Consider the following 224,324-nt stretch of genomic DNA (forward strand, 5'->3'; position numbering starts at 1 on the left):
TTGCATCAAATTAAATGCCACTCTTCTTATCCGTTTCGAACAATCAAGAGGGCCTTTACGAGCTGATGTAGTGAAAATTTTATTTAACCCTCGTCCCTTGAAACCTTCACTACGCTCGAGGTTCAACTTTACGAACCACTCGCTACGCTTGTGGTTCAATTTTAGAATGTTTCGCTTGTTTGGGTATCAATATTAGCATGATTAATCAACAAATTTTCCCCTTGTAAAACAAATAAATAAGGTAGGTGAGGTGCAGGCATATGAGGCCCGGCGGGTAACAAGGCCCAGCATTCAAAAATAGCAGTTGCTCCCTATTATTCTGAATTTGTACTTGTTGCTAAGAAGATCCACTGTCAGTGCAGGTAAAAAGGTCCCGTCCCGGGCCTTATTGAACGTATGAGATGAAATAATAGATTAAAATATTTTTAGATAATTTTGAATATTTTTAATCTCTCATTAATAAGGCCGATTTGAAGAAACTTCTATGAAATTATGACTTATAAATAACACCTTCACTGCGTGGGCTGTCCAAATCGCTGCAGACTTTTCTTGGTCTAACTCTAATAATTTTTCACTTGCTTTATTGACCTAAAGACGTTTTAAAGAATCAAAAAGTCTAATAACATTTAGACACTTATACTTTTTAAAGGCAGTAACTACTTACTTATATAGGTAACTTTTTTTATTAATACATAGGTAGTTATTTACGATAGAAGTGCGAAAAATTGAAATTTTGCAACGAATGACGAATTTTAAAACACGGCCAAAGGGAGTATTTTAATGTGCTTATTATAGCACCGGTGTCGTAATGTAGCACCAGGGCCCTATTTCACCAACGTGACATTGTTGCTGACGTCACAGGCATCCATGGGCTACGGTTATAGCTTACCATCGGACGGGCCTTATTCCTGTTTGTCACTATCATTGTATTATTAAAAAAAAAACTTTATTATATCGGCAAAAAACAGGTATCTTTCTTGTTTATGATGATAATGATGACAATTGACACAAGATTTCAAAGAACTTTCGGTAATTCATGACAGTAAATGAGTTCTGTGTCGGAATTTCGTGACAACTGCCGTATTTCTTGTGACAATTGTCCAAGTCCCAGCCCCCCCTTTGCTACAGTCCAACCCGAAAGGCACCTTAGGTCGGCGCTTACGTCATTATTACCGGCGCCCCATTAACTAATGAAATGAAAAATATTTATTTCGAGCAACTATGGACTCATACAGATTTGTTAGTAGACTTACGTTCCTAATGTTAGTACCTAATTAACTATTACAATATATATACACTGCTGGAAACATGCATTTCGCAGCAGTGTCTCATATACGGGCAGTCAAGTCTGTCCGCTATCACACACAGGATAGGGTTGGGGCTGGCCCGCACCCGGCGCACCAGGGATGTGCATCGTGCAAACTAATGCGGTGCTACGCGACGTAAGCGCCGACCGCCATATTCAACGTGGTTTGTCACATAGTACCCTGTAAACGTATGATTCCAGGGATAAAAAATATGTTATAACGTTATCCAGCGTATAATGGAATTCATAAAAGTTTTTCTTAATAATTACTACAAGTAAATTTGTTCATATTTGCATATTATTAAAAAGGTAAATGAAAAGTAATTGAGTAATTTAATTACTAATTAATGTAATCACAATTGCAAATTACACAGAAAAATTAATTACATGTAATTAAATTTTATGTAATTAAATTACAAACATTTTAATTACATGTAATTAAATTACACGAGTAATTAATTACATGTAATTAAATTACACGAGTAATTAATTACATGTAATTAAATTACACGAGTAATTAATTACGCCCAACACTGGTTGGTGGCAAACAACCACACCGCTCGTCTGATGGTAAGCGGTTACCGTAGCCTATAAAGGCCTGTGACGTCAGTAACAGTGATGTCGACAAATGTCGCACCTGTCACGTTGGTGAAATAGGGCCCAGATGTACAGTAAAAATCATGTTAAAAGATAATACTAACTGTTACGAAGAAATATTTATACTGTAAAAAATTATCCCACCAAAAACATTTTCATGTAAAATGTTGCTAAGACGACACCATAAGCCTAAGACTCGCACTGTTAAAAAGTTATCAGATCTCTTGTCGAGCCAAGCTTCAAACTCTACAAGCCCCTTCACTAACTCTACACCTTAGTCAAAATATGTGGCTTGGCTGTTTTGCTACCGCCACATGGGCATAAGGTGAAAAACTTATTATAATCATTATTTTTAGGGTTCCGTACCTCAAAAGGAATAAAACTGAACCCTTATAGGATCACTCGTGTGTCTGGCTGTCCGTCTGTCACAGCCTATTTGCTCCGAAACTACTGGACTAATAAGTTGAAACTTGTCTATAACCCAAAGACATACATGTAAAGTAAATATGTAATATAAATTTAAACAAAGGGGTCACTTTTGAGATGAATGATAAATAGAAGAAAAAAAACTATATCTTTGTTATATATCAAATGAAAGGGCTCATTTTAGAATTAGAATCTCAAATATATTTTTTTCATAATTTTAAAATAAATAGTTTAGAAGTTATTTAAGAAAACAGGCAAAAAATTAACATTACCCTTATCTCCGAAACTACTGGGTCTTTTTATTATGAAAAAAATACACATATTAGCTCTTTACCTATAGATGACAGGAAAACCTATTAGAAATGTGGAGCTAAGCGTGAGCAGGCCTATGGAACTCTCTGCGCGAGCTCGGATTAATACCTACGAATCTGCTCCCGTTCACGGTAGAAAAGCAAGCCAGTTGGTTGCCACACGCGCTCACGTACGCACGTCACCGCGCGCCGCACTGTCAATTTTTACGATAGTTACACGGACGGCGGGATTCGGGAAATGAATTAGAAATGCACTAGATAAGAAATAGTAAATATATGTGACGTTCCACGGCAAAAGGTACCATTGCCCCGACTGAATATTGGAGTGGCGATAATAATAAGTGTAAGCGCCAGCCGCCATAAGGTACCTTTTGCCGTGGAACGTCACATATCTTTACTATTTCATATCTAGTGAAGTCTAACGGCGCGATATCTTAAAGTTCGAATCGCGCGGGTAGTAGGTACCTACCTACTATTGAATTTCTTTAATTAAACATGTAATGTTTAATATGTGTGACAAATGTATAGATTTAGATATCTATCTATTTGAAATAGGTAGTAAATTTTTAATTTATTTTGGTAAATGTTTATTTTAACGACAGTAAGTTTACACCGGAAAGTGCCTACTCATTTTTGCTCTGGTTAACTTATAATTAATTACCTTTATTCATGGGGTTTCTATTATTTTTCTTTACTATGTAACATTAATCTCTATCTGGTTTTAAATTACACGAAGTTTTAAAACTAATTCTTGCTGGGATTATTGCGCGGTTTATAAAACGGCGTAAACACTGCGGTTACTGCAGGGACATATGACCTTTTAAAATGACTATTTCGCAAACACTAAAGCATAATCGGAATATTAGGTATAATTTAAGATTAAGCTTTCCTTTTATTTCACTCCTCTGTTTAAGTGGGTATTTATTTATCATTTCTAAGCGTCAGCAACCCTAGCGTTGTGCCGGTGCGCGCGGTGCGGGGAGCGGCGCGTTGAAGGTCACTCCATTGTATTTTTGTGTAGGTATCAAAACGGTAGGTACTTGCGTTTTGTTTGAGAGATAAGTATCAGTTCGTAAGAACTATTGTATAATCTGTGGCGTGAGTCGGACTTAAGTAGGTACTTAGTTTTTGATCCGATCCCTACGGGTTTTTAAAAGACATTTTACTCACTTTTCACTAAAAAAACATATTGTTAAAAATTGTGTAATGTACGGAACCCTTGGAACGCGAGTCCGACTTGCACTTGGGCGGTTTTTTTATTATACATACAATAGTTCTTGTAGAAACGAAACGGCCGAGCTACATACTTTGACTAAGGTGTAGAGCTAGTGAAGTTAGGGCTTGTAGAGTTAGAAGCTTGGCAAGAGATCTGATAACTTTTTGACAGTGCGAGCCTTATGGTTTCGTCTGGGCAACATTTTACATCAAAATGTTTTTGGTGGGATTTCACTTCTTTTTGTAAGTTGCTTATGACAATCTTCCATCCCCTAATTTAAAGGGTTGGGGGTGATTTACTATTAAAAATCCTGAAATAAGTATCTGGGGGCATCTGTTACACAATGTACTTCTTACTGATTCCCCATATAAACCCTTCACCCCGTAAGGGTAAACTTTGGGGTTGAAATCTGCCTTCAGCCCGTAAGGGTAAACTTTGAGATTGAAATCTATTCTATATCCTTCCCCATAACAATACCTATCTACATACCAAATTTCAACTAAATCGGTTCAGCGATTATTGATTCCCCATACAAGATTAAACCCCCTCATCATCCCCTTAAGGATTAAAAAATTCAAGTTTTTGAATTTATTTGTTGTTTGTGTACTAAAACTATCTTACATTATACTTCAGGAAGTACCCTAAAGGTATTGATAATCATCAAGTGAGTGAGTCAGTGACGAAATCGAAGTTTTTAGATATGAATAAAATCTAAAGTATAAGAGCTATGCAATTGATATGCTTAATAAGTCCGAGAACTTTGTTTATCTAGTATAATCCAACCCCAAGTTATGAGGGTTCCAAAAAACGACGAAGCGCTTCGAGAAAAGGTAGATAGTGCCCTTGCGCTTTGCTCGTCTTGGCGGGGGCACTGCCGTGCCCCCAGATGTTAAAACATAATAATAATAAAGCTTTATGTTTAGTGACTTTAGTTACCTACTATTTTCGCGTAAACTAGACAATTTTTATATCTTTAGTTAATAAGGCCCAAAAGAATTATTTTTAACTTATTATAAATATCCTCTTGTTGTGAAGTACCAAATATTGTTATTTGTATATGTATAACTCTTAAATTAAAAACAATAAAATCTGTTATTGTCTACTGTCAAAATTATTATTTTTTGCGGGATTAAGTAATACCCTGCTAGTGTTCAATAAGGCCCACAATAGGACTTTTATAAAAGGTATATTTTCCAAGAGTATCGTAATATTTTTATAACTATTATGGTATAATGAAGAAACTTCAATAAATAAGATACCTATTTGAGTGAGTTTTTCATACTTAATATCCTGTTTATTAAAAAAAAAAACATTTTAATTTAAGGTGGGCCGTATATAGGCATATACGGCCGACACGGAATATACAATGTGAGGTCACTTACCTTATTGTATATTCAATATGTATACGTGTAATATTGAGCAGTTGGTTTATAATATACATAATATGTGACGTCCCACGGTCAAAGGTACCTTATGGCGGGTATGGAGTTATGCATATCCCAGTAATCTACAATAAATAAGCTATCGATAACACAAAAGATCAACCTTCTAGGTTGCGTAGTTACAGAGATATGATTTTTTGAAAATAATGTTGTGAAATTAGCAACTTTACGATAGAGAAGTTTTAAGTTTAGCCGCCTAAAAAACTATGTTCCTGAAGTAAGTTACATAGTTGACTACAAATAATAATACCTTATATATGTGAGATTAAAAAAATATTGCGACTTGTTCTGTAATGCAAATAGAAACTTTTGATGTCGACTGATTTATGTGTATACTAGCCAATCTCTTGAAAATAAAGTTTTATTTCATTTTCACGATTGATTGCAATGAGCTCTCAAGATTTAAATTCTATCTATTAGAAAACGACACTGACAGACAGTTTAAGCAAAAAACAATACCGATTTAGAGGTGAAAATGTATTTTCTGACTTTTTCATATAAAATCACAAAATTGAATATTTTTACTTTTAATGTGACACACAATCAATTTTTCTGAGCACATATGAAAGAAATTCTGTCATTCAAATGAAATAAATCCTAAAACCCCAACTAAATACTATATTTAACCCCTTATGCCACTTTAAACTTACATAACAATAACAGTATTTGCTCCATACATTTACGAAAAGGTACCTTATGGAAATAAATCTAATAATACATCACTACAAAATATCAATCATATTACAGTTTATCTTTTATGAATAGAAAATATTAATTTACATTAAACTGCCCCAAATTTAATTAGTTCTTCGTCATAATAATCTTAAAGAAGACCAATAATTTGTATGTAATGAAAAGGTACCTTGTGATTAAGTTACATGATGAGGCATGATGATGATGGAACAGTTAGGATAAACTAATAATATTTTGGGGTTAAGATGGTATAAATCGTCTATTTCTTATCAATAATATATTTCGGTTGCTATTGAAGATAAGCGGCATTGAGGTTCAATGACCTCAGATATTCCATAAGGTAATGCGTCGGGTATTGGCATTTTTCAGCAAACCAATGGCTGATTTACTGCATGCGACCAAACCAAATGAAGATTATTCTAGTTAAGAAAGACTTGACGAGAGTAACTTTGGTATAATAGCAGGCTACTTGGATTTGTGATGTCGGTCTATGTACGGTTATAATATTTGCGAGGCGCCCAAACCAGAACTGAAATTATCAAATTAGTTTTGCAGAATGCTAATACAGTTCTCTACCAAACTTCTTTTCCCGTATTGACTAGTTTTTTTGGGAATTTTCAATCTTTTTTCCATAAGGTACCTTTTCTACTAAACTCTGAGACGACATTACTAGGCTTATAACTAACTTATAACAAAAATAAAAACAGGTAAACAAACGTTACGCATTAAGGTTTCAGATCACACAATAAAAAAAAATTGAGCATTTTTTCACCTCTTTACAAAACATTTCATATCTCCGAAACTAGAAACCCTCATAAGGTACCTTTTCCCGTGGAACGTCACATATGATATTGACGTTGAATAGGACAGGACATGACAATAGGAACCAGAAATAGGTATAGTCGGTCAAACCAATTTGTCAGTAAATAAAAACAAAAAAACTATATTCATCCTTTTCTTTTGGGTGCTAGTACTAGTGTAAGTCAAAGATAGTATGATGATTCTCTCTATGTTTGAAATGAGACAGTCCTTTGACAAACTATGGTAAAAAATAGTTGTGAATATCATGTACATTTTTATTACAATTTCGAAATTCAAATGTTCTTCCTAATCAACTCGGCCACTAAACTAACTGATAACTTGGTATCCGATCCGCTAACTCGGCGAATGAATCGCCAATTCGCCAACTCTCCGAGCCGAGTCAACGCTATCAAACTGCTACTAAGGCCATTCAAAAATAAATCTTAATTCGAGAGCCCGAAGGTTCTTATATGACAAACAATACATTATGACTTAAAACTTTATGGGAAACAAAGGGACCCCTTTAATTTCACGTAATGTCCGCATCTAATTTATATATGTCCACAGTAAACAAACAAATGAATGATAAGAAAAGACAGACAGTGCTGTGAGGTGTGAGGGGCGAGGCGAGGGGCGAGGTATAGGCTATGATAGGGTCTCGGGCGCCGCGCCGGCGACACTGACGGACCAGCGCGGCGTAGGTATGTATGAATTTCGCGCCTTTTTAAATATATTTTACTATTACAATGCAAGCTACACACCGAAATTTCTTATTTTCCATAATATGGCTGCGTATATTATTTTATAGTAATAGACTTATTTTTACAGACTCTAATTCAATATTAGATATTATAGGACAAAAAACGCATATTAATTCTAAAGCATATATCTTATTCTTCTAAATTTTTAGCTTGCCTATTAACTTAAGAATTTAGATATGTTGTTGTGGATTTATTAAACTTTAATTCAATATCGACAAAATAATAAGCTAATTTGTAGTTTGACTAAGAAGCACGTTAAAAAAATTTCTAATAATTTTACATTATAAAGCGTCATACATATTATAAACGATGGAACTTAAACATTGCACTTTAATTCAATATTAAAAAATCATTACTAAAAATATATAAATACCTAATTTATATCTAACGCTCGTTCTAACTTTTCGTCATATTTTACAAATATGCTTAAAAATATGTCCCATGTCAGATAAGTATCACTTTTTCATCTTTAGAATTATCAAAACTTTTAGTGCAAAAATCCGGTCCCACTATTGGTCTATTCTGTGAATAAACAAGAATCTTGGAAATATCAAACACGAAACAAGCTAAACAACTATACTTACGTTTATTCACAGATAAGAACATGAATAAATAATTTTGATGTTGAAATTTCCCAATGACAAAATATGATTTGAGCCAGGGATTCCCAAACTATACGCCGCGGCGCCCTGGTGCGCCGTAGACAGTAAAGAGGGGCGCGGTGAAGCAATCCTCCTCAGCATGTTATCATTCTATTTCAAATAGCTTAGCTAGTTTAGGGCGTCGAGATTAAATTTTAAACTTGCAAGTGCGCCCCAGATTGAAAAAGATTGGGAACCCCTGATTTAAGCTATCCAAAACTCGTTTTGAAGATCTAAGTATAAAAAATAAATGCTTGTTATAAGAAACATGCATAAATCAAGTAAAAACAAAACGTCAAGTAAAAATAATCATAAAACAATACGTTTACGAGTCACATTATAATTGCAATGGAAAATGAAAAATTAATTGGAAAAAAAATATCAGCGTGCAATTTCATATTTTAATTTTTAACAAGCAGAAACATCTACGAACAATGCTATTAAGCTTAGAATAAATTTAAAAGTGGAAAAATTACTGTCTTGGGTGAGACTTGAACTCACGGCCTCTGGATCGATACTCCAGCGCTCGGCTGCTGACAGGGATCGTCCATTTCTTATTCAAAAGAAAATCATTAGAAAAATAGCACGCGTCGCTCCGGACACGTCGGCCCAGCGGCTATTCATAGCAGGGATCGGATACCGCTTTTTTTTTTGTACGGGAACGAAAATGGTATTTTTTCGTTCTTTGTCAATTATTTCATTTCTAATTGGGCAATCTAATAATTCGAAGTTACCTAAATACACAACTGAGTCCTACATTTCGAGTATAAAATAATGCAAAAATATGGTTATTTCGAAGTTTTTGCAAAAAACTGGTTCCGATCCCTGATTCATAGATCTCAAAATCCTGACACGACCCTCTATTTCCATTCTGGAAGTTGGCAAGTACGTCCAGAATCCAAGCAGAATCTGGAATCATTCAATAATAAAAAATGGAAAAGCGGTCGGATATCACGACAGCAGAAATAAACACACCTGGATGTGCCGCGGCACCGTCTTGCAAATTTTGCAAGACGGTGCCGCGGCTAAAGCGGTCTACAGTTTGCACGTTTTGGGTCCGCAGATATAGGTATAATAAAATCCCAGCTGCCATTCTTACTACTCAGTAACACACGCTTGGGCTTTGCTAAAAAGCTAAAATCACTCCTGTTACAGAAGGCCTACTATTCCGTCTTTGAATTTCTATCTGAATGAAATCCAAATAACTTTGATACCTACCTATGTATAATTGTGTATTGTGCTCCATAGTGCAGAATTTATATTTTTTAAATTATAATTCATTAATTTTTAATATCTATATTGACCAAAATTAATTTATATCACCATGTGTACATATTACTACTGTTACTGTTCGACAATTATAATCAATACTGAATAAAGGAATATGAATAAGACTATCACGTGTATGGAATCCTCATACTGTTTGTCTTGCCCCGAGCAAAATAAACTATATCAGTCTTACCCTACCTTAGCTTAGCCGTTTTTTTACGTGAAGTAGGAACAAACATCTAAACTAAACATACAAACTTGCACAATTATAAATTATTACCTAAGTAAGAGCAGTGGGGAAACATGATACACTTTAAACTCTCGCGTTTTGTACACATATTTAATTACATAAACGGGTCTACCGCGATATAATTTCATTGTTTTTACCTTTAATTCCGACGTTTCAGCTGAGTTGTTGAGGCATGCCAACGTCGGAATTAAAGGTAAAAACAATGAAATTATAACGCGGTAGACCCGTTTGTGTAATTAAATATAATAGTGGGGAGACACTCCTGAACTTCGGTTTTGTAGGAAATGTCCTTTCTGTATGGTAGTACCATTAGGTACTTATTCTGTGGTAAGAGTTCAGCTTTACCAGGCATTACTTATGCACTCTGTAACGACGGACCTTCCCCCTCTATTAACAGACAGTGTTTGTGCAAGTAGTAATTATGCGCTTCCATTTTCTAGTGCATTATCCATTACCTGACAAGTCTAGACATGTTCAGGTTTTAAAACATGATACCAATATTAAATATCGTTCCGCTTGCACTCATGATTTGGAGGAAAGGAACTTAGCGATATTAGTCACAATATTAGTAGTGTAATTAGACAGACAAATTTTAATGATTATAAATATCACAATTAAGTACATCTATTGACCGACTGATCTGGCCTAGTGGGTATGGGTAGTGACCGTGCCTGTGAAGCCGTCAGTCCTGGGTTCGAATCGAAACGAAATCGAATTCGAGTCGGTCCTGGGTGTGATGAACACAAATATTTGTTCCTGAGTCATGGGTGTTTTCTATGTATATAAGTATGTATTTATATATATAAGTATGTATACTATGTATATCGTCGCCTAGCAGCCATAGTACAAGCTTTGCTTAGTTTGGGGCTAGGTTGATTTGTGTAAGATGTCAAAAAAAAATCTTAGTTTCTATAGTTTTTATCATTACAAATACAAGTTTAATATTATTTTGATATAGACAAAAGATTTATTATTAATAAAAAAATTAAAATCGTAGTTTTATTATCATTATGTTACGTGGCCTCAAACGCCGACCGCCATTTTTCTCATGAGTGACGTCACTGTAGTAGAAACAAGTGTTCAATTTGCACTTCACATTTGACGTTTCTATGTTACTGCACTGCTATGATGATGTCATAAAGACATCCGAATGGCGGCTGCCTTTTTCGCGCTAACATGTGCCGTTTAAATTTTAAACATTTTTTCTTTGCATAAAGCGATGTTATATTCATGAAATAAAAATACCAGTTGACTATCAAAGCTATACGAATATTTATAAATATATTTGAACCAAAATATGGAATAGCCTATTGCTGTACGTTAATCAATTTGAATCACAACATATTCTCAGTTATAACACACTCTTACCTATTGGAATAATTAATTCATAATTCTGCATGACGCCTCCTCATTCTCTTGTGACAATTATTAACTAACACAGTCAAAGCCTTCTAGTTTGATCTTGTCCGTCGATGAAATAAGGTGTACCACAAGTATAATTATATCAAAGAAGTTGATGTTATAACTTCCTATACAACAACAACAGCAACAACAGGATTTTATATATGTATTATGCAACGCAACGTGAATCGATTAATGAATATTTTCTTGTTCTATAGTCATATCAATTTCTATAAAATTACCTTTAAAAATGTATAAATGTGTTACAATTTTTTGTGCATTTTTTATATGTTCATCTTTTGCTTTATTAATTTCGAAAGAAAATGATATAAAAGTGATAGTTGATGTAATTCAATCTTTCAACAAACCATCTGATGTGATTTCTAATTTATGCTGGACAAATAGTTAGTAATTATACTTTATTTGAAGTATTATATTCGTTAATAAGAGTAATGTGATTTAACTAAATTTGTTATACAGCGTGGCAAAAAAATAACTACACTCCCGTTGCCAGGGAGGTTTTTGGGATTATACAGAGCACCTTTTACAATGAGACCAACTCCGAAATCGTGAAAAACAATTTGGCTGTTTCATACATTTTGGCTGGTCCATTTTCTATGGGAGGGTAAATATTTTTTTGCGATTTCAGGGTTGGTCCCATTGTAAAAGTTGCTCAGAATAATCCCAAAACCTCCCTGGCAAAGGGAATGCAGATATTCTTTAGCCACCGTGTATAAAAATGTTTACTAAAATAGTTATTAATTATTTCAGCTACTAAAAAGAAGTTAACAATTAGTCTAACACAAGCGAACAAACCAAGATCTATAAAATTTGTAAGCGCCTTACATGATAACGATCTTGTTTATCCAGAAAAGATTATATTCTTGATAGACGTCAGTTGCAAAAAAGCTAAAGAATTTTTAAATGAAGTAAGTTATATTTTCAATTGATATTAAATTATCAATTTCATTAACATTTTAGCCTATGGTTAATTTAATGAACTAAGAAGCTAATTCTGATAAAAATATATTCATACCACCAGTAGTATCAGTAGTAGACGAAGTACTTAATTAGGTACGGTAATCTTGTATTTATACCGGGTGTGGCCTGTAACACGAGCAAAGAATTAAAACATAGATTGTTCTCCTCAAACGGTGATTCAACAACTTTTAAAAATTATGAAGTATAAATAGACTCCCTATTTTTCATACAAAATAAATATTATGTTCAATGGACGCCATCGCCACGGCATATCATTGTGATTGACGTTACTTGTCACGCCTTAAACATAACAAAATTCGCAATACATTACGTCTTAGAATAAACTTTAAAGTGTATTAAAAATCAAAACACAAGTTATTTTTAAAAGTCGCTGAACATGTTGATCAGTATGAGGAGTACAGCCTACAGTTTAATTTTTTGCTCATGTTATAGGCCCGGTATATGTTGCTATGTATTTTTCTTGTCATGATGCCACTGTAAATTTTGTATTGACTTGTGAAAGGGCCTTTGTGGCCTATAAATTTTTGAAAGACCTCTAAAACGTACTTAAAAATTAAAAAAAAAAATTTTTTTGACAGGTACTACATTATTATATAAGCGGTTGTCCCGTATAAAAAATAGTTCGACGAAATAAGGACCCTAATAAATGTACTGTCAACAATTAATCTTCTATCTTGTTTTAGGCTGCATCCCGAAAATATTATGGGAGACCTCATAGATGGTTTATAATTAACAGACCCGCTAACGAAGTCAGAGTACCTCTTGAAATAGATAACATGCATATGCTACCAGATTCTGAAGTTTATGTCATCCAGTTAATTAATAATAGTTACAGCATTAATTTAAGTAAGTGATGAAAAAATCCAAACAGATCCATAACCAATCCAGATCTAGATAGATAAATAGATATATAGAATATATATAGAATACTCTTTATTTGCACATCAGTAAAAGCTTAAGAAAAACAATTGATTAAGGATAGATAATTAAGGATACGCCTGCGTAGATTAATTTTACCTAACTTCGTAAATGGCGAATTAAGTTTCGTTGTAACTTTTTTTTTTACATGTTGGAAGAGTGTATTACTGCATGAAAAATCAAATTATATCAATAATTATAACGTTTAAATCATCAATATTTCAAATTGTGTACTAATTATTGTATCTAAGGTTAGTAGCCCTTAACGAACGCTCTGTGAACATATCAAGCTGTTTTTTATGTACTCATTTTTGATAAAATGTGTAATATTTTTAACACATAAGATGTTAACTGTTATCCATAGAACCATAGAAGTAATAACTTTGGTATTTAAATCTGTCTTAGACTCATAACTGATTTGACATCTGTTAACAGTATACAAAATAAAGCCGAACCGTGAATGGATAATCGAAAACTACGGTAACTGGTCAATCGAAAACGGTCTCACCATTTCAAGACACGCCAATGAAGCATTGGTCTTGAGACGGAGGGATCTTGCCAGGGCCAGCATCGTCACTTCCATGGTGATTAGTGACAACAGCTCCTTTGCTGATTTGGAGGTCTTACAGTAAGAACTTTGTTTTAAAATAATTTTCTTGTTTATACTTCGTTTTAGTTTAATTTGTTTTAGGTACTTATTTTTAGTTATCACGGACAACGGCTTCCTTGCTGATTTACAGGGATTACAGTAAGAACTTTGTCTGATTTATATTTCTTAATCTAAAAAAATCCTATCCTATCCTATGTTTTGAAAAGATGTGTCCCGCCGAGTTTCTTGCCGGTCCCATATTGGGATACCCTCCTACAATTTAGGAGGGAATTAAATCTTCTCGGGTCAGAGGTGTAGGGTTAGAGCCGGCATAGCTTTATCGCGTATTTTTATCTTTACTTGAAAATAGTAGCCTTATGAACCAATTTTGCATGGCCTTACAATTTATAGTTTATTATGGTGTCATTATTTTGTAAGTGGGTAGTTTTTGCACAGTGTAGTTTTTCCTCAGTCACCCGTTGACCAAGAACGCTGTAAAGGGTTCGAAACGTCTGGATGTAGTATTGTAACTAGACGCACTAGCTGATCTAGTTAACATATTACGTCATTACCTATGAAATTGGCGTTTTGTTCGGAGAATTTCAACGAAACACGAATTTCCATACAATTAATTTTGCGGATATTTTTTTGATGGCTAATTCAAACCAAACAAAATTTGACACCTTTAAGGTATGTTTTCAATATCTCCATTTCTTGAAAATTGGTACCATTAGAAAAATATAAGTAATTTTAATACTCGAACCGTCAGCACATGAAAAGACCTATTTTCAAGGCTTAATTCTGAACACTTAACAATAAAAAATAACAATTAATTGCTGTCAAGCAGTTTGGCGAAATCATATTGTAGTTTTATTGTAATTGTGTATGTACTTTTGTAAAAAAAAAAAAAACTAGGATCAGACTTATATCTATGAACAAAAACGCCAATTTCATAGGTAAGGACCTAATAAATAATGATTGACACAGCTGATCAATCGATAATATTTTCATAAACTTTAAAACCTCAATTATTATGTACAAATGTTAATTAAAATAAATACATGTAAGTAACTATAATGTATGCATTCAGTAAATTAATTTTAAATAAAAACAAAACATTCTCACGAGAAATTCGAAACAACAAACAAAAAACTTAACAGAGTCAAGTTTCGTAATGGGCCATTAATCAGAAAAAGTGATTCGCTGAAACCAAAGAGAATGGAATGTGTATAGAGAATTACTGTCGGTGAATTTTGTAGTCGCGAAGGTTATGCTGCCATCTGTTGACGCAGTATTGAAACTAAAGATGAAAATGTATAAAACTTATATATATACATATAGACATAAATGATTTTTATTAATTTTGGATCGTCATGTGTTTTGATCCATGTTTTTTTACATTGATGTGAGTTAGAATTGTTTAATATCAAGGGAGTGGCGCCATCTGTTAGAGAGTAACTTTGTCTTGATTTCCGAGGCACGGGGTTTCTTTTGACTTTACTTGTCTTATGGGAAGCACATTTCTTTGCTAAAACTACTCAAGATTGGTACTCGAGTTTAAAGGAAATAAATAACAAAGATCTTATATTGAAGTGCGCCTAACGCGTCAAATGCGTCAAACGCGTTTCGTTAATGTCTTTTATGGTTATAAATACCCCCACGCCAAGCTGGGAACGGATTATTCTATTTTTGTCCGTCGGATTGTCACGATCTCTGGCTCGCCCGTAGACGTTAAAACAAAGGTGTTATTTTGACGATTGGATGTTTGACTTTACGTAGCTACAATGCTGCTTTTTGTCAGACTGTTCAATTGTTAGTTCAGTGTAAATACTTACGTGTGTTTTGGTGTTTTTTGTGTTTTAGAGCCAGATTAGTGTCTGATTGCACGGTCAATCAACCGGAAACGCCTAACCTAGCGGTGATAAACAGGCTTTTCCGGGAATCCAGTAGAGTGTTAGGTCCAGGTCGCGAGAGGGGCCTGGCGTCAACCTTTTTACCTACACAGGTGACGATTATACCTCTTACGTTCTCTTCAAGGTCTGACAGAGGGATGTGAGGATCTCACGTGTGGATCATTAGGAGTAATCTTTACTCACTGAAATCTGTTGGTAGTTGAAGAAGCGTGGTCTTATTATATATATTTATATATTCACATTTTATATTTGGAATAGGGCGCCTTATTCGTCAGTACCCTTGGCTACGGCCTACACTGCGGAGGGAGGCAATCACACAGACACTAGGGTTTGCAATACCTCGGTTTTGTCGGCCGAACGTTTACAGCTTAAATTAGGGTCCCTCTTACACACACTCCTCCCTGTAAAGATAGAGGTTCGCCTCTAGATTTACACATTAGAATAGGACATTGGGGTAGAGTTAGGGTAGAGTCATTATTTGGGAGTTAGGGTTATTTATTATTTCTTTCTTTATTATTATTTATTCTCTCACATATATTTTGGTTACACACAGTGTTAAAATCATTAGAGTGTTAACTGTTTTAAAATACAGAATAAAATTAAAGTCTAGTTTCAGTAGCATATGGATGGGTTACTGAGGCTCGTACATTAGATATGATTTAAAGGTAATACATTATTATATTGGGTGAGATAGGGGAACAAAGTTATTTGAGGACATACTAAATAATTTTGTTATAGGGAGCTAGTGACAGGCGAAGCAGTTCACTAGTGACAATTTGAGCTTTTCTATATCGGGGTAACTAAGGGTATTAAATCATGTTTAATAGACGATTGCTTCAGTATTCCATACATTTATAGTAAGAATATTCAGATGAGTTTCTTGGCGTTTCTTCTTGTCTGAAAATAGGTTCCGAAACGCAGATAAAAGTAAATATTACATAGTGCTTAGGAATACCTATTAAAAACAAAACAAAATAAAATAGGTATTATTTAGTTTAGAGACCCGTCTTCATCCGAGGCGTGACAGTAGATAAAGTATGTTTGTACGTATTAATATTTGCATCATTTACATATAAATATTTTCCTTTAGCTAGCTAGGTTAGCGAATGGATATAAAAGGAAAATATAATTACAAACAACAAGGGCTTATACTACTGTTCATGGTAACTGGTCACGGTAGGGCTCGGTAGGAGATAAAAACTAAAAAATATATAATTTATTATTTATTTTTCATATGATTTTGTTTTTCATACGATAGTGTTATAATATATAAATTACAGTAGCAATATTTACAATTACATAGGGTATTTTAGGGGTAATATTTTGAATCCAAATCTAATCAGTCTGCACATAAAAGACGATGGGTACTAAGGTTCACAATGTATTAATTTCACTAGACGATCACATGGCCAAATTAATCTATTTTTCTTAATTTATAAACAATTCTGGTTGAGTTCTATTAAAGTAGATTAGTTAGTAGAGGGTTAAGGTATAGTATGAATTCAATATACGCGATATAATCCGTTTCAATAGTTTTATTTCGTTTTCTTAACCTATTCATGTTTTTTTGTTTACGTTACTATTTCATTATATCTTTCAAGACGTTTTGAGGATTAATAGTGTTTTTTCAAGTTTTTTATTTTGTTTTCGTTATCTTATTTACAATTTTGTTTCTCCTTTATCTTCTTAGATTTTAACGCTTACATTTGCTTTGTAAAGTTTTGCAAAAAATACAATTATGTATCTGAAAAGGATCATGCCGAATTTGGCCTACGATTCGATAAGTATGCTATATATACGATAAATTTAATCATATTTCTTACAATCTCATACATATATTAGATTCCAACGGACACTTCTTAGTAACGAAAATAAGTTAAAGAGTAATTAAACCAAATCAACACATCCCGCGCCATTCCATAGAATCAATGACATTTAATAAAGGCTACAAATATAATGACCACCAAAAAATACTTTGGTACCCTAAATAAAAAAATCATGCTTACCAAAAAAAAATTACTGAACACCAAAAAAATAAGGCCTAAAAATACAAAAGTACCACCATTTTAATTATGACTGCACTTCAAATTGTATTCAAATACCAAATATATTGAATGATCACCAAAAATCATTAATGATCACCAAATCTTGAAGACCAAATTAATGCGATATTTTCACCTAAATAAACCACGATGATTACCAAAAAATGTATACATATTACCAAATAAAGTAAACTGATGCCAAAATTACTAGCCCCTCCCGCTCAACCCCCCCGTAGCCCGCACCGCATACCTAGTATACCTACCTAACCTAATCTACTTTTCTAGTAGTATTTCGTTATGCTACTAGAAAAGTAAGTTATACTGCTATCAGTTAAGTGGGTTAGGTTAGGTTAGCACTGCGACCCTTACAGAAACGAAATGGTACTAGAAAAGTAGGTTAGGTTTAGTTTCAACTGCTACCCATACAGATACGAAACGCTACTAGAAAAGTGGGTTAGGTTAGGTTTGAACTGCGACCCTTACAGAAAAGAAATGCTACTAGATAAGTGGGTTAGGTTAGGTTTGAACTGCGACCCATACAGAAACGAAAAGCTACTAGAAAAGTGGGTTAGGTTAGGTTTGAACTGCGACCCTTGCAGAAAAGAAATGCTACTAGAAAAGTGGGTTAGGTTAGGTTTGAACTGCGACCCTTACAGAAACAAAATGCTACTAGAAAAGTGGGTTAGGTTAGGTTAGAACTGCGACTGTTACAGAAATAAAATGCTACTAGAAAAAGGTGACGAAGTGGATTAATTAATTTAATAGGATAACGATATATTAAATATTTGCACATTTTTAATTAAAATGTGGTTACATTTTTTGTGATCATTTACTATTTTTGCGTTTACAATGATTATTTTGGAGTCATTTGCTTTAGTAGGATAGCAAAATTTAAAAATTTGGTTATCATTTTACATTAAAATGGAGTTCTAATTTTGGTGGTCATTTACTATTTTTGGGTTTACAATGATTATTTTGGTGTCATTTTCTTTAAATAGGATAGCAAGATGTAAAAATTTGGTTATCATTTCACATTAAAATGGGGTTTGAAATTTGGTAATCATGAACTATTTTTGGGTTAATAATGATTAGTTTGGTGTAGATATGAGCGCCGATAGGCATTTAGCCGGCGGCGGCGCGCCGGTCAAAATCGGTCGGCGGCGGCGGCGAATCGGCGGCGTGGCCTTGAAACTCCTTTGATAATGAAAAAAAATTCAAACTAAAATTTTACCGAAAATACATGTTTCTGCTGTAAGAAAGTTATGAAATAAGTGCATTTTTTCAATTTCAAGCAAAATTTATTGAATAAAATAACGAAAAATGTTTTAAGTATATAATATAAACTGTATTCCAAAGAGCCGAAGTGAGGAAAATCAAGCTCCGTCATTAACCAATATCAACCTAACAAAGCCGATCTATGTCAAAAAGTGAGGCCCAAGTAGACGTGTGCGCCGATTAAAAAATGATCGGCGGCGGCGTTTGCCAAAAAATTGGCGGCGGCGGCGTGTTTTCGGCGTGAAATCGGCGTGACCTTGACTTTTAGGTTTCTTAAGAAAAATCATTAATTTGTTGTTTTCTTGATAATTTGATCTATGCAGGTTGCTGGTCAGTGAACTACGTATAGTTTGAATATGCTGTGAGTAAAATAGGGTTTGAAAAATTATATAGGATAGGTATAATAACTTGATTTCCCTAATGACTGGCTTGCATTAAGAGGTTACCTCGTCCCAATGACCTTCGATCCGATCCGTAAGTCTCCGTTTTCCATGATTTCCATGGCTTATACTATTAAAAATGACGTACTTTAACAAAACAGAACTCCACATATCCTTGAAATTTGCTATACATAGTGGACTGCAATAGTTTCTTTTTAAATGGTTTTCTTGTCGTACAAGCACCAAGCTCACTGAGACGTATCTTCTTTCTTTCTCATTTTCCCATAGCTGAGGAGGGTGTCATTCTGAATCCCTAACAACGTTTGTCCTAAAGTCACTTGCCCTAACTGGTTTGTCCTAATGGGCACATGCCCTAACGATCAACTGTCATAACGATTATTTTCCATAATGTAATGGTTAGCCTAAGACTCATTTGCCCTAAGCATTTGTACCATAACTATCAAGATCCCTAATGTTTTTTACCATATTCTTCGAAATCCCTAACAATGTTTGGCATAAAATAACATGTTATAACTGTTTTGACCTAATGGCTATTACCCTAATGATCAATCGTCATAACAGTTACTTTTCCTATTGATCAATTATCATTACAATTACTTTCCATAATGAATGGTAACGAACTGTTGCCACAAAAGTGGGTTAGGTTAGGTTAGAACCGTGACCCTCGCAAAAACGAACTGCTGCCACAAAAGTGGGTTAGGTTAGGTTAGAACTGCGACCATTGTAAAAACGAAATGTTGCCACAAAAGTGGGTTAGGTTAGGTTAGAACTGTGATCCTCGCAAAAACGAACTGCTGTCACAAAAGTGGGTTAGGTTAGGTTAGAACTGCGACCATTGTAAAAACGAAACGCAATAGGGAAATCAAAATTAGGGCATACGAGTGTTAGGTCAAGCAACGATAGGCTAAGTGAAATTAGGTAACATGATTTTTAGGCCTAACAATAATTAGGCAAAAAAATAATTATGCTACATAACATTAGGATAAATACTCAATATGGAAAGTGTCATTAGGGAAAAAGATATTAGGACAAAAAAAAATCGCCCATTCAATAATAGGGAAACCAAAATTAGGGAATACGCGCGTTAGGACATCTGATCATTATGACAAACAATATTAGGGAATGCAAAGATAGGAGAAAAGATTTTAGGGATTCAGATATAGATCCGCTGAGGATCGCGACCACATGTAATTTGTGTCCATTTCGTGCGGTCATAAGCCGTATGGACTGCACGGTGCAAACTGCCGCAAGCGACCTCTTCATAGCGTTCGACCATCTAACACATGCTCCAACTCAAGCCCGTTTGCCAGTCATTCGGCTTAAATTCATGTGTTCCTCCACATCATGTGATGGATAATATGTCCGAAGAATCTAAAAGTTCACCCATGGCATACCGGGAAGAGCTGAGTGGCGATGTAAAGCTCTCTGAGAATCGGAGGGGTTTGTTCTTCTAGCTGTCCAAGGCAGCAGTCTTCGTTCGTTCGTTAACAGTTAACGGTGAATACTTAGGATTACTCTGTTACTTTAATTGGTGTGTCAAATAGTTTCTGCAACTGGCTATTCAGTTTAATTTAATTAATAATTAATGTATATTTGACAACTGTACCATAAATATTACAAAAAAAACATATTGTAATCCAAAAACCAACTTGGAATAGCTAATTAACAACACTCAAGGTCACGCCGATTTCACGCCGATCATTTATCGGCGGCGGCGGCGTGGTCAAAAAGCCCGGCGGCGGCGGCGCGCCGGCGCGGCGCACACGTCTAGGCCCAAGGCCGAACTGCACCTAACACCGAAGATCTGATTCCATTCCAACGCCTTCCCATGCGAGACCAGAGGCTGAGCTGCAGGTAAGCACACAGCTTAGAATCGAACGCCAAGTGTGAGCTTGGCTGACGGCCGAAAGTCTGGAGCGTCGATTCCGGCGCGCTTCTGTGCGAGGCCACGGCCACGCTGCAAGAGAGCAGAGCTTGGAATTAAACTAGTGGCCCAGTGTAAGCAAGTCCGAAGGTTGATAAAGACCAAGGCCAAAGTGTTAAGGACCTGGAGCTATCCTGCAGGCACATTCGTGCGAAGACAAAGGCCGTGCTGCAGTGGAACTAAGATCGGACAAGAACCAATTTAAAAGTGAGGCCGAAAGTTAGGCTCCAAACAGGGCAGAAAACTTGGGAGGTTCAGATAGCAGCTTACTTCTATGAGAGCAGATCGAGCTGCGAGAGAGCACAGCTTGAAATTTGAACAATGGCCAAGTTTAGATGAGACCCCGATTCCGTTTCCGTTAATGTGTGAAATTAACCCCTTTTTACACCTTTTAAAGACATTCAACCATGCTTGTGATGGTTAAATTCGTGGCTGGCAAAATTAGTCATTTCGTTGCCCTTACACTAGTAGCGCGGAAACTAAACAGAAAAGTTTGAATTTACCATCGATATTTTTGTATTATATGGACCTGAAAGGGAAATACCTTTTGAATGTCTATAAGCTATTCAGAGTGGCGCCGTTAAAGATCTAATAAATAAATAAAATAAAAAAAAAATAAAAAAACCTTTTATTTCCCGTAACAGTACTAATAATTTATAAATTTGTTTCATTAGAGACTAACTAATAAAGAAAAGTATATATATATATATATATGTATTTAAATCTAATAGTTTTTTTTTTGTCCTCTCTCTGTTTAGTTTTTTATTTTTTTATTTATTGGGATCCCTTTGGCAGGGTATAGGTCTCCTCCAATTTCTTCCACTTATCTCTGTTGTGTGCCACTTTAAGCCAGTTGTTTCCTGCTACCGTTTTTATTTCGTCCTCCCAGCGCTGCTGAGGTCGTCCCACGCTTCGTTTTCCATAAGGACCGGTCCATTTGGTACATATGAGGGTCCAGCGCTGGTCAGTGTACCTGGCTACGTGGCCGGCCCATCGCCATTTCAATTTGAGCGCTTGTTGTAGAGCATCGGTCAATTTAGTTTTTTCCCTGATCTTTTGGCTTTTGACTTTGTGGATTCTTCTTAAGTTTAGAATGCTTCTCTCCATCGCCCTTTGGCACGATGTTATTTTATTTTTTATGTTGTTTGTGTAAGTCCAAGTTTGGGAGCCATATGTCAAGCATGGAAGAATACATGTGTCCATGACAGTTTTCTTCATATGGAGATTATAGTTGCCTTTCAATATTTCTTTATTTGCCCAGTATTTGTTCCAGCTGGATTTGATTCGTCTGTTTATTTCATCCGCGTTGTTTGTTTTAGAGAACGATATTTCCTTCCCTAAATATATGTAGTGGTCGACGTATTCTAGTTCGGTGTTGTCTAGCATGATTTTTTTCTTAGTACTGTTTGTCATTATCTTAGTTTTATTTAAATTCATGTGTAGGCCTGCTTTTATACTTGCTGTGTTTAATTGATGTATCATGTTTTCTAAATCGTGATGATTTTCTGCTAGGACTGCGATATCGTCAGCGAATCTTAGGTGGTTAAGACGAGTGTTTCCAATTTTAATGCCCTCAGTTTCCCAGTTAAGCTCGGCGAAAACACTTTGCAGGACAGCTATGAAGATTTTAGGGGATAATGGATCGCCTTGTCTGACGCCTCTGTCTATTTTGATCTCGTCGCCTCTAACTTCCAGTTTTACTCTACTTGTGTTGTTTGAGTAGAGGTTTTTTAGGACTGTAGTGATTGTTGGGCTTACATTGCACTTGTGTAGAGCGTCCCAGATGCAGCTATGGTGGATGCTGTCAAATGCCTTCGTGTAATCGATGAAACAGATGTATAAGCTTCTAAGCTTTAAAGATCTAAACTAGATAAAATATATCTTATCTTATTCTGAAAGTAGTAGTATCTAACAAGGTCACGCCGATGCCACGCCGATAGCGCAGCGTCGGCGGCGACGGCGCGAAAATTTTGTCGGCGGCGGCGGCGCGCCGGCGCGGCGCTCATATCTAGTTTGGTGTCATTTCCTTTAAAAGGATAGTAAAATGTAATAAAATTGGTAATCATTTCACATTAAAACGGTGTTATAATTTTGGTGATCATTCATGATTTTAGGGTGGTAAAATAGATTTTTTTGGTATTAAATTTTATTAAATCTGGTGATCAGTTAAATAGCAGCCTTTAATAAATGGACTTTTGTACGATGTTCCTGTTGATGCTAATAACGCTCACTTAAAAGAAAAACATTCATACCACTAACGACTTACTGTTTTAAGCACTAAGTATCAAAATTGAAAAAAAGAACTGCGATACAGTAAAAACTTTTTATTCCAATGACTTTAATTGTAACATACCCAATGACTTACGTCAAAAGTGAAATAGCGAACGAATATGGAACGAATAGAGTCGCTATGGATTGTGTTTTCATATTAATTACTACATATTTATTACATGGTATTGCATGAAATCTAGAAGAGCACCAATTTACAATTAGCTTTCACCGGCTTTCCCTACTGAAGTCGTTTTTTTCTTGTTTAAAATTGTTTAACTTTTTTAATAAAACCTTATTTGATATCGGTTTGACTAACACGAAAATAGGTTTTAAAGTAACTGAACTAAAACACAAATATTTAAACTATGTAGACTTAAAACTACATTAAAATTAAATATAAACTAAATCTTAAGTAACTTTTTTTTATAAATTATTTATATGATAAACCTACAATACAACATAGAAATCCTAACTTCTTTTAAATAAATTAAGTTTATTATTTGAACTGCCTTTTAGACAAACATTTGTTTTTGAAACATTCTTTTTTGGAATGAGTTATCGAATTTATCATAACAATCCTGTGATTGTTACTGTATTCCTTCTCTCTCTGGAATTGAAGTAAATACGTTTTTAAGTGATTGGTTTTTCATTTGATGCTATAACAATTTTTACTATAACACAACTCTAGCTGTTATAGTCTATTCCGGTTCACATGCTATGTCTTATTAATTTATGGAAGTCGTATTAAATATATTATCATATTAAAAAACATGTATTAACCTAATACCAACTCATTAGATTTTTGTTCCTTGACAGCCTTTAAACGCCCAATATCAGCGATGTTTTCATTATTTACGGCACCTTATTTCCTTGTAATAAGGCATAATAATATTTAACATGGCCAGACACAAGGCAGAATTCCTAACCTCAAAATCGTAGAGATTTCCGCTTTTATAATATTCTGTGAAGTGTCCGTGAATTTCTAATAACTGTCGGTACTTTCATTTCATGTTTGGAGCCTAACAATATACCACCGATGTTTAGCGAGTGTTGGGCCAAACTTCTATGGGAGCGGAACATCATCCTTTACTACTATCTTTCAAAAAAAGAAATAATTTTATATAGATATATGTATTACTTACTGTTGCGGCGTCATTGTTGCTGTCGCTGTATCTGTCAACTTCCTTGATAAAATGATTATGACGTTCATTCCGTCGCTCCTTTTAACTAGAAACTCGTTAGGTACAGCGGCGCCAACATCCGAACGTCAACTTAATTACTCGCTCGTCCCAGGAGAATTTTCTTCGAATTTGTTTAACTAAACTAAAATATAAGTCAGACATTCAAGTGAGGTTAAGATAAGGCAAACAAGACAGTTTGAGGATTTCATACAAGTGATAGTTTTACCCCGGTGATAGTCTTACCCCATCTTACCTCAGTAAGGTTATTCAGAAACAAAATCAAATACACAATTGAAATCGTAAATATACAAGTATTTACAAATTTTTTACTTGTGTTTGAAACAATAGCCACTGTTTCGTTGTAATACCTTCTTCTTCTTCGCGTTAGGGGCTATATAAGGCTCCAAAGCCTATGTATCAGTGCGACCATCCCTGATCTATTGTGATTGCCACCTACTACAACTCTCGATCCAAACCTGCAACTTCAAACAGCTGCAGGATCTTTTTGATCATGAGAGACTGTAACTCCTCCTGGCGTAATATGTGTCCTTTCGTGTAATACTTTTGTATTGTTCTATTAAATGCAGGTATAAGCAAATAGACCCCGTCACAAAAAGCGGCTACCACCAGCTGACTCCACTGTACGAGTTCATGAACGCGAGCAGAGAGTTTATCCTGACGGACCAATGGGGATATCGCAAAAACGGGACTTGGCATGGCATGGTCGGACATTTGGCCGACGGAACAGCAGAGATTGCAGGTTTTAATAATTTATTTTAAACTGATAAAATGTCAAAAGAAAAAGTGACCAAGGCCTCCATTGCCCGAGGCTTAAATCGAACCAGCGTCCTCTGCAATCGCGACAGATGCCTAAAACCGCTCGGCCACCCGGCTCAGAGCAGCATGGGTCGAATTTTTATTCTTAAGAGCACTGGCGCCTTTTTATTTTAATCAGTTACTTTGCGGAGATGCATAGAGATCTTTTTACTACTTATTCTGGCAAATAACGTGTTGGTATTAGTTTCAACTGGTTGTACTTACACGCTTTTGTTAATTTTTAAAGTCTTAAATTATTTTTTTATTCTTTACGTTTACATTCGGATGGCGACCGAGGAAGCGTTACTGTTGCAAATTTGCTACTGCGGCGTTGACACGAGTGATGTCACTACGTCACTGTTCATTTCTAATGTATGTATTTTTAAGTAAAGTTTGCTTTTTAGAAATCATTCAGTTAACTTTTTTCTCTGCACAATTGCATGTATCTCTGTTTGGCCCTATGTTTCACTGGTAGAGAATGCCATTTTGCATTCAGTCTGCTATTCGTTGTTGTTGTGTTGTTGTTGTTTGTTGTGTGTTGTTGTTTTGTGTGTTATTTGTTTATTGTTGTGTATAATTTTTGTGTAATAAATAAATAAAATTCCTTGTAAATAGCGTCTATATCGAATTGCTGATTGATTGGAACGTTCAATCCGTCACTCATTTTATCAAAGTTATTGATAGTGACATCTCCCGTGTCAACGCTGCAACAGTTCCCATTTGAATATAACCTTAATTGGAAATACTCTGATATAATTTTTATAAAAAGTAGTTATTTTCACAGGAGCTGTACTATTTATAACGAAGGAACGTATGCCGCTTGTAGAATACATGTCTCACCCAATGGCAACTTCGGTCAAGTTTTTATTCCGAGAGCCACCACTGTCCTATCAGAATAACTTGTACCTGCTACCATTTCAAGCTTCTGTATGGTATTGTATAGCATCATTTGTGATGGTTCTGATTGTTGCTATGTACATTAGTGCATATTGGGAGGCGAAGAAGGTAGCAGACGAAAAGGTAATTTGTTGATTTTTTTCATTATTACTATATATCTCATTACGGGGGTGACATCGTCACTGTGTGATGAAAGCCCATCCTAAATAAGATTAAAAAAACATACTTTCATTAAATTCATTCTCATACTCTCACTATGGTTTGTTAGACTTTTTTCTACTGCAGCATAATAAAATTCTATCGTAATATTATAGTAATATTGTATGGAGATTCAAAAGGCCTAAATTACACAAATAGGCGTGGTTTCATTTTAATTGACTTTATCAATTTAGATGTCGTGGTCAGATCTTAGAATTGGTCATTGAATGATGTGGCAAGTGTGTGGTAATGTTTTCAAGAAATGGTCAAAATCTGTGATCTGACCACGACATATATACAATATCGCGATACAGCGCGGGAATGCTGCCTGCGTGGGGGGCACCTTGCCGAGTGGCCAAGGGTTGGAGGGTAATTTTTAGTCTTTTTTATTTTTGAGTTAGGTTTATAAGAATTATAAGTTTTATTTTATAAGTAGGTAGTTATAATTATTTTTATTTGAAATATAATTATTTCCAATATTGGATTGTGTGGAAGCCAATTTTGAGAATTATAAAATATTTGTGTATATAATATATGTAATTTTGTAGCACATAGGTGACGATACAGCAGTGCTGGTTCCAACCATAAGCGACGTGACGGTCTTTGTGATGTGCGCTATTTCTCAGCAAGGAAGCACTGTGGAGCTTAAGGGTCTGTATTTGCACCGAAAACTTTTCATCATACAAACAGCAACACTCACAACACTAACTGTACATCAGTGGACCTTATTACAAAAGGCATAACGTCCACCGATGTACAGTTAACAGTGTGAGCGATGGTGCAAAACATAATTATATTACGCTAGCTTGTGCTTGCCTCGGTCCTGAGCCGTATCACGCCATCTTTCGCCGACGCCTAGCCTCTGCCTCCAGTCTAAAAGTCCCGAGGAAAGTGGCGTGCTCTTGTGGAGGCCAATACTCATTTTGGGTTATCCCGCTAGCCAAGTAAGTATGTAAGCTTCAGCTTGCGACTTGCACTTGCGACTTCCACGCAGGCGCGTGGAATGATGATACTTGCTTACTTACTGCTGTGGCGCAACGACCCGAAGTGGATCTTGGCCTCCGACACCAAAGAACGCCATGCTACTCTGTCCAAAGCCATTTCTGTCCAGTCGACGACGCCGAGTTCGCTAAGGCACTTCGTCTCTCCAGCAGCGGTATGTAGGGCGTGGAATGATGATAATTGATAATAAGTTTTTGGCAAAAATTTCATTTTTAGGGTTCCGTACCCAAAAGGTAAAACGGGACCCTATTACTAAGACTTCGCTGTCCGTCCGTCCGTCCGTCTGTCTGTCATCAGGCTGTATCTCACGAACCGTGATAGCTAGACAGTTGAAATTTTCACAGATGATGTATTTCTGTTGCCGCTATAACAACAAATACTAAAAACAGAATAAAATAAAGATTTAAATGGGGCTCCCATACAACAAACGTGATTTTTGACCAAAGTTAAGCAACGTCGGGCGTGGTCAGTACTTGGATGGGTGACCGTTTTTTTCTTGCATTTTTTTCCGTTTTTTTTTTCATTATGGTACGGAACCCTTCGTGCGCGAGTCCGACTCGCACTAGCCCGGTTTTTGGTACAAGCTTTTATCGCTGACTGTACTTTTCTTTCCACAGGCAACTAATACTCATCGAGACAATTCTAAAAACCCCAAACACAATTAGGTTTCGTTGTTTTATCACAGAGTTACTATGGCCACCTCCGGTCTCCATCATCAGATCAGCTCGATGACACCATAATATTGCATTGTCACCCGACTTACGTATGTATGCAAAATTTCAACTCAATCGAAAACCGGGAATTGGATCAAATTTAACTTGCAAGATTTGATTACAGACAGACAGACAGGCAACGTTCAGGGGAAACTAAATAAAAGCTTGTAAAAAGTAAAACTATCCTATGTCCTTCCCCGCGGGCTTCAACCCGCGGCCCGCGGCCCGCGGCGGGCGGGGCTCTTTTCGCGGATTAGCAAAGTAATATTTTGGTTTTTATTTCATACCAAATTTCATCAATCGGTTCAGCGGTTTCAGCGTAAAGAGGTGACAGAGTTATTTTTGCATTTATAATTAGTAGGGATTCATACGAAACTTCTTATTATTATGTAGAGATTAAAATACTCATTTGGCTTGTAACTGTGCAGTATTGATACTAGTACGTCTACCACCAGTTTTTACATTGACATAACGCTCACATCTACGTAATTTACTTTCTGTACATCTCGCTTGCACTAATATGCGAGTACGAACGAGATGCATCTTAGAAAGTAACTTACGTAAACGTGAGAGTATATGTCAATGTCAAAACTGATGGTAGACGTATAGGTTTTGTCTTTTTGGAATTATATTTACGTTTAAACTTTGAATGATCCGTAAAGTCTCTATCGTAGGAACTTTTATGTCAAAAGGAAACTATCCATTCGGTGGCTCACATCCATTTTTAACGTACGTTTACTCTATCTTTTATTTAATATCCTTTTTACTTGTTAAATTATCTGTACCGATTGTACCATGCCATGACACGATACATGCACCTTCTTATTCTTTTTCAAAACCAGATGCGTTTTTTAATGAAATGAAAGCATTTATTTACATACAATATATATACAGTGGTGCTACTAAACGAAATTATTAACTAGCTTAAATCTAAAATTCATCATTTAGTTTTTTACTGCAAGTAGCAATCTATTTTTAAGTATTGTTTGCCGTGTGTTTCCGAACGTGATTATTTATTAATGTTAGCGTATTCGAACGGGTCCCTCCGTTCGTCCCGATTTTGTCTGGTCTGAAGCAGAAGATAAAGAGTTTAATATGTTAAAAAAGAAAGTTAGTGATTTACCTACATTGCAGTATTTTGATCTAAATAAAGAAGTGGTTTTAGAATGTGATGCCAGTGAATATGGCTTGGGTGCTGCAATGTATCAGAACAATCAGGTAATAGCTTTTGCATCTAGATGTTTGACAAAGACAGAAAAGAAATATGCTCAAATAGAGAAAGAAATGTTAGCAGTGGTGTTTGCGTGCATCCGGTTTAATCAATATGTAGCAGGCAATAGTAGAATTATTGTCAAGACAGATCACAGACCATTAATTAATATTGCAAATAAACCACTGATTGAAGCTCCAAAAAGACTACAAATGATGCTACTCACACTACAAAAATATAATGTACAGTTACAATTCATTCAAGGAAAAGAAAATGTTGTAGCAGATGCCCTATCCAGAGCTCCAGTATCAGAGGTATGTGACACTTATGATCTGGAAAATAAAATCAAGGAAAAAAAAGTTTATAAACTGATAAGCAAAATTTCAAGTTTAAAATATTTAAAGATCACAGATAAACTCTTAGAAAAAATCAAAGAAGAGTCCATAAAAGACACACTTTGCCTACAGTTAAGTGAATATATTATTAACGGATTCCCCAGATACATATCAGACATGCCTGCAGAGGTCAAGATTTTTTACAAATTTAAACATGAACTGTCCACATCAGATGGGCTCATCTTCAGAAATAACCAAGTTTTGATTCCAGAAGCGTTAAGAGCAGAGATGATGCAAAGAGTTCATGTCAGTCACAACGGAGTTGCTAGTACCCTTCGTTTAGCAAAGGGAAACATTTTCTGGCCTGGAATGTCGGGTGAAATAAAAAAATATGTTGAGAAATGTACATTTTGTATGGCACATGCTCCGTCACAACAAAAACTGCCTCTAATGTGTCATGACATACCGGCTTACCCTTTCCAATATGTATCCATGGATGTGTTTAGTGTGGGAGATCTAAAGTTTTTGGTCACTATAGATCATTACTCAGATTTTTTCGAATTAGACAAAATTTCTAATTTATCAGCTAACGAAATCATATCCATCTGTAAGAAAAACTTTGCTCGACATGGTGTTCCTCAGAGAGTATGCACAGACAATGCAACTAATTTTGCCAATGAGTCATTTAAGAAGTTTGCAGATAAGTGGAATTTCGAGCATGTAACATCATCACCACATCATGCAGAGTCAAATGGAAAAGCCGAAGCTACTGTGAAAATTGCAAAGAAGCTAGTACTTAACAGCCTAGAAACCAAAGAAGATTTATGGTACAGTTTACTTCATCAGCGTAATGTTCCTATAGAAATGGACAATACCAGTCCCTCTCAGAAATTATTTTCTAGAAGAACACGTTCTGGACTTCCTTGCCTGTTAAGACATTTAAAGCCAAACATAATTCCTGGTATTCCAGTTAAAATAAAAGAAAGAAAAGAGAAGATAAAACGAGAATGTGATAAAAGATGTGCTGAGCTGCCAGAGTTACAGGTAGGACAGAATGTTGTTACTCAACTTCAGCCCGAGATTGATAAGAGATGGAGTTTTGGTATCATCACGAAGAAACTAGATAAAAGATCGTACATAGTACATGTAAATGATAAAGCATACAGAAGAAGTAGAGTTCACATAAAGCCTTACAGTGGGGACATTATAGATGGTGGTCACCCTAGTCAGACACAGGTCCCAGATCACCAACCACTGCACGATAGAGAACCAGAGTTTACTGGCTTTGAATTAGTGGACGAGAACCAGAATACTAACCCTCTAGTGGTTCAGCCACCAATCAGAGAACAACATCCACCGATGGAACCTGAAGAGGCCGTGCGCCGCAGTGGGCGGGCTAAGACACAGCCACGTCATCTAAGAGACTATGTTGTATCTTGTTTTGAGAAAGGGATATGTTTCCGAACGTGATTATTTATTAATGTTAGCGTATTCGAACGGGTCCCTCCGTTCGTCCCGATTTTGTCATTATCTATGTTTTTATTATTGTCTGTTGTGAGCCATTAAGCCTAATAAAACTCATCACTTATAAATATATTTTATTATAAACACCGTGTTTCTTGCGCCGGTAGCTTTTCGGGATTATAATGTAGGATTAGAACTGGTGGTCGTTTTTGAGATACATAAGTGTATTGTAATATGCATGAATTGAAAAATAAAATCTGTCACTTTCAGGTATGCTAGGCCGCTTCATGATCCTAATCATATTCCTAGTATTCCTCTTCCTCTACACGGCGTATTCAGCAAGCATCGTGGTTCTGCTGCAATCTAGTTCCAATCAAATACGTACACTTACTGATTTGCTTCATTCCAAACTGGAGCTTGGGGTTGAAGATACGCCGTATAACAGATACTGGTTTATGGTGAGTTTTGGAGGATTAACGTTTTCAATTTGCGACTGCAGTGCAGACAATTGTTATTCCTATGTCGATGTCCTGGATAATTTATATTTCTTGCAGCAATGTTTACATTATCTAGCACGTCGATTTTTTTTACATTTCTTCGAGCAAAGCAGTCCGGGCAGTTGTAATTTGAATGTAACCTTTATTAGTCATACCCATGTTTATCTAAACATTAAGAAGGAAATTGTAAGTAAAAAAACAGGTAATTCCGAAAGTTAATAATAAGGGTAAAGCATGCCTGGAATAATTTTGATCAGTAGGTCCAATAAAAGGTAGTAAGTAATAAACGAGTATTTATCTGTTATATACCACAAAGTTAACCTAATTACACTTACCCAATTTCTAATTGTAACTTTCTTTCAGAATGAGAAAGAACCCATAAGACGAGCAATTTACGAGAAAAAGATAGCTCCGACTGGATCTAAACCCAAGTTTTTTGGTCTGACGGAAGGAATACTGCAGCTACAAAAGGTGACTTTATAAAAATTTGGTACTAGAATTCTAAGATATTTTTAAATCATCATCATCATATCAGCCGAAAGTCCATTGCTAGACATAGGATTCCCGATCTCCACAACGAACTATTGTGAGGCTGCCCTCGCCCTGCAATATTAACTGGATTGTCGGTTCTTGTTTGGAATCTTATCCTGCTGCGTCCTCAGTATAAATTACTCAAGGTATTTTTTGTGAATGATTTGTCTGTTTCAGAAACCATTTGCCCTCAACTGTAACTTGGGAGTTGCATACAAAGTGATGGAGAGATACTTCTACGAGCATGAAAAATGTGGACTTCAGGAAATTTCATATCTACAAAATGATAATCCATGGCAGGCAGTTAGAAAAGGGTCACCTTATCGGGAGATTTTTAAGATAGGGTAAATACTAATAACAAGCAACCTTCCTATAATTGTGGAGTTGGCGGTACAGTATCGATATTTCTCTGCGACTGTCTGGAAGAAGCCTGCAATAGGTGACACAGGGATAAGCCTTTTGCTCAGCAGGAGATACATGTAAATCTTATTTGTATTTTAAGATCGATAAGTGATTAATTTTATGTTCTTATCAATCGACCTGTCTTCTTTTGTCATTTTTGTTCGGGCGCTATTTGAACTTGCAGACGTAATGCACGCGCAAAATGGGTTCGGCCTGACATGAAATGAAAGTTATAATTTTTATTTTATTTAATAAAACTTGTATCCTTTTTCTTCTTCTATCTATGTGTCTTCTGTTTTCTTTATGTTCTATTTTTTTTCTGTAGGTATACATTTTTAAGCTTTAGATCAACTCTTGCACAATGAAAGTAGACCTCATCATACACACTTTTTACGCTTATTAGTATCTCCCAATAATTATTGTCTCTTACCTATTCCAGCCTCCTGAGAAACGCCGAGTTCGGCCTGAACGACCGCACCAACCGCATCATGTTCTCCAAGAAACCGGTCTGCTCCGTCCGTGGAGGCAGCTTTGTATCTGTATCACTCGTCGACTGCTATCCTATTCTACTGCTTCTTCTATATGGGATGATCCTTGGGGTTGTGTTGCTGCTGGTTGAGATATTCCATCATCGGAAGATTTTGAACACGCGACCTTGTGGGGGCGACAATAGTCAGAGACTACTTGTAGACACCACACCACGGTCTGAGCTTTCTGACAAGTAGTAGTAGTAAACTCTATTGTACGAAAAGACATTAAAAATAACATAAAATTAGTAAGAAGTACAAAGGCGAACTTATCCCTTACAACACACAACTAAAGCAATAAGATGCAAGAAGAAGAGATCCTACACCAAAACATAGCTGGATTGTCAACTAAGGCGGATGCACTCTCGGTACAACTAGAAGAGCTTTCCAGTAACAACAGACCTATTGACGTATTGTGTATCACTGAACACTTCTTATTGGACGGTACAGAAGATTTCGTAACCTTACCTAATTTTAAACTTGCTGCGTGTTTCTCCCGAGACAAAAGGAGAGGCGGAGCCTGTATATTTGTAAGATCAGAACATACTTATAGAGAATTAGATATTGTAAAAAGTTTCTGTATTGAATGTGCCATAGAATGCTGTGCGATAGAGTTACTGTGCCATAGTATTATAATTTTATGTGTATACCGAACACCAAATTCGAATATTAATCTCTTTTTTGACAAAATTGACATGCTCCTTCATAGAATAACTGATAATAAGCACAAAAGAATTGTAATGTGTGGTGATTTTAATATAGACATTTTAAAGAAAAATAATAATTCACTTCATTTTGAATATCTACTTTTAAGTCATAACCTGCACTTAGAAATACGAGAACCTACCAGATTATGTAGTCAAACATGTATAGATAACTTTGGTCATAACATTAAAGGGTGTAAGGGTGAAGTCATGGAGCTCGGACTATCTGACCACACAGCACAGGTATTAAAATGTCCTGTAAAAAAAACCTGTACTATAACTAAATGGAAGCTAAAACAACGTGACTACAGTAAGGAGAATCTGATGCGCTTTGGTAAATGCCTCGAGAGCCTATCTTTTTCTGAGACAATGAACAATACAGACCCTAATTTAGCCTATAACGCTTTTGTTGATGCATTTTTATGTTTTTATAAACTATGTTTTCCTCATAAAACAATTAAGATTAATGTATACCAGAAACCTAAATGGATTACACGCGGTATTAAAATTTGTAGTAGAAAGAAACGGGAAATGTTATGGGAGTATAGACGCAATCCTACAACCGTAAACAGAGCAGCTTTGAAGGCATATAGTAATAGATTAAGAAAAATTATAACACTTACACAGCGTTCTCAAAACAATCATTTTATAGGACAAGCTACAAACAAATGTAAGGCAACATGGCAAGTCATTAATAAAATGAAACAAAATTTTCCAAAAGAGCCGATATCTAAGGTAATAAAGGATGATATGCTTGTTACTGAACCTATGAAAATAGCCAATGCATTTAATGATTATTTTGTCGATCAAATACAGTGTAGTAGCCAAAGCACATATTATCAGAACATAAATATTAATTGTCCCCAATCCGTATATGTTAGACCAACGACTCCACATAGCGTAATGAAAATTATATCTACACTGAAGAATACGAATAGTGTAGGTTACGATGAAATTTGCACCAAAGTAGTTAAACATGTATCACATATTATTGCATATCCATTAAGTCACATATTAAATATAAGTATTTCTCAAGGAATCTATCCTGATAAACTTAAGATAACAATTGTAAAGCCCCTCCACAAAAAGGGCGATAAAAAGAACCTAGCGAACTATAGACCTATTGCCCTTGCCACAGTCTTCTCTAAAATCTTTGAGAAAGTTATTTATGAAGCAATATACGGTTTTCTAGAAAAACATAATCTGTTTGCATCAGAGCAAAAAGGCTTCCGCAAGCAAAAAACCATTAATATGGCCATATTTCATTTATTACATCCCATTGTAGTAAAAATGGATGAAGGAGAGCAAGTATGTGCTATATATATGGACATGACAAAGGCATTCGACTACGTCGATCATTCAATCCTACTCAAGAAGCTCAGTGCCTATGGCATTCGTGGCAATGTATTGAATCTCATGAAATCGTATTTAAGTGGTAGAGAGCAGTACACTGAACTGTCACAGATATGTCTTAAATCACAAAGACAGGTCTGTTACAGGTCTGATAAACGAGATTTAGTGTATGGAGTGCCGCAGGGAAGCGTGCTAGGTCCGCTTTTATTCTTGCTGTATATTAATGACCTTCCTCGACACATTAAGTACCCAATGGTACTCTACGCCGACGACAGCACAGTAGTAATTGATTGCAAAGATGATAGAGACTATGAATATGAAATTAATTACACTTTACATACTATAATTGAATGGCTCAAGAACAATAATTTAACAATAAATCTAAATAAAACAAAAATAATGCATTTTTATCAAAGAAAAGTAATGAGACCCATTGATTGCAATTATGAAGGAACAGTTATAGAATCAGTAAGCAACACAAGTTTTTTAGGAGTCCAGATTGACAATCATTTAAATTGGACAGCTCATACTGAGACCGTTTGTAAAAAATTAAATAAATATGCTTTCGCTTTGTACAAGCTTTCCAAGCAAGTCAGTACAGAGGCTGTGATGATGGCTTATCACAGTTTCGTTGGCTCTACCTTACGCTATGGAATCATTTATTGGGGTAACTCAGTTAACAGGGAAGCCGTCTTTATGGCACAGAAGAAATGCGTGAAAGCGATTCGAGGGCTTCACCTAACAGATAGCTGTGTGCCACATTTTAAAGAACTGAAAATTCTTACTTTGCCGTGCCTCTACATTTTTGAGATTGCGATGTACATCAAAACAAACCCAACACTATTCAGGACGGTCTCTGAGGTATTTGCTAGAGATTCCAGGTATCCTCAGAATCTCTTTCCTGTTTCCGCAAAAACTGCACTAATGCGCAAAAGTGTGTTCTGCTTAGCTAGTAAGATTTATAACAAATTGCCTGTCCCATTCAGAATGTTACCCATAAATCAGTTTAAGCACAAACTACTGACATTTTTAATTGATAATTGTTTTTACACTATTTCTGAATTTTTGCTGTATAATTTTAATGGTTCTGATTTGATATGACTTTAATATTAATAATGACTAGGTATATATATATATAGATATGTAAATTTATTTCGCATGTTAGTATGTAAGGAAATAATTCAAGTTTTTGTACGCCATCAGGCAGGGTATAGTGCTACAAGTATTTATTTACCGCCACTGTAATCAGTTTGACATATACTCACAAATAAAAACACTTTGACTTTGACTTTGACTTTGACTTTGAGAAGAGTTGTAAAGTCATGGAAGTCCATGGAGGCAGCTTTGTATCAGTATTTCTAGTTGACTTAAATACTAAGTATTTTTATTTAAACTTATATATGGGAGTAGGATTGGTGTTGTTGATATTGCATCATTGGATTTTTTTACATACATACGCCTTATGTTAAAAGCAAAAGTCAAAGAATACTTGTAAATACCACACCTTCGCCTGAGAATGAGTCTCGGCTCTTTCTGATAATGAAGTGCTATATAACTCTTATGTCAGAAAGAAGTGCACGTAGTATAAACAAAGATGCTAAATACCCTGACATATTTATGCACTTTGCCTCACTAAACCAGCATCTATCTTCACAATACTGTTGTTTTGCATCTGCGAAGCGCGTTACCGAAAAGCCAACCTTAACAATAGCGAAATAGGATTGAAAATACCTCGGCGCGCCATAATGTTGAAAATCGCGACATCAGTCAAGTAGTAAGCTGGTGATATGTTAACGGGGAAGAATAATTTTTGGGCACAATTCCACACACGCTATGTATTCAATTAGCCCGATTCAGATATGGGTTTGAACAGGTTTTGATACGACCTTGATGTTTCTGTTGGTCAGTAAATTTTTCGGTTGCTCGTTTTACTATAGTTATTAAAGCTTAGAAAGCAAGAAATTTTGTTTTATTTAATGTTCATAAAAAAGGTGAGCCGTCATAGAAAATGACATGTCGGACGGCTCGGCCCGGACACGGCCCGGTCTAGCGTGAGTCATTCTTTATTTGAAAAGGAACGCAAAAGTCCATTAATATTTTGATTTAAATTGACTCCAAAAATGTGAAACATAGCTTAGAGGTTAGAACGACTAAAGCATTTTTCCATTTTAAATTAATCTAAACCCCTAATGGAGTGAAAATTAAGATATGCTATATACAAACAGATAAATACACCAATACAATAATCTCGTCAACATTCGGGCCAATAAATATTAAAATATAATGTTTGAATGGAGATGCAAATGCGTCCATTGTGCGCGCCCGACGAGTGCGAAGCTGTTTGATAAATTATTGTACACGTCGATAAACTTCAACAAAATACCGTCGTAACCGACTTTGAACAAGTTGGAAGATATTTTTCAACACACTCGTAATGTGGAACTCATTGTGAACTTAACCGCCTTTACGCCCACAATTCTAGCACATTCAGGGTCAAGAACCCGACTGTCGGGTACACTGTTCGTAGCGACTACGCGCTACATATGGCGAAACCGTGGCTACGCGCTACGAGCGTAACCCGTAGCACTTAGAGCAAAGAATATGATAGATTTAAAACCCGCGTACTTTTTTTACTGCAAGTATCAAACTTTACGGTAATATTACTTAGGGAATACTGAAAATTCCTGGACTGGCCACTTAGAAAAAATAAGTCGTCTCATATATTAGACTCCAGAAATTTTCAGTATGGCCCACGTATAATTATCAAACTGATGTGGTAATAAGTGGTGGTATGGTTGACTGGTAGAGAATGCCATATATTTTTTGCAATAAAGTTTAAATAAATAAATATATTATGTTGACACTTTGTTAAATTGTATTTTTACAAACATTTAATAGTTATTTGTACAACAAGAGATCAACGTTTGATATTTCTTCGAGTGCTTATTTTGAGTCCCGTGCAAGCGAAAGATTCTATAATAGATTCACGAGCGTAGCGAGTTAATCTAACTTAGAATCTTGAGCGTAGTAAGGGATTCAAAAGCGCACGAGATGTAAATCACTTTGATCTCGTGTAGTACACAAAATTTTTCACCCTAAGCAGTGAGAACATACCTAGAGGGACAGAGATAATAGAACCCAAGTATATCGAACTTGTATTAGACCCCGCATGTTGAAATCATGGTCTAATAAAACATGGTCTTCCATTCCCAGAGTGACACGGGCCTACATCACAATAACATTGCCACTTTATTTCAACATAACATGTTACATGGGTACATTATACCTATGGTTAATAAGTTAAAATATTTCTTTATAATTTTATAATTTTCATTTATATGTATTTTATCTTAAATTTTACAATAACACGTCATTTTTAATTACTCGTTAGCAATATCTTCCGATTCACGAAAGAAATTTCAGACTTTCGGGTAATTCTGTTTATACTACTGGCAACACAGGATAGCGCTGTGCACATTTGACAATTCGGATCTAGATAACTACATGCCCTGACCGTCATCCTTGTCGAACGCGTGTTAATTATTATTTCCTTCTCGCTCAGTGTCAGCAGTCGCAGTGTTTTCCAAACTTTTCACGTCGTAAGCTTGGTAATTAATGTGTAACTGTGAATTAGTTTTTTAAACGTTTGTCTTGTATAGATAAATAAAGTTTAATTTAATACATTAGATTTGTTTTATTTTACTATGTTTCTACATGAATAACTTAAAATTAATGCCGTTAAAATAATTTTCACCGTTGGTTAAAATTCTCCCACATTTCAAAGTTTGAGAACCTGTAAACAGCATGATGACATAGGGGCGTGTCAGTTAGGTCATACGCGAATCTCGGAATGGAGTACCAGGCGGAGTATATTATTATACCATGGTTGAAATGACATTTGACTATAAAGGTCACTTGAATGTCATTTTGTCTCACTCAGTGAGCAAAATGCGAATTTGCTGCTGAGGTGAAAAAAATTTGATTATAATATAAATTTAGTTTTTTTCCTAACAAGTGTGTTGCAAAACGTTGTATCCCCCGTGTGTTTTGGTCATTACACACATCGGCTTTCAAATTGCGCGCCCGCTCGAACATTAGTGCCTGGAGTGTATTGACCAACGTAGCACACTTGTATCATAATATGTGACGTTCCACGATAAAAGGTACCTTACGACGGCTGGCGCTTACGTCGCATAGCACCGCATTAGTAGTATTAGTAGGAGCGGTGAAATAATATCGTAAGCGCCAACCGCCATAAGGTACCTTTATCCGTGGAATGTCACAATTAATTATACTATTATACATGCAAAAAGGATCGTGACCTTACATACAAAACGGTTGACCCTCGCATGATATATGGTGTCAAACATTATGCACTCACACCTCTCATTACAGGGGTAGGCCAAATAGTCGTTAGTATCAAGTAGCTGGATTTGAATAATGCCCTTTAGTTTGCTCTGGAGGGATGGCTTCGTTGCTTTAAGTTAGAAGATTTAGCGGTTTCTATGTAATGTTCAAGGTCAAACAGGACCTTGCAATATGCGCTTATTAAATTTAATATGCGTAGTATAAATAATGAATAGCAAATCTTATAACCTGTCGGCCACTTTCGAAACCAGCTGAGAAACCAGAATATAGAATATTTAATCGAAACCCACGTAACAATGACGATTAAATATTCTATATTCTGGTGGTTGGACGATTTATTTATAAAAAAGTATGAAATCCTTGAAAGTTTAATGTTTAAGTAAGTAACTTACCTTAGCATTACAGGAAATTTGTATGGAGATAGGACGATCTGTGTTTGAGTTAGCTCTTCGCCTGAAGGAGTTGAGGCGCGAAGTTGGTCGAGATTTCGTATAATAGAAATGTATGGCGAAATGAGTATAGGCTTTTAGATCATTTGAAACGTGTCTAAGAATATTTTCACTATCAGGAAGGAATAAAATATAATTATAATTAATAAAATACATTTTTCACATCACCTGATTCACCTGTGATCATTCGTGCATGGGCTTTTTCTTCCCTGCTAGGAGGGATCAAAGTGGATTTTTTCTGTTCAAGGACATTTTGTTGCCTATTGAAAATATGAACACGCTCCGTTATCTTATCATCATCATTCAGGCCTTCTGCATCTTTGCAGCATCTATGATCTAGCGAAGCGACAGCGCCGCTTTTGGCTATACAACCCGATCCTTGAACGGCATAATCGCCTGCATTTGTGACGTGTAAAATGAGAGCCCGCACCGACGCGACCCTCATCTCATCGCGTATGTGTTTTATTGCCCGTTTTCGGGCCAAGTCTTGAAACCAGGACCATCATGGGTTTCGCGACCTCTTAAGAGGCTGTGTTGTGTTGTATTAAGAATCGAAAAATCGAGAAAAGTCAAACGAAACGTTAGCAGAGCTATGGTTGATACGAGTACATACATCAAATTGTGTTAAAATATTTCCCATAATGTCAACTACCAAAGAGGAAACTGGGTCTACGTTTGTATGAAGAAGCTGTATTAATTTACTGTCCTCATAACTCTATCATAATTGATGGTCATAATGCTATAATCCATTAATAAATGACACCCATTCAAGTGGTACAATGTCGGCGACTGTCATCGGATAGCAAATAGCCGAAGCCACAGACCACAAACAAATTAATGTCAGTCGTTTCATGGCGAGTGGTGACGGTTGCGGGGTAGTGAGGCGCCAAGTTCTAGTGTTTGTGAGTATATTATCAGACAGACCATGCTAACTCTACAGGGCATTTGCAGTGATAAACAGGCCTATTCGGATTTCGAGATAATCACAAGATCTTGAGACGATTTAGAGATCAACTAGATCTACATTAGATATCGACTAGATGTGACTTGGATGTCTAAGAAATCGTTCAAGAGGACCTCCAGAATCGCGGAAACGTCAAATTTGGCATATCTATCTTACAAATATCTTTAAATTATCCCTATCGTAACTTGTTGAAGTCTAGTAGAAATCTAATTGATTTTCCGAATCGAGCCGAAAGTGTGGTGATGTCATCACTGATGTCAAATTTGTATGAAAATATGACGTTTATGATGACAGTCCCTCACTTGGTTTAAAGTCTGTACTAAGGTTAAAAATACATTAAATTTATATATTCAATTCAATTAGTATGTTTTCAACTGACACGACTTTATTTTTAAGAAAACACGAGTGAGTGACCATCGTTAATAGAAAACGCCAATGAAAGTCTCCCATCTCCATACATTTATGCGTTGATCGATGTACGATTGTCATCTTGAATAAACTTTGGGCTGCTTAGCTACTTCTACTGACGACTATATTAAAAAACTGAAATAAATGTCATATATTATACTAAGAAAAATTGACCAAGGCTTCAGGCTGGAATCGAACCAGCGTCCTCTGCTATCATCATCATCATCATCATCATTCAGCCTATATACGTCCCACTGCTGGGAAAAGGCCTCCTCTCACTCGCAAGAGGGCTTGGGCTATAGTCCCCACGCTGGCCCAATGCGGATTGGGGACTTCACATACACCTTTGAATTTCTTCGCGGATGTATGCAGGTTTCCTCACGATGTTTTTCTTCACCGAAAAGCAAGTGGTAAATATCAAATGATATTTCGTACATAAGTTCCGAAAAACTCATTGGTACGAGCCAGGATTTGAACCCGCGACCTTCGGATTGAAAGTCGGACGTCATATCTACTCGGCCACCACCGCTTCCCTCTGCTTGCCTCTGCTATCACGGCACAATAATAATAATCGCGGGATAGTTATGAAAACAGTAATAAAAATCACGAGCAATCATTTATTAACAGGACTTGCCCATTTCTCTACCCGCACATAACATAGCTATTTAATTACTCGATAAAACGGCTCGTACATTTCCCCGTCATATTTGTTTATCCGCTGCTAATTTATGTAACGTAATTAATTAGCACTCATTAAAACGTAATTAATTGCAAATTGAGTTCAAGTGCTTCTGAGGTTGATTAAATGGGTAGGGAATACTTATAATAGTAGTTTATTGCAATCAGCATGGAACAAACGAAGGCGAATAAAATACGTAAGTATTTAGAAGCTACCAATTTGACCCTCATGAAGGTGTGACCCTATGTTAACGATAGTTAAAGGTAATTGAATCAGTTTCAATTTGAATTTTTGTCGGTAAATAAAGGTAATTGAATAAATTTCGCGTTAGACCCGTCTATAAATGTGAGTTAATATGTGTTCAAAACGCGGAAGTTTTAAATATTATAGTTAAAGGGTTTCGGAGATATCATCGAAATTTGGCTCCATACATTGATAACTAGAGTCTGGCTACTGAAATATTACACAAATGGTTGGCGGGAAATTAAAAAAATCTTGGGCTGGTCACACTTTGTGTAGTAGGAATTATAGTTTTGATACTAGAAAATATTTTTGATTTTATGTGCACACGTAAGTTAGTTAGTATAAGGAATAAGGATATAAGTTAAATATACGTTGACGTGCACTCAAAGTCAGCTCACATAATTTCTACCACTATGTAAAGTACAGTCAACGATAAACACATATATTATGTTAACACTTTCTCACCATATACCATTGTAACAAGGCGAGAAATGAAATGTAGTGTAAATAAGACCTAGCTCGATAATACCGTTATATTAATCCATCACCAAAAAAATACATTAAGTACTATGCCAAATATGCTAAATGCTAAGTATCAAAATATTTATAGAGCACCAACCTTCTAATTTGTTTACATTTGTTACGGAGTTGTAAACATTGCAGTTTTTCGTTATACAACGCTACACGTCGACTTCGCACATTGTCGTAATTATTTACGAACTTAAATAATAGCTTGCGAACATCACTCAGTATATACATTATTAATATTATTTAAAATAAACCCATTATAAACCGCAAACAATTTGACTGAATGACATAAATTGACTTTTAGCTGACAACTGACTTTTAGCTTTTTTTTTTAAATTATAGACAATACAACAACGAAATATCTGTCAACAATTTTTGGCTAGCCAGACTTTATCTAAACAGTTTTCAGTCAAAACTGTCGTAGCCAGATCTTAAATTTGATCAGATCATGAAAAAGTCAAACCTCACCTAATATCACGTGATAAATTCTTAAATGGGAATTCATGAAAATGTATGATCTGGCCACGACCTTTTTTTAATGATTATATTGATATGAGAGGCAAACGAGCAGACGATTCACCTGATGGTAAGCAATTACCGCTGCCTATGAACACCTGCAATACTAGAGGGGTTGTAAGTGCGTTGCCGGCCTTTTAGATTAGAGATTGGCATGATCACATTTGTACCTTTTGAAATACCTAATCAAGTTATTTGATTTAATAATCAAAACAAAAAGTTAGACGACATTTGAAAGCACAAGTTGAGGTATAAAATGATAACTTACCTGCTAAAACATTTTAGTTCTTCTTTTCTTTCTTCTTTATCTTCCTTCTGTAGATCTGCGCATGAGTCGACTAAAGAATCAGTTCGTTTTGTGAACGCACACGCAGTGACGACAAAGCGTACTGATTCTAATGCCGGCACACGACATCTTATATCTTCTCATTTCTTATTTGTTTTATCTTCTTCTTCCTTCTAAGACGAATTTTACAGATTCTTATATCAGCACACAGCATGTATTTGATGATTCTTTGTTATATCTTCTTCTTTATTTATTTTATAAATATCATACTATTAAAGCTACGTTGGCGCCCAACGTGGGGCCCGAAAGTTGGGCGCCATTGTTTTGTTCATGTTGTGAGTTAAAAAAGTTGGAAATGAATTTGAACTTGAACTGTATTAAGCACGATTTAGGTAAACACATGTTGTTGCAACTAGAAATGAAAAAAAGTACTTAGCATTAAATCCAGTAAATAAACACTGTCAATCATGTCTTAAATCTGAAATGTCAGAACTTCAAAATACACTCCCGAAACAAATCAGCTCAAACTAAGTTTTTGTCTAAGAACACATTTAGCGCTGATTAATGGTGTAGTGAGTCTCGAAGAATTTCTAAATTTATGGGAAGTTGGAGAACGAAAAATCATTTAGAAGTTAAGAACCAATGCCGGAAGTCGGACTCGTAAACAGAACAGACGATAGTCAAGAGAATTTTTCAGTTTATACTCTTCTAATAAGACCAAATTAAATATATCCAAGGTAGTAAGCCTCGTATTCTAACGGGTCAAATTTGTAAGTTAGAACCAGTGGTCGTTTTTTTAATACATATTTATAAGCCAAATGTACTAAAATTTTAGAATAAAGATAGTATAGCCTATAGGGGACTTGCTATTTCCGTAAGGCCTTAGAATTTTTTTAAATAATATTTCATTTTAATCGCTATGCATTTCGCTCTTTAAATATTTGTGCAATCAAGTTGCGCTACAAGGAATCCATATATAATTTTTTTATATATTATCTGTGTCTTTAACTTAGGTTAATTTAATCTAACTACATTGTTGGTCTTAGTTTTACAGAATTTATGTACTTAACTATTTTTACTACTTGAAACTGCATTACGCTATACTGATAAAGTACATGTATGTCTGCATCTGTAAATCCTCAGACGAGTTAATGTATTCCCTCCAACATGTCGGACGCTGAAAAGCATTAAAACAAATGGGAAAACATTTCACACTAGACAGGATAAATCCTAAAAGCCAACGATGTGCCAAATAAAAGCGTTCCCAATATTTAATTCTTTGCCCCGAAATGACAGTAATCCGATTAAATTAAACATGCTTCAAGAAATACATTCAATATGCAAAGGTATTTTTAAAATGTCGAACAAAAGAACGATAAAATTGTAGGCTTTTTGAAACTTGAATACGATTTATTTCAGAATGTTTAAAAATTTACAAATCAACCACTGCGTCGGTTTGCTTTTGGTAAATAAAAAAAAAACACATCAATCATAAAAGCAATTTATGAACCATGGACAAAGATCTTATTTACTTTTTCGCTGTGGACGGTAAAATTACTAAAACGTCCCAGGCATTCTTTTATTACGAAAGTCAAACACTTTTTTACAACATTTTAAGCATCTTAATAAAATTGTCTTGTGGTTATGGTCTGAGGGTAAAATGAAAATATTATGGTGCTGAAAAATTATATGTGCGTTTTGGGTATAAAAAAAAACAATAATTTCAATGAATGATAAATTGGTCTTTATTTAGCTATTAACGAAATAGAAACAGCGTGTCTTATAAAACTGTCCAAGTAAATACAAAGGATACCTAATTGAAACATTTCTACGCTATATTCTTAAGTAATTAGTGCACGTGGAAAGAGTTATCATGTACCAGACTTTATTCTAAAACAAAATAATAATAATTATGTTTATAACAAAATATTTTTACTACCAACCTAATTTATATATTTTTTCCTATATGTTACAAAAACAGTATTTAATTGGTAAATGACAAATATTGTTCGTTTACATAACAAAAAAATGTGGATTCTCTCTAGCAAGTAGACAGTTGTGTAATTTGCCTTAAACAAGTCCAAAGAGGAACTGTGAACATTTAAAAGGGTGTTATAAAATCCTTGATCATAAATGCTTCAATTTTGCCAGAGAAAAAATATCTTTACCAACAGTTTAAATAAAAATTTAGACGATTAAACTTCGTTAATTAAAGTAAAACTGTACCTAATTATAAAAACGAATACTCTTCTCTGTGACTTTTTCATAAAATTTTCTCAGCGAAAATATTTAAGCATTTAAATAAACTTTTTTACCTTATCCTTAATTACTTCCTACTAATATTTTACGATAATTTAGAATATTTCAGCTTTTGATGTCAATAAGTGATAAATTATTATAAAGCGTTCGTTAGAATGTTACTTAATTAATTATATTAATTATGATTCTCACTTTGTTTGAGAATTGTTCTTGTTTAAAGTACGAAGAACAATTATAAAATAGAAAAAATATAAACTTGAAATATATTCGTATTTTTGCGTCTCCGGAGATGCTGTAATTAATAAGATGAAGGCAATTAAAATATTTTAAGTTAAGATAAGTAAAAAAATTCAAATAACAATTTTCAAACAATGTAAGCTTTTTAAACCTTAACTAGCTCTTAGTCAATATTCCTAGCGACAAAAGTTGCCAATTTTTATAAACCCTATTATTTGAGTAATTGTAATAATATTCGTCGTATATTACGAGTAGACATAGTGCAGTTTTTCTTAATACTCGTACAAATCCACACTATTATCCATTAATTCTGCCATTTCTGCCAGCAAATTTTTTATCCTTTTCCGCTATATTTTTCAACAATTACTAAGAATAATTATGTCCACTGCGGTGCATTCATGGAAGGAACTGAAAATGTTCACACAGATAATGAGAAATTCTAGTCACTCTCCCAATACATTTCATATTTAACCTCCTGAGACTAAATGTACATTACAATATACATAATTGTGCAATCTAATTTGAACCTTTCATGAACCAAATAAAGTAGCATTTCTTTTGTTTCATTGCTTTTTAATACAAACGATATTCGTTCCAATTTACATATAGAATAAGGTTCAAACTGAAAATATGAAAACTTTATATGCTGGGTCTTACGAGGTTAAACTTATGTAATTGAAGTCGATTCTAATTCAACAATTTGTCATGGTTTAGAAACTGGTTTTAATACGACACTCACGATCGCCTTGGTGATTGACGCGCATCTCACATTATTCTCACAATTCATCGTAAATCGTAGCGTATTCGTAATCGTAATCGTGAAATGAGATCAATATCTTATTAGGTTATTAAATATGAATCAGGATCATTGTTATGCTGAACACTATAGTCTGTATCTTTAGGTATTTAAATAAAAGTAAACAAACGATTTGTAAATTTTCGGGTAGTTATAACATTTATTGGTTAACCAACCAAATACAAAACCGCCTGGATCTGTCACTGAACGACCTGACTTTACGACCTACATTATGTGATCATATAATGTTTTCATCTACCCTCAACTGGCTTAAGGAGCCATTGGAGGGTAGATTTTGTTTACTTTTATTTAAATATCTAAAGATACAGAGTATAGGCCGTTTACCTTAATAAACATCAACATTGAATGGTGTTGTTGCGTTATCAACAGCCGTTTATCTAGTTAGTAAACAACATGGAGGCTATTAAAATAAATTGGCAACTAATCTTGCAGCAGCTGGGACCTTAACGATTATGGCTGTTACACTAGTTTTGATTCATGGAAGACAGAATACGAACCGAGAGTAGAAAATATCCCAAAACATTTACAGTTGCAATTTTTTTAATAAAATGATTAATTATATGTTTGGTCACTGGAGTAATAAAAGAAATAAAAAACGACAGTGCTTAATTTATACTTTAGAATTAAATAATCATGTTAACAAAATACCCGTAAAAATGTAATCGATTTAAAAGTGTTTTTGCATTATATTTTTCTTTCCCCGCCTGACTTAGGTGGGTCATGTCACTCGATACATTTTGTTATTTTATGAAATAACTAAAAGATGAACAATTAGGTACTTCTTCTTCTTCCTGCTAGACCTGTTCCCATTTACTTAGGGTCGGCAATTAGGTACTCCCCAAAAAAAGATAAAATATATTTTAAAATATCTGGGATATTTTGTACTTAAAATACGAGTATTTTGTCAGATTTGAACTCGGAATTCGCACTGAGTCTAGGCACTGTTAGGATAGTTTATTCCATAAATATTGACAGTAGGCTTAGTACGGATTATTGTTACGTTAATTTATTTACTAGTTTATGTAGATATATTTGGTAAATTTGTTATTTATTAAGAAAAGTTATTGCTTAGTGATAATTCTATTTCTAGGAATAAAGCGCTTCGTACTAAATACTAGCGTACATGAGAGCACAAAGAGTTTCATTTTTATTTTGAATATCACCTGCAATAATATCTTTACGATGACGCTCATCTATGCGATGATGATGATGATAAAGTATTTTTTATGACAAACTCTTGTTAATAGATGTAGGTATCCAATGCTTCTCTCTTTTTGCGCGCTTCGACGTGTAAATATTTTTGCAGGTTTACTTTAGGTTGTAATTAAAAAATATATAACCAATTAAAAATGTAGGTACCTATTATCCAAAAACTTTAATTGAAGGCAACATCCTGAATTAAATGTTTGTATTGTAGGTGTTTAACATTAGTTATAACTGCTGTATATGTTTCATTATCTTTAATGACATCTAAAATATGTATTTTATATGACTTGACTCGATGTCATTTAATTTTATATTATCTATTACCGTAAGTCCTATCCGCACCTACCCAACTTTTATGTTTGCTCAAATTCAATCACGTGCAGGGCCGGATTAAGCATGCCGGGGCCCCTAGGCAGTGCGAGGCTCGGGGCCCCCTACACACAGCATACACACACACAGCACACAGCATATTCAGTACAGGGAAATAAGTTTGCGTTTTTAATTTCAATCTTCAGGCGTCGGCCGAGCCGATCCAAATCGAACGATGTCTTATTCGCTCTTATTGCGTGGACATAAAGCTTTATTCTATTGGTTTTTGCGGATTCCGCGTCGCGTCAAGTGTGGGGAGAGCCCTTTAGGCTTAAGGCCAATTCCAAGTGGAATACCAAAGATGTGAGCTTCAGCGTCACTTTCCTATCTACCTAATGGCAAATTTTAAGCGAAGCTAAAGGCTAAGCTCAACTGGTGCCGCAAAGTTGATGATTTTCTCAATAGTTAATAAGGGCGATATTAATATTAAATGAAGTATCTACTAAAGTAGACTTATTTAACTGTACCTTGACTGAGTTCACAGAAGCTACAAGCCGCCAACTATGTTATTTGTGATATTGTAAATTTTTTTGTGTTGTTAAAAATTGTTAATAATGTTTAGTTTTTTATAAATATGTAATATTTATTACGCGTTGGACTATATAGTCTGTAAGTGATATGTAATAATTTAAATAATAAATAATAATAAAAATTTTGCGAGACTGAACAATGATTGTCCGACCATAAGACCAAACGCCGAACCACATGATTAGAAACAACATAATAATAAAGAATTTCCATATGTTAAAATTACTTAAATTAAGTACTAGAGTTAGACCAAGATAAGCCTGCAACAATTTTGATAGCACTAGCAAAACGTCAAAACTTCTATGAAATTATGAGGTATAAATAACACTTGCACTGCGTATGCTATCAAAATCATTGCAGACTTTTCTTGGTCTAATTCTATTCATTCACCAGTCAAGCTAACATGTAGATACAGGGTCAATTAAAGAACCAAAAATAATCGCGAGCGTAGCGAGCGCGAAATTTTTTGTTAACAATATCGCAAATTATGAAAGCGTGTTAATAGACCGGGTACTGGCGGCTTAGCACGGTCGCGTTTTTATCCCTTGTCACCATTCCTGTCACGTTCTAACAAGTATGTAAGTGCGAAAGAGACGCGCATAGTGATAGTCGATAAAAATGGAACCGTGCTGAGCCCGCTGATCTTCATCTGGGCCTAAAAGTCCGAAGTTCCCCAGTGAGGCGAGCTTCCATGCGAAGTCAAAGCCGTGCTTCATTAGGCTTCAGGATAAATAGATGAGTACAGACACGAACCAATGTCCATTGTATTAAAAAGCGAGACCGCAGGCCGAGCTTTGCGCAGCGAGGCCAAAGGCTAAGCTGAAGTAGAGATGTGGAACACAAACCAATGGTAAATTTAGGTAAAAAGCGAGGCTAAAGGTCGAGCATTCCTATGAAAAACTGGGGACACTTTCGTCTTCTTTCTTTTTCTTTGTTTTAATCAATAGTCTTCGTGATTCTGGGTCGAAATAACCCAAAAGTTGTTGGTTGTTCGAAAAAAAGTGAACCATTTTTCCTGAAAACCCTTATTATTTACAACAGTACCGTAAACTGTAACATATTGATTCAATTTTATTACAGTAGGTATTTCATTAATTTAAAGAATGGATCGAAAAAAAAACAGTAACAAAGCATACTCATTATTATAAGAATAAAAAATTTACTCATGAATAGTTATGTAAATATTTCTACGCCGATGCATGCCGGCAGAATATGCTGACCTAACATCTTTTACTAACCAACATTGTATGTACCATATTCTTGGAAATAAAGTATTGAAATGAATTGAATTGAATTGACCCTATGGAACAAAATTTTATTTGGTGTGCTCTGAGCCGCCGCGCCGGGGCCCCCTAGCCGAGGCGGGGCCCCTAGGCAGTTGCCTACTTTGACTTAGGGTTAATCCGGCCCTGATCACGTGAGATTTAAAAAGACAAGAATTATATTTCTTAGTATAATATATAATAAAACTTGTTATTAATATCATGCGTTTTAAAAGCGTTTGTGAATACTATTTACATTTAACAATTTTCGTTAGAATAGTTTCATAATGTAATAAAGTGTTGTGTTGTTGGAATATTAAGAGTTGATATTTATGTCAAACGTTAAAGTCATATTTTGCAACATATTTGCAATGTCTTAGTTTTATTTGGCTTATTATTAACCGGGCAACTAAAATATTAAACAGGAACTTTCATTGGGCATATAATAATAACATTTGGCTGTGCATTCATATTTTAGCGCCAAAAAAAATATTTTAGCCTCAAATATAAGCATCATATTATTAAAAAACCTGGCAGCAAAATCAAGCCACCTAAAAAAATTACAGGGAACTTAAAGTGATAAGTTAGCGTCTAAAATAATAAATTGGCAACTAATATTGTAAAGCGATCATAAAATTTTTAGTTGTTCACACCTAAGTAATCAACTAATCATAACTGAGCATATCGTTTCAGCTAGGTAGTATTTTAACACGAAAGCAGTTAAATTTAATGAATATTGGTCACTTGGTCTCCAATATATTAATTCAGTTGCCAAATAAATACTTGGTACCTGCCTAAAAATAATCAAAAGCTGTAACGGCATTAAAATACAACTCATATTGATATATTTTAAGGCTCCGTTTTTGTTGCCAAACTATTAATTTTAGTAGCCATTTCTATTTTTTTGTAAACTACCCAAATTCGATTAATTAGTTGACCGGTTAAATACGTGCCGTTTTATTTTGTTCTTTTGGTTACATTATTTTACAATACTTACTTATTAATGGTAATTTTATTCTGGTTTTACTAAATTATCAACCTTTATATTCCTTTCTTAGAATCTTTCAACTTATAATCATTTTTAATATTTTTCGAACTATTTATGTTTATAAGGTATTGATAAATAAAAGCTTTTTTTTAATTTAAACTATTCTAGAGTTTTTTTTTTCTTCAATATGTCTTGATTTTTCATTTAATAACATTAAATTTATTCGTGGAAACGTATTTCCGCTTTCATTTGTTTGAAAGGTTCCAACTTATTTCAAATTCTAATTAAGATAAAAATGTTCGTTTTGATCTTGCCGATTTCTTGCTCTGATTGCTTTTATAAGAAATTGTTTTCATAAAAGAACTTTACTTTCTCATACTCATGCTTTAAGCTTTCTATAACACTAGATAAAAATAATTAATTTAAGATAAAATCTAATAATTTTGATAGGTACTCTAAACTCAGGTTATATTAGCCCAAAAGGGAAATATTTCACACCCATAAAATTTATTTAATCAATAGAATAGGTTTTCCTGAGTGGGCAATTTCGCCCCCTAGTTCTAATATAACCCGAGTTTCAGGTATTATTATGATATATTATAACAATACCGTCAGTGCGAGATGACTGATAACACGACTCAAACGGCCAGATTCTAATTTTAATAAATGTCAAAAATGAGATCTCGATACGATATGGATCGGATGTGTCAGTGTCAAAAGTGACGTTTATGTTTAAAGAAACGTCACTTTAGACACTGACACACCCGGTCCATACCGTCGTAACAAGATCTAATTATTGACATTTATTAAAATTAGAATCAGGCCGACAGTGTCACGCACACCAATGAGCGCAAAGAAATTGCCAAGTACTTTAACTTCTAGCCGCCCAGAAGCCTATAAAAAGGTCTCCAGTTCCATTCTATTTCGAATCTTTATTATAACAAATCAAAGTATTTATTTTGATAAGAGTTGATGCCTGGACGGCTAGAGGGTAACACATTTTAAGATCTGAGTACCGCAAGGCTTGAACCTGAGCCGTGGCACCAGAAAGGCTTAGCTGTTCGGTCAGCGCGCGGCGTACAGCACGGCCACTCCTGCGCACACGGCGGCTAGTAGAGACGTGTGCGACGGCGCCGAATTACATTCGTCAGTGTCGCAGCAGAACGTGCGGGCGCCCCACCATTCTGAAACAAAAAATAAGTTAATAGTGGCCACAAAATGACCACAAAAATTAAGTTAGGTGTGGCCACAAACATAAAGGGGCCCACTGATTTTCAGTCCGCCGGACGGTATCGGCCTGTCAATTAGAACAAAATTTTGACAGTTCCGAACAACTGACAGGCCGATACCGTCCGGCGGACTGTTAATCAGTGGGCCCCTTTAAGTTAAGAGTGGCCACAAAAAGACCACAAACATTAAATTAAGAGTCGCCGCAAAATGACCACAAACATTGAGTTAAGAGTGGCCACATAATGGCCACAAAAATTAAGTAAGGAGTAGGCACAAAGCCAGGAAACAAAATGTAATAAATGTGGTCGTTAGCTTAGGAAATAAAACTTAAAAATAGAGTCAGACCAAGCTAACTCTGCATTAATGTCAATATGACGTTTTTAATGACATTTGATGAAAAGCAAAGTAAGCTTAGACGGGCTCTATTTACCATAAAATATCCCAAAAACTTATGAACAAATACATATGTGTTCAAAACGCGAAAGTTTTAAACTTTTGATGTAGCTATAATATTTACGGTGTATAATAATAAAGCCTAATGTCGCATAACTTTTACAACGAATTTTTACCCCTCAAATACTATAAGTATGAATTTTCAGACATGACACCTGTCGACAGTTTCCGTTTCCAAGAGAAAATAATTTTGTGAAAGTAGCGTTCCTCCATTTCCACCTGAGTTACGCTTACCTTATGTTACCTACGCTTTTCTAAAAATGCTAAGAAACAATTTCGATTTAGGAAAGCCGAATATTGATACACATTTTTCTTTTTATTAAACCAATACTTGAAGTAAGGTCGATCTGGTAATTTAAATACGGCAACCATAAAGGTTTGCCAACTTGACAGCCTTCTTTGTCGATGGGCGGTGACTGGTAGTGGATTTATTTAAATTTGGAACTGGCAGTCACTGTCAGATGCATGGTCTAATAAAACATGGTCTTCTATTCCCAGAGTGACACGGGCCTACGTCACAATAACATTGCCACTTTATTTCAACATAACATGTTACATGGCTACATTATACCTATGGTTAATAAGTTAAAATACTTCTTTATAATTTTATAATTTTCATTTATATGTATTTTATCTTAAATTTTACAATAACACGTCATTTTTAATTATTCGTTAGTAATATCTTCCGATTCACGAAAGAAATTTCAGACGTTCGGGTAATTCTGTTTACATTACTGGCAACACAGGATAGCGCTGTCACATTTGACAATTCGGATCTAGATAACTTCATGCCCTGACCGTCATCCTTGTCGAACGCGTGTTAATTGTTATTTCCTTCTCGCTCAGTGTCAGCAGTCGCAGTGTTTTCCAAACTTTTCACGTCGTAAGCTTGGTAATTAATGTGTAACTGTGAATTAGTTTTTCAAACGTTTGTCTTGTATAGATAAATAAAGTTTAATTTAATACATTAGACTTGTTTTATTTTACTATGTTTCTACATGAAGAACTTAAAATTAATGCCATTAAAATAATTTTCACCGTTGGTTAAAATTCTCCCACATTTTAAAGTTTGAGAACCTGTAAACAGCATGATGACGTAGGCCCGTGTCAGTTAGGTCATACGCGAATCTCGGAATAGAGTACCAGGCGGAGTATATTATTATACCATGGTCAGATGGAAAGAGTGTGTGGGCTGGCATTCCTATAGAGGCAGCCATCAGTAGCGGACTAGCGGATGTCTGTATAGCAGCTGATAAATAGTGAAAAAATACCTGAAAGAATGTTTAGTTATTGACGACGCCCTATCCGTTAGGTCGTCTCTCTTTACAGTACCAATCTTCTTTGTCCTCGCCTTGTCCCATTTCAGTTGGGGTCGGCTCTCCTAATCAATCTTCGCCAGGCCATTCTTTCCTGAGTCGTCTGTGGATCTAATTGGACTGACTTTAGATCTTGGTTTATTTTAGATGTCCACGTGTCTCGGGGCCTGCCTCATCCTCTCGGTGCGGTTTCAATGTCAAGCACTGTTCTCGTCATGTGCTCTTTTGGATGTCACATTACATGGCCGTACCACCTCAATCCAGACTCACATATTTTCTCCGGTACCAATGATAAGGTGAAAATTTATTTATATCTATACACGTCCAGGTCACCCCGACATCCCAAAATTACTTACGTTTTGAAAATCGCACCTCTTAACTGTGCTTTATTAAAACTTAACATGAATACAAATGATGCAGATAAAGACGAAATGTCTTTCAAGATATCGTTGTCGGTAAACTCGTTTAAATTTGAATATCTTTCAAGATACGAAATATATATTCTTAAGATGTTTCCTTTGTATATTAAGGTGATACTGATTGAATTACTTTAGGATTTTATTAGGTATCTTATTTTGAAATAATATTACTCGTGGAAAAAAGCCTATTTTATAGTCTGTATCTCTAGGTATTTAAATAAAAGTAAACAATGTCTACCCTCAAATGGCCCCTTAAGCCTACAAAAGAAAATCTACCTTCAACTGAAGGTAGATGAAAACATTACATGATCAAAATAAATAATGTAGGTTAAAGTCAGGTCGTTCAGTGACAGATCCAGGTGATTTTGTAAAGATACAGAGATACCTACAGAGTAAAGAATAAATCACCAGCGAATCCAGAATTATGTTTAGCTAAACTGATTTTACCAAAATTTTATTCAATATAATGTTTCAATGCTTTGTTTTAAAAACAACAGCGTTGGACCAAATATTTTCCACTTTTCATGGCTCATTGTTAATCTACCAAGACCATGGTTAAGGTCGTATCAAATCCAGTTCAAAAACATAACAGATTGTTAAAATTAAATCTACCGGTCGTAAACTTGGACTCCTGTAGTTTGATCTGTCGGTAATAAACACAGAAGGCTGAATGTCCTAGGTCATAGCTCAATAAACCTTAATACCCAGGTCACTTGGCGCCCATTGGTCATCTGCGAGTGACGTCACAATAGCTCGGGCTGATAGAAATGGAGCCCCAAATCCGGACCGATTCCGCAAATGCTGGCAAGGGACATACGGTAAGAAAGAATGTTAGTTACTATTAAGCCGGTCAAAAATTCAAATTTTCTAACAGCAATAGACAATAATGAATTATAGCAATAAACTGGAAGACCCTATAAGCGACAATATGGATAAACTGTTTTCATAACACCAGCTCCTAAAGGCTCTATTGTTAAAAAAACTGATGATAAAGATTTTGAGTTGTTTTTGTCGGCTTGACTAAAAGTCTATACTGAAAGAGTGATGATTTTGAACAATTAATATTTAATAACGTTCGTTCGTTTGGATTTGATTTGTAAAGGTTGATATTTAGTCGTGTGGTGAAAACTTGTGGCGAAATTTGTTAAGCCATCGCTTCTTAGAAAAATAAAATAAAGTAGGTGGCGATAATAAAACTCTTAACAGCAGTGTGTGTCGGCCATCGCTCGGAGGCAAAGCCAAGCAGGGCCCCAGTCTCCATGAAGCGGCAAACTATTTAAATCGCACTTTATCCCGCCACAGTCTGCACTGATGTGGGGGCTGTGGGGCTCTCTATACCGCAGACGGAGTTAGATTTAAGTCATTTTAATTTTTGTTAATCTTTGCTCTAACACTTTATCATTTGATATTTACCTCAAATTTTGAAGTCACGAAAGTCGGTGAAGGAAAACATCGTGAGAAAAATCTGCAAATAAATTCAGAGATATATGTGTTGCCCTTGTCCCCAACCCGCATTCGGCCAGCGTGACGACTACAGCCCAAACCCTCCCACGCTTGAGAGGAGGTGTGCCCAGCAGTGAAGTTTTTGATTTTTATTAAGAATTACCAATTATTGACGTAAATTTTATTCATCTGACTCTGACAACTAATATGCCAATCAAATTAGGTCCAAAAATAGCATTTGGAGGAATTAATTTCCAGCAAGCTGAAAATAGTTTTAATACTTTAATTTGGTCCTAAATGAATATACTTAATCCGAGTTTGCTCTATCTCATTAATAATAAAAGTCTGGTCATTAAGGCATGGTACACACTTAACTAAAGCCTGACCAATAATATATGATCACGCGCCATATTGCAGAATTTCATTGGAACTAAAAAAAATTATACTAAACTGAACTGTCACCACATACATGAGAAAAAAGCGCCCTCTTGACAATGATCATATATTGAAAAAAAAAAAAAAAAAAAAATGTAATATATGATCATTATTGTCACTCTTACGAACTCAAAACAAAAACGGCCGTTTTAAATTTGGACGCATAGATTGATGAATCCAGCAACATAAAAACTAGTTTGATGTACTATTCAAAAGGTACTTAAATACAAAATACAGTACGTAGCGCCCCCCCTTTTTTAATATATTTCGTTAAATTTAAATAATCACGATTATTTAGCAGTGGCCCTAGTGTGCGCGTTGATGGGATCTTAACTACATACACTTAAAAAATCCTCTCATCAGAAATATACACTAAAATAGTCCTGATATTCCATTTCACAGCAACAAAGACTATAAAATGAAATAAATGACAGCGAACTAAATTGCCGAATAGATCTGAAGAACTAATTATTCATTGCAGGTCACAATAGACTAAGCTCGTATTTTCGACTGAAAGCAACACGAATACGGGCTTAGACTAATGGACCTCTTAGCTCCTTATATTTTATGCAGAACCTTGGATGGACGGATGCCGTTCGAAAACGATGCACTTGACATTTCAGGGCAACCTTTTGTTATAATGAATGTACCCGTTTACAAATTTGTCTAACCCCGCAACAACACAACTCAGCTAACTGAGGACAATTTGTGAGATTTTGAATTTGAAATTTTCTTTTATTTTTTGGAACTTTATTCAAAACTAGAATTTAATTTGTATTGGACAAGTAAAAAATAATGCGTCGTATGAGGAAATAAAAGACTGGCACAAGAAAGAGATGATTGGCGATTACTCCACCGACAAGTGCAAAGCTCTTAAGTTATGATGATGATGAAGCAAGGACGGTCAATATTTCCCAGGCATTCTTCAATAACAAAAGCTATTTAAATCCTAAAATAAGGTCTTCTCTCCAATCTTTTTATTTTAAGCATCTGCCTAATCACTCCACACATACAACCATAATGCTTTTAGCACAATATGCATATGGATGTTATCCATCAGGCATATGATTACTGCAAATCAAAATTCGTAACAACAAGCCTCCTAAATGTCAACAACATTGAAATTCATGCAATAGGCTAAGCTACACTTCACAAATAGAATCACACAATAAGCTTTGTCCAAAATCAGGCCATACTATGCAAATAATCAAATGCATTTCAATTGGCATTTCGACTAAGCGCCATTTTGGATTGGATTCTCTTTGCAGTTTGCAAATGAATGCTTACCGGGATTAGAATATTTGATTTGATTTTGTAACCTGATCACCAAATACCGAACCGTATAAATACTATAAAAAGCGATGTCAATGTCATTAACTCAAAAAAAACAACTGTTTTTTATGGGTGCATCCGATTTAGCTAGAAATACTGTAGTTACTTATATAAATGAAGGCAGTACTAACCTAGTTAACTTAAAAAGTTTTGGAACTATTTTTTATCAGTTAAATGAATTGAAATACTTAGAGCTTTAGTGTTTAGGGTTTATTTTTATATTTATTCAAGAGCTTTTATTTTACCTTATTCATTATGTAATAAATATAGCCTTCGTTAAAAAAATTAAGTTTGCATTACTCACAATACCTGTTCGATGTACTGATATATATTATGTAAGACAGAATATATCCCAATTTGCACGCATTAACTTTCCGGGCAAACTGCTTCGAGCTGCAGGGCGTCTGAGAACAGTTCCCCGTCGCATGGCACTTTCAAGAAAGAACCCACGAGTCTTACTACGAGCACCTACCTGCCGATCTGAGAAATGAGCCGTGTGACGAAACATTTAAGCGCAAATTGAGAAACCTTTTGTAGGATAACCCTCTGTACTCTGTAAATGAGTACATGGAATTGAATTTATAACGACATAATTATGTAATTTTATTTCTCCTCTTAAGTTAGGTTATTTATAATATGAATATAAAAGTAAAATATAAAAACACTTACAAAACAATAAAAAATACATATAAACACATTATAAAAAACCTAACCTAGATTGCCGCCGGCAGCAGGGCTTGGCCCAAGCTGCCGGTGGTCAGGGCCGCAGAGTGAGGAACCGACGTACTATACGCGCCGTGTCCAAAATTACCGCCTTCTGCATCTGACCCGAGAGTCTCTCTAGGTGTTGGTCGAGACTCTTCGCTATGAGACCGTTCGCTGACACAACTATCGGAACAATGATCGTCGAGTCAACATCCCACATGGCGGTAATCTCGTGAGCTAAGTCTAGGTACTTGCTGGACTTGTCCTTCTCGGCCTTCACTGAGATTCTCATCATGGGGGATGGTGACGTCGGCGAGCACTGCCCGGCGCTGCGATCGGTCTATCAGCACGATGTCAGGCTTATTGGCGACAATAGTCCTGTCAGTGATGACAGATCGATCCCAATTGAGTGTGGCACGACTTTATTTGTTATTAAATTGTTGATTTGTATTTTAAACATGACATTTTGTTCTTTTGTTCATTTGTGATATTTTTATCTTTATTCGACATTTTAATGACAGTTACAAATTATTTATGTTGACATCGGCTTTAATGTTAACTTGGTTTATATTCAATTATTTGACATGTTTTTCTTTGTACATAACGATCCTTATTGGGAGACACAATTTTATTAATCTTATTATATTTTATTTTAAATTTATAATGTAATTTTTGACGATCATGATGAGAAGATAAACATAATTTTGACGAATGTAGCAAATTTATAGTGTAATTTTCATCTTGAAATAAAGAAATCTAAATCTAATCTAAATCATTTTTCCAGAATAAATTTTATTCCGAGAGCAAATAGTTTTATAGATTGGCGTATAAGCGGAGCAGGATTTGATGGAAATCAAATAAGTGAACTGACGTGTGTTTATGTTTTACGAGAATTTAGCCAAGGTTGGAAAAGATTTTATGTCTAATCGAATATATTTCCTGAACCGGATTTTACTGGATTTTTAGCGTAATTTACTGCTTACGTAATACAGGTACCTGCAGGAGTATTTTTACAATACGGCCCGATTCAAACTTTAATATACGTCAAATATTAAGGCTAGATACGATAATAGATTAGATAAGTTAGTGACAAAAGTGACGTTTTTTTTTGAAGAAAAGTCACTTTTGACACTGATCGACACATCTAATCCATATCGTATCTAGCCGTAAAATTTGGCGTATCTTTAATTTCGAATCGGGCCGTTAGTTTTCTCAGAAATGCTCAATATACTTTCCATTTGTTTAAGTTAAGTTCTTAAAACATTTTAGTATTGGTAGTAATCTATGAATGTGACCGTCCAAAAAGGTTTACCTATTCTTCTTCTTCTTCTTCCTCGCGTTATCCCGGCATTTTGCCACGGCTCATGGGAGCCTGGGGTCCGCTTGACAACTAATCCCATGATTTGACGTAGGCACTAGCTTTTACGAAAGCGACTGCCATCTGACCTTCCAACCCAGAGGGGAAACTAGGCCTTATTGGGATTAGTCCGGTTTCCTCACGATGTTTTCCTTCACCGAAAAGCGACTGGCAAATATCAAATGACATTTCGTACATAAGTTCCGAAAACTCATTGGTACGAGCCGGGGTTCGAACCCGCGACCTCCGGATTGAAAGTCGCACGCTCTTACCGCTAGGCCACCAGCGCTTCCAAAAAGGTTTACCTATAAATTTTATAATGAAAAAGAAAATAAAATATTTACCTTTTTCACTGCAAGTAGGAACGCAGTCCCGGACCACTGTCAACTCGCTCACATATTTCTGAAACAAACAAACATTTTACAAATTAGGAATCTTACCCATATTAAGTAGGTATTCGAGTATTTAGCAAGAAGACAGGGTACGTGAGCCACCTAAGGGCCCACCAGAGAGTGGATCAGCTACACTCTAATAACGCGAATTAAAAATTCCCTACTCCAGAGTACACAGTCGCTGTGGCCGAAATCGGTCAGGTCTAAAACAGGTTAGAGATTTGATCTGTACGGATATGATGGTAGTTCTTGTCTACGTGACAGCGTGATAAAACGGTGTCCGTCACTTTCTATCCCACGGTGTTAAAAAGTGACAGTTATTTTATCACGTGGATAAAGATGGATAAAGCCATCCATAATACGCTGGCTGGATTTGTTATCGATATGATCTGTCAGCGATAATTGGCATTTCTTCAACCAGCAACGTTGCTGCTGACAAATAAATTCAGATTAAATTCATATCCAATAAATAAATAAATATTTACCGCCCCTTTTTAGTAGTCGGGTGAAATATACTGTATTTAAAATAATGGCCGCAAACATGCAAAAATGACACGTTCGCTTTATCATCATTAACTAAAGCAAACCACACTAAGCTCAGGCTTTATTACAATTGCTTGACAAGCGCAAGCGAGTAGCGCTCTGAAAAACCAGAATACCTAAAGTCTATTTTTTATTCGGTAGACTAAAATGACATTTCATAGTATGAAATGACAGATGATGTTCATACTGTGAAATGTCATTTCAGTCTACCGAATAAAAAAATAGACTTTAATAGGGAATATTACGCAAAACTGCGTAGAGGGTGTCACTAGGCCAATCACATGGCCTAACGTGAAACACGACAATCGAAAGTTCGGTTTCTACCTCTCTATCACTCTTGCCTATTCGATCGATAGAGAGGCAGATAAAGAAATTTCGAATTTTGCGTTTCGCGGTAGGCCACCTGTAAACAAACCGCCTTGATGCATCAATGTCATAGTGAAAACTTGACATAAAACTGTTTGAGGCCTAATTGTTTAAGTTACTCTATGGTTTACTAATCAAATTAGTGCTGCACTCTGGCGGCAGAACATTGCAGTAATACTCCCTATTATGAACCCGATACAGATTTAGGTAACAACTTGTTATGCGGGCTGTACACACTTGTCGAGACACCCCGATACAGGCCGAGAACGAGTGTGTACATACTCCTCCCTTCTCATCTCGCTGTTCCTCGTTTCGTCCCGCGCTTCTCCGATCGGAGCGGTGCCGAGACTCTCGGCGTCTGGCTCTCGTCGAGTGTGTACAGGCGGCATTACGGTTTCGATCTCATTTTGACGACCGGTCTGGCCTAGTGAGTGACCCTGCCTATGAAGCCATTTCGTGCGTAGAGTACGAACATAAGACTTTCACTGTCATTTTTTTGCAATGGATCCCTTGCAGATATTTAATCCTCAAAACAAACCGGATCGACTGATACCATTAATAAAAAGTTTTCACCTAGCCGTTAAATAAACAAATCTGGATCACTTGTAGAAATAAATATACTGACAAAGGGACCCGTTTTCTTTGCTATTGAGTGTAGTTGTTTCGTATCTGGAGCTCACTTTACACTGGCGTCCACGATCTGGAGTAGAATGAGAAGCAAAACATAAATTAAAATTAATTCGCTTTTTAATGAAGAAAAACTACGAAACTGCATTATTCCCGGTGGTGTAATAGTGGGTTTTAAAATATGAACTTATTTTACTCTCGGCTGCTTTCAAATTTTGAACTTTATTTATAAAATTAATTGTAGGGTATAAATCTGGGCTACGGACATAATGTTTATAGAAGAATTTTCATTTATTTCATTTAACGCATGTTTTCTTCGATGCATATGATACCTATTAAAATTTTATATGTTATAAAATCATAAATAAAATAGGTAGGTATATAAAAGGGGTATCATTCCAGAAACTTTCAATCTGATATAAATATAACTATTTATAAGTCTTGTAAATGTGTAATTACTTACTAACAATCGTATGGATATTTATGTCTCAAATAAATTGATTGTAATTAATTGAACTGATAACTTTTAAATCATATTACGTACCTCTACAATTTTCATTTTTCGAAACGCCCGTACGATTGTTCTTTTAAACCTAGGTACCTTACAATAGCTTGGAAACTATTTTATCTTCAACATTGAGAATATTTCAGCATGGAATTAATTAGCAAATAGTACCCTGAAAGCAAATATTTCACGAAACTCCAACTATTTCAGTGCAGTGTTTAACAACTGTAATTCCTGAATATACAGTAAAATAGCTGCAGCGTCGGTTTTCGGCCAAAAAACGAATTTCAACTTGAAATTCTTTAGGCTAAGTATTTTGGTAAGTACCTACGTTACGATATCAAAACAAAATTTGTAAAACAGTTTTGCATGATTCACGCGGTTTGTTTCATTGGACTTAAATATATCGGGAGCTCGAAAACAATATAAAAGATAATCACGGTTCATATCCCGGTCGATACAAGCTAGTGAAAATTTGTAAAATACGAATGCTTTTCTTGGTCAGCAGATACAAAAATCCAAAAATTTCACTAATCTACTCTAAAAAATTAAAAGTTTATGAAACTTTAAAAATGTTTTAAATTGCCGGCGTGACCATCCAATTTGAACAGGCCAATTCGAACTAGCCCCTGATATCAAAATAATGATGATGATGCTGACCGATTTGGCCACAGCGACTTGTGCTCTGGAGTAGGCAATTTTTTAATTTGCGTTATTGACTTATTAGGGGTGATTTAGACGATGCGAGAACTTGCATTCGAGTTTCATACGGTACCGTTCCGTACCGTTTCATCGGTCGGTTGAATTGGACGTAACCAACAGTCCGCAATGTAACTAAAATCGCATGCGAGTTCGCGCGCCGTCTAAATCAGCCCTTAGAGTGTAGCTGATCCATTCTCTGGCTCACGTCAGGCTACAATCAAAATAATATTGGATTAATATTGGGATCAAATCAGTTAGCTGGCATTCGCGCGGGCGTCTCGCTCGTAGGTACTAATACAAGTAGTAGGTAAGTAGGTACGAACAAGGCCGAGCGAAAGAACGCACGAATGTCAGGTAATTGATATATTCCAATATGATTCAAATATAATTTTGATGTTAGGTGCAAGTTCGAATGGGCCTGGAAGTTTCGTTGGAGTCTGTTAGGAAAGTTCTTTAGCTTTCGTTTCAGTGAGTCGTTAAAAAGTTGCTTTATTCATCGGTTCTTAATTTAACATTGTTTTCTCTTTGACATCATTTTGGTCTCTAAATCTCAATAAAATTGTAAATTCTTAAGAAATGTTTCAAGATCTATAATATGTAGGTGTCTGATAAGTTATTTGTGATCATTTGTAATAATATTTTGGATAATCATGTACAAAGTAAGTACTTTTTTTCTCCCTCTTCAAAACACGCAATTCGGCACCTACTCGTACTCACTCACATGCATTCGCATGCTAAACTCATATGAACTAAAATACCAGTTTGCAGGATATTCATTCGTCATCTTCCTCGCGTTGTGGTAAAATAAGGAATGAGACTGAAAACTTTGTATACCACCCATTGTACCCTTATTTATGCAAATAAATATTTTTGATTGATTGATTGTCCCGGCATTTTGCCACGGCTCATAGGAGCCTGGGGTCCGCTTGGCAACTAATTTCAAGAATTGGCGTAGCCACTAGTTTTTACGAAAGCGACTGCCATCTGAGCTTCCAACCCAGAGGGTAAACTAGGCCTTATTGGGGTTAGTCCGGTTTCTTCACGATGTTTTCCTTCACCGAAAAGCGACTAGTTCCGAAAAACTCATTGAATACTCATAATAATAGCTTGAAAACTATTTGACCCTGAAGGCTACGTGTTTAGGATGCCTTCCGAAAGTTTGGGATGCTCGTGTCCAAGTTTACCATTTAGTTTGAGAATCTTTGGAGCTTAGGATCAATCACCATCAATGATCCTGTCAAGAAATTGACAAATTGACGCTAGAACGGACCGGGTCCGGGCCGAAGCTTCCGGCACTTCAGTTTTCTATAGAAAGCATCATGTGATCACCTATCACCCTTCATAAAAAAACTAGGTGTTGAAAGCCCGGACCGTTCCAGTATAAGTCATCCTTATACAGTTTACCTAAACCATGTAAAAGAAAACCCTTATGAAACACCAATCGAAACATAAACAATGTATGAAAATGATGAAGTGATTTTTCGTCGTATCTGTCATCCGTAGATTTTCTCGTCTGTCTATAAACTATTGCCATCTTGGTCTACCTCTTTTTGTTGACTCCATATTAATGCGTAGATCATCAATTAATCCCTCAGACCTCAAGCACACTTCTTCAGGGGACTCTTGGGCAATTACTTACACTAATTGATGGTGTCAGCGTTCAGCAAACGTATCTCGAGTTTGGTCCGCAATTTGAATACATTAGGGATGTCGTTAGGGTAATGCAGGGGGTGGGATACAGATTACAACGGTTAGGGCAATTTGTGTGCAAAACGCAATTGTAAGTAAATTAACTTTGACTTTTTTGAAAAATTCGACCATTAATTTGGCAGTGTTCGTCATGACATAAATAATTAGACTTAGACCCTTTTTTTGTATCTCTCTCTGTGGTCGCTCCCTCATGACTGAGGATCGTGGTCATCGGTGGATGTGGATGCTCCACACCTGGTCTTTATGATCTGCCTCCAACGGTGCCTGTTCATCGCGTCTCTGACAACCGAGCAAAAGTTGGTTGAGGATGGAGCCCCTTTTAATTGATCGCTCCATCTTGTTGGAGATCGTCCTCGGCTTCGTTTGCCCTCCGTGTTTCCAACAATGATCAGCTTTTCAAGGCTTTCATCTCCCCTCCTCATTATGTGGCCGAAGTAGGACAGTATGCGCTGCTGGCAGACTGTGGATAGGCGAGTCCGGACACGATTTTTTTGTATAAAGTCATATAATTTTTCCGAACAGGAGTTATAAAGGCCCATATGAGGCAGGCCGGCAGGCCGGCTTGAATTCACAGTACCTACCTTGACTTTTATGAGGCAAATTAAGTAACATAGCGGAGAAAATACAACTGACGATCATCTATTTCCGCGTACAAGAAACTTTATCAAAAAGATACATACCAGTAAATACAGGATAAACGAAATCCAAGCAAATTATAATAGGGGAGCTGACTGCTTAGTCAAATCAGTTTCTTTTTTCGAAATGTCAAACGATTAGCCACTATGGAAATACACAACACTGACGTCACGGTCAAGTTACCAACTTTTTATAGTTCTTTCGGATTTATTAAATAAAAATTGTGTCTGAAGATAACTACGGTCTAGGTTTTTCTAATATTTTTCCTGAGCTTTATTTCCTGCATGATGTGAAATAATTTATTTTAAATACAGAGTACATCCCTATTAGATGATAACTGGCTGTCGTTTCTACCAGTGAGTATTTTTCATATTAAAAAATACTCACTCGTAAAGAAAAGTATCGATAATCACCGCACGTCGAAACGGTCTTTCAGCAGCTTGGAACAGCGGTAAAAGGAGAAGCAAACTTTCTGTATCCAAGAACCAAGAAGAAGAAGTGTACCTATCTGTGACCAAGACACGAGCAGTTTCATGTTCCAAACTTGTCGCCTATCGAACCCTCTATGCGATGTAATATTGTTGTGATTCTATTACTGGGGTATGGATATTGGATATGTTTATGATAACTGGCTTTGTTTTCTATTCATTTTCTTTAGGGGCGGCAATCAATTCAAGTGTATGATTTCTGCGTGTAGTCCTGTGTTGTTGGTTGTCAATAGATAATAATATTATATAATAGACAATAATATTGTCAATAAATATTATTTATTTGTTTGTTTATCATTCGTGTTGTGTTGTAGTTGACAAGATAATAAGTACTGAGGGCCTACCGCGAAAAACGAACGCTAATTGCGGGCATCTTTCTCTTTTCCTCCAGCTAAGGCTTAATTACAGTGACAGAGAAAGATGCCCGAGAATTTCGGTATTCGCAGAAGGCCCTGTTATGATTGAAAGGACCGAATCTTGATTCGGTTCCTAATGAAGTGATCTTGAAAATATTATATGAGATTTAAAAATTCATTTTTGAATCTATGAGTTCATACATACGTGTTTCCCCCTAGAAGTTCATTTCAAAACTAGGCCCTGACTAAATTAATTTTGTATTAAGCTGAAACTTCTTGCGCCGATACGACAATTTTTTTTTTGGGCCAGGGCTTTTTTATATTACACAAAAAATGTATATTATTGCATGTTATTTTAAGACAAATTATAAAGTATCTCTACCACCTTTTAAACAGCTCTAGGGCTGATATAAAGCTTTCTATCTGCAAAAAAAGATATATTTCTTAAAAACTCACTTTAACCTCTTTGAACCCTACTTTCGTAAATATTTCGTCTTTACTATCTAGGGCAGAAAATAAAATATTCTTAACCTATAAACATTCTTAAGGTCCCTTCAGGCATGTAACTCAAGAGTTAACAGAAAAGGGACCCTCGGGTGTCATGACGGTTTATGAAGACATACATTTTGACAGTATACCCAGTGAGTGGGGTCCATTTGTTTCCCATAAAGTTTTAAGTCATAATCTATTGTTTGTCATATTATCGTTAGCCAAAAAAACTGAAACCGTTAACTTTTCAGGATTTTCGTAAGGTTATTCTATAGGTAGATAAGTTAGGTTAGGTTAGGTTTGTTTTATGGAAATCCTGAAAAGTTACCCGTTTCTGAGAAAAACCAATTATAACTAACGAAAATTCGGACAAACAATACATACAATAGAGACCCCCAGTGAGTACCTACCTGCTTATTTCAATTTGTACGGTCAAATAAAATATATGTAGGTCGATGTAAAATGAATAACAATATCACGTTGAGTATGATTGCGACAAGTTTTTATCGTTCGTTTTGTTGATTGATATCTTTTGATTACGAAATGCTGTATTTTTTTACAATACCTATAAAATGTTATTTGCTGCCAAAGATTTTATCAAGGTAAGAAACGACGAAGCAATCCAAATAGACACTGATTGAAACTTTCTCGATTTTTACACATTATGAAATTGTACAACGGGACTTAAACGTCGGAGTAAATCTTAAAACTTAAATACGCGATTAAGTACCGTTGATTCGATAATTCGAATACAACTGAATATATCATTTTGTAAATTACCTGGTAAGTACTGAAAAATCAAGGGAACTTTACGAGTTGAAATATTTTAGATACAGCAGCAGCAGTAGTCATTTTGCTAAAGGTTTTTTTTTATATACAGGATGAGTAAAAAATAACTACATTCCCGTTGCCAGGGAGATTTTGGGATTATACTGAGCAACTTTTACTATGGGACCAACCCCGAAATCGCGAAAAAAAATTGCCCTTTTCATACATTTTGGCTAGTCTGTTTTCTATGGGAGGGTATTTTTTTTTCGCGATTTCGGGGTTGGTCCCATAATAAAAGTTGCTCAGTATAATCCCAAAACCTCCCTGGCAACGGGAATGCAGTTATTTTTTAGCCACCCTGTATAGGAGCAAACGAGCAGACTCATCGCCTAATGGTAAGTAATTACCATCGCCCTGCAACATCAGAGGGCTACAAATGCGTTGCCGGCCTTTAAGATGAGATCACACCTTTTCTAAGAAGGTCGTAAGATTATTAGATAGAACGAGGTAGGTAGGTACATTATTCGCTTCAAGGGAACGTAATAAAAAAAAATATAGTTTATACATAAAAACTGCTGCAACACCTAGTTTTAGATGCATTAGTCGTAATTAAAACTATCGAACCCCCCATAATTATCAACAATAACCTAACTATAAAAAAACGTAAACCAACACAGATAAATATCAACTGAGCAATTTGGTGCACGCCAGTGTACGACACGGAACACCGGTTTTTATTGAAATCGGTCTGAAAAAACTGATTTATCGAAGCAGAAATAATACACTGTCGAGCATTCCGGGCATGTTTGCACACAAGTTGTAACTACGAGCACGAAGTTATTTTATGCCTCTCGCGGATGGCAATAGAACAGAGGGGCTACCGCGAAAACCGATATTGGCTAATTGCGGGGATCTTTCTCTTTTACTCCAATGAAGGCGTAATAAGAGTGACAGAGAAAGATGCCCGCAATTTGCGAACTTCGATTTTCTTGGTTATAGCCCAGAACTCCTAGTGTAAATTTCATTCGATAAGGTGACGAGCGTTCGCGTTTGCGTTATGTCTATTTTTGTATGGGATTTTGAACACCGCGCCAAGCGGGACGTTTTTGAAACTCAGAATCCCATACAAAATGACACTTACGCAAACGCGTGACGTCACGCTGTCGAATTAAATTTAAACTAGGGGTACAGGAAGTCGAATCCAATTTAAAAATAAGTTGTTATGGCTTTGAATTGGTTTTGATATTACGTTGACTATCGTCTTAGTGATTGGCTTCTATCCCTTCAAGTGGCGGTCAACCCGTGAATGGTCGATGCGAAAACCAGTGAACTGTCATCCACCAGTGAGTAGTTAATGAGGTGTTGATGTATTTAGGGGTGAAATTGAACGCATTTAAGTATAGTTACGCTCTTCTAGCGCCCAAAATTAGGTAGCGAGTTAGAGAAGGATAGCATACCATAAGAAACACAAAAACACTTGGTATAAAATTTGTTGGTGAGGACCATTGATTCGGGAGCGACCGCCTAGTCCGAGGTCAGTCTCGTTTTTAAGAGGTTGTTTTGTAAAAGAAATTGTATCTTAGGTCCCTTTTATTGATTAAATCTTAAAGATAAAAGTCTTCCTTTGATAATTAAATAGCAATTACCTCCAATAATCAATTAGTTTTATGGTGCTAATCATTTTTAACAAGGAAGCTGGAAAACTGTCATTCTTCCGGAGTTTGATTACGTCTGGCCAAATGTATAAACATTAGAATAATTTAATTGCTATATTCAAATATCAATAACGCTGATTCTAACAATATGTGATTTAATGTACTTTCCAACATAGAAAAGCTTAAATCGACGATTTTGTAAAATTTTCTTAATCTGCGCTGACCACCCACCGGGGCCCCGCCACTTGACTACTTGTCGCGTTTTCGCTGGCGCCACTTGAAGGGCTATACACCAATCAGCGCGAGCGATTTTCGAAGTTGTACGAAAATGAGATCAAAACCGTAACTAATGTTAAATCTGAGAAGACGTACAAAATATTCTATTTAATTTAATTATCCCCCTTATTCATAAAACTTTCCGGGACTGATTTAGTTAAATCATGTTTTGTCCCTTTCTTACAAATACATAAGTCAAAACGACAGATAAGGACAAACGATTATTAGCTAATTGAGGTTTGTAACGCGTTTATGAATAAGGGAGTTAGTGTCTAGATAGAATATTTCTTTGCAACATTAGATGTAGGTAGTGTATAATTATTTTCTATCGTATTTTCTCGGAAACGTTCGTAATGCTACTTCAGTCAACCTCAGTACTTTTTGTAACGAGATTCACTGAAATAGCGAGACACGTTCGAACATTTCCGTGAAAATACGATGGAAAATAAATATGCACTACATCTATTCTGTAGAGTGTAGAAGTCCGTCTTGGATGTCATGATGTCCGGTTTATAATATGGTTTCATTTCCCTCGCACGTCGCTTGCATGTCACATGTCATTTGCCTTATTGTGTGGCGCCGAGTATCAGTATGGACTCGAGTCTGCGGTATTGCAGCCGTAGGTGACTTCAAGAGTGGTTTCAGATGTTTTTACTAAGACTCCGCTGTCCGTCCGTCCGTCCGTCCGTCCGTCTGTCTGTCACCAGGCTGTATCTCACGAATCGTGATAGCTAGACAGTTGAAATTTTCACAGATGATGTATTTATTTCTGTTGCCGCTATAACAACAAATACTAAAAACAGAATGAAATAAAGATTTAAGTTGGGCTCCCATACAACAAACGTGATTTATGACCGAAGTTAAGCAACGTCGGGCGGGGTCAGTACTTGGATGGGTGACCGTTTTTATAGATAATGGTACGGAACCCTTCGTTTGCGAGTCCGACTCGCACTTGGCCGGTTTTTCAAATGTTTCTAGGTGAATATATAGGTTAGGTATAAAAAAGGCAAAAAACATACAAATTCACGTCTTGCACTATTATTTTAATAAAATTGGATGTTTTATTTACTCCCGCAGCGGACGAAGCATCAAACTCCAGCAGAATAACACATTTCACTTTGTCAGTCCCTTTGCATATCCGGTTCCCAAATTTCAAGCTAAAAGCCGCATTAGAGTTAAGCAGGCACTAACCACATTCATTCACTAAAGGTCGTAAGCGCCTTAAGGTTCGTAATCACTTAAACCCTTTTGTAAACACGACGACCGCAACGTGTAGTTACAAAAAGACATAAGCGCCTTGAATCTACTAACAAGTTACGGCTTTTAGTTTTAGCAGAACGGTGCCAACGTTCCTTAATTTAATAGTCGTAAGCGCCACGTTATTGCTATAAACATAAGACTTTATAATAAGGGTGGCAAGTACAGGAGAATGCACTAAGCTGGGATAGTGGTTTTATTTCAAGTAACGACTTTAGTGGGTTGGGGTCTTACACTTAACAAGCTGCATATTGCATTTTGAAAAACGGGAATGCAGAACGGGAAAACCGCGTAAAAACTCATTTCTCGTCTAGTTAGACTTGTCGTGACATGGCCGCGAGTGGCGTGATTATAACGTGTCCACTTTTTTCATGTTACAGAATACCTGGACATAATTAATGATGTTACGAGTGGCCTGTCCTGTCTCTATTTTTGCAAGATTAAAATGTTCTATCCGACGTGTCAAAATGACTAGTCAGTTGCACCGAGAGTTTTGTCTATATGTCGGCGGCCGATCGTAATATCCGTAAGATCATATCCCGTCGCTGTGAAGATATTTCCGACATCCGTGTGTGGCCAAAATCGAAGAATCTCATTGCCTAAGGTTCAGAACTAATAATTAAATAAACGGATTAAGCCAGCGCCGTATTTACACGGCTACGTCCCTGCTGACTGTACTGTCGTTTCTATACTATTAGCACTATATATAATACTTATATTTATCTTCTATACATCTCGCTCGCACTAATATGCGAGTACGAGCGAGATGCATAGAAAGTAAGCTACGTTCTCGATAGCGTTTATGTCAGTGCCAAGCTGGTGGTAAGCGGCAAGAGAATATTTTGAATTGGATTTTAACTCCACTTTGTACAAATAGCAACACTCTTAACTGTACATCGGTGGACCTTATTTCAAAAGGCTTATGGTCCACCGATGTACAGTACAGTGGGCGATGGTACAGTCACCTGCAATAATATGTTACGCAATGAAGGCCGAAAAAATATCTCATCATCTTCCTCGCGTTGTCCCGGCATTTTGCCACGGCTCATGGGAGCCTGGGGTCCCCAGAGGGTAAACTAGGCCTTATTGATATTAGTCCGGTTTCCTCACGATGCTTACCTTCACCGAAAAGCGAATGGTAAATATCAAATGATATTTCGTACCTACATAAGTTCCGAAAAACTCATTGGTACGAGCTGAGGTTTGAACCCGCGACCTAAGGATTGAAAGTCGCACGCTCTTCGCTAGGCCACCCAGCGCTTCGCAAAAATATCTGACACGATATTATTTGTAGAACCATAAAAGCGTGTGACATATTTTTGCGGCCTTCGAAGAGTAACATATTATTGCAGGTGACTGTACGACTGGTAGCACACACTTCATTTAGCACTAACTTTCCACTATATATCACCCAGATTGAATCTTACCGATTGATCACTCGATTACCCAGTAATCGATTACACGGTATCCGATTATTATGTAATCGATTATCGCCGGCTGACTAAGTCGGATGGCGATATATATCGGCAGCAGAAGTTAGTTATTGAATAGAGTTGGGGAAAGAGCCTGTTTAATAGTGCTTATAAATGCTCATTTATGGACCTTTTTATACCTACTCATTGTAACCGGCCATGTTTTTTATATGATAGTCAGCAAACCAGCAGATACCGATTGGGAAGCGGTCACCGTCGCCCTTGGACATTAGCAACATCAGAAGAGCCATTTACATATGTGTTGCAAGCCCTTGAGAACGCAGAATACCTGCTTCTTGAAGAATCCCATGTTGTAGCGCAAAGAAAATACCTCAGGAGATATCTTACATTATTTCACATTCTACAATATGTTCTGTCTGGGAAGAAACGAGCGAGATGCACGCTTACTCTTGGTGTGCCATGTATTTATGTGTGTATGAGCTATGCTCCTTTGGCATGTGATAGTTGTGTCGCGATTTATAGACAAAAGATATACAATATTTGACCTTGGATATATTTGATATTGATGATTGCATTCTTCTTCTTCCTCGTTCCCTCAATGCTGAGGATCGCGACCACATGCAACATGTCTCCACTGATTGCGGTCATAAGCCAAGTGGACTGCACGGTGCAGGCTACCGCCACTCGCCTTCTTCATGGCGTCAGACCATCTCTTACGAGGCTCACCCTGAGCGCGTTTACCATTCATTCGCCCCAAGATGATACACTTCTCCATATCATGCATTGATGATCTCATAATGTGGACTGCACGGTGCAGGCTACCGCCACTCGCCTTCTTCATGGCGTCAGACCATCTCTTACGAGCCCCACCCTGAGCGCGTTTACCATTCATTCGCCCCAAGCTGATACACTTCTCCATATCATGTATTTATGATCTCATAATGTGGACTGCACGGTGCAGGCTACCGCCACTCGCTTTCTTCATGGCGTCAGACCATCTCTTACGAGCCCCACCCTGAGCGCGTTTACCATTCATTCGCCCCAAGATGATGCACTTCTCCATATCATGCATTGATGATCTCATAATGTGTCCGAAAAATATAAGGGTTCGTTCATGGCATGCTTCGGAGAGCCGTGTGGTAATACTAAGTTCTTCCAAAATAGAGATGTTAGTTCTTCTAGCTGTCCAAGGTATACGCAGCAGTCTTCGCCAACACCACATTTCAAAAGCGTCAATCTTAGCCACATCACAGCTTTTCAGGCTCCAAGTTTCGGCACCGTACATAAATATCGAGAAGACAAGAGCTCGAACCAATCGCACCTTAGTCGTACGTCGAATACCTCTGTTCCTCCAGATCTTGTCAAGGTTAGCCATAGCACTCTTAGCCATACCAGCTCTACGGCGTATTTCGTCAGTGCTGCCACCGTCGCAGGTTATTAACGACCCAAGATACACAAACTCGCTGACTTTTTCGTAGTGGCGGAGTACGTCGGTAACTGGAAGTATATTTGCCCTATCCACTACCATTATTTTAGTTTTAGAATGGTTTATCTTAAGGCCCAGCTTAGCGCTCTCATCTTCAATTCGCTTCAAAAGAGCCGCCATTTCTACTTCACTAGGCGCAACTACTGTAGTATCATCTGCATACCTGAGGTTACTGACCAATCGACCTCCAACTGCAACACCTCCTTCCCAGCCGTCAAGTGCCTTCCTCATAATGTATTCGCCGTACAGGTTAAAAAGCTTGGGTGACAGAATGCAGCCCTGACGGACGCCCCGTTCTGTGTGGAAACCGTAGCCACCCAGTTTAAGTTCATAAATATTCTGTATTGCGCCAAACACCAGGATTAGAAGTTTGAACCCGGGACCTCCTGCTTCGTAGGCAGAGCTACCACCTAGGCTAAGAGGCCGTCAAACAATTAAAAATTAAGTGTTTTATTACAAGTAAACTCCATATCAATAGGCTGACCTACCTGAAACATCCAACCTCACTTCCCATATTATAATAGGTCGGATTACTGTAATGCCTAAGCAGATCATATCTCGTTTAAATCCTGTGCGTATCACATACTATAGGTGTATACTTACAAGGCATATCGAAGATATTAATCGTACTTGATTGAACCGCTGAGAGTTAAATATAGAAGCAGTCAGGTGAAATCAGAAACTATAATAATATATATGGGTTCGTGAATATTAAAAAATGTATTTAAAAGAAAGAAAGAAAGATAATACATTTATTTACGTCAAACCAAACCAAACCATTACAAACAAGACATAGATCAGATGGACGTTAAAAAGGAACCCCACTCAGCGTAATGCTACGGTAAGCCGCAGCGCTGAGTTTTCAGTGGGGACTGGTGACCTAAGTGACCTAACTTATAATATTTGTAAAAATCTTATATTTTATTAATTTGCAGATTATCCGCTCTTAATGCGTATTGGATAAAGAAACTCAAAATGTCTCCAATTATAAAACAGACCGCAAAGCTTCCATTCTCAAAATCTGATAGCACTTGAACCTAATTTAAGCTTTAAAGTGTAATCCTCATAGCGCTCTTGGCGTACTTACCTTTGGATTTATATTAAAATTACGGTTATTTATTCTGGTAACAAGAAACATCATTGAACCTCTTGTTGGCTAATTACCGTGTTCTGACGGATTTTATTTTCTTAACAGTCACATGAAGCTAACCGCCCCTAATTCATAATCATCGTCATCATCTCAGCCATAAGACGTCCACTGCTGAACATAGGCCTCCCCCTTGGACCTCCATACGTACCGGTTGGAAGTGACCCGCAACCAGCGTCTTCCGGCGACCTTAACAAGGTCCTCTGTCCATCTTGTCATCTTGTGGGTGGACGTCCTACGCTGCGCTTGCTAGTCCGTGGTCTCCACTCGAGCACTTTTCGACCCCATCGGCCATCTTTGCCGCTCATTATAAAACAACAAATAACATGAAATTTTACATGAACATTCAAGTAACATAATTATATCGTTCCTTGAGAAACATAGTGTAGGTATCGTTTTATTTCATTCATTAATTCTTTTAAAATTATTTGTTCCGTCCAGTGAGACTATTTCGCCAGTATCAATAAGGTATTAGGAGCTAAATACGACGACTAAAATTATACGGTTAGTACAAGACTGTACGGTAATTTTATTAGCTCTTGTAAAGCGATAGCTGGACTTTACAAGTAGCACGTAGACTACCGGCCGTTGACTCCAAAATGGTGGTTAAACTCATTTCAAGATTCATTCTCCATTCACTGCACACTACCACATTAGTTTACTGTATAATAAGCTACCGATATTACACTTTAAACAATATTAATGAGCAAAAAACAAAGGAATTAATCACGACGCGTGACTATCAAGATGGCGCTCGAACCGGAAGCCCGTTTTATTTCTGTCTATCGATAATAGCTCTTAACTGGACTGTAATTTATATAACTCCCGTAAATATTCATCGTCAATAACCGACACCGTTACAGGCAACAAATTTAACCGAATCTCTTGGGAGATATAAATTATTGGCTGTCAGATTACGTCAATCCGGTTTTAGATTTATCTCGCATCTCAATCTATGGGTTGTTTACTAAATCGAGATATTATGTACGTTGATTATTTGATTATTTTCAGGCCAGGCCTGTTCGTTCGCACAGATATTTGTATCAAAATGAGTTAGCTGTCTTTCATTTCGCTCTGACGTGTCCGTAAAGCCTGACCAGTAATATATGATCATTGTCAAGAGGGCGCTGTTATTCTCATGTAGACAGTGACCGTTCAGTATAGTATGAAAAAAATTGTTCCAGTGACATTCCGCAACATGTTGCGTGACCATACTCGGTCAGGCTTTACATTAATAATATTTTATCACTTTTGATACTCGTAGTTGTATCTCCTACTAATTACTCAAAAAGGCGTATACTTACTCTATTCGGAAGCCTAAATATTTTCACTTGTTTTATAAAGTGTTTTTTTTTTACTTTTTTTAATTTCCGCACACCAAATTACTGTTTTCATTGTCTCTCACAAATGGGAGCAAAACTACTGTTCAAAGGAAAAACGCCTGTCCAGTAATATATGATCATTGTCAAGAGGGCGCTGTTATTCTCATGTAGAGAGTGACAGTTCAGTATAGTATGAAAAAAATTGTTCCAGTGACATTCCGCAACATGGTGCGTGATCATATATTCGGTCAGCCTTTACATGTATTAGTACGAGCAAGACGCCCGCGCGAATGACATCTAAATTATAGGTATGATTCCAATATGATTCAAATATTTGATGTTTGATGTCACTGCACGTTAGAATTGGCCTGTTTATTCCGCTCCGATCTATTATATAAAACCAATCAATTTTCGTTAGTTTAAACAAGTTGGTCGAATCCTTAAATCACATCGAGTGACTCTTTATTCCGAATGCCTTTGTTTCGAGATATTGAAATTAAATTAAAGGAACAGTCAATTATGTTTTATCTGACTTGCTTGAGACGAGAGAACTTGAAATATATAATAGTTAGCCTTAAATATGTAGGTACTTAGTGGCATCTCATTCTAAATACTAAGGTACCTAAAATAAAAGCTTTTTGTAATAATATTTTATCACTTTTGATACTCGTAGTTGTATCTCCTACTAATTACTCAAAAAGGCGTATACTTACTCTATTCGGAAGCCTAAATATTTTCACTTGTTTTATAAAGTGTTTTTATTTTTTTATTTTTTTTTATTTCCGCACACCAAATTACTATTTCCATTGTCTCTCACAAATGGGAGCAAAACTACTGTTCAAAGGAAAAACTAACGGAGAAAAGAATATTATTTTTCTTTTGTGCCACTGAGGTAAATAATTTTAATAATCCCGCCCAAGAAGCTGGTGCGGGTGGAAACACTGAAAATAATAGGTTTTTAAGACTAAATATTTTAAAGAGAGATATTAAAGAAGACTTTCTTATATTGTTCCGCCTCTTGCTATCTCTATTGAACGCGCATAATTTATTATTGTTGTCCCGCTCATGATACCGGTTGTCAATGTCACTATATGAGCTACAAAAATCTTTGTGGAAAGCGTCTCTTCGTTATAAATATATTTAAATGTTGCACGCTGCATCGTTAAGCAGGAGCTTTGTCTAAATATTGTTTGTCCGTGTACACAGCTGGTGCAACCCAGCTGAACCGTCTGATAAATGATAAAATTAGACCCGTTTATATCAAAGTTTGTCAACAAACTTTTAAAACTTTTATTATTATTACGAACCTTTTGAGTCCCACTGCTGGGCAAAGGCCTCCCCCCTCTTCTGCCACTCGTCTCGGTTTTGAGCTACATCTGGTCAGTCTCTCAAAAAGGAGTCCAAGTTATCTCGCCATCGCCGATGAGGTCTGCCGGATCCACGGTTTGACTCGTGGGGCTCCCACTGGTCCCACCCGTGGTTAACTTGGCCCCAGCTTTTATCCAAGTATACATTTAAAATGGAATATGTATATTTTTTAATTATAACAAATTGGTCTATCTTTAAATATGCCTTGGCAGATAAATAACGTAACTAACTACAATATCTTACTCAACCAATTAGGGTTGGATTTCATGCAGAAAATTGTGGGAAACGAAACGTTTCAATCTTCACTCCGTAGAAAACTTGAAGCTTACGGCGGAGATTCTTTTCAAAGTATTTTTCATCTTAACTATTCCAGGAATCGCACCTTTGAAGAGCGTAGAGTTAAACACAGGCCGGGGTAAGAATTCTTATTATAAATAATAAAAGTATTTTCAGTAATAGATACTCGTAACTATTGATATATGTACATAGTGGCTAAAAAAATAACTGCATTCCCGTTACCAGGGAGGTTTTGGGATTATACTGAGCAACTTTTACTATAGAACCAACCGCGATTTACGATTATAATAACTCGATTGTAGATCACTTAGATAACACTATCCTTTTAGCTCAGTCTCTAAAAATGTTACACCCTGTATAGTTTTTAAGGTACTATTTTCTGGTTTAGATTGCACCACCATTACTGCAGCAGTATTGCGACGCCAGATTACTGACGACTGCACTGCAGCCGAGATGCGCTCAAAACTGTAAAACTTAGATCAGTACGGATATGATGGTCGTTCTTATCTACGTGACAGCGTGGTAAAACGGTGTCCGTCACTTTATATCCCACGGTGTTAAAAAGTGACACTTATTTTATCACGTGGATAAAGATGGATAAAGCCATCCATAATACGACGGCAGATTATTGAACTTAGAGTTCCGTTCTAGATACATTGATTAAAACAAAAGTCTAACAAGATTTATTGCTCCGTTTTCAAATGGCAGAATCAGATTATGCCAACCGTCGGCGTGCCAAGTGCCAAATAAGCTGCCATTATCTTTGGCGAAGTATCTGGCACAGGGTAGTTTGGAACAGTACTTCAAAATGTCAAAGGTAAACGAGAATATTGAAAGAAAAAGAGGTGTTAAAAATAAACACGGTGTAGAAACACTATTAATACATATATGCATGAGCTACTAATGTGAAATTATTTTCATTAATTTAGTACGGGTTCTCCGTCAAATTACAAATTTCTCAGTCAAATATAGGTCTTCTTCTTCTTCCTCGATTCCTCATGGCTGAGAGTCGTGACCAAATGAGGTCGTTATTAACTTAAAACTCGGGTGAATCCAATTGTCAGGTTATGCGATTTTGGTATTTAAAAAATAGGGTAAATATTTCTTAATTTTATCAGAGTATGAAGTTAAGCGTCACATTTATCTTAAATATTCTTAGCTAGATTAATACCAATGTTGTTATTTATTATTTTATTTTAAACTTTATTGCACAAAGTACATACAAAAATGTACAAATGGTGGACTTAATGCCTAATGGCATTCTCTACCAGTCAACCATAGTCATCGTTGTTGATCGCACGTCTCTCATTTTTGCTCATGTCTGCCTCAGCAGTAGGGATTGCAAACCGGATTGATTTTCAATCCAGCCGGATCCGGCCGGATTTTGGCCTCAATCCGGCCGGATCCGGCCGGACCGGATCCGGTTAGGTATAAGGATATTAAAGTTAATTAAATGACATATTTTTCAAGTTTTATGCGTTATATGAGAAACAAAGGGTATTTTTACAAATGTATTCATAAAACAACAATTCGAAGTTAATAAGAAATAACTTTATAACAATAAAATAAAACTAAGTACTAAAAAGGGTCACATAGTCAATCTCAATTTAAAAATAAAATTTGAAATCTAAGTCCTTTATTAACATTATTATATTTAATCATTCACATTCTGCTCAAATTTATACGTTTACAATAAAAATATAAATTTGATTAGATTCTAAAGCCTGTTAATGGGATAATTATGGGATGGGAAATGGAACTCCTTGAAAGGACAAGTTTTCGTAACTGTTCTTTGATGGAATTATTTGTAACGCTGACATCCATTCTAGTAACAAGATATTTTACTTTTAACCAAAATTGTATGAAATGCGCTCCAATATTATCTTGCTTTCATTTTTTATCCGTGAAAATAGTTTTATAGCCTAAATCACAAATAAATAAATAATTCATGAATAAATATTTGGGGACAATTTTATACAGATCGACCTACTCGTACCCCCAAACCAAGCAAAGCTTGTAATATGGGTGCTAGCTAGCTCTAGGTCGAACTACTAGGCGACGATATATATACGTATCGTATATTGATAAATACATGCTTATATACGTAGAAAACACCCATAACTCAGGAACAAATATCTGTGTTCATCACACAAATAAATGCCCTTACCGGTATTCAAACCCAGGACCATCGGCTTCATAGGCAGGGTCACTGAATGGTCACTACTCACTAGGCCAGACCCGTCGTTACAAATGCCTTCCATGGCATCTCCATCCTTTAATGTTTACTTCTAATTATTTAAGTAATCGTCGTATCGTGTCGATTCGTGCCACCGACGTGAAAGAAGAGGAAATCCTCTTCTGTTCTCAATCATCGTCATATTAAATATCTTCTTATTTTACTAAATTTGGATTTTTTCATTCGTTCGTTATTCTGTTTAACTTCTTTCTTCTATCCGTCGCCTTTATCTCACCTAAAACGCGCAGTGGGTGCTGCTTGCGGTCTTTTTTTCTATTTTCCCGGATCCGGTCCGGATCCGGTGATTTCAACCGGATCCGGTAACTCCTAAAAAGTGCCGGATCCGGCCGGATTACCGGATCCGCCGGACCGGATTGCAATCCCTACTCAGCAGCCTCAGTCAGCAAGCCAAAGGCAGCCTTAAAAATACAACGGGAAAAGCTGAGGAGTAATAAAATGTAGTTACACATTTTTCCTTCATTACTGAGACGTATTTTACTGTGCGGAACCCAAGATGCGTACGTAAATAAACATTGTGTATATTCTTAGACCGGGAGCTCGTTCGGTAAATTAACGTGGGGCTCAACCCGACCATTTGCGCCCTAAGGCTTGTTCACATTGCCTACCGAGAGCAAGCGAGTGGCGTTAGAGTTAGACCAAGAAAAGTCTGCAGAGATTTTGACAGCACACGCAGTCCAGTGTCATTTATACGCCATAATTTCATGGAAGTTTTACGTTTAAAATAACACCTGCACTGCGTGTGATGTCAAAATCTCTGCAGAATTATCTTGGTCTAACTAGTAGTAGTAGTAGTAAACTCTTTATTCTACAAGAAGACATATTAAAAATAACATACAATTAATAAGAAGTACAAAGGCGAACTTATCCCTTTGCGGGATCTCTTCCAGTTAACCTTTGACTAGACCCTTTCTAACTAACTTCACTTCTTTTTCTTCTAACTTTAGACCCTTTCCTTTTCCACACACGTTGGGAACCTTAATGGTTTAGTAACAGAATTTCTTCCGGCATAAGCGTTTGCTGTAAAATAAATTCCCCGCCACAATGTCTTAGCAGCTGCTGCCATGTTGCCAGGCAGACTGATCGCAGGTGGACCAACATGTTGACGGATTGGTGGCCGCTTTCAGATGAAAGAAGCGCCTGGCGTCCGTTGGCTCGTTGGGTGGATGGCATTCGAAAAATCGCGGGACATGTTGAGACTAGCCCAGGACCGTGTGCTATCAAAATCGTTGCAGACTTATCATGGTCTAACTCTACCTCGGTAAGCGACTTTACTAACCGCCAAGAAATGTCGGGTTGTATCCTCATACAACCTAATTAGCTACAGCATTCCTTATAATTACAAGCGAATTAGAACTCTAAATTCATGGCGTTACAGTTGTAAGTTGAATAGCGTAATATTTTGAGTTAGAGATATTTTCAGAGAATTTATCCGGAATCAGATTGTCTCGAGATGTTGTGTTCATTTTGGAGTAAATGGCGTTTGAAATGGACTATAATTGTTCATAAAGAGGGCCTTAAATAAGACAATAGGGTTCCTTATTGACGGCCCTTACCCTATTGTTGTTTAAATAAAGTCTGTAATATTGCCCATCAGCCTAATTCGAACTTTAAGAACGTCACTTTTGACACTAACACATCCGATTCATATCGTAACCACAGAACATATTAAAGAGGTTAGAACGGCTATCGCGCGCAGTTCGTATCGGAGCCGGTGTCGCCGCTCGTTCCTCTCCACATTTCCACATTTCTCGCGCAACGGTAGTAAAAACTTGTGTACCTGGTGAATGGATACGCTTCCTTTAGACAGATTTGATGTCTGGCTTCTTAATCTGAACGTTATTGTGGCGCAAAAGGCATGTTTACGTTTTTCGGTCAGCGCGGGCGAGTACTAGCATGCGAGCGTTTGCTCATAACCGGCGGCGACACGTACCCTGCTCGCATCGCCATTCTAACCTCTTTAATATGTTCTGTGATCGTAACTTTAGCAACTTTTTGACGTATCTTAAAGTCCGAATCAGGCCGCATTTTATTATATGAGTGAATTGCAACAAAATTGTTCGTTATTAAGCGCAGTTAAGAAGCTGTGATTAGTCTTAACTTAATGGGATCCCTTTGTTTCCCATAAACTTATTGTTTCGAATTTCGATAGTCAGAAATTGATATCCATATAATTTATGGACATAAACATTAAAAGTCATAATTTTTGTTAAGTATAACGTTTCATAGTTCTAATGTTATACATCTATAATATTAAACGCTATAATCACAAAAGTTATAAAATTGATGAGTATAACATTCAAAGGTATATCAATAATTATTCAGAAATATTTTAAGGCATATATTTTATCGGACTAATGGTCGTTAATCATATCGTTTTAATATCATCCCTTTATTTCCCATAAACTTACTGTTTCGAATTTCGATAGACAGAAAATGATATCCTCTAATATTCTAATATTTAGGAGCTATAATATTAAAAATTATGACTTTAAATAATTATGTCAAACAAAGGGGGTCCCATTTTTAATGACTAAAATGAATTACATCTAAGAAACCAAATCAATAACATACTTCATATAAAGAAAAAAGAAATCTGTTTCCTCAGGTAGGTTTGTTAGTTACCTTGTGTCCCTCAGAGCGGAAATAGGAGCCCCGCGAAGCGGGGCTCCGTCGACTTGTTGGCAGAATGAAATGGCTTAATAAGCTACATGAAAAATAAGAAATGGCGGGGAAATCAGTAAGTCAATCAAAAGAAATCTGTTTCCTCAGGTAGGTTCGTTAGTTACCTTGTGTCCCTCAGAGCGGAAATAGGAGCCCCGCGAAGCGGGGCTCCGTCGACTCCTTGGCGGGGCGAAATGGCTTAATAAACTACATGAAAAATAAGAAATGGAGGGGAAATGAGTAAGCCAAATTTAAAATAATCCCCAGGTAGGTAGTAAGCATGCAATTTGTATTGTTTATGTTTATAACTATTGACAATATGACTAATAAAAATTATGATGGAAAACGTTATGGTCTAAAAAAATCGGAACATGAAATTTAGGGAATGCAATAGAGCCCCTACTTATCATTATAACCTGCGATAAAAGACCTTACAACGATTATTGTAAGCAAGTTTATTGCCTTCAACATTATGTAATGGTATACCTTCTGGACTTTGAATATTATGAGTAACAGATTTTATGACTAACAATAATAATGACCTGCAAAAATCGGAACTGCAATTTATATTGTTAAAATTTATGACTATTGACAATATGACTAATAAAAATTATGATGGAAAACGTTATGGACTGAAAAAATCGGAACAAAAAATTTATGGGAACCAATAGAGACCCATATAAGTTATATGTGTACGAATTATACGTGACAATAAATACAATAAGTCTATAGCATACGCTAACACACTTTCATGCATCTAACTTAAATAGAAATGGCTTAACTGTCGTAACACAATGGAATTAATTAACTTTCGACTAATTACAGGTGCTTAACTATGTACAATTTTTTTGCAATTCACTCATATCGTGATTAAACACAAGTAAATTGAGGAATAAGGGGGGGAGACTACGGGGCGTAATCTGATTACAAGAATATGTTACACATTTAATACTAATATTTAGGTATTCTTATACCTCCGTTATTCCCGGCGAAACAATGGAACAATCTGTCTCACCTCCTGCTCTATCTCAAGCACGTGAGCAGAATAAGCAATAAACCAAGACATAAAGATGTTCATAACAACGGGCCTAAATGTACGATGTCACAAGCATACGACAACTCAAGAACCCGAGTGACTTATTTTATATTTTTATACGCGATTTTATGTCTTATCAACCTATGTATATGGTTTAATATTGTGTGTAAGGTCTTGGATTTATTCGCTTTGATTCTGGGAAATATGATAGGTATTTACCGATGAAATAAGCCTCTAACATACGGGCGTGACTTATTACCTAGCTTATTTTTTATTGATTTGAAAGCGTTTTTGTGACTGTACCTGAGAAATAGTTATTTTCTTGGAAAAAAAGTTATTATTTAGCAAAGTTTGTTAGAGAAAGCGAAAAATCTCAAAATAGAACCTGTACGAAAGGTGGAATCTTGAGCGTTGCGAGGGTTTCAAGGCGCAGGCTTTTACTTCTATATTTAAAAGCAATAAAATTAAAAGTAAATATTTAAAATTGAAAGCTTGTTATATTTCATGTGTGTTTCAGTGATTAATGTCAAATAACTTAGTACTTATATATAAATATATAATAAATATTACAGTCCAATCCCATATTTTATAAACCAATTCGACCCAGGGGTATAAAAAGACTTTTAATATGTTAGCTTCGTTTATAAAAGCGAATCATAATATATTTTCCCTTTTGTTTTACACACAATAAAACCACCAATCACGCTGTCATTGGTTTTGTATCGTTACGTGAAAAAAATTAAAATCCGGGCCCCGTGCGGCCGTCTGCCCTGAGGGCCTACCGCGAAGCAAGTTCGACGTGTTGCCTCCCTGTCACACTTACGTACGAATTTACAAGTGGAACAGAGAGGCAACACGTCGAAGGTGGTTCGCGATAGGCCCTCTGATTCTACTCGTACGAGTATCTGCTCGAATCTATCTTAATTTGAGAGCTCGTATGAGGATACGCTGACTCGATGATTCAGCATTTTTTTTATCAAGAATCAAGAATCATTTATTCATGCCAAACTATCGGCCCGATTCGGATTTTGAAATAGACATCTATTAGATATCTTTTAGACATCACCAAGATACGATAACGATATGTTTAAGATCTAACCTGTCAAATTTGACATTTGCGCGATTCTGCAGATACTCTTGAACGATTTCCACAGGATAGGACTTAGAGATCCAATTCACATCTAATAGATATCTTACTCTATCTGACGTAAAAGTGACATTTGTTGCCCGAATTGCGCTGCAAAAGAGAACTAGTTGATATCTAAACTATAACGTATATAGAATGGATCTAGTACGTGTCGTCTCTTGTGAATATCTTGAAGTTCGAATACGGCAGTATATTTCATACAACCGTATTGTGTTACAAATAAAAAATTATTTGAACAACATAATAATAATTATATAGTTTATCACGAAATGATCCGGCCTCAGCTAATGCTACGAATATTCGGTAACTATTCGGTATTCGGCCTATTTGGCCACACGAATATCTTGTATTTGTTCTTATATGCTTGATGTTAATCTATCTAAGTATATATCTTTTCAAGAACGCGAACTGGACCCAAGTTTAAGCGTGTCTAATAATTATTTATTTAATTGTACGGCGCATTATATTATACAGACACAAATATAATGTGTCTAATGTGTCATAAGTTATTTTTCACCACACCAGTTCGAAAAGGCTTACTTTGCACTTCAAAAACGGATAGCAAAGTTGCACTTTGCTATCAGTAATTCACATGTGAGGCAAAGTAGTAAAATGCAAATTTTGAGTTGTTTTCTTATGTTTGCTGGTAGAATTGACTTTTAAATGATGATTTTGGATGATAAATATTTAATAGCATTCATTTGAATGTGATTTGGTTTGATTTTGTTTGATATTTTACATTTAATATTTGCTTCGGGTTGGTGTGGTGAAAAATTTTGTGTTTCACTCGGGGGCAAATTTTGTATAACCCTCGTTCTTTGAAACCCTCGCAACGCTCAAGATTCAATTTTTCGAACCACTCCCTACGCTCGTGGTTCAATTTTGGAATCTTTCACTTGGTCGGGTATCAATATTAGCACGAGCGGTTAAACAACAACTTTGCCCCCTTGTAAAGCAAATAACTATTATTTCCATGTTATTTGCTCACCTTATAAAAATAAGAAAAATATTTTCTCATATCCCCATTTTCCCTATATATAATACGGGGTGTGTGCAAACACACCCCGTATTAACCCCAGCATCTTACACGTCCATAGTACCTTCATTGTTTCCCCACAACAGACAAAAATTAGAACCATGCTACACAGCCTTACGACAAAAAAACCTTATCGGCAACATAGTGACAAGCTAAAAGGTACTTTAATGTGAGGGAATAAAGATCATTTTTGAATGTCGAGTATAGTAATAGTGGAAAAGAGGTCACGGGGTAAGCAAACACGAATCAGCGGAAGGCAGGGTTGAAATCGCGTATGAAAACAAAGTTTTTGATGGAGGGTTAATATTAAAGTTGATGTTTAAGAATTGGAATGTTAAGTAACTATCATTATGCCTAGAACGTGAAAGCCTTTAAGGTCAAATAAATGTTTTATTTGACCTTGATATCAATTGGAAAATGGATACAGATAAATCTTCTTTTTCTCTTCTTCTTCTTCCTGGCCATTAGTATTCCCATCTTTAGTTAGGGTCGGCCCTGCTTACACCACCATTACGCCACTTTATGCGGTCTGCTCTGTCATACTTTTATCTATGCCTGCTGCTTCCATGTCTCTTAATATTTAAATAAATTAGAAAATATTACATAAATGCATTTTACCACTACACACATTTATCCCTTCTTAAATAATTTGTTCACTTAGCGCCACTTGCACCATCCCACTAACCCAGGGTTAACCGGTGAACCCGTTAACCCAGTTTCACATTGTACTGGTAACCATGGTAACTCCAGATTTAATTGGTTAACCCCGGATTAGTGGGATGGTGCAAGTGGCCCTTACTGTTTAATTAATTAAAAAAGTTATCATTGGTCAGTAAAAGTTTTGATCAAGTAAATAGTTATTTGTACAACAAGAGATCAAAGTTTGATATTTCTTCGAGTGCTTATTTTGAGTTCCGTGCAAGCGAAAGATTCTATAATAGATTCACGAGCGTAGCGAGTGAATCTAATTTAGAATCTAGAGCGTAGTAAGGGACTCAAAAGCGCACGAGATGTAAATAACTTTGATCTCGTGTAGTACACAAAAGTTTTCAGCTGAGCAGTGAGAACACATTAGACAACTTGAAAAATGTAATCCTTCTTCGTCACTTAATACCTATGCACTCATGTTTTCTTAAGATATACAAACAATTAAGTTTAATTACCGCAATCGAACACGAAAACAAAACGTAATAATAAATTTCAGTAAAATAATATGGAAATAACGAACCTCAACTGACACTTCAATCGACAACTTTTTTTTGTAAAAAAGAACGTTGTAAGATACGGTCCGAATTGCGGATACGTACTATTTGTCAACTATAGTAGAAATTCTTAAAAGTAAAATAATTAATTATGCGTGATAATCTGTGTATTTTTTGAGTTCATTATTGTAATTGTACAGTAAATACCTAAAATATAGTATTTTTATCAGTTTTTATCAAATCTTAAACTTTATTTTAATTAAATAATTATTAAGAATTCATACTCGTACGGAGCTCGTACGTGGTTTGGAACGATGCGTTCTGAAGTTTTTCGGTGGTCTATTATAAACAGTCAATATACCGTTGAATGTCGTTTGAACTTTTTTTCGTCTGTTTCTTTTTGCTAACAGTGTGAAAGGGACAGAGATAATAGAACCTAAGTATTTCGAACTTGTATTAGACCCCGCATGTTGAAATGACATTTGACTATAAAGGTCATTTGAATGTCATTTTGTCTCACTCAGTGAGCAAAATCGCATTTTGCTCACTGTTTTTAAGAAGCAAAGTACCCTTGTTCGAGCTGCTGAGGTGAAAATAAAATTCCATATGTCAAAAACCTTACGCGGCATTACAATATTTCGTCAGGTGACAACCAAAACTCACTAATTACTAAAAAACTAATTAAACAAAAGTCAACCTTATTTTGATACTAATACGGTTCACTAAGGCTATGAACTTGTGGTGGTGACTAGTGAGTTTTGGTTGTCACCTGACGATTTGCCGTTGTCTATCTGCGCGCTGTACAGTTGATTCGCACGCGGCACAATACCCGTAGCAAAGAGAATTTCTAATAGAGAGTTACGGCTCGATTCGGGAAATGAATTAGATATTCACTAGATATGAAATAGTAAAAATATGTGACTTTCCACGGCAAAAGGTACTTTATGGCGGCTGGCGCCGCGATTCGGGAAATGAATTAGAGATTCACTAGATATGAAATAGTAAAGATGTACTATGTGACGTTCCACGGAAAAAGGTACCTTATGGTGGCTGGCGCTTACGTCGCATAGCGCCGCAATAATATTGGAGCGGCGTTAATAATAGCGTAAGCGCCAACCGCCATAAGGTACCTTTACCCGTGGGACGTCACATATGTTTACTATATCGTATGCAGTTAATCTCAAATTCATTTCCCGAATCGCGCCGTTACTGTCATGGTAAATTATGTAGCTACAGTACATTTACTGCCATCTTTCGACAGAAGATTAAAACTATTAGAACGCCATTTGACTTTGATCCTTATTCTTTCACTGATATGTGTTGACTTGTTAAATATTAATATTAACGCCATCTACTCGAGAGTAGGCTGAAGGTTATAGCGCCATCGCTCGAAATGATTGCACCATACCTTTGGCCTACAGTCGAGTAGATGGCGTTAATATTAATATTCAACAAGTCAACACATATCAGTGAAAGAATAAGGATCAAAGTCAAATGGCGTTCTAATAGTTTTAATCTTCTGTCGAAAGATGACAGTAAATTTACAGTGGCTACATAATTTACTTTGACAGTCCGCCTCTATACACTCTATTCTCTTTGCCCGTAGGTAATTTTGAACTCTAGTCAGATTTCTATAGTTATTCCAATCCGTTGGATACACATGTTTCGAATAAGCCTTCTGATAGTTGTTTTTGAGTGTGGATCAGATAAAGCACAAGTGTGAGGAAGCAAAGCTCCCTTGAGCTCCCGAAACAGAAAAAGCTCCGGTAAGCCAAAGCTTGCATCACGTCCGCAATTTCTCCGCAAAAGCTCCTGAAACATCGACTGCTTACAGCTAAAACCAAGTAAAAGTACCGTAAACTCGCGTTACTTTCACCCAAAAGAGGGTAACGTTGACCCATATGAAAACCACATAAATATATAAAATGTCATTTACGTATTCATCTTTTAGGGGCTACCCCACGCCAATGACCTTCGATTTGGATCCCTTAGTTTTCTAATGTTTTTTGTAGCATATCATATTAACGGCTTTAAGCAATATAGTATCCCATATTTACTTCAAAGTTCATTGTTCGAGATATTTAGGCCAAAAAACTGGTTTTCTGGCCATAACTTTTGTGTTTATTAGTTTAAAATTAAAATCCTAGTACGTCTTTTGAGACGTCAAAGTCGAATATATGTAAGATCGTTTGCAGCAATCTAGTTACGAAAAAAGTGCATTATTAGACAATGATTAAACAAATCATAAAAAAATAAGTATTCATTTCTTTCAAAATCCGGTAGACAAGAATGGAGATAAAAGATTGAAGAACCGATAGCCGTTTTTCTTATAAATCTATCTGTAGTGCAAATGTACGAGATACGATTCAAAACTTGTCAAAGATCGATGAAAACCACAGGTAGCCCCTAAGGGGCCCACTGATTAACAGTCCGCCGGACGGTATCGGCCTGTCAGTTAGAACAAAATTTTGACAGTTCCGAACAACTGACAGGCCGATACCGTCCGGCGGACTGTTAATCTGTGGGCCCCTTAATCACCAAAGAGCGATTTCTTTTAGTTGACTCTAAATTGACCGTAGTTATGCAGAAAACGACCAACTCAATTTTTTTATCAATGCAGAAAGCGACCAAAGCTACTGAGTTAGGGTGTAAGTCACTTTGACAAAATTAAAAAGTTGGTCGCTTTCTACAGAACTACGGTCAATTTTTATATTAGATTTTCCAAAACAAGCATTCAAACCAACATTAAATACTTTTGGACATTTGTTGCTAATAAGCGTGGAACCACAAATATCCCCGCCACCGTTTCTTATAATGACGTAACCACCAGTGACCCTGCCGAGGTGTGTGACTTATTTTCTGACTTCTTTCAATCTGTTTTTGCGCCGTCTAATACTTCCCCTGACCCATCTAATGTTCATATTAATGATGTTCACATACCGATCCATCTTGTCAAACGCGCCTTGAAAACTGTTGATACATCGAAAAGTTCTGGATCTGATAACATCCCCCCAATATTCCTAAAAAATGTAGCTGACAATATTTCACATCCTCTGTATTACATTTATAATAGCTGCCTTAAAGAAGGTACCTTTCCTGATGTCTGGAAAATCGCAAGAGTTGTCCCTGTCCACAAGGGAGGTTCAAAGAAAGACGTAAAAAATTACCGGCCTATTTCACTTCTTCCCGTATTATCCAAACTTTTCGAGAAACTGGTTCATGATCAGATTTATCCAAGTTTACACAACATTATCCTCCCACAGCAACATGGCTTTGTCAAGAAAAGATCAACAACAACAAACCTAATTCTATATACCTCATACCTTTTCAGAAGTTTGGACATAAATAAACGTGTTGATAGTATATACACGGACTTCTGCAAAGCTTTCGACAGAGTAGATCACCAAATTCTGTTAGAAAAAATATACTTCAATGGCATTCGTGGAAATTTGTGGAGGTGGTTTAGGTCATACATTACAAACCGCACACAAAAAGTTGCAGTCAACGGATATGAGTCTAAGTGTGTCCATGTAACTTCTGGAGTCCCACAAGGGTCTATATTAGGGCCTTTGTTATTCACCCTGTTTATTAATGACATAGACAGTTGTTTTAAATTTTGTAACTTTTTACTTTATTACCAAAGTTATACAATGATTTCTCTGAGATACAGGACCGGATCGAGACACTGTGCAGCGAGGAAGGCGACATTGAGGCCCAAGAGGCCGAACGTGAGTCTTTCGAGAACACATTTTACCGACTCAGCGCTAAGGGCAAGCTGCTGGCGAAAATAGATAACGAATCAATACCAAATGACCATAGTCCGCAAGCTCCACAGCAACAGCCCCTCGGTGAGTCGATAAAGTATCCCGAAATTAGCCTCCCTAGCTTCGATGGAGACCTAACACAGTGGCTGCAGTTCCGAGACACATTTGATGCCCTAGTCAATCAAGCTAGCCTGGCACCTATTGTAAAATATAAATACCTACGCAGTTGTTTACGAGACGGCGCACTTGAGGTAATTAGTTCGCTCGATTTCTCCGAGGAAGGGTACACGCTCGCGTGGCAGATGCTTTGTGAACGTTATAATAATCCTAAACGTTTAGTTTCCAACCACATGCGAGCCTTGTTCGATGTGGAACCCGTACCGTCAACTCCTTCAGGTCTTAGAGGTCTGTGCGATAATATTTCCAAACATTTGAGATCCTTGCGTTCATTAAATGTACCTACCGAAAATTGGGATCTCGCAATTATTCACTTACTAGTTAAAAAGTTAGACAGTCGACTGCAATCAAAGTGGGAAAATAGTGTTGATTTGAGAAAATTGCCTTCGTTGCAGGACTTCAAAACCTTCCTAAAGAACCGAGCTGACCGGCTGGAAGCGACCAGCCCAGCAGTACCATCGGACGCACCCAGCACTTCCAAGAAGGCCATGGTAACCACGTCCGAACCTATTAAGGTAACCTCCAAACAATTTAAACCTAATCAGTGTCCATATTGTTCGAGTACGCATTACATTAACCAGTGTCCAAAGTTTAGTGCATTAAACGTGATCGCGCGAATCCGAGCCGTGAATAAATTACGATTATGCTTTAATTGTTTGTCCGGGACGCATGTCTTAACAAACTGCAGGGCCAGTACATGTCGAGTATGCAAGGGCAAGCATCATACGTTACTACACAAACCAAATACCAACACTCATATAGGTAGTAACCCCGCACCAACGCGATTACCAATCTCAACATTAACCGACGAACAACCGAGTTCTAGTCAAATCGAGACCGCCTTGTCTAATAACACCCTGATCGGAAAACAAGCAAACAATACTCGAAATAGGTCAGTTTTCCTCACAACAGCCCAAGTGCTTGTTAGGGATAAGCATAACAATGTGCATAAAATGAAGGCATTTTTAGACAATGGCTCGCAAGAAAACTTTATTACCCAAAACGCGGTAAAAAAGTTACAATTACCTAAACAACAACATGCCTTAAATGTCATAGGTTTCAATGAAAAAGTGTCTACTGTCCTAGAATCGTGTGACATAACATTGCATTCCTTAGACGGAACCTTTACGACTAATTTGTCCTGTTTTATTTCGCCTACTGTTTGTACAACCAATATTGAAATACCAAACGTGCAACGTTGGCACATTCCGCCGCGTTATAAATTAGCAGATGACGAATTTAACTTAGCTCAAGATGTAGATTTGCTGATCGGTGGCGAAATATTTTTCGATTTACTTCTCACCGGTAAATACTCGCTCGGGCCTGGATTACCGGTTCTGAGACGCTCACGCCTGGGGTGGTTAGTTACGGGTCCCGTACATAAAAAATCCGATTCTGCTATTCAATGTAAAATTACAGTTGAAACCCAATTAAAAAAGTTTTGGGAAATAGAGGAGGGTTCCGCACCAAATTTACCTTATGATGAAAAACAATGTGAGGATATATTTATGAAAACCCACACTCACAACTCTGAAGGTAATTTTGAAATTGAACTTCCATTAAAGCAGCCACCTACCAAGCTAGGTCAATCTAGGCACATAGCATACCGGAGGTTCAAAACGTTAGAGACTAAGTTCGAGCGGAACCCCGAATTTAAAGATAAATATGTGAATTTCATGCGCGAGTTCGAACAAGCTGGCCATATGATTAAATTACGAGATAATTATGATGGCCCATGTAATTTTCTACCCCACCAGGCTATTTTTCGCGACTCCCCCTCTACCCCGATTCGTATTGTTTTTGACTGCTCATGCAGGACCGATAACGGCGTTTCATTGAATGATATCCAATACAAAGGCTCAATAATACAGGACGAACTTATAAATATACTTCTACGGTTCCGAAAGTACCAATATGTTATTAACGCTGACATACAAAAAATGTACAGATGTATTTATTTAAAACCAAATCAACAATACCTACAATGCATATTTTGGCGTGAAAATACTCACCAACGACTCCAAATTTATATGCTGACTACATTAAGTTTCGGCTTAAAGTCAGCACCACATATTGCAACCAGATGTTTGTTACAATTGTCAAACGAGAACCAACACACATTTCCAGCAGCTGCAGAGGCCATAGCGAACCAGTTCTACATGGACGATTTTATCGCCGGCGGTGACGACGAGAATCAGGTAGCCGAAACTGCATCACAGGTGAACGAGATCCTGCGAGGAGCCAACTTCACGCTGCGGAAATGGAAGTCCAACTCCGAAGCCATCATAAAACGGGTGAGCGAAACACATACACACCAAAACACATCTACCACCGAATTTGGAGATAAAACACATAAGGTCCTGGGTTTAGCGTGGTCTAGTGACTCAGATGAGCTTATGTATACCATTAAAGAAAACCAAATTTCACACCCAATCACCAAAAGAAAGGTACTAGGGGTAATTTCGTCCATTTTTGACCCCCTAGGCCTGACAGGACCAGTCATTGTAGTAGGCAAAATATTTATCCAAAAATTATTTAAGGCTCAATTAGATTGGGATACCGAATTAACACAAGACTTGATCCAAGAATGGAACACATTCTATCGAGACTTGTTTTTATTAAACCAATTAAAAATTTCGAGATGTACAGTCATACCTAATTATGTAACGATACAAATTCATGGATTTTGTGACAGCAGTATTAAAGCCTATGGCGCTGCCATTTATATACGATCGAGCGATAGGGTAGGAAACGTCCAAGTTCACCTACTTTATTCAAAATCAAAAATCACACCAATGAAATCCCAAACTGTTCCAAATTTGGAACTTTGTTCCAGTTTACTTCTCGCAACACATGTAGACAAAGTAAAACGAGCATTAAAATGTGACCTTTCCGGAATCAACCTGTGGTCAGATTCAAAAATAACTTTGTGTTGGATTAAAAATAGTAACATTAAACTAACTTGTTTTGTTAGTAACAGAGTCACAAAAATATTATCACTTACAAACAAGCAAGACTGGTCCTGGGTCCGCTCGGAGGAGAACCCCGCCGACCTTTTGTCCCGAGGGGTAGCACCAGGCAAGCTGGAAACCAACCAGTTATGGTGGTCCGGGCCCGTGTGGTTAAGCCAGAGTTCTGACACATGGCCAACCCACGATTCTAAGTCACTGGATCACATACCCGAGGCCGAGAGCGACGTAGACATAACACTCACCTTGGCTATTAACACAGAATCTAACGACACGATACAATATCTTTTTCACAGGTGGTCTAGTGATAAAACACTTATTCATGTATTAGCATACATACTTCGATTTATATATAACACAAAAAATAAAACACGAACAATTAATCCAAATAAAAAACTATCAGGACCATTGTCCGTAGAAGAATTAAAAAAATCGGATCACACATTAATCAGACATTCACAAATGGAATCATTTCCACACGAATATAAATTGTTGCAAAATAACAAACCGGTTCTTAACAAATCCAAAATATTATCTTTACACCCATTCATGAAGGACGGACTCATTCGCGTAGGCGGACGAATCGGTCTTTCGCATTATGCATATGAAAAAAAGCACCCTTTAATACTAAGTCACGAACACACGTTTACCAAAATACTGATGGAAAACGCACACATACGTACTCTGCACGCTGGCCCTCAGTTATTACTATCAACTATTCGCGAGCGCATCTGGCCAACTAAAGGTAGAATGTTAGCTTCAAAAATTGTAAATAAATGCGTTCCGTGTTTTAGAGCAAATCCAAAGACTACTAACCCTATAATGGGAGACTTACCCCCCTCGAGGGTTAACCCATCCCCCCCCTTTGCTATCACGGGTATCGATTATGGAGGACCTTATAACATTAGAGATAGGACAGGACGTGGTTACAAGGTCTATAAGTGCTATATTGCAGTATTTATTTGTTTTGCAACAAAGGCAATTCATCTCGAATTAATTACAGGGCTCGAGTCAGCCAACTTCCTGGCGGCACTGCGACGGTTCATCGCCAGGAGAGGTAAACCGAAGGAGTTGGTGAGTGACAATTCAACAACTTTTCATGGGGCTAGTAACGAACTGAAAGATTTGCAAAAATATCTACAGGACAGCTCGAGCGAACTAGCATCTCATTGCGCAGACGAGGGCATAAAATGGAGTTTTATTCCTGTCTATACACCTCATATGGGGTCACTATGGGAATCTAGTATAAAACTTACCAAATATCATTTAAAAAGAGTGTTAGGGTTATCTCTGTTAACTTATGAACAATTTGTAACTATCCTAAATCAGGTAGAATCGATAGTCAATTCTAGGCCATTGTGTCCCTTACCTACTTCAAATCCTGACTATCCTGTCCTCACGCCAGCTCACTTTTTAATTGGAAAAGCACCAAATTCACTTCCTGATGAAGATTATAACAATGTACCAAAAAACCGATTAACTCACTATCAACTTTTGCAACAAATCACCCAGGACTTCTGGCGGCGCTGGTCACGTGACTACATCGGAACGCTGCAGGAGCGCACGAAGTGGAGGAGCGCGCGCGGCCCAAGCCTCGCAGTCGGCACCGTCGTTCTGGTGCGAGAAGAGCGCCTGCCACCCTGCCGGTGGAGGCTGGGCAAGATCGTCGCGACGCAGCCGGGCCGGGATGGCATCACCAGGGTAGCCATCATCCGAACCGCCAGAGGAGACATCCAACGCGCATTCAATAACATTTGTCCTTTACCTACTTCGGGCCAAGTTATATAAGTAGTTAATACCTACGAACCTAATGTTATTGTTTAAATAATTATAATTAAGTAATAAGTATGATTAAGTACCTATACCTTACTTACCTAGTATATAATTACATAATAAGAATACCTACTCCCTATTTAAAATAAAAAACATGTCCTAACGTTGTTTCATTTATAAAAATGGGCACAGCTCTAATTTAAATATAAGTAATTACCTAACTATAGCTCATAACAAAAAACTCTGCCCATCCTTACTAATAGGTAAATATATATATATAAGGCCTATTCTTGAAATACCTAATGTTACTCATAAAACATTAACTATTTCAAGGGGTGGCAAAATGTTAAGACCTATCTTAACAGGGAATAGATAAATAGGTATTAGCCAATATAATACCTACTTGCCTACGCCATCTAGGTTAGGGCTCTCAAACTTCTTAGATATTAGACATAAATCACCAGTAGACAGCACCACAGTTCCATAATATGTAAATAAGGTGACATCTACCGAAACTCTTATGTACTAGCATAATTACTCAACAACTTAGTTTAGGTATGTCAGTAGATGTAATAGTTCATAACTAATCAGTAGTGTGGCGCTGTACGTAGCTATATAAGGACCGACTTAGATTTATATAAAATCACTTTTTCCAATCAGCCTTCTGCTTAACATTAAACCTAATGTAGTATATTCCCTGCTTTTATTTGGCCGCCATTACCTCCACGCTGGACAACTGGATCTTCTGAGGCCATACATTGTGCTTTACGAGTATAGCGTTTGGAACGACACCAAAGTAAACACTCAGCGCTTGTATCCGTTATTCGGCAGCGGGCAATTTCCGGAGACGGCGCAAAGTGGACACAGTACGGGTTTATGACAAATTTCATGAACACTTTGGCTGGTTCAGTGTATGGTTTGTTGCAAGCAATTGACTTTAGTCTAATACCAAATGGATACTGACGAGAATACGCGATATGCTGTGGAGAATATTACATATTATTTTAATGCTTAATAGTTTCGATTATAGTATGAGGATTGAGTCAGAATTATATGAACACATATTTTGATTGCGTAGACTTCAGTACGTTATTTAATTGGTTTAAGGCTTAAAAAGCTTAAAAGGCTTAAAACTATTATTTATTTATTATAATTCAAATTAATTATACTGCGACACTATTACAAAGAATGAAAAATACTTTAACAACACAAAGTAAAGTTGCGTCGTCTGATCCGGTGTAGGATTTGGCAGGTATTCTAAATATATGTATTATTTTCATTTCATTTCATTTCATTTATTGCATAGTCATGAACATAAATTACATAATAAGATGTTACAGTTAAGTTGGCCAATTCATGACACCCTGTTAGGGCACACAACATTTAACTTACTAGCTAATACCTATTAAACATTTCATTATAATATATTTACCGTATAATTAGCGTGTATAAGAAAAACAAAAGTCTAATAATAGTAACATTGTAAAAGTCAACAAAAGATAAATTAAATAACATTCCATACATTAAGTTTTTAGCAATAGTCAAAGTAATATAAAAACATTTCATGCAATAATTTAAAATTCAATGTCACAATAAATAATAATAAAATAAGAATTATAAATGCTATACTTGTTTATATAAAGCAATGATGTCAAATATTAATAATCGAATTTAAGCTGTCGTGAGTCATACTAACACTAAGCGATACAATACCACTAATAATGTCAATTCTTATATAATAATAATAATGTCAATTTATTTATAATAATAATTTTATTTTATTAATATTATAACCCAGCAAAGGTTCATCCATTGACAAACTGGTGCAGGGCTTCTATTCAACGACCCGACAGATTACCTAGGCTAGGCTAGGCTATTAGAAGATTGTTTTTTTTCAGCTTGAGGAAGCACCACGCCTGCTAATTTGACGTGTGGGTTAAAAACTTCGGTAAAATCGGCGTCTAGTCTGTGTACTTTAACGATATTAATATTTTTTGAAGTGAAAACTTCTTTAGCACAGCTGTGCACTTTTTGTGATGGGGGAAAAATGTTAAACTCGCGACAGGTCACGTGGCCGTAAGATTCGTAAGACGGACACGTGACCTGATCGAAAAACTGTTACAATGTCATTGAGTTTTCACTTCTGCCGGCACTCCCGGAATGCAACCCGTTGTTTTTTTTTATTATTTGAATTGAATTGAAATAGCCTTTATTCCTGACATATACATTTTTACATTTTCTTACACTATACAGGTATTTATCTATGTTTTATTTTATTTATTTATGTTTCTACTCTTTTCTTTTGTTTATTTTTCTTTGTCAGGCTGTCCTTGACATAGGCCTCCTCCAGGCGACGCCACTCCTCGCGGTTTTTTGAGAGTCTTCTCCAGTCTGCAGACTGGAGAAGACTCTTTTTTATTATTATTAAGAGTTAAGTATAAAACATCATGAAAGTAAGTAACTAGGCACTATATAGTGTCTATCGCAATATCTCAATGCCAACGACAAAGGAATATGTTTCCAAACTTGATATCTTCTACTGACACACAAAACATCTGTCAACGCGATCTAAACGGCCTAAGCCTTCGAACGGGGGATATCACAAAGACAAATCTTAATCGCTCACCGTCCATTTGACAAGGCGGCCATTTTGAGAACGACGCAAAATGGTGGACGGATAAGCATGTTGATCGCGTGTTTGGAAAAAGTAGTTGTTAAACGATAGATGTCTACTTAAAATAGTTTGCAAATTATAGAAAAGGATAATATTTTATTTTTAAATATCTGGAAGACCGAGCTTTGCTCGGAAAACATATAAAAACTCAAAAATGCGCGTTTTCCCAGAGGTAAGACCTAGCTAGATCAATTAATCGCCCCCGTAAACCCCCATATAGCAAATTTCATCGAAATCGTTAGAGCCGTTTCCGAGATCCCCAAAATATATTCATATAAATAAACATAATTATAAATAAATAAATAAACAAGAATTGCTCGTTTAAAGGTATTAGATATATTTGTTGAGGTGTCTCAGTTCTTAAATAGACACAAAATACAATACAATAGTTCTAATGGTATTAGGTAATGGTTAGAAAAAATGCCAAAAGAATTTAAAAGGTGGATGACCAATATTATGGAAACTTTCGAGTTAAGGTTAAGGTTATAAAGCCGAATACACCATAAACTTCTTCTTGTTACTTTCCTCTTGACAGAGGTATTTCTCGATCGCCTTCTGGAGATATTTCTTTTAGATACTTGACATTGTGAGGCCTTCCTGAGTAAATTTTTGGGTTAGGTATCGGTATTGGTCCCAAACTAAGGTTAGTAGTGATAAGGCGTTTAGTTAAAACTAAAATGAAATAACTACATATCGTTCTACGAAGTACGATTCTCACACGGAACACTTTTAAACATATTATATAACGTTTTCAACCTAAAGGTACCACATATTCGGTGGTTGATAAGGTTGATTTCAAATTGAAGCTATGTGAATGGAAATAGCGCCTGTTTGACAACCGACAACTAGTACCCTTTTGGTTGAGAATGGCACATATATTCTTAAATGGTTTTTTCATATTGATTGACGACCCAAATGGACATCCACGTATTCCCGTTCAGCTCACGTCACATATTGATGTGATGTTATGTGCTAAGTACATGTAGTCACATAAATCTTTAACTTACGTGCCGGGCTGCTGGAACCCTTTAGAAGGCTTAATTCCGATATGGTACGCTGAGCCTCTTACTGAGGCTATATTTTGAATTGAGCTAACGTAAAGAGACTAAGATTGATTTGTATTTACTTTAAATTCTTGAGCATAGGGATAGGGTCTGCAGCGCAGTAAAGATACGGTTGCGTAAAACATTAGGTAAGTAAGTTGGTGAATTTCTCTATTTTCCTTTCATTATTAACATTAATAATTTGTAATAACTCTTCTATAACCATAGAATTAAACTCCCAACACCTTCACCGTTCGGATTCGATCATTGGCAGTTTGAAACAGCCTCCCCAAGGTATTGAGAAAGATTGATGGTGCGAAGGTGATCGTTTCCTAAGCTGTGTCATATTTCATCAGATCGGCCGGCGATTGTCTGTGTGTGGAGTCCATTTTTACGGCTTTCGAAAGTGGCTTCTTATACAGGATGAGCTAGTAAATGGGTATAAATGGAAGCCAAAATAAAAGCCATTGAGTACGCAAGGCGCGTTCGGCGTGAAGTTTCGTGAAATGTCACGATTTTTGATAGGTCTGTATCAAAGTATCATATAAAACGCTTCACACACCTTACTTCATTCAGTAATTAACGACAGGGACGGACGTTGCTATACGTAGTACGTCTAACGTATTGCTGCGTCTCCGTAGTTAGTTACTGAATTAAATTAGGTATGCGAAGCGCTTAAGTACCTATATAGGTTCCTTATATGATACCTTGATACCTATATGTTATTAAGGTATCATAGATTTAGATTTAGATTTAGATTTATTTATTTCATAATATGAAATTACAATATAAATTATTTTACACTAATCTATACGAATTTATATTATGATCGTCAAGTAGGAAAATAAGAATTGATTATAATTATACAAATGTCAAGCAATAAGTACACAATTTAAAAACCATTATAACTATTATAAGCAATCAATTAATTAACTAAATTTTTTAACAATGTCAAATAATATAAAATGTAAAAACAATGTCAATACAGTAAGCATGGATATGTCATAATCATCGTCAAATAAAAATAAAAATGAAATATAGGTCAAAGAAAAATTAATTACATTCAGTTTATTGTGTTACATGTCATTTCCATATATTCATTTACAGAATATAATGGATTATCCAATAAAAAGAGTCTCAATTGGCGTTCAAATGTTTCGTCAGATGGTTCAGTTCGCAATTTTGCAGGTAGACGTTCATAGTACGTTGGTCCAAGTTGGTTGGTAGTGATTACTCGTTGGTTGTAAATAGTTATTTGTTTTACAAGGGGGCAAAGTTGTTGTTTAACCGCTCGTGCTAATATTGATACCGGAGCAAGCGAAAGATTCCAAAATTGAACCACGAGCGTAGCGAATCTTGAGCGTTGCGAGGGTTTCAAAGCACGAGGGTTAAACAAAATTTGCCCCCGAGTGAAACACAAAATTTTTCACCACACCAACCCGAAGCAAATATTAAATGTAAAATATCAAACAAAATCAAACCAAATCAAATCCAAATGAATGTTATTAAATATTTATCATCCAAAATCATCATTTAAAAGTCAATTCTACCAGCAAACATAAAAAAACAACTCAAAATTTGCATTTGATTACTTTTCCTCACATGGGAATAAAATGCAACTTTGCTATTAGTTTTTGAAGTGCAAAGTAAGCCTTTCCGAGCTGGTGTGGTGAAAAGAACATTACTTGATACACCGAACAAACATTATTGTATGTATCATTATTATTTTATCTAACGTCTTAAAAAAAACATGGCGTAAAATTATGACAGGAAAACGTCACAGAATTTATAAATAATAACCTTTCAGCAATCGTTATCCATTTATACTTTTCTGTAACTAAAACGACTCGGATATACTATACAATATACAGGGTGATTCATGAAACGTGAGCAGGACTAATCCTGCACACTCAGTAACTGATAATTGATCGATCACCGTCGTATTTAGGTGAAACAACCACACTTTTTCCTATTTTTTAACATTTTGGTGAGGGCAACTTTAATTCTCTACAATCATGGTCGCCCTACAGGACCTAATTAATAAACATAAAACCTCTTTTACCGTAATGACAGCATTTTGATTACGAAGAAAATAAACTGTCAAACTTGAGTGAGATACGAGTTTTCAAAAGTAACCAGACCGTGATGACATTCAATTTGACACAGAATATCGGTAGTTTAGTATTCTAATTGTAGGGTGACCATGCAAAATAAATTAATTAATCGTAAATCAATTAATAAGTTTTGTTTTCACCACGACTAGAAAATTAACGTTAACCTCACTAATACTGATACGAAACAATTGCTTATAATTTACGAAATGCGCAGTGTTAGTCCTGCTCACGCTCACGTCTCCTGAATCATCCTGTATATATAGTTCCACGGCAAAATCAATTTTACAGCCCACCCCTACTATCAATTTCCGGAATACACCGGAAATAACCGGAAGTCGTTACTTCCGGTAATTTTAATAAAATTGACTTGGGTTCCATTACCGGATATGTGTTACGCGATACTGACGTTATACAATTCATGGAAAATTTTCGAAATAACTCAGCCATGAGGGTTCGTGACCTCTACAAATCAAGGAACCAACAGCCGTATTCGAACAATGAGATACGTCAAATACTAGATATTGAAACGATATGGATTACGGATATGTCAGTGTCAAACAAGTGTCAAAAGTGACGCTTTTGTTGAAAGAAACGTCAATTTTGACACTTGTTTGACACTGACATATCCAATCCATATCCTTTCAATATCTAGTATTTGACGTAAGTAAAGTATCTCATTGTTCGAATACGGCTGCACTAATTGTTATTTCTATTTTGACCATTTGAAATGTGCACCCTGTATGTAACCTAGATTAATATTGATTTGTTGGTTAAGTAAAAGTTTTTTGGCAAGAAAAGGGGGTTGGAGATTGCTTCCACAACTGGGATAACAACGTCCATATAAGTAGGTGTAATAAATAGGGACCTATAGGTAAAAACTTATTTACCTAAAGCTCTTGAATGTGTGAGGTGTTTGGGTATACTTACATGCATTCAATAATTATATTTGAAATTGGTAATAGTAAGGTAAATGTTGAAAAGATAGTTTTTAAGTTAATTAAATTTAACTTAGATAATAATGATTAATCCTGTCAACTTTTTATTGAATTTTTGTATAATAGTACTTAGGTAAGTACATAAAACGCTTTTGAGCAGCGAATAAGCAGAAGCCAACCAGCGTTTTTATGATTCTTTCTTAGGGTTTTAGCACCTAAAAGGTTGTGCTTTTCATAATAGTATTTATTTTCTAATTAATAGCGACTAAGATAATAATATCGAGATAGACACCAAAAATTAATTATTAAGTTATAATGGGTTGGCTTAAAGTAATGAGAATTTTTGTTTTCGGACATAAAAACAAAAAGACAATGGCCGTGGATTTCTAGATGTTATATTGAAGAACTATGCAATATCCAACATTAGAACCAATTTCAAGAATGAAGTAATTGGCCTCCCTTGTGTTAGTTTACGTAACATGCTTCTGACCGTTTGCTTTTCACTTTGGACAAACTACCAAGTACTCTCTGACTGATCGTTTTGTAATTACACGGTAAAATTTATTTTATTCTATAATATTTTTGCCTACTATCGCAATATCAGAGTATATAATATTTGCCAAAATTCTTCGATTGATTTAAGTCTTGGGGATATTCTAGGGTTGGAAACGTTTAGTCGTTTTTCCGCGAGAGCCTAAAACCAGTTAAAAACGTCATTGCATACATTTTACCAAAATATGACACATAAACAATTTTCTCTAAATATCAATCACTTGCAGATTTCATGAAATTTTTTAGTCAGTTAGCAATTGTGAATGATGGCATGATATAGATAACAAGCTAATATGCCGAAATAATTAAAATTAACGGCAATAAAACAGTTATGGAATGTGAATAAAACGTTGTCCAAAGCATGACGCAGAGGGTTTGAACACAGTTATGAGAAATCGGATGTGGGAGACGTTATTGTATATATAATGTTTTCTTGTAATTTAAAATATGCTCTTGTTTGTCGTTGTAAAATTTCGAAAACCCATAGCTATTGTCTTTTTTTTATCGCTGCGGTTCGCGCACGGCGTGATACTGTCGACGCCGTCGCTGAAGGCCTACCGCGAACCACGTTCGACGTGTTGCCTCTCTATCGCACTTGTAAATTCGTACGTAAGTGTGAACGAGATGCGAACGTGGTTCGCGGTAGGCCTTCTGTATTGCATGCCGACACGAGCGCTAAGAGCAGCGCCGTCGTCGCCTGCGTTACGCTTGACACACTTGGTGTCCAAGCAATAGTGCTAGCTCTGGCACTCTTAACTATATGCGCGAAGCAGCTTTGTCATTTTTAATGATATAACCAAAGTGTTTTCTTTAGTAAAGATGTCTGAAAGATGGTTTTTATGACATATTTTGATGGACACTAAAATCGTTTCCTAACTTGCTAAACTATAATTTTAAAACTACTTACGATACAGTATCTGGCGTTTTTCGGGCAGTTGTCTAAGCGCGCCGCGCTGCGATTAGCGCACGGCGTTATGGAGCCGACGCCGTCGCTGTATTGCCCGCATTGCCAGCACTTCAGCGCCGCGCACGCCGACACGAGCACTAGGAGCAGCGCCGCCGTCGCCAGTCGCGTTGTGCTCGACATTTTCTGAAACAAAATATAAGTTGTGTATTTTATTATGAAACAGACAGACATGTAATTAAGGTTATGTGGGGTAAGAAAAACTATGGGACAAGATAAACACTTAGGGAAAGTAAAGACACGTAAAGATATTAAAAACTTTATTAAATGATAAGACTTAATAAAACAAATACATTAATAAAAATGAAAATACCTTGTTGAATTTGCGTTAATCCATTTTTTTAGCCTATGTGTGTGTATGTAATCCTTTACACTGTCTTCAAATTCATTTTGGTATCCCCTACAGTAAAAAATATGTCATCATTTACTTTACATAAGCCCCAATTTTCTGCTCAAAGCGTTGCTTAACTTGTGCTTTAAGGGGCCCACTGATTAACAGTCCGCCGGACGGTATCGGCCTGTCAGTTAGAACAAAATTTTGACAGTCCCTAACAACTGATAGGCCGATACCGTCCGGCGGACTGTTAATCAGTGGGCCCCTTTACAACTATTCAAAGTATAAAACTTTCTATCTAAAGTTTTATGACACATGCCGGGTGTGGCCTGTAACATGAGCAAATAATTAAAACATAGATTGTACTCTTCAAACGGTGACACTTTTGTTCAACAACATTAAAAAATTATGAAGTATTTAGACTCCCTATTTTTCATACAAAATAAATATTATATTCAATGGACGCCATCGCCACGCCATATCATTGTGATTGACGTTCCTTGTCACGCCTTACACAAAACAAAATTCGCAATACATTGCGTCTTAGAATAAACTTTAAAGTATAGGGTCACGGTAGATGGGCAGGATATACAGTATGTTGATGAGTACATTTACTTGGGCCAGATAGCTTCCTTCGAAAACAGGCAAACCATAGAAGTCAATAGACGTATCGATAACGCCTGGAAGAGCTTCTGGTCCATGAAGGCGCTATTGAAGGGTGACCTTCCCCTGTGTCTCAAGCGCAAACTCATCGACATGTGTATCCTGCCTATCCTAACCTATGGTGCTCAGACATGGTCATTGACTGAGGCTTTGAAGTCCAAACTCAAGGTTTGCCAGCGAGCGATGGAGCGCAGTATACTGGGTGTTCGCAGGACTGATAGAATCAGAAACACGGAACTGCGCTTCAGAACTAGAGTTGTAGATGTAGGTGTCAAGACCGCTAAGCTTAAGTGGGACTGGGCTGGACATGTCTGCCGCATGCACCCTGAAAGGTGGGCCAAAATGGTTACGGAGTGGGACCCACGGAACACCATAGATGGTGCTAGCCGGAGTGCAGGCAGACCGAAAAGGAGATGGCGGGACGACTTGGACGTATTTTGTCTGGATTGGCGGAAAAATACAAAAGACAGGGTTGAGTGGAGGGAGCGAGGGGAGGCCTTTGCCCAGCAGTGGGACACTTAACCAGGCTAACAAAAAAAAAAAAAAAAAAAAATCAACCACAAGTTATTTTTAAAAGTTGCTGAACAAATGTTGGTCAGTATGAGGAGTACAGCCTACAGTTTTTTTTTGCTCGTATTACAGGCCACACCCGGTATATTTAAATAGGTATATGTATGATTTTACATGAGTCGGGCTAAAAGTTTCACAAAGAGTCAAAACTGATAAATGTTCGCGTCATAGTTTATTCCTAAAAGTCCTATGCGCGAATCACGATCAAAACAAGACTCATTTAATCAATTTACACATCCAAAACCCATTCGCGTAACTAACATTGATCCACCTAACGGATCATTGATTGCGTCGGCAACACAAAAGATCTGAACAGCTGTTTCAAAGCAATCACTTTGCGAGCGTTCGATTGTTTTAAAAAACGTGACGAACCGTAAAGAGCTCTAAAAAAAGTAGGCTAAAGTCTAAAATTGGCTGGATATTGAGTTGGAGCTGCGCCAAAGTTTGGTAATGAAAGTGATTGAGGCTGGGGGTTTTAATGCGTCGAGTTTGAAAAGGTTCTTGAGCTACAGGAGAATTTATTGAGAAGCTATAGAGTGAACTTTGAAGGACTTTGTCAAATTTAGATGCGTACGTTGAGGTACTCAATCAGGCTTTGAGTGGTGAAATGTTGTTGGAAACAAGATTGTAACGAAATGACGTGATAAATTCGATTGGAAACATTATTTATACTGGTCCGAGCAAGTACAAAAAATGTGTAGCATACCTAACAAAACTAAAAAAAAGTTATGCCAAACAAAATAGCAAGTTTAGACAAGCCGAATGGCATAACATAATAAAATTATAAGATTAATTATGTCAGAACCTCCAACGATGATCACCATATAGTTCTTAAGTCAGGTTCTCACCATTCGTAGAAGATATTATTATCTGCGATTGCTTCTACACTTTCATACATTTTATATGATGTCGTGGCACGTTCAATGGATGGCTTCAGTTATTATATACGAATAAAACTAAAATATATGATGTAATTAATCTAAAGTTATCTTAACTTTGGTACCAAAAAGAAAGTTATTTCGATTGGCCAATTTACCACATAATTATGCTGCTTTTGTATTAATTTCGTAATAAGTGACAAATCAGTTTAGTAATAAGGGATTAATCAATTTAGTACCTGAGATAAAAAACAAGTTAAAAGTTTGTGAGATTGTGAGATACAATCTTGTCTTATCCATGGCGATAAACCATAAATCAGCTTTCATTTCCGAATATTTACAAAAACAATCACAACACATCGGCGCATAAAATTGATGCCCAGTTAGGTACACCAAACCAGCTTGTAAAACTCTTCACCAGCAAACTTTCCTCACTGAAATGAAAACAATTTGGCAGCCTCTAAAACGCTTTACGATACAAATTCCTGCCATTAGATAAATCCGGTTTACAGCTCGTAAAATGTATTACGAGTGTATTGTATACAAAAGCTTATGACGCTTACAAAGTATTTTGTTACCGTCTAATGATACGGAGTTGAATTTTGATGAACGACTTTTACCGATGTCGAGTCTAGGAAGGAGCCGAGGCGTCCGACGTGTCATTTTCTATGACGGCTGATCGGTGATCACGTGGTGCTTTCCATAGAAAACAAAGCTCCGGAAGCTACGGCCCGGCCCCGGCCCGGTCTAACGTGAGCAACCTTAAAGTGCCAGTGCTTAAAGTATTTAGTTTAACAAATTTAAATATACAGTCGAATTTAGGTATTATGATTCTTGTTTTTCCCTTTTTATATCATTTTATATACAGTCGGGTTTTTGTTTTTATATTTAACAATAATTTTATTTCAGACTTTTTAGTAGGTACCTATTACTCACATGTATTTTTGAAATAGTCTTTTCACTAGCTTTTATTTAATATATAATAATAATCATGGTAAGTATTGCAGGCGTCAATTTCAAAATTTATATAGCTTAATATCACTGCCACAATTCTGACGAATTCAACGACACTTCATTATGTCTAAAACCCAGGCTGTAGGGCGTGCCAAATAAATGGACATACATACATAATAATTAATAATAATAATTAAGCCTTTATTTTCATCCTTAATTACTTAACTAGTACATAATGAATATAAAATTGTAATATATTAATGGTAATTAAGGCCCCTGACGGGTGAAGGCCTACTCCAACAGTTTCCAAGTTGATCTTGAATGGGCTTTCTGTATCCAGTTTTCTCCGGCAGTTTTTTTAATATCTTTGACCCAGCGATCTCTAGGGCGTCCTTGGCCTCTCTTAGCCCCATACATACATACCCTCCCTAAAAATAGTATCCTCCTTCTGACGCAGTCGGGTAAAAATTATGAATTTTTACGTTTCTGGTAAGCAGAATTCTTACAGTATTCGTCTAAAATTTGTAGTATCACAGACATATCCACTTGAGACTTCAAAAAAATGAGTTAAATTAGTTTCTTTTTATAGCGGCCTTAAATAAAAAGTTTTAGAAGATACTAAACTCTTGTTACTCGCCGGGATACTGTTGCTCATCTCTCTAAACTCATACCGCCGATGAGAAACGTGTTTACTACCGACGCAGTGCGTCACCCACACCGATGCGCTCGCGGAATTATATCCCATTTACTCCATATGGCGAGGACAACATTCGGCGAGAAGCAATATAACGTGAAATTAATTGAAATAATATTTATAATATTATATTAATTACCAGCGCACCGTGGGTAGACCCAAGGTGGACTGACGACCTGGTTAAGGTCGCAGGAGTCCGTTGGATGCGGGTGGCGCAAGACCGGTCATTGTGGCACTCTTTGGGGGAGGCCTATGTCCAGCAGTGGACGTCCCCTGGCTGATATGATGATGATGACGATGAATATTATATTAATACCAAATAATATGATTTTGGAATTTTGCCGTAGATTAGCACCCGACAGAATATGGTTGACATTATCCTTTGCAATGAGCAGTTATTTTAAGAGGGTATACCTAGTAGACGGTCGACAACATTTGCCTTAGTGAAAATTGACATTATGGAAATACTTTTATACATTTAGATGCATAATATTAACCATAGCTATGCCTTTACGTTTGAGTTACGTTAGACTGTTATAGGTTAAGATGATTATTATAGGAGTTGCGATAACAAATTACATACATATTTTTGAAAACTCCTAACTTTTACATCTAATAAAAATCGAAAAAAGAGACAGAGGAAGGGGAATGGCTTAAATTGTAACTATTTTTACGTGCGGTGTGGAGCCAGCTTTACACTATCGAAGCCACAGTAAGCACCTATATCGTCCAGTAATACGCCATTGATCGCGATTTATCTTCAGCCGGGCCATTTCTCGCTGTCGACGGACTTATCGCGTGTTAACAGACTACAGTTAGTTTTTTTTAGCATTAGAAATAAGGTAAACAATCTTGATGTGTCTTTTAATTGAAAAACACATTTTAAAAATAAGTTACGGCAAATATGTAACAATTATGAATCTAATACGATCATTTATATTGTTCTGCTTTCATAAGTAATAGTTACTGATTTTTAAAAAGCGTTTTTCAATTAAAAGACATGTCAAGATCGCTTACCTTCTTTCAAGTTCTTTCTAATGCTAAAAAAAACGAACTATAGAGCGACGCGACAGTTTGTCTTCTTTCGATAAGCGACTAATGTGTGCTTAATGGCTTATACAAATTATGCTGGTAATAAGTAGGTAGTTAGGTATTAGTAAGGACTAATACGTTAATATTATTAGAGTTAGACCAAGAAAAGTCTGCAACGACTTTGATAGGAGACGCAGTGCAAGTGTTATTATATATGTCATAATTTCATTGAAGTTTGACGTTTAAAATAACAGTTGCACTCGCGCTGTTGGGCTATAGTCCTCACGCTAGCCCAATACGGAAATTAAGTACCATTCACATACTTAAGAGTAGAATTAGTATACCAATCTCCTTACATCCCACAGCATCGCTATAATTGTAGTTACTGTTCTTTAAAGTTCTTGTTAATACGTGTTTAAAATGTTGCGAAAATATTTAAAAACAGCGCCGCGAGCGTCGAGGGCTCTTGACCTGCCCTCGTTGTTGTCTAGGTACCGGTCTACTACATGTTGTTTTCTCGTTTCTGCCTCCCTTTCTTTATAGTGTAGTTAGAGAGGGACTACCGAGAACACGGGTGCATTGAATGAGTGTTTTTGTTTCAAAAGCGGAGTCAAAAGGTCGAGAGCGATTAATAGCTTGTTAGATTTGAGATTCTAGATACAAAAATATATGCATACTACATGTATAACCCCCTTATTCATAAAACTTTACGGGCCTGATTTAGTTATGTTATGTTTTATCCCTTTCTTACAAATACGTAAATCAAAATGACAGATAAATACAAACGATTCATAGCTAATTCAGGCCAGTAACGCGATTATTTATAACGCCAAACATCGTCAGAAAACCTGCATACATCTGCGGAGAATTTCAAAGGTGTGAAGTTCCCAATCCGCATTGGGCTAGAGTGGGGACTATAGCCCAAGCCCTCTCGCGCGTGAGAGGAGGCCTATGCCCAGCAGTGGAACGTATATAGGCTGATTAAAAGGTACACTCATACTCAGGAACAAATATTTATGTTAAACGCATAAATACATAAATGCCCTTACTACGATTCGAACCCGGGACCTCCTGCTAGGCTAGGAGACCGTCAATCAGTAACATTCTACAGGGTGGCCAATTACGTTTGCAGTAAACATAAGGCTTATTATTAACTGGGCGACTAAAATATTAAACAGGAACTTTCATTGGGCATATAGTAATATAATTTGGCTGTGCATTAATATTTTAGCGCCAAAAAATATATATTAGCCTCAAATATAAGCATCATATTATTAAAAGAACTGGCAGCAAAATCAAGACACCCAAAAAAATTATAGGGAACTTAAAGTGATAGGTTGGCGACTAAAATAATAAATTGGCAACTAATATTGTAAAGCGATCATAAAATTTAGTCATCTAGTTGTTCACACCTAAGTAATCAACTATAGTCATAACTGAGCATGTCGTTTCAGCTAGGTAGTATTTTAACACGAAATCAGTCAAATTTAATGAATATTGGTCACTTTTTACACAAAACACCTCAAATTAATTTACCAATACGTAATGGTTAGTATACTTAAAGTCGAAATTTCTAATCATGAAACGCCTAGTGGCCATTATATACCATTATACCGTTAGATCTTTAAATTTTTAATTACTAATTTCAATAGTTACCACTGTGTTCTGCTAGAGTCAACAGATAGGTGCGACGACGAGCAAAGTGAGGAGGAGCGTGTTAGGTTGACCGTGTAATGACCAAACAAAATATTTTAATGGACCTTCAAAATTCAATTAATAGATAGCCGTTTTCTTTTTAAAATGTGCTTCATAAACGGTCTCCAATATAATAATTCAGTTGCCAAATAAATACTTGATACCTGCCTAAAAATAATAAAAAGCTGTACGGCATTAAAATACAACTCATATTGATATATTTTAAGGCTCCGTTTTTGGTGCCAAACTATTAATTTTAGTACCCATCTCTATTTTTATAAACTACCCAAATTCGATTAATTAGTTGACCGGTTAAATACGTGCCTAAAAATAAGTACCATATCATTTATTTACCTATTACCTACATAATTGATGCAAGGAATACAGCGAGGAAATGCCGCCAGCATCCTTGGTACAATGCCTCGAGGGCCTATTTTAGATTTAAGCTAGTTAATAATTTAGTTTAGTAGTACCACTGTATATATATTGTATGTAAATAAATGATTAAAAAAAAAAAATTGATGCAATAGTTTTGACATTGATCATTAAATCGCTTAATCAGACTATTTCTACAATAAAATAAATAAGACTAAAACTAAATAAGAACTAAACTATAAAATCTACGTATCTATCTAACTAGTACCGAAATAGCTACTTAAAAATGATGTTAAGTTAAATAATGAACATCAATAGATTAACTTTTAAAACTAAATTATAGCTTCTTAATGTTTTATTAGCCAATCTCCACAAAAACCAACTTTAATTAGCAATTAATCAGACGACTAATCAACCATAAAATAAGATCGCCGACGAGGGTGCGTAGACAAAATGCCATTCGTTAACTCTCGGTAGCGAACGAAACGCAACTGTCTCTGTCGCACTAAGATGGAAGAGTGATAGAGAGAGATAACTTTACTACTCTACGGAGCGTGAACGATTGACATCTTCTCTACGCACCCAGATGATTCCCAAGACGACGAAGTTTGCAGAAATCTTTTTTATTTACAAAAAGACTTACTTTTATAACGAAGTTAAGATTTCTTGTAAAGTATCAGCAGCTAATTATATATATAATATTAAAAAAACCGGCCAAGTGCGAGTCGGACTCGCGCACGAAGGGTTCCGTACCATTTACGCAAAAAAACGACATAAAATCACGTTTGTTGTATGGAAGCCCCACTTAAATATTTATTTTATTTTGTTTTTAGAATTTGTTGTTGACAGGCGGACAGCGGAGTCTTAGTAATAGGGTCCCGTTTTTACCCTTTGGATACGGAACCCTAAAAACCAGAACTCTTCCTATTTCATATTCTTTTCGCAAATATTTACAAGTAATTTGGCGATGCCAATTTTACTTTTGATTGCTATAAACATAACTTCATGTAAACGCCCAAAATTAAACCATGGGGCTTTGTGGCAAGGGACTAAGGTAAACATCAACAAAATGCGGAAAATCTCCATTGACCTCGCTCTTTACAAAATTAACCAAAAGGTCATGCCATGAGCCATAATAAACACATGTTAAATTTGGCCCAGAACTTGTGTTAAACCCGAGTTAAGGCAAGTTTCCTTGCGCTATTCATTAATTATGAATTAAACTTGAGTGCGCAAGTTCTAGGGAGAACTTTGGCTTAAGGACTTTACATGAACACGCGTTCTGCTGCATTTCTCTGGTTGGTCAATTTTTACAAAATATATAGATTTCTAGTGTAATAATTGACTTCAAAAAATACATAAAAGTGCTTGTAGGTATTTAGACACACACACACACACACACACACACACACACACACACACACACACACACACACACACACACACACACACACACACACACACACACACACACACACACACACACACACACACACATCGAGACAGTAATTTTGTAAGTAAAACGTCACGTACGATTGAGCAGGAAAGCGGACCCTGGCGCTAGGCCGGGAAAACGCTAGGTTGAAGGAGAAGTGTTTAGGTCTGTACCCTTATGACCTACCTAGCTCATTAAATTTTTTTCCAAAAGAGGAGCATTCCACGGGCTGTCCCGTGCAAACGCATTTTATTTCCTGTGTTGGGACTTTTTTTTTCGGCATTTAAAGCAGGCGATTATTTTTCTGTGCATATTTTTGACCATTTGTCATATAAGAGGAAACCTGCAAATCTTCAGAAAATTCGCGTTTGTACGGGACAAGCGGTAGACAATTTCATGGAATGCTCCAAGATCATGTCTTGAGTACATGTTAAATTAGACCCAGTCGGTACACAACGACTAACCCGAGTTAAAATAAATAAATATTATAGGACAATTTTACACAGATCGACCTAGTCCCATAGTAAGCTCAATAAGGCTTGTTGTGTGGTAAAATAAGGCGAGTTTCCTTGCGCTATTCATTCATTATGAATTAAACTTGAGTGCCAAGTTCTAAGGAGAACTTTGGCTTAAGGACTTTGGACAGGCATTGTGCTGAAATTTAACTAATATTTTGGGGTCATAGAGTCAAACCAAGCAATAACAAAGTGTGTTAATGTCATCATTAATGTCCAACTTCTATGAAATTATTATGCTTATAATTAATGACACTCCCAATTATTGTTTTCAAGAAGGCGCAAAGTTTGCCTAGACTCTATTACTTTGACCGGCTATTTTTAAAATATAATTACCCTTTTTTAGGGTTCCGTACGGGGTGTAGGGGGGGGTAGGTACGTAGTTCAGGTGTGCGACGCTGGGTTTACAACGCCTACTCCCTCAAGTCTATCATACACGTCCCCGTCGGCCATGGCTCTGCCGCCGCAGGCCATGGCCGAACCCATCCCACTCATGGGGTGGGTCGTACACCCTGGTAATGCTGGTGGTCGGTCGGGCGTCGCACATTCCATCTGCCCCGGACCACCAGTAGCTGAGTATGAAGGCGACGTCGTAACCCGTGAGGACCTGAAAACCCGAACGGAGTACGACAAACTCTGGAGAGTCCTGTAAGGCATGGCTAGCAATATGATTTCGATCAAATTGCTAGCTATGCTATACGGACCTCAGTCATAACCCGTGAGGACCTGAAAACCCAAGCGGGTTATGACACACTCTGGAGAGCCCGAATGGCATGGCTAGCAATATGATTTCGATCAGATTGCTAGCTATGTTATACGGACCTCCCGGTTCCGCTTAAGGTGTAGGTGACTTAAGCGGACTATACTCACCTGCCTGCGTAAGTCCTGCGCAGTAGAGCGCCGTAAGCGGGGATGCAGGAGTCCTGGGGGCCGAGGCCTGCAGGGGGTCGGGGTTAGTTATCCCCTGTGGGCCAATATGCCCTTTTTGGTCCGAATTTCCGGCGAAACGGTGGCCCTGCAACTAGCCACTGCAGGGTATTGGACACGCGTCCCGTACGGTCGAGGTGGTACGGTCCGCAGGCGAGGTGTGGGGAGGGGCGTTCTCTGGGAGGATGCCAGGGGCTCGGCCATGCTGACGGGGCAAGGGCGCGTGGAACCACTGGGAGAGATAGGATCGTCTCTCTCAGCCACGTGTCTGCAGCTCCCGATGTCGCGCATGAGTCTCACCTCTACACACCTATACCTCTTGGGTATTCCTGGTGTCCAAAGTGACATCCCCAAAGGTGCGGGCTCCATGGAGGGTGGGAAGCTCGAGAGGTGAAATTCTTACATTTCAAAAAAATGGAAATTACAAGATCCCAAACCCCGCGGGTGCCGGAAGGGAAACCGGAAGGCGCCCCAACACCGGAGGGAAACGGCGCAGTCTCGGCTGTACCCGGAACCTCCACCCAACACAACACTACACGAGGAGACGGAGCTGTCCCGATAGTTCCTCCCTCCTCATCACGTGCTTACAGGGGGGCACAAACAACCCTGCCAAGCACCACTACACACGGCGCTGTCCCGACAGTACCGACACGCTACACACACCAAATGGGAGCTGTCTCGACAGTACCCCCACAAACCAGACACAACACACCCCGTGGTGGCGCTGTCTCGACAGCACCGCCTCGGAAGGGGCAGCCCGCAGCAGGGATTAGAGCCGCCGGGAAACCAAAGGCACGCAAACCTGCTACGTGGACGCCCAAACCAGTAGGTTCGGTACCACAGCGTACCCAAGCCCTACTGCCAACACCGGGGACATCCACGGGCACTGTTCCGACAGGAGGGAAACCCCCTGCCACGGAGCAGACCCCAGTGATGGAACCAGCGCTGGACCCCGTCTCTGCTCAGCTGGAGGCGGGCTGGACCGTCCAGGTGTCCAGGAAGGCGCGGAGGTGGAAGCCCAATAAACGGGTGGAAACTCCCGTGCCCCCGCCTCCCCCTGTTACAGCTGCGGCTAAGCCGCATAAGCTGAACAAGAAGCGCAGAGAGAGACTAGCAGCTCTCAACACCGCCCCGGCGCCTCAACAGAGCGTCTCTGGGAAGGGTCAGGCGCAGGCTGCAGCTGGTCCACCAGCAGCGAACCGTGCCCCTCCCCAGGAAAAGAGGGCGAAGGGGACCAGGGCCAAGAAGGAAAGTAACCAGGGTGCCCGGTCTTCTGCCAAGAGGGCCCGACTGGATGAGACAATATCTCCAAGAGGAGAGCCTAAGAGGCAGAGGACTGGACCGCCTGGTGAAACCCCCCATGCCGATTATGCAGAGGCGGCAAAGGCTGACCTGCTGGTGGCGGTAACTACTGCCACCTCGGGACACCTGACCTCGCAACAATCGGATGAGGTCCAGAGGCAGCTGCTAGCCCTGCTCTCGCAGGAAGCTAGACAGCCCACCTCAAGCCTTCCCGCAGGCCCACTCTTCAGGGGCAAGCCCGTATGGGCGAATGGCTCCCTCAGATTGTGGTGCGAGAACCAGGCTACGCTAGCATGGCTCAAGCGCAGTGTGGCTACCATCACCCTCGATGAGGGGGAGAAGGTGGTAGTCAAGCGCCAGAGCGAGGTACCCAAGCGAGTACGCTGCGGCATCCTGTTCCCGGGTGTCTGGGAGGACTTTGGCGAAGTAGGCCGAGCCCTCCGCTACCAGAACCCGTGGGCGGAAATAGACCGCTGGCTGCTCAACCGGCGAGAGGTGCAGGGAACGGAGACGTTCGCTGTGGTCAGTGTGCCGGAGACAGTCGTGCAGCCCCTTGTGAACCGCGGACGCCGGCTCGGCTTTATGCTGGGTTCGGTGTACGTGAAGTTTGAGGGGTCACGGGGCAAATTCAGGGAACAACCGCCCCCTAGCAGCACTGTCGCCATAGATGGCGCAGCTGAGGCACCTGCCGAGCCCATGGACACTTGCGTGACGACGCAGGCACCTGTTGACGAAGTCCAGGAGCCTGAGTTGCAGGCCCCAGCGCAGTCTCCTTCCGTCCCCGAGAAGGACGAAGAAGAACTTCTTCGTGACTCCTCGGGGAGTGAAGGGGAATGCGCGCAGGGGCTGGGCAAGCTGGCCATCGGCAAGGAGGAGGAGGAGCCGATGTCGGCGGAGGAGGGCGATCCTGGTGGAGGAACCCCCTTCGCCCATTGGTAAATTCCTCCAAGCCAACCTCCACCACAGCGAAACCGCAACGGCTCAGATCCGGAAGTGGTTGGAGGTCAACACAACAGCCGTAATTCTGATCCAGGAGCCGTGGGTCAGAAGGGGCTCTGTTTGCGGTCTCCGTAACATAGGAGGTAAGCTAACAGTCTACTCGGGTCCGGATAATCCCCGGGCCTGCATATACACAACTAAAGATATACATGTGCAACCTCTAACGAGCTTCTGTTCTAGAGACGTGTGCGCCATAAGGCTGCGCGGGGCGCAAGACACCAGCATGCAGGAGATGGTCGTAGCCTCTGTGTACATGCCGGAGGCGGACGACCCACCACCGCACGACATGACAAGGCTGGTCAACTACTGCGAAGAGGCGGGGCTCGAACTCATCGTGGCAACCGACTCGAACGCACACCACCCCCTATGGGGCATGGATACAGGTAACGAGAGAGGTAAGAAGCTTGTCGAGTACCTATTTACCACGAACCTCAACCTCCTTAACACAGGTTCGAAACCAACATTCATAAACAGACGCAGCAGAACAATCATTGACCTGACCCTAGCATCTGAAGAAGCATCGAAACACATCTCAGGCTGGCATGTATCGGAGGAGGTGTCATGTTCAGACCACAGATGGATTCGATTCGACATTCAGGTAAAAACATTCACAGCAGTGCCTAGAAGGGACCCACGCAGGACTAATCGCGACCTCTACACCCTGCGTCTAAACACAGTACTGGAACAGCAGGAGGGTCCCCTGAAGATAGTAGGCATAGCTGAGATAGAAGAACAGGTAAGCACCCTTACAAACACCATCCTGGATTGCTACCATCAGGCATGTCCCTTAGCTACCCCATCAACAAGAAGTGGAAGGAAGAACAACTGGTGGGGACCTGAGCTGGAGAGACTCAGGGGCAAGATGAGGAGACAACTAAACAGAGCTATGAACACTGGCACTGACGAGGACTGGGATAACTACAAGTCCACCAAGGCCAAGTACAAAAAACGACTCAGGTACAGAAGCACAAACTCATGGCGCAAATTCTGTACAGACATTGAGACCACCATGCAGGCTAATAGGGTAAGGAAGGTTCTCTCCAACAACTCAACCATAACCTTGGGATCCCTACGTAAGCCTGACAACTCTCTCACCAACTCACCGGAGGAGGCGGAACGGGTCCTGGTGCAAACACACTTCCCGGACTGCGTGATATCGCACCCAGTAAGTTGGGAGGAGGAGGAGACCACTCCGTCGGAGGACGAGTGGCAGCAGACACATGAGGTAATCAGCCCGCAGCGCACGCAATGGGCCATAAACAGTTTTGACTCCTTCAAATCTCCAGGAATGGACGGGATCTTCCCTGCGCTACTTAAGTGGGGCGGGAGGCATCTCACTTTGAAGCTGACCACCATTCTGCGCGCCTGTCTGGCTCACAGGTACGTGCCGAAGCGGTGGAGAGAGGTCAAAGTCATCTTCATACCGAAACCAGGTAAAAGCGATTACTCAGATCCCAAATCCTTCAGGCCCATCAGCCTGACCTCATTCATGCTTAAAACCTTGGAGAGGTTGTGCGATAGGCATCTGAGGGAGAGAGTGCTGAGTAACGTGCCCCTGCATCCCAACCAACATGCCTACAGCCCTGGCAAGTCTACAGAATCGGCACTTCATGCAGTGGTAAGCAAAATTGAGGTAGCGATTAAAAACAGGTCCATGTGCTTAGGAACCTTTATAGACATAGAAGGAGCCTTCGACAGGACTAGGTTCAGCAGCATTGCAGCAGCACTGGTAAGACATGGTGCGAATGCAGTCATGACCAAATGGATAAACAACATGTTGAGCCAGAGGGTCATAAGACTTGGGACAGGCGAGACACAGCAGGCAGTAGTGGCAAAGGGATGCCCCCAAGGGGGAGTTCTATCGCCACTTCTATGGAACCTAGTGGTGAACGACCTCATAACAACATTAAACAACAATCACTATTACACAATCGGCTATGCTGACGACATAGTGATACTAACAAGCGGCAACCACTCAGGTACGGTATGCGATGTTACCCGCTCTGCACTAGCCATCGTGGAGCGCTGGTGCGTTAACAACGAACTCACACTCAATCCCCGCAAGACGGAGCTGGTAATGTTCACCAACAAACGCAACTTGGGAAACCACCACCTTCCCAAACTGTTCAATACAGAACTCCAACTATCGGCAGAGGTAAAGTATCTAGGGGTAATACTTGACAACAAACTGAATTGGAGTAATCACCTAAATGGCAAAATTGATAAAGCTACAGTCGCGTTCTGGCAATGTCGTAGAATGGTGGGTAGAACCTGGGGATTAACTCCTAGGCTAACTCTATGGCTTTACCAGGCAGTGATAAGACCAATAATAAGCTACGGCGCGATAGTATGGTGGCCACGCACCAAACTATCCACTGTTGAGGCTAGACTACAACGACTCCAGAGGTTGGCCTGTATGGCGACAACGGGCTGCATGAGGACAACACCAACCGCGGCCCTGGAAGCCGCCGCTGCACCTCTTCATACAACAAGAAGCGCTGGCTGCGGCGGTACGTCTCAAAAAATCTAATCTCTGGAGACCGCCTAGGGTGCCACACACCGAAATCCTCTACGAGGCCATAGGTAAGGAACCGCTTATAGAAGCGGTGACTGACAGGATACCCAAGCAGTTCGTCTTCGACAAAAAATACAAAATACAATTACACGAAGAACCCCATGAAGGACTCAACCCAAGGGAGCTGAGAATCTTCACGGACGGATCAAAAACAAGGTCAGGCACTGGCGCTGGGGTTTTCTCAGATGACCTAAACATACACATCTCGACACCACTTGGTGCCCATAACACAGTCTTCCAGGCGGAATGTATGGGCATTATAATGGCAGCACACGCAATCGTCTCAAGGGAAGCAATGGACTACCCCATCCGCATACTCTCTGATAGTCGGTCAGTACTACAAGCTCTACAAAGTTATACTTTCACTTCAGGGCTAATTTACGAATGTCACAAAGCTCTGTCAGAGGTATGTACCACCAATGGCATAACTCTGCAGTGGATCAAAGGACACAGCAACTCACGAGGTAACGATGCAGCCGACATCCTGGCGAGAGGAGGCTCGGAACTGAAGGTGGCAGGACCTGAGCCAATCCTACCTCTGCCATATGCCTGGCTCCGGAACACGCTGCGACACAGCACCAAGGTAAAACACCAGCAATATTGGTCTAACCTAGGCACATGCAGGCAGGCGAAGGAAGCCCTCCCGACACTCAACCCCAATCTGTCGCGGAGGCTTCGACAGCTGAAGAGACCACAGCTCCGGCTTTTAGCTGGGGCAATAACTGGACACGCCTCATTTAACAAACACCTATTAACCCTACGTGTTACAGATAGCCCCCTCTGCAGAGCATGCATGGAGGCAGAGGAGACAGCCGCCCACGTCATTCTCGAATGCCCAGGGGTGGCAAAATACCGGGCACAACACCTCGGCTCACCGGGGTCTCTCCCAGAAGTCGTCGGCAACATAAAGGGTCTGCTAGGCTTCTTGGTGGAGTTCGGTTGGCAGGAATAGTGCCGCCATCCCATCACGCAAAATAGGCGCAATAATAGACGTCGAGTTGCGGAAAACAAGCCCGCGATAACCTATAACCTATAACCTAGGGTTCCGTACCCAAAGGGCAAAAACGGGACCCTATTACTAAGACTTCGCTGTCCGTCTGTCCGTCTGTCTGTCACCAGGCTGTAACTCGAGAACCGTGATAGCTAGACAGTTGAAATTTTCACAGACCTATTTTTGTTGCCGCTATAACAACAAATACTAAAAACAGAATAAAATAAATATTGATACAACAAACGTGATTCTATGCCTTTTTTTGCTTAATGGTACGGAACCCTTCGTGCGCGAGTCTGATTCGCACTTGGCCGGTTTTTTTATGCTTACCTTAGTCGTTTGCCCCAAAGCCCGGTTTAATTGTGGCGTTTACATGAATTTATGTTTTGTAGCAATCTAAAGTAGGTACCTAATATTGGCATCACCAAATGACTTGTGAATATTTGCCAAAAGATGATGGAATAGGAAGATTTTTTTTAAATGATATAGTTAATAGGAAAATGAGTAGACTCAGCAGACGAATCGCGTAATGGTAAGCGACTACCTTCGCTCATGGCAAGTCATGACATCAGAGGGTTGTAAGTAAGCATGTTAAAATCCACCACTTTCAAAACAATAGACAGTTAACGAACTAATAAACAAGTACGTCTACCACCAGTTTTGACATTGACATAACGCTCACGTCTACGTAATTTACTTTCTGTACATCTCGCTTGCACTAATATGCGAGTACGAGCGAGATGCATAGAAAGTAAGTTACGTAGACCTGAGCGTATATGTCAATGTCAAAACTGATGGTAGACGTACTGATCTAGAAATAAACGAGCGTCATTACCTTCGCCACCTTGCAAAACATCGCATTTATCCACCATTTCCGTGGAAATACGACCTTTGGGTGCAAGAGAAGAAAGCGGGAGTTTATTCACCAGTCGCTTGCAATCAAACTTTTAATTACCCCTTTAGTTACCTCGGGTTAAAGCGAGCTGAAGAATTTCGCTCAAATGTTTGACTGCTCATTAATAAGGTAAAATATAGTTTTACTTTATTGCTACTGTAGGTAAAATCACCCATTATATGTTGTGCTACGAAATGCGCAAATATCTTTTGTTGAGAATATTATTTGGTATAACCCATAGAAGCGGGTCATATGTTATTGTGCAATGATAATTGCAGGTGACTGTATTAAGATAAAGGATATTATGTAGGTATCTACATACATACTATCTTTTAGTTAAAATTATTTCTTTAGTCAAAGTTTTAAGAAAGTGCGACTAAACTTGAATCACTGTTACCGTAGTTGAACTAAAAAAAATACAATGAATGTTATTTTATTTCTTAGTAATCTGCGACGTTTTTCAGCAAAACTTTGTCGATAGTACATTAAATGATACTCATCAATATTACCGGCACTAAAGATTATAACGAGTGTGATTTATACAAGCTCAAAGTGTTCAAAGTGTTTTTATTTGTGAGTTATTATAGTGGCGGTAAATAAACATGTGTAGGTCACTCTAAATATACCCTGCTTGATGGGGTACAAAAACTTGAATAATTTCTTTACATACTAACATGCGAAATAGAAAGCTGACAGGAAATGTGTAAGAAAACTTTAACTTTAACTCACCAGACTTTATAAAGCACATTATTAAAATGCCACTGATACTAATGTTCCATGCTTTCTTTGGTAATGCGAAACAAAATGGCAGACAAAGTTTTAAGCTTAAATCCCGCAAAATCTTTGGAACTCTAGTGATGCGTATTTGTGGGGAACGTGTTTTATGAAACGAAAGTTCTTAAACGGATTATATCGCGTATAACGGATTGAAATAGGTCCCGACATTTTGACCGAACTTGCTCGCGATTAAGATGACATTAAGTATCACTCGTGATCATACTTACTTACTCCGTTGACTCAGCGACCTAAAATGAGACTTGGCCTCCGACACAAGACAGTGCCACTTTTCTCGGACTCGTGATCATGAAATACAAATATTCCTAGTGACTAAAACTTTTACGATTTTTACACATTATTATCGATAGCTAAAAACAGTTTCTAAACGTATATAAATATGCTTGAAGAATACTTACAACATTCCCTAGTGTGCAAAATGTTCAAGTAGATAAACGAAACCAGTGCTGGTACTTCTAAAAACTCGGGCAGCTAAAATATATGATGTCAACTTTAGCCAGTCTTTCTCGGGGCCACAAAGGCAATATCGCTAATATTTTAAGTTCAAATCCCTCAAGAAAAGAATGTTCTCGCGTACATCCCTGCTTGTGGTCGCCATCCATTTGAGTCCTTAAACTTGCAGCCGCTGAAGCTTGACCCCTTCCACAGACGAGCTAGCAGCATTTAAGTAAATACTAGCCTCTACTCGCGGCTTTACATAAATTGCCTCCCACCCTTTTTCCCGTATTAAACTGTAACCCCCATATGAGACAATGCCTGATGGTAAGCAATTACAGTCGCACATGGACCCCTGGAACACCAAAGAGGTTGCAAGTATGAGGTTGGCCTTCAACGCCCTTTTCTCTTCTTCTTCGCCTAGCCGTTTTCCATATCATTTGGGGTCGGCTCTCCTCTCTTCGCCCGGCCTTGCGGGGCCGTGTGTTGATGTTAAGGACTTGTCTAGTCATGTGATCTTCTGGCCTCCTCGTGACATGGCCATACTGCTTCAACGCCCTTTTCTGAAATATTAAAAGTCGTATCGGACCTATCGGTCCGGAAATGCAGCAGTCTATTTATTTAGCTGTACGAGACAGGAATTTTCTGGAGAAACGCACAGTTGAGGACTGCCAACCATTAAGCGCCACTTGCACCATCCCTCTAAATCGGGGTTAACCGGTTAAATCTGGAGTTACCATGGCTACCAGTACAATTTGACACTGGGTGAACGGTTTAAGGTTAAACGGTTTAAGGTTAAACTGTTAACCCACTGTCAAATTGTAGGTACTGGTAACTTCAGGTTTAACTGGTTAACCACGGATTAGTGTAATGGTGCAAGTGGTGCTAAGTGGTGAAGATGTAAATGTTGTCGATACAGGAAACAAAATTTCTCCATGCCAAATTTCTTTCTTTCTTTCTTTATTTCACTGTAATCATGTTCATAATACAGTAAGTTGTTACAAGTATATAAAACGGTAGGTACATGACACCCTGTAAGGGCACACAATATTATTGTCCTTAAACTAAAAACATATATGTACATTTAACTTAACTCATCATCATCATCATCATCATCATCAATTCATCATCATCGAAGAAGTAACGGACAGACAGTTTCTTTCGCAGTTATAATATAAGTAGACTAGATACTTGGGTAGACTCAGTTAAACTGGCCACTGGACTCTTTGAAATTTTAATGACCCAGGTGTCGTAACTAAATATTTGAAACAGCAACATCTTTGAGGCGATTCATGTATTTTTAAACGTGAAACTGAGTGAAACCAGGTTGAAAACGGTTCTTTAGTTAAATTTTAAATGGGAGCTTGTAATCATTTTATTGTAGAACTTAGGCTTTTATATGGCAACTTAAGGAGTGAAAAGAGTATTCCGTATCTTGTAACAGATTCAATTTCGTTGGAATACCCTCAGTAAATTAAATGGAAATGACATTTTGATTCAGAAGTTGTTTTATTTTCTTGCTTCTTATTGACATTGTTTTCTTAATCTTAAAGACGATCCTTATTGGGAGATTCCTATTCATTGTTTTTATATTGTGGTGTGTTGACGATTCTTATCGGGAAATATTAATTTTATTTGTATTACTTTACCTAATGTTAACTTTATAATTATTATTATTTATTATTTTAATTTTGACGATCATGATAGATATTCCCATATTATGACATCAATGCAAACGTATTATGTAATTATCTTTCATGAAATAAATCATTTAATCTTATCTAATTAATAGAAAATAGAACATACCTACTAAGATTGTTCAATAGCATTACAATTGCAACGTTGAGGTGACATTCGGATGTCACTGTTCAATTCCTAATTTTCTTCATTGCCATTGGACCATTTATGGTAGAACGGTCTGGGTCTGGGCCGACGCGTCCGACACTTCGTTTTCTATGATGTGTGATCAGTGATCACGTGATGCTTTCTATACAAAACGAAGTATCGCCTCGGCCCGAAACCGGACCGTGTCGTAGCGTGAGTCACGCTTAAAGCAGTATTTAATAAATACCTATTGTTTGTACTGTACCTAATTGTTAATGTTACTTAATTTTATGCTAAGGATTCTTGTAAAAATATATAAAAGGAAATATAATCTCGATAATTTAACAGACTACAAGAAAAATTCTCAAACCATATTTTCAATGAAATTATGCGCAACACAGCAGAAAAGAAAGACATAATTAGATTTTTTCCGGAACGTCTAAGAAAGATACTGACTTGCTATTCGCAATGGCTACTACAGAGTTAGGAGCTCAAGGAATTTAATTACTTAGCTTAGTTTAAGTTACTAAATGTCTTTATTGCGACCCCGCGGCGATCAATAAAAAAGTGTCAAGCACTTTTTTTATCATATAAGAGGCAACCAAATACGTTCTTTTCTTGAAGTTTTGAAGCTGGTATCGATCCGGAAATACCGTGACCGATAGTCCATTCTGTAGCTTAGCTATGCGAGTTACGACGTGCGATTAATAGATACGAGTAGATAGATAACCTGTTTATTTATAATTATTATATTAATAATCACAATTAAAGGATGACTCACGTTAGACAGGGCTGTGGCCGGGCTGGAGCTTCCGGAGCTTCATTTTCTATGGAAAGCACCACGTGATCACCGATCAGCTGTCATAGAAAATGACATGTCGGACGCCACGGGCCGGTCTAGCGTGAGTCAACCTTACCCGTTAACTGCATGAGATCGAAGTGATTTTCAATCACAGTAACTTCGTGGTTTTTTATAACCTGGCTTGCAATGCTTATCATGAAACAACGATTTATTTATGTAATTGACAAATTCTTGTTATTGTTTCGTTTAATTTTGATTAAAATTTATTCTGCTCAATTCGGCTTAAAGGACTCAAACGCCAATCGAAAAATTAAAAAAAAAAACATAGCCACAACCGAATACAGAACCTCCTCCTTCTATGAAATGGAAGTCGGTTAAAAATGTATCGCCACGCGCCATGACAGAATAGATGCAACGAAAAGTCACGTCATCTGTATGGACCGTGCGCGTTGGAGGGTCTGCCATCTTGTGGCCTGAATTGGAAACATATTGTGCACATGTATATTGCCAAAGCAAGTGCTACCATCTACCGTTCTGTAGGTACGTTTCCTTGTGCATAGTAGGTTCTACCATCTTGTGGGCTATATCGGAAGCATAAACGTCACATTTACGCCTCGCGCCAAAATTTGACGGCTTCCATGCTGCCCCCTATAGGTTCATGCACGCCCCCTTTTTAGGGTTCCGTACCCAGAGGTAAAACGGGACCGTATTACTAAGACTGTCCGTCCGTCCGTCCGTCCGTCCGTCTGTCTGTCACCAGGCTGTATCTCACGAACCGTGATAGCTAGACAGTTGAAATTTTCACAGATGATGTATTTCTGTTGCCGCTATAACAACAAATACTAAAAACAGAATAAAATAAAGATTTAAATGGGGCTACATGAGGGCAACTACATGAGGTCTGGAACATTCCTTTACTGCTATAGGCATGTAATGAATATAAAAATTCCTTATATTATCATTTCATAGCCAGAAATGAATGGTCCCGTGAATCATTTGGTCGGTTTCTTTTAAGGAAATTTCACAAAATGTTCATTAACAAAAAGGACAAGACCCCGAAAAAAATACATTAAAATCAGCGTATTTCTCGCGCAACATTAATTTCGTTTAGAAGATGACACTTCCAAAGAAAATGTTTTTGCACGAGAGCATTAAGTGGTGTTTTTTAGGGTTTCGTACCCAAAGGGTAAAACGGGACCCTATTACTAAGACTCCGCTGTCCGTCCGTCCGTCCGTCTGTCACCAGGCTGTATCTCGTGATCTGTGATAGCTGAAATTTTCACAGATGATGTATTTCTGTTGCCGCTATGACAACAAATACTAAAAACACAATAAAATAAAGATTTAAGTGGGGCTCCCATACAACAAACGTGATTTTTGACCAAAGTTAAGCAACGTCGGGCGTGGTCAGTACTTGGATGGGTGACCGTTTTTTTTTTTTGCATTTTTTTCCGTTTTTTTTTTATTATGGTACGGAACCCTTCGTGCGCGAGTCCGACTCGCACTTGCCCGGTTTTTTTCATAACCGATGTTCCGTCTGCTTTAATATAATGCTTAACTTGCTAACTCTCGGTAAGCTATAGGAATAGGGAATATATTCACCGAGTGGCAACTCTTTAGACTCTTTTCAAGCCCTTTTTATCCCCAGGAGAGCATTTACCGTATAAAGGCCTAATTGTACCTTTTGTAATGTTGTTTTTATGCTCTTGTGTAGGTTAGAATGTGTTATAATTTACTATTTAGCTGCTGAAAAATGTACTTAAACTTTTTCTATTTAGTGCTTACATAATAAGAGGATGAAAGGAACTTCAAAATTTTTGTGGTATAAGTAAAAAATGTATTGACTTGCATACTATTGTTTTGCTCATCAAATGGTAAATAATGTATTACATATATTATTATGACGATGTTCAATTAATACAAATAAAAATCTATTCTATTCTTTTCTTTCTAAACGTACAAGTTATAATGGAATGTTCTACATATACCTACCTACAGCAAAACGGATTGTTTAGTATTGTCAAAGAGGTGTAGGCACAGGCAAGACATCCTCCAGACTGAGCATAGTAAATAGCTCTACCCCCTCTGCCACAATATACGGTAGTTTTACTCCATTGTCGAGTCGAAAGTGTCTTTGTGTGACGTCCGTGTCTTTGAACGGACCAATCTCGGCACGGGACCTCACTCACCTCGTGCCCCGCACCCCAGTATTTTTGGCAGCATTGGTTTCATGAAATAATTGCTCTAAACTCCGTCTAGAGGATTCCTAGTCTATGGGTGTAGATGCCTGCTTTTTCGACAATTCTAATTGAAATTAAATTAATGCAATTTTTTTTCAAAACAATTATTTTTGGTTTTTCCGTCCTGTGGGTTTTCCTACAGATAAGTAGGAAGCGATTTGTAATGCGGGCTGTACACAATCGTCGAGAGACAGGCCGAGAACGAGTGTGTACATGCTGCTCCCTTCTCGTCTCGCTCTTCCTTGTCTCGTCTCGCGCTTCTCCGATTGGATCGGAGCGGTGCCGAGACTCTCGGCGAGAGGCTCTTGACGAGTGTGTACAGCCGACATTCCACATTCCTTGAAATATCTTGATCTGTATAATTCCAGCGTTCTTTTCAGCGTAAGTTGTAATTTATTTTATTGTAACCACAATTGTACCAGCCTTTCTTTTATACAGTGGATTTCTTTTTATGAGTGTACGCAAAATGGTATTTTTACGCCTTTTTCAGGTGCCTGTAAAAATATAGGGATTTTATTGTAATTTCAGTACTTTAGGCATTATCTTCTTGGTGAGGCATGTGTCTAATGTTCCCAGTAGGTACTTATCATGTTAAGTGCTAATAAAACAGAGCCTTTATATACGCTGTGGTAAAAAGATATTACTAATTTCTTAGTAATAGTTTCAGGCATAAAAGGTATATATTTTCGTGAATTTCCGAGTTTCACTCTAAAATATTTTTGGCACTTTCATTTGTTTTAAACGGCAGGAAAGTTTTTTTTTTACAAAATCTTGATCGTTATTTCTTTTAAACAAGTCTCAAACTCTTAGTGGAGGAAAGCAAGTAGGAAAGCGGACCGTATAACGGACGGATAACGCTAGGTAGAAGAAGTGTCAGACTCTTGAGACAACCTACTAAAACTACCTATCAGTAGCTGTAAATATTTATCCACCAAAATATTAGGAAAACCATCCAACAAAAATAGAAGTGTGCAGGCCGTGTACTTGTTTGCCAACGAGATATGATGAAAAAACAAACATGCCACAAATTCACTGCTTCCGGCAAAACCAGAACTTGCGAAGTATTTTGAGCGAAGAGGAAGTAGAACTATCATTAAATAATTTTACGGTTTAGACTCACTTGTTTTAAAAAAGTCACTCGCTTGCTTGTTGTGTTTTTTAAGTATTTAAAACAAGTGAGTCTAAATCGTAAAATTATTCAAAGTCAGTATGTCTCACAACAGTTTAAATTCGAGTAGAACTATCGCTCGCAGACGTGTCTACTTGATAAAAATTAGTTTGTGTACTTTTGGATGGTATGAAAAATAAACACAGAGAACACTTACCGAACCGTATCTTTATTCTGCGTTCAGCCAAATCGGATTCCATCTCAAAGTCCGTTGCATTCAAATGCCCAAAGAAAAAGGCTTACAAAAGAACTAATTCCGGCGACCAATTACCTCCGAACACTCGAAAAAGCGCTAGAAATGACATCGCTTAGCAAGTATTTGACTCAGGAAAACCAAGTATCTACAGATGTAGTGCATACTTATTTTTCATTGTATTTTTAAGAAGAAGAAGAAGAAGAAGAAAGACATTTATTCCATAAAACACACATACACAGGACAATAAGATGAAAGAAATAAGATAATTAGAACAACAAAACAAAGAAATTATATACACATGAAAAAAAAAAACAGAAAAGAATACACACTTGGGTCCAGCAATGTGTGCCGTAGGGAAAAGGCCCTGTCTCAGCATATTGTTGCAATTTGCAAACGAGGCAAATTCCAACGCTGTTATTCTGCCAAGGCCTTTAGGGAGTGACATTAAATATTAGTAAAATATAAATATATATATATATATAGAGAAAAAAAAACATAATAAAAAAGTAAGTGAAAAATAAATTAATAGTTATTTTGAGTTTAAAAGCAGCATAAAAGAAAAATATGGCGTAAAGAAAAAACGAAAGCGTCATAAAAATAAAGAATTAAAATTTTTATGATTTCCAAATTTTCATGGAACGGTACGAACGTGTCTTGCTATTTCAGTCAGTCTCGATACAAAAAGAACTGAGGTTGACTGAAGTAGCATGACAAATACGAACGTTACCGAGAAAATACGATGGAAAACAATTATGCACTACATCTGTAGTCAAGGCATTACAAGGTCAGCAATTCGTCATTTTTTATGATATTGGATGAGCAGACGAATCGCCTAATGGTAGGCAATCACCGTCGCCCATGGACACCTGCAAACCACCAACCACCACCACAACCACCACCTTTAAACCTACAAGAATTCTGTCCAGAAATACCCCGGGCGATAGTTCATTCCACAGTTTAGCTGTGCGCAGCAGGAATTGTTTGGAAAAACGCACAGTTAAGGACTGCCAACCATCTAAGTGGTTAATAGAAATGTTGTCGCGTAGAGTGATGGCAGAAAGAAGACCACGTGATTAGTCTATACGTAATTTGAGGCGAATGGTCGTTTGGCAACGAGAACCAATTTTGGTTCATTAGTATTTTTCCGCTACCAAATGTCACATCAACAAAAAGTCTTAAATCACTCTCATTTTTAACCAACATGGGCTCTTTTAAGGAACGAAAAATAGAAACGGGAAAGTTTCGTTTCCATTCGAGAGCTAATCCGTTAGTGACGGTATGATTATTAAATTATTTTAAAAATAGAATTCTGCAGTTAGTTAAACGTAATTAGTTGGTTAGTTAAAATTGTCTTGAAGCGAGGAATATTTTTACCCGGCAAGCGAAGATCGGATTAAGGCCGACTTTTTTTAGTTACTTTGGAATAAAATTGAGCTCTTCAGTGCTCAATTGTGCTCCTGGTTCTGGACGGAATGAATACACAATCCCAATGTGGGACAAGAAATATGTATATAATTTTATCCCTATTTTTTGACGACCGGTCTGGCCTAGCGGGTAGTGGCCCTGCCTGCGAAGCCGATGGTCCTGGGTTCAAATTCTGGTAAGGGCACTTATTTGTGTGGACTTGTGGAGTAATGGATGTTTTCTATGTATTTAAGTATTTGTATATTATATGTATCGTTGTCTGAGTACCCACAACACAGTCAAGCCTTCTTGAGCTTACCGTGGGACTTAGTCAATTTGTGTAAGAATGTCTCTATAATATTTATTTATTTATTTTCTTTATTCGTTAAGTTACGAAAATAAATTAGGTACTACCAGTGGATATATATTGGAAATGAATGCAGCATCCCCCATTTATAAGAAAACGACACCAAAGTTGGCCTAGTAGCTTACATTTTAATGATGTAAATATTTACCTAGGTATCAAGATAGAGTTGAGACTCCCCCCCGCCCCTAAAATTGGGGGCCTTGGGATCAATCCTACAAAAGGAAATCTTTAGTTCACGGAACGCCTTATTTCATCTGTGTACAAACCAGGGATGTTACGGAGCTCCGGTTCCGTTTCCGTTAAGGCGGAACTTCCGTTTGGTATTACACATCCGTTTCTGTTCCGGTTCCGTTATGTTTGAAACGGAAGTTATAACGGATGTCAATGCTTCGCGCGGCGGTGGCGTACATTTTATTCGTGTTATTAAAATTAAAATCGTATGTGTTCTGTTGTGTACTGACTACTGACTGTGTGTAGTGTGTGTGGTGAATGTTAGTGTGTAAAAAAACGCACAATGAAGCCGAAATCAAGTTCGATTTGGAACTATTTTGATGAAGTTAGTGGGGACACGGCTAAGTGTAAACTTTGTCTGAAAGTTTATTCTAGAAAGGAGAAAACGACTACATCGTTAAAAAGTCAGGCTCCGATTCTGGTTCCGGTTCCGTTTTCGTTTCCGTTTCCGTTTTCGGTTCCGTTAAACTAAATTGAAAACATCTGTTTCCGTTTTCGGTTCCGATAAAACCACATCCGTTACATCCCTGGTACAAACTACGAGCACTATGTACATATAAGCTTCAAAATTTACGTCCATTTCAGACGCGGTCATGGAACGCTCATTATAAAAGTACCGTGAGTTCAATCTCGCAATTTTCTCACCGGTAACTATAGTGAAACACGCACACACCTAACGACCCCAACTTTCTTGAACTCGGTAAAATATTGGATACAATCTTTTGGCAACTATCGTCTTTGTAGGCGGAGGGATAAAAGTAACTTTAGCTACGTCATAAATTATGTAATATCTGAGTGATCAATATAATGAGGTAACTTGGAAAAGTGCTTATGCTCAAGAATTAAACCCTGGTTAGATGAATTCTCTGTTAGCAACTATAATAATACATTTTATCTAACCACCTTATTCATGTAACTTCACAAGCCTCTATTTAGTTAATTTATGTTTTATACCTTTCTTACAAAGACCTAGGTCAAATAACAGATTAGATTAGAGATTAGATTTAAGACAAAAACGATTGATAGCAGCTATTTGATTCTTATAATTCGTTTATGAATAACGCTATTCATCTTTAAAGCCACTTTCGACCTCAAAAGTCTGCCAGTTTGAAAGGAAATCTGATGAGAAATTTCCCAGTTATCGGTCGATATCGATTATTTAGAAAATTATTTTTTTTTATCTGTAGCGCCTCCAACTTTTAAGCCTCTCTCCTTTTATATCAAACAGGTCAATTCGAGTTTTAGTTATTCGATCTTCATTCATTCATTCTTTTAAAATTGTGGCTTCAGTCCAGTGGGACTATTTCGCCTGTATCAAGGTATTAGGAGCTAAATACGACTAAATTGTACGGTTAGTACAAGACAGTGTGTTTCCGATATGATACTGATCTGTCAGTGTCAAGTGACATTTCTCCAGCCAAAACCGTCACTTTTGACACTGACAGATCAGTACCTATACCGGAAACAGATCGAATAATTAAAACTCGAATTGGCCGGAAAGTCTGCAAAACGCAAAAATTCATTTGTAAAATAAAATACAGTCAGTTGATTTGACTGTTCCGCATCATTATTAGTATCGAGAATTTTATGTTCGGCTCATGGACTATAAATGATGGATACGACTTTTGGCAGGAATCTTACTGTGACGGCCATTCTTATCGGGATATCCATTATTTTTATTTGTTCTCGGAATGCTGTGTAGTGGCTGGCAATATCACAGAAAACTTGATAATTACCAGAGCCTTATCTATAATAAGCTAATACTTGACAACGTAGATTAGACTTATTTTGTTGTTCAATTTTTTTATCGTCATATTTCGGTAAAATTTGGCGGCAAACCAAATGAAAAAAATAAACAGCCCTTTTACTCGATTTTTTGTCAATAGTGTACGAGTAATGTGTTAACTATTATATAGTTGTATTAGATATTTATTTGTTCTGCAAATGTTTTAATCTAATTAAACAAAAAATTTAAAAAATCCCGACTCAAAACTTTTCAACTTAAATGAGGTAACATTTTGCATACGTATGTATAACGTTGGTGACAATACGACCTTGGTGTCCACCTCGCAGGTCTGGGTCACTGGCTCACCTAATTACCAAATGAACTATCAAAACTTCCTCAAGCTTTACTTTTCAAAGTTTCATAAAGTATTCGTATGTAAAATGTTTTGCTTAAAGTTTTACCGCTTGTGTTTGAAGCATCATTGACTGCAGAGTACTTGGCAGCCAACACCGGTCCAAGTCACATATTATGTATTCAACATTTAATGAGAGTGTTTGTACTCGTAACAATTGGACTGTGCTTAAATTGCTTTTCGTAACTTGTAATTTTTCTCAAAAGTTAAACTGTCTAGAAAATGTTATTACTGGGGAGTAAATAATTATACAACAAAGGTAAATGTGGAGAAAAACATAGGGTAGAACACAAGGACTACTTTTATTTTAACACCTGCGATTGTATCAATCAAACTCTATGTTCTCGCAATAAACATAGGTATTTCATTGCATTTTATTTCAAGACCATCTATAAGGGCCTGTTGTTACCTCCGTCTTCATGTATTACTTATGTGTGTGTCTGTAAATGTTTTTGAGGTTGTGCAATAAAGAGGATTTGTATTGTATTGTAAGGGAAGACAGTTTACAAGCTCTTCCGTCACGTTTAACTGTTACGTTTATTTATCCTCGTAAGACCCACCATATAAAGTTTTAAATTTTTAAGTTGAACCTTATTCTATAAGTAAATTAGAACGAATATCGTTTGTTTTAAAAAGCAATGAAACAAAAGAAATGCTACTTTATTTGGTTCATGAAAGGTTCAAATTAGATTGCACGAATATGTACACTGTAATGTACATTCAGTCTCAGGAGGTTATCCACATACCTACTCCGCTTACAGAAGATTGGAAGAGCAGAAGGAGTAAAGCTCTTCCTTTCTGACTGTGTCTGATGAGCTACTTAAAGTATACACATACGAAAGTTCTTACCCTATGACTGCCTTTTCAGCAATTAACTTTACATGCTCACATTGACGTTATATAGGTAGGTACTAACCAAAATTAAGTTTATTTCATAAAACAGAACTACAATACGATTTTGTTTAATAAACTCTCAGTTGCATGTTGAAAACAATTGGCAAGTACTTTTATAATTTTACATGGAGCTAAGCTACTGTAAAATAATCTTCTGTGGCTTTTGTATCGGTAATATCATTATTACTTAATGGGTAATATTTCAGCGATGGTCACAAACTCGACGAAGGTGAATGTAGGCAATAAAGTTTTATAACATTATTAAAATCACAAACGTAATATAATAACAGGGTTTAAGTATTCATAAACTATAAGAGTCCGGCATCTCAAAATGATGGCAGTTTTATATTGTTTTGTTTATGATACTACTGATTATTGCATTCTAGATTTTGTTCAACTTAGGAGCAATAACTTACTGTTTATTATGGCTCCTGTGTAGTAAATTGTTTTTCACCTCAGCAGCTCGAACAAGGGTACTTTGCTTCTTAAAAACAGTGAGCAAAATGCGATTTTGCTCACTGAGTCATTTTGTCTCACTCAGTGAGCAAAATCGCATTTTGCTCACAGAGTGTGTCTCACTCAGTGAGCAAAATGCGATTTTGCTCACTGAGTGAGGCAAAATGACATTCAAGTGATCTTTATAGTCAAATGTCATTTCAACATGCGGGGTCTAATACAAGTTCGATATACTTGGGTTCTATTATCTCTGTCCCTCTAGGTATGTTCTCACTGCTTAGGGTGAAAAATTTTGTGTACTACACGAGATCAAAGTTATTTACATCTCGTGCGCTTTTGAATCCCTTACTACGCTCAAGATTCTAAATTAGATTCACTCGCTACGCTCGTGAATCTATTATAGAATCTTTCGCTTGCACGGGACTCAAAATAAGCACTCGAAGAAATATCAAACTTTGATCTCTTGTTGTACAAATAACTATTAGTATGGAAGTTCTGATATTAACTTTTCATAATTATTATCCTATTTTCATCTTAGGCCGCAAATTGGACGTTCATACATTTGTCCGAGCGCAATATATGAATCGCTTTGATTTATGGTCCACGGCCTAAAATATGCTCATTGATATGTTTATTCAATCATGCTAAATTGACACACAGCTGCTAAAATAGAACCAAGTTCGATGTAAATGACACACAAAATTAAATGTTTATACATATGTACCTACAAAATTTCACAACTAAACATGTATAAATATCTTCCTACTGTAACCCGCCGCGAGCTGTCCCCGTCATAAAGGTGCCTATCACGCTCGCTACGTTGCCGCGTTGGATTGCGATGGACAGCGTAAAATATTCTTGAAATATAAGCAAATTTTCATTTTTATAAATTAATTTACTTACTTCAAACCTAGAGTATCTTTTCTTCGAGCTAACGTATTTTGAAATGCAATCAGGATTCTTATCAAGCTAAATAGTCTAAATACCTTTCATTAATTTGCCTGAATAATTCTAGCTCAAATATAAGCATATAAATCAACTCGAACGGCCACTGGAGTCAATTTCTTAAACATTCTTATGTTCTCGCAAACGTTTTCCAAAAACAACGTTATTTCCAAGAAACGTACATACTTATAAGGAATTTAAGTATTTAACGTTATTTGCATTTTACTACGGCTTACATAAATTACGCTTCGAAACACTGCTATTATTCATAGAGGTATTTCATAAAAAGTTTGCCCCGCAAAATATAAGTGGTGTACGGAATACCTTCCCTTGAAACAACGCAGCTGGTTTTTCAATTATTGCAATACTTTGGCGTTTTCAACCCTTGTAAGTTTGAAGGTTAAAGTACATACTTTTACCATTAAGGTTATAATCGGATTTAATCTGCACTTTAACTACTATGAAATAATTTTGCATTAAGCCGTAATGTCTGCAAACGATCCTAGTAAGCTTAAAGAAATAAATCAAAAGTGAAAAAATTCACTGTCTCAAATAGTGAATAGAATCAGGCGTTACTTTGCGGAAATCCATACTAATTAAAACCAAAATATTACTTTGCTAATCCGCGAAAAGCAAAAACGCGCGGATTAGCAAAGTAATATTTTGGTTTTAATTTTTTATTCACTGTCTCAGGCGAGACTTGAACTCTGGGTTACTAGCCTATGCTCTACCAAACTTTTAGTTAATTTCTAAACTACCTAATATGAAATTGTAAAAATAATCTAAAAATCATAATAAGTACGTACCTAAAAGTCGTATATTGCTGAAGTATGACTGCCTTAAACTGAAGTAGGTAAATGTCAATAATATTAATAAAAAAAACAGCCTATATAAGTATATATACCGGGTGTGGCCTGTAACAGTCATGAGCAAAAAATTAAACTGTAGGCTGTACTCCTCATACTGACCAACATTTGTTCAGCGACTTTTAAAAATAACTTGTGGTTTGATTTTTATTACACTTTAATATTTATTCTAAGACGCAATGTATTGCGAATTTTGTTATGTTTAAGGCGTGACAAGCAACGTCAATCACACTAATATGGCGTGGCGATGGCGTCCATTGAAGATAATATTTATTTTGTATGAAAAATAGGGAGTCTAAATACTTCATAATTTTTAAAAGTTGTTGAACAAAAGTGCCACCGTTTGAGGAGTACAATCTATGTTTTAATTCTTTGCTCGTGTTACAGGCCACACCGTGTATACGTCCCACTGCTGCTGGGCACAGGCGCGCTCTCATGCGCGAGAGGGCTTTAGCCTAGGGCTATAGCCCAATGCGGATTGGGGATTTCACATACACCTATGAATTTCTTCGCAGATGTATGCAGGTTTCCTCACAAGCAGGAAAGTAAATGTTAATAGGTAATAAGTGTAATAACTTTGGTTTTGACATTTCCTGCAAGTCCTGCAACAATTCATTGAAATCGAAAGAAATCTATAAGTTCAATAAAATATGAAATATCTTTATTATTCAGAGTAGGGAATTATTTTTAATTTCGTTTTACTTATCTCTTGTAAATACTGCTAAATTAATAAAATTCATATGCATTAATAGCTTATTACATCTAAAATTATAAATGCAGGATCATTTTTCAATTCCAGTAAAATGCACGCCGTTTTCAAGTGCACTGTACACAGCTTGGGAGTTTGAGTGCATTCGGGTTTAAATGGGAAAAACGCACACACTGCGAGAACGAATATATTTTTGTATTAGTTCTGTTCTCGTAGTATTTTTTGTACGTGGACCCTGAAATTACAGGACACATAAGAAGTTTCTTTTTGAGACGCAATTTTCGACAGTCACTTTCAGTTGATGACGTCTCAAGAATGTGGCTTTTCTAAAATACAATTTTACACATATTTAACACGGTGGCCAATTGGCCATACTACAATTTGCCGCTCTTAAGAGTCGAAGAAAACTAATACCAAAAAAATGTACCTTTTATTCTGAAATAACGGTCTACATTCTACATGACTCTGACACGTATATATACTATATATGATACGTATCACTGACACTTGCCCTATATAGTTCGTTTTTTTAGCATTAGAAAAAAGGAAATGGTAAACAATCTTGACGTGTATTAAACATTATCAAACTGCACAACGGGACTTAATCGCGTATTTAAGTTTTAAGATTTACCTCCGACGTCCGTCCTCCTCCTCGTCCTCGTCCTCCGTTATCGTCAGGTCAACAAGTCTGCGGTGGCTGAGCATTTGCTGGAGTCAGGACCAAACCACTGGATTGAGCTGCATAACCCTAAAATCCTCTCCACGGATCGCCATTTCTACAGTAGAAAAGTGCGGGAAGCCATTGAAATCAAAAAACATTGCAATTTTAATCGGGACGAGGGTTTTAAGATCTCATCCACATGGAATCCAGTCATTAGTAAATGTAAGCGGAAACGAATATCGACAGTCGATAAATCGAATATCGTTAGTGTTGTGTGTCGACAGAGTGACATCCCTAGTGCGCAAAACGTTCAAACTGATAAACAAGACCAAGTGCGGGTAGTTCGAAAAACTCGCGCGGCTAGAAGATGTTGATGTCAACTTGAGCCAGTCTTCTCCGAGACCACGGGGACAACGCCGTCCTCGAAACGTCGGAGGTAAATCTTAAAACTTAAATACGCGATTAAGTCCCGTTGTGCAGTTTGATAATCTTGACGTGTGTATTGAAAAACACTTTTGAAAAATAAGTCACGGCAAATATGTAACAATTATGAATCATATACGATTATTTACACGATTTGCTTTCATAAGTAAGTTACTGATTTTAAGTAAGTAGTATTTTTCTAATTAATGCTAAAAAAACGAACTGTTATAGTTAACACTTTTAAAGTTATTAGTTCGGTGGTTTTATCAACACTGTAACTAAAATATTATCTTCTCCTTGTCAGTTGAGAAATTAGGTAAGTACTTAAATTATACCATCCATCATCCCAAACTTTTGTGTGCAATAATTTATAAAAGACAAGTATATTGTGCATAAAAAAACCGGGCAAGTGCGAGTCGGACTCGCACACACACGAAGGGTTCCGTACCATTATCTATAAAAACGGTCACCCATCCAAGTACTGACCCCGCCCGACGTTGCTTAACTTCGGCCAAAAATCACGTTTGTTGTATGGGAGCCCCACTTAAATCTTTATTTTATTGTGTTTTTAGTATTTGTTGTCATAGCGGCAACAGAAATACATCATCTGTGAAAATTTCAGCTATCACAGATCACGAGATACAGCCTGCTGACAGACGGCCGGACGGACGGACAGCGGAGTCTTAGTAATAGGGTCCCGTTTTACCCTTTGGGTACGGAACCCTAAAAAACACCACTTAATGCTCTCGTGCAAAAACATTTTCTTTGGAAGTGTCATCTTCTAAACGAAATTAATGTTGCGCGAGAAATACGCTGATTTTAATGTATTTTTTTCGGGCTCTTGTCCTTTTTGTTAATGAACATTTTGTGAAATTTCCTTAAAAGAAACCGACCAAATGATTCACGGGATCTTTTGACCATTCATTTCTGGCTATGAAATGATAATATAAGGAATTTTTATATTCATTACATGCCTATAGCAGTAAAGTAAGGAATGTTCCAGACCTCATGTAGTTGTCAACCGAGGCAAAGCCGAGGACGACAAATATAAATGATCTGAGGTTTTTTTGTTTACTGGCGAGGTAGCACTTTGTACGAAAACTTAGTGTGGTCCGACTCTAAAAATAAGATTTAGGGTTAGATAGCTGACCGGTGTGGTAAAATATTGAGGCCTTCAAATCAATCGAAACGTCCATTGCAAAGAACAATTGGCAGTTGAGATTCCAATTTCGAACTGAGAGTGGCGCCATCTCTTGGGAGCGATGTAATTTTAGTTCGACGAAGCAATCGCTCAAGTCTCGGGGGTGCTTTAAAGTTTGTTATTCTGATTTTGTAGTTACATGTATCTTTCTATTTTCTGGCTTTCTATTTTCGTTGGTTTAGTTGAAACTTGAGAAGTAACTAGAGTGACTTAACCTTGAACACAAGTACCTACACGTTGGCAATTTGATTTTGGCACTGTAAGTATACTACAGTTTATGTTTTTATGTTTAAGTAGGTACACTAAATATAGTAATAATGAAAGTATATTCCAGCTGGTAATTGCAATGCGTTCTTAAAATTTGTCGTTACTTTACAACAAGTAGAAAACATTAGTTACATCTCTTAATTATTAATCTATTACAGACTTATCGATAACAGATTTATCGATGATTCATTTTCTCAAACACTCGTTTATGCCACAACAACTTCTGTCTGTAATTACCTACATCGCTCGTTTCAAACCCGATAACTCAAAATGTTGTCACAGTGACTAGACATTTTCTTTCCGTGTACCCTTCACATAAGATATAAGTATAATACTATTGAGAAGATAATCCAAGATCACATTTGCTTCGTACACATGAGGGGATGAGATGTAACATTGCCCTATATTGTATTGTTTATCATTGAACATCGAGTTGTTATTGAGGTCGAATAATAAAAATAGATTTGATTCGGATGCGATTTTAGATGTCCGCTTGTTGTGATTTCCGCTTTTGTAACGAAAATATAATCTAGAATTAAGGTCAAACTAGGAATTTGCGCTGTACTTAATCCACGTTCAATACAATACAAATATTTAGGTACCCTTTATTGCACACTCAATAAAAGAAAACAGAAACACAAGCAGAGGTAAAATGTATTAAAAAAGGGATTCATTTAAAAGATTTAGCATATCAAGCATGACCAGATTGTTTGGTGTCCACACTTTAATTTTCTCCTTTCTACGAGCGCTCTATAAATGTAATACGCCATTTTTCTTATCTGTGGCACTGACCGTTATGTGTGCCTTTGAGCAGTCATTTAAAATTCTAAACTGCAAAGTAGGCCTCGCGGGCTTTTAGACCACCATTCCGCCAGAGCCGAAATGATATTCTGAAGAAATTCAGGACAGTTTTAAGTTACTTTTGATATACGTACTATCAAGGAATTTGAATTCGGTGTCACTTCTTACCTTGAGCCGGTTGAGATCTTACAAAGCACAGAAATCAAACAGCAGTCGATATTAATTTAAAAAAATTAAAAAATATCTAAACTCCCTGCAACCGGCGCCAAGCAAAATTTGAACTTGCATTGCAACTCTAACCAATTACTTAAGTTATCAACGCATATATATCCTACCTCGATGGTTTTTTTCATCACTTAAAACTTTGTGATTTTGCTAGTAGACTTCTCTGAGCATTAAGGAAATAAGATAGGAAATATAAGTAAAAATGTATATATTAAACATTTTTTGAATCACGCCCAAAGAAACGAGTCTTGAAGGAACTGTTGGACCATCATGTGAAGCTAGCTTATATAAAGGAAATATTGAGGAGGTATTTATCGACCTCATCTCGTAACAACTCTTATATAACGGCCTAAAAGTTTTCCTATTACTCTATCCAGCCTACAAACCTCCATCCTGTTGACCATAAAACAATCCTTAACAAATAAACAACTCAAACTTTCTCTATAAAAATATAATCCAGTCTGTTAGCAAGGCAATAAATTGTTGTTTTACCCACAAATAAGCGGAAACCAATTCAATACGAATTGTTTTATTCTGTTTCACAACAATATCTGGAAGACCGAGCTTTGCTCGAAAAACATATAACAACTCAAAAATGCGCGTTTTCCCAGAGATAAGACCTAGCTAGATCGAATTTTCGTCTCCGAAAACCCCCATATAGCAAATTTCATCGAAAACGTTAGAGCCGTTTCCGAGATCGCCGAAATATATATAAAAATAAATAAATAAATAAAGCGCCCACAGGGTTTTCAACGAATGTAGCCGCAGGTTAGTCGAGTTGACGCGTGACCAGAGGGCTGGGTCATATCTAAACTCTAAATCATAATTAGATTCCAAAAAAAGTAAGACAATGTTGCCACTGCAATAATTTGTTTGTAAAATAGTAAATTCCTGTTTATAAATAAATACGCTAAGATAATTTATTCATTGGTAATTTGACTCCTACGGTTTAAAAAAAGTAATTTCATTTACCTTTTTTTACATAAATACAAGACGCGCTAGTAAAAAGGGTCAACATTGTCTTACTTTTATTGGAATCGAATTATGATTTAGAGTATAGCGCAGCGGATCAGCATTGCCATACAACGTGGCAATGCTGCCAGCCTTCTGGGCACGTTGCCAATAGACGGCGATTTGGGGCAAATTTTCTATTTATAGTTTTATTTTTAAGCTTAGTTTTAATTTTAGTTTTTAATTTTAGTTCTTAATTATTTTTTTTTTATAACCAAGAATTGCTCGTTTAAAGGTATTAGATATATAAATAAATAAATAAAGAAGAATTTCTCGTTTAAAGGTAAGTAGGTATTAGATTTGCTACATCAGCGTCAAATCTCAGCGATTTCTTGGTTGTGGAATCAGCCACACTGCTGCCCAAAAAACTGTGAAGGGGCCCACTGATTAACAGTCCACCGGACGGTATCGTCCTGTCAGTTGTTCGGAACTGTCAAAATTTTGTTCTAACTGACAGGCTGATACCGTCCGGCGGACTGTTAATCAGTGCTTGATGCTACGGACTCACAGTGACGTGCCGAGAGCCTATTTTGTGTATTTTTTCCGACTTTTCAACGCAGGTTCTACCCGTTACACATTATGATTGAAACGAAGTGTTGGAAGTTATGTCTTCCACTTCGTTTCAAGTACCTAGTATTAAAGATGTCATGACATGTCTTCCGACATGTATGCAGTAGGATTCTAAGGACATCGCCAAACTTTTTCTGCCTCAACTTAATTCACCGAACCATAAATTATTATCCGGACAGACGTAAGTAAGAGTAAGTCCGGAGCTAGACGAGACGTGTTAACTGTCAAGCTTGCGTAAAGCCCTGCTTGTTCCCACTGTTCACTACGTCACCGTTACCTACCTAACCGATTTCGACTATTGGTAACCATTTTAGAAAGTCGGTTAAAAATGTAGCCTTTATTAAAGAAAAGACGATTATCGCAAGGAATTTCGTACATTGAACCGCCTGTTCCTATCTCTATCGCACGCGATTAGTTATATTGCTGACCCGCTCATACAATGACATTGACAGCCGGCAATTGAGGCCGATACCTAACCTAAACTTTTGAGGCCGATACCTATACTTTCTTAGATGAACTGCTGTAAATCTACTCTGTCGAAACGCCCTTTGAATGCTATGCAAATAATAACTAGTTACTTTTAGGCCTGCTTGCTATAAATACACGTCTTTAAACATTCTTTTGGTCCATTGTTTGAAACTCTTGTAGATATACCATACCTTTGTAGACGGATTACTGTATATCCACTCTGTCGAAACTTAGCCAAATCGGGTCTAGTATTGATGACGGGCTGGTTCGCCCTTCGCCTGACCCAGATTTGTTTGTGGGCTCAAGTTTCTGGCCGATTCTTCGAGTGCTCTTCTAGTGGTGAGTAGTTAAATAGGTTAGTTTGAAGATATACAGTACAGTCGACGTCATAAATATGTTTACACTTTTGCACCTTACTCCTTTGTAACAAGGCGAAAAATGTAAACAAAGCCACTGGGTAGAAAGCGGCGCACACCTCTCGACACCCCTGAGCCGCTCACACCGGTGTTGCCCTTGAGCCATCCTAGATGTCGCTTTTTGTGGGGGCCCATCTTGTGAGGGCGAGTCACCGTCTGCCGGAAATAAAATTGCATACCGTTTTATTAGGCAGGCGTCCGGTTTTTTACCCCATAGCTCAGTACTTAGTCCATCGCTTTCACCCAATAACCTAGTTCATTTTAGATTCCATCAACTCTCAATAGCCCTTACACCCTGGCGGGTGCTACCTCTGCGTGCGTCCCATGACACGGGCAAGGGCAGCATCCGCTCGGTGTACCCCTTACATTTCATTAAAGTGTCAAAAGGGGCTCTACGTGTTGGCTTCGGCTCCGCGCACGCCTCCCAAAGGTCCGGAACACCATTGTTCCGTGATGGGAAAGACATAAAAATAATTAAATAGGCACAGACATACAAACAGGCAGTGGTCAATTTACGATATAAATATGTAGAAATATTTTCCATAATGTAAATATCCAGGAAAAAGGGGACCTCTTAAAGCTTTCGGCAGTAAGCTTAAAAATGTATGTAGACACGGACAAGCCATTTTTACTCGCGGCCATCTTGTGTATTATTCAGCATCTTGTTTGCGCCGTTAGTATTTATGGAACGTAATGAATGAACAAAGTTTCCTTAGTGGCTTGGCATTGGATTGAAAACTGTATTTCCGAACAGATACGACCTTCAAACCTTTAAGATACTCCCATTTTAAATTCTGACAACGCATTTACAACCCCCTCTGGTGTTGCTGATGTCTATGAGCGACGGTAATCGCTTACTATTCTTCGTCGATTCGTCTGCTCGTTTGCCTCCTTTATCTCAAAAAAAAAAACGAAATATAGCATTTTTTTTCTTTTTATGAGGTTTCAAAGCCATTGCCTATATATAATATAAACGTACCTACATAGGTATTAAATTATATAGAGAAATGCTAATTTATGCCCTCTCTTTTTTAAACTTTTTTGACCTGACCCACCTGACCCTAATGGTTATAATAATTAGATTTTTCAGTTGGACCCCAAACGAGTAGAAGAAACAATAAATAATGAACTAAAGTTTAACAGATTCTCTTGCACCGAACATTGTCCCCTCTATATTGGATACAGGCCAGTCAGCCGCAATCGTCTCCAAGTGTCTGAGAGTAAATCACTTAATACCCTTCTCAAGCCGTTCCTGCCACAAGCAGGGTGATTTTGTTATGTCTGACCATACTTTATAGGTGAATATATTATGTACAGTCGACGTCAAAGATATGATTACACTTTTGCACCTTACTCCTTTGTAATTAGGCGAAAAGTGTAAACATATCTTTGTCGTCGACTGTACATATGATAGGTCATGAACGACATTAAATTTACCATTTAAATATATTAAAACACGTCACTGACGTATTTAAAGTAGAGAATTGCAAACTGCGTTGCATCGACGTGTGCTCTCGATGATGCTCCTCGGTCATGGAGTGGAAGATGTCGAGCAATTTTCGACTTAAAATACGTGAATGACCCGTTTTAATATAATTTAATATGTATGTGTCACGGGAGTTTTAGTATTCAAACATTTACTATGGTTGGAGCCAACCACGAAAACGCGAAAAAGAATTAGCAGTAGTTCATACACAGATATCGGAATTTTGGGGGCAAAGTTTAATGACAAGATGGGAGAACTCAGCAATTGATACTTTTTTCTAATACTAGTGACCGCATATTTATGCATCACCGTAAAAAAAGGGGGCTTGCCTACCACAAGGAATTTCGTACATTGAACCTATCTCTAAGTATCGTTATATTTCTGTCCCGCCCATGGGCTCAGCATTCATCATCATCATCATCTCAGCCATAAGACGTCCACTGCTGACCATAGGCCTCCCCCTTTGGGGGGCTCAGCATTGCTCCGAGCCATTATTAGGGTTGATACAACTTGACGTCCCTTTGCACGACCACAGATAAGATAATTATTTACTTGAATGTTGTCAAAACGGGATACCATGCCATGAGTTAGAAAGGGATATCATGATTCGATCCTGAATCGCTGAACTTCGGTTTTGTAGGAAGTGTCCTTTCTGTAAGGTAGTACATGATTCGGTCAAATTGTGTTTTTTCAAAAACTAATTATAGCCAGCCTTTTATGAATGTAGTATGATACCTTTGGGTGTGGTGCTTTACGCACGCTAGCGTCCCCTTCCCACCCCCTGCCGCAACCCCCCCTTTTTGCTTGAAATATGTCCCGGTTCACAGTTTTTTTCATTTATTGGGGAAAATATACAATATAGGAAAAATGTGTCAATGAAAGAAATAATTCTTATTAAATTGTTAACAAAAAAGGTTATATTCATTTTTTTGATATGACGCACCATATTCATGTTATGGCTAGATGAATTTCGACAAAATGTAACCGTTGAAAAACTTGTTGAAGTTCAATATAAACGTAATAGTACTGAAAGACATCCTACGCTACGTCTTACGTAAGCGAACAACTCGCGACGGCGGCGCGGCGCGGCGCGGCGCGGCGCGGCGCGGCGAGGAAGAAACAAAACGTTGATACGTATAGGTGTGTCCTACTCACACATGAGCGATTTAGACGCGAAGCGGCGCGGCGCGGCGCGGCGAGGTGAAACAAAACGTCGATACGTATAGGTGTGTCCTACTCACACATGAACGCGGCGAAGGCGCGGCGCGGCGCGGCGGCCTTGTCCGACTAGGGAGACACTCCACGATCGCCATGGCCGCACGCAGACACGGTTTTTAGTAAATTCGTATTTAAATTATGAGTAAACTATGTCTTTATGTGGTTATGCAAGTAAGTGCAGCGTTCTTCGTTGTCTAAAATTTTGGTTTACTGGGATTTTGAATTGGCACCGCCATCAAAAACTAAGTACACAATTACCCGGGTGGTTATTAATTTGCTTATTAGGTACTAGCTTTTGCCCGCGACTTCGTCTGCGTGGAATTAGTAATTTGGGTACCATAATTTTTAAACAAATCTGCTTTTTATTACATCCTTCTTTTCGCCCCCAAAATGGATGACTAATTACAATTAGTCAAAAATGCGAACTTTCTTTATTTGTAACGAAATTAAGATATTATTTTCTTTTATTGATTTATTAATTTTGACGTAATAACGTCTTATAAATCGATGAACACCGGTAGCATGCACGAAAAAGTGTCACGTTGTGGACAAATCTCCATGGTAACGTTGTGGACAGATCTCCATGGTAACGTTACGTAATGTAATGGTAATGTTTTCTTATGACGTTATCACGCAAAATTATCGTCCGTAAACCGACTTTACAGACAACCATATTTTTCTATCTTAACATCACTTCCACCTCCACTCCAACTTGGAGGTTCGAGAAGTTGAAGAAGTTGGAGAAGCTGTAGAAGTTGGAGAAGTTGATAAAGTTGAATAATTTGGAGAAGTTGAAGTTGGACAATTTAAAGTTGGAGAAGTTGGACAATTTGAAAAAGTTGAAGAAGTTCGAGTTGGAGAAGTTGAAGTTGAATTTGAAGAAGTTGGAGAAGTTGAAGTTGTAGTTGAAGAAGTTGAAAAGGTTGGAGTAGTCGAATTTGAAGAAGTTGGAAAAGTTGAAGTTGAAGAAGTTGAAAAGGTTGGAGTAGTATAAGTTCAAGAAGTACGAGAAGTTGAAGTTAAAGAAGTTGGAGATGTCGAAGTTGAAGAAGTTGAAGAATTTCGAGCTGGAGAAGTTGAAGTTGAAGAAATTGAAAAGGTTGGAGAACTTGAAGAAGTTGAAAGGTTGGAGAAGTTGAAGTCTAAGAAGTAAATGTTGAAGTTGAAGAAGTGGGAGAAGTTGAAGTTGAAGAAGTTGAAGTTGAAGAAATTGGAGAAGTCGAAGTTGAAGAAGTTGAAGTTGAAGAAGTAGGAGAAGTTGAAGTTAGAGAAGTTGAAGAAATTGAAAAGGTTGGAGAAGTTGAAGTAGAAGAAATTGGAGAAGTCGAAGTTGAAGAAGTAGGAGAAGTTGAAGTTAGAGAAGTTGAAGAAATTGAAAAGGTTGGAGAAGTTGAAGTTGGAGAAGTTGAAGAAGTTGGCGAAGTCGAAGTTTAAGTTGAAGAAGTAAAAAAAGTTGAAGTTAAAGAAGTTGAAGAAATTAAAAAGGTTGGAGAAGTTGAAGTTGGAGTTGGAGAAGTTGAAGAAGTCGGAGAAGTTGAAGTTGAATTTGAAGTTGAAGAAGTTGAAAAGGTTGGATAACTTGAAGAAGTAGATGTTGAAGTTGAAGAAGTGGGAGAAGTTGAAGTTGAAGAAGTTGAAGTTAAAGAAGTTGGAGAAGTCGAAGTTGAAGAAGTTGATGTTGAAGAAGTAGAAGTTGAAGTTAGAGAAGTTGAAGAAATTGAAAAGGTTGGAGAAGTTGAAGTAGAAGAAGTTGGAGAAGTCGAAGTTGAAGTTGAAGTAGGAGAAGTTGAAGTTAGAGAAGTTGAAGAAATTAAAAAGGTTGGAGAAGTTGAAGTTGGAGAAGTTGAAGAAGTTGGAGAAGTTGAAGTTGAATTTGAAGAAGTTGAAAAGGTTGGAGAATTTGAAGAAGTTGAAAGGTTGGAGAAGTTGAAGTTGAAGTAGGAGATGTTGAAGTTGAAGAAGTGGAAGAAGTTGAAGAAGTTGAAGTTAAAGAAGTTGGAGAAGTCGAAGTTGAAGAAGTTGAAGTTGAAGAAATAGAAGTTGAAGTTAGAGAAGTTGAAGAAATTGAAAAGGTTGGAGAAGTTGAAGTTGAAGTTTGAGAAGTTGAAGTTGGACAATTTAAAGTTGGAGAAGTTGAAGAAGTTTGAGAAGTTGAAAAAGTTGACTAAGTTTGAGTTAGAAAAGTTAAAGTTGAATTTGAAGAAGTTGAAGAAGTTGAAAAGGTTGGAGAAGTTGAAGTTGAAGAAGTAGGAGATGTTGAAGTTGAAGTGGGAGAAGTTGAAGTTGAAGAAGTTGGTCAAGTTGAAGTTAAAGAAGTTGGAGAAGTCGAAGTTGAAGAAGTTGAAAAAGTTGGAGAATTTGAAGAAGTTGGATGAATTGAAGAAGTAGGAAGATAAATAAGTTGGAGAAAATGAGGAAGTTGAAAAAGTTGGAGAAGTTAAAAAAAAGTTGGAGAAGTTGAAGTTGAAAAGGTTGGAGTAGTCGAATTTGAAGAAGTTGAAGTTGAAGAAGTTGAAAAGGTTGGAGAACTTGAAGAAGTTGAAAAGGTTGGAGAACTTGAAGAAGTTGAAAAGGTTGGAGAACTTGAAGAAGTTGAAAAGGTTGGAGAACTTGAAGAAGTTGAAAAGGTTGGAGAACTTGAAGAAGTTGAAAAGGTTGGAGAAGTTGAAGTTCAAGAAGTAGGAGATGTTGAAGTTATAGAAGTAGAAAATGAAGAAGTTGGAGAAGTTGAAGAAGTTCGAGTTGGAGAAGATGAAGTTAGAGAAGTTGAAGGACGAGTTGAAGAAGTAGGAGTTGAAGTTGAAGAAGTTGAAGTTAGAGAAGTAGAAGTTGAAAAGGTTGGAGAAGTTGAAGTTGAAGTAGGAGAAGTTGAAGTTGAAGAAGTTGAAAAGGTTGAAATAGTTGAAGAAGTAGGAGAAGTTGAAGTTGAAGTTGAAAAGGTTGAAGTAGTTGAATAAGTAGGAGAAGTTACAGTTGAAGAGATTGAAAAGGTTGAAATAGTTGAAGAAGTAGGAGAAGTTGAAGTTGAAGTTGAAAAGGTTGAAGTAGTTGAATAAGTAGGAGAAGTTAAAGTTGAAAACGTTGAAAAGGTTGAAGAAGTTGAAGAAGTAGGAGAAGTTGAAGTTAGAGAAGTTGATGAAGTTGAAGAAGTTAAAGAAGTAGGAGAAGTTGAAGTTAGAGAAGTTAAAGTAGGAGAAGTTAAAGTTGAAGTTGAAAAGGTTGAAGAAGTTGAAGAAGTTGAAGTTGACGACGTTGAAAAGGTTGGAAAAGTTCGAGTTGGAGAAGTTGAAGTTAGAGAAGTAGAAGTTGAAGAATTGTTGAAGAAAAGGTTGTTGATTCCCCATACAAACATCCACCCCCTTTTTCACCCCCTTAAAGAGGGATTTCTGGGATAAAAACTACCCTATGTTCTTCCCCGGGACTCAAACTATCTCTATACCAAATTTCATGAAAATCGGTTCAGCGGTTTAAGCGTGAAGAGGTAACAGACAGACAGACAGACAGACAGACGGACACACTTTCGCATTTATAATATTACTAGCTTTTGCCCGCGACTTCGCCTGCGTGGAATTAGTGACAGCAGCTAAAGTAGGTATGGCGCCTGGATAATTCTAATAGCAATGATTCAATTCGCGCATTGCTTGCTTCAATTATTAGGCAATTCATTAACTCTTTCAATTCCACCCCCCCTTGAACTCTCTTCAGGGATGATTACCGACATAAAAACTATCCTATGTCCTTCCCCGGGACTCAAACTATCCCTATACCAAATTTCAACTAAATCGGTTCAGCGGCTTAAGCGTGAAGAGGTAACAGACAGACAGACACACTTTCGCCTTTATAATATTATATATATTTAATTTAATATTAATATTATATAATATTAGTATTAATATAGTATGGATAGTATGGATTAATTACGTTTTGGCAGAAATTGGCTTTACGACGGGATAGGGACTGGACAAGGATAGGGGTGGGGTCTGGTATATAAAAAAATATTTTGTGCTTTTCAGTGGGTTGGAAGGACCTCAATAGGAAACAACGGAACCCTTATACTCCTTATAGGATCACTCGTGCGTCTGTCTGTCTGTCCGTCTGTCACAGCCTATTTTCTCGGAAACTACTGGACCAATTAAGTTGAAATTTGGTACACATATGTACATTAGTAACTTAAAGATGGACATGTTTTTTTTATAATTTTAAAATACATAGGTTCGAAGTTATTTAAGAAAATAGCCAAAAAATGACCATTTATCTCCAAAACTACTGGGTCTAAAATTTTGAAAAAAAATATACAAAATAGTTCTTTACCTATAGATGACAGGAAAACCTATTAGAAATGTGAAGTCAAGCGGGAGTCGGAATTATGTACGGAACCCTAGAAACGCGAGTCTGACTCGCAATTGGCCGGTTTTTTTAAAGAAATTATATTAAGTTATTTTGCTTTTATGTTTGTTTTTTTTAATTGATTTATTTATATTTTTACTTTTTTATTTCGTTTTATTTATTTTTGTCTCATTATGACGATCGATTGACCTTGCTGCGCGCACGTAATACAGGGACCCACTCCCTCTCCCACTCGCACTCGCACTCGCACTCTCAATCCCACTGAAAACCGCATCAAAATCACGGACAAACATACATACATAAATACATACCGGTCAAACTGAGAACCTCCTTTTTTTTAAGGCGGTTAAAAACCAAAGTAGTTGCTCTTTTCTGTGAGCTGTAACTTCACAATTAGCTTAAAAAAATTAAAATAATGACATAAATTACTTTGCCTACATAAAAGTCTTTTATGCCAATTTCCGCGAATTTGAATATTTTTTAGTTTTGTGCCTATAGATTACAGGAAAACCTATAAAGAAATCAAACGGGAGTCGACTAATCAAATCATAGCCGGTAATTCTATATACGCAACGCCTCTAGCCGCGTCATATTCGCGTCTAAAAATCAAATGGATTGATCGCGCCCGTTCCGCGCCGCGCCGCGCCGCCGCCGCGCCGCTTCGCCATCGCGTCAAAATCGCTCACCTAGGACACTTCCATATGCAACAACGGTTTGTTTTTTCAGTGCCGCGTCTCGCCGCGCCGCCGCCGCCCGACATTCGCGTGCAAATCGCGCCGCGCCGCGTTCGCAACGAGATCGCTTACGTAGGACACTTCTATGGGCATCAAAGGATTGATTTAGCCGCGCCGCGCCGCGCCGCGCCGCGTTCGCGCGTTGTTCGCCTACGTAAGACGTAGCGCTACACGGAGAATAACCTTGCAAGCTTATTCTCTGTATAAGATTTCTTTCAGTACTATCACGTACTATGTTATATTGAACTTCAACAAGTTAATACATGAATATGGTGAGTCTTACCAAAAATTTGCATTTAACCTTTTTTGTTTAGAATTTATTAAGGTTTATTTCTCACTTTATTCCTAATTCTAATACTTTTCTCAAAAATTAATAAAAACCGTCAACCGGGACATATTTCATGCAAAAAGAGGGGTTGCGGCAGGGGGAGGGAAGGGGACGCTAGCGTGGGTAAAGCACCATACCCAAAGGTATCACTACATTCATAAAAGGCTGGCTATAATTTGTTTGTCTTCCCCATACATTAGAACACATCTTAACCGAATCAACAGTACTATTACTTATTCTGTGGTGACACTTAGGTTATCGTATTTTGTAGATTGTACAATCTTGTATTTGGTTGTCGATCACTAATTTTAAGATTCCACTTTCTTTACATGATAGGTCATGTGCATGCTGAGCCGAACGGAGCCGAGTTTGCCCGAAGTCAGGAGTGTCCCCCCACTTGTGTCACACAGTCTCCGCCATGACAATAGAATCATAATATAATCACAGTTTAAATATAATCAATATTTTTGATATTTTTTTAAAGATCCTAAGTACATTTTTGTTTTTTTATACATAATCTTTACATTTATTTGATACTGTGTCCACTACTGCTGCTTTTTCCTTATTATCAATACAAATATTGAGTATTAAGAATGTTCGACATCTGGTTTTACGTAAAAAAATTCTAGTCTCTCTATTTCTTTTCTCTTAAACATTGGTTTATTCATCATCATTTATCTTGTGCTCTACCCAGCCGCACGCAGATTCGTGTTTAATTTACCCATTTTTGCTCTATTCTCCAATCCAGTGTAATATGGCAATTAGCCACTTTCAGTGTTTAACAGTTACACAATGGTTTACTGTGACAAACGCATATTGCTTGTGTCAGCGCAACCTAACGTGTATATAGGCAGGCATTTAGAGAATATACCTCTACGTTCTTATACTATCACACATAAGGTGTTTAACTACTCCCATCACTACAGCTCGAAACAATATAACACCCCTCGTGTTATTTGACCAGCAAAGTTAATAAAAACTAGCAGTTTAACCGTCGGCCAAAACCAGCGTTTTCAGCACAACTTCAAAACTCCCGAATTGCAACCAGTTCGCGGCTAATTTCATGTTTCAGACTCTGGCAGAAAATGTTCGACATTTCAACATGTGAGTTTTTGTGCACGCAAATATTTTTGGTGTTTTTAAACGAAACGATGGAAAGGTCACTTTCTGTAAACATCGGTTTCATGCTCTTTAATACTAACACCTTACACATCTTAGGGAAACTTGCACCAATCACTGACCCGGGGTTAACCGGTTAAACCTGGAGTTACCATGGTTACCAGTATAATTTGACACTGGGTTAACGGTTTAACCGGTTAACCCCGGCTTAAGTAGGATGGTGCAAGTGGCCCTTAGGTATATTAACACATAATATTTTGGATAGGTACACCAACGACGCTTTTTGTAAGCGACTGGCGGTAGCATGCATCAAACCGTGATGAGTGGCGGAAGAAAGGGGAGGCCTTTGCCCAGCAGTGGGACACAAGATAAGACTATTATATTATTATTTCACTATTTTCTGTTTTTATCTTATACAATAATCCAGAAAAGTGTTTAAAGAGATAACGAGTAAAAATTATTTGCCTTGAATTCGAAGCATGATTGATTTATTATATACTAGCTGTGCCCGCGGCTCCGCCCGCTTGGAATCCGGTCTGTGTCAGTAAGCGGCTAATTCACCCCTAATTTTTCTCCGTCTCCCCTGGAGGCGAAACTTGAAGTAAAGTTGACGACCCTGCAGCTGATTGTATATGTTTGAGTAACGGTACCAATTAATACGGACAACAATTATGTATGTGTAGCCTTATCAAATCCTTTCCGCTCTTGTATCACAAACTCTGCAACGTGGGAAGTTAGGTACCTATTTACTCATAACAATAACAATTTAATTGATTACATTGTGTTATGATTTTATATTAATTTTTTTTAGATGTATGTGGCATAAGCTGTACACGTAGGTATATACCATTGTGCCTTTGTCTCGTTTATGTGTAATTTGTATCCGTGTATTTTGGGCTAAAAGCCTGAAATAAACGATATTTTATTTTATTTTTTATTTTAGTTTGATTGGTAGTTTAAGTTTATAACAAAATGGAATCAATTTAATGACGCAGGGGCTTTTTTTAGATGTACCTAATATAGTTTTAATATAGTTTTATTTTAGATTTAATAAGTCTTGTTATTAGTTTATTTTTTTTAATTATAGTCTTATTCATAATGTACCTTTACTTTAACATTTAATATCTTTGAATTAAGAATCGATAAAGGCTTTAACTTTGTAATAACTGTTTTTTTCTATTCTTGCGGTGCACGGTGTTGACTAGATCGACAGCCCACCATTTTTTCTGCATTCTCCAGTACGGTTTGAAATGTTTAATTTAATAGGTATATATTATTATGTATGGTCACCGCGCCAACCAAGTAAGTAAGTAAGTATATTACGTATCATTGTAAGTATGTAAAAGTTCCATATGTTAGATGGAGTAAATATTAAAAGAATTAGAAATACTCTCCAAATGTTGTCAAATTCAACAAAAAACAGTTCTAAAATTTATGGGGAAAATACAAACGACAGGGTTTAGCGGAGGAAAGGAGGGGAGGCCTTTGCCCAGCAGTGGGACACTAAACTAGGCTAACAAAAAAATGGGGAAAATGGGGTTATTGAAGACATCCACGCGGACGAAGCCGCGGGCAGAAGCTGGTTAACGTAGGTAAGATGACAAAAAAAATTTACAAATGTACTCACTCCGTAAATATTTTGATTCTAATAATTCAACTTAGGTACCACTTGGTCAAATATTTCAATATTGCCATATTTATTTAACCGTTAAATTTAAATATTTGAAAAAAATATCACAAAATTATCTAATTGTCAATTTCATCTTTAATATGTCTTTGTAGTTACGATACGTACCCAAACTAATCAAAATTGTACTTAAAATTACACTATTTTTTTTACAACGACTACAAATTAACAAATAAAAAAACTTACCAAAACCACAACAAAACTTGAACACTCACTCCACCAAAGTCAAAATCCAAAACTCGTGAAACTTTCAAGGGGAGACCGGGGCGAGAAGCTACGTGCAAGCCTCACTGCGTCTTCTACAATACTGAACGGTTATACCCCTGTGCACCTGTGCCCAGTCTATCCTGAACTCCAATTATATGGGGTGTGGTAGAGATTAAGGTCAAATGGGATTGGTCAGTTATTTTGTGATATAACTAATGTGAGTTTTAAGAATGTGTGCTTTAATTATAGGTTAGATGAGTTGCTAAAGGCTTAGAGCCACTTGCACCATCCCACTAACCCGGGGTTAAGCGGTTAAACCGTTAACCCAGTGTCAAATTGTACTGGTAACCATGGTAACTCCAGGTTTAACCGGTTAACCCCGGGATTAGTAAATGGTACAAGTGGCCCTTAGTGAAGTGCAGTAAGCTATGTTTTTATTAATAAAATTATCATTAGCATGTGCCTTCAAAAATGAATGATCATACTATCTATGCACCGTTGCCCAGTCTTTCCTGAACTCCGATTATATGGGGTTGTAGTAGAGATTAGGCTCAGAAGGAATTGGTCAGATATTTTGTGACATAATGAGAGTTTGAAAGAATTTGTGCTTCGATTATAGGTTGGATGATTGTCAGACGCTTAGTGGAGTGCATAAAGCTGTGTTTTTACTCATTATCATTGAAATGTGCCTTCTATAGGTATGTAATTTCGAATGATCTTACCTCCACCGATGCCCAGTCTTCCCTGAGCTCCAAATATACGGGTGCTAGCAGAAACCAGGGTCAAATGGAATTGGACGGATCCATAGTGACATAATGAGAGTTTTTAGTGAATTTGAATTTGTGGAAATGTTTGGTTTTAATTAGATTGGGTTGGATGAATCGATAGAGGATTAAACTTAACATTTTTCTCTGTCACTCTAATAACGCCTTAATAGGAGTAAAAGTGAAAGATTCGCGCAATTTGCAAATTTCGTTGTTCGCGGTAGAACCCCAGGATACACACTAAAACTTATTTGCCTCCCCGATTTTAATCTAATACACAGTCCAGCTCGCAGCGTTAATTGCTTGAAAATTAGAGGTCGCTACTTAATTCTGAATAAATATATAAATATAAAATTAAAAATATAAAAAATAGTTTATTCAAGTAGGCATATTAATAATAAGGAGAGAAAAATGTACTGTTCGCGATAACACACTAGTTTTCTCTCCTGTGGGCAATAGTTAACAGCTTGTGGGCATGTAAGCAATAATTTTATCATAGTTCTCTAAATAAAAGGAGGACCTTTTCACGTGGATATGGGTTAAATAAGAAAATTAACCTTTATAGCCCTTAACTCTTGTGTATGTCTACAGGAAAGACATAACACAGTGATCTGTTTGACCCTTAAAGTAGGTGTATAATCTATTTTATTTTATTGACCAAAATGCAAGCTTACAGTTTCAGAACTATTAACTTACATGCTAGGAAAACAGATACTTAAATTATCAAAAATAATATATGCTAACTTGTCAAAGATTAACATAATTGAAATCATGCGCATAAAAATGTCAAAACAAATCTATGAGGGGTATTCTGACTTTAAAATTAGTTAATTTGATATCATTGTTAAGATACGACTAGACACAGCTTGCAATGATCCCTAAAGTTATAAAACATTGTCCCAAAATAAATAAGGCAGGGAGCTTCAACAATAATTCACAGTCAGAAATAAACCAGAAAAATTCAAAAACACATTTCTATTTTTTTCTAGGATCATCGCTCAAATCCCTATAAGACTCACATTTCATTAATGATGTATAAATAATCTGCCGAGGCCCGAAATCTAGATTTGAAGGCATTCTGAGGCACTAATATCCGGCTAAGAGCTCGAGATCGTTATCACGTACACAGAGGTGTTAAGTTCAGCGAGTCTACTTTATATAAAAACTTTCAAGGGTTCATAATTAGTGCTTTTCTTTTCATCGTTTTTAGTATAGTTATCAAAATAATAGTTAAAGCCACTCTAATATCGCTAAATAAAAAATATGACATTCAATGCATGCAATCCTACACCGCAACAGAAAACTGTATCGCCAACACGATTATAAGATTTTTTATTGTACTATGTACCTATGTTAGTTTGTAAACTTTACTTCCCCTTACATTACCTTACCTTGCCTTGCTTACCGTACCTTACCTTACCGTAGATGCCTGAAAATAAATTACATTTGACTTTGGCGGTACCTAATTCTGTACTGCACTTTCGTTGCAACACTTCGCTGTTCCGCCTCATCCCACTCCGGACTAATACTGGGGCGAAGCGAGACGGACGGAAAGCGCGACTTCAATCATTTTCCTGATTAAATATAATTGGATGGTTTAAATCTGTACTGATGTTTTATTTCGTCTTATATAGGGAATCGCAAATAAATATAAGTACTATACATGTATATACCTACAATTGGACGTAGGTATTTAAATTTCTATAAATCTTCATTTGTACATACCTACGAGTATATTATATAGCAGTCCTATTACTGAACAAAGTTGAAATACATATTTACAATGTTGTAAAGCTCCACTAAAAAGATTTTGTATCAAATTCAATTAAGTATAGCTTGGCAAAAAAGAGTAGAAATTAAAAAGTGGCAACATTGTAGTGTCGTCCCGTTTTCTTATATATATTAGTTTGAAAGGGACGACACTACAGTGTTGCCATTTTTTAACTTCTACTCTTTTTTGCCAAGCTGTAGGTACTAAGAAGAAACAATTTCGTCAGTTAATTCACAATTTCTGGTTTTGTAACCAAAATCTCAGACCTTCCAATTAATTCTCACATCTTTACCTAACACTTTATAAACAACACCTAGGCTTAGTTTGTTCAAAAATTAAGTCCAAATATTGACCTCCAAAATTACAATTCCAAAGATACACCAAGAAAACTGAAGATCATTCTGATTGATTGTGCGAAAACAAAACTAGATTCTAAAGGTATCCGGAATCTTAAAAGCTTTCGTTGAGAAAGCCTCTGCCCTCTGCCACCTGGCCCAGTAGAGAACATGCCAATCGCTAACGCTCCAAAGCTAACGAAAACGCAACTGTCACTGTCACACTAATATGGAAGAGTGATAGAGAGACACAAAGCGATTCGATGGCGAAGCGCAAGCAATTGTCACCTTGGCTAGGCCACGGTCTTGGTAGCGCCTGTCCAATTTATCTACTACTTTCAGCTGGAGTTCTGTGGGATCAGCCAAATGCCACACCAGAAAGTTGAAAGGCATGCAGGAGAAAACTGTCGTGTCACCTGAATTATATTCAGTTTTTTAGGGTTCCGGACCCAAAGGATAAAAACGGGACCCTATTACTAATACTCCACTGTCCGTCTGTCTGTCACCAGGCTGTATCTCATGAACCAGGCAGTTGTAATTTTCACAGATGATGTATTTCTGTTGCCGCTATAACAACAAATACTAAAAAGTACGGAACCCTCGGTAGGCGAGTCCGATACACACATGTCCGTTTTTTTAAGGTAGGTACGCACTGTAAGGGCTATATTCCTTTATGCTAACGTTAACTAATCAACGCCAAACATTCAACATTTATTAAGTATAAGTAAGAAACGCAAAAATATGAATAGAAAATAGTAAAAATAACCTTGAGTAAAATGGATTACCCGGAAGGAAGTGAAGTTTTCAATAGAACTTGGCCTGAACTCTACAGTGCACGTGCACTCTGCCCTTTGACGATGGAGCTGTGTAACAAACCAATTTAATTTCATGATTGGCATTTCTAAATTAACGTTTAGTACTTACCTACCTAGTGCTACCTAACTACATATTACATACATCCCTACTAACAAGACAGGCCGATTCGAACGAACACTGATATCTGAATCAATTGTATACCTACTAATTTAAACATGTGCGATTTCTATTTTGTGCGATTTATGTGTCATGTTTTTAGTTAATTTAAGGTACCTACTTGATTGTGTTGTGTTTCATGCGCTCACCCGAACAACGTTAAAATAGTTACTTCTAATTCTCATGTAAATTCTTATGACAAATAAATTCTTTAAACCCATATGTAGCTGATTTCATTCACTTATCGTTAATTTTGTTCGTACTTTTCCAATTACTTACACATTTATTAAATTTTACTAATACAAAATCATACAGCCTCATTTTATCTGAAAAGGGTTTTCGACAAATATACCCATTTCAAACGATGTCATACAAAATACCCGTTCCGAAGCGATGAATCATCTTTTGACAGCTCATAATACATTATACTATTGTTGTTCAAATTTATATATAGCTACCTAAGGGTAATTGTACGGTAATAAATTTTCAAACCTTTTCATACACTTTTCGTCGGGTAGTTACACAAATCTCTGTTTACGTACCTAGATATTTTGCTGGGACCATAGTCTAATAAAACATGGTCTTCCATTCCCAGAGTGACACGGGCCTACGTCACAACAACATGGCCGCTATATATAGCGCTATCGCATATTATCATATAGCGCTGTCGCATGATGACGTAGGCCCGGGTCAGTTAGGTGACCTAGAAAAGACGGGAATGGAGTACCAGGCGGAGTATATTATTATACCATGGCTGGGACATCAGTTAGCCGCTACCACAACCAGTGACACCCATGTCGAAAGTTTTAAATGTACCTACCTACTTATAGTTTCTTTACAGTTGAAAAAATATACGAATAAGTTATTCTATTATTAAAAGCTGATAAAATATTTTCCTTATACACCACTTTTAGGATTTAAATAAATAAAAAATAAAAATAAATAAAATAACTTTATTTAGCTAAATGATAGCTCACAACTGCTTACAAGTAATGAATGATACAAGGTGAACTTAACATTGTAAATAACTTGTACACATAAGTTTTTAAGGTAAGTGCAATGAAACATTGAGTAAGCGTCATCTGATCCCCGTACTAGTAAAAACTGTATCACGGTGGAACAGGATTCCCCTTGTCGTTGTTTACATTAATTATCTAATTATTATATTATATTATAACATGACTTTTCATATAGTTAGATATGTGGTTAAGTTAAACACAATAGAAATAAAACTATTGGAAGTAACAAACAGCTAATTCGTTCGCATCAGTCGAAACGAGGCAGAAGGGCGCATGTCACTAAGGACTAGCACTAACATACGACTCTCCGCCGCGACGCGGCTGTGCGAATAACCAGTAAACATGTAGTATACATGTAGTATATGCAAAGTTAGCCGATCAAACTTATTAAAGATAAATTATAGTATTAACTTAATAATTACGCTATTATTTACTATTGACTCTTCCGATTATTTAACTAAATGAGTATGTGTAGAGGTTTGATATGTATCAGTTTGTTTTATGTATTCATGTATGCGTATCCTGACATATGTGTTCGTGCGTGCATGTGTGTGTGTGTGCGTGTGTGTGTGTGTATGAGTGAGTGTTTGTGTGCGTGTTTCGGGTGTGTGTGTATGTGTATGTGTGCCTGGCCATTTACTTAGTAATTAGTTCTTCCGTGTTTTCATAGTTCAGTGATTTCATGTATTTTTCCAACATCAATTTACAGGAATATCTAGTAAGTTGTCGTAAATTTATATTTTTGTTTACTTTGTTGTAAAGAGTTGGACCTAGAACAGTTATGAATCTCTTAGCGAACTTAGTTTTGCATTTAGGAACCACGTATACAATGTCATTTCTTCTTCGTGATGCTGAAAAGTCTGGTTGATTTTTGTGTTGCGTCAGAAGCAAGTGTTTAATAAACAATTGCCTTACTGTTAGAACACAGGAGTCATTGTAAACAGATGTGGTTGGGTAAAAAAAGTTTTTAAATAACATGACTTTTAATACCGCCCTTTGTGATCTCTCTAGCTTAAGCATGGTCGTTTTTGCTGCACCTCCCCAAATATTGATGCAATAACATATGACGGACTGGCACAGTGCATAATAAATTGAGATTAAAAGTCTCTGGTCACACACGTGTCTTAATGTTTTGAAAACGTAGATCATTTTTCGAACTCTGTTAGTAAGACTGTTAATATGTTCTTGCCAGCGAAGGTTTTTATCTACTTGTAAGCCTAGATATCTTATTGATGTAGTCTCAGTAATCACATGGCAGTCACACATTCTATTCCTATCACAGTCTACATGAGCCTTGATGGATATTGTATCCTCTGCAGGTCGATAATTGTCTCTTATACTGAAATTGATGAGCTTAGTTTTAGTTAGGTTAAGCGTGAGTAAGTTTTGATTTAGCCATTGTGTGACTAAATCGAAACCCGTTTGAACAATATTATTAACTTCTGACCAAGATTCTCCGTAAAACAATATCACAGTATCATCGGCAAAGGTTATTATTTGTGCGTTGGTGAGTTTAAGTCTACAGAGATCGTCTATGTACACGGGAAAAAGGGTTGGCCCAAGGACACTGCCCTGTGGCACATCATAATAGGTTCTTCTGTACTATATCGGTCTCCCACTCTTACTGCCTGAGTCCGATCGGTCAAGTAGTCCTGGAAAAGTTGCAACGGTAAACCACGTATTCCTTTATTTTCCAACTTTTTATTTAATAAGTAGTGGGACAGAGACAGTGTCGAAGGCTTTTCTCAAGTCTAGAAATATGCCAGTTGCCTTTTTATTTCTGTCAAGCTTGTCCACAAGAAATGATGTTAGCTGTTGTGCTGCATCAGCAGTCGACTTGCGCTCTCTTTAGCCATGTTGGTTAGAACTTAATAGATCATTATTTTCAAGGTAATTTTTTAATCTTTTGTTAATGATTTTTTCCAAAATTTTTGCTATTGTGGGTAATAGTGAAATAGGCCTGTAGTTTTCGATGCTGTCTCTGTCTCCAGACTTAAAAATAGGTACAACTATTGACTTTTTCAAGGCCTTTGGAAAGTTGCCAGTCTTAAAGCAAAGGTTGCATATAATTGTTATAGGAAGGGCAAGACTATTAAGTGCCAGTTTTAGAAAGTAAGAAGATATTCCGTCCGATCCAGAAGAGTGAGTATTTTTTAGTGATAAAATAGTAGCTTTTACTTCTAGCTCATCAGGTGGTAATAACGCCATTGAACTTAACGGAGTAGTATATGCAGGCATAGTCTCAACTCGATTAGACTCAGATAGTCGAGTGCCAGTTATAATATTAATCGCTAACTCTTTGCCAATATTGGTAAAGTAACTATTCGCATGATTTAGAGATTCTTGTGGTGAGGATTTCAACGTTAAAAGATGCATCTCATTACTATCAGTCCTATTAAAATTGCAAATATTTTTTATTACAGCCCACTGTTTTTTTACATTTCTACTGTGTTCTTTGATTAAAGATCTCTGATACGCTCGTTTTAGGTTTTGTAGCATACGGTTGCATGTGTTTCTGTATCTTTTGTAAGTTATTCTAATAATACAATTATCTGGATCCTTTTTGAGTCGTTGGTGGAGTTTATCCCGATTCCTTAAACAGCGGACAATACCTGATGTTATCCACGGTTTAACATTGCGTTTCCTGTGAGACATTTTAAATAATGTCGTATGTTTTGTTAGAGTACTGTTGACTAGGTGCAGAAACATATTAGTAACAATATTAATATCTGTTCCACTCAATATTGTAGCCCAGTTAACTAGATCCAATTCTGCTATAGCCGAGGCGTAATCAACTTTTTTGTGTGTTTTTGGTATATCTGATTTCTGTACATGTGCTTTGGAAAGTGATATCATGACTAACGAGTGATCAGTAATAGAGGAATCGCAAACTATTGTAGTATTTTTTAATTTTGTTTTAACCATACAATGGTCCAGGCAGTTACAACCTCTAGTGGGGAGTTTATGAGAAGGTAACAGTCCGTGTGACGCCAGGTATCCAGATAGTCGGGAGATCTGTTGTCTTGTGTATTTTTAATTATATTTATGTTAATATCACCTATAAGAATGATGTTCTGGTATTGTTTTAGTGTCTGCAATAATGAATCAAGAGACGCAATAAAGTTATCAGTTTGTAAATTTATACAATTTCTATGTAAATGTGACGAGGACAATGACACCTCCACACTTAGTTCTCCCAAAGTCGGTGCAAAGGTAGCTTAGACGGCCTTTATTGTACTGCAAATATTGGTTACATGGAACTTGCATTCTGACATCAAAACGATATCTAATTGGTGTCATTTAGTTATCATTCGTACGTGTATTTCGCTCGTATTTACTTCTCCGTACAGATGTAGTGCATAATTGTTTTCCTTCGTATGTTCTCAGAAACGTTCGTATTTGTCATGCTACTTCAGTCAATCTCAGTACTTTTTGTACCGAGACTGACTGAAATAGCAAGACACGTTCGTACGTTTCCATGAAAATACGAAGGAAAATAATTAGGTATGCACTAAGTACATCTGTACATACATATATTGGCGCGAGCGACACGAGCATAATCATATCAAAATGTAAGTTTGGATTGGCCTATTGATTTAGATATTTCGGTAGGTAGCACCTTATATATTATTTTTCCCCTGAACTAACGTAGATATTACTCGCACCATATTTCACGCAAGTTGTCGGAAAAAAATCTGCGGCCCCCAGGGAATCCAGGGCATGAGAATGGGGCCAGATTGTACTCTGGTTCATTTTTTATCCTATAAACAAAGGAGTCTTGGGATGGTTCCGAAATTACTCTGTCTTGTATCTACATATAGGCATATGTTTCTACAGGAAATTAATGAACATGAAGGTTAGGAAGCTGAGGGCTAGAGGTAAGTATATGGGATGGGGAGTAAAATTACCTATGTGTATTTTGCACGACGATTTAGCATGCAAAAATATTTAAATGACACGGCAGCATTGCTTTACAAATAAGATTGAGTCAGATAGGTATTTAACGGCATTTAAATATGATAAATGTGTGCACACATTTATTTATTTATTTATTTTTATTTATTTATTTGGGAAACATACAGCACATAATAATACAATTAGGTAAAAGATATAGTTAAAACATAAGCCAAAACAGTTTCCACTTATAGCTAATACAAAATTCCTTTGCTCCGAAAAAAAGTACAATTATTAAGTATTTTGAATTTAGAAATTGGTTAAACAGTAACATTCAGCAAGTAAGATATTCCACAAGAACAATTAAAATATATATATATATATAACAAGCATCATTTAGAATTTGGAAAATAACAAGCACATTTAGAATTTTAAATTACAAACAATAGTTACAATTACAATAACAATTAGAACAATACTAGACAAGATTACAAATTTATTACGAGCTACGAGTTTTATTTAGTTTGATGACAGAAACAAATCTATTACACTTATGCTGGAACAAATCAATGTGTGAATATTTCTTATTGTATATATTGCAAGCTCTTGCTAAAAATTTGTTGCTTACATATTTTTTGCGGGTGAATGGAACGGATAGTAAAGCGGTGGACCGTGTACGATACGTAGGACATCTAAATATTATCTTGCTGAGAAGATCTTCAGAATCAATTAAATTATTTAATAATTTGTACAAGAAAATTACGTCTCGCTTTTCTCTTCTCACTTGTAAGGATTCAAAATTCTCAGGCTTAAAAGATTTGAATTTATATTTCATACGATTAAGAAATTTTTTTTGAATACTTTCTAATGAATTAATGTGCACTAAAAAGTGGGGACTCCAAACTGTAGATGCGTATTCCAAATATGACCTTACATATGCATTATATAAAAGAAGTAACGTTGTGGGGTTTTTAAAATCTTTACTTTGCCTGAAAATGAAACCAAGCATTTTATAAGCTTTAGATGTTATCTTATCTATGTGTGAGACCAATTGAATTTCACTGTCTATAAATACTCCTAAATCTCTAACCTCAGTAACTCTAGTAAGTGGTTGGTTTCCAATTGTATAATTAAATGTTATAGGGTGAATCTTCCGCGTAAATGTAATAATTGAACATTTATTTAAGTTTAAATACAGCTTATTACATAAACAATAGTTGTTCAATCTATTAAGGTCATCCTGCAAATTAACGCAATCAGCCTCGGACTTCACAACGGTAAATATTTTAGTATCGTCAGCATACAACAATACTTTAGAATTTAAAAAACAGTTAATGACATCATTAATATATATGTTAAATAGTAGTGGTCCTAAATGCGAGCCCTGCGGGACCCCTGACGTAATAGGCACGAAACTAGAGGTATATCCTTTAATAGTAACTGCTTGAGTTCTATCCCGCAAGTACGATGTGAGCCAACGCAACAAGTCTCCATGAATACCGAACATTTCCAGTTTATTTAATAAGACCGAGTGTGAAATTTTATCAAATGCCTTTGAGTAATCGGTATAGATAGCATCAACTTGATAATTCTTGTCCATTGCGCTCAGAACATAATCAAGTAGCTCGCACAAGTTAGATTCCGTTGACCGTTTATTAATGAAGCCATGCTGCTGCGTTATTAACATCGGTCTTATTGTTGGGTAGAGCGTGTCATAAATTATTTTTTCAAATAGTTTTGGTAGTACTGATAATTTTGAAATGCCACGATAGTTTCTAATATTATGTTTATCACCGCTTTTATCATAGTATGTACTGCATAGTGTTTGGGCACTCTCAGTTCACGACTTTTCCGAGCAGTCACAGTCACAGTCTTGCCATAGAGAATTGATTGTAATAGAAAGGTAAAATCTAAGAAAAAAACTTGTCCCTTAGTTTGACATCCAAAACAGATGACGCTGTAGCTGTACTGCGCCATAAATATGTTTTGCGGTCACTGAATTGTCAAAAGTCAACTTTTGACAATCAGTACGAATATGATGGTCGTTCTTGTCTACATGACAGCGTGATAAAACGGTGTCCGTCACTTTCTATCCCGCGGTGTTAAAAAGTGACAGTGATTTTATCACATGCATAACGCCATCCATAATACGCGTACTGGGTTACCGCTACTTTTTTCGATAGGGAAGTGCCAATGTCTATCGTTGTATAATTTGTTACCAAAATAGAAAGTTCGTACGCCTTATCCTGATTTTGATAAATGGTATCCTCAAGTATTCTTCCTCTTGCAAGGTACAATTCGATACAATTTAAACGGTTCGCGAGTTACGCAAAGTCATCGTATTCTTTGTACTGGAGCACATTGGCGAAAGATTGATTTAATCCTCTTAAGACATGTATTAGAGAACCTTTAAGAATCTTACAGAAAGTGAAAAATCTAATTTTGAAGTTTTTATGTAACTTGTAACGTTTGTTTGTTCAGTCACCCGCAATAATATGTTACTCTTCGAAGGCCGCAAAAATATGTGACACGCTCTTATGACTCTACAAATAAGAGCGTGTCACATATTTTTGCGGCCTTCGAAGAGTAACATATTATTGCAGGTGACTGTTCGTCGGTAGCTAATTAACCCCCGTATTCGAACTTCAAGATATTCACAAGAGACGACACGTACTAGATCCATTCTAGGGGCCCGATTCGAATTTTGAAATAGACATCTATTAGACATCTTTTAGACATCACCAAGATACGATAACGATATGTTTAAGATCTAACCTGTCAAATTTGACATTTGCGCGATTCTGGAGATACTGTTGCACGATTTCCACAGGATATGACTTAGAGATCCAATTCACATCTAATAGATATCTTACTCTATCTAACGTAAAAGTGACATTGGTTGCCCGAATTGCGCTGCAAAAGAGAACTAGTTGATATCTAAACTGTGTATTTTCAAATACAAAATACAAATACAAATGTTTATTTCTTAGAATATGGTAGGTAGGTACCTAGGTACAATGATGGTCAAATTACAATAAGTGCGTCATATCAACTTCAACTGAAATAACTTTTACCACAAAACCTGGCTATTTGAACTCCTAATAAGGCACTTATTCTCAAGTACGTGATTACTTTTTTACCCTTTACCTACCGCTGCAGGAAGTTTTAATCATTTTTCTAGAGGACCACTTAACCTTTACGCTAATTATTAATGGTAGGTAACTTTAGGTTTATCATTATTTTTACATAAAACAGCTGTAAATTATATTTATTATTCACTAATTTTGTAGGTAAATTCGTCTAAAAATTCGCGTAAATAAGTATGTGGAAAACAATAATAATGTTTATTTCTAGAAGTTCAAAGTATATTCAGCATTACACATACATAAGTACACATACGTGTGTTATATGGATATAATAACAAAAATAGTAATAAATTAAAAATAGCGGACCAGATTAACGCGTTAAAACTTAAAAGTATCATTCTCTGATAGCTTAACATAAATATATATTTTACGTTCCATATTAATAAACTCAAAATATCAAAGGTAGAGAGGCAGGACTTATCATTATCACCAAGAGGTACTACTGTCATCAATTTTATTATCTTATCATCAGCAGCCGGTAACAGCAAATGTCTTCTGAAAAATTGCGTTCGTCTCCGTCCGAGATGGGCGATTATTCTGAAATTTAATTTAAAAATAAAATCTAAAACATGGTACCCATTAGTTAAATATAGCTACTTTGACAGGTTTACAAGAATCTATGCATAACTTTGCTCGTAAGTAGGTTTTTCATATGTCAATAAAACATATCAGGTTCACATTAAACCTAAGGTGCCGTAGATCAGCCAGCTGAGTTGTTTTGGGAAATCGTATAAGTATGTATTTAAAACAGTGCTTTTTTAAGACCATAAAAATATGGTTGCAAAAAAAAATGAATAGCAAAAATGAGGCCTTCCTCTAGTAATCGTCGTTCATCGATTCGAAACCTGATTAAACTATTATTCATCTAACATAGTTCTAAAAGGCACCTTAAAAATTTGTAACAATCTATATACCAAAGCTAAAAATATAAAAATTACTTCTAAAAATGCGTACTTTATTTTGTGGGAACTCATCGATTACTTTCCTATTTTGTTAAAACTTACAACAAATTAAAATTCAAAAACATGATATCCGCGGTCTCGAGCACGCACATCGATTACGTGAGAGTGAAAGATGAACCTGAACTGACGGCGCCTGAAATCTGAATCCGGCACCTGCGGGCGCAGCATGGTTCCATTTTGATCGCCTGTCACTATGCCCGTCACTTTTGCACTTTCATACTCGTTAGAGCGTGACAAGCGATAAAAATGCGACCGTGCTACCGCTGCCTGGACTCGTTAAATAAAATGGCAGACATTTTTACACGTAAAATTATTGCGTGACGTTGGTTAATGAATTACCTTGTTTCATTAATGGCCTAGGTCCATTATATTTGCTGCCGTTTCTTTTATCATTCCTCCTGCTGTGAATTTCTACAGATATTTGCGGGGTTTTTGAGAAACATTTTTGACAGCAGTCATCGCAAATGAGGTACCTATTGGAAACGTTGTGTTATTCTTTATTTTGAACTAGCTATTGGAGCTAAAGTGTATTCATCCTTACATGTCCTATCATGTAAACAAATACTTCTCGAAGACATTATCACACTTTTCTCTGGAATTACACAATAATCATCACAAAAGATGTTGTTGTATACTTAAAGAAACTCACAAAGTATTGAAATCAACCAAATAACCACGGAAAAATATCTTTTTTTAAAGATTTTCATCAATAATCGCTAAAAAACTCTCGTCAGTTGAAAACATCTGACATTACGATGTCTAGATTGTTTATGAATCGTATTGTTGGAATGACACTCTGACGTCACGTTTGTTTACATGATAAGACACTTAAGAACACAGACAAGACATCCTCCAGACTAAGCATAGTAGCTCTACCCCCTCTGCCACAATATACGGTAGTTTTACTCCATTTTCGAGTCGAAAGTGTCTTTGTGTGACGTCCGTGTCTTTGAACGGACCAATCACGGCACGGGACCTCGCTCACCTCGTCCCCCGCAGCCCCAGTATTTTTGGCAGTATCGGTTTCATGAAATAATTGTTCTAAACTCCGTCTAGAGGATTCCTAGTCTAAATATACTTAAGAATGAATACACTTTACATACTTATTGATTTTAATTCTTGTATTTTGACGGCCTCCTAGCCTAGTCGGTAATGCCTGCCCTGTCTACTAAGCAGGAGGTCGCGGGTTCGAATCCTGGTAAGGGCATGTATTTGTGCATTTATCATAAATATGTTGTTCCTAAGATATAACAAAATATAACATTACTATTTATAAATGCAGATCACCAATAACGATGAAAAAACGACTCAGAATATACCCCTGAATCATGATCGATTGTCTCTCTACTTCGAGAGTTTTCGTCAATACGTGACTCTTTGACGAAAAGTCGAAAGTTCTATAAATTTGAACCTCATTCTAAGTGTAATAAAGTCGAGATTTTAATTAAAGAGTCGGTGTAGTTACGTTGTTTTAGTTTCCAAGTTGAGATAAGGTATTGAAAGTCAGACAATGAAGGTCTATTGTCGACTCTTGGACGTAATGATAAATAATAATGTAGACTTTATTTGAATTGCGTCGTTCAAAGGTACAGTCAGCTGTGAAGATTGGAGAAAAATTTAACTTCTTTTTTTTTGCATTAGATAAAGTGTAAACAATCTTACGTGTCGTTTTATTGAAAAATGCTTTTAAATTAATGGTAACTTTTACTTATTAAACCAAAAGAATGTAAATATATGTCCTTGCTATATAATTGTTACATATTGGCTATGACTTATTTTCTAAAAGTATTTTTCAATAAAAGGACACATCAAGATTGTTTACCTTTTTCTAATGATAAAAAAACTAGGTATACTTAGAGAAAAGCGAGAGATTTCTGACGTATCGTATGACTGTCGTAATTTCAAACATCTAAACATTTTGTATTTTTTTAATGTAAAATAACATAAATACATATTATAGGAAAATTTTACACAGATCGACACAAATAAATTCGTGAACTACTTAAACGACTTTATTTTTTTTATATTATTTATTAAAAATTTACACAAACTGTTCAATTAGCTTTAATTTGAAAATAAAGTTTACAGGATCAATCCTGTAAACTTTATTTATTTATAGCACAAAATACAAAAATATATAAATGGCGAAATGGTTTCTATAAAGAGAAAATAAATTCATTCAAATTTTATTTTCCTTTATGTGTATGACTGTATGACCATAATAATATTACTACGATTTATTTACCTTCCTTTAGGTAACGTTATTCAGCTTCAATGGCCATCTCCTGTCTTCAACGTCATATCAGCTCGTGTGTGAAGTTTCAGCTCAATAATAATGGGAAGTGGGTCTACTTTAGTTTGCAAAATTTGACCCGAACATATATAGTTGGTCAAGCAGATCTTGTCAGTAGGAATTTTGAAAAATGTAGGCGCGAAGGGATATCATCTCATAGAAAATTTTAATTTAGCGCTTTTTTCTACTGACTAGATTTGCTTGACCATCTATAGTATGTCACTTTAGGTATTTAAATAAAAGTAAACAAAATCTACCCTCAAATAGCTCAATAGACAGTTAGGGTAGATGAAATTGAAAACATTACATGATCAAATAATGTAGGTTAAAGTCACGTCGTTCCGTGACTGATCCAGGCGGTTTTGTGTTTGGTTGGTTAACCAATAAATGTCATAACTACCCGAAAATGTTCATATTGTTTGTTTACTTTTATTTAAATACTTACCTAAAGATACAGAGTTATAGATACATGAAAACTTTGCAAGTTAAAAAAACCTTGTAAAAACCATAAGCACTCTTGTCTTCAAACAAGGCACAAAATTGTCTCGAAATAAAAGTCATCCGCAATCATAATTTTCCCAGTAACTATGAGGAAAACATGCGCATCTCGCCGAATGGCGGAATCAAATAAACAGAAAGATTGTGCAATCTGCTACGTGGGGTAAATGGACGGTTGTTGACAGTAGAGGCTGATTCTGGTTTTAGAATTTCTGATAGAAACTAAGCAAGATTAGATTGCTCACTCCATATTTGACGACCAGTCTGGCCTAGTGGGTAGTGACCCTGCATGCGAAGCCGATGGTCCTGGATTCGAATCCCAGTAAGGGCATTTATTTGTGTGATGAACACTAATATTTGTTCCTGAGTCATGGGTGTTTTCTATGTATATAAGTATGTATTTATCTATATAAGTATGTATATCGTCGCCTAGCACCCATAGTACAAGCTTTGCTTAGTTTGGGGCTAGGTTGATCTGTGTAAGATGTCCCCAATATTTATTTATTTTATATACGTATGTATGGAGTGAGCTAAGATTCCTTTATGAATTTGTGAAGGTTTTGATTTTATTTTATTTTAATGCTACTTGACGATCACGTTATTTGGTGCGCGTGCGATACTTAATGACTTCAATAACTATTTGTTAAAACAGTAACGGTAATATTGTGCACCAATACCTAATAGGGTAATAAATATTTAGTTTTATGTTTAACTCGTTAGCATCTTTCCTATAACATCGCTAATAAAGTTACGAGAATCCAAAGCTAATTTCTAGTTCCTTTTTTGCACCCATGCAGGATACATTTTTAATATAAAATATTTTAGTACCTACTTGAGACTTAAATAATAAAAACGTGGTAATAATGCACCTGGGTCGTTAACTTTTAATGTGTTGTCCACAGAAGTGACCTTTTTCTGAAATGTGTTTGACCCAAAAAAAAACTAGTTCTAGAACGGAATATCCGGCCGACAAGAGGCACGCTTACCCTACATCATCTCGCATAACAAGTTTGTCGACGGTCTCGGATAATTATAACAACTTCATAGCAGCCTCCGCAGCATTCCCGTTTAAGATACGGAAAATCGTCACTGTTTTTATTTTCTTGGTTGTAAATATTTTTCACCACACCAGCAAGTAAAAACTCTCTTTATTCTTTAAAAACTGAAGAGAAATTTGCATTTTATCCACAAGAGTGGCATTTGCTAACTTATCCTATCCATTTTCTAATTACTTTTAAATATGTAGATGCTCAAAATTTAGTGGTTTTATAACACTTTAAACTCTCGCGTTTTGTACACATATTTAATTACACAAACGGGTCTACCGCGATATAATTTCATTGTTTTTACCTTTAATTCCGACGTTTCAGCTGAGTTGCACCAGCTGTGGTCACGGGAAGACTCCGTCTTTGAAACAATAAAAAACAATGAAATTATATCGCGGTAGACCCGTTTGTGTAATTAAATATTTTAGTGGTTTTCTCATTATTAGCACGTGGAATTGATTTTTAAGTGATGATGTTCAATGATAAATATTTAACAGCGTTGGATTTGATTCATAATGTTTTACGGTTATTATTTTGCCCGCGTTGAAGTATTAAAAGAATCCTGCTTGATGAAACTCGACCATATTTTAATTGGAATCGGTTATAAACCCCAACACACATTTTACATTTTAAAAGCTAATAAGCTATAACATCTCATTTCCACGAAAATATATTCCCCACAAAATAAATTCATATTTTCGTTTCCACCCCACAAAATTCGCGAACCACAGTACAGTTCAAAGAGGCTTCCTCGAGGAAATGTCAGAAAAATTGGTGTTGACGTTTACCGCTGCGCTGTTGCTTCATTCTCAAACATAATAAAACTTGCTTTTAAGTTTTAGCTTGACTTAACTTAAGCTTTGCCTTTGATGCACACACACAAAAGTTTGTTAAAATTTTTAACAATCTGCATAGTAAATAGCAAAGACATATGTAACTCCGTATAAGATGAATAAAGTCTAAGAAAAAAACGTGCCTCGGAAATCAAGAAAAAGTCATTCTCGGACACCTTTGGCCTATGGTCGGCTAGATGGCGTTGACGACACCGTTTTATATTTAACAATTTTAACACATAAGTATCAGTGAATGAACTTTGGTCAAAATGATATAAAAATAATAAAGTCATTTATCCATATATATACATTATTTCGACAGTTTTATACGTTTTCATTTTGAGTATTGTCGTGTGTCGATAGATGGCAGTAAATTTACTGTGACTACAAAATTTACTATGACAGGACCCCTCTATACTATCTATTCTCTTTGGTAAATAGTATTTGTCAGCGCATTCTTTGGGCTACGCAGACTTATAAATTATACATACAGGCAAGGAATTTGGTTTCTGTACTATTCCGTACCCTGACCTTTTGTACCTACCCAAGACACTTAAGATTTCATAATTATTATTGTCATTGTGACAAGATAATCATGAAATAATATTATATAACCTGAAGCACTTCATATTTTAGCAATACTTACGCAATTGCAATATTTACCAAGTATTTTGCTTAGTAGTTGCTTCTACTCGTAGTTTGGTAGTTATTTGTCATTTTAAAATTTTCGCGCCTTTGAACTTACCCCAATGCACCTAATAAAAATAAAATGTCTCGACCGTACAGATATGTGATTGGCGTTACATTGTCATTGAATTTTCATTTCCGAATGCGGTACTTATGTGTATTACAAACATTAGATGCGGAAATTTTACATTTTCTCTCTATTTTACCCGCTTTGAGGTTTGTGCGCTTGTAAACACTGTAAGATAATCCGACGAGTAGATTTTTGTATGTTTTATTTCAGTTTGCTTGTGTATTTTGCATAAGTTTAAGATATACCGTGAGCCTCAGTAAATCGGCTAACTCTACTTTATCACGTATTCCTGAAAGTATTTACGAAGGTATTTTGGTATTAATTCAGGTATTCTCTAGAAGAAAAAAAATAAAAATACGTCTGTATGTCTAGTAAAAAATAAGTTTAGTAATTGGCATGCTCATTTTGTGGAAATAAGATGGTTGGAATATATGTTGGATAATAATGAATTGTAATTGTACACAAAGCTTTATTTAATATTATTTATTTTTTGATGTGTTACATCCAATATATCAAAAATTTTAACGATATTTTCTAAGGCTTGAATAGGATGATTCACTTTCCCTGTAAAACAAACACACGAAACAATATATATTTTTAATTTATTTGATATTATGTTCTTCAAATATTCTTGTTAATTTAATGAATTATGTTCCTGTTAAATAAGATAAAGATAAAGATAGATTATTATTCAAGTAGGCATATTACAATGAGCTTATGAACGTCAAATAAAGCTACACCAGCTCTAACCTTTTTTTCAGTAAGTACGTATTTTCTTTATAGAAATTTGATTTCAAAATATACATGTGCATAAAATCTTACAAATACATACTTAGCTCTTTCCGAAAACGTATCAAATTCTTACATAAGCAAGAGAAAATAAAATTAATAATATAAAGTTAATAAATGATAATATTGATAATATATTATATTATATATATGTCGCAGTCGGATCGTATAATCCGCCGTATTACATTACGGCTAGCCGTTTTCAAAAACAGGGGCGTTTTGAAATGCGGCGGTTTAACGATTAGCCGGATTGAATGCGGCTGAATGAGAATCCGCCGGAATGTATTCGGCGCCATACGTTCTTCAACACGGCTAGCCGTAATGTAATACAGCGAGTCATTAGCCGCCGCTTTGACAGTTTTTAGTTCCCATTTTTAACACCCGTGGCGCTGCCTGACAAACGCTGGGGTGTCCATCAAATCTGGAGTTCGTCGGACTGTTTCTTTTCAAAAAACATTTCTTTCGCAACTTAACTAGACGGAGCCCCGCTTCGCGGGGCTCCTATTTCTGAGCGGTTTGCCCTTCGGGCATCTGAAGCTACCTAATGAACCTAACCTACCTACCTATTGATTTAGTGAGACGTCCGTGAAAACATTACACTTTGGGGAAAAAAGCGTAGGTAGGTAAGTAGGTTAGGTTCGTTAGGTAGCTTCAGATGCCCGAAGGGCAAACCGCCCAGAAATAGGAGCCCCGCTTGCGGGGCTCCGTCTATTTAAGTTGTGAAGGAAATGTTTTGGAAAAGAAACACATGTAGTGCGGTGGACCATGGTAAAAATAAATTAAATTGCAAACATTGTCAAACTCCGGTTACGTAGGCGACCGAAAGAACTGGTCACTCTACAATCTAAAATAGTAGTACGATGCGGCTAAACGTTGGCCGCCTTATTGAAGAACGTATCGCAATGACAATCCGGCTAATCGTCGAACCGCCGCATTTCAAAACGCCCCTGTTTTTGATAACGGCTAGCCGTAATGTAATACGGCGGATTATACGATCTGACTACGACATATATATAATCTGGCTCATTGTTTTGAAATAGGCACCTACATCAAATATAATGATGTGCTTTCTTACCTGGGTTGTGTCACCTATAACTTTACACATAATACAATGATTTTAATTGTTATTTGTAAGAATTATATAAACTTAGATATAAAATTAAAATTTCAACTTACTTTTTTTATTGTGACCTTGACTCTACCTGTAAACAGTTAAAAACATACATAATAATAATTATCTATAGTTGAAGCGTTTGATGTCTCCCCACAAATTATACAATAGATATATTGAGAAATAATATAAGAACAGAGAGAGGCTTGGAGACAGAAATTAAAACCAACGAAGAAGTTTTATAGTAATGGATCCAATCAAGAGAAAAAAATGAGTATTGTGGATGTTTCGCTTTGGTTTCAACTTTTATTGAAAGACACTGCAATGGGTTGTTTTTTTTTTCAGTCATGTATACCAAGTGGTCATTTATTTTAAGACAAACAAAAAATTATGAAAATACGTTAGAAGTTGCCAGTGTTTAAAAACTGATGAAAAAAAGTTATTTCACAGGATTTATGATACACATTCCATTACCTGGTGCCACGTCCATCTTAGGGGTTTTATGAGTGAAAAGAAGTTTGTTAAGAACAATAGATAATAGAAGAGGAAAGATACTTAGACAACTGATACGTCACGACAATTTCATTAAAAACATCTTAAAAGGAAAAGTTTAGGAAAAAAGGAAAAACGAGGAGATACACGGATCAAATAAAGGAAAAAGTCGACGTGGTGTCATATCGTGTATCGTGTGTCGTGTCGTGAGATACTCGTACTTAGTTATTCCCGTATTTTGTTGAATGGTTAAATTGATGACATAAGATTAATTATTGTAAGACATTTTTTTTTATTTGTATCTATTAAATAATAATATGTAAATATGAATGACGATCATAATATAAATTCATGTAGATTAGTCTAGCATAATTTATAATGTAATTTAATATTATGAGAATAAATATTTAAATCTAAATCTATCAGGCTGCCACAGAGAAGGTAAAGTTAGACCAAGAAAAGTCTGCAGCGATTTTGATAGCCCACGCAGTGCAAGTGTTATTTTAATTTCAAACTTGTATAAAATTATGACGTATAAATAACACTTGCACTGCGTGGGCTATCAAAATCGCAGCAGACTCTTCTTGGTCTAACTCTAAATAACAGACAAACATGGAAATTGGTCCACTGACAAGAGTTCATCTTTTAAATACCTGTCTATTATGATGATGATGAGCGTTTGATACGTATATCAGGGGCCTTACCATGACTTACCATTAGGTACTCGTATTGCGTTTCTGTTTAAGATCTAAACTGAATTGCTAAAGGACGGAGCTATACATATAAGTCGCATAACTCCATCCCTTAGCAATTCAGTTTAGGTCATAAACAGAATCGCAATAAGGACATCATGGTAAGGCCCCAGAATGTCAGTGCACGCGAAATGCACTGCGAGCCATTCAAAGTTTGTATCATCAACTACCAATCTAACTGGAATTTTTAGTTGGAAATTGTCTCCTCTGTGTCCTATTTATTTAAAGGATTTTGAAACTTACCTCGTTTATTAACTGTAAATAACAATTAAATTAAATATCCTGGTGACTGAAAATTGCTTGTAGGCAAACAATAATACATATATAGGATATCAATACAAAAATACAATACAACCGGTTTTTGTTATTCCCTATTTTTTTATACTTATAGTTATTGGGCCATTGGCTTACCGTCAATATCTTTTATTTTCACTTTGTGATTGCGTTCCAAAACTGAAAAATATAATCTTTAGCAAAAACAGAACTGACTTTAAAACACATTTTCCCGACATCACTTTACAGAAAAATTAGCTATACTATGGCTGTGCCGATAAAAGAAAATGGTTAAGATTCCTCCAAGATCCTATCATCAGATCGTATGTTTACAACATTGGGAACGAATGTAAAGAAGAGGAAGAAGAAAATAAACTTATTCAGGACGCTTACAGTATTGCTTAAAACTAATACAATACTTTTATTAGTAAAAAACATAAACGTCACTGAAAAGGTCTCCCCTCAGCTTGATGTCAAGTTACCTTTCAGGTATCTTGACGCTGGGCTTCCGTGGCGACCTGTCCAAGTAGTCCCTGGTGTTCACTCAAATCACATACCAAAACTTATTTTTTTACAAATTTCGGGGGCCACCCCCCCTTCAAAATTTTGCATTAAAAATTCGGTTGGCTCCCCTACCTAAATAAATCTGTGAGTCAAAAGGATCAATTGTGCAAAAGGACATTCCATCATCATCAATTGCCGTAAATCGCACTTTTTTGTCGTGAGCACCACGGACTACAGCACGTAAACTTAACTAAAAATGTGGTGAATATCCCCATCTATTATACAGGGTGCTTTTGTCATCACTGACCAAACTCTGAGGGGTGAATATGTAGGTCATACTGAACAACTTTTACGATGGGGCCAACCCCGAAGTCGCGAAAAAAATATGACCAGCAACAGGGACACAGTTGATGAAGATATCTTACCTTTGATCACAGGCTTGATGTGGCTGATCATTCCATCCCTTGTGAACTTTGATGATAGGATTCTTATATATCTTTTTAAGTCTTTCGTCCATTCAGGCACTAAAAATACAAGCGTCTCGTAAGACACGGACATAAATATATCGAGGGATGGGCGGTCAAACCCGATAAATCGAGATATTTTGTCAGTTAAATAGGAACTCTACGCCCGTCATAGTTAATGTATTGGCATGTTTTGTCCCTGCCAAATTATAGCTTAAGTACTAACAAATAATTTAATATGCTGCGGGCAAACATACACACAGAGAGAGTGGCAAGGCGAAACAACAGGTACAGTCACCTGCAATAATATGTTACTCTTCGAAGGCCGCAAAAATATGTGACACGCTCTTAAATAGATAAGATTGTGTCAGATATTCTTGCGCCCTTCGTTGTGTAATATATTATTGCAGGTGACTGAGATGACTGTACTATTTCTTTGGTTGGGTGGTTCTGGGTTTCTACTAGATTAAGAATCTTTAGAAATAATAAAACTCTTACTCTTTTTTCTGTCTTCTTTTTTTTGCCTCTGGTACTTTTCTCTATCTTCTGTAAATTTTAGGTTTAGATATGTAAATACAGTCATAATTATTCTTACTTTATTTTTAAAACTGAAATGCAAATTTCAATCACATTCAGGAATCGGTTTACGGACGATTTTTTGTCTTACCCCTCACGAAAAATCCTTTCAATCTTAAAATTCTTACCCCAACCCACCTTACGTAATCTTTTTTACACACTCACACACACACACACACACACACACACACACACACACACACACACACACACACACACACACACACACACACACACACACACACACACACACACACACACACACACACACACACACACAAACGCACACACACACACAAACGCACACACACTTATTTCCTATTCCTCAGATATTTTTGCGTTTTTAATTGTTTAATTTAACAATCCCTCACTTTTTGTTGTAAAATCTGTGTTATTTTTAGGGTTCCGTACCCAAAGGGTAAAAATGGGACCCTATTACTAAGACTCCGCTGTCCGTCCGTCCGTCTGTCACCAGGCTGTATCTCGTGATATGTGATAGCTAGACAGCTGAAATTTTCACAGATGATGTATTTCTGTTGCCGCTATAACAACAAATACTAAAAACAGAATAAAATAAAGATTTAAGTGGGGCTCCCATACAACAAACGTGATTTTTGACCGAAGTTAAGCAACGTCGGGCGGGGTCAGTACTTGGATGGGTGACCGTTTTTATAGATAATGGTACGGAACCCTTCGTGTGCGAGTCCGACTCGCACTTGGCCGGTTTTTTTAATTAAAAGATGCACTGATACCTAGGTATGCGTTGATGTGTAAGTATTAAGTATAAGGTATAAGTATTGTGTGTGTTATTATTACCTTCAGTTGTTCTTTTTAGGGTTCCGTACCCAAAGGGTAAAACGGGACCCTATTACTAAGACTTCGCTGTCCGTCCGTCCGTCCGTCCGTCCGTCTGTCACCAGGCTGTATCTCACGAACCGTGATAGCTAGACAGTTGAAATTTTCACAGATGATGTATTTCTGTTGCCGCTATAACAACAAATACTAAAAACAGAATAAAATAAAGATTTAAATGGGGCTCCCATACAACAAACGTGATTTTTGACCAAAGTTAAGCAACGTCGGGAGTGGTCAGTACTTGGATGGGTGACCGTTTTTTTTTGCTTTTTTTTCGTTTTTTTTTTTGCATTATGGTACGGAACATTTCGTGCGCGAGTCCGACTCGCACTTGCCCGGTTTTTATCGTTTTGGGTACTCACCATCCGAATCATCATCTGAAAATAAACAGCATTTTTATTACAAAAAAGTGATTTCAAAAGTTAGCGCCTATAACATAACAAGTAAGGCCCACTTGCACCATTCCAATAACCCGGGGTTAAGCGGTTAAACCGTTAACCCAGTGTCAAATTGTACTGGTAACCATGGTAACTCCAGGTTTAACCGGTTAACCCCAGGTTAGTGGAATGGTGCAAGTGGGCTTAAGTAGATAGATAGATAGATAGATAAAAACTTTATTCGTTTCCACAACATACATGGTACATAGATGAAAGAAGACATACAGCTTAAAATTATCATAAAAATTAATTTACAAATCTTAAAGTAGAAGAAAAATAAAACAAATGCAAAACCATGTGTCGTGGCAGAGAAAAGGCGCTGGCTCAGCATGGTGATGCGGCAAGCCACATCGCTGATATTCTGCCAGGACCTTTTACAATAATGAAAAGACTGTACAACGCTTAATTCTTATAAATCTAACTTAACTAAGGTAATGATGCTCATGTTGTGTGTTGTGTGTCTACTGTCACGTGCTTCTGTGTATGAGATGTGGTAATATCCGTTCCCGGTCTTGTTTTATATTATTATTGAAATTAAATTTAGATGTTACCCTAAGATTTTACTAAAATTTGAAATTGAACATAAATATAAAAGAGACTACATCATCTAGAAAGGAGATTCAGCCTTGAAGTTTTTGATGGTTTAAAAGGTGTAATCGATATTTAAATTTAAAATTGGATTTATTTTTTAAATGTCGTATTGGCGGAGGAATGTTGTTCCAACATTTTGTTGCACGGTAGCGGAAACTCCCTTTAAAAGCAGCGGACCTGTGTTTAGGGACTTGTAGCACGGCTGCTCGTGACGCTCTAGGTTGGTGGTGGTTGTTAGTGAGCCATACAAGTTTTTTAAATAAATAGGTGGGCAATTTAGTCTGTATGGTGTCAAAAAGTAAGCACGCGAACATAAGATCCAGGCGGGCGAAGTAAATTATAATATAATAGTTATTTATTTTACAAGGGGGGCAAAGTTCTTGTTTAACCTTTCGTGCTAATATTGATACCCGAGCAAGCGAAAGATTTCAAAATTGAACCACGAGCGCTGCGAGTTAACCGATTAACCGGTTAAACCGTTAACCCTGTGTCAGATTGTATGGGTAACCATGGTCAACAGGTTCAACCGGGTTAGTGGGATGGTGCAAGTGGCGCTAAGTCTCTTGGTTCGTAACTATGGCAACGAGTTCACATTATAATAGAAATAGAAATAGAAATAGTTTATTCGTGGCATAAAACATAGGTAACAGACAAAAGAGAAAAACAAAAAAAAAGGAAAGAGGAACAAAAATAAAATTTACACTTAACATTACAACACATATCATTACATAACAGAACAAGTAAATAGCCACGAAATGGTCCCGACTCAGCATGGTGTTAGCCTTGATGGGCCAACGCTGGTCTTCCGTCGGGGCCATGGACGAGTGAATCACGGAAACGGAAAGTACACAACATTTAAATAATGGACAGTGCCAACCCATACAACCATTTCCAGTCGCCGTTACGACGCGGTGTTGACACATCTTGTGTCGACACCGTCTGTTTCGGTCACAATTCCAGTCGCAGAGTCGTCGCCGTGTCGACACAGTTACCAGAAATGGGGAAGGGTCGACACATGACACAAAGTGACATAAAGTGTGGTCGCCGTGTGCACACATTGTTTCGGGTTTGCGACTACTTTATGCCAAAATCATTCGTTCATTCGTTCATTTTGTTCCTGTCAAATGGAAACTGTCAGATGGAAAAATACTTAAATAAAAATAAGTGACATTAATACGCCATCTCTAAAACGGATTACAAGACGTAATTATATATTGTTTGCATTTATATTACAATAGGACTTAAATTATTATGGGGAATTAAACTGCTCGAGTGATTTGATATACTAAGTGTAATATAATCAACGCGCCACCACATTGTTTTAGTTTAGCCGGAAATGAAATTGTTTACTTCTCAGTGCCTGTGTTCATAACTATATTATTTGAAGCATTTTTAGTACTTCGATGCGTATACTATACTTAAATAACAGAAATAACGCTTTACATACTACGAAACTTGTTAATTATGATGTATAAATATGGTTTAAGGCTGAGAAATATTGCAGTCACAAAGTAGTTGCAATGTTTCGACTTTGTGTCGACTCTGTGTTGACACAATATGACACGCGCTGTCAAAAGTAATAACAAAGTTACTGGTATGTTACTGGATTTGCAAAATGGCTCCTTGTGTTGATTTGTTTTCAGATATTCTCAAAGTGTAAAAATGCCGTGGTCAGAGATGGGCATTAATCGATTAACTGTTTATTCGACTAATTAATGGAATAAAAAAAGTTAATTCTCAAATTTTAATCGCGATTAGTTTAGTCGACCTAACATAGATTGAAATTGAATTAATCTGAATATTAATCGAATAAATTATCGATTAAATCTCGATTGAAAGTTGACAGGGGGCCATTTTTGTACGTAAAAATAATAGAAATGTCTTGCATGCAGATGGTAGCAAAACACTTTGTCATAAAAGTCGAGATGGGTGTCGATATATAGGTTTTAGGGAGTGCCGATTTCGAAAATAATGACCATTTTGGAATCCGAAATGGCGGCCATGCACTGTGTCATAAAAGTCGTCATGGATGTCGTTTTATACGTTTTAGGGGGCCCCAATTTTGAAAATGATGACCATTTTGGAATCCAAAATGGCGGCCATGCACTATGCCATAAAAGTCGTCATGGGTGTCGTTTTAAAGGTTTTAGGGGGCGCAGATTTCGAAAATGATGACCATTTTGGATTCCAAGATGGCGGCCATGCACTATGTCGTAAAAGTCGTCATGGATGTCGTTTTATAGGTTTTAGGGGGCGCAGATTTCGAAAATGATGACCATTTTGGATTCCAAGATGGCGGCCATGCACTATGTCATAAAAGTCGTCATGTATGTCGTTTTATAGGTTTTAGGGGGCCCCGCTTTCGAAAATGATGACCATTTTGGAATCCAAAATGGCGGCCATGCACTATGTCATAAAAGTCGTCATGGGTGTCGTTTTATAGGTTTTGGGGGGCGCAGATTTCGAAAATGATAACATTTTCAATTTAAAAATGGCGGCAATGCACTATGTCGTAAAAGTCGTCATGGATATCGTTTTATAGGTTTTAGGGGGCGCAGATTTCGAAAATGATGACTATTTTGGATTCCAAGATGGCGGCCATGCACTATGTCATAAAAGTCGTCGTGGATGTCGTTTTATAGGTTTTAAGGGGCGCAGATTTCGAAAATGATAACATTTTCAATTTCATAATAGCGGCAATGCACTATGTCATAAAAGTCGTCATGGATATCGTTTTATAGGTTTTAGGGGGCGCAGATTTCGAAAATGATGACTATTTTGGATTCCACTTTTATGACAAAATACGTAGCCGCCATCTTGGATTATAAAATGATCATCGTTTTCGAATTCTGCACTCCCTAAAACCTATAAATCGACATCCGTGACGACGCAAGTTATCTTTATTTTCAGATCTAAAAAATTGCTACAGAATACAAAGGACAAAAAAGAAGCGAGGAGGTAATGAAACAAGCAAAAATACAGATGATTCCTCGACGCAATTGGGTGATTCTTAAATTGTGTCCAGATTTTTTTTGTCATTAAAGTTTTTATTTTTCACATATTACTCTCACAAGTTCCGTGACATTTTGACCTTGTAATTTTTTAAGTAAATGTTTTTGTTTATCTATGAGGATCTCACTAGAATAGTATAATCAAGGTATGTTTATATTTGATGAATGAAATAGTAACGCAAAAAAAATATATATTTGTGTCCTATATTCCTGCCGAAGACTTTTATTTTACCTTTTCCTTCTACACAAGTTTGGCCAAGTAATAAGAATTTAGGGCTCTCAATTTTATTTTGACTTCTACAACAGTAAAGCTACGAGGCCATGTTTGGTATCGTTTTCGTATAAATTCGCAGTACCAAATTTAGTTAAGGTATCACATTGACACCATTCCGAAGTAAAAACATATAAACTTATTAAAATACTTTCTTTTACTCCTCTTCACGCTTAAACTGCTGAACAGTTTTAATTTAAATTTGGTACACGTATATTTTGAGTCCCGAGACAGGATATAATAAGTTATCTCAAAAATCATCCTTTAAAGGTGTGAAATGAGGTGTAGGGGGGAATTCAGAATTGACTTCTTGAAGTTAATACTGTTTAAGTTTAGGTTTGAAGTCATGTTTTTTCATCATTTTTAACTAAATCAAAGATGTAGACCATCCCAAATTTCATATAAATCGGTTCAGCTGTTATTGATTTCCGGTACAAATTTCCACGCCACTTTTCACACCTTCAAAAGATGATTTTGGTTATAAGATCTATCCTATGTCCTGTTCCGGGACGCAAACTATTTCTATACCAAATTTCAACGAAATCGGTTCAGCGGTTAAGCGTCAAGAAGAGTTTCAAAAAAACCGGCCTAGTGCGAGTCGGACTCGCGTATTAAGGGTTCCGTACATTAAGTCCGACTCGCGCTTAACTGCACATTTCTAATAGGTTTTCCTGTCATCTATAGGTAAAGAACTATTTTGTGTATTCAGACGGACATACATACAGACGCACGAGTGATCCTATAAGGGTTCCGTTTTTTCCTTTTGAGGTACGGAACCCTAAAAAGATTTATTTTTATTTTGTGGAATGGTGTCAATGTGATATCTTAAATGGATTCAGCACCCCAGATTTATACGAAAACGATACCAAACACGGCCTAGCACCTTCACTGATATAGATATATCAAGATAAAATTGAGAGCCCTAAATAAACTTTTAAGAGCGGATATCTCAAAAACTATTCAACAAATCGAAAATATTGATGGAATAAACTTGTAACAAATTAAATTAACTTTCATTTTGTATAAGTGGCCATGTCGCTGAGATGCATAGTTTCCGAGATATAATCGAAAAACGGGAAAATGGGACCTTCAAAGCCCCCTCTCTCCCCCCCGCTCAAGGGCTACGGCCGGGGACTTTTGATATGTTCACCTCCTAACTTGTCAAACCGAGTTACGGAGTCAAAAATTGTGTTCCGAGCATTTCCCTCTACAACTTTTGGAGCATTCGTTGCCTGACCTAAGTAGCTTATTGAATTTCTTTAAAAACTTTTCTGTAAAAGGTTGACGGGTGTTGGGTGTTTATATGGTTTCGGTCGATTATTATCATTTGCATTGCCCATGATGACTTACTAGAATTACGAGCACACGAGACACTAATAGTAGTTTGACAAACCTTGGTTTTCAAGAGGTATTTTATATTGACATTTGCTGTCACAAATTTGCTGTCAGATTTAGTCGCAAACCGCACGCAAAGTGCACACAAATGTGTCGACACCTTGTTACGGAAAAGTGTAGACACGGCGACGACACTTTGTTTCGAAACAATTCTAGACACATTGTGTGGACTCTGTTACGACACATCTGACATTTAGTTACCACTTTGTGATTCTGCGACTGGAATGGTTATATGGGAATAAACAAACAATAGAATAATCAAGTAGAAAAGACGTAAATGACCTTTGATATTAGTCACTTACTGCTTTTTTACTTTGTATTATTAAATTATTATATTTGAGTGTAAGTACCGCTTAAAATACATGTCTAAGAATTATTTGGGTGACTGAAATTTCTTCTTTAATATTACCTTCTCGTACTAAAGAAACGGATTGTTCTCCACCAGAATCATCATCTGCGAAGATAGAATACAAAATAAATAAAATAAATATATATAGGTAACTAATAGTAATAATAAATAGTGTAACTGACAGGACTATTGTTGCCAATAAGCCTGACATCGTGCTGATAGACCGATCGCAGCGCCGAGCCGTGCTCGCCGACGTGACCATCCCCCATGATGAGAATCTCGTGAAGGCCGAGAAGGACAAGTCCAGCAAGTACCTAGACTTAGCTCACGAGATTACCGCCATGTGGGATGTTGACTTGACGATCATTGTTCCGATAGTCGTGTCAGCGAACGGTCTCATAGCGAAGAGTCTCGACCAACACCTAGAGAGACTCTCGCTGGGTGGTTGGATCAAGGGTCAGATGCAGAAGGCGGTAATTTTCGACACGGCGCGTATAGTACGTCGGTTCCTCAGTCTGCGGCCCTGACCACCGGCAGCTTGGGCCAAGCCCCGCTGCCGGCGGCAATCTAGGTTAGGTTTTTATAATGTGTAGTTTATATGTATTTTTTATTGTTTTGTAAGTATTTTTTTATTTTACTTTTATATTCATATTATAAATCACCTAGCCTAAGAATTCAAATAAATAAAGAAAAATAATAGTGTATAAATTTATGGGCCTTGCCCCGCTGCCGGCGGCAGCCTAGGTTAGGTAATGTAATTATGCAAGTAATTATTGACATAAAATGAATTTTGTTCGCATGTAGAGGGTTTTTTTAATTCAATAGTTATTTTGTTATTACATCGTTAGTTAGAGTCCATCTTAGCATTCCAAATGGCATGGTTCGACTCTAGATACATGTGAAAGTTCTTAAAGTTTAAAACGTTAAATAAGTAAGTAGGTTTAGTAGGTACAAACTATTTTCAGGCGAACTGTGTGGCATCACAGTACGCATGATCGGAAGTCCATCGTCATCGTCGGATTCCACTAAAAAAAAAACAAAAAGTATGAAACGTACTGTAAAAGTATAAAACTTTGCCCACCGCGTCTTCACTTTCTTCAGAAAGTGTATCTGTAACTAACTTTTAAGTTCGCTTTTACTGAACTGTGACGCAGTGGGCAAAATTACGTAAAAGGGCAAAGTTTTATACTTTTACGTACCTATAGTTAATATTACAACCATCATGTATTAGCTTGCGTTTGAGCAGCGTGCTTACGAGTACGGTTAGCATCAATTATACAGGGTGGCCAAAAAATAAGTGCATTCCCGTTGCCAGGGAGGTTTTGGGATTATACTGAGCAACTTTTACTATGGAACCAACCCCGAAATTGCGAAAAAAAAGTTTGGCTGTTTCATAACTTTAAGACTTGTAACTAACCCTTTTTCTGCAAATAAATATGACTATGATTATAAATTTTGGCTGATCCATTTTCCATTGAAGGGTAAAATTTTTTTTCGCGGTTACGGGTTTGGTCCCATAGTAAAAGTTGCTCAGTATAATCCCAAAACCTCCCTGGCAACGGAAATGCTCTTATTTTTTGACCACCGTGTATAGTGACGGCCAAAAATATCTTAGATCTTAGATTACCAATAGGTAAGGAATTAGCGATTTATTTGGCCACTTTGGTCGACTTAATATTTGATGCAGACTCTACCTACCTATTTTAATTTTGTTGGTGTTAAGATAAAAAAAAAAACAGATAATTACCATTATTTGTCAATGGGATCTCTTTATTCACTCAAATACTTACAAGCTAATACTAGATATAGCTGTGATTTTTTTTAATGTAGCAAAAACTTGGAAATATGCTCACCCTCCGAAGAGGATGTTGGCCTTTTGCGCATAAAATCGGCATCTGAGAAAGCGATCATTGTAATCTTATAAAATCTAAGTAAAGCCTGACCAATGACCTATAAGCACGCGCCATATTGCGGAATTTCATTGGAACTAAATTTTTCAATCTAAACTGAACTGTCTCCACATACATGAGAATAACAGCGCCCTCTTGACAATAATCGTATATTTCTGGTCAGACTTTAGTTTATACTAGAAGACATTTCAGCCTAACAATCCAGAGAAGAAATGGATTAACGATGTGTTCCAATTTCTTTGGCCACTTTGATCGATATTATTTACCTATTTGATGCAGATTGCAGACTGTACCTTACATACCTAGTTTAATTTTGTTGGTGTTAAGATAAAAGAAAACAGATAATTACCAATTGTCAATGGGATCTATTTATTCACACAAATACAGGGTAAATATACTAGATAAGTATAGCTTTATTTTTTTATATGTAGCAAAAACTTGGAAATTTACTCACCCTCCGACGAAGTTGTTGGCCTTTTGGGCAAATAATCGCCATCTGAGAAGCGATCATTGTAATCTTATAAAATCTAAATAAAGCCTGACTAGTAATATATAATCACGAGCCATATTGCGGAATTTAATTGGAACTAAATTTTTCATACTAAACTGAACAGTCACCACATAAGTAGGTACATGACTTATGAGAATAACAGCGCCCTTTGACAATAATCATATATTTCTGGTCAGACTTTATTTTATATCTGTACTTATACTTGAAGACATTTCAGCCTAACAATCCAGCGAAGAAATAGATTAACGATTTGTTCCAATTAGGCCACATTGATCGACATTATTTATTTGATGCAGATTGCAGTATGTACCTTACATAGTTTAATTTTGTTGGTGTTAAGATAAAAAAAAAAAAACAAATAATTACTATTTGTCAATGGGGTCTATTTATTCACTCAAATACAGGCTAAATATACTAGATTTAGCTGTGATTTTTTAAATTGTAGCAAAAACTTGAAAATTTACTCACCCTCCGAAGGAGAGGCTGTTGGCCTTTTGCGCAAATAACCGGCATCTGAGGAAGCGATCTTTGTAATCTTATAAAATCTATGTAAATCTTGACCAGTGACTAATAAAATATAATCACGCGCCATATTGCGGAATTTCATTGGAACTAAATGTTTCAATCTAAACTGATGTCACCACATACATGAGAATAACAGCGCCCTCTTGACAAGAATCGTATATTTTGTTGGTGTTAAGATAAAAAAAAAAACAGATAATTACGATTTGTCAATGAGGTCTATTTATTCACTCAAATACAGGCTAAATATAATAGATGTAGCTGTGATATTTTTAAATTGTAGCAAAAACTTGGAAATTTACTCACCCTCCGAAGGAGAGGATGTTGGCCTTTTGGGCAAATAACCGGCATCTGAGGAAGCGATCTTTGTAATCTTATAAAATCTATGTAAATCCTGACCAGTGACCAGTAATATATAATCACGCGCCACATTGCGGAATTTCATTGGAACTAAATTTTTCAATCTAAACTGAACTGTCACCACATACATGAGAGTAACAGCGCCCTCTTGACAATAATCATATATTTCTGGTCAGACTTTAGTTTACATTTGAAGACATTTCAGCCTAACAATCCAGCGAAGAAATAGATTAACGAAGTGTTCCAATTAATTTGGCCACATTGATCGACATTATTTATTTGATGCAGATTGCAGTATGTACCTTACATAGTTTAATTTTGTTGGTGTTAAGATAAAAAAAAAACATATAATTACGATTTGTCAATGGGGTCTATTTATTCACTCAAATACAGGCTAAATATACTAGATGTAGTTATAGCTGTAATTTTTTAAATTGTAGCAAAAACTTGGACATTTACTCACCCTCCGAAGGAGAGGATGTTGGCCTTTTGCGCAAATAACCGGCATCTGAGGAAGCGATCTTTGTAATCTTATAAAATCTATGTAAATCCTGACCAGTGACCAGTAATATACCGGGAGTCCGCTGGATGCGGGTGGCGCAAGACCGGTCATTGTGGCAGTCTTTGGGGGAGACCTATGTCCAGCAGTGGACGTCCTCTGGCTGATACAAATACAAATACAAATGTTTATTTCTTAGAATATGGTAGTACAATGATGATATGATATGATGATGATGACCAGTAATATATGAATAATCACGCGCGACATTGCGGAATTTCATTGGAACTACATTTTTCAATCTAAACTGAACTGTCACCACATACATGAGAGTAACAGCGCCCTCTTGACAATAATCATATATTTCTGGTCAGACTTTAGTTTACACTTGAAGACATTTCAGCCTAACAATCCAGAGAAGAAATAGATTAACGGTGTGTTCCAATTTATTTGGCCACTTTCATCGACATTATTTATTTGATGCAGATTGCAGACTGTACCTTACATAGTTTAATTTTGTTGGTGTTAAGATAAAAAAAAAAACATATAATTACGATTTGTCAATGGGATCAATTTATTCACTCAAATACACGCTAAATATACTAGATGTAGCTGTGATTTTTTAAATTGTAGCAAAACTTGGTAATTTACTCACCCTCCGAAGAAGATGGCCTTTTGCGCATATAATCGGCATCTGAGGAAGCGATCTTTGTAATCTTATAAAATCTAAGCAGTTTATATTTGAAGACATTTCAGCCTAACAATCCAGCGAGGAAATAGATTTATTTAGTTACAGTTATAAGGCAATGTGGGGTAAGACTAACATACAATACAATACAATACAAATACTCTTTATTGCACACCTCAATGAAAGAAGACAATACAAAAGAAAACAGAAATACAAGCAGAGGTAAACAACAGGCGGACATAGTTTATTTTGGTCGGGGCAGGACAACCAGTATGAGGATTCCATACAAGTGACAGTCTTACCCCGGTGAAAGTATTAGCCCACCATACCTTAGTTGTAGTTTATTTTATAGTAAGTAAAGTTTAGTTTTGATTTCAAAATTTTTTTGTCTATTTGTATAATGTGGTTTTATTTCTTCTTTTACTTAGGCAAAACAATATTAGAATTAAGTGAATTAATAAAGAATTTTACTGTAATTACTTACTTTGCTGCATGATTTCATCATCTACAAAAAATACAGATTTAGGTATAATATATAGGTACTCAGACCAAAATCAAAATTTCAAAAACCACAGTCTTCTTCTTCTTCCTGCCGTTATCCAACACAACATGTTTTTTTCTTCCATTCTCTTCTATCTTTCGATTCTTTCTGATATCCTCTTTCGCACAATCCATCCATCGTTTTTTTGGGCCTACCAACCAGATAGAAAATCACAGTCATCTATCAGAAAGTGAGAAGTTCTTGCTAGGTGACATTTCTTACCTACCGTCGATCCAATCGACAAAATATCCAAAACTTAATTGATACTTATCAATAGCAGTTTATTAGCCGACTTAATCATAAGATGTATGGCTTATAAAATAAATAAGAATTAAAAATACAGTTCTTAGGTAGGTAGTTGGTAGCCTAGCTGTAAGAACGTGCGATTTTCAATCCGGAGGTCGTGGGTCCAAACCCTGGCTTGTACTACCAACTTTTTCGGAACTTATGTACGATTTATCATTTGATAAATATTTATCGGTCACATTTCGGTGTTTTGATGAAGGAAAAAAAACATCGTGAGAAAACCGAAAACGGACTATTCTACAAAAGTTTCTCCTCTGGGTTGGAAGGTCAGATGGCAGTCGCTTTCGTAAAAACTAGTGCCTATGCCAATTCTCGGATTAGCTGTAAAGCAAACCCTAGGCCGTGAGCCGTGGCGACAAGATAGGATAAACGCGAGATAGGTGATGAATATCGGCGCGATTCGGGAAATGAATTAGAGATTAACTAGATACGATATAGTAAAGATATGTGACGTCCCACGGAAAAAGGTACCTTATGGCGGTTGGCGCTTACGCTATTATTACTATTATTAGCGTCGCTCCAATATTATTGCGGCGCAAGTTCAAGTTTATAAGTTCGCCTTTGTACTTCTTACTAATTGTATGTTATTTTTAATATTTCTTTTTGTACAATAAAGAGTTTACTACTACTACCACTACTACTACTACGTAAGCGCCAGCCGCCATAAGGTACCTTTTTCCGTGGAACGTCACATATCTTTACTATCTCATATCTAGTGAATCTCTAATTCATTTCCCGAATCGAGCCGTATGAACATTTTATACAATTACAAATTATAGGTACCTACTAGGTACGTACCTACTTATATTTTTAAAAGTTTAAATATTTAAAAATATACTTAGGCCAAACGGATGCTGATACGCAATAAAGTGTCAACCCACATCCATTTTGCAATAAGATTTCAACTGAAAAAAAATACGTTTAAAGTTGACATTTTATTGAAAACATAATATGGGTTGACACATTTTTGCTAAATAGCATCCAATTTAACTTAAGGGGCCACCCGAGGTTTTCATCGATTTTTGACAAGTTTCGAATCGTATCTCCTTTTTTTGCAAATAGAATTATAAGACAAACGGTTATCGGTTTTTCAATCTTTTGTCTCCGGTTTTGTCCACCGGATTTTGAAAAAAATTTATACTTATTTTTTTATGAATTCTTTAAACATTGTCTAAAAAAACACTTTTTTCGTATCTAGTTTGCAGTGAAGGATCTTACATGTACGAAATCTACATATTTGGGTTCGTCTTTGACGTTTCGAAAAACGTGTCCAGGGTTTAAATTTTAAACTAATTAACACAAAAGTTATGGCCAGAAACCCAGTTTTTTAGCCTAAAATTGTCCAACTTTGATGCCAAATATCTCGAAGACAATGAACTTTGAAGGAAATGTGGGATACTATATTGCTCAAAGCCGTTGCTGTTAATATAATAAGCTACAAAAAACATTAGAAAACTAAGGGATTCAGATCGAAGGTCATTGGCGTGGGGCTGGAACGCGGATCCGCGTACGAGGAAGATATTGGAAGAAATAATCTCGGCGCACGAGAAGTTAAACGATTTTTACGGTACCTAAAACAGGAAGGTTATTGCAAAACTTACCAACCTTCAGTTAGGTATATACCCCCTTATTCATAAAACTTTACGGGACTGATTTAGTTAAATTATGATTTATCCTTTTCTTACAAATACATTAAGTCAAATGACAGATAAGGACAAACGATTATTAGCTAATTGAGTGAATTGCTTAAAAATTGTACGTAATTAAGCGCAGTTAAGAAGCTGTGAGTAATCTTAACATAATTGATTCATTTGTGTTACGAAAATTAACTATGTAAATTGTATTGTATTTATTGTACTTAATTCGTACACATATAAGTCTATAGCATACGCTAACATACTTTCATGCATCTAACTTAAATAGAAATGGCTTAACTGTGGTAACACAATGGAATCAATTATTAACTTTAGACTAATTACACAGGTGCTTAACTATGTACAATTTTTTTGCAATTCACTCAATTATGGTTTGTAGCGCGTTTATGAATAATGGGGATAACCTATATTTATAGAGATACTATTTTAGATTAGATAGATTTATAGTAAGTATAGTCTACCTGGTATCGACATGTGATGCGAGTCTTGATCATCTGTAAAATTAGAAATTTTACCGATGTAGGAATAAAACAAAAATAAAAATTTGGGGACAATGGACAAATGTTACACAGACGATCTATTCTCGCACCAAACCATACAAAGCCTTAGCTTAGCTTATTATTCTCTTTATCATTTTAGCCATACAAAGCCTATTATTATTATTGTTTTATCATTTCATTTGTTATCACTGTTGTTGACTGATTAAAAGATTGCATGAAATGTAAATATATTTACAAGATGTATTTGTACATATTTATTTTTGCATGCTATCATACGGCTAAATGTGTGATACTTATAATTACAATAAGACCTACTATTAACCACATTTAATGCAAATAAAGAATTTACTTTACTTTATGGGTACTATCCGACGATATACGTAATCCGTGACTTATCATATTACATACATTTATTTTTTCATGTTTTGACTTGGATGTAGTACAAAATTCACTTACTTTTTTGTTTTTCTTGCGGTTGTAGACGTACATTTATGTCAAAATCCACGTCTGTCAAAAAATAAGTAACATTTTCCGATAATATAAAGTTTTGTCCAGGACTGTCTCATTTCAAACACAGACAGAGAGAATCATACTGTCTTTGTCTTACGCTAGTACTAGCACCCGAAAGAAAGGTATGCGTATAATTTATATATATCTCTAACCGCGAAAATCGAAGTTCGCAAATTGCGGGTATCTTTCTCTGTGACTCTTATTACGCATTCATTGGAGTAAAAGACAAAGATCCCCGCAATTTGCGAATTTCGGTTTTCGCGGTAGCCCCTTTGGTTCTACTGATTGAAAAGTTAATACTCTATAATTATTTATAATAGGTAGTGCTTACCTGCGAGCAAATCATCTAGCCCTCCACGCAAAGCTGGTCGCTTGGTAGGATTAGAATCTGTAAATTAGGTTTTTTTATAACATATCGTTTTTAGGGCTTCGTATAGTCAGCCAAGAAAGTGGTTTACCACTTTTCGACTCTATCATCTGATTGATAGACTCGATCTGTATGTCTGCCACCAGGGTGTATCTCATGAACCGTTATAGCTAGACAGTTGAAATTTTCACAGATGATGTATTTCTGTTGCGGCTATAACACAAATACTAAAAACGGAATAAAATAGATATTTAAGTGTGGCTCCAAACAACAAGCGTGATTTTTTTTGCCGTTTTTTGCGTTATGGTACGGAACCCTTCGTGCGCGATCACGACTCGCACTTGGCCGGTTTTTAATAGGTAGTGCTTACCTGCGACTCCTGCGAGCAAATCAAGCCCTCCACGCAAAGCTGGTCGCTTGGTAGGATTAGGATCTGTAAATTAGTTTTTTTTTAATTACATATGTTTTTTTTATGATCAAGAGTTAGAAGATTTTTTTGTTCGCTCCTAACTTTTCGAATCTTAATCGAAAAAAGTCTTAGATCATTTAGTAACTGGAGATGTCATCGCTGTCATTTTCTGTACGAAACAGTCTGCCGATTTTTGCGGGGGAGGGGCGTCAAATGTATTGCTATTTCTACATGATTTCTACGTAACGTAAAAATAGCCATGTGAGTCCATACAAAAGTTTGCACAATTGTGTAGGTTTTTCGGCAGAGGGGTAAGCTCTTAAAGGCGACTCCAGTTATTAAATGCTCTAAGAAAAAAGTCGATGGGGCATAGCTATTGTTAATATAATTACGTCAAATTATTAATGTAAAATTATTTTCCATAATGACAATATCCAGAAAGGAAAATGGGGACTACGTTTGTATGGAGACGGGGTCGTCCACTATCCTCTAACAATTTTTGGAAAAATCCTTTTTAATTTTCGCAATAAAAATGTTACTCACCCATATTACCTGTTAAGTCATTTATTATCCCCCCTCGCAAAATGGGCCGACCATCGGAGTTTATATCTGTATAAAATAAGTTTTTTATTCGAAAAAATCATTTACGAGACAAGTGTTTATCACTGACCGTACTTTTCTTTTCACAGGCATGTACTAACTACTCATTGAGACTATTGTAACAAACCCAAACTGAATGATTTTGTATTGTTTAATCACTTACTTCCTATGGCCACCTTGCCTCCATCATCAGATCAGGTCATCATCATATTTATTTTATTTTGTAAGGAGGTAGCATATTTGAGGTCAACTGAATATCAGGGAGTGGATCTAATTCAGCTTTCATAATATGACCCACACATATTAACTAATTAACAAACGAAGAGGTTTTACGCATGGTAGGAGAGAAGAGGAGTTTGTTGAGAACCATAGAGAGCAGAAGAGGAAAGATGCTTGGACACCTACTACTACACGACGAATTTATCAAAAATATAATTGAAGGGAGAGTTGAGGAGTCGGAGGGGAGACCAAGGAGAACGTTCATAGATCAAGTAAAGGAAAAGCTCAACGTCGTGTCGTATCAGGCTGTCAAGGAGAAGGCAGAGGACCGACATGCATGGAAATCGCTCCACCGACAAGAGCCTAACTCTTAAATAAACGATGATGAAATTATTTTAACTGATATTAACTAATTAACAGTAAATAACTAACACGCAAAATTAAATAAGCTTGTAAAGAAAGGACGCATAGCATTAGGAATTTCTTATATGGAACAGGCGGCTCACAGCCCGACTCGAACTTTAAGATACGTCAATTAATAGATCTAGAAACGATACGGATTAGATGTGTCAGTGTCAAATGCGAAGTTTCTTCAAACAAAAACGTCACTTTTGACACTGACACATCTAATCCATATTTTCGTTTTAAAGTTCGAATAGGGCAGTCAATGTACGAAATGCCTCGTGCTACGCGTCCTTTCTTTAATCTATTGGACGCCAATGACCGATATATCCGCACCACAGGTTCAACGCCAAAGACCGATTAATCGGTCACAAACCACAGAACAACATGGACCTACGTGCATAATATGCATAAAGTTCAATTTCAGTTTTGACACTTCGGAGACGTGGCGTCTGAGTGACAGTTTTTGTGTTTGACACGGCGTCGAAAAGGTTAATAATACATAAGTTACCGAAACACAAATTTCGGTCCATATAAATTAAAAATCTTACCTGACCGGAAACTTTCATAATCGTTTATTCTTCGTATTTCAAAATGATTTATTCTTCGTAATGCCTTAATTTCGATAAGGATTACGAATATCTGGAAAGTATTGATGTAAGTAGGTACTTAACTACTATGAAATAACGAATTCATTTTTTAATCACTGACAGACGTACTTTAATTAGGATACATTAGGGTAATTCCGCAAACGGAAAAAATAGAAAGCCGTAAATTTCAACTAAACACTCCATTCTCTTGCGTCACTTGCCAACACGACATGTAAATGTCGTTCGCTCCAGTCGCTATGTAGGTAGTACCTATATGTGTTGTGATCAATTCTAAAATATATCATAACATTCATAACGTTCATAACGATTATACATATACCTATCGAGTATTTTGACTCAAATTATTTCATGAATTTATTCCACTGTATTCGGATTTTTCTCGATTTAAAAAAAGTATTTTAATTTCACAGAAAAAAAATTATTACTTTTTTACAATTTTTAAATAAATAGTTAACTTACTGTAACAAAACACAAGCACACACTCGACATTATAATTATATTTTTTCGACGAATGATTTTAACTAAATTACGAATAATAAACTGACATGACTACAATCCCTGAATTTAGCTTTCCTAGAGAAACATTATTTTAACATTGCTTATCTAAGAAAGTCATAAAAGTTAATTTCTTTACGCTTATTTTACATCCAATTTTAGCTATAAAATACAATGTACGAAAATGTACGAAAGGTATTGTAAGTGTCAGGATGGTTCGCTTAAAGGAGCGGTCGGCAACAGGCGGCCCGCGAACCTCTCACTTGCGGCCCACGAGTCCCCCTGGCTATTTTGTATGTAATATTGACATGTCTGTATGTAATATTGACATGACAATGTCTGATAAAGTCATAAATATTAACAACGTGCGGCCCGCGTCAACTTCGTTAACTACTATGTGGCCCTCGGCTGCTAAAAGGTTGCCGAACGCTGGCTTAAAGTGACCGCCGCCGTACATGAGGCGGAGACAAATGGGAATGATTTACATGGATGCACCCATTCCCATCTGTGCCCGGCGGGAACAAATGGGAATACATCGTCATGATGTACTTACAGTGCGACATAAAATAGAAATTAAAATAAATGGTACTAAAAAAATCCATACTATATTGTTGCCATTTTACGTCAAAAATGCTAGTTACGTAGGAAGTGGCGCCCTTAATAATTTTCTACAATTTCTTGTCGAGTGATAAGTGAGTTTTAATAGGTACCACTGGTACCACATTACTTGTACTCGTAGTAGTCATAGTTGACACCATGTTTATTGCTTACTTATTTGTACCTATTTTCAATAATAATATTGTAACAAGTCAGTATCTTTAGGTAGATTATAATGCTGTCGTTAAAAAAAAAAAAACAAATGATTAGTGAAATCTTTTAATCTCAACTCAATACATACTTATAGATACGTAACTAAATTAACAATAAAAATATGCCTTGCATTATAAAAAACTATTTACAAAAATATATAAATCAGGCAGAAAAAATCATGGAGGTGAAAACAACGGTTACGTATTAATAAAAGGTAGGTACATATCATTTCATGAAAACGAAATATGGCAGTGAGGTTTTAATGTTACATTATTAGGTTGTGTTATATACTAAACAAAGACATATGTAACTTCGTATAAGATGAATAAAGTCTAAGGAGCAAACGTGCCTCGGAAATCAAGAAAAAGTCATTCTCGGATAGATGGCGCACACACCTTTGGCCTATGCTCGGCTAGATGGCGTGACGACACCGTTTCATATTTAACAATTTTAACACATAGATATCAGTGAATGAACCATGGGTCAAAATGATATAAAAATAATAAAATCATTTATCCATATATATACATTTTTTTGATAATTTTATACGTTTTCATTTTGAGTTTTAGTCGTGTGTCGATAGATGGCAGTAAATTTACTGTGACTACAAAATTTACTATGACAGGACCCCTCTATACTATCTATTCTCTTTGATACTAAATAAACCAGTCAAATTGAATTGTAGATTTGTAGACCATTGACAGTTTGGTTGTCCCTACCTCCATCATCTATTTCGGTCAACGATATTTAAGTATTTTAATTTTGGCTGTTGTTATTTTTGAGTATGGTTTGGATTTCTGATTATCAACAAAATACACATTTAACACATTCATTGCCACCCAGCCAAACAAGACGTCCGCGCCAGGCCACAACAATTTCGTTATATAAAGCAGTAGTATCACGATCCCGACTATCGGGTCGTCCGGCCTGGGAACGAAATCATAAAATACCTGTTAGTCGGGTTTTCGGCACTGAATGTGTTAAACAGTATTGTAGTTTAATTTGACAGTTGAACTACTTATCCCTACCTTCATCTATTTAGTCTAATATCGGTTTTAGATTTTGGTCTCGGCTTGTAATTTTGATTTCAGTTATTGATTCTGGTTTCGCTATCGGTATTTAATTCTAGTTTCGGTACTTTCCGTTTTAAATGCCGACTTATTCTCCAAGCCTAACGTTGTAAAAGTATAACTATTGTCAATGTTGTTCCGGAGTGACAGTGAGAGCCATCCGCCCTCTCCCTCTAACGACATCGATCTTGAGCAGGCCGCTGCTGTTTTCCAAGATGGCGTACACGTCGGTCGCTGTCTGAACGGGTTTACCGTTAATATTGGTCACTATGTCGCCTGGTTGCAGGCCGCCACTGAAAATAAATTATTTATAAAATATATCATCATATGTGACGTTCCATGGAAAAAGGTACCTTATGGCGGCCGGCGCTTACGTCGCATGGCGCCGCAATAATATTGGAGCGGCGTTAATAATAGCGTAAGCGCCAACCCCCATAAGGTACCTTTACCCGTGGGACGTCAGATATCATTTTATATTTACCGTTAGCTTTTCGGTGAAGGAAAAGTAGGAAAACATCGTGAGGAACCCTGCATACATCTACGAAGAAATTCAAAGGTGTATGTGAAGTCCCCAATCCGCATTGCGTAGGGACTATAGCCCAAGCCCTCTCGCGCATGAGAGGAGGCCTGTGCCCAGCAGTGGGACATATATAGGCTGAATTATTTACTTTTATTTATTTACCTATATTTATATCATCATGTATTAATCCGCTATCCAAAGTTGTCTAGAAGAATTCACTCTTTAGCAATAGTACCACCGATTGTGAAACTTTTATTTTTAACTTTATTACCAGCGACCCGTTAGATGGGTTCTCTGTCCGTAGGCACTTTCGTTACAAAGCGGAAAAGATGTGATATAGGCTACGAGCGTAGCTCGTAGTGATTTGTACCGTTTTCTTTTATTGGTTTGTCCAGTAAAGAGTATTCTAATATTATATTGTGATTATCTTCCGTCCACTCCGTTCTATCATTCCACTCGGCAACCTAACCCCAAGAATTGGCCATTTTAACCTTTCACAAAAATGCCTAAGTGACAGATTATGTACCTAATAGATATATGTACATACAGATATAACTTTAAGTTTGCGTGGGTAATAGGTACCTACTTGTAAGCAGGCGATCCAATGATAACTTTCCACACCAGGATTCCATGATCTATGTCTTTGGGCATCTGCAAAAAAAGTTTACAATATTAAACTGTTATAATAAATTCAGCCGACATTTTTGAGGCACTATTAAGACTTTATTTTTTACAAGCTTTTAATTAACTTGCAATGTTTGTCCAGCCGCCATCAGTTATATCGGAGCTGCCAAGGTGTTCACAATATCTGGACACGCACTCTAACGCCTTGACAATAGAGAGAGGCGTGTTCAGATATTTGTAAGCGCCTTGACCGCTCCGATATATCTGATGGAGACTAAGATTCTTATGCCACTATAGAACCTTGTCGCTTTAACTACACGATACGTGAAATAACATAAATTTATGACACGGTTAGGAATCAAATTGGTTGACTGTGCGTATGTTCGGATCAAATCATGCAAGCTTAATTAGACCCCATTCGATTAAGCTAAGTTCACGTACTTACATGTAGGTAGATTATGTAACTTGGGTCACAATGCAATATTATAGTACCATCGAGATGATCTGGTGGCCACCAGGCCAAATATGAACTCCGTGATAAATCATCATATCAATTGCCCGTGAAAGAAGTGTAAATTGTTGTATCAAAAAATAATTTTTGACATCTTTTGTATTGCGTTTTTGATATGTTTATTACCTATGTCAGATACAATTCACTACCCAATCGTCCCTCTTTCGAACTATACCTAATGGTCGCAGAAATTGGAAAAATTTAACTATGATTCTAGTATTGACGAATTTTACGATATAAAAAAAAGGTTTAGCAAAGGTGCCATGACATACCTCTGGATTCCTCATCCTGAGTTCCATCAGTATGTTGGGAGTCAGCGACAACATCGTGATCCCGAGGTACCGCCGGGACACTTGTGGGGACTTAGTTTTCCCTGAAAAATAAAAAAAAAAATCCATTACGCAAAAAATCACGTTTGTTGTATTGGAGCTCCACTTAAATACTTATTATATTCTGTTTTTAGTATTTGTTGTTATAGCGGCAACAGAAATACATCATCTGTGAAAATTTCAACTGCCAAGCTATCACGGTTCATTAGATACAGCCTGGTGACAGACAGACAGACAGACAGACGGACGGACAGACAGACTTAGTAATAGGGCCCCGTTTTTACCCTTTGGGTACGGAACCCTAAAAACACGTTCCACTTCAACGTAGAACGTTAAACGGAGCAACACTGTCTAACACGGTAACATTACTTAACAGTAACTTACCTACCAAGTTACAAATGTGCATAATCGTTTTCCGTCGTATTTTCTCGGAAACGTTCGTATTTGTCATGCTACTTCGGTCAACGTCAGTACTTTCGAGACTGACGGAAAAATCTTTCTTTCTTTATATAGTTTTTTTTTCTATCATAACACGATCGTACGTTTCCGTGAAAATAGAATAAGAATAAGAAATGTTTATTAGCACAAAAAATAACATAAAACTAAAATGGCTACAAATATAATGACCACCAAAAATACTTTGGTACCCTAAATAAAATAATTGGCCAAGCACGAAGTCAAGACTACGGTGTTCAGAGCACCGTTCCCTTTCTCTATACGCCTTACTAACTCTATGTGCTCTATTGTGAAAAAAAAACACAACGACAGTGAAGAACGGAATTCTTAATTTGATTTTTTTCAGATAAACTGCAATAATAAATATGATTCTTAGGGCACATTGAGATAGTCAATTGGTTGGAAAGCCCGTTCGAAATTTAAACTTATTTGCAATATAATAAGGTTGTATTTTGTAGATCTCTCTCATACTTATAGTAGGCTATTCAGAAAAAAAATATATCCCACAAAAATAAGCAAGCAGAATTAACCTTTGTATCAAAGACATAAGTCATAAATTTCAATGCCAAACTTTTAACTAAGGATCTTTCTCGCTAAAACTACTTCCTAATATGAAATGACCAGTGTAAGCATCAGTTAGCTAGCCCTAAGCAACCAAAGATCAGGCTGCAGTTGAAAAACGAATAAAGATAAAGTTAAGCTGATAATTTTCCCGCCGTCTCCATGCTTCTTTAAGTTGGGTATTGACTGGTCAGCTGCCTGTTAGCTATAGTTTTCGCGAAAATCGCCAGGACATAGGTGAAAATTTTTGTATGAAAACTTGCAACTTTAAATGCATTTTTTATCGAAACTATTGCACTCTAAAATGAAGTCAAAATCAGTCCATCGACTCAATTTTTTGCAAGCTTTCTAATGGTACCCCACACGATTCTTACAAATAAAAAAAAATTCAAGCTACTCCTCTCAACCCCCTAAATTTCCCCCTAAAATCAGAAATAAGCAGTTTTGACTTATTCACAGTGTTAGTGATGGTACTTGCCATAACTATTCCAAATTTTAGGTACCTACATCAAACGGTCTTTGAGAAAAACGCATTTAACCGATTTGCAAGACCGAAGTGATCCCATAAGAGCACCGTGAACAAAGTTTTGTACGGTGCTCTAAAAATCATGCTTACCAAAAAAAATTACTGATCACCAAATAAATAAGGCCTAAAAATACAAAAGGACCACCGATTTAATTACGACTGCACTTCAAATTGTATTCAAGTACCAAATATATTGAATGATCACCAAAAATCATTAATGATCACCAAATCTTGATGACCAAATTAATGCGATATGTTCACCTAAACAAACCACTATGATTACCAAAAAATGTATGTATATTACCAAATAAAGTAAAATGATGCCAAAATTACTAGCCCCTCCCGCTCAACCCCCCGTACCCCGCACCGCATACCTACCTAACCTAAGCTACTTTTCTAGTAGCATTTCGTTATGCTACTAGAAAAGTAGGTTAAACTGCTATCAGTCAGTTAAGTGGGTTAGGTTAGGTTAGCACTGCGACACTTACAGAAACGAAATGGTACTAGAAAAGTAGGTTAGGTTTGAACTGCGACCTTTACAGAAACGAAATGCTACTATAAAAGTGGGTTAGGTTAGGTTAGAACTGCGATCCTCACAGAACTGAACTGCTATCAGATAAGTAGGTTAGGATAGGTTGGAACTAAGACCCTTATAGAAACTAAATGCTACTAGAAAAGTTGGTTAGGTTAGGTTTGAACTGCGACCCTTACAGGAATGAAATGCTACTAGAAAAGTGGGTTAGGTTTGAACTGCGACCCTTACAGAAACGAAATGCTACTAGAAAAGTGGGTCAGGTTAGGTTTGAACTGCGACCCTTACAGAACCAAACTGCTATCAGAAAGTGGGTTAGGTTAGGTTTGAACTGCGACCCTTACAGAAACGAAATGCTACTAGAAAAGTGGGTTAGGTTAGGTTTAAACTGCTACCCTTACAGAAAAGAAATGCTACTAGAAAAGTGGGTTAGGTTACGTTTGAACTGCGACCTTTACAGAAACGAAATGCTACTAGAAATGTGGGTTAGGTTAGGTTTGAACTGCGACCATTACAGAACCAAACTACTATCAGAAAAGTGGGTTAGGTTAGGTTTGAACTGCGACCCTTACTGAAACGAAATGCTACTAGAAAAGTGGGTTAGGTTAGGTTTGAACTGCGACCCTTACAGAAAAGAAATGCTACTAGAAAAGTGGGGTAGGTTAGGTTTGAACTGCGACCCTTGCAGAACCAAACTGCTATCAGAAAAGTGGGCCAGGTTAGGTTTGAACTGCAACCCTTACAGAAACGAAATGCTACTAGAAAAGTGGGTTAAGTTAGGTTTGAACTGCGACCCTTACAGAAAAGAAATGCTACTAGAAAAGTGGGTTAGGTTAGGTTTGAACTGCGACCCTTACAGAAAAGCAAATGCTACTAGAAAAGTGGGTTAGGTTAGGTTTGAACTGCGACCCTTGCAGAACCAAACTGCTATCAGAAAAGTGGGTCAGGTTAGGTTTGAACTGCAACCCTTACAGAAACGAAATGCTACTAGAAAGGTGCGTAAGGTTAGGTTAGAACTGCGACTGTTACAGAAATAAAATGGTACTAGAAAATGGTGACAAAAGTGGATTAATTAATTTAATAGGATAACGATATATTAAATATTTCCACATTTTAATTAAAATGTGGTTACAATTTTGCTGGTCATTTACTATTTTTGGATTTACAATGATTATTTTGGAGTCATTTGCTTTAGGATAGCAAGATTTAAAATATTTGGTTATAATTTTACGTTAAAATAGAGTTCTAAATTTGGTGGTCATTTACTATTTTTTGGGCTTACAATGATTATTTTGGTGTCATTTTCTTTAATAGGATAGCAAGATGTAAAAATTTGGTTATCATTTCACATTAAAATGGGGTTTGAAATTTGGTAATCATTTACTATTTTTGGGTTAATAATGATTAGTTTGGTGTCATTTCCTTTAATAGGATAGTAAAATGTAATAAAATTGGTAATCATTTCACATTAAAATGGTGTTATAATTTTGGTGATCATTTATTATTTTAGGGTGGTAAAATAGATTTTTTTGGTATTAAATTTTACTAAATCTGGTGATCAGTTAAATAGCAGCCAACTAAAATTCATTTAGAACATAATTATTTGTTCTGTAAGGTTCCCACTCAGCTTCTAAAATACTATGGAAAATAATTATACACTACATCTGTACTATCTGTTACTCCACAAAAGTTAACTGCGGCAGTTAGGCAGAGTTACTAGGCAGACTTAGGCTAGAGAGTACTATAATAGGCAGTAGTACTAATAGAAAATATTTGAGAATCGTGCCTCAAATTTGATTTGAAATATATTTTGCTATAAAGCCCTGTGCGTAATATGGTAACTTTTTAATGATAGCTGACGTCATGTAAAAAATATTGGTGTATTTATAGTATTTATATTGGTGTATATATTCCAACGTTGAAATTATATCGCAGTAGACGCGTGTGTAATTAAATATGTGTATAAAACGCGAGAGTTTAAAGTGTTAAAATTAAATAGTGGTGTTTAAATAAAACTTACGTTTCTCCAGAAACTCCTTGACATAATCGATGGGTATAGCGAAGGAGATACCCGAAGTGACTTTCATACTGTTAATACCGATCGCCTCTCCGTCCAGGTTTACTAGAGGGCCTCCGCTGTTGCCGAACGTTATGGGCGCGTCGGTCTGTATGTACACCATGTCTTTGCCTGAAACAATTTAGTGTAATGAGCGAAAACTTAGACATAGTAACAATATTATGTAATATCTAGTGATATGAAGCGAATTATACAAAATGTACTATTTAATGTACTTACTATAATGTAATGCTGCATGCACTGTTAACTATTAAAAAGCGTTAAATATTTATTTTTTAACTTCTTTATGAACTTACAATGTAATAATAACCTTTATCTTGTCAATGCCTTCCGGAGCCTTAAGCTCCAGAGGTATAAGTTCCGAATAGTCAAAGTACTTAATTGTAATAAGTGGTTAACGGTGTTGGTCACACATACTGTAAATAGTATTAAAAATACTTTATATTTAAGCCTTTCTTATAGTGAATAAAAAAAAACGATTTTGAACAGAATTCAAATATTTTGGAAGATGAGCATTGCTGTCTCCTCTGACTCTTGGTAGAAGCTGTGAAGTAACTGCCTAATAATACTAACCTCGTAGGCCAAGCTCCTCACTGCCTCTCTGAGTAGAGCTCACTACACCAGCGGTCACTGTATTGCTGAGAGCCAGGGGACTGCCCATGGCCACAACCTGAAGCCACAAGAATTTCATAAGGACATCATCTAACTCTACCTAAGTTCAATATAAAATTAAACAAGACCGAAGTGATCCGAAAAGTGTTCCGTGAACAAAGTTTTGTACTGAACACTAAAAATATAAAAAAAACCGGACAAGTCCGAGTCGGACTCGCGCGCGGAGGGTTCCGTACCATTACGCAAAAAACGGCAAAAAAAATCACGTTTGTTGTATGGGAGCCCCACTTAAATATTTATTTTATTCTGTTTTTAGTATTTTTTGTTATAGCGGCAACAGAAATACATTGTCTGTGAAAATTTCAACTGTCTAGCTATCACAGTTCATTAGATGCAGCCTGGTGCCAGGCAGACAGACGGACAGAGTCTTAGTAATAGGGTCCCGTTTTTACCCTTTGGGTATGGAACCCGAAAAATAATGTAAAAGGTTAGGTGCATATTGAACCTAAAGTAGACCTACATAGAGCACACAGTACAAACCCACTCGCCAGGCTTGAGGTCTGCGGAGCATCCTAGCTTCATTATAGGCAGCCCCCGCACCGGGATCCGGAGTGTCGCCAGGTCTGACTTCATGTCTACATCCTCTACTACACCAAAGTGGACGGAGCCATCCTGGAAGAGGAAAGTTACCATTATACATGTGATTTCAATAACTTTAACACACACAAGGACACATATGTGTATTCATGCCTGTTTCTTCAAAAGCGATACGACCGCTGAGGCCATCCGATCCTATATTGCTAAAAAAACAGGTTACACAAACTGCACAGTAGAAAAGTTACGTCTTAAACACGAACATTATGCGTCGTTCGCGATAACCGTTCCATCCAGTAAGTTCGATGAAATTATGTCTCCTAACATCTGGCCATCTGGGACGGAGGTAAGCGAGTGGTTTCGAGCTAGCGCCGGGCGCGCTCCCCCCCGCCGCCGCAACCACCGACTCACTTCCATCGAGCGACCGGCCGATAGATCGACAAGCAGGCACCGCCGCCCCCCCGCCGCCGGCAGCCCCACCGGGATCGCCTCCTCGAGCCACTGATAAAAACAGCAACTCGTCGCGGTTTGTACTATGTCATCAAAACATACAATCGCTCAACTCGAAAACGAGACCGACCACTCCACCGGCCAAAGCGGACTCTAACAATAGACTGGTGAATATACTACACTTAAACATAAATAGATTGGCCAACAAAACCGGCAAACTGGAAAGTGAACTCCAACTCCAGCATAACATCGACGTATTGTGTCTATCTGAACATTGGCTCAAATCGAGTCAGATAACCTCTGTAAATATACTGAATTACCAGCTACGGGCACACTACTGCCGACCATCACGGATGGGTGGCGGGGTCTGCATGTACGCTGCTGCCGACATCTTGACAATGGAACGCAAAGAAGTGACTGATCTCTCCGTCGAAATGCAGTTTGAAGTGTGCGCCATCGAGTGTATCGGCCTTGACCTAATCGTAGTATGTATTTATAGACCACCCAATGGTGACATAAACTTATATTTATCTAAACTTAATGAATTATTAAATTTAACTGCTATTAAAAATAGTAAAGTAATGATTTTGGGTGACATAAATATTGATTTATTATCAAATTGCAGCAATACTAATAATTTATATGATACTATTAAATTGTGTGGATTTAAGAGCCTCAACAACGTACCAACGAGGATAACGAGTACCTCGAAAACGTGTATTGACCACGTTTACTCTAATATAGTTAAGTCTGACATAACTCATATGCACTGTAATGACATGAATTTATCTGACCATTTATCTGTTAAAATTAGTGTTAAAATAATTAAGGAAGGGACATTGAATTCTCACATATTAAAAAGACATTTTTCACATTGTAAAAATCAAGAATTTTCTCGTAGCCTAGATATGTACGACTGACTCTCAATCTTAAAAAAATCTAACTGTCCAAATGCAAGAATGGAATCTGTAATAAATACCGTAAAACATTATTTTGATGTATATTTTCCAATTAAATATCACCCTGCAAAAGTATCAAACGATGTGTGGGTCACTGACCTCATAAGAACTAAACGCAAATACATTAGTAAATTGAAGATCAATCTTTCCCGAAACCCTGATGACGCTGAGTCGCTGTCTGAGCTTATAAAGGCGGAACCCTCATACTGGGCATTATTAAAAAACTGTAGAAGAAGCTATATAAACGACCAAATTTCTAAAAGTAGTGATAATATGTGCCGCAATATATGGAAAGTGATATCAGCGGAAACGTGTAGAAATAATAAAAATAGTAACCGTGCGATCGATATTCTTGTTAGCAAGTCGGCGGGGGACTGCGCGAGCGCACGTGCCGCCTCGGCCGCTGCACTACTAAACAGGTACTATGTTGGAGCTAACGTAAACAACGCGAAACCTTGCATCCCCACTGCGCTTCAATACCTATCAAATTATTTAGATGAATCTCCCCCACAACTTATTTTTACTCCATTCACCTTAAGTGAAATGATTTCAACCTGTAAAAAAATTAAAAGAAAAACCTCAAAAGATATTCATGATATGTCTACGCATATTATAGATTGTTTGTCTCCATTAGCCTTATCACTATTCCTTTCATTATTTAACGAATGCGTCAGTGCGGGTATCTATCCTAACATTTTAAAATTAATTAAAGTTCAACCAGATACAAAGGCAAGGGCGAATTATGTCTACCTAAGTCTTATAGACCAATATCACTCGTTCCTATCATCTCAAAAATATTTGAGCGACTACTTAGTAATAGATTAATGCATCATTTTACATCTAACAGATTATTAAATAGCCAGCAATATGCGTACCAGCCTGGTCGCTCGACATCAGATGCCGTGCGGGACGTGGTGGGGAGAGTGTTAGGGCACCTGGAAGACTCGCGACAGGTCGCCGCTATCTTCTGCGACTTGTCGCGCGCCTTCGAGACTATTGACCACTCTCTTCTTCTTAAGAAATTGTTTAAGTACGGTGTCACAGGATCATTTCATAAAACGATTTCTTCCTTCCTAGAAAACAGGAAGCAACGCACCTACGTGCTAAACTCTAAATCCGACCTTGAGTCAACTGGTAACAGCGCCGTCCCTTAAGGATCTGTCGCTGGAAACAATCTATTTTTAATACTCGCAAATGACATAACAACAGCCTGTCCAGACGTAGAATATGTTTTATTTGCAGACGACACTTGCATAATTGTAAATGCCGACAGTTTTGTTAACTTAAAATCTAACCTTAGTAATGTAATAAAACTAGTTGAAAAATGGTTCACTTCTAATGGCATGTCACTTAATCTTGAAAAGACCAATATCATACATTTTCAGCTAAGAAATTCAATAAAAAATAAACTTAATATAGTACTAAATGACACAATAATACCACAAGTTGATACTGCTAAGTACTTGGGATTCATGATCGACTCTGGGCTGACGTGGGCGTCTCATATTTCAATGACCTGTGACAGACTGGCCTCAGCATGTTATGCTCTGTCCCGGTTAGCCGGCAGTTTATCAATCGAGAACCTAAAGATGGCTTACTATGGTTACTTTCACTCGATTTTAGTTCAGGGAGTGGAACTGTGGGCCACTGCTGCTGATAGGGACAGGGCGTTCAAAATGCAAAAACGCGCGATTCGTGTAATTGATGGAAAGCCGGTGGACCATCCGGCACAACAGTTGTTTAAGAAACATAAAATCCTTACCCTACCCTGTGTATACATACTGGCCGCGTGTGTGTACGTTAGGCAAAACATACAGAACTATAACCGTTCTAGTAGTGAGCGACGTCCCCGGCTACTTGCCCCGAGGCGCCGACTCGCCAAATCACGACGGTCACTCAGCGTCATAGGACCAACTATTTACAATTCGTTACCCTCAGATATACTTAACTTAAATAGTGACCAAGTATTTAAAACTAAACTTAAACTGCTGCTTATAGAAAAAGCATTCTACAGCATTGACGAATTTATAAATATTCGATGAGGTCGTTGACTACTGCACCATAATTAAAATTGTATTAATGTTAAACGTAATAAGTAAATTAATGTTTTTGTTTAAAAAAATGTTATGTAATAATTAATTTAATTAAAGAACATATTATATGTGTGTACCTACTAACATATATTTTTTGTAAATATGTATAAAATGTGACCTGTAAAATCTGCTTTTACCAATAAAGATCTGTATTCTGTATTCTGTATTCATGCTGTACTGGGAAACGGGGCGCACCATTCAAATATAGATTTGTATGTGACAAAATGTCAAAATAATATAGAATATGACTACCTAGATACCGCATTATGAAGTGTTAAGAAGAGTGTAAAGTCGCCATTCATACAAGTATTTTAACTTGTGAAAGTTACCTATGCCACAAGCAGCGCTATTAGCCAGGCCCACACAGAACGAGCATATGCGTGAGGAAATTGCGATTGCAGCTATTGAATTACAATCTGAATAAATGTATACTGGACGCAACTGAAATAGTATGCAGTGGCGCTCCTATACTAAATTAGTATGGTAGCATCCATGCATAGTGATTGCAGGCTATCTTGTAGTTGCGGTGAGCAATAAATAAGACCTACCAAAAATACATATCAATAAGTATCATACATATATTATTGGGTACTTATTTGCGAGTTGTTTTTTTGGTAGGTACAATTGGTCTACTCAACCAACTGACAGCCCGCTTTCCTACTGTTTGAATAATGCATACCTACAATTGCTCAATGTTGAATGTTTCGTACAAGTTGTTGCATCATCAAATAAACATAAAACAACACTTACCGATAACTTTACTCGCACGCTAGCGTTCGGTTTATTCACCACCACATGAGCGTTCGTTAATATCAGTCCATCCTCCTTCACAATAAACCCAGAACCATTTGACAACGTTATAGGCTCTCCAGAAAACAAGTCCATACGCCGACTGTCTTTTATCTCTATATAGACCACGGACGGCGCCGAAACAGCCACCACATCAGAAATAAAATTAAACTTGTCCCTTCTACCTTGCAGACCGTTATTTGAGACCGTAGCGGCCGAAACACGCTCCTTTAAAGATACATAACCTACAACGCCCGCTGCTACCGCCAAAACACCACTGAAATACCTATTTCTACTATCATCTTGCTTATTATATTGTGAGAATTGCACTACGCGACATGAACATCGATAACTAGCGTTGGTTAGTGATTTTATTGTAAAATATTTGGAAAACAATCTCCGTGAAATCATTGTTGTGCAAGTGAGTTGTCAAACTTGACGTTTGGCGTTTGGTTGCAACTGACGTTTCTAGTGTTTGCGTAAATAAGAAAATGGTAATGTAAGATACGGTAACGGTTAAGAAACGGTTAAATCTAAAGAAACGTGTCGTTATCCTGTTGACTACTCTACACTTAATGATTATTCTATATTTGATTCAATTGTAATTTTTTTTATGTTTGTCGGTAATAATTGTTATACGTCAAATTAAATGCATAGTGTGAGCACACAGTTAATTTATTATGAAATAGATAAAACGTTTGTAGAGTCTTTGCGGAAGAGAAGAGTCGTGGGCCCAATACATTTCACGACTCTTCTCTTTCCGAACAGACTCTAGGCACGGTAGTGTCTTTCCACTACACGGCAATATTTAATATTTTATTGCCAGATTTTTTTATGTTTTAGGTTACAATAAATATAAAATTATTTACTCGTAATAAAATTTATTCTACATATTTACATTTTTAATCACTTATTGCTACTAAAACGATTGTATTCTATGGATATGTTTCAGGAACTATACCTACTAACTTCTTATCTATTATTATTTATATTTTATACATGTAATGACAGGTAGAGTTAGACCGAGAAAAGTCTGCAGCGATTTTGATAGCCCACGCAGTGCAAGTGTTATTTATCCTTCATAATTTCACAGAAGTTTGACGTTTAAAATAACACTTGCACTGCGTGGGCTATCAAAATCTCTGCAGACATTTCTTGGTCTAACATTAGGTATATCTTACAGTTTATTAGATTTCGTTAGCGTGAATTTAGAATATTACTGATTTAGGGATTAATTTATATAAAGAAAATTGATAATTTTTAACAGATCATTCTTAATTCATGCAGATCATAAATTATATACACGACAATAACGTTTTTAAATAGCTTAGCCAAATTTAATTCAACAAACATGTTTATTAACATAATAAATAATAACCATTAAAATTACAAGAAAGATATTATTACGTTATTGTCAAAAAACAAAAATGTAGCGGGTAGAGGTAAGAAAATGCATTTACCTCGATGTAGGTAACTATGGTGACAAAAATAATATATTAGATACATTCCATGTCTGAAATATGTATAGCTGTGTGGATAAAACTGCTTAGACTTAATTTTACAAAGCTGTAGCTTTATTAGGATACATTACAATTTTTCATGTCTAAACCTGCAAGGAGTACAGTTGTCTAAGATGTGCATAATATTAATATTTTATTTCCACATCGTCGTTTTTATTCCCTCAGCAGTTAGTATTATAGAAAGGCTTTTATGGATCTTGACATAAATATTGCCCTTGCTTCTAGGTACTGCAAATATCTCTACACTCTTCACCTGTCAGCCACTATGGCGGATCTAAAACTAACTCCAATTCATCCAATCCTGACACCCGCAGTTCCCACTAATCCCATTCATCTTCCCGTTCCCATTCATGTGGTGTTCAGGCGTATACGTGTAGAAGATCTCGCAGAAAGCCGCGTCGTCTCGGGGCAGCTCGTAGTCGAGCTGCTTTGCTGCTAGCCAGGCGGCGCCCATGGCGCTTGAGACGCGGAGTCTGACGAGCTCTAGCTCGGGTTTCACCTGAAAAAATTACAGACGGTGAGCAAAATTTAAAGTTTAAATTTAAACACACAAAATAGCAACGAAACACATAAAACTAATTACCTATTAGACGTAATAAATAAATTGCGGGGAATACCAAATATATCAGATTCAGAAAAGCTTATTTATTTTTGGAGCCTGGTGGCCTGGCGATAAGGCGTGTCGCTTCCAACTATCAAACTGAAGGTTGTGGGTTTTAATCACGGCTCGTATTATTACCGCGCGTAGGTATTAATCGTACTATCCGTCACAATTGTTATACATTGCAAGGAAACCTTACTCTCACTTGTAATTCCAATAAGGCCTTGATTTTGTAAGAAACTTTTTTCTAACTTCCTTATTGTATTTTTACATTATTATAATAAACCAAGAGAAAACTCTTATAATATCAGTCAGTGATAATAAAATAAATAGGGATATAAAAACACATACCCTCCTAATATTAAGCTCTTTCAGCGCTCCAGGCTTCAACAGTTCCCAGCTGTTCCACACAGAGCCAACGCATACGACTCGCACATGCCTCGCATTCGTCTTTGGGACAAGTGCGGCCACGTGCGCTGCCAGTGCGCTGCCGGCTTCTGCGAACAGGTGCCGTGAGAGAGCGTCGCCTCGGAGGGCGAGGTGGGACAGTTTCATAGTTAGACCTGAAAAAAAGAAGAGCTTACGATTTACCAGGAAATCGTGACTAAAAAAGCGCGAAGTCTTCTTCATAAGAAAACAAGGGGAACTTCGCATTCATGTTTTAAACGCACCGGTTTCATCCTTCCTTAAAGTCACTTCAAAAAATGCTCAGAGAATCCTGTTATTATGTTACTGGTGATAAAAAGAGCTATGTTCTTGTAAAACATCCGTGCTGTACCTACTGAGATAAAATTACCGTAGCCATATTATGCTATTAATAACTAACCTATTTAATTGAAAACGCTGGATACCTAGTAAAAAAAAACATCATCTTTTTGTATTTCTTTTTCTTACACAGAATTATAGGACTACTATACTATAGTTTGGCAATGAGGCTTGAATTAAGGATTTCTTATAAAATTGACCGTTAAAGGGTTAAATACACAACATCAGCTAAACAACTCACCAGCGAAATTGGACTTATCAAAATTCTTATAAGCATGAGGTAGTAGGTCCACTCTGTTCTCTGTTCCGAAGTGTTCCTTGATGACCTCCCAGACGGCGTGAATGGAATGTGGTGAGGGACGCAAACCATCTTCTTCGTCGAAGATGGTCTTTACGGCACGGTGAGCTATCCAGTAAGCTGAGAAACGAGGAAAGAAATCGAAAGAAGAATGGCTGCATAGAAGAGTTACAATGTTAGAAAGGATATAAAGATCTAGGAAGTAAAATTTTAACTTATTCGCAACCTGATACATATTTGTGTTATATTCATTAGAAACATTAATTTGAACTTATATCTTATGCATAAAAGAATCGTAACTAAATGCCATACCATTTGTACCTTTTGATGTGGAATAAAGTTTAAATAAATAAATATTAACCTCCTCCTTCATCTCCTAAAAGAAAGCCCCAACCACCACATCCGTACTGCTGTTTTCCATTGTACAACAACGCGTTTGATCCCGTGCCTGTAATAGAATAAAATACATGTTTAATTTATAAAATAATCATCGTTAATGAATGTTAAAATTACCTACGTAACAATAAATGTGCCAAACGGTATCTGCATAAACAGATCGATAAAAAAATTACCTATAGAAAAGCTGCATTGTCAACAGTAAAATGTATATTAATAATTATTAAATTTTGTATACTAATTATAACCTAAGCCTAAAAACGTAAATTAACCATTAACAAGAAACTAGTTTCTACAAACCGTTTCAAAAATAATAACCTCGTTACTTAAAACTTAACTCAGTTAAAAATAATTATATTTTCGTACTTATAATTAAAGTCGCTGGTAAAGGTCGCGGGAGTCCGCTGTATGCGGGTGGCGCAAGACCGGTCATTGTGGCACTCTTTGGGGGAGGCCTATGTCCAGCAGTGGACGCCCTCTGGCTGATATGATGATGATGATGATGATGATGACTTATAATTATGTAATACCTACTAGGTAGTCTATATCGTCCGGCGAACTGTTATTTAATGGGCCCCTTAAGTATTGTTACTGTATTAGCTAAATGATTAAAGTACCTATCCATTGGTATTTTTGAGTTAACAAGCTAGTAGGTACTATGTGCGAAAACAAAGCATAAATTTGCTGATTACGAGATAGCTTTGATGTGTGTAATGAAAAACCGTCAGATAACAGCTGCAATAAGCGGTAGTGATATTGATGGGGTTGTTGACCTATAAATAACTCACAAGTAGAACATTGTTTTTACAATGTTTTTTACTGGAAACCAAATGTTTTATCACATCAAAACTTGCCAAGATAATTGGAATTTTGACATAATAAAGCATCAAAATATTATTTCAAACATAGACAGAGATAATCATACCTACCTAGCACCCAAAAGAAAGGGATGAGTATAGATTTTTGTTCTTATTTACTGACATATTGGGTTTACCAGACTATAGAATATTGTAATGGGAGACCTTTTAATAGGCACAGGTGCCTATTAAAAGGTCTCTCATTACAATATTATTATTAAAAGGTCTCTCTGGGCGGCTAGAGTTTAAAATAAGACTTTAAAATGGAGTCATTTTAGTAAAGCATTTTTTAACTTAATTATGCTTTACAGAGGAAATCTATTTGTAATTAGTGAAATATAATACTATGAGAGATAGGGTAAAGGAGAGATCCCTATGGGTCGAAGTGTATCCGCAAGGGCCCCCAAAAACAATAAGATAAGATAAGACAATAATAGGGTAAAGGTATCGCGATACAGCGCGGGAATGCTGCCTGCGTGATGGGCACCTTGCCGAGAGGCCAAGGGTTAAGGTTAGAGTGTAGTTTTTAGTATTTTTTTTAGTTAGGTTTAGTTATATTAGTTTTATTTTATAAGTAGGCAGTTATAATTATTTCATGTCTTTTCATGTTTATTTGAAATATGAGTCTCATTATTAGAAAAAAAAAATACAGCTTTAATTCAGTGTTAATACCGTACAATAGACAGAACAAAGTTTTTAAATAATAAAAAAAAAATATTCAGCCTATATACGCCCCACTGCTGGGCACAGGCCAATTAGTAACTACCCCCCTATTTCCTAAAACTTTACGGGCCTTATTTAGTTAAATTATGTTTTATCCCTTTCTTACAAATACATAAGTCAAAATTACAAACGATGCATAGCTAATTACGAGTGGACCTGCAATTTTCCACTAACATCGAAAGTCGTTCCCTCTCGCACCTATGAAATGTAAAAGAGACGTCAAACACACGTCACAACATCCCGCTTATCAGTTGAACCTGCCTCTTGATACATGATACTTGGCCTACATTGTTGTGTCGGAGGTTATCCAGAGACCTTCGGTTGCCCTAATTTCTGTCTGTTGACCAATATCCTGAATTACGAAGTATATGGAAGGCATAAAGGGCTTATGTAGATGTATAAAAATTGAGATGAGTATAATGATGGTGTGAACATTTTGAGAATAATTATATTGCGAATATAATAGGTAAAGAAGGAATGAATTGAAAAATTAAGTTTTAATAATAACAAGATTTGAATGAATATTAAATTCCTTGTATTTAAAACTGGTTATTTTTATAACATTTATAAGCATAATATTAATATTTTTCAAATCATCATAATAATATACCTTATCTCGTAAAGAAATGGGGATATTTCTGCTTAATAATTGTTTAATTATTTATTTTGTTTTAATAGGACGTTACGTTGATATCTTAAACAGCGTCTGTGTTTTGCCTTTATTGACATGAATAGATAACAACACAGTAATCAACAACAATCTTTATTAAATAAGAAAAAAAAACTTTCCCTTATCTGTAACTGCATGGCCTACACAAGGGACCGAATTATTCAAATCGATGTCTGAGAGATACCACACTGTCTACTACTATCACTCGTACATAAAAAAAATGAAATTGCATGTCAACCTATTTATTTTTGGCCACTGGTTCAAGACAACAAATTAAATGTACTTAAATAATAGAAGTCTAAAGGACATCTACCACTGCCTAAATTAAGCTCTAATTCTCATCAGTCACAATCTCACAACTAAGCAATACACAACCTACAAACTTAAATGCATTAGCATTTTCGAAACAAGGCGGCGAAGTAAACAGTTCTATTTCAATACTGTTTGCGCGCCAAGCCATACATTTGTCGCTGGAGAAATAGGGTTGGTACTATTCAGGGTAAATTGACGTCATTATGCTTTAGCTTTTACTTTAGCTCTAGTGTATAGGTGCCACTTAATTATGCCAGTAGAAAAAAACTTATATGTTGTATGTTTTGATTTGACCGTAAAAATATTGTACCAACCAACGAACTTGGCTGTTACACTACCTAGTGTTACAGCCAAGTTCGTTGGTTGGTACACATAATAAATCGTAAAATTAAAAAGTTTGGACTTTATATCTTTCTATATGTCGTTTTATCCTACCTCATCTCGCTGAAACCACTGAACTCTTTGCATCTTATAATTGTAAGCATTCTTTACTTTTTGGAAATCTTCCCGTTAGAGGGAAAGAGGGGAAACGACACAACCTTATTATAAATTTCGTGTGTAAATGAGAATACAATCTTAATGTTACTCACCAGCTATAAGCACCATGCCTCCATTAGGAGCCCCAGTGAACAGCGAGCCAGCTGTGTCTGAAGCCACGTGGACTCTTCTAGCACATGCTGGGTCTTTCTGTCTCACTCGTTCCGCCAGCTCCTTGTTACTGCTTTCCTGCTCGCACCCTGAGAGGGTGAGGCCCTGGTGAAAATTGTGTCAACATTCAAAATAAGGTCAGACGTATGATGGTTGATGGATGCAGTTATTTAGAAAATCTTAAGATGGTCGTAAGCAGCGGGCATGTTTTGGATGTAGAATAGTGATCATGCTTGCAATGCAATCATTGTAACTGTAAAGTGACTTATCACGTTTTTTTCGTAATTATGTATTTACAAAATGTACACTGTTTTGCTTCTGCGTTAGTATTAACTAATATAAGTCAAAACTTTAACTAAGTCTGAAGTAAATTTAGTAACTTTATCTACGTATCGTGTATGTTTGTGTACGTTATTACATCTGTGAAATGTGACAAATACTGCATAATTATTACAATAATCCTACGTTATGTAGATAGAACAACAATTCTTTTATTATTACCCATTGTCTTATTACAACATAATTTACAATCATAAATTCGTATTTCTATATATTTATATTAACGGTTCTCTTCTACGCATAAATTATGTATATCCGTACACAGTACAGTCAATTGCAATCTATTGGGTATAGCTATTGATACCACAAGGGGACACTGAAGGTCGGTTTCATTAAAGTTTAAAATCGTCTGACGTCATTTATTAGGTATATGGTTGCTAATTTAGATCATTGAAGACAAGTGGGTTGACAATCTCTGGTTTACTTTGTTTAACTATTCTATTATGTGCAATTGGATCGTGAGAGCTCCCTTGTGTTACTTAGTGTGCGAATCGGTAACAGAATCATAATGTGTACCAAAATCAATGTGTACCATAATGCGTTACGTCGATTTAGAGTTTTAACAACAGTATTGCAAATCATTATATGGGAATTTTAACCTAATAAGGCCAACAGTTTCAGTTGTCTGCTATTTGATACCTAATACTAATCGATATATGTACGGTATCGCTTTCGGTACAAATCAAACGAAGGCCAGGTGGCCTTACAGCTATTGATTTGACCCCCATGTTTGTTAAGAGAAAATCAATGGGTCGATTTCGTGTTCTTCTAAATCATGCAAAACTTTTTGAAATGTGATTATTTGAAAAAGTATGAATGTAAATCGAATATTAGGTATACTCTTTCAAAACTAGCCTAACTAGCCAAAATTTATTACATAATAACCAGATTTTACGGAAGATTGATCTGATTAATAACCATTTGATCAGTTTGCAGTCTTATCTACACTAATATGAAGTATCACCATGAAACTAAATTTCGATCGAAAAACAAAATCTATGTTATGACATTGAAAAAGGCCATTCACTTTTATTAGCACAGAGTGCATATATATAATTTAGTGGGTTCATAGCCTCTTCCCCAATAAACATACTTATACACATAATATACAATTCGTTATTTATAAATTCATACCACGCTCTAAGAAGAAAATGAAACGCGTCGCGTGACTTATCACGTATACAATGAACATATACTCGTACGTAATTTATTCAAATAACGCGCTATGTAGCATCATTCTACTTGTTAAACAATTAGCTACTAGATAGTTTTTTTAATACTTGAATAACAAATCGCCAAAATAACTAAATAATTAGTCATGTCCGAAATTAAGCAAGCAATATTCTTAGGTACATAGCAGAAAAATACTTATTTCTTATAAGCACACTCATAACTCATAACCAACGATAACGAGTCACAATGCACAGAAATCTCCATAAAACGTTACCCGTTTTCATTGCTATCAAGAGTGATAATTAGTAGGCATTCTTAAGCAAAACTACTAAAATTATTGTTGCAAATAGTTGTCCTGTCTAAGGCCATTTTAAGATACATGGTCTCTCAGCTACCAGAGATAACCTAAGTCGTATTATTAACTTAGGTTATTATTGTCATTGGCCTTTGCGTCTATTGTAGACGATTTATGGTGTAAGAATTACACCACCTGGGACGGAATTAAGGAAACACAGGGATGCCCAGTACCTGCATTACCCTCTCGGCTTCACTGTCTTATCCCGCAGGAAAGGCGAGCCAATACGTGTGGAAACAGGCCGGCTGCTACTCGCGCCTTAGCTTAACTTACCAAGGAATCTAAAGGTTTGTCCAATGGGAACCCAGCATCTTCCTTAGCAGTGTGTATCATGTCTATGATCCTTGTGGCACATTCTTCTATACCAAGTTGCCAATGATTCGTACCGGGGCCTTTAGATGTAGCAACTACTTTGCCGGTTTCGTCGCAGATGACCAGGTTTGAATGTGTTGCGCCTCTGAGAAATTAAACAATTATAAATGTATTAATTGTCTTTTTACAAATTTTAATAGAGGTACTTAAAGACAGTTTATTCATAAGGGATTTATTATGTCATCAGCTAATACCAATACAGTGTATAAGAATGATTCATAAAAGGGACTTCCCTGTACTGCCAATTATCGCAAGATAAACAAATGAATGTAGTTCAAATCAATAAATAGAAATTGCAAATTATAATGTCAAAATTTAATTAGCTATCACCGTTATCGCTAATGTAATATTAGCTATTAGTAGTGTGCTTAACTAGTATAATGTGTAACTAATTACAACAAACTTTTGGTAAGTTAACTTTATAGATATTCAATGATAAAACAACCGAGTTAGTAGAACTAAAGAGAACCTTTAATGTATAAACGAGGCAGACGTTTACCTTAAGAACTATTTTATAGCAATATAGTATAATAGTTAAAATTTTATATTAAAGGAAACAATGGAAAAATTTACGCTTCTGGCAGGACTTGAACCCACAACCTCCGCAATCCGTGCGTTTGCTCTAACCAATTGAGCTACGGAAGCCTACCAGAAACTCTTACAACTGGCGAATTTTTCCATTCCTTCCCTTATGTATACACGCCTTTGGGGTGGCGTGTAATTTTTATTTTTTTTCCTTTAATATAAAATTAGGAATATCGCTCGCAGACGTATCTGCTTGTTTAAAAATTGGTTTAGTAATAGTTCAGTTTGGAATGCTTACATATAGAAATTATAATTGTTTAATTTAAGTTGATCTTTGTGTTGTATAAAAAATATAACTAATTATTATATGTTTATAATAAAAAACTAAGAGCTGATAACATTAAGTTCGTTTCTAATTTTATGAAAGGCAGTCAGATAAGAATTGCAGTTTCACTCCAACAAAACACGTGTATCGGTAAGTACTACACATATTGATTAAGAGATAAGAACGCTCGATAAGATACTAATAGATCGTGAACTTGGCCTTTTGAAGACGGTATATATATATATATATATATATATATATATATATATATATATATATATATATATATATATATATATATATATATATATATATATATATATATGTATATATATTATGTTAAATTGACTGAAATGAGTTCAAGCGAAGTTCACAGTCGTACTTCATAGATACGTCGTGTACTTTTTCCATAGGTATACTAGTATTTTTATGTAACTTACGAACTTAAAAATAACTCAAATTATAATATATTTCGGCCATACTAAAGACTACGTTTGTCTGCGTTGATTTTAACAAACGAGGAAAGTTCTTGTAAAGTATTAGGTAGTTAAAAGAATAATAGGTATTTAGTTTTATTTATAACTGTTTCAATTCTTTCTGGGATTGTGAGTTAAAAAGAGCTAGTAAAACTCATGTTTAACTACAATTACAAGATATTAAAACTTCAAACATAGTGCTTCTATTGTATATAACCCAGCAGTTAATCACAGCTTTCGATACGCAATTAGTTATCCATATTTGACTTGGAGCGAAAACAAGTTTACGTACTAAAGCGGTTTACATTAACCAGACCTGGATAATATCACCAATATAGCACTTGTGGTTTCCTATAGCGGACTACAGCTAATTATGATTTAGTCTACTACCATTCCATTATGATGTTTACATTGTAATTTATTTTTTTACATGTTTCGTTACTGTTACATGTTTTAATGATGTTGATAACTATTATATTACTTTTCATTTATAGATTTCATTTCATTATTAGTATTTCATTTTATTATTAAAACATCGTTTAAATTACTTTAGAACTTGGCTTTTACACTACGCGCCCTAAGTAAGGTGGTACCCGTGTTAAATATCATGGCATTTTTTCTGACAAGACATTTTCAGTTTTATTGTAAAATTATTCATCAAAACTATCATAAAACAGAATTATTAATCGTAGATAGGTATTTTAAAGGAACTTCAACCGAAGCCTTTAAAACAATAAAAATTCAAGGCAATACTTTCAATGACAAAATTGTTAACATTCCATTCGCTTCAACCACATTTTACATTAGGTCTTAAGAGCTTATATTTTAAGAGCAAATTGCAATATTCTGAAATTTCAGGCGTGACTACCGTGCCGCCTGTATTCTTGACTCTGATTGGTCGATTTATGCATATTTTGTATTATCATTGGAGTCTCGTTTTACTGATTTGTTATGAAAACAATGTCTTTGACAATGTTACGTTAGGTATTCCCCGAATGATAATAAATACCTTACTATTGATAGGTAATTCATTTGTTTAACACCGTTTTTAAGCAACAATAATACATTTTCTCTTTTAATTCCATGTACTTAGTTGTTAATTCCATCCAATAAATAATTTAAGACTGTTTATTTATTTTAAAACATTGGATAAATAATCTTGTTAAAAAATATCAGATATTAAAATAGTACTATGTAATAAAATAAAATACCTTTATAATATTCTAATTTGGTAAATAAGCCGAAAATAACATAAATATTTATAGGTAAGGAAACTAATAATCATTGGCATTGACATTTAGACGACATTCGTTATAGTAAATATCAATCTATATTTTAAATCCAGTTGAATAATTAAACCATTCAATTTTGCTACGTACCTACGACATAAAACGTTTCGAAACACTAGGCATGCCAAGGAGAACCTTTCTACTTTCAACAATAATACTGCTAAATATAGTCTAAAATAACGTTAAATAGATCGTTACTCACCCTTCGACACCGCCGAAGTACATTTTGTTAACCATGCTTATTTCAAAGTACACTATAACAAAAGTTCCGGTGTGAAATCAAAATAAACACGATTGGTCGATAATTCCGACAAAAGACACTCTCTCGCCACGAATACGGCGACTTGACTGATCGACAGAACAGATCTGTCAGAACGCTGTCAGCGTACGTCACGGCTGCTAGTGCTGTTCGTTTTTTCAACGATCGTTATTTTGTTTAGTGAAGTAACGGTATCGTTATCTCGGGTTTTAACGGTTATGTATAAATGGCATGTTTTAGTTGTTGGATCTGTGGCAAGGCTTTTTGTGGTAGGTTTAGGGCGCCATCTAGGCCGTGTTGCATAATAAACTACAACTAATATTACAAGCGGAACTCCTTTTCGAATAGAGTCTGTGCGGAAAGAGAAGACTCGTAGAATGTATTGTTTCCCATACATTTCACAACTCTTCTCTTTCCGCACAGACTCTAAGTGAAATTGGAAAAGGAGTTCCGCTTGTAATATTAGTTGTAGTTTATTATGCAACACGGTCCTAGTTATGTGTATTAGGAATTGGCTAACTGGTTCAATTCATTCCCTAAATGAAAAATGGCGTTATGATAATGAAAACTTTCATTACGTATTTTTGTTGAAGATTATTTCTTTATCCTCCTGAGTCCCTGAGGCCTTTATTATATAAAGGATTTAATCCAAATCGCATTTTTAATTAAAATGGAATACTTACAAGAAGGTTCCAAATTCAAACCTGCAATAATGACATGGGGGACTCAGTACGTCTACCATCAGTTTTGACATTGACATATACGCTCACGTCTACGTAATTTACTTTCTATGCATCTCGCTCGTACTCGCATATGCGAGCAATAGTGCAAGCGAGATGTACAGAAAGTAAATTACGTAGACGTGAGCGTTATGTCAATGTTAAAACTGATGGTAGAGGCTCTGGAGGTTAAGTATCTAGATTGAGAGGTATTTTTAACATAGTTTTTTTTATATTACTGATACTTCATTCATTCGTGTTTTTCGAGTGCAGAGCGTGTGAACGGCAGATAATCACCCTCAAACGTCGCAAAATAATTTAACTATACGTTTGAAATATTTAACATTTGATAAGTAGGTACATAACTACTAATGCCAAGTACCTACTAACTGTCAGGCGTGGCGCACTGCGATTTCATCGCTTTGCTACAGGTCGCTAAAAGTACATCCGTTCCACACCAATTTTGGTGGCTAGCCATAAGCCGCGCGTGGCGCTGTCGCCACCTAGCGGCCATATCTGTCCTGATCGTAACAGTCGCGTTTTGTACTATTATTTATTCTGTGGTACTGTCGGTAAAACTAACTAAAGGAGGCGTATTCTGATTGTAATAACAGGATATATATTAGATGGTCAAGCAAATCTTGTCAGTAGAAAAAGGCGCGAAATTCAAATTTTCTATCAGACGATATCCCTTCGCGCCTACATTTTTAAAATTTGCCGCCTTTTTCTACTGACAAGATCTGCTTGACCAAGTATATTAATTTTACCCGGATTTGTGGATATGGCTGTCACTGTCAAAAATTACGTTTCTGCTTGGAAAAATGACACTTCTTACACTGAGAAATTAACGTTGGTACAAAAGCTGTGGTAGTTTCCTACATTTAAATAAATAAACTGAATAAGGTAGGTAAATAAAAAATGCACAAACATCTCATATATTGTATTTACATAATGTTACAAATACAATCACGTACAGGTACACTCTAACCGAGGAGACATGACACCGAATTACGAGGAACATCGAGATCTTTGACTAGTTTACGGGAAGCGGCATCCATTTTGAAATATCAACACAGTTGCCAAAACTATAGGCATGTGTCGTTCACGAGTGAGAGATTTAAATGAATTTCATTTGACTGAACTCACTCACTCTTCAACTCAGTGCAGATTCAACTCGCTCATTTCGCTCAGTAACTCATCTATCTCAGTGTTCCTTGCTCGCTCTTTCCCACTCATGATTCGAATGAGCCGACCGAGCGTGACGAGCAAGTGAGATGTTGCGAATAGGTTTCGGAGTGGTTCGGAAGAATTTGGAAGGTGTCGGGAAAACATGGCGGGATCGTATCGCGTGATTCGCCATCTTGGTCGCACTTATGTCATCTGATTGATTGACATCTCTCTCTAATCACTCGTGAACAATGCTTACAGATACACTGAGCGAAATGAAAGAAATGAGCGAAATGAGTGATACATATCACCGCGAGCGAAAGATATGAATCAATCATTTCAACTCAGTGAAGCGTTATGCGCATCACTACATACTAACTCACTAACTGTCATAATTATAAACAATATTTCCCACAACCACCAGGGCGGCGCCACCGTGTTAGATAAAGGCAGTTAAAAAAACTTAAGAGATTTAAAGCTAGTTAGACGGGATAGTCAAAGTAAAAATTAAAAAGAATTCTTTATTATTTTGTTTCAGGCGCCATCTTTTTAACTGTTACTCAGTAGGCCGTTATAACGAGGTAATTAATATAATTTATCGTCCTAAAATATTTTATATAGACTTCACGAGGGTACTATGTATTTTATTTAACAAAACCTTAGATCAAAACGCTATATTAATAAAAGTAAAACGTTTTAAAATTATAACTTTTGGAAATCGGCTAAAAAGTATTGTAGACCTTTTACAAAATAATTATTTTACTATTAATTTAAATTATGGAAGTGAACCGTGTCCGTAAAGTCATCCTTAATTTTTTTATAATCTATATTATTCCAAATAGATCTGCAAAGTATTTAAACAAAAAAAAAAACATTCTGGCAAGGCAATTTTGTCAGTCGAAGCAAGTGGTAAGTACTTAAATTTAAAAAATAAATGAAAGTGGGCGCGCGCGAATGATCGAAATTATAATTATAAACTTAAAATTTCGCAATCGCTCCTTTTTTACTGACAAAATTGGCTTGCCTGAGTATAAATTTATGCCTCTATAATTCCACAGACACTAAAATTTAAGCACGTCATTAGATTCAGACCAAGCTAGAAGTTAGACCAAGACAAGTATGCAATGATTTTGATAGCACACGCAGTGCACGTGTTATTTATAGGTATGTCATAATTTCATAGAAGTTTGACGTTTAAAATACCACTTGCACTGCGTGTGCCATCAAAATCGTTGCAGACTTACCTTAGTCTACCTCTATCTCCGCACTCAATTTAACAAACGACAAACTCATTTGAAAAATGTGACACTCCCAATGGCACTCCACACTTTGACACTTTAAGCCGGCGCAGAGTTAGCTAGATAGCGTGTCTAGATGTCACTAATTATAAGATTTGCAATACATTGCGACAATAAATTGATCGATTGAGCCACATTTTGTTGCAGTCTACAGAAGCTTCAAGATGGCCGCCAGCCGAACGACTTAGTCACGTGTTTTTTTAGTACGTACCTATATCTTTGCAGATCCAGTACAGGAACTTTCAATATGGATGCCACTTGTCTTTCATTAAAATCTAACACGCCAATTAGTCCCTCCAACAAACACACAATAAATATTTACATTATATATTTTTATAGCTATAACAGTCTTTAGTACAATACACATAAGAGTCCATCACCTTCACTAATATTCACTATTGTAAATTAAGGCCTTTTTAGAAGAATTAGATAAGCTCTTTAGCATCTCTCTCTTTCTTTTTGTCTCTGTGGATTCACTCTATCTCATCTAATGTACTCTGCAAGATCTTAGGCAATCTTTATTTTATAGACTAGATGGATGGTGTTTAGCAAAAATGTGTCAACCCACATTCATTTTGCAATAAAATGTCAACTCAAAAAATTGACGCTTAAAGTTGACATTTTATTGCAAAATTAATGTGGGTTGACACATTATTGCTAAACACCATATGAAGTCCCGTTTTTTTTTGTATATTCATACTCGTTTAATACTTAACCACTTGTCTGTGTCCAGCTTCTAAACTCACGATTTTTGACCACCACATGATGAAAGGTTAAAGAAGC

At 36.8% G+C, this 224,324-nt stretch overlaps 5 protein-coding genes across 12 annotated transcripts; 2 read left to right on the top strand and 3 right to left on the bottom strand.

Moving 5' to 3' along the window:
* The first annotated feature begins 11,260 nt into the window (after positions 1-11,260).
* LOC134801351 (ionotropic receptor 75a-like) lies at positions 11,261-33,420 on the top strand. The gene is made up of 11 exons (XM_063773890.1): positions 11,261-11,518; positions 11,886-12,043; positions 12,800-12,962; positions 13,470-13,662; positions 25,218-25,390; positions 26,231-26,466; positions 27,090-27,192; positions 31,536-31,723; positions 32,126-32,233; positions 32,471-32,637; positions 33,135-33,420. Exons 1-11 carry the CDS (start codon positions 11,365-11,367, stop codon positions 33,418-33,420), a joined length of 1,929 nt encoding a protein of 642 aa, XP_063629960.1. The 5' UTR covers positions 11,261-11,364.
* Positions 33,421-52,189: 18,769 nt separating this feature from the next.
* LOC134801056 (uncharacterized) lies at positions 52,190-153,797 on the bottom strand. Its single transcript, XM_063773584.1, has 4 exons — positions 153,656-153,797; positions 104,147-104,329; positions 60,421-60,478; positions 52,190-52,570 (listed from the first exon to the last, which is right to left on the bottom strand). The coding sequence occupies exons 2-4, from the start codon at positions 104,324-104,326 to the stop codon at positions 52,452-52,454; spliced, it is 357 nt and encodes a 118-aa protein (XP_063629654.1). The 5' UTR covers positions 104,327-104,329; positions 153,656-153,797; the 3' UTR covers positions 52,190-52,451.
* LOC134801352 (uncharacterized) lies at positions 82,879-96,614 on the top strand. Its single transcript, XM_063773891.1, has 4 exons — positions 82,879-82,893; positions 90,882-91,407; positions 95,152-95,222; positions 95,661-96,614. The coding sequence occupies exons 1-4, from the start codon at positions 82,879-82,881 to the stop codon at positions 95,934-95,936; spliced, it is 888 nt and encodes a 295-aa protein (XP_063629961.1). The 3' UTR covers positions 95,937-96,614.
* An 18,613-nt stretch (positions 153,798-172,410) lies between the features above and the next one.
* On the bottom strand, positions 172,411-195,042 carry LOC134801040 (uncharacterized). Of its 8 annotated transcripts, none has more exons than XM_063773556.1 (24): positions 194,906-195,042; positions 194,387-194,477; positions 193,167-193,223; positions 192,576-192,638; positions 192,170-192,226; positions 191,785-191,835; positions 191,290-191,322; positions 188,811-188,831; positions 188,294-188,332; positions 187,603-187,647; positions 187,086-187,130; positions 186,726-186,770; positions 186,201-186,242; positions 185,690-185,731; positions 184,793-184,861; positions 183,897-183,941; positions 178,145-178,159; positions 176,850-176,897; positions 176,313-176,411; positions 175,522-175,563; positions 175,354-175,365; positions 173,932-173,957; positions 173,831-173,850; positions 172,411-172,530 (listed from the first exon to the last, which is right to left on the bottom strand). In XM_063773556.1, the coding sequence occupies exons 1-23, from the start codon at positions 194,933-194,935 to the stop codon at positions 173,845-173,847; spliced, it is 1,023 nt and encodes a 340-aa protein (XP_063629626.1). In that variant the 5' UTR covers positions 194,936-195,042; the 3' UTR covers positions 172,411-172,530; positions 173,831-173,844. The 8 variants fall into 8 exon arrangements, with proteins under 8 accessions (XP_063629626.1, XP_063629631.1, XP_063629627.1 ...); XM_063773555.1 differs by having other exon boundaries at positions 172,412-172,530; positions 193,158-193,223; XM_063773561.1 differs by lacking the exon at positions 192,576-192,638 and having other exon boundaries at positions 193,158-193,223.
* Positions 195,043-195,804: 762 nt separating this feature from the next.
* Positions 195,805-220,459, bottom strand: LOC134800997 (serine protease HTRA2, mitochondrial-like). The gene is made up of 15 exons (XM_063773494.1): positions 220,301-220,459; positions 217,385-217,568; positions 215,187-215,349; positions 212,000-212,086; positions 211,582-211,758; positions 210,927-211,138; positions 210,283-210,473; positions 209,571-209,575; positions 208,416-208,714; positions 204,110-204,241; positions 203,531-203,627; positions 202,901-203,068; positions 198,749-198,849; positions 197,928-197,992; positions 195,805-197,114 (listed from the first exon to the last, which is right to left on the bottom strand). Exons 1-15 carry the CDS (start codon positions 220,333-220,335, stop codon positions 196,949-196,951), a joined length of 2,082 nt encoding a protein of 693 aa, XP_063629564.1. The 5' UTR covers positions 220,336-220,459; the 3' UTR covers positions 195,805-196,948.
* Between the last annotated feature and the right edge of the window lie 3,865 nt (positions 220,460-224,324).

Source organism: Cydia splendana, chromosome 21 (assembly GCF_910591565.1).
Source record: "Cydia splendana chromosome 21, ilCydSple1.2, whole genome shotgun sequence".
Lineage (NCBI taxonomy): Eukaryota > Metazoa > Arthropoda > Insecta > Lepidoptera > Tortricidae > Cydia > Cydia splendana.

Excerpts from the sequence above, each read along its gene's own strand:
- LOC134801056 (XM_063773584.1), bottom strand. The coding sequence starts at position 104,326 with ATGTCGAGCACAACGCGACTGGCGACGGCGGCGCTGCTCCTAGTGCTC. Across the intron at positions 60,479-104,146 it reads AAAACGCCAGATACTGTATC|AAATATGTGAGCGAGTTGAC; the intron begins GTAAGTAGTTTT and ends TGTTTGTTTCAG. Across the intron at positions 52,571-60,420 it reads TCCTACTTGCAGTGAAAAAG|AATGGTGGGGCGCCCGCACG; the intron begins GTAAATATTTTA and ends TTTTTGTTTCAG.
- LOC134801351 (XM_063773890.1), top strand. The coding sequence starts at position 11,365 with ATGTATAAATGTGTTACAATTTTTTGTGCATTTTTTATATGTTCATCT. Across the intron at positions 13,663-25,217 it reads GCTGATTTGGAGGTCTTACA|GTATAAGCAAATAGACCCCG; the intron begins GTAAGAACTTTG and ends TATTAAATGCAG. Across the intron at positions 26,467-27,089 it reads AGAAGGTAGCAGACGAAAAG|CACATAGGTGACGATACAGC; the intron begins GTAATTTGTTGA and ends GTAATTTTGTAG.
- LOC134801352 (XM_063773891.1), top strand. Across the intron at positions 91,408-95,151 it reads AACTCCTTCAGGTCTTAGAG|GGCTCGAGTCAGCCAACTTC; the intron begins GTCTGTGCGATA and ends AATTAATTACAG. Across the intron at positions 95,223-95,660 it reads GAGGTAAACCGAAGGAGTTG|GACTTCTGGCGGCGCTGGTC; the intron begins GTGAGTGACAAT and ends CAAATCACCCAG.
- LOC134801040 (XM_063773555.1), bottom strand. The coding sequence starts at position 194,935 with ATGTCGAGTGTGTGCTTGTGTTTTGTTACA. Across the intron at positions 185,732-186,200 it reads GCCAACAACTTCGTCGGAGG|ATGCCGATTTTATGCGCAAA; the intron begins GTGAGTAAATTT and ends TCGCTTTCTCAG. Across the intron at positions 184,862-185,689 it reads GCCAACATCCTCTTCGGAGG|TGGAATCCGACGATGACGAT; the intron begins GTGAGCATATTT and ends TTTTTTTTTTAG.
- LOC134800997 (XM_063773494.1), bottom strand. The coding sequence starts at position 220,335 with ATGGTTAACAAAATGTACTTCGGCGGTGTCGAAGG. Across the intron at positions 203,069-203,530 it reads TGAGGAGCTTGGCCTACGAG|GCAAAGACATGGTGTACATA; the intron begins GTTAGTATTATT and ends AAATTGTTTCAG. Across the intron at positions 197,993-198,748 it reads TCAGGATGAGGAATCCAGAG|ATGCCCAAAGACATAGATCA; the intron begins GTATGTCATGGC and ends CTTTTTTTGCAG.